The 259,729-nt window shown below is 39.9% G+C and overlaps 17 protein-coding genes across 23 annotated transcripts; 6 read left to right on the forward strand and 11 right to left on the reverse strand.

The window, feature by feature from the left end:
* Positions 1-3,264: 3,264 nt before the first annotated feature.
* LOC309688440 (histone H4 transcription factor) lies at positions 3,265-9,660 on the forward strand. The gene is made up of 10 exons (XM_082504161.1): positions 3,265-3,557; positions 4,067-4,251; positions 5,303-5,529; positions 5,625-5,736; positions 5,816-5,968; positions 6,068-6,142; positions 6,497-6,617; positions 8,526-8,664; positions 8,757-8,881; positions 9,008-9,660. Exons 2-10 carry the CDS (start codon positions 4,101-4,103, stop codon positions 9,432-9,434), a joined length of 1,530 nt encoding a protein of 509 aa, XP_082360287.1. The 5' UTR covers positions 3,265-3,557; positions 4,067-4,100; the 3' UTR covers positions 9,435-9,660.
* Positions 9,661-9,866: 206 nt separating this feature from the next.
* Positions 9,867-14,260, reverse strand: LOC309688273 (uncharacterized protein). Its single transcript, XM_082503871.1, has 6 exons — positions 14,053-14,260; positions 12,348-12,488; positions 12,134-12,226; positions 11,955-12,023; positions 11,372-11,489; positions 9,867-11,285 (listed from the first exon to the last, which is right to left on the reverse strand). Exons 2-6 carry the CDS (start codon positions 12,444-12,446, stop codon positions 10,564-10,566), a joined length of 1,101 nt encoding a protein of 366 aa, XP_082359997.1. The 5' UTR covers positions 12,447-12,488; positions 14,053-14,260; the 3' UTR covers positions 9,867-10,563.
* Positions 14,261-20,296: 6,036 nt separating this feature from the next.
* Positions 20,297-45,480, reverse strand: LOC309688340 (mediator of RNA polymerase II transcription subunit 13-like). 2 transcript variants are annotated; one of them, XM_082504005.1, is made up of 30 exons: positions 44,590-45,479; positions 43,502-43,736; positions 42,288-42,456; positions 39,295-39,440; positions 39,000-39,197; positions 32,441-32,635; positions 32,175-32,331; positions 31,976-32,083; positions 31,175-31,891; positions 30,830-31,046; positions 30,091-30,121; positions 29,873-29,994; positions 29,672-29,762; positions 29,381-29,577; positions 29,097-29,296; positions 27,786-28,675; positions 27,517-27,684; positions 27,181-27,404; positions 26,857-27,052; positions 26,376-26,757; positions 24,948-25,164; positions 23,663-23,854; positions 23,314-23,537; positions 22,894-23,036; positions 22,648-22,806; positions 22,368-22,553; positions 22,147-22,280; positions 21,697-21,861; positions 21,333-21,433; positions 20,297-21,233 (listed from the first exon to the last, which is right to left on the reverse strand). In XM_082504005.1, exons 1-30 carry the CDS (start codon positions 44,653-44,655, stop codon positions 21,101-21,103), a joined length of 6,363 nt encoding a protein of 2,120 aa, XP_082360131.1. In that variant the 5' UTR covers positions 44,656-45,479; the 3' UTR covers positions 20,297-21,100. The 2 variants fall into 2 exon arrangements, with proteins under 2 accessions (XP_082360131.1, XP_082360130.1); XM_082504004.1 differs by having other exon boundaries at positions 29,873-30,121; positions 44,590-45,480.
* Positions 45,481-46,601: 1,121 nt separating this feature from the next.
* c18h3orf33 (c18h3orf33 homolog (H. sapiens)) lies at positions 46,602-48,844 on the forward strand. 2 transcript variants are annotated; one of them, XM_082503649.1, is made up of 5 exons: positions 46,602-46,796; positions 47,073-47,132; positions 47,304-47,463; positions 48,016-48,176; positions 48,263-48,844. In XM_082503649.1, the coding sequence occupies exons 1-5, from the start codon at positions 46,635-46,637 to the stop codon at positions 48,515-48,517; spliced, it is 798 nt and encodes a 265-aa protein (XP_082359775.1). In that variant the 5' UTR covers positions 46,602-46,634; the 3' UTR covers positions 48,518-48,844. The 2 variants fall into 2 exon arrangements, with proteins under 2 accessions (XP_082359775.1, XP_082359774.1); XM_082503648.1 differs by having other exon boundaries at positions 46,605-46,796; positions 48,260-48,844.
* Positions 48,845-50,081: 1,237 nt separating this feature from the next.
* Positions 50,082-120,068, forward strand: plch1 (phospholipase C, eta 1). Of its 5 annotated transcripts, none has more exons than XM_082503588.1 (24): positions 50,082-50,548; positions 60,190-60,300; positions 80,873-81,019; positions 85,087-85,330; positions 85,699-85,828; positions 88,176-88,346; positions 88,905-88,998; positions 90,442-90,645; positions 91,278-91,398; positions 95,746-95,917; positions 100,163-100,270; positions 102,039-102,197; positions 102,920-102,982; positions 106,982-107,076; positions 108,584-108,681; positions 108,777-108,956; positions 111,671-111,778; positions 112,423-112,547; positions 112,759-112,843; positions 113,602-113,748; positions 114,160-114,239; positions 114,381-114,440; positions 114,937-115,327; positions 116,224-120,068. In XM_082503588.1, exons 2-24 carry the CDS (start codon positions 60,222-60,224, stop codon positions 118,908-118,910), a joined length of 5,748 nt encoding a protein of 1,915 aa, XP_082359714.1. In that variant the 5' UTR covers positions 50,082-50,548; positions 60,190-60,221; the 3' UTR covers positions 118,911-120,068. The 5 variants fall into 5 exon arrangements, with proteins under 5 accessions (XP_082359714.1, XP_082359715.1, XP_082359716.1 ...); XM_082503590.1 differs by lacking the exons at positions 50,082-50,548; positions 60,190-60,300 and adding exons at positions 72,343-72,904; positions 115,834-115,861 and having other exon boundaries at positions 116,224-116,289; XM_082503589.1 differs by lacking the exons at positions 50,082-50,548; positions 60,190-60,300 and adding an exon at positions 63,888-64,324.
* A 3,884-nt stretch (positions 120,069-123,952) lies between these two features.
* LOC309687031 (extracellular calcium-sensing receptor-like) lies at positions 123,953-132,540 on the forward strand. Its single transcript, XM_082501696.1, has 11 exons — positions 123,953-124,181; positions 124,304-124,395; positions 124,505-124,684; positions 124,787-124,975; positions 125,098-125,580; positions 125,690-125,899; positions 126,010-126,133; positions 126,252-126,445; positions 126,524-126,805; positions 127,116-127,548; positions 132,483-132,540. The coding sequence occupies exons 1-10, from the start codon at positions 123,968-123,970 to the stop codon at positions 127,536-127,538; spliced, it is 2,391 nt and encodes a 796-aa protein (XP_082357822.1). The 5' UTR covers positions 123,953-123,967; the 3' UTR covers positions 127,539-127,548; positions 132,483-132,540.
* Positions 132,502-136,184, forward strand: LOC309686978 (extracellular calcium-sensing receptor-like). Its single transcript, XM_082501647.1, has 10 exons — positions 132,502-132,703; positions 132,833-132,924; positions 133,203-133,382; positions 133,475-133,663; positions 133,763-134,221; positions 134,387-134,596; positions 134,689-134,812; positions 134,955-135,148; positions 135,283-135,564; positions 135,655-136,184. Exons 1-10 carry the CDS (start codon positions 132,517-132,519, stop codon positions 136,075-136,077), a joined length of 2,340 nt encoding a protein of 779 aa, XP_082357773.1. The 5' UTR covers positions 132,502-132,516; the 3' UTR covers positions 136,078-136,184.
* A 3,049-nt stretch (positions 136,185-139,233) lies between these two features.
* Positions 139,234-143,074, forward strand: LOC309686979 (extracellular calcium-sensing receptor-like; the record flags this gene model as incomplete). Its single annotated transcript, XM_082501648.1, has 10 exons — positions 139,234-139,441; positions 139,559-139,650; positions 139,868-140,047; positions 140,179-140,367; positions 140,474-141,013; positions 141,213-141,422; positions 141,534-141,657; positions 141,782-141,975; positions 142,201-142,482; positions 142,562-143,074. The coding sequence occupies 10 exons, from the start codon at positions 139,234-139,236 to the stop codon at positions 142,982-142,984; spliced, it is 2,442 nt and encodes an 813-aa protein (XP_082357774.1). The 3' UTR covers positions 142,985-143,074.
* Positions 143,075-145,648: 2,574 nt separating this feature from the next.
* Positions 145,649-149,304, reverse strand: LOC309686980 (extracellular calcium-sensing receptor-like; the record flags this gene model as incomplete). The annotated part of the gene is made up of 8 exons (XM_082501649.1): positions 149,009-149,304; positions 148,754-148,840; positions 148,204-148,473; positions 147,781-147,987; positions 147,430-147,705; positions 146,865-147,092; positions 146,646-146,769; positions 145,649-146,559 (listed from the first exon to the last, which is right to left on the reverse strand). The coding sequence occupies exons 1-8, from the start codon at positions 149,267-149,269 to the stop codon at positions 145,649-145,651; spliced, it is 2,364 nt and encodes a 787-aa protein (XP_082357775.1). The 5' UTR covers positions 149,270-149,304.
* A 9,790-nt stretch (positions 149,305-159,094) lies between these two features.
* Positions 159,095-164,770, reverse strand: LOC309686981 (extracellular calcium-sensing receptor-like; the record flags this gene model as incomplete). Its single annotated transcript, XM_082501650.1, has 10 exons — positions 159,095-160,005; positions 160,092-160,215; positions 160,311-160,538; positions 160,918-161,193; positions 161,277-161,483; positions 161,673-161,942; positions 162,176-162,262; positions 162,434-162,728; positions 163,002-163,156; positions 164,750-164,770. 10 exons carry the CDS (start codon positions 164,768-164,770, stop codon positions 159,095-159,097), a joined length of 2,574 nt encoding a protein of 857 aa, XP_082357776.1.
* A 5,280-nt stretch (positions 164,771-170,050) lies between these two features.
* On the reverse strand, positions 170,051-178,301 carry LOC309686982 (extracellular calcium-sensing receptor-like; the record flags this gene model as incomplete). Its single annotated transcript, XM_082501651.1, has 8 exons — positions 170,051-170,961; positions 171,048-171,171; positions 171,268-171,495; positions 174,699-174,974; positions 175,060-175,266; positions 177,250-177,519; positions 177,795-177,881; positions 178,041-178,301. The coding sequence occupies 8 exons, from the start codon at positions 178,299-178,301 to the stop codon at positions 170,051-170,053; spliced, it is 2,364 nt and encodes a 787-aa protein (XP_082357777.1).
* A 6,796-nt stretch (positions 178,302-185,097) lies between these two features.
* LOC309688512 (extracellular calcium-sensing receptor-like) lies at positions 185,098-189,655 on the reverse strand (the record flags this gene model as incomplete). The annotated part of the gene is made up of 9 exons (XM_082504305.1): positions 189,534-189,655; positions 188,961-189,255; positions 188,712-188,798; positions 188,152-188,421; positions 187,729-187,935; positions 186,643-186,918; positions 186,314-186,541; positions 186,095-186,218; positions 185,098-186,008 (listed from the first exon to the last, which is right to left on the reverse strand). The coding sequence occupies exons 1-9, from the start codon at positions 189,638-189,640 to the stop codon at positions 185,098-185,100; spliced, it is 2,505 nt and encodes an 834-aa protein (XP_082360431.1). The 5' UTR covers positions 189,641-189,655.
* A 16,568-nt stretch (positions 189,656-206,223) lies between these two features.
* LOC309687748 (extracellular calcium-sensing receptor-like) lies at positions 206,224-218,891 on the reverse strand (the record flags this gene model as incomplete). Its single annotated transcript, XM_082502919.1, has 11 exons — positions 218,812-218,891; positions 218,453-218,728; positions 211,107-211,243; positions 210,532-210,826; positions 210,304-210,390; positions 209,830-210,099; positions 209,406-209,612; positions 209,054-209,329; positions 207,431-207,658; positions 207,222-207,345; positions 206,224-207,134 (listed from the first exon to the last, which is right to left on the reverse strand). The coding sequence occupies exons 1-11, from the start codon at positions 218,812-218,814 to the stop codon at positions 206,224-206,226; spliced, it is 2,814 nt and encodes a 937-aa protein (XP_082359045.1). The 5' UTR covers positions 218,815-218,891.
* LOC309687749 (vomeronasal type-2 receptor 26-like) lies at positions 216,551-217,880 on the reverse strand. The gene is made up of 2 exons (XM_082502920.1): positions 217,681-217,880; positions 216,551-217,593 (listed from the first exon to the last, which is right to left on the reverse strand). Exons 1-2 carry the CDS (start codon positions 217,757-217,759, stop codon positions 216,683-216,685), a joined length of 990 nt encoding a protein of 329 aa, XP_082359046.1. The 5' UTR covers positions 217,760-217,880; the 3' UTR covers positions 216,551-216,682.
* Positions 218,892-224,409: 5,518 nt separating the features above from the next.
* Positions 224,410-226,159, reverse strand: LOC309687059 (extracellular calcium-sensing receptor-like). Its single transcript, XM_082501736.1, has 3 exons — positions 225,878-226,159; positions 225,666-225,789; positions 224,410-225,530 (listed from the first exon to the last, which is right to left on the reverse strand). Exons 1-3 carry the CDS (start codon positions 226,007-226,009, stop codon positions 224,620-224,622), a joined length of 1,167 nt encoding a protein of 388 aa, XP_082357862.1. The 5' UTR covers positions 226,010-226,159; the 3' UTR covers positions 224,410-224,619.
* Positions 226,160-228,644: 2,485 nt separating this feature from the next.
* LOC309686983 (vomeronasal type-2 receptor 1-like) lies at positions 228,645-229,796 on the reverse strand (the record flags this gene model as incomplete). The annotated part of the gene is made up of 3 exons (XM_082501652.1): positions 228,645-229,034; positions 229,239-229,325; positions 229,467-229,796. Coding segments are annotated over 3 exons (699 nt in total), but the record flags the coding sequence as incomplete, so codon positions are not given.
* Positions 229,797-232,864: 3,068 nt separating this feature from the next.
* LOC309687058 (extracellular calcium-sensing receptor-like) lies at positions 232,865-245,819 on the reverse strand. The gene is made up of 10 exons (XM_082501735.1): positions 245,612-245,819; positions 244,809-244,945; positions 244,215-244,509; positions 236,043-236,129; positions 235,567-235,836; positions 235,126-235,338; positions 234,767-235,042; positions 234,221-234,445; positions 233,995-234,118; positions 232,865-233,907 (listed from the first exon to the last, which is right to left on the reverse strand). Exons 2-10 carry the CDS (start codon positions 244,916-244,918, stop codon positions 232,997-232,999), a joined length of 2,511 nt encoding a protein of 836 aa, XP_082357861.1. The 5' UTR covers positions 244,919-244,945; positions 245,612-245,819; the 3' UTR covers positions 232,865-232,996.
* Positions 245,820-259,729: the final 13,910 nt, after the last annotated feature.

Below are 259,729 nucleotides of genomic sequence, written 5' to 3' on the forward strand. Positions count from 1 at the left end.
AGGCTGCTGGTGGTGTAATGGTAAGGGGGATATTTTCTTGGCACATTTTGTTTCCCATTGGTAACCAAATGAGCATTATTTAAGCACCAAAGCCAACCCAATTAATGTTGCTGACCAAGTCCATCCCTTTATGACCACAGTGTACCCATCTTCTGATGGTTGCTTCCTGCAGGATAATGCGGCATGTCACATACCTTAAATCATCTTAAACTGGTTTCTTGAACATGGGGTTCACTGTATTCAACTGGCTTCCACACTCACCAGATCTCAATCCAATAAAGCACCTTTGGGATCTGGTGGAACAGGAGATCAACATCACACATGTGCAGTCGACTAATCTGCAGCAACTCTGTGATGCTTTCGTATCAAATATCCTTTTTTCCAGCTCCTTATTGAATCTATGCCGAGAATAAGGACAACTCTGAAGGCAAAAGGGGTTAGCACTAGCTTTCTGTACCTTATAAAGTGGCCAGTGTAGACTGACATAAAAATGCAAGGAGGGGAAGTCCAGAAGAAATGAAATGATGATAAATCTGTGTGGTTACTCATGTTTTCTTTGAAATATCTTTCTACAACTTACATCTAACCTCCTAAAATATTATTTTGTACATCAAGAGATACTTGTATCTTGAAGAATTTCCAAAGAAAGCCAAGTCAACTGAAAACTTAGGGTATCTGTGCCAAGGCTCGAACTAAATAATTAAGCAAGAGTACTGAATTGCTATTTAACTTCAGTGTTGCTGGTTTGCATTTCTCCAGAAGAGAAATCTGAGACATTCTCCTTCAAGTCTGGATTTTGTGGTTTTCTGTTGACCTTACAGTTTGTGCTCTGCAGATGTTCCCTCCTCCAAACTCTGGTAAAATTGAGAGCCATTTAAAGGTTGCATAAATATATTTTATGCGAGCATCGTTCAGTTCAGTTTAAACAAGCTAGCCAAAGTGCTCTCATCTGAAAACAAAACACTCACTGTTAATAAAATCATGAAAGGGCAGATGTAAGACTGGAAAGAAACATTCATTTATCCCTTTATCATCCTTTTTGGTGTCTGGTGGTCATTTTCCTGTGAATCAGTCATCCTGACATAAATCTGCATCAATAATTCAGTCGTTATGGGCCCTCGTGTTTGCAGAGCAGCATGAAATATTGAATAAGAGATCAGCAATGGCGCTGGAGCTGCCTAGGCTCTGCCCACCCCCCCTGCCCTAAAACACATTTGTGGCTGGTCATGGTCCCTCCCTATATTGTACTGTTGGTGCAAGTAAGAGTTCTTATTATATTATATATTCTTATTATATTGTATTGTATATTTTTGAAGTTCATTATGGTGGAAACAATAAACTTCAGTGACCGTCACAAACAAAACAGGAGCTGTGACAGTAAAAAGGGTTTAGGCTTGAATGCATGTGTGGGGGAAATGGCATGTACAATATTTGTATTAAATATTCACAGCACAGAAGAGACTGCCGATGATTTCCCACTTTATTCGTTTTATAGCAGCTCATTTTTGAGAACACAGAGGAATGAATCACCTTGAATGCGCACCACAGTATAAGGCTGCTGTTATGAATACCTGCATTTTGTGCAACACTGAGCAACTTTATTAGTGTAGCACTGACTTCACTTTAGGAGACACGCACTCTTGTGAAAATATTGTATTTCTTTGACAGACAAAGGACTGATGGTCAGCAAATCATGACCTCTAGTGGAGGGGATCTATGGCACAATCTGACAGTGAACCTTGTGAGCCTTGATTGAAAGGTGGCTGCAGGCTGATCTCAGGTTTCCTTCTGCTTACAGTGGCTTCCTGTTTCTGTTGGCATTAAGGGCTTTCTCAGGCTGGTAGGGATAACCAGTTCCTTCAGGTGTAAATCATCTCTTTTCTGTCTATTAACAACATGTGAAACCTTCCCAGTGTAAGAATGCAGTATAGTACAGCACAACAGAAGGGGAATAATTAAGCCTGGGTCATAATTATCAACCACACTAGAAAAAATGCAGAGATTTTGGTCAAAGATCAAAATCATTCCAGATAAATAAAGTGAATAAAATAAAGAATAAAGTTGCATGCATGGATGATTTTCAGACTGACAGGAAACATTTCTGAATTTATACAAGAGAGGACTATTTAACAGTGAAAATTACTGCTATCATTTAATCCGTCCACTGCACGTGAAATAGCTTGATCACGGCAGTCCTTATTGTACAGGTCTGTTTCTTTGTTCACACTCTGTGTCTGGAGGAAATGCTGACAGGGTGGAGGAGAAGTTGTTGTCACTTCCTGGGAGGAGTTTGGTCTGGCGTTTACAGATAAAAACAGACATAAGAGCTGTGGTTTAACTGCACTGCCAAAGAAGGAACAAAGAAGACAGAAGGCTTTCCGAGGTTATCAGTGGTGCTACTTAAACACAGGGTTGAGATTCTTTTACTATAAAATCATAACTGAGCTGATCAATTAATATAGAAATGTATATATAGTTTTTCTAAAAAGTTGATTACAACATCTAAACTAAACTAAACTGGCTGAATTTAAACCGCATATGAATAATCTTATGATATAAAATATTTTATGTTTGTGACTATTTTATGCTCTTTTTTTATACTTTCCTAAATAGTACTTTAAGTGAACTCAGGGCAGGTACTGAAGTATTTTATTAGTATTTTTACTTAAATGAAACTCCGTAACTAAACCATACTACTCCATATTCATTCCGAGGATCTTGTTATTTTATGTTTTATGGATATTAAAATGTAAATACAAGATAAGAACAAATTAAAATAATGTATATTTGTGTGTGTGTGGAGTGTGTATTATCCCTGCAGTAAATAACCACATTAAATTATATTTATATATTTAGTCTGATACAATAAAGAAATATTAATTGTAGCCCAAAATCATGATATCATCATAGCATTTAAGGAGGTCTAGAATTGGACCTTTTTAAAGTTAATTTTAGGATACAAAGGGAAGGGTTGACTTGTTCCTTCACTACAAAATACATTTTTCTCATAAATGTGAGGATTTATTTTAAGAAATTAAGAAACAATTTTTCTTTTCTTTCACCTTTCTTTGAGTTTATGTATTTATTTCAAATTGAAATTTTATGGCGTGGCACAAAAATAATGCCATAAAATTCGAGCTGGATGAGTTTAAATACCTGGAATCAGTCATCCAGAGAAGAAGAGAGTGCAGACAGGGTGGAGTGGGTGTAGATGAGCTTCAGGGGTGATTTGTGATAGAAGGATAGAGAGATAGATGTAGATAATCCATTGTGGGACCGTCTAAAGAGAGAAGCTGAAAGAAGAAGAAGAAAAAGAAGAAGCAGAAGAGGGGATAGTAATAATAATAAGAAGTGTATAAAAACAAAACGCTATTTACTTCAGGCTTTAGTTTGCTGCGGTTTCCAGTGCAGTAGGTGGCGATATGCTCAGCTTTCCCGGCACAGTTTTAATAATAAACGAAGAAGAAGCGACAGGAAATAAACAAAGCCAAACAAGCTGAGAGGAGGGAAGCGCAAGGAGGAGCTCAGATCTGCTGCACAAAGTGATATTAACTGCTGTAAGAAACATTTATGAAAAACTTGTGTATCACTAGAGTTAGAAACAACAGTATGAATTTATACAATCCCGGGTTAAAATGTACAAGCTGTATTAATTTAGGAAAAGTCGGATAAAGAGCACAGACCTGTGACAGGTTTCGCGGGAGCTAATCTGTTAGCCAGATAAACATCATCTGCACAAACACAACTTCTTAAGGATGAAGTAAACTGTTGTTAGGTGTGAACGGCCTCATTAACTGTTATGACCAAAAATATATATTTTAAAAATATATGTTTTGATGTGGTTTTAGTTACTCATTCAGTCAGATAGTGAGAGCTTTGGCGCTAACTTCAGCTAATGACTCTTCAAACATTTACAGACATGTTTCAGTTTCCATGACACCATCAGTCCTCGTTAGCACATGCTAACTAGCAAAACGGCGTCTTTAGTAGTTTAGATGTCGTAGTTTAACGTTTCCTTTTCTCTCTGGGTTAAACATATGTGCCTACTTTCTGTGTGGCTGGTTAGGGTGTGAGGGGCTGAGCTCACAGGACTCAACGACATGATGACAACAAAGAGACTCGGGAACTTTGAGGTGGTCTGTGAGTGGGGTTCGTGCAGTTTCACGGGCCGCTCCATGGAGGAGCTCAGCGACCACATGTGTCTGCATTTGAAGGACTACCTGGGGGACAACGATGCCCTGGAGGAGCTGGGTAAGCGATTTTGCGTGCAGGGGTGGGCGAGGGGTCAGCTTTTGTTGGGCAGCACATTTAGTTTATTAGCATGGGGTTTAATGGTCAGTGTTTGGTCCAAGTGTTGTCCAGTTTAAATATGCCTGTTGAATATTACAAAGAGGTGCTTCTGTTACTGAACTCTCATTGTGGTTGTGTGTAGATCAGTGCAAGGGATTGGATTTTATTGTCATTTAAAATAAAATTTGGCTTACAGTGATTTATATGGACAAGATTACAGAGATAAAAAATATCATTGTGCTGTTTTCTGTTTTGCAGCATTTCTCTTGTTTTTCCTTTCAGCTCATCCTCTCTTATACTTTTGTCCCTCCATCGGCCAGGCTGTGGCACATTTTCTTGTTTTGGGTTCTTTTGTGACCTCTTGGATGAGTCGCTGAGGCGCTCTTAGAGTAATTTTGGTGATTCAGTAATACTGCCTTTGTAGATATTAGATTGTCTTTAGCTAATATTAAAATTAGTTTGATGATCTGAAACAAATATGCAAAAAAAAAGAAAAATCATGAAAGGGGCAAGTTTATGGATTAAACTAATTGTGATTATTAGAATTTTTTGTGATGTCTGTACTATTTTACTGGTAAATGCTTATTTTAATCACTCACCCCTACCAGTCATCTCTGCATCATCTAACCATAACCTGCTTATATTACAAATGCTACGAATGGCAGTGCTGCAGAGTGCACTAAAAAGCCCCCTGCTTCATTTGAGTCACAAGTAAAACTGCTTTTGTAGCTACAGTCAGATTTTGCCGGTACATGGTTTTATTTTTATTTTGTGACAGCAACTGTCTCTACTCAACACCAGACTATACGATGGGATACTTCTCAACCTCATGCTGATCACGGTTAATCTGGTTTTCATGTTATTGGACATGTGGGTGCTTTAAAGTTTTTAAAGTTGCTTTAAACATTCTGTAATGACATTGCAATAATTACTGATTCTCTTTCTTTCTTTCTTTCTTTCTTTCTTTCTTTCTTTCTTTCTTTCTTTCTTTCTTTCTTTTTTTTTTCGTTAGATGAATATGCTTGTCTCTGGAATGGATGTGAATTTCTCTCCATGGGTAGCCCTGCAGAGCTGGAGGTCCATGCTTATTTCCACAACTACCATGGGAAGCTCAAGTTCATTGGGTCACAGCTGCTCAAGTCCCGTCCAGATCTTCCCAGCTGCAATCAAGGCATGCACAGCAACAATCTGGTCCCTGAAGGATCAGACGGATATGTTTGCCAGTGGGAGCAATGTGATGTACGTATTTTTCATTTAAGTTATCCAGTCTTCACTAAACGATTGATATATTATCATGGGATTTATTTATTTTTTCCTTGTTTTCTTTTTTAAAGTGTACATTTAATAATCCTGAGTGGTTCTATCGACATGTGGACAACCACATAGAAAGTGCTGAACCACAGTCTCTGCCTCAACAACAGCAGGCGCTCTTCTGCCAGTGGGCAGGTACGACCGGGAGTTTTTTAAACGTTCGTGAGACGCTATCTCCTTGGACACCGTGTGACATTTCCCGTTTTGTTCACAGGCTGCGACGCCTTTTTCAAGATCAGATACCGTTTGAGGGAACATATGCGGAGCCATACTCAGGAGCGCCTTGTCGCCTGTCCTACGTGTGGCAGCATGTTCTCCAGCAACACAAAGCTGTTTGACCACCTGCACAGGCAAGCTGAGCCAGTAGGTGAGACGGACGCTTAAGCTCGCATTAAATTTCTGTGATGTTGATGTTTTAATTGCGCCGCCTTATTGCTGATGTTTGTATGTGTACTTATCCTAACAGAGACGCTGGTTTGTGAACACTGTGGGAAAGCTTTTTCCAGCGAGAGGCTTTTGCGGGATCATGTTCGTCAGCATGGTGAGTTTTATTCCTAAATTTTCTTTTGGGATTAAATTGTTTTTATGGCTGTTTGTCTTGAAATATTAGAAATGGAGAGAGCGGTTTATGAGCAGTTTATCGCACATTGCTACAGATTTTCTTTTGTTTCTGTTGTCAAGCTCCCTACTGTGTGGTCTTTAGATTTGTATTCATTGAGCTCTTATTTTGTACTGAGTTATGTCATTTGGTTGGTCAGGTGTACAAAATCTGATCTATTTCAGTTTCTTTGTGATCTGTTAGTTATTAAACGTTAATAGATCCATGGTGGATCTCTGACTCAGTTTGATCATCTGTTACATGCATTGCCCGCCTTTTTTTTCTTTTTACTCTCAGTGAATCAGGTGAAGTGTCCCTTTTGTGACATGACCTGCACCACTTTGGCTGCTCTGAAGATCCACATCAGGTTCCGCCATTGTGATGAGCGTCCGTTCCCGTGCGACTTCTGTGACAAAAGGTAGATCCTCCAACACAGCTCATCAAGTGTTCAGTTAACAGCAAACACACTCTTAACTCCATCGTTTTCTTTAATCTGGCAGCGAAAGCTGGGTTATCAAGTTTCAGCTATTTCAGTAAAATTCTCTTCCATAAATTTTTTTTATCATTAACGTCTTAAATCGTGTATTTGTGAGGAACCATGTAGCATTTTTCACATCCAAAGTCACAAGGAAGTTTTCATTCCAGCTCACTCATTATTTCCTTCAGTTTGTGTATGTGTAAGTAATCCCTGTGAGGCAAAAACTCATGTGACTTTAAATGCTTGATTTCTCACAGTTTTCTGCTCTTAGCTTGTCAGTATCCTTAACATGGTGCTCTCAGGTACACAGCTCTGTTTGTGAATACAGGATTCGCTAAAAAAGGTCTTTCAGACTGAGGAAGAACAAAGTGGGTGCACCATGGGCCTGGTATATAACAAACAGGGATTATTCTTAACTGTGATTTATGCAAAGCTACTCTAGTATAGAGTCAAAGAACAAAAATGGGAGCTGGAAATGAGCTCAGGATAATATCTGCTCTTTAGATCTTTTTATTATATGTTTTTAGTCAAAATACTCCCTTTAATATCTGCTTCAAATGTAACCAGTCTTTAGTCGTGCCTTAAAAATATTGTATACCCTTTAAGGAATTCTCCTAATAAGACCTTAACCAAACTATTAGGAAAGGTTCGTTAAAATATTGTGTTTAAAGGGGTTTTTAAAGAAAGAGCCACAAAATGTGAAAAAAGAAACCAGTTCCTTGTTTTATTGTCTTTCAATCATTTATGTCTCTGTATGAGATATATTGGTTTGCAGCCTCCTGTGATGTCAGAACAGCCTAATCATCGTCTCCAACTGACCCTCCCCCAAAGGAGAACCAGCAGGATTGACATACAGATGTTTGTAACTGTTTCTGTTTCATTTGGGGTGTTGTTTACTCAAGCACAATAGACATTTTTATGTATGAAGTAACCACAAAGAACAGGAAAATGCAGGCACTTCTGTTCAGTAACACAGACTTTACTGCCTATGCTGACCAGTCCTGCTTATGTGCATATTCATCCCTCAGAACAGCCCATTTCGAGCCAGGAAAAACTCTGCAGTGTGTAATTTTATTTCTTTTATATACTCAGTAGAGCTGTGTGCTGTGACTGTTCCTGGCTGGAGCTCAGTCGCACAGCAGCTCGTTTGCTTTTAAAGCCCCCAGATACGCCCTGTTAGGAGATGAGTTAAAAGCAGGGGTATAAAGGTGGGGAAGAATTAGTGACCTGTGAGGTATTTTTTAGCTGAAACTTGAAAAAGATATTAATAGAACACATGAGGGTAGAAACGGGCCATAATATGGGACTTTTTAAGTAGCAGTGCAATTTTTGACTCATCTGTATTGAAAATGTAAACAACTATAAGTAAGTAAGAAGTAAGAGGCACAAACATGTGACATGTGAGTGAGAATGCTGCTAGAGCCACATCTTTATTACCAAAATCAGTTTTTACCCCTCAGCCTTGAAAGGCTGATGGGGTGCTGTCGTAACCCTGCTGTGCAGGCGGCTTGGACATTCAAATTTGTGAATACAAAAAAGGAGGCGACAGGATTTTTAAATTCATACCATAAGTGATTCTACAAAAAGTCTCAGATGACTTTGAAACTCAGTGACTTGGTCCTCAAGGTTTCTAAAGATCTTGCAAATGCGATAACTCGAAAAAGATGTCACCAAGTATTTGAAATTGACACCAAATCTCCCTCAGGTTGGAATCTCAGTGAGGTCAACTATTCTGAAAATCACTTTGGATTTTTACATTTATACCAGAGGTGCATCTACAGGGAGGCTGAGGGGTAAAAGCTACAGTCGCCAGTAATTTTAACTGTTTCCATCTTTATTTCCCCACAGATTTAAGAACCAGCGCGATCTGCAGAAGCACACAGAGGTTCACAATGAGGGCACCATGTACAGCTGTACAGTGGAGGGCTGTGATTATACTTGTCATACGTTCCAAACAATGAGCCAGCACTTCAAGAGAGTCCATGAGGTTTGTAACACAGTGTCGTCCAACATATTACCTGGTCAGATCATCTCAGCCTGCTGTGACTGTAGATATGGTTTTTTGTTGATGACCAATAGGTTGGGGGAATGGCTAAATATAAATGCCATATCTGTGATAAGGTGTTCTCTTGGTGTTACACTCTTACACTTCACCTTCGTAAGAAGCATGAGCTGAAGTGGCCCTCTGGACATTCCCGCTTTAGGTGAGTCACCTGTGGTAATAGTCATCCTCTCTGCTTTACAGTCCTCTGGGTGCGACGAATATAATTTAAGTAGAGCTGAAAAAAAGTAAAAACTCAAATGGATTCCTCTCCTCTCCTGTCATACAGGTACAGGAAGGATGTCGATGGTTTCCTGAAGTTAAATATGGTGCGCTTTGAGACTGTTGAAGTGACAAAGGAGATCATGAAGAACATGGCCAAGAAGCCTCAGAGCCTTCAGAAAAGTCTGAGTGGCAGCAGTCAGGACGAGAGCGCTGTTGTCACGCTGGAGAGCGGCCGAAGCTCTCCCACAGGATCCTCCTCGCCCTCCTCCAGCTCCTCCTACTCCTCAGAGTTCTCAGGAGGTGAGGACATGTCATCTCAAGCCAGCCCCAGAGGCAGCGACTCTCCTGTCTACTGTGTGATGAGCACCATTCCTCACATTGAGGACGAGTCTGCAGGACTGATGCAGGAGGACTGTGATGGTTTTGGGGCTTCCGGAGCAGTCCAGGCTCTGACGGAGGTTGCGAGGGGCCTCGGCATGGATGTGGTTTAAGTGTTCACTGTGCACTGGGTCAGATGACCCACACCCAGTGTAGGCTTTATGCAATTAATAAAAATTTCTGTTAAAGTTTTTATGAATGGGGGAAGAGTTAAAAGCACTAGAAAGCTTGTTCCATGAAATGTTCTCCAGGCACTGAATTCCGAAGACTTTATTTTTTGTTGTGACCTTTGTTGAATTTTATTGTTACACAGTTAAATACATTTTTGAAACAAGAAAAGATCGTGCCATGTTTTTGTGTCTCTTTGTGGTTTTAGGGATGCTAATGAGGGTTAATCCACATCTATTCATACATCCTCACTTTTAGCATTTAGCTCAAAGCTTATGTGCAAAATACAGTCTTACAGACAGAATAAATGGTAAATGGCCTGTATTTATATAGCGCTTTACTAGTCCCTAAGGACCCCAAAGCGCTATATAAATCTCCATAAACTCCATAAATCGGCAGTTTTTCATTTTCCAGGTTTTTTTTTAGAGGCCAACCTGAGCCCAACTTAAAAAAAGTAAGCACATGAACATGAATCTGCTTACACTTTAAGGTGTAAATAATCAGTGCTGCTCACTGTGGAGTACCACAGAAACCTAAATGACCAGTGAACACAAGACAGGCGCTGTAAATATATATTTTTAAATACCTCATAGTACCCATCATGTCCTAATGATCTCTGTTACCAGCTCCCAGCTTGAGTTAGGGAACCCAGTCTGCTTTTAAGATTGGATTAAACTTAGCTTTTAGGTTAAGCTTACATTCAGAGCTGGATCAACCCTTCAGCTATGAAGCAAATGGCTCAGACTGCTGGGAGACCTTCCTTGAAAACATTCAACATGCATTTATAAGCCATTGTTTTATGTCTTTAAGAGTTTGAAATGTTGCTGTTTTTTCCATTATCCTTAATTTTTCCTTCACTTCACCCAGTTCCAGGACATGCTTGCCCTCGATGAACCTGGTTCTGTCAGAGGTGCTTTCTCCCACTCTGGCTGATTACTCAGAGATTCCTAGTGCCTTGAGGTGACTGTTTTTATTTGGCTCGGTATAAATAAAACTGAAGTGAGAGATGAAATTTGAGAATGTGAGCTCTCCCTTTCTGAGCCTACTCTGGAGACTCAGGGTCCCAATACTGCATCAGAGCCAGTATGAGGCCGCTGGCGTCTGCAGCGGTGTTGACACTTCTCTCGACAGAAGTGTCTCCCTCACTCGAAGGAAATAAAGAGGTGTCGTGATACCTCTTGCTACAAGAGGTTTCCTGATTGCCTTGCAGGTATTCAGTGAGTAGTCTTTAAGGGTGTGTTTCCTAAAATGGAAACTGTGTGTGTCCCTCATTGTCTCCCATGAAGAAGTCTGGCAGGGATGCGTCTTGGTGTCTGGATAAGACGCGTTAAATCTAATGCTGTTAGGATACAGGAAAGAGCAATCACTCATGTTAGTGTGTTGCACTTGCATGTTGTGTGCTGGTGGATGTGTATAAGTTGTGATGAATGGAGATGGATAATACTGCAAAGTCTGAGAAGAACCAAACGGACTGTTGGACATTTCGTGCCTCATTCTCTTTGCTTTGTTGATGCCTTCACACTCAAACTGCCTCTTCCTGTCGAGCGATCCGCTGTGTCTGCCATCAAGGTCAGAAGTGACTATTAATTCCCTGAACTTCTCTTTATGAGGTAAATTCTTTGTTGGGCTAGATTGGTGGATCTGGTGTTTCTCTTTCTTATCAGGTGTTGAGTGCTGGTCCTGCTTCTCACAGTCAAGTTTCTCCCTGTACCCACGGCTGTGGGTAGACACTGGTGGAGGCGTTTGAAGGTCAGAGACAGAACAGTCACAGCTTGTAGTTTCACTCTTACTTCCACCTGAAGAGAATTCAGACGAAGAGTCTAAGTCCAAGAAAAGGATCAGTGCTACATTTCTACTTAATAATTGCTGGCGTGAAACTCACCTGAACATGGGTGTGCACACGGCTGGTGTAGTTCCTTTTGTTGCACAGAGGCAGAGGGACTGCTAGCAGGACACTCAGGTGTCAGCTCCTGTTGACTGCTGTGCATTTGTTGCAATTTCTGGTAAATTAAATATTACATGTTGGTTATCAGACAAATCAGCTGTGCAATTCAAGATCAGTATGATCCATTAATATTATCCCTCTGCGAACTTTTCACAATACTGTGAGCAATACAATTCACAATAACAGCATTATTGTGACATACCGCTGAGCTGAAAAACAATAAAGCTCAGGTAGTTTATCTCTTAGGAAATGAATTACACTCAAAATAAGAGTATGAGGAGGTGCTGAAGAGCATCTCTGAATACACAACAAATCCAATCGTAAAGTAGATGGGCGACAGCAGAGCGACTGGCAGAAGACCGCAGGGTGCCACTTCTGTCAGCTGAGAGCAGGAACCAGAGCCTACAGTCTGCATGGGATCACCAATGCTTCCACACGTAACTCCCAAAACACGTAGAGACGTTCAAAACTACCACAAATCCCAATAAAAAAATAACAATTAAATTTATTTAGCGCTCACCTTGAGTTGTTTGTGGTGGTAAATTTTCCACGCAATACACACGTGCAGTGCGCCCCATCTCCCTCGTATCTGGAAAAGAAATCATTCATTTTAATGAAAACAATTTCATCAATTTAAAAGGAAAGCGAAGTAACATTTTATATATTTTAGTTACTGAGATTCTTGAGTTTTTTACTCACTGTTGAGTTAGAGGATCTACTTGTTGCTCTGTGCGAGGCTGTGATGGGTGCAAAGAAAGTCCTCATTGTTTGTCCGGGCAGGTTTGTGTTAAACTGTAGCAAGATGTAAAAGATGGATATCAGTGAGGAGTAGGTAAAAGCAGGCGAGGGGCCTGGAATAACTTCCAAGTCTGAGCAGCTTCACATGAGGATAGTTAAAGTAATCACATCTCACATTTCTGTCCTGAGGTCCCATCAATGCTGGATTTGGCAGGATGCTCGAGGACTGCTGCAGGACGGGAGTGAAGGCATGCCGGGGGATGTTCTGATGCATGTGGAGAAGTTGACGGAGCAGGCTGTGGTCGCAGGAAGCAGACTGATGAGACAGAAACAATTGACAGTTTTAGTTTCTGAGCTAAGATGGCAGATCGCATGCAGTAGAGCAGGAGATTTTAAAGTCTCACACTATAGGGTAAGTTAGTTAACCACAACATAAGCCTTGTTTTCTTGCCCTAAATCTGTTTACATGTTGGTAAATTGGCTTCATTTAGAGTATCAGAAAATCCCATTTAAATCGTTTCACCGTCTCTTATATTGAAACTGCAGAGAACTTTCAAACAGGATGATTTTCCTGGGAAGTTTTGGATACTGCGGAGCTCCCTGATCTCCAGTTCATTGTGGTTTTTGATTTAAGGTCACCAACCATTAAGAATGTTTTCTAAAACATATTGTACAGTATTGAGTAAACCTTTTAGGCAATTTGCTTTTCAAATCACATGCAAATGACTGTATCTTGTTAGCTTGCATCACAGATGGTAATCCAGTTGAGGCAGTTTGTGTGCCAATCCATTTAATTCATTTAAAATCCATCCGTTTCAAGGACACATGATTAGTAATGCTGTTAGCGAATGGGAGGCAAAGTGATGAATATAATATTAGAGAAAATTAATCTCTAGTGATTTATTGTAAATGTGGGACACATAGGAAAGAAGCAGAAAATAACCTGATCATAAGACAGTCCTCACCTATTTCATTCATATCAACAGGTAATTAACCTGTACACAGTATTAACGCAGTGGCAGACAACTGTATTGGTCTCTGTGCTTGCAGTGCACAGTGGGCTCTGTAGTTTTGCTCACTGGGACTACAAACATTTAAAAACTATAAAAAAAAGTCGGGTGTACTCCTTTCCGACAACCTGTCTTCGCTGCAGCAATCCAATAGCCTGATCCCTCCTTTCTCATAAAGACAAGATTAGCGAGAGGCTACACCTCCTATGTTCTCTAAATTTCGTGCATGTCAGCGTGCCACAGAAATCCTTTAATCTCATAAAGGAGCTGTTTGTTAGGCGAACAGCAAACAGAGTGAATAAGGCTTTGGAAACATCTTGCTGTGTCATCGGAGGGCACAGATAGCACCGGGGCTCGCCTCTGACATGACATGTGCTCTTTTTTTTCATGCTCAGAAAAAAAAAGGTTATTAATTTGCATCCTTTATTTTTTAACATGTCATTAGTAAAACAAACTGGCACAAACGACAGCTGAACAGTTAAGGTCGTTTCTGAGAAATGTTTTATTCACCTCATCTAATGTTAATATTTCATCGTTTTATATGATCATCAACTAAACTTCTAAGAAACATTTGACTGTTTTCAGGCAGTTTATTGGTCAAAAAGCAGAACAAAAATGGAAAAACAGCTATCACTTGCAGTCCCAGAGCAACTGTAACACAAGTTAATTTGATTTAATCACCTGAATTATCACATAATTAACATAACATGGGGAAAATAGATGTAATTTTATGTTTGAGAAGTATATTTACATATACTTCTCAAAATATTTAAATTGTCCCCGTCTTACAGCAGGGGTCCCTCTCACAATTTAATATTTGACATTTTCCCTTCCAAAGTCATGTATGTTTTATACATTTATGAGTCTTACCTGTGAGCACCAAGTCCTTTTAAATTTCAGCTAAATGGTGGGGGAAAAAATCCAGATCAATTCAGCCGAGCATTCAGGAGCGTGAACCCTGTTTGTTGTCCCTCTGCAGGTCCTAACTTCATGTCAGCAGGAACCACTTGTTGCTGTGAATCGGTGTCAGCTGTCTGCTGGCCCTGGTCAATTAGTCAGTGTTACTTACCAACACCGGGAAAGACCATTAACTACTCCTAATGGCTTAAACTAATCCCATCAGCCATATAAATCTTTGTGATTGAGTTTAGGGAAAGACAGCTTGTGTGGCAGCAGAAGGGATTTCACAAAGAGAGACAATGGAAATAATTGCAGCACCTCCAGCCATTTCTATTGTTAAAAGAATCCCGTCCAGCACCGTGCAGGACAGCGCAACGTGTAAATATTCAGCAGGTCGATGTGGTTTCAACACTAATAAAACATGTTTTGTTAGTGAGCAAAACTAAACTTTATTATGAAATTTAAATACTGCAAGCTATTATCGATCGTTTTTAACTTGTCTGATGAACCCATAACACTGCGAGGTGTCCATTCATCTGTTTGTCTGTCCTGTCACAAGTCACAAAGAATCACTGCTCCTCCTTGAGCAAGGTGTCAAACATCAGGTCTGGGGGCCAGAATTGTCCCGGCATAGGCTTTGGCTTCGGAACATATGAAAGGGTGAAAGAGGCCATAAATCTTTGCACTTTTAAGTGTAATTTTTTTAGTCTTACAGCTTTTTCTGCTGTTAAAGACCTCCCCCGCAGCCATCCATGCTACACCACAGGAGTTTCATAATGGATACATTTTTCGTCTACTACAGAAAGTTTAGTTACTAATAAAAGTGAGCTATCAGAACTGTTTTCTTAATGTTACACATTTACATGCACAAAATTAAACAGGTGGACCTTCACTTGTCCGACCCATTTTACATCAAAGCGGGCTGCATGTGCCCCCCGATTATGTTTCCGTACCCAAGTTGTGCTCAAGGTCAAGGCCACTTTTCTATTTTCACAGCATGAGCTTCATGCATGCTGCTCACATACCATCTTTAACATGAGATTCTCCAGACTGATAAATTTTACATGCACAGCATAGCAGAGAAAGAAGTTGCTTTGCCACATGTGCTGTATGCCACACGCTTCCTTTTAGATGGCAATGATCATGACGTACAGGAGTGGCCCTGTTGGTTGATTCCCACATTAGGAGGAAGTGGTTGGTGACTTCCTATCACCAATGAGCTGATATCAGCAAGCAGGTCAGCCCTATGCATGATGATGCTGTGTTCATGTATTTTCATGCTCTTTGATTTTGTTTGTTTTTTTTTTACAGGTATTATGTTGTCAAAATACTCCTGAACTCAAAGATTTTCATTAATAACTTAAAAAGAGACATCTGAATCCAAACAGTAAATAATAAAGTAAGTAATACAGTTACACAATTATTAATTACTTTAGTCACTTTTTACTTAAAATGTAACATAAAAACAAAAAACAAAACGTAACATACCCAACACCTGGGACAGTAGTGCGTCCTAGTACGCACTATGTGGTCACATCTTTTTGAAACTAAGCACTTATCAACACAAGCTGGAATCATCCAGAAAATGGTGTTACTCTGTAAAAACCTATCAGTTGCCCCACTTTGACACAGAGTTTCAGCCAGAAAGAAGCATGCGGTCACATGATGTTACTGTGAGGCTCAACATGGAAGCAGCGTCAGCGCTAATATGACACCATCATCCGCATAAGAAAATCTACTGGCTGGCTCCGAACATATCTACTCCCAGTATAGCGCCAGTGTTCGTCTTTCCACATGAAATGGGGTTAAATACTCGGATTCTTTGAATTCTGTCATCTGGCTCAAGCTCCATGTCCCAAATGGCCCCAGACAAATTGTGCTACCCTTCAATTGGATCCCATTAAGCAGAACATAAGACGATGATTGGATGAGGCTTTGGGATGACATGTTCTCCTCGATTAGCTAATTCCATTCTCACTAACCATCCAAATCCGGTTAGTGTGGGCAGGGTTAAAGCTGCTCCTGCACTGAACATTATTCACTCAGCGAGCGATCTATTGCCCTTTTTAACCTCAAGCGCCAAGACTAATTAGACAACTTAAAGCCGCTTCTTCAGAATGGAGCCACAAAGACTACTTTAGCTATTAAAAACCTTTCACTGATTAAAACAGATTTGAAGATTTCTTTAGAATAAGAATCCTTTTCTGTATATTTTTATTTGTATTTACACAAAATTCCCTTCACAGCTCTGCCCAGTGTGAGTCTGGGCACCAATCAGGTGGTTGATTAAACAAACCTGTGTTAGTTTGCAGAGCCTGTGAAATGGTGGTTTGAAATCTAAATCGCCAAATGAGCTTCCCCCATAGTTATTTATTTAACACAAACTAAGCCAAAATGAGAAAAGAAAGTCCTGCTTCCACAGGAATCGTGAGGGTAAGTAGCAGCTGGGTGCTGCCTATTGAATGCACTTGGTTAACCGATCCTCAGCAGGTCTGGGCACCTCTATCAAAGCAGATGTTTCATCTGTTTCTGGTCTGGAGCTTTCAGGTGTGTGTTAACACAATGCTGGAGTTTTCCCAGGAGTGGATGCCCCAGCAAATCCATGTGTCCGACTGATAAAGGCTTGCTCCAACAAGAAAATGTCTGGAAAAAGAAAAGAATCAAGGTGCTGCAACGGCTGAGTCAAAGTCCAGACCTCAGCCTGGTTGAAATGCTGTGGTGGGACCTTAAAGAGACCTGTGCATAAACCAGTACACATAAATATCAGTGAACTGAAGCATTGCTGTAAAGAAGAGTGGGCCAAAGTTCCTGGGCCAACCATGTGAGAGACTGTTAAAGTAATACAGAAAATGATTACTTCAAGCTATTGCTGCTGAATCCTGAGTGTACTTTTGACACTGCTTCTGCATTTAGGTTTCATTTTTAGTTTCATCTGTTTGTTCAATCTGTCTGGTACATAAAACCGTATTCACTTTTTTCATTACTGTATAGCCATTTCTGTCATCTAGTGCATTATTATTATAATTAGCTTGATTAAAATCTACAATATGAGAAGCTAACTTTACATGAAACATGCAAACTCACGAGCTCCTAAAAATAACAACTTGCAAAAAAGGCCACAAGGCTGAAAAGTGTGACACTGGAGTTGCATGATTTTGGTTCAACAGCCCAGATGAGTATACCAGGAAAGTGAAATGCAGGCTGAAGGTACTCAGTATGTTATTTATTGTTTTTAGGAAGTAAAATGTGGCATTCTTTGTCCTCCACAGCTGTACAGGAACACTGGAAGTTGTTAAAGGGATCTCAGTCACGGCGACGTTTTGCAAGCAGTTCCCTGTCAAACAAACAAACGTCACAGTATTATTATCATATATATATATATATATATATATATATATATATATATATATATATATATATATATATATATATATATATATATATATATATCTCAATTCTGTAACTGTAACTTCGGTCGTTGCTGTGCTTTTTTTTTTTTTTTTTTTTTTTTTTTTTTTGGGAAGTCGAATTTCCCAGAGGAACCCACCCGAGGGATTAATAAAGTTCTATCTTATCTTATCGTCTATAAAATCCTTTGAGACTGGTTTCAAAATGGAACAGATTTCCTCATTTAAAATCACCGTTTGGATCCTAAAGGTCATCTTTATAATGAAATTTAACATTTTAAAGAGAAACTCAACTGATCAAGCAAAATCCTACATTTAAAAATGATGTTCTTCCTTTTCAGACCTTTTTGTTGCGTCTTTAGCTTCACTCAAAAAAGACATGAGTACTTAGGTCAGGTATTGAGGTTTGGAGGATTAGTTCAGTTATTAGACAAAGGATGTTGAAGATGGATCTGCCAGGCAGGGGGGGGGAAGAGGAGGACCACAGAGGAAATTCATGGATGCAGTGAAGGAGGAGGGTTGGCATTACAGAGCAGGCTATTAGGAATAAGGTGAGAGAAGTTCCACTGAGGCGACTCCTAAAATGGTCACATGAAAGAAGAGGAAAAGAAATGCTCACATATATGCTTGTTTGATGATCAGAGATTTGACTGAAGGTTTGTGTGGGCAGCACAAGAATTAGTGTTTAGATACCATTACATTTTGTCTCCACCAGAGGGCGCCAATAACCATATTATTCAACATGCTTTTTCTAATGGTCAGATTTTAGGAGCTCTCATAAAAAGCCATTTGAAATACTATTACAAATGGCTTTGTAATACTATTGAGTACTATTATTGCTAAAATACATATTTAAATTATCATGTGCTTTATCGTCTATCTGAACAGTTATTGGCCCGCAGTGTCCTCATGATGTTCCTGTTTCTGCAGAACTATCAGACAAACACGAAGCAAGTGCAGAGAGAAGAAAAACTCAGAGGTGGAGGCCAAAACAGGAACTTCCAAGTTCTCGCTGAACCATTTGTGGTTAACCACTTTAACCGTTTTGGTGCCACTGTTTATATACCTGAGCGTCCTTTCTGTTTAAATTTTCAGTTTCTCTTTCTCAGAAACCTGTTATTGTTCATTACTTACATGCCTTACTCCAGAGATTAATTATATTTTAAGGATTTCAGTGTGACTGATCACCATTGTGTTAAAATTAAAAATGTATTTTTCTCCCCTGGATAGTTCAGATTAAAACATTCTGTAAATGTTATTTATTAAGGCCTTTCTGCGCCTTATATTTCACCTCGCCTCCCATGCAAACAGGAGCTCAGGTCTCAGGAGGTTAACACATCATTTTCTCAGAGAGCCTTTCTGGGTTTTAGTGATCAGCTTCATGCCTAAATTGCCTTTATGGTAATGCTCATTCGTCACTTTGATTTTCTGATTTGCACCTGTTTTTTCTTGTGTAAAGTGCTTTAGACGTAAAATAAAGTGTCAGCATGTATATGTATATATGTTGCTTAATATTTTAGTTATTATTAGTTTTAAATTCCTAGACTAATTCTATTTTATTCTTACCTACCCCATGATTCAGAAGCTTATAGAACCACTGTTAACAATAACCTTAAGATGACCCAATTTGGGCCAAGCTTTAGCTATTGGACTACAAAGGCGCCTTAGGGACACATTATGAAAAAAAAAATGCCATTGCTCTTTTTGCAAATAAAGTCGAAATAATATTTAGAGAATTGTGAAGCCCTCTACGAAATGCCGTGCATAGATACGTTTGTGAAAGTGTGCTTCAGAATCAGTTTCAATAACAAAGAAATTATTTTATCTTTTAACACATAAACACAGTGTAGTAATAAATATAATGGCTCGGAAGAGATGGCACAAAGAGCTGCATCTGGTCAGAAGGAAAAACCCAAACAAACCTGGAAAAGTTGGCAGATTTGCGCAACATGAGACGGCTGGCAGCGGATAGACGCAAAGACAACTGATGGTCAGCCTCGTGCAGTAGAGAAGATTTATATCACAAGACAGCTTCTTAACAAGTATTTAAACTTTAATCTGAAATTTTATTTTTTTCCCTTCTGTGCCCCTAGTTCTGTCACAGCCCTGCTACCCAGGCTCTGTGACCGGCCAACAACCCCATATCAGCACCACTGTGCTTAAGTTAGTGTGAGGCTGATATTCTGCCCTGTCTGTTACAGCTGAGCACCTCCACTTTATTCTAATTTATTCAGATGCGACTTTGCAAACCTGGGCTGTGTTGCCATGTTGTTATTAGAGAAAAGGGACTTTCTGCTGGCAACGCTCCTAACAGTGCTGTCATGAGCTGAGACCTTTACACTCTGAGAGGTAGTGCCTGTGTTGTGCAGTGCAGTTTCTCAGAGCGTTGCTCGGCTGAATTTGTGAATACTGTCTTGAACATTTTCCCCTTTTTTCACTGTTCGGGAAAGATTTTAAGGCCATTTCCAGATTGATGGTTAGTTCATTAAGAGCACAGTTGATGTCCTTCTTCCTCAGTATCATTTTAACACACATCACTACTTCAAACCAGCAAACTGTCCAACACTCTTCTGTTTTGCTGACAATCACTAAATAAGTACATTTGACTGACTGCTTCTTGTCCTCTTAATTCCTTTGGATACAGTCAGTATGTAATAAATTTTTTTTTTTTTTTTTTTTTTACACACTAGTTTTGTCAAATTATGAGGCAGCATGCCACATGTATCGTTGTTGTTCATCTGAGGCTGTATTTATATACAAAAGACTATGGCAGCTGCAAGCAGCTACAAAGATAAAGACGAAGACAGTAAGGTAGACACTTTATTCCTAAAACAGAAGCTGCACCATCAGTAGCGGCACACAATTACTATGTACACATATACACACACAGTTACCTAAATCTGTTATATAAAATATATAATCTGACAATGTACCTTTTAATTCCTCTTCAGAGCTCACTGAGTTACTGTGCAAGAGACTCTGGAGCCAAAGTAGACAGAGAGGTAAGTCTCATCCACTCATTGGGTGGGACACAAATGCCCAGGCCAGCTTTTACTTCATTATTACAGCATGGCAATAGAAAGGTCTGTACCCCTTTGAAAAAATAATATTCTAAAAGCAATCTACAGCAAATTCACTTGAACAGGATTTTCGTTTTGTATTTGAGAAAAATTACACTTTTGATACCAATTCCTGTACAGTGAGATGTACACACCCTCTAGGATTTGTAATATATAAAAGATATTAAGCATTAAAAATTCCACATTAAAAAACTTACAATAAATAATATATGCAGGCATTTCATTATGATAAAATCTCATAGATTGCAATCTACAGTCATTAAAAAGACATTTTTCTCCTTTATGAAATGTCCCTTGATCATCCAAAGTGATAAAATGGATTCTTGGCATCTGATTGATTCATTGGAAACTTCCAGTTAGAGTTCTGAGAGATACACCAGGACGAGGAGGAAGAGGAGGGTGCTTCGTCCACATTTACCCTGATGGAGTGCGAGGTCCTTTCGAGTGTCGGGGTGTCTTTGTAGCAGGAAATCCACAACATGTCTGAGCGATCCCTCCAATCAAATCTCAGCAGTTTGATCCCATTAGAGTTCAGAGCATGTTCATGATAAAGTTGTACATCTGGGTGAGCACCACAAAGTGAACAGGCAGACAGGAGCGCCGGTCCTGGGTGGCAGGGTCGCACGTCAGCCAGGAGAGGGCGTTATATTGCTCTAGAACAAATCTGGCATGAAGGAGGAGGACATGGAAATGTTAATAAAGCTGGGAGTGAAACAAATGTCTTTCTAATTATTAAAAAATTGAGTTTGGTTACAGTTCAGACCTGAGCACATCAGAGGTGTGGTTAGAGTCCAGGGGGTGGGAGTGTTTACTGTGCAGAAGCTCATCTGATTGGACAGAAGACACGTGCAGGTGAAGAGAGGCCTGGAAAAGAAAGAGACAAATGAAATCAGTCTTCAGATTCAATCACTGAATTTCAGGTTCAACACATCTGCATGTAGAGCTGTAAAATCTCATTATTTCATCAACTGATGTAAAAGAGTCAGTATTCTTAAACCAGCAAACAAGCAGCACTGTCGATAGGTCAGAGCAACGACGACAAAGAGGCATTTTGTTGAAGAACGGCATTATTGCGATTACTCAAGACTTCATGAACATATAATTTTAGTAGTACAGGTATGAGTCACCTTGAGAAAGAGTGGGCACTGGTTCTTGGCTTGGGGGCAGGCTGACCAGAACCAGTCGGGCAGCGGTCCGGCCTTCGCTGTGGAGACAAAGTAACCCAAAGCCATCGGCTGCTGCAAGATGTTGAGCGCTTCTTCGTGAGACTCCATCCGATCTGTACTCTGACCCTGCGAAACGAAGGTGATAAAGTCATCGATTAGAGCATCGCTGCAGCCAAAACAGGCATCATATTTTCATAACCAAGGGGCACCTAATTTTTTTTTGCTCATTAGCATGCTTTTCTTCTTTTTTTTTTTTACTTTTTTTAATGTAACTATTAAGTTGAGGACGAAAAACAGAAGAAGTTGTTTAATTACTGCCGAGTGGTTCATACATCACAGCCTGTTAATAATCTTAAAGTCTGTATCTGACATTTTATATTGATGAGTGACTTCATGAAAAAGATGGCAGACCTTGCTTCCATCTCCCCCTTGGGGGCCCGGGGAGTGAACAGGGGAGGTTGTGGGGGAGTTGGGCAGGATGTTGATGAAGTCTGGATCCATGTCTTGTTCAAACAACTCAAAGATGTTCATTCCCTCTGATCCATCTGCAGAGAGGGAAAAATGTGTCATTCTGGCTTTCCAGCTTTGAGCAGAAATATATTGTAGCAGCTCTGTGAGCTGTGAAAACATACCGGGATTTATTTGGTTAAAGGTGTCGATGTCGAGGGGCTCTGAAGTGTTAGTGTTGACCTGCACCATGGCTGACGTGGGGAATACCAGTATGTGTGTGCAGGATGTATCCTGAGGGGTGCTCAGCTGCGATGTTTGCATGTTAAGGGTGGTGCTTCGACCAAACACGGAGCCTGTCGACACCGAGTCTGCAGAGACGAGACGAAGGAGAGCGCTGTCAGATTTACAGGCTTTTTGTAAATGAAGTGAAACTAGCCAAACTTTAAATATTATTTCTTTTACCTGGCATAATCACAAAGGAACCTTGAGGCTCCATGGCAACTAAGCAGGCGCTAAGGATGCTGGGAGTGTCAGCAGCGGATATGCCGCACATCCTGCACGTCTCCTTCAGTCGCCTGCTGAGGGACTGCAAGTTCCTCCTGCTCAGCAGAATACTCCAGTCTGAAACAGACAAGACACAAGCACATAAGTGTGTGTGCGTGCGTATATGTAAACTGCCCGCTCTGCAGACACTGTTGAAGTGTGTACCTCTCAGCTCGCCGTGCCCCATCCTTCCAAGCCGCCCGATAACGACCCTCCATGGCAGTGACGTGAGCTGCACCAGGCTGAGGCACCACTCCCACAGCTTCTGCAGACCCAGCCGTCGGGCTGAGCCCTTTTTCCTGCGAGCCCTGCAGCAACAATAATACAGTAATGCATTTATGAGGTAGTTTTGCTTTTTAATTAGTTTTGATTCTCTAGCTTTCAGTTTAATTTAGCGTAATTTACTTTCCACAGTGGGTTTAGCCTTTATTGTTTAAAAATGTTTCATTTCAGTCTTAAAACAAAGACATTTATCATATTTAGTCTTTGCTAACTAAGATTGTTTTACACTTAACTACAAAGACTTAGGTATCAATAACCAAACTGATTCTGTGGTACTGAGGTAAATCTTTCGTGAACAGGCACCTGTTCGGCACATCGATGCTGATGATGCAGGTCTCCAGCAGTTCTCCGTGTTGATCGGTGCAGGAGGCCAGCAACCATCGCTGGTCATGTGACAGACAGTAGCCGACAAACAGGACGTTGTACTTCTGCGATGCCTCACCAAACGTCTCCCCGAGCTCAGTCTGCTTGTCCTTCACTGGAGCCAAAATGAAGGGTGGCGTGTAGAGACGCAGACACTCAGGCCTCTGCACAGCCCACAAACACAAAAATATATATATTCAAGTTGAGAGTGACAGAAGGTACAACAGCATAATTGTCTGTAGACATACAGCTTCAACAAAACTCAGGAGTTCAGCATCAGGGTAGTTACCTCTGGGTTCTTGAGTGCCATGTCAATGGCAAGACCAGGACCAAAGCCCGTCAGAGCCTTGAAATTGGTGGAGTTGGGAAGAGGCCGACGACACTGAGTGAACACAGAGAAAGCCAGCGACTTGAGGTGCTGACTGTAGACGTGGCGCCCTGCGCTGTGCACTGGCTGGAGCAGATACTGGCAGGGAACAATCTGACACAAAAGGAGGAAAAAAGGCATTTTAGGACAGCCTGTAGTGCTGGATGTTTATGGATTTGTTAGACTTAAGCTTCACTACACATTTGTTTTTACTGAAAGTTTCTCTGTGTTACTGACTGGGTTGTGTTGTAGATGATAATTCATGGACATGGAAATCTCAAAATAGGTCTTTCTGACAATTAGTAATAGTTTGTGGTGAAAGAAACATTAGTGAACCCTGAACTTCAAAAACTACACTGCTGTAAGTAAGTTCAATCCCAACATAAAATTTCTGCTTCATCCAAAGATCAGAATAGGTTTTAAAAGTATTAATCCACAGGAACGCCGTAACATTCTCTAGCTCCCAGTGAAAGGCATCCACACCTTCAAATCTGTGCAGGATATATTTGAGTAATCAAATGTTTCTCCCCCCAAATATTAAAACTTTGTGAAAAGATTTTGTGCACATCAGTACTTGTAAACATCTGCACCACATTACCAGTACTGTTACTATACTGGCAAGTGTGAGTGATTATGGTAATTATAATTATGATAAGAAGTACGGGTGTCTTTAATCTTATATTGTTCATAGAAGACGGAGGTCAAACCAAACCGTTTGTTTACTAAACTAAGAATATTGCCACATCTTAGCTCGAAGGAAGAGTTAATGACAGCACATCTGAGAGATTAGCATGTCTGCAGCGATAGGACTGAATGGATATTAGCCCACACAGTTATGCTGCTGCTGTACTGAACCCATTATAGCACATTCACGCCTCTTGTGTTTCAGAACTCCCTCTGGCATACTGATGCAATCTTGTGCCACTATATCACAGGTGTGGCAGTTACCACCTCCATTAGTGCCTGCTAATGATTCCCCTGCTCCTTCTCACCTCCCTTTGTGGCAGCTGGTAACCCTCTCTATTATAACCAAAGTAGAAAACTGAGCAGATGTTATTAAACTGTAGATTATATTTAGAAAATGAACTTATTTTGTGAAATATCTTTGACTTTTGGAGTCTGTTCTTTTATACACTACGCAGAATATTTAGCCACATCTTTAATCTGCAGTTATGAAATTTTAAAACTATTAAGAGTGTTGTTCTACCTGCACAGAGACAGAGTTTCTGATGCAAGCAGGCAAGATGTGGAGCATTTCCATGTAGCAGCGCAGTAGGCCCATCGTGTAGGTACTCGAATGGACTTCTCTGTCTGCGTCTTCGTAGCTGAAGGGGTCGACGATGTACACCACTATAGCAGGCGGGTAAGACACAGCATGGGACTCTCCGTCTGTTGGCTTACCCACTTTGTCTCTCTCCATTGTGCTGTTAAAAATTAGGCAGATAATTACTGAAACAGGCCAAGAAATTATCTTCATCAGATCTGTCAATAATGTTCATATTACTGTCCACAGTGTGCAACTGAAGCTTTTTGCATGAGTCCTGTGCAGCCTTAACCTTTTTCTAGACATTACTAGAAAGACATGCACATGAAAAAACAAAAACACTCAGAGCAGTCAGATTAGATATTAGCCACTATTTAACCTGCCAGCCCAACTACAAAGTCCACACTTTTCTGGGCTCTGTTGATCCACACTTTGTAGTTGTTCAGTGTATTTATCTCCAGCAAATGGATGTTTGTATACTGCTGCGTGCACACTTTATTTAGGTAGCTCCCTGACATAAACTCCAGTATTTCCAGTATAATTGTGCCTGCTGTGTGCTACATGTGAAAGAAACTGTCCAAATATCATGTATGAAAATGGCTCAAGCCAAATCTTGGCAGGCGCAGCTCCCATCAGAAGAAACGTAAAAATAAAATTACTGAGATGAAAGTAGAGACACGCAGCACTCATGAGATGTGTTTTGCCATAACAAAACTTCAGATCTCACTAATATTATACTGCCTTCAAAACACGTGACACACAATACTTTTTTAGCCAGAGGATGAACTTTCCCTGCTGATTATGCAGTGTTACCAATGTGGTCATTCATCAACCTTAAATATAATCTACTACCAATAAGACTATTTGGTCAATGAATGCCTAAAAACTGCATATATCAAACAGACCATGTGTAAGTGTTGGTGACCTTTGAAAGAAGGTGTCTCACAGAACTGTCGAGGAACTGAGCACGTCAGTGTGTTTTTATCAGATTGTCTTTGTAAAGCAGTTGTAGAAACAATCTCCATCTCAGCTTAAAATAACTCAGCACTGGTTATCTATCCCATGAATGCATACCAGTTATGAAAAGGCTTGTGAGCTAAGTACCAAACTACAACGCTCTACTACTTGAGATATTCTGTCAAATAGAAAGAATTGAAATGAGCAAACTGGCATTTGCTAGGAAAGATTCAAAATATAATCTGGCTCATGAACCATCACAGATCCCAAGTGACCGTGCATAAAAAAAAAACCCAAAAAACAAATATGACTAACAATTTTTGGGAAATATGGAGAGATAAGACAACAGGCGCCTAGTTACGGCATAAGGTCACTGGTCCTTTGGCCAGGTGATGTAACAGCAGATCTAACTACCTCTCTGGGCTCTCAGTGGGTCCTTGAGACTGGTAAGCAGACGATCCATTTTCAGCCATTCCCCCTGTGCCCTGCGAGTTTGGCTGGGGTCCATTCTGAGACGCTCCACCCTGCAAGCCTGCTGTTCCAAATGACGAGAAGGAACTTGGCTTGGCTGAGGTCATTCCCCCAATAGTCTGTGAGCCTGAGGATGAAGAGGGAGGGGTGCTGTTGACCTGGGCAGGCTGGGCAGAGCTGGTGTTGGAGCCGGTAGTGTTGGTGCTCTGGAGTCCTGATGAAGTGCTGGAAGAGCTAGAGGTCTGGAAGGAGGGGGTGGCGGCTGTGGTAGGGTTCCGCTGGGTCAACAGAGAGCTATCCAAAGACTGCTCTGACAGGTATGGAGCTGAAAGGGATCCCAAAAGAAAAATGATAAATCATCATTTTTACAAACCATGCGATTTTACTTACTTTAGGTTTTCAGCACTACAAGCAATCACATTACCTAGATCATAGCAGCACACTTGAGCAAAGAGTTTGAGCTTATTAAAGGCTTCATTGTTTCCTTCTCTGGCAGCCATCTTAACGAACCAGTCACTAAGAGGCTGCTCTGTCATGCTCCTGCCTTCTTTGGTGCCAACCTTCAATATGCCCTCTGGGTGACTCTTGCAGATGGGCCTGTGTTGCCCCAGCTGGCATGCCTGTCAAGGAAAAAAAGAAAAGAAAACAAGAGTGCAACAGTGTGAATCACTTTTGCAGAGCTACAAAACTGTTTCTGTAGACATGTCAGCACAGGAAGGGTGAGTTTAATAAACTGCCAGGTGCATACCTCATACATTGCACTTAGATCTTTGAAAAAGGTCTTGGCCCCGTGGAGCAGAGACTCATTATCAGGGCAAATGACAACATATCCCACATCCCTCTGAGAACCAAAAGGATCCAGGAGAAGCTTCTCCCAGTAGGGCAACCCAAAAGGAGACAGTACCACAAAATCATATTCGTAACCAACCAGAAAGGTTGGGATGGGCAGAGGCTCAGGAGACTCATCAGTACCTGTGAAGATAAGGAGACAAGTTAGTGTCTTTGAAGACAACAAAGCCATAAACTTCCACAATATTCTATTTATCTCTATAAAACAAACAAACAAAAAACGCTTTCGACACACCATATGATCCCCTCCCAGCCATTTTATGGAACTGCTGCCAGGTAAGTGGCCCCTGAACGCCCCAAGAGCGCACACTCCTTTTCTTCTGAATGGTGTCCTGCAGCACAGGCTGGAGGGACAACAACACCCGGAGGACATCCACAGAGTATAGCTTGCTCATGTCTGCTGCTACAAGTGAAGAACCAATAGGAAACAAGTATTACATTTCTGCTAGAAACACATAAGGAAGAACTCTACATTTAAAGCAGCAGTAATGTGAGAATACATACATTTGCGTTTGGGCCACTGATGAAGACAGGTGCTTTTCACTAGTGTTTCATCGACTTTGCCTCCTGACATATTGTCCATGAACTGCCTGCCATGCTCCAGTGCCATGTAGCAGTCGTTATAACAGTCTCTCTCTTCCACCCTTAGGAACGAACTGGGGGCTGAAGTTGGTTTGGGGTACTCCACACCAGCCATCGAGGCAAATGGATTGGTGCACTGGTCCTGCAGCAACAGGATTAACTCATCTGGAGGCTTCTCCTTCAGGCTGCTGGCTTTGTGTGATGTAGAAGCTCGCAGCTCTTCGAAACACCGCTCTGTATCTCGAGCAGCATCAGAGCCCCGTCCAACTACGTCCAGTTCATCCTCTAGAAAGAGCCCAGCTGACTGGCCAAAGCGCCGATTGGTGACAGCGCTAAAACCACAAGTGCATATATACTGGGCCTCGCCGTTGTCCTTGAGGTATACGCCTACATCTGCCCCACGGATGTTCATGTTACAGACACACACACAGCAACTGTCAAAGTTGCAGTCCTTGAAGAGGTTCATGACTGACTCTGAAAGTATGAGCGTGACGTATAGGCTGTGAGCCTCGGGAATTGAGGGCACGGTGGCTGGCTCAACAGAACTAAGGGGTCGGCAGGTGGAGGGCGTGGAGGCAGGAGAGTAAAGGTCAGAACTGTCATACTTGAGGGAGCCCTGGACGCTGGATGGGCCACGTGGAGTCCGTGGAGTGCGGGGTGTGCGAGGTGTGGGCACAGAGAAGCGTGGTGTGGCTGGGGATGGTAGAATACCTGCACCACTGTTGCTGGGAGGAGCGCTGCTGGACATGAAGGGCGGGTGGGTCTGCGGGGTGTAGGTCTGGCTATAGTCAGGCTCCACACTGGGGACATTACTGTTATATAAAGATGAACAGTGATTAGGGTTTCATGTTGTGATGTTTGGTTATATAGCAGCTGAAGAGTACCGTTTACATGCATTTACGTTCTTTCTTGTTCTACATACATTGCAATGTTCATTATGTGCAGCCACCGACATGATAGCTGCACATAATAAACTTGTTTCAGACATAGGATGACCTGATGGCTGGTTTAGGCTCTTTGGAAGATAAATAATGATCACTTTGAACTGTGAAACCTGCAGAACTGTGAATGAATAAAAATATAGAGCTGGAAATAAGTGTAATACGTCACTTTTCAGTACAAATTTGAAGTTGTACTGTAAAAGACTAAAACTCAAATTGTGAGAAAAACCCTTCTTGATCAACAGATCACACATCAAAGATGGGAAAAAGTTAATTCAGAATATGCATTTACCTATCTTTAGTGAGGAGACTAGTGTTGGACACTGGGGGTATCAGGTCCATTTTGCCCATGGTCCAGCTCGCCGTGTACACACAGTCTTCTGGTAGTTTGACAGGCAACAGACACTGGCTTGGTAGTGTCTTCAGGGGGGCATACATTGAGCAGCCAATGAATGACTGACACATCTCTGGCTTGTACACAAAGGAGAAGTCCTGAAAACAAAAACGCAGGTCATTTAACAATAAAGAAAAATGATCAGTTTCCTCTCTACTTGGTAATTGCGTGATGTGTTGTACCTTTATTTCAGATGGCTTAGGGCTGCAGAAACCCTCCTCCACCTCCATCTTGAAGTGGTTATTAAGCTGGCTGCCGTCCAACAAGGTGAGCCCCGCCCCTGCTTCTAAGCTGTCCTTGCTGCCGGAGTTCATGGGAGAATAACCCTGCTGCTCCAGGGAGGGTGGGGTGGGAAACATTGTGTGCAAGTCTACTGAGCCTAAGGAAAAGACATTATTACTTCTCTTGAAACAACAACTTACATAGTTATGATCCATGATGAACAATGAGTAATTGATGATTAATTTTCCTACTTATGCAAGACAGGGGATCCAGTGCAGTTGGCTTAGTATCTTTAGAGCCAAACTTGTCATCTGTACCAACACCAGCTCTTTTGGATCCAGGCTGTGCAATGGGGAAAACAAGTCAACATATTCAGTACATCTTGGAGTTTTAACAGGCTTCATGAGGAGACATCACCATCAGCTCCTGAATATGCCACAACATGCACTCACTGTTAGCTCATCTTCATCTGAATTGAAGATTTTATCCAGGTCGCTGTAGGACACAGCCAAGTCGTTCTCGTGGATGAGGCTGGTCGAGGCTGAGGGTTTACTGCCTGTAGGACACTGTCCATCTACACCGCAAAACAAATTGAGGGACATTTTTTGAATTAAAGCAAATAAATAAACATACATAGAAATCTCCAAGCAAGAATGAATAAACTTCTCACCATCTGCAGAAGTTCCAGTTCCTTCATCCACCTTGGTTAAACAAAAAGATGACAGTAATTATCGTCATGACCATTTGTTTGTCATTAAAATTTCCACTATTTGTACTTGTATACAAAGCTCTGATTATCAAACATGTTCCTAAAATGAAGGTCACTATTTTGCACACCGAGTGCTGATTTTCAGAGTTAGCCATAACACAACAGGGTGAGGTTTGAAACATCTAAAATCAGCTGCTGATCCTTGTTACACAACTTTTCTTCTACAAATTCACAAGAGAATTTGATAAGAAAAATGTGACTCAATTATCAAGATGACTGCACAGTCTTTTCGTGATTCACTAGGGTATACGTGCTGGCACTAGAAACCAAAACGTACTTTACATCAGTAAATATCTGAGCAAGCAAACATGACTGTGAAGCTGACAAGTATGTAAAAGCAAATTTAATTAACAGGACCTGTGATAGAGACACATTTTGGTTACTAATTAAGTACTAATGGTCAATACCCAGCAATATCAGTGTGTGCTCTCAAAAGACAACTACTACTATGCAGCACAGAGAAATGAAGGAAATAAGCACTGGAACAGACGTGAAAATGTTTAAATGATTCACCTCCTTTAATATAAAAACACAGAAATGTTCAAAATAACTAGTTCCAACAAGTACTTTACCAGGGACTGAAAGTAGATTTCATCAAATGTCATAATAAACAAGGATTTCAGCCTTTGTCAGGACCCACCTTGTGTTTCTTGTTTCCGTCCTTTTCAGCTCCAGACTTGTCCTTCTTCTCAGTAAAGCTAAACTCCTCATCTCCTTCGACGAAGGCATAAGGGTCTGGCTCCTCACTAGGCTCTTCATCTCCTGAGGTGGAAGCAAGATGGCTGTTTCTCCGCTGTGTATAAGTCTTGATGAGCTCTTGGGACACTTTCAGGGGATGCGAGGATCCTGACATCAACCTGGGAGGGGTGTAGGAGAGAGACATTTTTAAGGCATGCAAATACATTATTTTTAAATTCACAAAAAGAAAAAAAAAAAATATATATTTTTTTTTAAAGCATCCGCCGATCAGACAACAGATACTCACTCTGTGACAGAGACTACACTTTCACTTCCTCCACCACCTGCAGAATCCTCTCTCATTTTATCTAAAGGTAGCTGGGGTGTCAGGAAGTTTGAGGGCTTTTTCTGAGGGAGGAGGAAATACTTCCATGGATTATGGGTGGAGTCATCACTGGGGCTGATGGCAGAACCTACAAAGATGGTGGGTTCAAGGGTTTCATTGTAGGTTGAGGGAAAGGGCAAAGGCATAGGCATGTTCTCCGTCTGAGGCTCCTCAGATGAGCCCTTTGGTGGCATCTGACAAGGTTCCACTGATGGCGGGTAGAATGGTTGGTGAATGGGAGTTGACGAGCTCTTCATGCCACCAGGAGTCATGTCAACTTCTACGTGATCACAGGGATGTGGGCTGAGAGGAGGGGGAGGTGGAGATCCAACAAGGTCTGCAGGAGGGCCGTGGGCGTGCAGTGTAGGGGCTTTAGACTGCACCGTGTCCACATGGTGCAAGCTGGGATACGAGCCTTCTTCCTGCGATCTGAGGCAAAGCCTCTGGGTCTGAGGCTCCAGGGATTGCTCCTCGCTCACAGAGTTGCGGTGGTGAAAAGGTGTCTGTGGCCTCTTCTGCTGCTTCTCCCCCTTCTCCAGCTTCTCGCCCAGCTTGTGCTTGGGGGCTGGCAGGGCAGGCTGTCCTGATGAAGGTGGGTGTCCTGAGGTGCTGCTAGACCGCTGTTTCGAATTCTTATGTCTGTTTGGAATAAAACAAATAATGGCTATAAAATATTTTAAATAAATAACTAAATCGCTGGTGAATTAACTTCACTAAACATACCTTGCACAATTACAATGCAGCCTATGAGCTGGCTCCACAAAATCCCAGAGTCCTGTTTTTTCTGTCTCCTCCTCACAGGTTCCATTTGTCAATGAAGTAAACTTATTCCTAGAAAGAGTGGGAATACAAACACGTTATCCATCTGGATGGAGGCAAAACCAGAACAAATGCAAATTTAAAGAGATGGCCAAAAACATACTTGTTCCCTGTATGGTTTAGGTTGTACTCCTGCCATACAGACTCCACCATCTGGCTGGCCATCCTGCGAGGGATTTTACCACCGTGTAGAGTGTTGTTAGAGCTGTAGCCATCAGATGCAGAAGACAACTTGAGCCACTTCTGGGCAGGCTGATAATCTGTGAGAAGGTAAGATAAAGATGATAAAAATAAATACAACCGCAGTGGTATGCAGAGTCTCACAAAAATAAAGGCTGATGAACATGTATTTTTAATTGTAATTCTTACCAGTCTGAGCCTCCTCTGGTGACGTTGGAGGAGTCAGAGTGACAGAGGACATGGCAGGATCTCTGTTAGCAGCCTGGCCCTGCTGAGCACCACACAAGCTTCCTGAGGCGTTGGCTGAGCCCTGAGGGACCACAGTAGGGAGGTCCGACAGAGGGAGAAGCACCAGGCAGGAAGGATAAACCATCCTTACTCCCGCTGAAAGTAAAGACATTTGTTCATTTTAAAAACTCAGCATGAAAATTCAAAACAGAACTGAACAAACCAAATACACATTTTTAAATGCAACAATGTTTTGGTATAACTGACTCATTTATTCACCTTCACTCTACAAAAAAAAAAAAGGAAAAAAAAAAAAGGATAGTGTCTCTCAAAAGTACCAGTGACAGAGAGAACTATTTGGACTGTTTTCTTTAACACAAACAAACAAAACCACAAAAAACAGACACATTTTAGGGCTCTGTTATAGCTGTAGACTGATCCATTTATCTCATAAATGCCAACACTCTTTTTCCTCGGGCTTTGCCGTATTTAATATCTCGGGTGCCTCCTGTGTTGCCGTTTTTTCCCAGGATACACTCGTAATTTACACGAGATTCAAACTTTATTATGAATAATTGTAAGGCTGCACAAATATTCTGATTTTGATCTCAACCATGACTTTGGCTTCCCACAGTTCAATGAACGGGGGATACTGGAAGCATGTGCTTCACCAACAGAGTGCAAACCAAAAGCAAATTAGTTGCTCCATAAACAATGACGTATCACAGCCATTCACAGCTGTTCCCTGCACTGTAAAGCTTGAGGTTTTCCTGGATAAGTCTGTATCAGTAACAAGGTTATTATCATTAACGAAAACTAACGAAATAACGAAAACTAGAAGTGAAAAAACATTTTCGTTAACGGAAATAAAAATAAAAACAAAAAAAAGGAAAACTAACTAAAACTGTAATGAGTGTTCACAAAACTAACTAAAATTAACTGAATTTATAGCAAAAATGTGTTTAGTTTTCATTGATGTGTGCGTGTCATACAATAGTCAAGGGTGAAAATGAAGTTTAGTTTCCAGATTTATTTCTTGCTGTGTCTCATTATGCCAGCAGGTGGCAGTACGTTAGTCGAGTCGTCTGTGTTGCTGCTCCGTCCACGCGCAGAATCATGTCAGGAAAAGTCGGGAGAAAGCGCCAGAGTCCAATTTGGGATTACTTTGAATATGACTGTGTTTTGGATAAAGCAAGTGTCTTGTAGTGGAAAGAGACAAATTATGAGGGACATTTCTAAAGGGAAAAAAAAGTGCACTTGAAAAGCTGACACAAGAAGGCTAACCTAGCTTACCTTGAGAAGGTAAGGGAGCACACTCAACCCTCATCCCCAGAAACAGACGCTAACCTCAGGCAAGGCAGCGTGATGCATCCCGAGACAACAGGACGGGGATATCTACATAACTGTGTGAGTCAATTGCCTTCAAAATGTTTATCAATTCACTTGAACCAAAATTACGAACACCCGGTGCTGCAAGAGTTCATAGTCTCATTGGGGCCAAGATATACATTTTATAGTTGCCTGGTATCAATGGTTGTTCATCTGCCTTTATTTATTTATTTATTTATTTAAACAACCCATAGGTGGGAATGTGAGTTGTCTGTCTCTGCGTGTTAGCCCTGCGACAGACAGGCGACCTGTCCGGGGTGCAGGGTATGGTAGCTGGAATAGCAACATACCCAAGGATAAGCAGAAGAGCATGAATGATATGATGAAACTGGGATTTTGTTACACTTAATTATTGCAAACACAACTAAAACTATAACTGAAACTAATCAAAACTAAACTGAAACTAAGGATTTTCAAAAAAATAAAAACTAAACTAAACTAGCAAACAATTGGTAAAAACTAATTAAAACTGATATAAAATTGAAAATCTGAAGTCAAAACTAAATAAAAATTAAAAATAATGAAAATTGCAAAACTATTAAAACCCTGATCAGTAACACCACGTTTAAAGAAAGAAATTCAAAAAATTAAAATGTCTAGTAAAGCACAAGGTGAAGAGCTTGTTTTTTTTTGAAAAACAAACAAACAAAAAACAAAACAAAAAACAAAGTGAAGAGTTTGTCCCTTGAAGCAGAAGATAATCTGTTTGGAAATATTCAGATTTATGGTAAGTGATGTTAGAGACGAAATCACGTGTAGGGCTGCAGCTTTCGATTATTTTAGTAATCAAGTAATCTATAGATTATTCCATCGATTAATAGAATAAGAAATAATTTTATCTTATTAATGAGCAATAATAAATAGAGCTCAAGAGCTCTTTTGGTTTTTAGAAATTGCAGTGTTTTTTGTTGCATCCATCATCTGTTTCATTTGTCAAAAAAAACAACAACAAAAAAACAAAAAAAACAACCCTTGGTATTTACGTGCCACATTAAGTTTTCTTTTTTAAAGAAAACATTTTCTCAATTGCAGAAATATATAAATACTCTCAAGTAGAGTCAAAGTCAAATAAAATAAGATAAATATGCCATCTAAACTAAGGCACAAAAAAAATCTTTACTCTGTCTTCTTGGAAGGCTTATGTTTTGGTACATGTGTTTAAGTGTGAACGTGAATGAGTAAGTTTTTGTTTGTAAGGAGAATGTGGTGGCTGCAACGAAGAGAAGCAACCATATCAGCATTCTGAAGTTTGCCCTGTGCTTTGATGCAAAGCTTATGTGCTGCTAAAAACAAGATGTTATGATAGTGTAGACATTATTTAATATTAACAATAATTCAATGTCCAACCTAAAATCCCTCAGGTCAGTGGCTCAGTTTTACATTTCATTTCATTTTTACTGGATTGTGAAAAACGCTTTAATTTTTATATTTTTAAATATTAACATAAATTAGTTGAGACAGTAGTTTATATTATTTCACTTTCAATCTGAAAAATGTTCTGAAAACCTTGAAATAAATCTGGTCTAGAAGACACCATGCCCTGCTTTAGACTCACACCCTTGTTCGCTTCTATGTAAAATAGGATGGCTGCCATCAGCCTTCAGCAAGTTGTATAATTTAAACATGGTATCAGACTAAGTTAAAAGTTCATCTGCATATTTTAATACATATTCTGGACGCTTACTGGAGATTTTTCACTATGTAAAACAAATGGTGGTGGATGAAGCAGTTACAAAGTTTGCCTTTCTTGAGGTCAGTGTTTGTTGATCAGGTGCTTCGATTAAAGACTCGCTTTTCCCCAGTAAAGGTTTTAATGGTGATTACGGGAGCAGTGTTGCCGTTTTGGACACTAGAAACACTGTTTCTTTCACTCTCCCTGAGCTCACCATCTTGGTACCGGCTCCGCCTCTTTGCGGTGTGTAAACAGACTCTGGCTCCACGTTAAATTGTGCCATCGTCTTCATCACCACTGCTGTGTTATCAGTATTTCTGTTTAAAACTGGGGGCTGTGTGGGCTTAATGTTGTCAAACTTTTGATTCCCACGCTGCTTTTAAATACATTTGTAATGCAAGTCTGTTTTTAGTCGGAAATGTTGGTTTCCATGGTAACAGTGCCGCACTACAGAGCCGTGCCTTTAACAAAGCACTGAAGCAAGAATTTGTGTCGCGAATTTTTAATAATTCTTTGAAATACTCGACAAATCGTTGCAGCCATAATCGCATGCAAGGAGTGCTGTAGAACTGTGTCTTATTGAACCTCCTAAAAAAAACCCAAAAAAACAAAACACACCACAAATTGCAGTATACTGATTACATGAAAGCCAAGACAATGCAATGGTTGCTAACATGAATTGTCAAACATCAATTCAGACGTCCATAAAAGCAAACCAGCGTATCGATCCAGCTCACAAATATGCACTGAAATCACAAATGAAATCAGATTCCATTTGGCCAAAGATGTGTCTCCAATAAACACGCAATCACAAGCACTTCAGGAAAATCGTCTACATACTGGACAATAGGGGTGGGGGAAAAAATCGATACTGTGTAGTATCGTGATATTTTGTTTGCTAATAATGTATCGATACAGGGACAGCAGAAATCGATATTTTGTTACAAAAAAGTTTTTGTGGAATGGAACCTGCTCTGACTTCAGAGCATGTTGATCCTTTTTCTGAGCAAGAATTCTGACATTCCTTCACTGTCCAAATGTGTTTAACTTTTTTTTTGGCGGCAATAAACATGATAGTTTACTTATTTTAATTTAAGACATGTTTTATTTTAATTAAGTTTAAAACTTTTTTATTTAATGTAAAATTATATTTTGTTTTAATTTACTTTCAAATTCTTCAGTTGCTGAAGTTTTCATAAATTTCATAGTTCAGAATAGCTATAATTGTACCAGATGGTTGCATTCAGTTAAGTTGGACTAGACTGTAATACAAACCGTTCAGTTTGTCAACAATAAAACTGACTGAAATGAGAGAAAGACTGAGTGCGAGACTTTGATATTAGATAAAATGAATATTGATAAAGTTTACCTTTATGTACAGAATCTGAATATCGCAAAATATTTTTAAAAATTGCAATAATATCGTATCATGCGTTAAGTATTGTGACGAGTCTGCCTACAGGAGAGAGGTTGAACGTCTGGTGTCCTGGTGCAGCCACAACAACCTGGTGCTGAATGCCCAGAAGACAGTGGAGATTATTGTGGACTTCAGGAAGCACACAGCCCCACTCCCCCCCATCATCCTGACTGACACCCCCATCACCTCTGTGGACTCATTCCGCTTCCTGGGTACCACCATCACCCAGGACCTGAAGTGGGAGCCCACCATCACCTCCGTCATCAAGAAAGCCCAGCAGAGGATGTACTTCCTGAGGCAGCTGAAGAAATTCAACCTGCCAACACGGACGATGATGCAATTCTACACCGCAATCATCGAGTCCATCCTCACCTCCTCCATCACCGTGTGGTACGCTGGAGCCACTGTCAGGGACAAACAGAGACTGCAGCGTGTTGTGCGCTCTGCTGAGAAGGTGATTGGCTGCAGACTCCCATCTCTGCAGGACCTGTACACCTCCAGGACACTGCGGCGTGCAGCCCGGATCTCAGCTGACCCTTCCCACCCTGGACACAGTCTGTTTGACCTGCTCCCCTCAGGCAGGAGGCTCCGGTCCATTCGCACCAGAACCTCTCGCCACAAGAACAGTTTCTTCCCCTCTGCTGTTGGACACATGAACAATAACCACATGACTGTCCCCGCCACTCACACATGACCCTACGCTGTGTCACTGCATCATTTCATGTCTGGCACTGATCACCACCTGCACTCATGTATATATCCTTCTACGTAGCACTCTTAATTCTTATTCTCATGTATATATCTAATGTATATCTCATGCACATATCTTTCTTTCTACATAGCACTTTAATTCTTATTGTTTGCACTGAAGCACCGCAGCAAATTCCTAATGTTGTAAACCTCAACATCTGGCAATAAACCCATTCTGATTCTGATTCTGATTCTGAATATCGTATCGTGGGATGTATGGTGATTCCCACCTCTACTGGACAACAGATACGTTTTCCCCTTGCACGGTTATTCTTCCAGCGTGCCAAAAGCTGAACTGTATGCAAAACATCGCAAGGGACATGGACAGGGATACACAGCTGTCGAGTACTTTACTTCGACGTTTTATTGATACCCATCCTGGATGCACAATAGATGAAATAAAAAGACTATATTTGCTTCCAAGAGATGCACTTGTCAAGTGAATAAAGGACTGTAGTACCGTGTAAATGTGAAAGCAGTGCCCTGTTCATTTATTAATCTTGTCTCTCCAGTTTTGGTACAATTCTTAAAATTTTGATTTTTTTTCTTAAGAATGTACTGAATTTAGATGAAAGGGGGGGGGGGAATCTATTTTACTTTGATCCAAATATTTGTACATTAGCAGGAATGTAGCACAACATGGATCTTAAAGCACTAATGTTTACCAAGATATGTGCCACCGAGATCACAGCACAAAAAAAATAAAATAAATAAATATGTGACTACAAATCAATGAATAATTATAACAAATAACAGGTAATAAAATCCTGATAACCATTTTGGCCATAATTTTGGCCTACGCTAACAAGCTAACTGGTGGATGAGGGTTGAAACTTCAAGCTTTGCCTAGTTTTACCAAAACTGCAAGATTGGGTATGAATTGCAGTCTGCGCACACACAATCGACCCACATGCAATTTTAATCAATTTGTCAATCCAACCTGGTGACCCACAACCTGCTTCAAAGGATGTACAGTTATTCTTGGCACAGGTATATGGATGGCTCAATATTTTAGCTGTAGCTTTACCACTTAAGCAATTCTTATTGAGCACATGAGAAGCTTTATTTAAATAAGCAAATAAATACATAATCCTCCTGGACTCTGTGGGGGGTTTTTTTAGACCAAAATGTTGGCAGGTATGTCATCCTTATATCAAGAAGAGCTGAAAATGTAGTACTGTATTTTTCAACTGGCACGACTAAATAAATGAATATCAATAAACTTACCTTTCTGTTCCTTCCTTGCATTCAGTGATCCACCACCACATTATGAACATATTAAGAAGCCTTACCAACAAGGACCTCCACAGCTGCCAGGGAGTCATCCTCCCAGTCTGCATCTTCCAACTTTTCTTCCTGGACTTCCTTGGGATTGGGGCTGATGGGATAGAACTGCCTCCACTCTTCGATAAGCTTCTGAGTAGGGTGGTCTGACATCTTAAAAGCCTGGCCAGTGAGGGTCCCATTCAAGCCATATGGGCTCAGGATGACTGTAGGGCAGAGTTACAGTACTTTAATTCTAAAAACAAAACGTTGGTCTAGTTCCATTTAATGCATGACTACTGTGCACAACTATTGTGATCTTACCTTGCAAGGGGCTGGAGCTTTGCTGTGCAAGGCTTAGGTGTTCCTCGCTCAATCGCTGAAGAGGCTGATGCTGAGCTATCTCAACACTCGTGCACACGTTGCTGTCCCCATGTACAAAGAAGTTGAATGCACAAGACAGGTGCTCACTGCAAGGTGAATCAAAGACAGAAAGAGGTACTGTTATGCTTAGAAAGAGTGGTATACAACAGAAGCTCATCAGTAAATGAATAAACAAACACTTGTCTCAAACACCTAGAAGATAAACTCCCTAAGGGCAACTGAGATTATTGGTGTACTCTCTTTCATTCACTGTTAAGGAATGATTCAAAGAAAAAAGGCAGGGCTGATAATGGAAACCACACAGTTCCTTTCATATTCCACTGGCCTCATTGATTCATATCACGTGATAATGGTAGGTTCCACATACACAAGGCTAATACCGCCAATCAGATGGTGCACGCAGTATACACACGGATTTAAAAATTGCTGTAAAGCAAACTGACAATATGAAGCACAAATATGCATAAGAAATTCTTATAGCACTGAAATGTGAAAACAATGCCATCTTTATTTTCTAACCACGTCTGGAAGGCCAGGCAGCAAAACTCACTAAAATAGTACTCGTTGACATGATTTCTGTAAAACCACAGCGCAAACTCAGCAGTTTCCAGAGACTGCTGTGTTTACCAGTCAGAGAGGGCAGGCGACAGCAAGGCTGCCAGACTCCTCTGTTAGAGGTGCAGCTTCTCTGCCACAAAACAAGCCTGTGGACCTCTTTATGTAAAAACAGAAGCTAAAAACCAGTGAGCAATAAATCACCTCCTCTTCAACACAACAGCCTTTTTATACAACTGCTAAAACTCTTTAAAACCATTGAAAAAGTAGCCAGAGGGAACTAAGCCAAAGGCTTGTGCATCAAACACAAAGTCACCCTGGATGAACACACACAAGAAATTGAAACTCAAATGAGCTTGTCGGGAAACTCTGGGGTCCTCCAGGCTCCTTATTCAACAGCAGATGCTAAATCTATGTCACCACCCTTATGGTACAGCATTACACAACTCCATTCTGAACCAGGCAGATATTTATGTGTTACTGTTGCTAGTTCACCTCAAGCTTGTATTTGTACAACAACAACAGCCCAGTTTTGGGCTTTGGAGAGATGCGAACAATAAATGTCTCTCTTTAACTTTTTTTTTCTTAAAAGCCTACAATTTCACAGAAAACTATGGATGCAATACCGTTCCTGCTGTTTGAGCCAGTGAGATCAGTAACTGCGATAATGGAATTATTTATTCTATTTTGTTTTATGTCATTCCACATTAACTACATCACATGTCAGCAGTGCTGTAGTTAAAGCAGCACATTTTGCTAGAAGCAGAGCAACGCTGCATGAAGGGCACCAGCAGTTCAATGGCATTTCACACTGGCTACAACAACAAATCACCTTATTTGTTACTTAATTTTGATTTTACAGCAAGCAGTGAACAGTGCCTTCTCACATGGCTTTTCCATAAATCTTTTCTTCATTATGTTAGGTCTAAAACTCCAACAGAACCATTTATTTCACTTAAAGTACCGTAACAATTTGTTATCACCTTCCTTAATCAACTGTCTCATCTGCTCTGCTTTATGAGTGGCGAGAAGTGCACACAGTGAAACAGCGAACAGAATAATAGAGCAGAGACACCGGGGTGGCTGTAAATTACAACAAAACACAAAAATTCACACTGAGCTGAAAGGGCCAAATAAATTAGATAAATGTAATTATATATTAAATCTAATTAGATCTTTTTATTTACTCCAAAGTAATATAACATTAAGAATCAATTAATAACATTTTTAAATGAAGTTATTTATTTATTACACAACTTGGATGTTTCCAGTGAACTTATTAATTCAACAGTGGTATTGGACTCAAAAAGATGGATTGGTTCACAGCAAATGAAACAGCGTAGCATGACAATGTGCCATGCCAGTGATGTGATTCAAAAGCTGCCATAATCCATCACATCATTAGATCTTGTGCAATTCCACGAATCAGAATTTTCTGAGACCTGAAGGATGTCATAGAGGCGAACCAACACTGAGTCAGTTGTACATGAATACAAAAGGTACAGACCACAGTCGTGTATCTATTAAGGATTATATCAGAGATGCAGATGTTGTGTTAAAGGCAATACTTTAATGTCGTGATTACACTGCTCAAAGAAAGACTTAAAAAGTGTGCAAAACACTATTTTCCTTATAAGAAAAGGGTGGCTCAACCCTAAAAACAGATATAAGCTGACCACAGCATAGTCAAAACAACACATGCAACATTTCCCAAGCTGCGTCACAAATGGTAATGTGAATGATTAAAGAATGTGAAAGGCCAGATATTGTTATACTAACTTCACACCATAAAGAGCACATCAGCTCAGCTGAATTTCCCCCGTAACTTAAGCAGTACACATGCACTTAAATTACCCTGTTTTTAGCATGTCTAACACATGCGTGCTTCAGTTCCTGATTCCTACATATGTCACATTCCATGGTTTGTTCTGCTCTGATTAAAGAAAGCTGGAAAAAAACAAAAACCCATACATGAATCGAATTTTCAAAAAAAAAAACAAAACACTCCAACAGCCAACATGACTAATGTTTTACCCTTCAGCACAATAACAATTCATGGCACTTTACTCCACTGACATGTTTACCCTTAAGCAATTGTATTAGTCCTTTTGTGTTATAAAAAAAAAAAACACCCTGACGTATGTGTAAGCTCAGGCTTAATGTGGAAAGGAACTTCTGTTGCGTCTTTGGTTCATAGTGAACTTTGTCTTAATCTGCCCTACAGATAGCAAACTATGAGATGAATATGCTCTTGTATCAGTACAAAAGACTGAATTGAACCCCAGTTAAGAGTACAGAGTATTACAAGAGAAGTGTCATCTTTAATTTAACAATTCACAGAATATCCTACAATTTTTCTAGAAAGAAGCAGGACATACCTTTTATTAATGGTCTTCTCCTCCTTTTGGTATGGCTTGACAAACCACTTGCCAATACGAACAAAGCCCCGGTTCATGAGGCAGCGCTCCAGCAGGTTGTGAATGGCTTTGAACAGGAGCGTTCGACACTCATAGGATAGGCCACTTTCCCACTCACCATCCTCCTCACCTGAAACAAGGCAGATGCAAACATGATGACTTTAACAATCAAAGCTTTTTTTCCCCTGATAAAGCTAACCAGTGTTAAATGTACTTGGTTTTGTCATACACCCGTAGCCTTAATTTGGCTATGCAAAAAACAAACAAACAACCCAAAAACACCACAGTTACAGCTGCTCTACCGCATATAAATACAGGAAAACATTTAATATTAATAAAAGTCTTAGTTGCTGTTATGTAATGACGTGATCCAAAATAAAAGGCTTCAACCCAGTTACTGACTTATGTAACAGAAAATAAACTATTTTGTTAAATTACAGAGAAATGATTATCTAGGTGAAGCTTACTCATGCCATTCCTTTCTGATCATCAAGAGCTATACTCCCTGCATAGTGGAAAATTCTTCCAACTATCTTTGGAGCTCAAGAGAGATTTGAAAAATTGTTGCCAACTCTGTTTCTTTAATGAGCAATTTCTACAAGTAACACTTCATCACACCTGAGACAAAATACCTGTGTGTTAGCCCCTAAGGGTACTTCTTCTCTAAGAATATGAATATCAACAAAGCAGGATTGAATCTCCAGAAATCTAGAAGTGTGTCAGGTGACTGTGATGCACAACAACTTGTTCTAATCCTACCATGCAAGTCTGCGTCTCTATGGCTGAGGGCCAATCAATTTCACAAGGCTTTAAAGACATTCAAAGACCAGTTAGCCACAAATTCAAGGGTCTTAGAAATTATTTTTAATCAGACTTTGCATCATCAAAAACGTATAAGAAATTTTTTTAATGCAGTAAGCATTTCAGGACAGCATCTCTAGAGAGGTTTGTTATTAATATCAACAATTACACACTTCAATTTCAAATTGTTCAGATGGCACAAACTGAACTAACTGCTGCAAAAGCACAAGAGTCCACATATAATTTGGAGTAAATCACCAAATAACATTGGAATTTAATTCAGTGAAATGAAATAAACATTTTCATCTAATAAACTCTGATGTTGTCAGAATCACAAATCTTGCAGAATTCGTGGAGAGGTTAAATGAACTTACTTAAGAGCTCATTGTGGATAAGCTCTGCAAAACTGGGGTCATCACCCCACCAGAAGAGCCAGAGCTCTCTGCGACCCGGGGTTTGGTGCCTCCTCCAAACACTCAACACATCTGCCGCCAAGCATCGGCTGAAACTGCACAAGATCGGGTCCTCCTCAGTCACAGGGAAAAGGATTGGCGAGGAGGTGGGTCCTTGCCACACAAAACGCCGCCATTTTATTCCAGTCAAATCAGCCTTAAAGAGAAGAATAGTGATGTGAGAATAAACACAGAAAAACTGAAGAGCATAAAGCTAATTTCCAGCTGTTTACTGCACAACTCTTCATGCATCTTGACCGAACACACTGCAGTAACAAGCCAGCCACTGCTTTCGCTGCTAAAATTACTTTCAATTCAATTAATTTTATTTTATTTATATAGTGCAAAATTACAACAGCAGTTGCCTTAGGTGCTTTATATTGTAAGGTATAGATCCTACAATTATATTGAGAAAACAGAAAGAGGAAACTTTGAATAAGCAAAGCTGAAAATTGAGGTTTGTTTACACTGTTGAAAGTTTTCCTTTACTCTTTACACTTGCCAAGATGATCACGCCTGAAGGCATAACACACAACTATAAGGAAATAATTTACAACCAACAAGTTAACAACCAATGACAGACCTGTCAGTTTAAAACCAGACTGATCTGTCTCAAAATGGTTGGTGACAGCCACAATTAATTTGCATGCAGTGCAGTTTAAATCAAGGGAAAACAATATGTTCAGCTGGTTTTAGAGAAACTGCTCGTTTAGTTGTTCTTTTTACCACCATGTAAATAACGTTATTGCTAGCGGAATATTTTAGCACTCAGTGCAGTGTAAACACAAGATCATGCCATATTTATCAACCAGCCTTCAACATAGTTGTCATGCAGAATGTGCTGGCTCTGTTATGAAAGTTGGCTCAGATCACGATTTGTTAGTTGCAGGCCCGATGCCTTCACTCCAATCTGCAACTGACGTTACAAGGCTTGTTGCCTTATTAGCCAAAATGGCTTTCTGGCCTCTCAGGATCGCTAACGCTCGCTAGCTCACAGAGCAGAGTCTTACCAGGCAGAAGAGGTTGGAGTGGCAGTCCTCCAAACTGGCCCCGTTTGGTACAAAGCACGAACTCATCCTTTCACTGCGTAGTTGTAACGTTAAAATCCATGTTCTCAATCATCTTCGGGGGGCAATAGCCGATCTGGGTAACTCGCTTGCGAAGCTATGTTCAGCTCTAATTATCCCGTTAAAGCGCTGCCAACTTGCTAGCGTCAGCTAGCGCTAGCTGACGCTAGCTAAACAGTCAACTTCTAACCGGCGCTAGCCACCACCACTAGCCTGGCAGCTAAGCTAACGTTAGACAGACAGCCAGAACGCGTCAACTGTAAGCTTCTCGCTATACGATTCATCAATCCTATTTGAAATGTATTGTCTGATCTGGTTAGCCGCAAGCCTGCGGCTACATCACCTCAACATTAAATAATCATCGATAACAAATCGAAGAAAGACTAGCGTTAAATACAACACTGGAAAAAGTTAAATGCGCAATAAAAATACGAGCTCAAAAACTTAAAAGAAAAACTTAGATGCTGGTATGCTAATGCTAATGGCAGCTAGCTGCTCTGAAACAATTTCAAAGCGGAGGAACTCGCCCCTCCTCCCCCTGAGCTAGCCTAGCCTGCTAGCACATTCGCTAACATACCAGAGCTCCAGCGTTAGCTCGCCAGCTAAATAAAACAACCCGCTACGCCGCCCTCCTTTTCACCAAAACCACCATGGTGCTCCGTCATATTAAAACTACCCTTAAAACGAATGAAACACCCCAAACTAGCGTGACTACTCATCAGCTACTCTTCTCTGCCTGCTCCATAGGTCCAGCAGATTTCCATTATTTCAGTTCATGTATTGAATTCTTTAATGGCGGCCAGGAGGACAACTCTGCCTCTCAGCTCCTATTGGCCAATTTGTGGTAATGGGGGCGTGATCCGGCTTCAAGTAGCTCCATGACTTCACAGTTTACAAGATGAAAGCTCCAGTGCATCTGTCATGCAGTGGTCACTCCTCAGTGATGCCTGTTAACGTGCATGTTTTACTGTGCATCATCTGCTGCATGGACAGTTATGGTTAAATATTTGGTGAATTATTGTTGGTTGTGGGAACATGTGTGTGTTTGTTTGCATTGTTATGTAAAGGCCCTGATTGTAAAAAAAACAACCAAAAAACAAAACAAAAACAAAACTGAGTTATTCTATTGTCTTCTGGGGCGTTTGCGTTGTGCATTGAATAATAATAATTAGATGACACGAAGTCATCTAGTTATTATTATTTTTATAATTATTACTGAAATTATTTCAAATGCAAATAAAGAACCAACATTTGCATGAAACACAAACACTGATCCGACTACATACATATAGTTGACAAATTAATATGCAAATATGGGGAAAATGAAGAATAAAGAAAAAACACATTCAGTAGTAATAATTTATTTAAGTGCATTTTTGAAATTTACTTTGAAATTAATATAAACAAACTTTTTCATGCATTGCAACACCCTTAAGAAGCAAACTCAGTTTAATCAAATAAAACTCCTTTGTTCTAGATGAATCTGCAAATATGTTACCGCAGTTTACATTTATGTGTGCATTTCAGAACAGCTGTATTGCAGTCTCAAAATAGAAAAGGCATCAATCACGAGTTAAATCTTCATACTTTTTTTTTTTAATCTAACAACAACAAAAACAGACATAAACAGATAAATTCAAGGGAATATTTTAAATAATGAAGAAATCTAGGTCAAACTGTGTAGACAAAGATGGATACGTCACTGATCCCAGCGGTGTTCAATAATGTGAACCTCAGCTGCATTTTTGCATGGACAACTTTTTCTCTACCCCCTCCTCAACGTTATTGCAGCGCTAAGTAAACAGCTTCGCCATCCACCGGGCTGGTTATTTTGGTGCTTTTTATGTCACACGGGCTGTGAACTTGATGCTTTCAGACGCATTGGACGTGCACACCTTCCTGTCATTTCCACAGCAGACCACAAGGCGGAGCCTCCGCACGAGCCTTCACTGATGAAGCGTCCCTCCCCAGAGTGGGCGGGGCTTAGGATGCGTCGAGAAAATGTCAACAACATGCCGCAGACTTCCAGAGAAACAGAAAGTGAGGAGGGAATGAGGGACAGACAACAAAGAAAGGAAGAAACCCCGGTGTCTCATAACATCGTGACTTTAATATCTCAGTTCGCAGATGATAATTTAACGCTCGTGCGGGTAGGAGTCTCCTTTGTTTGAAAACTGCGATGTACAGACAGCATGGTTACTTCACTGTCAGCCTACATCTGCATTTAATCTTTCACTTGTTGGTAGCCTATATGTTGAAAGGAAGGACTGTGGTCTCATGCAAAAGCCTTCATGGCGCTGACCAGATGTCCTTTCTCTAGTTGTCTCCAGCAAAGTATAGTGCTCATGTGCATTATCAGCGACCAGCACTTTAGCCTGGTTGGTAACATCACTCTCATCCCATTACTATTCTCTTGTCTCCCCCAGAATATAAGCACTGGACTGGCCATTGCTGGTGTAATTGTCATAGCAAGGAGTATCAAACTGGTAAGGGAGAAAGACCCTCAAATGTTCAGTTGCACATTCACCCTGCTGATAGGTGTCCACTGTGTGCTATCTCAATTTGCTCTCTCAATTCGACATCCTACTACATAAGATGTCATTTTTTCAGTGTTTTTCTAGAATGAGTCATTCAGTTGTCTTGTTCCACCTCTGTAGATCACAAAATTTCAAGCTGCGTGTGACATCCCCGCACGCTTTATTGAGAGGAACGTCAGCCTTCGTGGGAAAGTCCATTCCATCACAGAGAAAGGATTTAAAGTGGAGCATGTTCCAATTTATCTGCCTGTTATCTCTCCATTACTTTCAAAGTATAAGGGTAATACGGGAGAGAGGAGATCATGAAAGCATGTGCACTATCACACCAGAAATACATGGTCTATACGATTCAGAGCCACTAATCTATGGCTTAGCAGCGTAATTATTGAATCTTTTTGCGCCATAATATAATTGTGGTGTTTTTACTTTGCAAAGTCGGATATATTTTATTAAATTGCCATGACTGAAAGTGGCAGGTAAGCCTGTTAGCTACTATATCAGGTCACAGTAGTCACTGAGCAATGAAATCATAAGGTGCAGCATCAGCTACTTCACAAAGGACACAGATAACACGTTTGCCCCACCTGACTCAAGATTTCAAACCTGATCAGTCATTTAGTATAGAGAGGGTTCAATTTGTCTTTGCATCTAACAACAATTTTTTTTCTTTATTGTTAAATGTAAAATGCAGCATTTCAGTAGTGACACCACTAAACTGTTACATTATGCTCACACTACTAAAAAAAATACAGTTTCAGGCCTTGCTCAAAATTCATATTCTAAACAGAATACATAAAATGTCAGGTAAAGGCTTTGTCTTTCTTCTTTTCAGATGTATCTACATCCCTGCTGCTGGTCCATCTTGCAGGAGTGGAGCTGACACCAGAGGGGAAACTATGGCTGGAGAAGAATGTGGCCCCTTCCCAAATGGTGTGGTTGAAGCTTATCAGCCGAGAGGACGACATATTGTATTGTTTGGTGTCTCAAAGCAGGGTAAGGCAAACTTTATGTGGAAAAGTGAATAATTAATTTCAAGTTATAAAGTGATATTTCCCTGTCTTCTCCCATCTCTCCAGAAGGGGTCATTGAGGAGCTACTGTATGAACGAAGAGGTACTCAGGCTCGGACTGGCTCGCACTGCCCCCGTAGCTGGTGTCCTCCCTGACTCGCGCCTCTACTGGCGTCTCCACAGACGACTGCACAGGGCAGAGGTGAAAGCTGAGAGGAAGGGTCGGGGTATGTGGAAGGAGGACACCCTGTGGGAGAGAACTTCCAAAGCTATCAGGGACAACGCTGTATTCAGACTCATGAAGAGGATCTTTAAAAGAACCTGATGCACCAAGTGAGCGATGATTTCCAAGTCAGAATCCCAAAACCTTTGTTGGAAGTGTGGAAGTGGAAGCCAAAAATGTGATATTTTACATTCCCTTTATTGTGCACTTAGGATTTCTTTAAGTCTTTGATCTGCTTTATTTTCTCTGATACTTAAAAACTATTCCCAAGAAGTACATTTATGCATCAAATCCTTAGTGCACCTGTTGCAAATGATTGAAACATGTTTTACTGTTTCTCAGTCATAAAAAACTTAAAATGATTAAAAAGGTTGTTGAAAGCTCTTCTTCCCTGAGCTTTCATTACCAATTAAACTAGAGCTATACACAGCCTCGTCTGTTGGCGTGTGTGTGTGTGTGTGCGGGGGGAAACCCCACTAAACTCAAGACGGGGGTGGGGTATTTAATGGTGTTCAAAATAAAGGGGGGTCCACTTGTCCACAGTTGCTATAGAAACACACTTTGAAATACAAAGCGACTCCAAGGCTAAACTCTATATTGGTGGCCCCCAAACCCCATGGGAGCCTTATATATTGAGTGTGTGTGTGTGAGGGGGCTTTTAAGTACCTATAAAGAGGGCCCTTTTAGTTGTAATGTGACCAGTACATTTAAGCACTAAGCACAGTGGAAAATGGGAGATCAAATCTATTCTCTTTCAGAACGCTACATGCTGTTATTGTAGGCATGATTGAAAAATCTCATGAGTGATATTTATCTGCAAACGTTATTCTAATCAGCATACATCGACACCTGCACCAAAGCTAATTTCCTGTTGAGGATCCTGCTCCTGTTATTGCCTTTTCAATGCCAACATTACACCTTGTGCCTGTGGCTGTTACACATGCTTCATCCGAGCATGGCAGATGAGGAGGAGGAGGAGGTCCTGCAAAAATGAGGCCAGTCAGCGATGCGTCGTGAGGGGTGCGGGGCGGGGGAGTCACAGTGTAGCGAGAGGTGAAGCAGTCAATCCAGTGGGGCACAAGGAGATTAGTGCAGAGGAGGAGGAGGAGGGTCACAGGGGTAGAAGGGGATTTTGAGTTTGAACACAAAGGCAGAAGAGGAGGAGTCACAGTAGTAGGGAAAGGGAGTGAAGGCGGGGGGAGTGATGAATCAGATTTCTCTTTTGTTGTGCAAATGTTACTAGCCACTGTTACTGCCTAAGAGGCTGGTGATTGGTGGGCTGGTTTAAATTGTAAGGTGCATTTCAGGCTGATGGCTGTTGCTGCTACACAAACTGTCACTGAGGGAGGAGTGGGAGGGAAACCACGGCTGTGACAGACAGCAGGAGGAGGGCAACGTTTCTAAAGCAAGTGATCACAGAGAGAGTGTGCTGTTTAATCAGGAAGTTTAAATGTTTTAGGTAGCTGTTGGTGTAACTTCTTCTTGTATCTCAATTAAATAATGGCAATTTTATATTTTTGGAGATAGCTGAGCAGTACTGACATATAGTAAATAGTTCAAAATTAGTTTCCAGGTAACCAGGGAGCCTTGATTTAGAGGAGCCTGTTTCTTATACATTACCAGAAACGTTGATGACTGTTACAGTGTCCAGTATACTACAGTTAACATTTTGTGCAGATAAAGAAAAATAGAAACAGATATGTCTTACTGGAGAAAGCATTAGTAAAGACGCCAGCTTACGGAGGCTTATGCCTTTAAAGGTTGAAGTATATAAAAAGCCCATTGTGTCTTTTTAGTTTTAACTTATGTAAATCAAAATCTGAGTAAATTATGAAACACGGTCCACTCCGAAATCCATTCCAGGCTTTCCACAGTTTACTAGTCCCACACCAGTAGTAGTCATTTGAAAAGGCACCATGCTTGATCTAGTGGTGGGTTCTTACCCACACAGTGAAGTTGTTGGAGTCTTCCCTGCCTTAAACCAGACCACTGGGACTATAACAGATTTACACTAGTGCCTAATGCTATGGAAGTCCAGAGCCTGAAGGACTGCTGTATTACTACCAGTGAAAGTGGCCCGATTTTGTGAAGAAGGACAACTTAACTTCAAAATCAGAAACTGGAGTAAAAGACGTAAGTGGGCTGATAGATTCTTTCTTTCTTAAAAAAATACGGCAAGACAGCAACTCATTAACTGTTACTAACTTAAAAGGCTTACTTCCCAACGGTGCACTTTAAGACTAAAACAATCTGCACTCACTCTGCTGTCACTTTAAATGTACTGTTGTTAGGACATTGTATGCAGTATCCAAGCAGCTGTGCACCTGTTAAACCTGTGTGTCTACCTGCACACAAGCTCTATAAAACCAAAACTCAAGACATTTCCATCCTTATCTTTATTGTCCTGCTCCAGGTAAGACAGAGTCAGGCTTAAAACATATCTCGGATCACTTTGACGAAAACAAAGCGAATAGCCTCATGTGATCATTTTTACATTTCAGTCTTGTTCTTTGGCTTGAATGCTGCCGTAGTCAGTAATTAATCAGTGTGACCGATTAAACATTTCTGTGACATTCAATTTTGGCCACTTGCTCTTTGCCATGCGAGCTTTAACAACACAGATTTGCAGCAGGGCAGCATAACAAAGGCCTTTATTACACTCAGCCGGTAGCCATCCCCGAAAAAAAGAGATGGGGCACTCCCCCATCCCAGAGCATACTCCTTGGGGATTTTTGATTTGATTTGAGTGGGTTATTGTGAGTGGCTGGCCTATGTGAAAGGCAAAGGGATTTAAAGACACAGGGAGCACAAAGTAACTCTCCTCACTGGTGCTACTGCCTCATAAACTTTACAGAATGCTGTCAGCTTTTAATACAGGGACTGTCTTTGTGTGCTTACTGGATGAAGTATACGCGGACGGGTGACAAATTAAAGGAAAAATGTTAACCTGTGTAATGAGAGTGTCCGAATGTGGGGAACATTTTAATGGTAAAGTCTGGGTTTCTGTAACCTGCGATAAAACATTTCTATCATCATTGGAGTGGTGTCTTTTATGATGACAATACTGCATCCACAAGAAACAAAGTGTCATTAAAGCTTGACAAAGTTGACACAGTTTGACAAAGTGCTGATGAGAGGTAAAAGGGTGTCACATAGCTTAAATAAGTTCAGCTGCTTTTTTCCCAAGCCATTTAGAAAACAACACAAAGCTAATCAATAAAACACTAAAATAAATAAATAGAAGGTAAGAACACTTTGATCTAATTTTAAGACATATTTCAAAACAGGCAGTGAGGAAGCCGTCCTACCATGGGCAGAGAGGTCATTCAACAATTTTGGTCCATAAGGTTAGACTGAGCTCGCTATGCCCAAGTTGGAAATATCTGTTGAAAAAAAAAGGTAATCCATGTTCCCCAAAGACTTAATATAGCATAGAATGTAGAATGGCAAAGCACAGTGAAACTACACTAGCAACCCGGTATGTTGTTTTTTTTATCTTTAATTTGTCAGCATACTATAAACTGTCATTAGTATATCATTTTTTCATGTGCAGTTCTGTCTTGTTGGGCTTAGTTTTCTATTGAATGAGTCAGCTGTGTTTTTCATCTTCTGTCACAATAAACACGCACTGGCAACCGCTATAACACTTTGCATCTATTCTATCACACACCCACATGCACTGTAAAAGCTGTGTGTGTGTGTGTGTGTGTGTGTGTGAAGGAATGCATCAGCCGTAAAGTGACTCCTTGTGTTGTGTGAGTTAAAGTATTGTGAACAGTGTATCAGCTTGCTGGTGTTGGGTTGTAGGACTGGAAACATGATTCCTTGTGAGTGCCGGGATCACTCATGATCATGAATAATTTACATTTGTTGGTGGAAAAGAAAGGATGAGGTGATAAAGTGAACAGCTGAGGACTGAACTTTGTTAATTTTGTGAGAATAACTTTCTAACAATTTTCAGTCAACTATGCTGTAAAATGCATAACCGCAACTTGCGCAAAAACACTTGTTCCTCATATCAGTTTCCTCACATTGAAATGAGAAATCATCTGCGACATCTATCTGCTAAAGTAGGACAGTCTGGAAAATGGACTGGCGTTATTATAGCACCTTTCTTCTTAAGTCAAGCACTCAAAGTACTTCCTACTGCAAATCTTATTACACACACACACACACACACACACACACACACACACACACAGGAGCAACTTGGGGTTCAGTATCTTCCCCAAGGATACTTTGACATAGGATGGGAGAAGCCAGAAACCAGAGACTGGCTTTCCAATTGGTAAATGAGTTGCTCTTCCACCTGAGCAACAGTGGCCCTAGTCTGAGTCTAACCTGAGAGTGGGAAGAATCAGGAGGGGGAGTTGAGGGATGGCTTTGCTTGACATAAGCATGACTTCTAACCCTTACCCAACACTCAATTCAATGGTAAAGCATGGAAACCTTACCACACACACAAGTTGTCCACACAGATTTTCACTATTCAATTGAGACTGAGATCATAAAATTTTCGAAGATAACAGTAAATTCTGATATTGGTATTAATATATTCAATATATATATTAAGTGTATAGTAAAAGTATACCATATTTCTTTTTATGATTCTCAAAATACACATTTTTCCAACTATTATTGCGACCATGTGTTTATGCTAATCTAGCCATTCAGTTTCCCCTTGTGGTCTGTGGATGGACACGTTGTCATACTCCCAGAAACATTTTCCATCTGGGTAGACATATTTTAAAAGTGATTATTCAGAACAATTTTGAATTGATTTGCAATAACCTGAACTCTTAGAACAAAATCATTCCCCCTACACCAACACAAGTCCTCTGACTGTAGGAGTGAAGTGCCCAGGCTTTTCTTATAATTTATCACCTGTCTGTGGTTGGACTTATCCTGCTGACCCCTCTGTAACCTCAAGTTCCGCCCCGTATCTTTATCAGGTCAAAGCTCCGTGAAGCAGCTCTGACTGGGCAATTTAGATGTTATAACTTCCTTGTCCTTCCTCGTGGTCTGGTTAAAATATCTTACAGTTGTTTAAAGAATGAGTTCACTTGTCAGCCAACTGAACCACACAACTCTATGCACAGACATAAACACCCAAATTAGAAACGTATACTTAAACCTGTTTGAAAAAAACAAACACATTTCTAGTTTGTAATAATGTATTAAACAATACATTACAGTGTACAGTATTCATAAGTGTTCAAATGCCAATTCTTTGACTTTTGTTCCCCATACTTCCAGTGCAGTCTGTAATAACGCATTACTGGATTAGTAGATCACTCAGCCCTTTACTATAAAGCTATCTGTCTAGCCATCAGCATACCAAGTCTGTTTACTCTGTTCTGATAGCTGCTCAACAAGAAATTGCAAGGTACTCATTGACCACGGAGGGTTTACAAGTAGTGTGCTATTAGGATCCCTTTTATTCCCATTGGAGTTGTAGTTAAGGTCAGTGTTTAGAGAGTAACACATCTGTCTTCGGTATGAGCAGAACACCTCTGCTTGTGTTCATGGAATCAGTTTTATGGCGTCTATTTACAGATTTCAGGATAATATACGGTAGAGTAAAGCAATCTGACAAACTATGTACTCTGTGTAAGTGTAGCTGTACTAACTCTAAACATGACTGACAGATGGCCTCATGAGATAAAACAGAACAATCATTGTATGTCTCATTATTCGTGTCTGAGCAGCAAACTCTTTGTAATGTGTCAGTATGGCGTAACAGATGCTGCTCTTTGTGTCACAGTCATGAGAAGGGGACATTGTTCAGTGTACTGATATAAGGGCACATATTTTAGTCATGTCTCAAGAACGTTGCAAGTGGCCTTCAAGAAAAAAAAACCTCCCATTTTCTTGGAACATGATGCTGTTTTTTGCCCTTTAATATCACTGCCCCCAAAACTATTTTGTTCTAGTCCTGTGGAGCTTTTCATTAGCACTATTCATGTAAAGCATGGTTTCACTGCCGTTCAAATAAACTGGTGGTGCATACTGTGTTCAGGGTGTCCCCAAAATCAAATATTTTAATTCCTCAAAAAATAATCTCAGTCTCACTATAGACATTATGCTTAGCGTAAGGACTTTTTCATAACCACTAATCCAGATCATACAGAAACATATCAATGACTAACCTCATTCTCTTGGCTTACATTTTATCCATTTTCTGTGTCCTCAACCTATTTTTTCTGCCTCTGCGATATGGGGACACCCACACTGTTACTGAAAACTATAAAACCCTCTTCCTTCATCTTTCCTGTGCTAATGTTCATTATTAACCCAACTATAGATCTGCGACTGACCAAGAGGTAGCAGGTATGTTAACCCTCCAAATCATCAGTGCTATTTACATGTCCGACTTCCTTTACTTCCACAGTTAGGCAGTACTGTACATGTTTGATTATTTGTTCATTTATTTATTTATTTTAAGGAATATTTCTGTTAGATTAGGTAGATTGTCTAAATTACAGCTTTATTCTAATTTCTTTCAACCTCAAAAATCCTGCTTTTTATGGATGTCTTGACATTATACTTAGTTGTATAGCCTGGGAGAAGAGTAATACTATATGTACTGGAGTTAAAGGAGCATTTAGACATGGGGATGGCTGACAACATCTAATGTATTAAAACACGTGCAAACATCTGTGGACATACAGTATGTATGGCACAAATAGAATTTCTAACCAGCATAAAAATTAGTAACTGACCACCTTTATTCTCCAACACAGGGTGAACTCTCTCAGGGAAGCTTTCATTGTAATTTCTTAAATAGTCTTCAGGAATAGTTTTCCAGGCTTATTGAGGCACATTCAAAGCCTTTTTGTTCTGTTCTCTGTCAAGATGATCCCACACTGCTTCAGTAATGTTGAGATCTAGGCTTTGGCGAGGACAGCCCATGACTGATAGCGTTCCATTGTGTGTTTTTCATTTTCGGTATTCTTTTACTGCACTGACAGTATGTTTGGGATCATTATTATACAGAGAAATCAAGCTGTTGCCTGTCAGTTGCTTTCCAAATGGTGGTATTGCATGATTATTGCATGATGGATCAAAGTCTGATGGCTCTTCACTGCGTCCATAGTTCCATCAATTTTGACAAAATCTCGAACACCACTGGAGATCCAAACCATGACAGAGCCTCCACCGTGTTTTACAGATGGCTGCAGACTCTCACTGCTGAACCTTTCTCCTGACCATACTGATGAGGTTTAACCAAAAACTTTTACATTTTGATTCATTAGTCCATAACACCTCTTGCCACTGATTTTCAGTCCGGTTCTCGTGTCAAACTTTGGCCTTTTCTTCCTGTGTTTTTTCCTGTAACAAATGGCTTCATGACAGCCACCATTGCAATGAGACCATTTCTAATGAAACTTCAAAAAACGTAAGATATTGTTTATCTATATATAGTTTTATAGCCATGACACTTGTTATTTTGTTCACCACATCCAGTTTTGTCAAAATGTTTGACAACTCAATGTTTGACTGGCTAACAGCTCCTTGGAAATCATCTTTTTGGTGCCAAAATGTAAATTTTTGACTGTCAAACTTTATTATGTTTGTTGTTTTTCATAATTTCAACTAAAGGGGACTAAATTATATCTTTGTACCAAAAGACACAATTTAAAACTTGTTCTTTGCCAAGTTGTCTCTTTTGTGTAGACACAACATTGGTTCACCCGCTTGAGTAGCAGCCTTTTGAGGTTCATTCCTCTTGAAATGGTCAGATACAAGAATTGGATTGAAAATGAGTAAATACAGGCCACAGTCCAAAGAAAAACTTCAGATCTTCAGAAACACTGGAGAAATGCTGTTGCAGATCACTTGATTTGAATGGAAAAAGTAAACTGGATGAATTTCTTGATTCTGCATGTAACAGCTAGCTTGTTGATGTTAGCTTGCTTCCTGGCTAATACTGTAGCTGGCCCAATACAAATTTTTGTTTTCATCCACATGCTGAGTTTGTGTTGGAGTCTGTGTTGAACTGAGATGCAGTTATTTGTTGTGTTAGTGAACTCCGTTTCCAAGCAGACATTAGCAAGTGTTGTATTCTGTTGACACTGTAGCGCACCGAAAGAGAGGCAATGAGGCAAGGCACTGTGAAACATGCATATGCACAACAATTTCACAGAAAATCCAACATGTGTACTATACGCAGAAATCAGTCTGATGCAAAAAGCAATGAAAATCAATGAAAAGGTAATTTTGTAAACTATGTTACAACCCAGTCTCACACTGGCAATAAAATATGCAATGAATGCTTTAAAACTGCTTCATATTCTCACAAACAAAAATCTTTATGTTGGAGTAAACTCTCAGAGCAGGTGCAGAAAATGGCATGGGCCTGTGGTTTTGTTATAATTTCAACATACACACTGCTCCGCATCCTGAATATGTGACCATTTGTGTTGTTCCTGATCTGTTATACTGTTACCTCACAAAACAAAAAAATCGATTATATATCTAAAACCTTTAGATGCACCTAAACCCTTAAACAACTGCAGGATACTTTAAGTATTATCAGACAAGATTATCTAAACCACTTCATTTGATGCTAAATTTGAAAAGGAATGGTTATGCAATGACTGTAATTTACCATTATAGCAAGGAACTGTTAGAAAACACTAGAAAAAAAAAATACTCTAATGAACTAAAATAAAATAAGAATTTAGAGGAAGGTTTAATATTTGGGGCATTCATGAATGTGTATTGAGACTCTTGGTGTGTCTAGGACTGTGAGCCAACAGCTTTCAACAGTTCTTTTTTTTTTTTTATTGTAATACTGTACTGATTTTCCTAAACATTGCCTCTGACATATACCCTCCAAACAATAATAATTAAAAATACTAAAACTAACACTCAAAATGAATCAAAAAGTAAACTAAGGCTAAACATTTTCAAACAAAAATTAAGCTGAAATGAGTTAACATGCTCTGGAAATTAACTGAAACTAAACTGACTTAAAGACAGAAAGTTACAATGAAATTAAAATGAAAAAACTGATTAGAAAATACAAAACTATAATAACTCTGATTAGATCTCACCCTGGAGATTTAACCCACATCCACAAGCAGAGGCTTCAACATGCTACAGGTAACCTCTGCATTAGCACTGCATGCATAAAACATCAATGTATTTGGAGCTGGCTCTAAATAAAAAAAAGACTGGACAAGTGGAAGTATTGAAATGCTGCACACATATATTTGAGGTAATCTTACTCTGGTATGATTTAAATAGCTACTACAATGAAGCTTTTCACTTGCGGATATCTTTGACCTACTTCCTGTCAGGACCTGAAATAGGCAGTTTGGCAGTGAAATATCTATTTTTAAGCTGCTCTCTCTCCCAGTCAGTAGCCCAATGGAAAAGAAAGAATGGACTGTACTCCCCTGAGGTTTTTGCACTCTATGGTTAAGTAGGGTACTACAGTTATGCAGTAATAAGACTCATTTTACTAACTCACAAGACATGAGCATGACAGTACCCCCACACACATGCACAAACAGCTGAATGATGATGCAACGATGCTTATTATTTTGCATATAAACATGCTTAGCTCGGCTTAGAGCAAAGACCGCAAATGCAGTAATTTACAGGGAAGGTCTTGTTTGTTTAGTACAAAAAACCCTACTGTTTGCTTCTTGGATACCTCCCAATGATGGTAAGTCTTGATATACCCAGCCACTGTACAACTCATTTTTACATTTAATTTGGTTTGTTTTTAACAATTAACGGATGATTTCTGTACTAATTAGTAAACTTTTGAGGTGGTGGGGTATAGAAGTTTTATGTTAATATAGAGCTAGTGCGCTATCCTGCTTCCTGCTGTTTTCAGTGTGCTGAGCTATTGTTTCTCAGTACCTATCTGTGTAGCTTTACATTTAATATTCGTGTTTTCATTTATAATATCTTCTGGTGAGAAAGTGTCTAAATTGTGCTATGTTTTCTTCAAACTGACAAGACCCTGTTTGTGGTTCTGTCTCAGAAACACCACTTACTAAAAGAATTGTCAGTTCAGATGGTCATTGCATTGTTGATATCATTTTGCTATGCGCCTTTGCACAGCATTTATAACGTCTGCTGACTTGTAAGTGCAAACGTGGTGAGTTCTTGCCATGTGATTTGTCTTTTTTTCGTAATCTATCTGCATTGCAACCTGACATCCCGTTAAAGCTGTGCAAACAATATCCCCCATCATCTACCTCAGCTGCTCAACTCCTGTCTCTAATTTGGACTCTGTTATGAAAACAAACAGAATTTAGGAACATTATTCTATAATTAAGCAGTAAGTCTCTTAGGGGCTGCGCTCTACAGTGAATTCAGAGCCCCTAAGAGACTTTGCTGACATAAGGTGGAGCAGAGCTGGAGAGAAGCCTCAGATTTTTGTGCTTTTGGCATGAAGGCAATGCAAAAGTTGTCTCATCTCCTTTAATTAAAAAGCTTTTTTGTTGAGCAGGAATAATGACACAAATTCAAAGCCGTGTTCCACCAACTACCAGTGCACTAGGCTGCACTGATTAGCTGAAATATGTGCTATCAAAGCTTTCCTTAACTCCTTTCTGTGCCTTTGTTGTTCTTCTTGAAACACTTTCTTTGTTGTTTTCCTCCACACCCTGAAGTAAAAGGTGAATATCTGTGCTTTCATATGGTTTGTGCTTAAGTCAGTTGTTTCTATTACATATAATTTTCTTTCTTTAAATATCTTGTAAAGTTAACTTCCCGCAGCAGCAGTTACCAGTGCATACCAAAACAATAAATGTACGATCTGACTGATTGTTGAAAGTGTAGTATTCCAGTTGTCTGCTACAAGAAGAGTTAAAAAATTGAAACTGTTCCACTGACACTACAAGGCACTGACATTTTTGGATTATGCACATTCTGACTTGAATGACACGGATCTCGTATTAATAGGACACATAAGTCTTGGTCCATGTGGTCTATGATAAACACCATTCACATTACAGGTCCGTTTTAAAACAAGGTGGTTGCAGGATCACAGGAAAGTACTTTCACCTTCAAGACACTTGACCCTTGAGCTCTGTGTGTTTCAACAGTCAACTCTCCTCAGGTCAGCTGAAACCAGACGGCAATAACTGTCTCAGGGGCTCCAAGCCTTTTCAGAACTACACACCTTTGGTGTGTGTTTGTATGTGTGTGTAGTATGATGCAATAAATCAAAGAAAGACAGATGAGCAACAGGTGGGAAATCACTAAGAGCTGCCATGGAAATGGTAGGAATGAAAGGTAATCTGGAGGAAGTAAAGGGAAAAGAAGAGAAACGGAAAGAAGATAAATGGGAACACATGTTGAGAAGTAGATGGGAAAAATCAAAGGAGACAAAAAACTGAACGAAGAGAGCTGGCTAGAGAAACGGGACCTAGTTGGTGAATGCAGAGCAGGCGAGACAGCAGGGAGCCTGGGTCGTGTCTAAATAGCAACAATCGGATAATTTAATTCAATTCAAGCTTTGATTGCAGAAGCAGGAAAGGACTACTGAAAGATTACTTTCATGTTGACTTTTGCCATTATTGTAATTACATCTCCATGTCCAGAAAGCATTTAGTCTTTAAACCTTCAATAAGCCTTATTTTAAAATGGAATCACTTGCTGTTTGAAGATTTGTGACTTGGCTCACAGCTATGGACCTGCAGTAGATTTATTTTATTATATAACATATATCATCATATTACTTTTTACATTTATCCAGATTTCTGCAAACATGTTGAGACAACATAATCCAATTGTCCTCTCCTTCATAGGTCATCCAGTTGTTTCTCCTCCTCTTCTCAAAATGAGCTCCTGGGTGGTGAACAGGAAAGGAGAGCCGCAGTACCGACGGCACTTCTTGGCAGACAATAGCATTTTTCACGGTAAATATCAAATAGAAACATACACAATATTCTGACACCTGCATGTCTTGAGAATGGACACTAGAGGGAGATGCATTGCCAAAAAAAGTGCTTCAAGTAATATCAGACTAGAATCAGACTGCAAAGCCAATACAACAAAACCTCCCTATTATTGTGTAAAAAAAGACAGCTGCAAGCAACTGACTCAGTGCATAACATACATGGAAAAACTGTTCATAGATGTTTGTGTTGGCAGGTTATTGGACTTTCTTTTATTGCTTTCTTTCTTTTACTGATGAAAAGCATCTCTTTGCCTTCCATGAATTTCTCACCATGGAAAAGAGTACCTGTGAAGTTAAAACAAGATATCTCTTATCTGTTTCTCACATTTCCATCAGTACAAGGTAATGTGTTTATGAAGCTGTTACCAAAGCAATGATTTTCAAACCATTTAATAATATACATAATTGGAATGATCACAGAGACAACATATCAAATGTTGAAACTGACTGATATGTTGTAACTGCTTGTGTTTTTAAAACATATATTTTTGATGACAGTAACATTTTTCGAAGATGTTGGGACAATGGCAACAAGGGATCATAAAATAATAATTTGAATAATTTGACTACTGATTAGGTTAATTTGTAAGAGTACAGAGGGGAGAGGTCTAGAATTCATAGAGAATCTAGACTTTTTTCAAATAAAAGTAGGCAGGGAGTCACCATTCTGAAACTTTGCATGGGATAAAATGCAAGAAAATTCAAGAATTACAGATTTTTTTAAATGTTTTTATTTTTTATTTTTATTTTTTTATGGTCAACGTAAGCAAAATGGAAGATATTTGGGGATAAAAATATCTGGACACAGTGTCACCAAAGCAAATGTCTGTATAAGAAGCAATATGGAAAAAAATAGATGGAATATTTGTGACATTTGGGCACTCGGCATGTGCATGGACTTGGGAAGTGATTGCCAGAGAACACAGTTCATTCCTCCCTCCACAATTAAAACTGCCACTCAGACCTTATATGTGCAACATCCAGAGTTGAAAACGTATTCTGTTCTTTGATGCATTGAAATTATTTTTGGAAATCATAGAGGCTACAGCGAAGAAGACCGATCCAGATTATTAGCAGCTAATACCTGCTTGACTGAACGAGAGTGCACTGGTATCTTTAGCATGGGTACCCCTTATCTGTCGTGAAGGTACCATCATGCCGGACAATATATACAGGTTTTGGAGCATTTCTTTCTTTCTTTCTTTCTTTCTTTCTTTCTTTCTTTCTTTCTTTCTTTCTTTCTTTCTTTCTTTCTTTCTTTCTTTCTTTCTTTCTTCTGTTACCTTTGTTATATCAAACTATATCATTCAAACAACAGCATGGCATTGTAGTGAAAGAATCTAGGTTCTAAACTGATCTGCCTCCAGTCCAGACCTGACACCCACCCAAATTTTGTCATATTGCTGTAAAATGACAAAAAAATTGACTACTGAAAAAATTACTGCTGAAATGCATTGCTTTTAAAACTCCAACAGTTCATCTCCTCACCACCCAAGCATTTACAGCTTTTTGTTAAAAGAAGAGGTGCTGAAACACAGTGATGTTAAAAATACCCCTGTCATCACATTCAAAATGACAAAACAGTCAGTTTTCAACATTTATATATTACATTAATAGTATTTTCAAGTAAAGGGGGTTGAAATTATTTGGACATCACTGCATTTTATTTTTTATTAACACTACAGCTTCTTTGGAAATGCCATACTTTTCCTTTTTGTAATACACATCATCTGAAATGTTGAGAGACTTTACTGTTTACGTTAGATATAATCTAAGTCGGTTTTTCCTTACAGTTTTTCTTAATCTGAACTAAATCCAGACATGCAGTTGCATCAGTTTGATCTTGATCTCTGCACTGACAGCTCTGTCAGAAAAATCCATGAAAAATCTCTGATGGGTTGGTTTGCTTCTGAGTTTGACACACCTACAGCCGACAAACCATTTACAGCCTCACCTTGACAAACTGCCTCCCGACTCTCCATCCTACTTCGGTAGACTGTGTGCTATGCTTTGGCTGTACCGTTTCTTGTCAGTGAACTGTAGTAGAAAACAAGCATGACTGCTTCAGTGCTCTTCTGTGGATGATGGACTGAGCTGACTGACACAGAGAGAAAACACAATTACTTGTTTTCCCATCTGTTATGCTTAGAAATCACCATGTGTATGAAATTTCAGACAATTTCTGGCCATGTATTTATAATTTGTATATATAATTTCTCTGAGGATGAAGTTGCCTTTTCTTTTAGAATCTGGGAGCTATTAATGTTGGGAAAATGAAAAAAGTGTAGCCTGCTGAGCACAAAATGAGGATGCATTTTCAGTGAGTGCTAACCAATTTAAAAAAAAAGAAAGAAAAGATACTAATCTTTTAACTGTTGTCTAAGCTGTTGTGTCATTTTAAGAGGTGAAAAAGGAAGAAAAATCAAACAAGCTGTATGAAATATCTGCTGCATCATTTCTGGAGTTTCTATGTTTCCATTAATGTCCTTGACATGTTTGTCCTTTACTGTCAGAGCATATTTATTTCCCTTTTCACTTCTTCACTCTGCCTCTTTTGCTTCTTCCAAGTTGCTTGCAGCCTTGTGAATTATCAAGTTGGCTGATTTTGTTTTTTGTCTGATCATGATATATAAACTAGACACTGCCAGGTGTTTTGGGCTGGGCCCATTAACTGTCTCTGATCAGGCAAGTGTGGATGAAGAGATGTTTGTGTTTAAATCAGAGTCACCAATTACCTTCTAATACCCAGGATGATAATGGACAACATACAGTCATGCAACACTAAACTGAGGGCGACACGTGTTCAGACATGCATTTTTGTTTCTTCAGACAGCACTAATCGATTTGGTAACCTCTGCCTCTGGCTCCCAGTGTTTGAACACTGCGCGTCTGTGTGTCTGCTCGGTCATTCCGAAATTGTCTCTCGCAGTCCTAAATGAAATGGCTTTAACGAGGACCAGTGGACGAAACTAATCTATGAGATTCAGACTGAGTAAACTTTCATTAGGGAAATGACTCTACTGGGATGATACGCTCCCGGCTGGACACACACATAAAAACGCTCACACGCAATTTAAACGCTAAAAAAAACCTACCTATTCATTAATGTTTACACGGGACTTGCTCTGCCTCTGTCGCTCTCTCTGGGGAACCAATATGTCCCAATGTGTTTATTGCATTCCTATTATTTCACGAAGCCTGCTTCCTGTTGTGTCTTGGAGTAAGCATGGAAAGAGACAGGCAATGTAAAGTGGGTCATAGCGCTGGCATCGCTGCGCAATTGTGCCGTATTTGTTGTTGTTGTTTTTATCGTTTAAGACTACAATCAATCACTGACCAAAAAAATATGCTTGTAACAAAACAAACGGATGTTGCACGAGCTGATTTTGGTGAGGAATTTAAACTGTCGTCAAGCAGCTGATCCACGCAAAAAAACAACAACCAAAAACTGGCGAAAATGTCCAAATGACCAACTCGAGTGGCTAAAGCCAACGCGCTGTGCGCTATCATTCAAGTTCATTCATTCCACGCCCGTCTTGAGCTCTCGCTCATTAACATCCACTCTCCGCCAAACCCATCGAGCGTGTGAGAAATCGGCTTATCGTTTTGCTCCTGTGTTGCGCCTGGTGAGAGGAGAGGATGTGCGCGCACAGGCTGTGGATGTGAGCTTTGGTGATTTGTGAATCCACTCTGCAGACAGTACAGGGAGGCAGGTACTGAGGAGCAGTTTGCTTCTGGGGCTTGTTTTTTGGATTCTTAAAACAAGTGTCACTTTATGATTATGACGCGCTTATTGTGAACAGTCTAGTCATCATGGAGAAATGGACTAATCGGATACTTTTTGATGGCATCTTGGCATTTCAAACCGCCACAACTAGGGAATAAAATGATGCCCGAAGCGCATGGAGGGATTTTGTGAGACCAACAACTTCAGTCCTAAATGGCAGAGCTTGAAGTTTGCAGAAATCTTAGTTTGGAGAGGGGTAAGTGATCATTTTCAGCACTTGGACATTGTGGTTATTTGGTATATCTGTCTCACAGAAGACAGTGCGGTGCACACATTCCTTCGCGTGCGCACCAGCCTACATCGCAAGAAGGCTGGAGCGTAATATCTCCACTGCGCTTGTTGTGGGGAATTATCATCACCCACTCTGCTACAAACGCTGGAATAAGGAACCTAATCGCGTTGTCATTTGCATGAGGGATTCATTAGGCAGTATTTAGGCTGATGTTTATTGGCGTTTCAAATACAGAAAGAATTCATTACATTCGGGGCAATATTTTAATTTTAATTTGTAAACTGCTGAGCGTTTATGTCAGCTTATATGAGAAATGTTGATGAGGAGCAGCAGCGGGAAACTGTCCCTGGTGCTGAAAATGCCCCTTTGTACGTGTCACTAGGGGGCAGAAAACCCCCTTAATTTCTCGATTGGATAACTCTGCCCTCAGTCCATATAGATCTGCATCCTGTAAGATCTGGATCTTCTGCACTGTTACAGAAATCTAACCATATCTGCGATGTTCACAAGTTCTGTCAGTACAATCCTTGGTGAGAACATGTCTCAGAAACTGACACACCACATAGCATTACCACATGCCATAGCTCAGTAAAAGAGGTGGGCTTGATTGTCGGTGGCATCAAGAGAAATAGGATCATTTTGAAAATCAGGCAGGGGATGTTAAGCGCCATACAATGTGGCAGAGCTGTGAATTGAGTCTTGATGGTCAAATTGAAGCCCTAACAGTCCCCGGGCTATTACAGCAGCCCTTTTATGATGTTGAAAATATGGAGAATCCTTGGCACTTAAAAGCAGAATACGTCAAGCTTTCAGCCCCCGCCACCACCCCTTGCAGTGCCAGGGTTTGTGTGTTTTTCTTTCTCATTTTGGGGTTTTAGAGGGAGGGCCCTGCCAACCTTGGACATGACACTAGCGCTTTATTCGTTTTGAACAACTCTTGTGCTTCATGGACAATCTGCTCTTGCTGTGAGAGAAACTGAACAAAAAATGAAAGGAAGAGGAAGGTATGGAGGAGCATGTATAGATACTAATCTCCTCCACATGGAGGAAATGGCTTTTCCATGTAAAATGTGTTTTTCCTCATGTGTCTCTCCTGCACTGATGATGATGATGAATCACAGCACGTTCCCCCTGTCTTCTCTCTACCGTCATCTTTGTTTCTGCCTCTTCCTTTTTTGTAGCTTCGGGGCAGAAACAGCAAGCAGACACCAGGAAGAAACTCTCCCAGTCCTTTAGATCTTCTCTGTTCTCCAAAAGTATTTCTCTTCTCTTCTCTTCTCTTCTCTTCTCTTCTCTTCTCTTCTCTTCTCTTCTCTTCTCTTCTCTTCTCTTCTCTTCTCTTCTCTTCTCTTCTCTTCTCTTCTGACAGAAATGAAATAAATATGATACCACCAATCTCGTCCAATTTTAAATAGGCAATTTTTCAATAAGGTATAAAGTATATATAATATGATACTGAAACACGGTACTGCTGGAAAAAGGACCCATGTCTCTTTAGCTGTTCCACTGCATAGGTGCTTCCAGTGTATTCAGTTTAGCAATAATCAGTTTCCTGTTTATTAGTAATGTTCTTTCCTTTTCTTCTTTCTCCAAAAGGATCTTCTTTTTTTATTTATATGAAGTAAAATTTAATTGCTGCTGGGTTAATTTATCAGCCTGTGTGCTGACATAGCAACTGGCACATCACATCTGTTCTTGCCTTGGATTTTAAAAAAATCCAACTCCTTAAACCTACTGGGGTTCTTTTGGTAATTGTCAGCATGAATCTGCAGCCAGGCAACGCATTTACCACACCGTATTAGCGTTTTAAGTGGGAAATAGAAAGGAAATTATCCATAAATACAGGCTTTTATTTAATTTCCTTTCATCCATTCATCCTTTAATGAGCTACCCAGAGGTCCAGTTTGCTTTTATTCAACACTTTTCGGCCTCCCTGATAAGAAGCAGAAGGCAGGCAATCATATCTTCTCTCAAATATTTTTTGGGAAACTGTTGAGATCACACAGGTTTTTATGGCAGTCTGGCTCTGCTAGAGATACCACATCTTAATCATCCTTCCTGGCATTGGGAAGAAGAAAGAAGAAGCTCAATCACTGCACGAACAGCCAACAATCGTACACCAAATGTATACATAAAAAGCGCATTGACACACATGCAGGGTTCAGTTCCCGCCTTTGAAGTCACTCCTCCTCCGCTCGGGGACCCCCTGTATCAGCTTTGGCAAATGCATTATCATGCCGCAGTTGTCGTGTGTTTATTTTTATTCCGGAGTTGCTCCACACTGCACCCGAGGGAACCTGGAAACCCATTTGTAGCACTGGCAGTGTGAGCATTGCCCTAAGAGCTCTTAATTAGGTGGAGTAAGTGACTGCGACATAAGAGTGAGTGTGTATTCTTTTATGTTGCTAACAAGAAGCCTTACCAAGTGTTCTTAACTCTACCCTAGAACTTTTGTGTAATGACTTTGTTTTAAAAGGAATTTTATTTGAAAGTACACTCCAGATCCTAGTTAAAACCTATTGGCACCATGTTGCTGTCAAATATAAAGCACTGGAGTTATACAAATGATTAATACAGCAGATTATTATCTTGGCAGCCATTTATTTGTGACAAGTCGATTCGTTTTAGTGCCATTAACAACCTATATATAGGCAGGAAATGTAGACATAAATACATGCCCAGAATTTTAACATTAGTGTGGGCTGTTTTATTAGAAAATGCAGCCAGCCATACTATACATTGCAATCGTGGCTCAAGAGTTGGCAGTTCGTCTTGTAATCGGAAGGTTGCCGGTTCGAGCCCCAGTTTGGACAGTCTCGGTCGTTGTGTCCTTGGGCAAGACACTTCACCCACCACCTACTGGTGATGGCCAGAGGGGCCGATGGTGCGATATCGCAGCCTCGCTTCTGTCAGTCTGCCCCAGGGCAGCTGTGGCTACAACTGTAGCTGCCTCCACCAGTGTGTGAATATGAGAGTGAATGAATAATGGAATTGTAAAGCGCTTTGAGGTTCTCGAAAAGCGCTCTATAAAGGCAATCCATTATTATTATTATTATTATTACTATAGCCACAATCTCAGGCACTGACAGTCAGAGTAAAGTTGCATAATAATATCAGATTTGGAGTCGTACAATCTGAAATCACCATATTGGTGTTGCTTCTGCATCATTATAATGATGATTCAGGAGCATCGTTATTGCTCATTTGGCTCACTGAGCATTTAGTTATCATTAGCCAGGAAGTTAACTAATGCTTTTAAAAACTCTCATTAGCAAGCCAACGCAGGTAACCTAAATTTGGCTTACAGCAAACACAAAATTAATAATATGTTTATTATAGTGAATAAATTAATAAAGAAAAGAGAGTTTAATATACACAAAGAAATATTTCCCCCTTTACCTCCAACAGAGCAATCCTGTCTAATTTCAGACCAACGTTGTTATGAGGCAGGACCGACACCGACACACGGATCTCAGATACATGAATATTATTTGATTGTTTAGCACTGACACAGAAATAAAGTGTGGAAATGGAAAACTAGTAATGTTTTAGCAATATTCATATCATAACATTGTTGTGTAGCCTTGTTGAGCCTGGGCATAATACGATATAGACTAACAAATTAAGCTATTCATTCATTCATTCATTCATTCATTCATTCATTCATTCATTCATTCATTCATTTATGGGTGTGACTTTTTTGATTGTTTTTTCAATTGTGATTTTTCTACCTTTGGATCTTTGGGTTGAAACTAATGAATCAAAACCCTCCATGAATTTAATGCCCTTCCAATGGTGATCTGTTTTTTTGTATACCAGGTGTTTGTGATTGACTCTGGGGCTGAGAGACATTTGTCTGCGTGCAGACTCTTTTTTTAAACTAATTTGAGCTTCTGCTGCAAACTTGTGAGACTGGAGTGGGAGAATTGAAAAATAAATTAAGAAATTTGTATGCAGGCTCTTACATTTTATTTGGTTAAATTCTGCACAATCTGTTCTTTTACTAGCGATAAGAAATTCTTCACAATGTCACATATCTTGCATCCTTGCATTAGTCTTCTTCTGCTTATCCAATTCATAGTTGCAATGGGACTGGAGTCTATCTCAGCTGTCATGGGTAAAAGGTCAGGTACACCCTGGACATGGTGTCTATTGCAGGGCTAAGACAAAGAGACAACTATTCATGTACACATTCAAGCCTACAGCCAGAAAAAAGACACAAATGCAACAATTCAGTGAAACAGAGCCTGAATTAATAGCAAAATATGATTTTTATTGACTTCACTGCAGTTTTGCTGCATGTTCTGACTCATGGGCAGTATGTTTGACACTTCTAATACAGTTCATTCACTGTTTATTCTTAAGTAAAACACTCTTAAGTAAAACACAAAACAAAGTGTTCAAATCAACGCAGATATTAACGTGGCTAATTGTTCATTCTGCTCAAAAGTTTGGGACTGATGCAGTCTAGTTCAAGCTGCCGCATTGTGATGATTACAGAACTAGCCAGTACAGGCACCACACAAGAGGTTATTATCTCTTGTTAATTATGTTATGTTAATTATGACTTAGTTTTTAGATTAGGATTATAATTCTGTGGCTTTTTATGCTTTTACTCCTTTCACAAGAAAATTACGTGCCGTAATTATGTATCATAAATCCATGCTACCACTCCCGTGGTGATGCAGGATAGTCGGTTTAGACTGGTTTGCACCTATATTCAAAACTTACACCTCAGTTATTTTTCCACTGTAGGATAAAATATTTTCTTTTCATATCTTAACAAGGAGTAAGTAGTTTTAGTTTCTGAAGCGCAACCTAACCTTAACCTTAGCGATATTAATATTAGTGTTAGTATGAAATTGCACAATGCAACACTGCTAAACAACAGCGGGGGGCAGTAGATCATAAAACAGCCATATGTCTGCTTTTAGAAGGCAAAATTTTTTTTGTTGAGGTTTGTTTGAACTCTGTTTAGACTTGTGAAAGCATGGATCCATCCTGCCTTGTATTAATGGGTCCGTCTGCTGGTCATGAGGTCATAATAAGGAGGCTATTCTTTAGACTCCTTAGTACCAACTGAGTATTCTTGTTGACCATGTCCCTCCCTTTATGAACACAGTGTACCCATCTTCTGCTAGATGCTTCCACCTCACAGTGTCACAAAGCTCAAACAATCTCAAAAGGGTTTCTTGAAGATGACAATGAGTTCGCTGTAGATTTCAGTACTTTTAAAAATACAATGGAGTTTTTTTATGCTGACATTGTGGATCAAACTGTTATTACATAGTTATTTTTTCCCTGAGAATATAGTTATGATGATTTCACATTTATTAATCAGTTTTTCATATTGTGCATTTTAAAATTCCGTGTATGCAGGAATAGAAATGGCAAAGCTCGAATATTTACTTGCATATATTAGCAAATGACTGTTTTGATTTAAAACAGGAACATCAGAAAATGTGTCATGGCTGTGCAGCTTTGCAGTTCTTTAATTAGCGTTTCCTGCATGTGGTCCGCATGTTGTCTCTGCATTCATACAGGTTTCCCCTGTGTGTCTTTTCAATCACACATCAGGTGGATTATACTCCAGCTGTCCCACAGCTAGGAATGTGAGGGTCTGCCTCTCTGTTTTAGCATTGACTGACAAACAGATTCAGGCTATTTACCTGCTTTCCACCTCATACATACTCGGAATGGCTCCAGGCCACCATCACTATGAACAGAAACATGCAACAAGACAAAGTGAATCAATTAAACGCCACATCAGGATTTGTTATCCTAGAAATTATGTTCACCCAGTAATCACATTGTTGGGAAGCTTACTGATGGAGCAGGTGATGGAATTTGGAATTTGCCAAGGCATTAGAAACAGCAGTGTCACAAATGAGCTGGGGGCATTCATCCCACCATGCTATGGCCTGATTTCCAGAAGTCGTCATCTGTCACAGAGCTGTGCGCCTCACTAATTTAATTTCATAAGCTGTTGAATGTCCTGAGAGGAACAGCGAAACAGGATGGAGACTGGATGATATAACGCATGAATATATGTAAGAAGAAGATGTGATGGGATTATATGAAGTTTAATTTGGGGTTTATCATCTTTGATCTATTCTGTTGCAGTGATATGAAGAAAAAACCCCAATCTGCCTGATTATCTAATCTTAGAAACACAGACTGGTTCTTGTGGATGTTATATTCCAAATAAAAATCCTATATAATATTATATTACATACAGCATAAAGAAAATTGCATACAAGGAATAAGAAAAAATACCTCCAGAAATAATATTCTGTGAAACACTGAAAACTGGCATGAGGACTTTCACCTTTCTTGAGATTTGGATCCATCAAAGGGAAACTCCTCGCCTCACATATATATTTATTTATATGTTACATTTCAATCTGATTTCAACTTCTGTACAATGCAGTTTTACAATTTTGGAAAGGGACTTCAAAACTCTTTCTTTTCACTGACTTGTGTCAAAGAAAGATTAAATATTTGGTTGTAGTGGAAAAAAGTAAATATATTCAGTTAACACAATGCGCCTTTAAAAAAACAACTTTACTTTAAAATTATATTAACATGTAACAAAAAGTGAATTTGAATTATTAATTAACTGTTGCAACCAACTGGCTCTGAAAACTTGGCGAGCAGACATGGTCACCATGGAGATCCACCATGGTCTCTTGGACTTTAGGATTCAGCCGGAAGCCCTTCTCCTTGTCAAAGTAGTCCAAGCATTGGTACATTGGTTCTTCCCAACAGAGGTTTTGCAGCCTCAGCAGAAACACGAGCAGAAAGAACCACAGGATCCCCTTCTGCAATGACCACAGTGTAACGTTCACAACTGCATTAGTGCCAGTGGTGCTGTACACAGACACAGGACAGTCAGCAAGCAGTAAAGGACAGCATGACTTTCTTGTACTTAAAGAGCTCCTCGCTGTACCTCCTCTCCTCCTCAGCCCTTCATGATTGCAGGCACAGATGATCCCATTCAGCTTTGATCTGTTAAACTTGTGGCTAGAATGAATCTTCTGACTGTTTTTTGAACAGTGTCTGAAGCAGCTCTCCTCACTACATTTCCAAAGTTGTGTTTCTAATGATAAATTAACAACTAGCATTTCATCTCCAAACAGCTATAGTTCATGCATGCGGAGGTGTGACATTAAGCATGGTATGAATTCCTTTCTCAAGCTTTTTTGTCCAATCTTCAAGGAGACAGTGACCAATAACGAATCCTATTATCTCTGTATTTGAGCATTTTTTGCATCTGGCCTCTCTTCATCACAGCATGCTCTTCTTGTCTTAAGTGCAGCTGTTCTGAACAAACTGTAAGTGCTAGAAAAGAGACGCATCAGTCCAAGACTCCTCTGCTCAAGGGTAAAAAGAGAGAGAGAGAAAAAAGCTGTACTTTAGTATAGCCTGAAAGACCCAAGCTATCCCTGACTGCAGCCATTCATATCCTCGAGCTATTCTATAGCTTATTGAGTTTGATTTTAACACCAATTTAGGGTATGAAAAACAACACATGAGCACATTAATTAAATGACATTATAGAGTCCTTTTTTACAGCATTATGTTACTCTTAACAAATGGCATCTTTCATCGCCTGATCAAATAAATTTTAATGAGAGAAGAGGACTTTACCCCCAGAAGGGGGCTTGTGTATAATAGCAGAGCATTTAGTGCAAGATAGACAGATGTGCCATCTCTGAGTTTTCCTGTTGTACTCACATCCCCACACACACTCCTCCCACATGCCAGCCCATTAAATCTTACTTTTGGTAATGCATTATCATGAATGTTATGTCATCATTCTTATCCCTGCATCCCGCTAGTTGACCTTAATGAACCCTGCCGATACAGAGACAGAAATCTGCACTATCCTCCTCCCATGCTCTTCATAATCACTCCATAAACTGCACAACAATACAAATCTGTGCGTCAGAGTAGCATGTTGGCAGCCACAGTCACACAGCTGCACATGTTCTGAAAGACCTGCGAACATCAGAGAGAGGTGGATGGGAAGAGCGGGAGTGGTGAACAGATGACCAACCGAAAGGTGGAAATGTGTATTTTTAGAGAGAGAGAAGGCTGTCAGATGAAGGTGACGCTACAGATCAGAGCACACCACAGAGGAAGATGAACAGCAGGAGTGTTGGTGTGCTTGCTTCTTGTTTTGAGTGTGGAGGCTTACTGTCTGGAGAGAGTGCGCGCTGTCCGTCAAGCCTAATTTGAGGAAAAGCGCAAGTGGTTTTCAGAGGGTTTAGCTACAGGTAAAAGCTGAGTGTGTTTCATACTGGGACTGAGCCGAGGCACACTCCTACAGGCGAATTTGGATTTTTTTTGCCGAGGAAATGGAGGAAATTTGTTCACTTTTTGGTCCAACTTCTTTGTCTGCTCATAAAGTACAATCCACCTTTATTCACGGTCCTGCTGAAAAGTCTGCTGCGTTAACAGTAGCGACCCTTTTGGCGCGTAACATATACCACATTGGTGGCACCGTGGCTGTACCACAGAAATGCAGTCTTACACAGACTGGTAAGTTGATGTCTGTGATGTCTGTGTGATTTAGGTATGTGTATGGATCGAGTCAATAATGCAGACTGAAGCAAACAAATAGAGCTGACTGGATTTTCATCATCCTTTGCTGACTTTTTTATATTTAAATTGATATATGTTGTGAAAAACTGGTATCTTCGTGTTTCTGTACAGGTTTTCTAAAACTGCGCATGAAGACAAACATATTGCATATTGAACACATCACATCCTGGTGCTATTCATAGCACAGGAGCAGAGCAGGAGCTCATGTTTATGCAATGGAATATCCCCAGAATAATCAAATTGCTCACTTTCAGCTACCATAACTTTGAACCAGCAGAAGAGCCCTCATGAGGAAAGATTTGTCTAGTTTGTGTGTTGATTTCTGCATATTTTATCTCACATTGTAATGCTGCGTAAATATAATTCATTTTGTCCTTTGGACAGCCAATCAACCGAGACCGATTCACATCTTGAATCAACTTGCGTACACAAAACAAAACCTGCAGGTCATGAAAGCTATCGGGCAGAAGTCTCCATTCGGACAGCTTTATTCTTGTCTAAATGCTGCATTTGTTTTTCAGTAGTCAAACTGGCTCAGATAGTTTGAGTGTTGGTGCCTTATGCCACATGAATAGTGCATGAAGTATCAGGCAGATGCTGGTGAATATGAATTTATGTAGTTATGAATAAATTATGATAAATCTGTGGACTGTTGTCCATTCTAGTCGTCACCCTTAGACCAAATCTTAACAGAGATCTCATGTAGGGCCATACTAGAATTGAAATATTAGCCTGAGTAGATTAGACAGTCAAATGAGGCCACGGCTGATAAGAATCTCACATCAGTGTTGAGATTAAAAAAATGACAGTTACGATTGAAAAAGATTAATGAAAGCTGTTGTAGCTGATAATCAAATACCAGGTATTATGTGTTTGCAATTCCAGGCCTTATAATATGGATCTAAGTAAGAACAGGCTTTGTTCATCAGGTTATCACAGAGGCGTCTTCATCACCTACCCCATTAAAATATGTTTGAATTTCCTTGGCCTCTGTGGAGAGACAAAGCTTTGATCTGCTCTCTGCTGTGCGCCGACAGAGATGATGAGATTTTACACATGCATGCGTGCACGCTCATAAACACTCACACAGCAGCACATGCATGTGTAGCAACTGTATTTCATTCAATGGAAATGGAAGCTAAAAAAGTAGAAAAAAGGCTGCTCTTTATATTTTCCCTACTCTCATATAGCTAAAAAAATATCACATTTTTACACTTGGATGGAGCTGCTATGTGTCTAAAATCCTTTTTTTTTGGAAGGGTGCCGGCAAAGCACAAAGACCACCATCAGAGGATAATTCACATAAAAATGTCAAGTGGGGTTAAAAAGGCAGTGAATTCAGTTTTGCAAAGGTGTCTCTAAGAAACAGACAAGAATTACAAATTTGAACTGAAATGGTAAAATTCATATCTGCTCCTCAGATGGTTTAAGCAGAGAAATTGGACAAGAGATGAGTGTCAAGGTGTTCAGGCCGCCGATTATTTCATTCAACATCACTGATCTTCAAAGAGCTACTTAAATTAGTTCTCATCTATTATTATGAGCTGACTCCCCTCTCCTGTGTGCACATTAACCCACCTGCTCTCTTCCATTCTGCTTTTCAGCTTTTGGCCTAAGTTTGAGATTTGGCTCTTTGTGGTGCTTATCATGCAGATGGAAAACAGAGTGACAGGAGAATGCCTGCAGAAAGGTCAAGGAATAGCAGGGATGGATTGAAGAAAATAGAGCAAAAATGGAGATGCAATAAGGGAGGAAGTGAACTTACTTTAGGTTGCGCTTCAACACAAACTGATGATGAAATGATACCTGGATTTCAGTCTTCTGTTTCTGGAAAGCTGCCTGTTTTTGATGTTGAGCTGGATGGATAAATAAAAAAATGACTTCTGTATTCCCTTTGAGAATTTTCTTGTGAAATATATCTGACTGCCTTTCTGAAAAACATTTTTACATATTTATGCTCCGAGGGAATAGTGGGAGCATGGGCATGTACTTTCTAGGGCTGTTGAATAGCATTTATTCACTTTGGGGCTGATTTGTGATGTTTCACATCCAACTGCTGGCAGAGTGATGCTGTGAGCTTGTCTAGTCTGAGTCATGGATTTTACAGTCTGACATAGCGAGAGAAGACCCGGAAAAAGATTGTGGATGTGATTAGCATTACAGGAAACCCACATGTGACAGTGCCATCCATTGAAATCCATTGTTAATGAAGCTGTGGATTTCATAAGTGGCCATGAGAGATAAATAATGCAACATGTCCTATTTTCTTGTTTTTGATTAATTCTTTTCTCTAAATCTCTCTGCATCTTCAGTGTCCCATTATTTTCTACAGCCCTGAAGGCTTTTTGCAACACCATAAAGTACTCATCCATTATGAGCTGATATAAAAGTTTGTGGTATTCCCTGTTTTGTGATAAATGATTAAAATGGCTTAAAGCTGGGTATAGAAAAATAGCGTATAGTGTTTATATAACTGTTAGTGGGTCTAATGAAACCTTGTGCCTGAGATTCTATTTCTTCTGAACTACAGTGCACAGGTTCTGGTTGTATTATAGCTAATAGTTGTATGTACTGTAGAATATTTCAATGTCATTGTGAATTAATTTATTCATTAGGGCACTGTCAATGAGGAGCTTAATGAGCAAATCTCCCAAACAAGTTTAGACAGTTTGGTCAGTTTGATTTAGGCCTCGGTCCCACAGGCCTAAAGACCAGTTGGCAACCCCCTGGCAACCTGTGGTCCCAAGAGAAAACGCTTATTCCTTGACTGGTTGGCGAGTGGCTGCTGCCAGTAATTTGGTGAAATTGATTGCAAAGAGCGTGCTGTAAAAGCGTCCCTGATTTTAGTTTGATGATTGCCACAATCACTTGTAGTTTGCATGGAAGACACCTGCTTTTCTATAAACACTCCCCAACTGCTTGCTGACTGGTAGTGAAATTTATAAAAGTGAGACGCAAATCAAAAAATAAAGTTCTTTCAAAGTAAAAGTTTAAAATTTTACTATGAAGGCAAGCATTTCTATTACTGGTTTGTTTGGTGCTCTTCGCGGTTTCGTTGTCACTTAGCACATAGCTGACTAATGTTTACAAACAAGTTGGTGCCTTCCACACAGTTTTTTCAGTGACTGCAGCAATCTGCTCAGAATCAAAGAAATCACAAGGAAATTTAGCTGTTTGCGACTGATTTCACCAAGTGACTGCTGGTAACGTCCATCAACCACTCGCTAATAACTTCAAAGTCAAGTGAGGGGCTTTTGAAGCTATCCAATGTGTTAAAAGAAACATTTTTTTCTTACTATCATTTATGGTTGGTTTTTATGGTTAAAAAAAAAAAAAACAGTTGAAAAGAAACCAAAACAGCAGTTCATGCAAAAATATTAGTAAGTTCAGAAGTATGGCATTAGGTAACATTTATGTAACAAGAGCTGAAAATGGTGTAACAAATGCATCTGGTGTATAATAAGCAAAAGTGGAGGTGGGTCATTTACAGAGAACAAAAACTGTATTTGTTTTATATTTACATAAAAACAAAAATCTTGTTACCATAATCTAATAAGAGTAAATATATTTTTGTTAACTCGGTGACGCTGCCCTTTCCTTTTTATATCTTAGTCATGCCCATTTGTCATATCAGATGTTCACATTACTAATTCTTTTACTGAAATTCAAGCTTATCATTTATAAAAGGTGACCCTTGCAGTCCATTACTGTTGTCTAAAACATAGTCCTACCCCAACACTATTGATATTTCTTCTGATTTGCTGGAAACTGCCGGTTAGAGTAAATAGCTTGTTGTGTACTTCGCACATATTTGTATGTATCTTTTGATCTTTGTTCTCTTTTGTGTTAATAACATGGCAGGCTGTGTGACCATCTTTGCATTCATAATGTGCTGTGAACCTTCCGAAGCGATACGCAGCTATTGGACTCATATGTTTACGGTTGTGTCCCTGGAGTGAGCATCTGTGACTAAAAGAACTCATCTTGTATTGAAAGCCAAATTTGTGCCATTGCTAAGCCTTTCCTCAGGATAGAGAGAGTGCAGATTGTACTCAGCACTCTGCTGAGTGTGTGCTCTGTCAAGTACGGTTAAATATGTGTTTTAGAGCCACAAGAGGTTTGACTTTTGGTGTCTTTAAAGATAATCACTCATGTCATCAAAAAATGCATTTTTAAATTTATTTCTGTGTGTTTGTGTATTTGCTATTACAAATATAATACAACTTCACTATATTTGACCTTTTTCAAATTTTGATATGGAGTCTTTAGGCAGTTTTTCTTTATTTGTAAACCCTGATGATTTTGAGTCTTCAGGTTCCTTCACCATTGATCTGATGCAGAAAAAATATACTAGTTATTATCATGTATGCTTTTAACTGTATTCTTCTTAACATCTTAACCATTAACATGCACTTTTTACTAAATAATATCATTGCTGTGTTTGTAATATGAAAAAATGTTTTGATATGTTGAGAGTTTTGTCACGGTCTGCGGAGGGCAGACCGTGTGTGGGAGTGTGAGGATCCAGGTGCAGACACAGACGAGGAGACAGTACTGAACTTGAAACGAAAAGCGAGCCTTTCTTTTGGCTGATTAAAGTGGCAAAAAACTGAAAGCACCGAGGCAAGACTAAACTAGAAGCTGAACTGGGAAAACTAAGAACTGACACTTAACTCAGACGACAGGGAAGACTGAGACAAGGAGACAATGATGCATATGACTGAGACAACTATAAACAGGACTCTGTGCTGGAACAACAAAGAACTATGAAATGTATACACGTATGCAACATGGACATGACCAGCACAGAGTCCTGAAACCTGGCATAACATGGGTGAAGTTGAACAGATGATGCGATGACGATCAAAGGAAGACTGAGGACTTAAATACACACATGAGGTGATCAGGCAAAGTGGAGACGCATGCGAGCACAGCTGACTAGAATGAAACATAATGACAATACAGGGGAGAGTAACACTAACTACAATGAACAAAGAACACCAGACTCTTCCAAAATAAAACAGGAAACACAGAGACATAGACATGGCACGAACTTGACAACAAGAGCCACACAGACATGAAACATGACAGGTAGACGCACGGACCAGGGAGAGATGAAAAAAGGGACTAAGAAACCAAGGACTAAAATGCAAACTAGAAATCAACTAGATGCGTTAAACTACAACATGTGACTACAAAAATATGCATTAGAACTCAAACACTGGGCCTCACGACCCAGTACCGTGACAAGTTTTTGTTTAGCATGAATTCTCTCTGAGTACATTTTCTTTTTTGATCCAAGACATTGAAATGGGACATGAGAACTTGAGCTTGCTTTCATTTATATACTGTGTTTAGGAGAAGAATTGGCATTTACCTTACGGCACCACTAAATTTTTAATGTTTTATGAGTAACTCTTTACAAGTAAACTCTGAAGTGTATGTTTTATTTCTTGTTTTAAACTGTCAGTGATCCACTTTGGTTTATAAAATTAATGTTCACATAGTATTTACAAGCTTTTTTTTTCTTTATCAGTAACCTCTTAATTACAGCCCCATGAAAGTACATGAATTACATCTTGTTAGGTCTATTACAGTTGTCCATATACCCTTAAATTCGATCCCAATCCCAAAGTAATCTCTTCATGACTAATTCATCAGTTTTTAGACACAGAGGGTTCTTGTGGGGAAATTTCTTAATGGCCAAGCAATTATAGAATACAGTAATGCTGAATAAGACATCAATAAGTGCTGAATAAGGACTTCTAAATGGCCCTAATGCTACAACTATGTATCCTAATAACTAGTTGACCGTGAATACTTATACCTTAATACAAAGTGTTACACTTGGCACTAATCGCCTCCCATCTTGAAGGGTTGGGAAGCGAATTCCTCAGCTCAAGCCTGTGGTGTGGCTCCACATTATACATCTAAAGTCAGACATTAACTCATCACCATAATCTACTGAAATGGCTTATAGTTTACAGTTAAACGGCTACTTCATTGCTTTTAAAAGTGGGGGAGCACAAACTTGGAAAATTTAAGATTAAGCTGTTTTATATACGTTACAAATTTTGCTGCTTTTATTCCATTCTTCATATTTTAATCTGCCTCCTATTATCTTTTTTTCACTAAGTAGCCCTTATAAGAAATCGAATCATTGTGTACGATTTTAAAGCTCGTCACTGATTAAGTAAATTACCATCACACTCCTTGTTTGTTCCCTGTTCCCCTTTTCATCCTATGTAAACACAATTTACATTTCAACCAGAAGTCACATTTTTTTCAGATAAAGGTGAGAGAAAACACACCAGACAATCAGTGACAAGCTTTAGAATAGAGAATAGCCTTTATTGTCATTGTTCGTTGTACTCTGTACAATGAAATGCAGTCTTGTCAAGAGAGGGGGAGGCTTTTAAAAGTGTGTCAGCCTTGTTTTAAGGCCAAATATTTGAATACCTGTCACTAAAATATTAACCTTTCAGGTATTTCATAACATTTTTTCTGTTTAACCTCTTTATTCCCCTCTCTATTTTATTTAAGTGTTGCATCCATGTATGTGTGGACTGATGCATGTTAACACAGAAATGATGCATACTTATGTGAAAACATGAAATATGCACAGCCATGCACGCACACATACACGCAGAGGCGTACACACACTCCACTAATGAGGGTGGAAATCTCTCCCTCTCTCTGCTGTCATCCCTGTCTATATCTCTGCCACCAGCTGTCACGCAAAGTAAAAAGTTTGAAGCTTTGTCTTTTATCCTTTCTCAAAGCTGGACAGTGCTAGACAGTCAAGCAATCAAACACAAAGTCAATTCTTACCATCATTTCAGTCCCTCTGTGCTCCTCTTCAGAACACCCTGCCCTCTTCTTGCCATACTCCTGTTCATTTCAAGTCACTTTAATTGAACCTTTTCCAGTAGATAACTACCAGAAATTGAGTTTTCAGTTCGTAGTATAGTGTAGACACACATATATACGATGCAGTGCATTGACAGAGAGTGGACCTTCACCTGCCTGTGTTTAATGTGAAAATGTTAAGCATCGGTTTGCGATAAGTGTGTGTGTGTGTTTCATGTTAAAGCTGATGGGCAGAGACTTCAAAATGCCACAGTACTTAAAAAAAAAAAAAAAAGGAATGATGGCACAGGTGCACACACCAAAACTTGAAGCCGGGGAGTGAATTCATCTAAATCCAGTCACCATAAACTCTTCTCCACAAAGACAACATCAACAAATCATAGATTTAAATCATACTGTTCACGGTGAAGTCTGTAGATAATCCAGAATAGCAGCAACACAGATTCTGCTTTTGAATTATTTCAGTTTATTGGAGAAATCTATTCAATACTGTGAGACCCTCAAAGAGAATTGCATTCAATCCAGCTGGATTGGGGAAGAGGGAGAAATGTCAGAGACAGACACCAGAAACCACTGAAACACTAAAAGTGAAGAAATCTGCAGAGGTATGTAACAAATTCAGCAGCCTTTAATGCAGCCCAATCTTAGCTTCCACCTGCTTCATCATAATGTGAAGATTTTTTTCCTCAAACAGTTCTTTAGGCTCTCTGTGAAACTTAGAACAGAGACATACACATTAGACAAGTCTCTCTCTCTGAGATCGCTCTACTTCTTCCTTCTCTGAGCTGCTCTCATGGGGAGGTCAGCGGGGTAACAGAAAAGCAGCCCTGTGTGTTTACACAGAAGAATCTCTGTTCATTTTGGTGTCTGACCCACATCAGCTGCTGGCTCAACTACTAACTGTGTGACTCTGTGACACTTTGCCACACTTCTTCCTGAGAAAATACAGTTAAAGCCAAACACCTGTTCCTTTTTTTGTCTTGATACGGTTCTCTGCTAACCTTGTTTGTGTTTGTGTGTCTTCGTTATTTGCAGTGGAGCGATGCATGAGTGTTATGCAGTCAGGGACACAGATGGTAAAGCTGAAGGCTGGATCCAAAGGGTTGGTAAGGCTCTTCTACCTGGATGAACATCGTTCCTGCATCCGCTGGAAGCCCTCACGCAAGAGTGAGAAGGCCAAGAGTGAGTATGCGTGCATGCACACACACTCCTCTGCATCGATACACAGATTCAAAATAATATACACAAACTATTTTTGCATCTGTCCTTCTGTCCGGCTTTCTATCAAATTATGGTATAATTTCTAAACATCGTGGATACATTTAATGGAGAAAATCTTCTTTATTACAACTTTTTTTCATAGTTTGTCTAAGTTGAAGTAGCACTGTACAAGCCTTCAACCTAAGTGACCATATGGGTGATCTGCCTTGAGTCTGTGCATGCGATTTCAGAGTAAACATCTGTGAGGCTCAGGCACAAAAACAAATAAAACAGAGGACCTTAAAAGACTCCTTCAGACAGATTTTTTTTTTGGGCCTCATTTCCACTATGGTCCAAAGATTTGTACTGGATCTTAAATGTCAAGCACACTAATCCCCTGACATATCAAAAAATTGGGTGTTTTTTTAAATGTAGTTTTTACAGGCAACCATGCTATGCTTTAACCTAGTCTATTGGTCAAATGGTTGCTTTTGTAACTCAAGAGTGCAAAATAGTGACTGAAAACAAATGCTGAGAGGAGTTGACCAACCAGAGAAGTTCTGGGAAAGGTTTCTTTGTTGAAAAAAGCTCTTTTGTTACAGTGAGAAATACTCACGATTGAAAGTAGTGTATATTTTTGATTAAAAATCAGAAATGAGCAGAAGTATTTTGTGTTAAATCAAGTGATTTGTGGACCCATCCATCAACCCCAACTCTGTTTGTAGTTTGCCATATGACCAAAGTAGAGTGCAGACATTTTACAGTTGCAGCATGAGATATATCTATTAATAAAAATCAGATAATTTCTCTGTTTCATGTTCTGATTTTTCCCATTAGTTGCTCAAGTCCACCTCAAATTGCTGGCCTGCCCCTTTAGTTGCTGAGGTGATTGTCCTTCTTAATTTTCTATATATGAGGAAAATGTGGACTTTAAAACATTCTTCATTTTACATTATATGACTTTTCAGCTGGTGGAATAAATATGTGGTACTGCTGCATTTTGCGGCAATAGTTTTACAGCTTGTTTTGCAAATTACCACATTTTGTGCAACATCCTCCTTGTTATATCCAAACGACAGCGAGTCGCATTCCCTTGCTCGTCTGAAATTGACGCTGTTGCCATATTTTTCCTTATCTGGTAGTATATAAATACGCATGGTGAACGCAGTGGTTGGGAGGGGTGGATTAATGATGCATTCGCAGTGTGTGGGAGAAAAAAATAAACTCAGTCAATCACATGCAGACAGCTTTATATTGCCTGTGCAATTTATGTTCGGTGGTTACAATAAAGCCATTTTAACCATTGTACGTGGAAAAACTTGTGATACATAGAGTATATTGCTCACCGCTAGCTCCAACAAGACTGTGCTATAAAGTGCTACTATTAAAGTACTGTGTCATACATTACTGTAATATTCTAAGATCGCTGCATCTTACTATAACACACAAATGTTTTTATCTCAGTGAAGTTCTCTTAAAAAATCAGTAGCTGACCAAAATTTGCACAAAGGTACATATTAGGCCCCTCAATGTTCCTATGTATATTATGGATGCAGATATTATGATATCAAAATATTGCCTAGCTACTGCATACCAACAGGCTAAATTGACCTGTTTGTTTTTATACATCTTTAGCACCCTAGGAAAGCATTGTGTCATTTTTATTTCACAACAGTAACATCATGTTTACATACCCAAAACTTGAATTGGCTGTGATATATCATGACATCATTATGCTGCATAGCTGCCTCCTAAAATGGCCTAAAGAAGACCAAAAAATATTGCAGCATTCATTAGATTATTAATATGAATTGCTGAATTTGGAAAAAACAAAAAACAAATCCTAAAATAATGGCATTGGTATTATATATTGTTATTTACACCTGTGTAACTTGTTGGAAAGATTGTGATTTGGTTTAATACAGAAAAAAATAATCTGCTATGGGTTGAAACAAGGCGCTTTTGTTGTTTAGATCTAAACAAATGAGAGTGAGATTACAAACCCCACTCTGCTCTTTACATGCCTAATTGTCTGATCACGCAGATGTTGCACTATTAGACATTGTACTGTTTCTAGTACAATACTCAACAGTTAAAGCTATAAAAAGCTATCAACATAAGATTATTTCTACTTACATAATAATAGCACTAATAATACTTTTATTTATTTATTTATTCTTAGCACATATCATGTTTCAAAGTGCTTGACAGATTGTGGCCATTTCCTTTTTTTTTTGCAGCAGTAAACCTTTTTCCTGGAATGTCTGTTGAAGTTTAATAATCTGAGTTTGCCACATTGCTCTGGCTCTGAGAGGATTATCGTTATATGTTTCACGGCCCCCTCAAAGCATCGTTAGCACTTTTTTATTTTATATCAACCCACTGAGGCATACATCTGTCTATGGACCTGTCCTTAAATGTGTACATGGCAGTGTGTGTGTTTGTGTGTGTCTGTGAGTAGACTGTCAACATTAGATAAGCCTCTTAGATACTCTCCATTGACATGATTAAGAGAAACACACAACAGCTGCATGAATATTTCTTTGAAAGTGTGTGTGTGTGTTTCTAAGCAGTATCAAAACAAGGCGGCCATATTGTTACTTTCTGTCATACTGTAGCAGGATTTCAGAGATGAGATAATGTAACAGGAAGTGACATGGTAAGAGTGTGATGGTGGATAATTTTGGAATGGATCATAACAAAATTGATTTTAGGATGAGTAGAGAGGCAATTAATTTAATGAAAAACTCATCAATTCTTTAATTAGTCATTTAAATATTATGCTAAAACAAAAATGTTTACTCTTCTGAGTAAGGGGCTTTGTGCGTTGATGAGAGTCATTAACAAAACATTTTATAGACATAAGGAAAAAAGCAGCAACTTGAAGTGATGCATTGAGTGGATTTTAGATTCAGCAAAGGTCATAGTTTACTGCAGGCACTCTCTCTTTCCTCACAAAGGCACAGACTCATAGTTAGCTGGGTTTATACTGAAATCTCATTAGGCTGTGATATTCTGCAGCATATAGGAGCAGCTTATGTTCTTTCTCTGCCTTTATGTATTTCACATAAAAGCAGTGTGTGAAGGAACTGGCATCTTTTTAATCATGGTGATTTTTCAAAAAGCTTTTCATGTTCTTTTCATGTTATCCCTTGTTTTATGTTCTGCTGGCTTTGTGTTTTTGTCATTATGCTTCTGTAGGTTCTTCTGTTTCTTGAAGTTAAAGACAATTAATTTTGTTAATCCATTTTTTTTCAATTTGTCAGCAAATAATGAACTTTAAATTTTCCATCCTGTCTCTTCCAGCCCTCAAGCCCATTCAACCTTATTTAAGAATTCGTCTTTAAAAACTATTCTCTCCTTATTTCTCTTCTCAGCCCCCACCTGATTTTATCATGTTAAAGGGGAGTTCTTCTGTCCTATAGTCACCAAGTGTTTGCTAACTTGAAATAGTGTGATTGTTGGGGTTTTCTCTTTAATAATTTAGGGTCTTTACCTTGGAATAGAAATTGCCTTGAGACAACTGGCTCCATATAAATAAATTTAAACTGAACCAAATGCATATAATTTTTTATTGATTTTTTTTAAAAAAGTGGTTGGGTGCTGCTTTTTTCATTTTTTCTTTAGATTAAACATCAATATTTTATAGTACACTTTAATTTAGAGCAAATGTGCATTCACGGGATAAATGTCTGTGTCTTAAATGTAAACAGATGGCATAACTCTATCACTTTTCAATATATCTATATCTATATCTATATATATAGATATAGATATAGATATATATCTATATCTATCTATATATATATATATATATATATATTTTTTTTTTTACCAACAATGTTATACCAAAGCTTTAGTTTTTATTACTATAATACCTATTATACCAACTAACTAGCTACTTTTTTTCAAAAGTTTCATATCAGCAGCCTTTCATTTGAGTTGTTATTCAGTATTAACTAGAGAGACAATTATTAATGATACCTAAAAGCTGCCTTTTTAATTTATTATTTTTTTCCTTTCTTTCCATCTTTTCTTTTCACTATCAGTCACCATCGATTCACTGTATAAGGTGACAGAGGGCGGCCAGTCGGACATCTTCCATCGGCATGCGGATGGCACCTTCGACCCTGCCTGCTGTTTCACTGTTTATCATGGAAACCACATGGAGTCCCTTGACCTGGTGACATCAAATGCAGAGGACGCCAGAACCTGGATAACTGGTCTTCGCTACCTGATGGCCGGAATCAGTGATGAGGACTCTTTGGCTAAACGCCAGCGTACACACGATCAATATCCTTTAAACAAATAGCTACAGAGAAATCATGAACATCGGTTTTCTAGGAAGGAAAAGAGTTTTGTATTCATATTTTTTTAAGTTCAGAAGGAAACATTTAATCCTTTAAAATAAAATTCTTCACCACAATGCAAAGTATAATTGTTTTCCTTAAGAAAATAACTTTGCATTCATGCACGTCGTCAAAAAAATTATTTCTACTATTAAAGCTGGCAATCAGCATATTTTTGCCTAAACTTTTTTCATCCATGTTTGTCAGTGTTTCCTATTAAACAAGTGGAAATGCAAAAAATGATCCTGACAATTTTTATAAACATAGAAACATAAAACCTACGTCTTTTTCCTTAATGTGTGTGTGTCTCACATGGATGAAGCAGACATTTGAAGAGGCCGATAAGAACGGAGATGGCCTGCTAAACATTGACGAAATCTACCAACTTCTTCATAAGCTGAATGTCAATCTGCCACGCAGGAAGGTCAAGCAAATGTTTCAGGTTAGAATATGAAACCATTCCAAATGAATTTATATATTTTTTCTGTATATAAATATTTAGGTCAACATAAAGGTTTTCCATTTTAGCACATTAGAGGAGCTCAGCTGTTGTAATTATTATGCCTGTGTGTAATTCAAATATATATGTTAGAGATATTTAGTAGTATTTTAGCCCTTATGCATGAGATAATTTTATAGGAAAAGAACATTTTAATGTAAGAACAGTAGTGATAGTGAGGAATGTACCGGCTGCAGACACCAGGAGTGTCAGTCTCATTTTTCTTCATGGGGCAAATACAGCCCAGTTTCATTCTGTCTAAATAAGTTTAAGTACACATTCAACCCAAGAGATGCCCTGAGAAAAATTATTGCAATTTCAACACACCATTTTCAACTTGGTTTTAGTTTCTCTACACTATAAAGCAATGCAGCTGGAGAAAATCGAGGAAACTAATTACTGTTGTTCACTGGGATTGCAGAGGCAGAAATAAAGCAATAAATTATATGTGAATTCACAGATAATTTCTATTATTTTTTATTATTATTTACCTTTAATGGATCAGTAATTTTTATATCTTTATAAAAAAGAGACTGTAAATACAGTTAAACATTCACATTGTATGCCCTCCTCATCTGAAATTTCCACATTTTTCAAAGCCATTCTGTGGGCAGGATTGGACCCTCTTGTAGCCCCCCTGCCACAGACTGTATATACCGCAGGCTTTTCTAATGTTAATTATTGTGTACTTTAGGAACGTACAGCATTAAAAATAAAGCTCTTACTTTTAAGTACCACAAAAACAAACATAAATGACACATGGTACTCCCTCCCCAACAAATGTATCCAGCCACAAAGACATCAGAAGTAATTACAACAATCTGACAATTTGTTAATTAACTGGGCCGATTAATTAATTCTTGCATCCCATCATCAAAAAAATAAAACTCAACTGCTTGATTGCCTGTGTAGGTGTCCTGGCACAATAGGCAACTAGGGCCACAACTGTCAAGTTGCTCAGGTATGACTACATCAGAGAAGTGTTGTTGTTCTCTCAATTTAACAAAAACAAAAACTCAGCTAAACCATACTTAATGAAATCATTGGTGGTCCTATTGCTCAGATGTAGAGGCTGAGAAATGGTTTCAGTGCCTTTAAGCTTTTAAATCGCTCTTCATGAGAACATGTTGTGTGGTAAATCCCTATTTAAGCCAAGAATTACATCATTTTTTAAAATAAATCTAATTTGCTGATATGAAAAATCTGAACAGTATTAACCCCTTTAAGCCTCCTCTTCTCCAGTCTTTCATTAGTTCACAGATGATACAGTGAATCTCAGAATGTTTCATCCTCTCACAATGGAATAAATTGAAAGTGTTCAGTCTCTGCATTTAGATTAGAAAGAAAATTTCCTCAATATATCTTTTTCCAGTGACGCACCAGGAGACATCATCACCTGAACAGCTTTTGGTGCTTAAAATATCCAGAGTCTGTCTGTTTTCTGTCCATGTATTCCAAGTCAATCACAGTGATTTCTCCTTTTCGTTGTGTGTAGATTCTGTCTATGATCGAGTTCCCAATGCTCACAGTGAACTCATTATGGGATTGCGATGGAGGCATTAGCTAGTATTATTAGATTTAGTGTCGAATGGGCCTCCGTGAGATCCAGGTAATATGAGATGTTGGATCCCACCGAGCCGGTGGAGCGTGGTGGCAGGATAGAATGAGGAGCGAGCCCAGCTGTGTATGTCCCCTGGAAACATCTAGTGAGATATGAGTTTCGGAAGAAAAAAAAGAGAAAGTGGTAATGTGTTTATATATAGAAAAAATGCTGGTCCATGGTGTCTGCTTGGTGCTAGTGTGAACCTGTGCTGTATGAGTGTAAAAGGATGAGACAGTATGCAGCTACCGTGTGCACACCTGCACAGTTTAAGACTATTTGCACGTTGGTAGGATAATAGCTTTTCAGTTATAGGACATGGAATATGCAACTTCTTGCATTATGATCATTTGGATCAAATATCAAGGAACATATAAATTAACAGGTGGGAAGAACTCATGGCACTTTTCATACTGCAGACAAAATGTCACATTGAACTGCAGCTTCACTGGGAAGAACAAGCGCCAACGGTAGATTTATTCAGAACTGAAGAAGATTAACTTAACATGACACAGAGTACAACAACGTTCAATTGTAATAGTTTTAATTGTGAAACAATGAGCAGAATTTCTGTCTCAGCGAAGCCTTGTGCTGATAATCACACTGCAGAGCTTGAGTGTGCATGAAAATAATAGGCTTTCCAAGCTATCGTCATATCGCCAATGACATATCACTCTGTCATCATCACAGGAAGCAGACACAGATGATCAACAGGGCACTCTCACATACGAGGAGTTCTCTGTCTTCTACAAGATGATGTCTCTGAGACGGGACCTGTATCTGCTGATGATGGCATACAGCGATAGGAAGGACCACCTGACAGCTGAAGAACTGGTCAACTTCCTGCACAACGAGCAAAAGGTGCGCCAATCGAATTCTCAGCAAAGGATGTTAAAATCCATCACAGTTTTATAATGAGAAGTCCAGAGTCTCAAAAATCAGCTCTCTTAATTTTAATTTGGCCTCAGAAAAGAGATTCATTATATTCCTATTCACGCTCTCCTTGTTGCTCCAGTGTCTAACTCCCTTTGCCTAAGCTGTCTGCCCAGAGGAATCTGCTCCACTAAGCCAATGTATTGCATCTAAAATTGGTTTGTGTCATGGGAGCACTTGGCTTGTTTTATATGACTTTTCTATGCTCTTTTTCTTTCTTCTCAAGGTTTTCTTTTTTCTTACAGAGTTTTTACTTCTCTTACATTTCAATGGTGTAATTTTTCATCACGCCCCATTTTTTGTTCCCACCCTAATATACTCAGGTTAATATGTTTCTAAAATTGAGCTGCTGAATTTAGTACAAAAATGGGAAGTAACACTGACTACTTTGACCTTCTAGACTTAAATGAAACTGGGTATTTACTGCCTTTCAAATGCTGCAAATATAGGTCTTTTCACATTTTCTGTTACTTTTTTTCTGTATAGATGACCAATGTGACTCCAGAGTATGTTGCAGAAATCATTGACAAGTTTGAAGTGTCAGAAGAAAATAAACAACAATGCGTTATGGGGATTGAAGGTAACTTTAACTTCTTTATCCTCCCTTTCAGAGTTTTCTATTTGCATTTCTAAATCTTGGACGTTGTCAGCCTCTCTCTTTCCTTCCCTGTGTTTGTCATGGCACATCATCACTTTGCAACACCAATGCTTATACTTTTATTTGCAATTAGTTTTCATACTCTTAAGATCAAGACCAGCTATTGATAGAGTTGATGCCATTTTGGTTATTTGGAGGTAACAAAGGGGCCAGTTAAAAAAAAAAAATTAATTATGAAACATTATATTACCCTTTGTATGTCTCCAGGTTAAAATTCATAAAAATATTTGACATTCATAAACAACTTTTCTTAATATTGGCTGTAAATTCCAATCCTCATAATAGAAATTCTATAAACTGCTAGCAAGAAATGATGGGAACTATAAAAGGAGGACCGTGAATGGTTCTGATTTTATCTCTGAGTGTCATTTTAAGTATCATCCCATGTACTCAAAGGGTGACCTTAAAGGAGGAGAAGGCGTGAGGATGGATGAGGACAGCCAAAGTGTGAAAATTGGCAAATCAGAATGTGGGTGGTGGAAAAGAGAAAAGTCAGTGAGGCCAGAGTAGATGAGGGGTGGGAGGACAAGGGGGTAAGGCTAATCTTGTCGTCTGAGGCATGAAGTCCGCCATTGTCTGTATGTCTGGCCAACCAGATCGGTATTACCGTGTTGCAGCTCTGAATCATAGGTGTCCAAACAGAAGTCACAGGATGTACATGTTTTTCTATGGCATGAAGAAAAAGATGTGCTGTACAGTTTTTGGTCTCTTAACAACTGTGTTTCCAACAGATGTTAATATTCATGCCTCCAAGTGTGTTGTTACAATCTAAACTTAATCTCAATATCCCATGGTCAGGCACATGTGATCAATCACCAAATTTATGCTACATTTTTAAAATCTCTTTCTTATTTTAATTCCCCTCCTCAGTCTGCTTCCCCACATTAACTCTCTGCTTCTCCTTTCTTCCTTCCTTTCTTTTCCTTATTTTCGCTTGCTCTTGGTATTCCTGTCTCATTTCTTTGCATTCTCGCTGGATGAAAGGAAACTTTCTTCCTTCTTACTCCCCTTCATGCTGGACCACCCCCCCAAAAGTTAACAATGTGAAGTATATCTAACAGTGTGGCTTGAAACCACATCGCTGTGGTTTTTAGAGTTATTTGTGATCCATTTGTAGTTTTGTAGAGACTGACTTGGTGATCAAGAGATGTGGGTAGAAGTTCTGAAATAATCCCATGGATTGTTATTCAAAAAAAGAAAAAAACATTTTACTAGTTTAGGAAAAAGAAAGATATATATAAAAAGGGGGGTTAGTCTATTTCACACAAAAGCTGTAAAACATAACTGAAACTAAGGTTTCAGTATGGATGTTTATTTTTCCCCTGTAATTTCTTTTGTTAATTAAAATTCATATTTTTCTTTCAGGTTTCACAAATTTCATGCGCTGTCCAACGTGTGACATTTTCAACCCATTGCACCATGAGGTAAATCAAGACATGGACCAGCCTCTGTGTAACTACTTCATCGCCTCCTCTCATAACACCTACTTGACTGGAGATCAGCTCCTCTCCCACTCCAAGACTGACATGTATGCCTGGGTGCTGCAGTCTGGTTGCCGCTGTGTAGAAGGTAAAGATATAGCTCTATTTAAATGTGTGATCTGATCCATTGCACGGAAGACATTAAGCATGTAGGAAAAAGTGAGAAAAAGGAAGGTAAAAATGTTCAAATGGATGATAGATGACTTCCATTACACTACATCACTGGGTCTACTGCTTAATGGTTCATGCTGTAGAACAGTACCCTCATTAATGTAACTAGTAACACCTGAGCCTTTCATATTGTAACTAATCAGTATGTCTGCAGTGAAAATGTAGTACCGTAATTAGACAAAAATGTTTGGTGGCTCATAATAGTAAAAAATGATCTTGATTTCAGCATGTACTAAATTATGTTGTTTGTGTGTGTTTTTTCTCACTGCATGGATCCTTTTGGGGACAAAAGAGCTTCACCTCAACATAAAACACAATCTTACAACCTGTAATATCCCAACTGGTCATAACATTTAAAAACATGCAAAAGAGCTGTGAAATCAAAGGTTATTCAAATACATTTTGTGTTTCCCATATGGAAAGTTGAACAGCGATAACAGACTAAAAACTCACAGCAGTAGCATTGTGTTGCTGTATTTTCTTCCGAGGAGAGAACTGTATATAAATAGTTTCAGTATTTATGAATCATTGCTCCTTCTTCTCCTACAGTGGACTGTTGGGATGGTCCTGAAGGAGAGCCGATGGTCCAGCATGGCTACACTCTGACCTCAAAGATCCCATTCAAGTCTGTCATAGAGACCATCAATAAATATGCCTTCATAAATAACCAGTGAGTCAAAACTTCTCTGTGTTTATGTGTGTGTGTTTTTTAATGTGTGTGTCTGGAGGAGAGAGACAGAGTGTTTGTGAATGTTTAATGGACACTAGACACTTCCATTATCCTATTATTAGTGATGGGATTTCCGGCTCTTTTTAGAGAACCGGCTCTTTTGATTCGGCTCACTAAAAAGAGCCGACTCTTTCGGCTCCGAACCGGCTCTTCAGGTTGTTTTGTTGCTTCACTAATTTATTATTAACAATAATATAAAATTATGCACAAAAGGAATTAGTAATGTAAAAAAAGTGGTTTTATTTATATATGTTTATATATAAATATATATGGTGGCCCCTAGAGACAAAGCACGTACAAACTCCAAAACACATTTCTAGCATGAACTGAACTTCCAAAACAGAGCTACCTAGATCACTTAAATTACACAGTTGAAAGCATATGTGTATGTTTGTGTATTTATACACAAGCACTCCTATATATTCAAATAATTTTTTGTTACCACTAGGTAACAAAAGTTCAACACTGCTTTAGCATCCTGGAGCACTTCTGTTGTCTTTTGTACGTGTTTTGAGTTTTTATGTGCTTCAGAGTTTGTACGTGTTTTGTCTCTAAGGGCCACCGTAAATATACTTTTATTTATTCACGCCACATAAAATGTAATAAATAAATCATATAATACAAAAACCAACTATTCACATTTCAACTTTTAACTATTTAAAATTTTCAGCTTTTTCCTTTTACAAACTTAAAGTGAAACAACACAAAACACTGCAAACCACAACACAGTTAAATGTAAATTATAATATGAAAACAAAAAGAACATGCATATTCTCTGTCATATAGGCCTGCACGAATAAACTTTCTGAATCCTTTATCATCCGCAACTGAAAATAGTTGTGGATGATCACTATACCTTTCTAATGTGACGTTGTTGTCCCTGGCTCTTTCTCTCTCTTTCCCTCCTGCTCTGTTCCTGTGCTACTGAGTGTAACTACCGCCCCTCCCCCCTCACCCCAGCGTAAAGCACAAGGCTCGCATGCTGACTGAAGCAGAAACAAAGTGCAAGAGAGGGTGAGAGAAAGAAAAAAAAACCCCCACGGCTCGCGATAAGGAGCCGGCTCGCGTCGTTCACGTCAAAGATCCGGCTCTAAGAGCCGTTTTGTTCGTGACCGACACATCACTACCTATTATCCCATTATTTTAGTGGGGGAGAAAACAGCTTTGAATACTAAATGGAAATTATGTTTGGCTTATTTATCCTTCAGTTTACTCACTAACATGATATAAACATAATTTCTGTTTTTCACACTGTTATAACGAAATATTGGTGATTACAATGAAGGTTTCCCCAGAAATGTTTAAATACGAAGTTGCAGAAAGTAGATAATTAGAGAACACTGTGATTCCTGGCACTGAATAGCACCTATTACCCAGCCATCTGTTTAGCAGCACTTCCTCTAGCTCCCCGAGGAGCCACGGTTTGTCTCTGTCAGGTCCAACATTACCCAAACAAAGTGTTGAATGATGCAGCTTCCTGCTGCCACATTGGCTCAATTTGACATCCAGTATTGCAGCTTCTTGTGATGGCAGCGATTGTGTTATAAAACCATTTATCTGTTTCTAATAAAGACGATATTGGAGTACCCTCAGTTTCTGTAAGTAAACAAAAAGTGTGACTACATTTGGCAGCATGTTGAAATGTTTGGTAAAGTTAATTAAAAGTTGTATGCCTGTTCTTTAACTTATTTTCAACTTAACTTTGTTCATTTTTGAGACATTGTTGGCAGAAATATACAGCTATTTTAAGTTTAAAGGGAACAGATTGACGGCATGTCCTATTCAGAGTTTGCCTGTAACTGTCTACTTTAAACCTTTAAAATTCATGATACATGTTCTATAGACCTGTTTAACTACTATGCTACCTAGCTGGATCAAATATTTGTAATAATGGGTCATTATCCGTTTGCATTGTTAAACACCGTCTGATCAGTTTTGCAGCATTTTGCGTACTCTGAGCAAAGAGTATAGCCCCTACACATCAGAACATGTCTGCCCGCCTGAGGTAGATGTATCATTTATTCAATTAGATGTTGGGATGTTGTTTTTCTTAACGATGGAAATAATACCATGATTATCCACTTACGTTTTTTCTGTGGTTTTTCTTATGGTTCTGAGCTGGTCAGTCCATTCGTTTTTCATGAATGTACTAGATTGTTTATTTGGCCACTCCTGAAGTTTTTGCTGCCCTTTGCACTTTGCATTGCATTTTTTTAACCTCTTGCACTACCATCTCTTTAGGCCCCATATTTGAAAATCCCCCCCCCCCCCCCCAAAAAAAATAATGTACATAAATGAATTATCTCCAGGATTTTCCTCTAACTGTTAAAACCACCCTGAAATTGTTTAATTTTGTTTTAGTTACTTTTTGAGCTTCTGTAAGTAATTCTTAAACAGGTAATGTCATGGCACTGGGTGATCCAGTGTTTATGTAATTGGACCTGTTTAATTCCGATTCATTTAATATTCTAAGGTTTAGTTTCTGTTTGTTGTTGTATTTTTGCTATGTTTAGTATTTTTTTTTCTCAATTCAGGGGCTGCATCCTTCTGAGGCCGCATTTGAAGGCCAATTACGTCATAGCGACGCAACGAAGGCTGTCCCAATTTGAAGGCTGCTCCAAATGTGGCCGACAGTTATTGTTTGGCTTTTTTTCAGTGTTTTATTTGTTCCTGAGTAAATCCGTTTGGCTGAGATTAAAATCATAGTTTTCACACAGCTAAATAAACATCAAACAGAAGACTGATTAAACAGAAGTGTGAGATGGTCGAGAATTTACTCCAATATCCTGTTATAGTTTACATAGCAAGGAGCAGACGGTTGAGTTTATTAAACTCCACCGAGACAGCGGTGACGCAAATCTGAAGGCTAGACCGTCCCATTTCACAGCCTCGCACTTCCGGCCTTCTTGGTCTTCAGAAGACCAGGCCCACATAGACCGCGAAGGTCAGGTCCTCGGAAGGATGCAGCCCCTGAATTGAGACACAGCTATTGTTTACATGTCCCTCTCTTCTCTCCCCATGCGGGTAGTGGTTCTTTCCATCTGTTTGTCATCCTGTCAGTGGATCAGATTATTTTATGTTTGTGACCATTTACTTGGGTACTTTGCCTTTTGTTCCTGTTAATTGTTTTCTTCTGAGTTTGGTTCTGTGTTGGTGAGTCCTTTTGGGTCCACAACTCTGCCTCTGACACACCTACAACTGCAGTTATGAAAGATAATGGATTTTTATTCATTGTTTGATTCCACTGTGGTGTACAGCAGCAAAACTGAAATAAATAAATAAATAAATAAAAGTGCCTTTATCCAGCAAGCTATGGACCTGTACTGAGTACAAATCAATAGTTTAAGCCATTAATGACCCAAGAAATAAAACAAAGATTTCATGATGATGCGCTCTAGTATAAAATAAATGTTTAGTATTGTCATGTGAAACGTGCCAATTATGAAAAAATTACTGATCCTAATTAACTTAAGTGTTTATAATAATAATGACAGCAAGAACAGACTAATAAAATCAATGTCATGTGCTTTATTGCTCTCTTTTCTCTCCTGTTGCCATTTTCACTTTCTATATTCAGTAAATTTTTTATCATCAGTGCCACCTGTTAATGAGATTAATGGGCCCGAGGCTATAATGAAAGAGAGTGAGTCTCTGCTCTCCCGCATCACATGCGCGCACACACAAACAGGCACAAGCACACATTACGCAGTTCATTGGGCTGCCTCGGTGTTTCACCTGGGAGGAGCTGCTAGATGTTTGAAATGAAATGACTCTCTCTCTGTTGTCTCTTTTTGTCTTTAGCTCTTTGGCAGAGAACTAGTGCCTGCGTCTGTGTCTGTGTGTGCGTGTGCGCGCGTGCTCATGTCCCTGTGTGTGTTGTTCATGCAAGTGTGTGTTTCAAGGATCAGAGGTGGGAGTGAAAGCGAGGCTGTGTCCCCTGAGGGAGAGCTGTCAGTCTGACAAACCTGACATTTGAGCTGTACTGCTGTGTGGCCACAAGTCATTTCACCTTTTCTAAATGAAAACACACACACACACAGCCCACTGACTCGCATACACCATGCCATGCCACAGAGGTGCAGCTGTATTTTTATGATTTACCTCCTCTTTGCTCTGTTGAATTGAGGTGAGAAATGGGAGCACAGTTTGAAATGTGATTTATGATCATGTCAGCAGATCCATCTCACTTCAGTCCATTGATTTCGTTTAAGGCACATTTTGAGAGTGTGGACAGCGTTTATGTAACTTAAAGAAAGCTGAGTATGTGTCTTGTTCTTTTTTTTAAAGGTATCCAGTGATTCTCTCCATAGAGAACCACTGTAGCATCCAGCAGCAAAAGAAGATTGCACAGTACCTGCGAGAAATCTTTGCAGACAAACTGGACATAGGAGATGTACTGAGTGGAGACTGCAAAACATTACCCAGTCCTCACAGCCTGCAAGGCAAGATACTCATCAAAGTAAGAATAAGTCTAAAGTGGTTAGACGAATGGAAGATGGACTGACAGTGCATGCTTTACAGTTTTTCTCAAATGCTAAAACACATTTCACAAACGTTACCACTAGGTCCCCCAATGTCCAAACACAACACCCTTCTCTAAAGCTACATAAACACAACCACACCTTCCCACTGCAAAACTCAAACTCCCACACCAAGAGAGCAGCTCGAAGCTGTCAAAACTGTAAACACTATACACAGCATTACACACTACAGCAAAACAATTGAAAACACAATGCTCAATTTGTGAGAAGGTTCTTTGTTTCATAACTGCCAATGCATATTTTAGAAGCTATACAGTAACGGATCGTCGTAGATCTCTGCAGAGGATTAGGCATTTAGATTTGTGAGTTTCATATGAGTAGTATAAATCTATAGAAAATCCTGCATGTACGTACACTACTGTAACACAACTCAATGCAAAAACAGAATCTATTGCACACAACAGTAATCTTGAAAACATGAACAGGGTGTGAAGTTTTTTTATTTACGTTATTCACACCACACACACACCACAATCACTGTGCGGCATCATGTCGCTGAGCTGTTGCTCGCATCTCGTCCGTAATGATGGTGCGAGGTTGTCTTGCTCTCCCTCCTGGACCTTCTCCTCTCCCATGTTGGCCTTCTCCTCTTCCTCGTTGGTCGCTCCTCTTCCTCCTCTCATTTGAACTCCTCTTCCTCATTGGCCTGCTCCTCTTCTTCCAGGGCCAGCTCTTCTCCCTCCTCTGCATCAAATTCCTCTTCCCCTGACTCTGCCTTCATCCATTGTGTTTGTTTGGAACCTTCAGCATACTGTGCACTCTGAACTTGCTTTTACATGTGGGTACAGCATTAGCAACAAGTGTCTTCAATTTTGAGTCATTGTGTGTAGTGAATGACGCCAGGTGTGTTCCCTGTGTTCAAAGATTGGTGACTGTGGCAAGCATTTTGCATCACATGGGCTTTCATTTGAGGATATGAGCAGAGTTGTTTTGCAACATGTGTTTTAGCAAGGAAAAATGTGTTTAGATTTATGAGTACAGAGGGTTGTGTTTTGTGAATTGTGTCTTCATGTGACATGTGTTTATGGTACTGGAATATGGTGGCTACATTTAGTAAATGTGTTTAGACTACTGGTCATTTGGGTTACAGGATTGGCTTTTCTGTTTTAACATTTGAGAAAAACTGTAAATGAATGAATGTCTTACTGAATTCAAATATGACGTGTCAGTTAGTACACTTGTGAATAAATGCAACTGCATCAGCTCTCCTCTCACTTCAGTGAACAAAGTAGTGTGCTGAGCATATGCCAATTTTACTTCATGTGCACGAGTTCAGAAGGTACTGCAAGGCCACTAACTATTTCCAATAAACAGATGAAGTGAAGGAAGAGGAGCAGGGAGTGGGAGAGGGTGTGGAAGTGGTGCAAAACTAGGTCAATGTATTAATCATAGGCAAGAAAGAGAGAAGAACGAGACGCTAGTATATGATGAGTGAGGCTTTAAGTTTTGTTATCTGCAAACACAAAAGTCTGCAGAACTGCTGAGCTCCAGTTTAATGATTAAATTATTTTAGTTTTCGAGGCAAAATTGATTCAGAGGATCAAATCTTCTTCAGGGTGCTGGATCAAAATATAGCCTTAAAACTTTTGAAGAGAATAAATTATTTAATTGCAGCCCAACCTTGTGCCGTCTTTATGCTTTTTCTGAGATGTTGGTACAATTTTGCCTTGCACTTTATTTTTTTTGTGCTTGGATGTGTGAATATTTTTTAAAATAACCATGACAACTAATTGTAACTAGCAATGTTGAATTGAAAAATATTTTATAATACAACCTACCACATACAACATCACAACAAATCTTTGAAATATCAAAGTTTATCATCCTTATTTATTTATTTGTATTTAGCAAATTGAAAACAAAGAAAGCCCAGTTTCTTGTACTTATTCAAGAAACTCAATATATTGCAATTTTCCTCAAATGACAGATCATAATATAAAATTTTTAATTTTTAATAAATTTTTTCATGAACTTAAAATTAAGTTATCTGAGGCTTGTGACATTGCACTTTGTCCTGCTGTAAGCAGCCTGTCAGCAGATAGTAAACTGGGGTCATAAAGGGATGGACATGGCCACCAACAATAGTCGGGTAGGCTGGGTGTTGGTACTTAGGGGCCCAAAGTGTGCCAAGAAAATGTTCCTCACACCATTCTATCACCAGCAGCCTGAACCATTGATACAATGCAGCATTAATCCATGCTTTTATGATATTTACACCGATTTACATTTCTGATCCTGCCATGTGAATACTCCAAGAGAAATCTAGACCTGTCGGACTATATTATTATTATTATTTTTTTTAGTCCAGTTAGGTGAGCCTGTGTAATGTTTCCTGTTCTCAGCTGACAGGAGTGTCATCTGGTGTGATTTTCTGCTGCTGTAGCCCATCTGTTTCAAGTTTGACATATCATGCATTCATCCAAAAAAGTTGTTATATGAGTTACTGGTGACTTCTTTTCCACTCATATCAGTCTGGTCAGTCCCTCTGACTTAAGACATCCACAAGGCTTTTTTTTTAAACCAGAAAACTGCATATTTTCTGTGTTTCAGACCATACTCTGTAAACTCTAGAAATAATTTTATTGGAAATTCCAGACCAGCCCATTTTGCACCAACCAGCAGGTCAAAGTGCACCTTTCTTCCACATTGCAATGCTTGGTTTTAGCTTTAGCAGATGTGCAAATGCCATGTGCATATACTTAAATCTATCCATGCATTACTATTGGCTGGTGAGATATTTGAAGTTGACAGATGTACATAAAAGAGTGCCTGGTTAGTGTACACAAATGTTTCCTTTAGGGTAATTTTAATAGTTTTTAATTTGGCATGTGACTGTTGTAGTTTGCATCTTAACAGCAGCCAAAGTAGGCTTCTTACCATAGTATGCTTCATGATAATTTTGTATTATGTCATTTAAACATGATTGTTTTGAAGTTTCTTTTAAGCTTGTTCACAGTACACCTCAATGTGAACAAGCAATAACAAAATATACTTACCAAATTTTTTTGAACACACAAAATCTTTTGTGTATTACTAAACTGGTGTACTTCCACAGCAATCAGATATATTCTTCAGTCGATGTAATCATATAGATAAAAGCAACAATTTAGAGTGACCTTACAATGGATGTTGCACTTGCAAGTTTATCTAAGAACATTACCATGTCTATCCTCACAAGCTTATCTGTTTAGAGCAATAGCCTCTCCCAAGATGCAGGAAAAGTGTCCAGCAAAAATGATCTAAAAATTGTGGTTGATCTAAAAAGACCTGAGACCCAAGATCCTTATCCACCAGTGCAGTAGGAGTTGCCCAGAGACCCCAAGAGAGAGTACAACAAAAGCTTTCACCATTTGTTGGATTTTTTTTAATATATATAAGAATGAGATATAGTGCAGCTTATCTGTAATGTTGAAGAAGGTCTGCATTGTTCTCTGTGAAAAGAAAACCTGGATCTGTCTTATATGGTCAGATGTCTGCAAAGTTAAAGAGCATTATTGATTTTCTATAAAGGCCCTTTGCTCCCCCATCTTTTTTGTCCCTCTGTTTGAGAGGCTTTCACCTTTCTCAATAAACCAGAGGAGCAAGAGCAGAAGAGGCCAGACAGTCACAAGACAATGAAGAAAACTGGCGTAAAGATTTTTGACAGTCACAGATAGATAGAAGGAAAGGGGATGTATTACTTGCTGAAGTGAGGGCGGTGATGTACTGCAGTAAGCATAGAGTATGCCATTGATAGTAGAAGAAGACGCTTAGAAAATTTTAACTCCCACTCACACCTCCAGAGTGGCTTACTAATGGGCTTCCACTGTGTGCTGAAAGGAGTGCTCGGAAAGCTTCTCAGAGACTCTGCAGATGACTGTTTAGAATGTATGTGATTGCACATATGTGTGTCTTTTGTTGTTTTCTGTGCTTATATCCTTTAATTTTTTCCTGCTGAATCTAGTAAAGCATCTTCAAAAATTAGGAGGATGCTCATTATCTGCCTGTATATATTCTGGAGTCAGAGATATTGAATTGTGCTGTGTTATTCTTGGACTATCTTAGAAGTCCAAGCAGAGTGGGTGTTCATGTGTATAAAAGGGATGAGCGATGCATTTAAGACATATGCATGGGTCAAATGTCTATCCTCTCATGTCTTGGTCTGTGTTTTTTTTCCCATGCAGGGAAAACGCCTGCCTGCCTATCTGTCTGCGGATGCTGAAGAAGGGGAGGTGTCCGATGATGACAGCGCTGATGAAATTGAGGACGACTTCAAGCTCAAGAGCAGTAATGTAAGAGAGAGGAATAAATCTATGAATGATGATGTGCACACACCGAAGCATGAACCCTCAAATTATCATGTCCAAATAGACAAGTTTTTTTGCATTACTTGAAACCTTCTTGCTTGTTTTCAGTTAGATCCTGTCATAATTTCTTGACTTTTTTTGTATCTATGCACTTAATATATACATCATTATGTTGGTAACAGTATTATAATATGATGATAATATGATTATGAGACTGTTATAATATGATGCAAACTGCATATTTCAGTTCCACATTAATAAGAAAAATTAAATAATGTAATATTACTCAGGTAAAACCACTGTCGATACAAGATATTACTTGGATTTCAGTTGAATTTTACTTTGGTAATTAACTTGTCATTTCCATGTTATTGCAGCCTCATTTCTACGTTGTTATCACACTGTTACCATATTATTACTGAGCTGCGTGTAGGAAATGTCTCCAGATAAGTTTCTAAGCCACACTTGTTTGTACCATGAAAATCAAATAACCAGGTCAAGTAACATTGATTAATTAGCGATGAACTTAAATTATGTCAAAACATGATGTTGATAAATTATTTATCTTAATTCAAAATGAATAACAAAAAATAATAACAAAAACAACAGCCTGTCAAAAAGCAAACAGGCAAGCAAACAAAAAACAAACAAACAGTTTGCAGTGAATTAATCCCAACCGCCACGTACAGGCACCATAAACAGAGGTTAGATAATGAGATCTAAATGGTATTGTTGTTCTAGAGGTAATGACTTCAATAATTTTTGCTTGCAAAGTTTTAATGATCGTCATTGTTGTAATGTTTTGGAATAACCGGTGCTTAATCAAGCAGGCGTAGATTCAAGTCAAAAGTAAACAGAAAAAAAAAATACTTTAAATGCACTTAGTACTCAGCCTGCTAGAAAATATGTCCAAGAATGCCATTAATGCCAGCTTATGATAACTGCTCTTTAGTTTTCCCTGAGCTATTTTCATAGCTATTCTTAATCATCATCATATTGTGATACAATAGTGCCATGGTCCTCCTTACAATGCTTAAAAGAGGACAAGACTCTTCCAGATGGTATAGTTGTGTAACCAAATATGGCATCATTATTCCACATTTAGCTGAGAGGCACGAGGCTGCAGATGCCACTTCAGATGATCATTGCCAATTTAAAACGGGAGATGGCAGGTTTCCACTGATGGGAGGTTTTGTATTGAGCTCATAAAACCAGTTTGCTTTCACAGCAGTCACAGCTGAACATTACAATAATAGTGTGGTGTAAGTTTTGTACAGTAATGATGCATCGGATTTGTAAAAAGGTGACTTGCATGGTCTTGATTACTCAGACTGTTTGTAAATATTTATTTTTATTGTCATTTTGAATGGAATGATGCACATACTGAGCTCCAGATATAATTCACTGAGAAAATTACTCATTCACATTCAGCCATTCATTCAGCAGGTGTACAGTTTTATACAAGATGGAGATGTTTATTCATTATCATTATCGCTTATACACTTCTGACCTGTGGAAAGGAAATCGATACTCCTCAGATATACACAAGATTATATGTGATTATATGCAGTTATCATCTTCTACTTCTATTTCTTGCAAATATATGGCACTCTGTATACAGGTTTGATTTATAGCAGTTTGGTGTTGCAATTTCAGGTGCTTTGCATTAGCGATAAGGTGTGCTCCTGCTTCAAAAAGGCATTACTCTACACCACACTGAAAGCGTTTTCCTTTTGTCTCTTCTTTCACCTAGGGCAATAGTCACCACCAGGTGGTGGAGTCTCACATCAGAAAGAAACTGGACTCTCTTTTAAAGGAGTCTCGGATCGGAGACAAGGAAGACACTGACAGCTTCAGCATCAGAGCTTTGCTCCGAGCCACACACCAGGGTCTTCAGAAGAATCTGCGGCAGGTAAAGTTCAAGGCGATGTGTGGGGATGAGTATGGAGGAGAGTTATACTTGTTAACAGATGAAGAGAAGAAATCAAGGGGATACAACTAGGCCATGGGATTAGTCATGGAGGGGGATGGAGAAAATAAAGAGGCAGACTAGTTACTGCACCAAACACACTAACCAAATACATGAAAACACAGAGACACACACATCTGTCTGAAGGATCTTGTGTTTCCACCCACGTAATCCAAATTCATCCAAAGGCTGTCAAAACAGACTGAAAGTGATGAGAAACTAAATGTCTGCAGTGTTACTTAATATTTAATTTCCCTGCTTGCCTCTCGTGCTATTTTTAGAAGCTTCAGTTTCCTGACAGTCATTTTAATGTAGTGGGTGTTGTGCATCGGGGTTTCCTATTCATTTTATTCTACTCATGGTTGGCTGGTGATACCCTTCACCTCATTTTGTCACCACACATTTTTACTTATTTATTTCTAGGTGTTACTTACTGTACTTTTTTTTTCTTTTTTCCCACCCACTTATCAGTTGTATTGTGCTGTACTGGCTAATGCCTTTTATATGCATCTCTTGAGATTTAGGGTTTAAGTGACTCACTTGGGTGCTAATGTGACTGTTATAAGATTCACACCAAATGATTCTCATGCACAAATCTAAAAAAGTGCACGTGAACAGAAATATGAAAGCCTCTGAATGCATTTTTTTAAAAATATATATTTTAGAGCTCCAGAGGGGTTCTGAAGAAATCCCAAAGCAGATCGTTCATCACGACACTCAAACAGAAGGTAAGAAGCATAGAAAAGGAGGTGGCTTTATGTGCTTGTTTCTTATTCTGTTTATCTGGGGTCCCAAAATGTAATTCATCTTTGTTCAGCTTCAGGTTAGGTTGTAATCAGTTATTTTACTTCTTAGAATATTAAACCACTTTCGAATGATCTTTTTTGGGAGGGGAAACTAATATTCAGCAGGATGAGATTTTGTTTTATTTGAATGGCAGACCAAACTTGCCCCAAGAAATCAATGCTGTCTTTGTGCATGAAGGAAAAATGTGCAAGCCTGCACTAAACGGCTGAAATCAATGAGTCTCTTGTCAGAACAGCCAGCCTGACTGAATTCACCCAGGGTGGTGATTTAACATGCTCCATCAGCTCAACAGCAGAGCTGCAGTTTGTTGTATTTATACTGTGTTTTTGAACCCTCAAATTATCATGTCCAAATAGACATGTTCTTTTGCATTACTTGAAACCTTCTTGCTTGTTTTCAGTTAGATCCTGTCATAATTTCTTGACTTTTTTTTGTATCTATGCACTTAATATATACATTAAACAATCTGTATCACAAATAGAAATATTGGAGTTGTCTTTCAATGAGTAAAATGAAAGGTGTTCTTGGGTGACTGATTACACTTCCAGTGTGCTTGATCATCTTATTTTCATGTTATTGTCTTTCCCTGTCACTGATGGTTTGCACTTTTTTAACAGCATGCATAATAACACAACATGCTCTTATACGATCCATAATAATGACTATTATTAACACGTTCAGACAATGTTTTGACTGACACAAATATAAAGAAAACAAAATTGTAAAGCTAAAATTGGCTGCTTTTAAGAATAGCTTTTTTTTGCAATTGTTTTTCCATCAAAACACTAGTGACAATATTTAGAAATGTAAATAAATGGCATCTACTCTAACTTCCTTGAAAAATATAAAATTCAAAAAATGCATTTACTTATATTCTCAATGGAAATAATTGGAAGTCGTAGCATTTTTTTTTTAAAATAACAGCTGTGCAATAATAATGGTGGTTAATAGGGTGGAAACAAGAAGGTAATAAGATGAAAATAGCAAGTTATTATCACTTGATTACCAAAATAATTTCATATTATTAAATAGGTATTATCTTGTACCAACAATATTTGCACCACCGTAATATTACCCATAATATGGAAACCAATATATGCTTATTAGGCAAAACCAGTTAGCAACAGAATATCATTATGTTGGTAACAGTATTATAGCTTCAGTTTCCTGACAGTCATTTTAATGTAGTGGGTGTTGTGCATCGGGGTTTCCTATTCATTTTATTCTTCTCATGGTTGGCTGGTGATACCCTTCACCTCATTTTGTCACCACACTTTTTTACTTATTTATTTCTAGGTGTTACTTACTGTACTTTTTTTTTCTTTTTTCCCACCCACTTATCAGTTGTATTGTGCTGTACTGGCTAATGTCTTTTATATGCATCTCTTGAGATTTAGGGTTTAAGTGACTCACTTGGGTGCTAATGTGACTGTTATAAGATTCACACCAAATGATTCTCATGCACAAATCTAAAAAAGTGCACGTGAGCAGAAATATGAAAGCCTCTGAATGCATTTTTTGCACGAAACAAACTAGATATAGAATGTTAACTAGTCAGATTTTACTGTAGATATTGTAACTGTCATGTATGGCTGGAGCAGTCAGGAAATGGACCCAAATGCAGACACTTTTGCACGGAAAATAAACTTAGAACGACAGCTTTTCTTCTTGCTAGAGGAACATCCTTCATAACATAAATTTACAGAAAAACAAACCAAAACCCTGAGAATAAAACTAAGAACAAAACACAGGGCAACTAAAAACATGGAGAGACTCACAGTACGTGAGGAAGTATGACATGCCAAACGGCAAAGGAAAACACAGGGCTTAAATACATGCGGGAGTAACGAGGGAATAGGAAACGGGAGGGAAACACAGCTGGGACTAAATAGATATAAAAAGACAAGGACACAGGACAAGGACTATCAAAATAAAACAGGAAACACAGGACAGTTGAGGACAGTGCAGACTTCACAAGGGGACATGGTTGACAGGGAAGACAGATCTAAACATAGATACAGAACTAAACCTAAGAACCAGGAATCCAAAAGACACAGACTTGATACTGAGGAGACACAGGGAACATGGAACACGGAGCACAGAACAGTAACCAAGAGACTAGAACCTAAGTAGCAATGAAATCAAAGACTATATAATAATACAAAATATAAAACACTGGGTCACCGACTGTGTGGATCTTCTTATATTCTCTGTGCTACGCCAAGCCTGACTGTGTTAGTGCTGCGTTGTATTCACTGTATATAAGAAAAAGACCAGCTCTTCTTCTAAGCAAGAGCTAGTGTTACACAACCTTAACACTAAATTTATACCAGCTCATCAAATAATTACAATATTGCAATGCATTTTAGGAACAACCCTGAAAATGAACATAATTGTTTATGAACACTTCTTTAAAATAGTTTGGAAAAAAAGCCACACAACTTTAAAGCCTTCTTGAAGGTAGTGCTTACCTCAAAGCTGTTATGTTAGACTACATATGTTTTTATTAAGCAGAGCTTTAATTTGGTGCAACCTTGCCACACTGTTTGCTCTATTTCATCATCAGAGACAGCTCTCTAACTGATAAGCATCACTTACAAGAAGTGAAACAGAAGCAACTGCTGCTTTCTTTTAGTTGAAAGCTCCTTTTGAAGTCATTTATAGCAAATGCTAATGTAAATGACACTTTATGACACATTAAAAAAAACAAACCCCAGAATTTTTAACTCTGGCACTAGAGGAATGGTTAAGCTTAGTTTCTGACATGTTAAATTCTACATAAAGAGAACGGTCCCTGCACACACCATAAACTAGTGATGCAAAGTTTTATGAGTAATCACCTTTATCCTTCGATTAAAGATTTCCATCTTGATGAGAGTAGTCTCATCCATTGAGCACAAGAGGTCATTGAATATTTTAATGAGTATGGAAATTATGTGAATCTAAGTTACGGCCTTTAAACTCGTCATCTCCTTGAACAGTGCTTTTTACCACCATCATCGAAACATTAAATCAACAAGTATGCTTTGGAAAAAAACGGTACTTCCAGCTAACGGTAGCTTAGGAAACTCATAGAATCCATGTTTTTGTGATGGTCTATGCCACTATGTTAGTTTTTTCTTTGTCACATACCTTTGAATTATAATTGTAGATATAAAGCATACTAATATGCATATACAAATTTTAATTTTCTTTATGGTAAATTTCTCCTATAGAGTGTGGCCGACTGTAAAAAAAATCTAGTGAAACTGATTACAATGCTTCTCAGTTCTTCAGCATGATTTCAATTTACCATGCATTTAACGCAAGTTTGTGTCAGTTTTAAGAGGGTGGTGGTTTTTGAAAAGATTCCCTAAACATTTCCACATTCCTCAGTTTGGTTATTTCTCTCTTTGAATTTCTCTCTCTCTAGCCATTCGCTTCCTTTTACCTTCCTCATTTTCCTCTACTGCCCACACACATCTACTCTTCATTCTTTTATGCCTCCCTCTTTGCATTTTGTGCACCCTCCCACGTGTGTGTATATATCTGTTCACACATGGGTGCAAGTAATCTGCTGGTAGGCAGCCTTAACCCTGTAATTACTCTTAGAACAGACTAGCTAAACGCACATCAAAACTAAGAAAACAGAAAACAATTTATTCAAAAAAAGTCTCGCAGTGATTGAGTATGCTATGTATGACACATCCACTGGCATGCACAATCACACACTCAAACATACTGCAACAGCCACAGTGAAACGGACTTGCTGAAAAAACACTAGTGACAACTCGTAGGCATAAAGAACGTGTGCTGTGAGAATGTAGGTGGCTTTATGGATATTAGATATGTTTTTGTTTATACTTTTTATTTAGAGGGCAAACCTTTACAGTAGTGTAATTGTGTGTTTGTTTACATATCTCTGTCTCTTCACTATCCAGAGGCACTCCAAATCCAGGCTGACATGCCAAAGCATGGACAAGGAAGAAGATGGTCAGGAGAGGCCTGGGAGGGAGGCTGGAGGACAGTTCAACAGGTGACCTTTGAACCACTTCATCACAATACTGACAATCTCTGACAGCTGAGAGGTTGGATACTTGCTGACTGCTGGGAGCATGAAACAATCCAGGTCACTGGTAGTGCCATGCAAACACTGAAGCTTCTCCAAACAAATATTGTATGTTTGCTGGAGAAGACTTTGTTTTTGTGGAGAAAAGATTATGTAGAAAGTTTAAGGAGTCAAATCTGGAGCTACCACCAGCATCAAAGATTTTTTGGGTGACTGTATTTAACAGTCACCCTTTTCCACTTTTCTCAAATTTATCTGTAATGTTGAGCCTGCATTTTACTGACTTCCTACAAAAGCCCAATAATACCAAAGGTCTAGGATGCATGAAACTGGCGCCATAACAGAATGCATCACATAATAATAATAATAATAATAATAATAATAATAAACCATCCCACAGCTCATATGCTTATTAACTTGTAGTCAAAGATGTATATTTTATTCAAAACCATAATTATAAACTTTGATCATTTATTTAGCAAAATTGTTGATGCCACATTATTTGTCAGAAGTAAAACTCAAAATATTCAAAATACTTTTCCTGACCTTTCTCTAATTCCAGTATTGCTAGGTTTTTTGCCTTCACTTATATCATATCAATATTTTGCATATTTTTCACACCATGTTACCTGTCACTAATGAGTGGTCTTACAATTCTTGTTTTCATCTGCAGTAATAAGTGGTAATTATTACTGCTATATCATTATTGAGAAATAAATGATGCAGGATTCTAATGTTTTACTTTCATTTCTGCAGTCCCCCATCTATCCTCTCAACTCATTATGTACTAAAAATAACAGAGGAAGGGGTGTTAAAATGACATAATTCAGTGTTATTGTTGCCACTAATTTGGTCTGTATTTTATTTAGAATCTGAAAGGAATCATACCAAAGTAAATTGTAGTATTTCCATTTTCATCCTCAGTTTGAATATAGTCCACTTCTTTTTCAGTTTTATGTCCATGTTGGTCTTGTTTCCCCCCCATTTCTATTTGAGTCAACACTGGCAAAAAAAATGTGGAAATCCAGCTTTGTTTTCCTTGTTCAGCGGCTGTCTGCAACTAAGACCTTTGTCTCTCTTTGTTCTTCCAGTCTCTGTTGCATATTCATATAGGCATGTCCCAGGGAACTGTCACAATACAGATTCCCGCAAGCATGTGTCTGAGTGGCTGACTTTTTTTTAAGACTGCGGGTGAATGACAGTGTAGTTGTTTGTATGTGGGAATCTGAGTGAGTCTTCTGCACTGCATATCCTCTGGTCCCTATTAAGTTTTTTGCATTTGATGCTCTTTTCCTGTGGTTTCCAAGTTGCCTCCAGTGGACAATCTTCTATCCTGCAATGCTTTTCTCATATAAATACTTTAATGGATGGATGAATGTTCAAGTCTTAACTATCCTTTTTATTCCATCTGCCTCGATGATCTCACTTTGTCATCTCTGTCCTCTTTTTAAAATCGTTCATCTGACTGTTTCAGGTGTTTAAGAAAGAGGAAGACGATGAAACTGAGCAGAGATCTGTCAAATCTTGTGGTGTTCACCAACTCTGTTGCCTCACAGGAGTGTCTTAATGAAGGTGAAACACCAGAGCTATGACATATGCACACACAAGCAAAATGCAAGCTTCATATTAAGGGCAACTTCTTATAACAACTCCTCGTTTTTCTTCAGGTACTGCAGGTGACGTTCTGTCTTTCAGTGAGACCAGAGCACAGTCTCTGGTGAATCACAGAACAGAAGAGTTTCTGGCTTTTAACCAGAGGCAGCTGTCTCGAATTTATCCCTCGGCATATCGCATCGACTCTTCCAATTTCAACCCTCAGTTCTACTGGAATGTGGGTTGTCAGTTGGGTAAGATGACAAATTAGAGATCTTATTAGGTTCTAGAAAACTCTGAGAGCTTTAGAAAACACAGCTGTTTAAAAAATGCCATACTCCTAGTTCAACATACTGACTGGAAGGGTGTTTTGTTGATTCTTGGCTGTTTTAATCTAGAACCTAAGTATCCTTGGGCAAGACATTGGGCAAGACCAAGTTGCTCTCTGATGCATGCATTGGAGTGTGAATGTTAGATAAAAGCACTTAGGAAGAAAAAGTATAGACAAAAAGGACACATGGGTGAATCATACATGTTGTATAGAGTGCTTCGAGTACTCAAGTAAAGAAGGAAAGCAAGAAATAGTCTATTTATCTGTCATACATTAACACTGCTTAAAAAATGCATGAACACATACAAATCAGCTTATCGGTGGCCTTCGCTTGATATAATTTGAAATGTAGTTATTTGTGAAGAGATAGGAATCTTTCTTGATCTAAAACAGTTAATTTCTTTTAAGCAAAACAAAAACAGTTCCATCTAAAGAACTGTTCCTGTAATTATTTTAAATTTCTATAGTATCATATACTACCATAGAAGACAGAATTCCAATATACTCTGCAATTTCGCTTTTTTAAAGGTGTTTTTCTTAAACTGTTAAACTATTTGTCTATGCAGGCTTTCAGAACCCCATCTTTGCTTTTGAAACACTCACCATCTCTGGAACACTCTCTTTATGTGTTGTTATGTTGCTATTTCAACTGTTTTGAGTTGAAATAGCAACTCAAAACAGTTTATTATTTATTTATTTATTTTATTTTATTTTATTTTATTTTAGATTAAACAGCGTAGTCAGTCATTTGTGACCCTGGCCATACATCTTTGAAACATCTTCATCAACCTTTGAAGTCATATATATATATATATATATATATAGATAGATAGATAGATAGATAGATAGATAGATAGATAGATAGATAGATAGATATCTTTCTATCTATATGTAGATCGATATATATATTTGATGTGTTATTTTTGTACTAAATATAACTAAATATAAGGCTAGACTTACTGTACTGGGAAATTATTGCAGTTTATCTGGATTCATGTTTTGACATTATTAGTGCATAATGTGGACTTAAAAATGCAGACTTGCAGATCGGGTTAGTGAGCAAAAGGCAACATTCATTAGGGGAAGCCAACAGAGCAAATGGCATATGAAAACAGAATCCCAAAATCCAACCAGGGAAACTACTCAGGCGGATAAACAGGACAAACAGACATGTCAAAGACCTAAGGCAAACTGAGGCTTCAATACACACATTAGGTAATCAAGCGAGGTTGGACACAGGAGGGTGACTGAAACATATCCATGATAGCAAGAGAGGGAATGTAAAACTAAATACTAGGCACACAAGACCAGAGATGGGCAGTAACACGTTACAAATAACGCGTTACTGTAATCTGATTACTTTTTTCAAGTAACGAGTAAAGTAAGGGATTACTATTGCAAAAACGGTAATTCGATTACCGTTACTTTCCCATAGGAACGCTGCGTTACTGCGTTACTAAAACTGTGATTTTTTAGCCAGAATGTCTCATGACAGTGACGTAAGCGAGTGCGCCGTTTGTGACAACAGCTGTGTGCAGATCAACAATGGATAATATATCGAGTGCAGGAGAGAGTATGAGCGTGCAGCGTTTAAAGCGTGGAAGTACTGACCTTATTTTGAGTTTGATTCCATAAAAAGTGACAAAAACATTAGTGTCCGTTGTGCGTGGGAAGAAAACTTCTTTTTACAGTAAAAAAAACCCCTAAACAAGCACCGAGTGTGCAACGATGCAATGGGAAATTCACTCGCGGATTCTTCCACTGACTGCTGCGCACACCTGCACCAGGGTAAACCTCCGCCTACCCCACTCCTGCTTTACAGGTGAAAATAGAGCAAAAGGACCGCTAGTCTTTGACTTTATTTATTTTCTGCTGTGTTTTACTTGCATCTAGTTGAAAGACTGGGTGTAAACACAAAAAATATTTTATTTTATGTGCTGGAATGTGCAGAAAATAGGTTTAAATGTTAAACTAATTTATTCAAGTCAGAGAATGGTGCATATAATTTTATTTTTGCTTGATGCATAAAGTTAAAAGATTAAAACTGATAAAACAAGTTAAAAAAAAGAGACTTTTCCATTCGATTACATTTTGTATGATGGATTATGCAGAAAAAGTAGAATTGGGCTGAAAGATCTATCGCTTTATCACCTATTCAGGTTGTAAATTGTGCTTGTAAAAAGTAACTAAGTAACTAAGTAATTAATTACTTTTGAAAATAAGTAATCAGTAAAGTAACAGGATTACTTTTTCGGGGAAGTAATCAGTAATTAGTTGCTGATTACTTTTTCAAGTAACTTGACCAACACTGCACAAGACCAAGGCTACCAAAATAAAGCAAGAAATAACCCCCCCCCCCCCCCCCCCAAAAAAAAACAAAAAAAAAACAGTGACAGTGACACAGAAGGGAAGGCCAAACATAAAAAAGCCTACACAAAATTAATCCCCACTGAAACCAAGAATTCATATTACAGATAATGATCAAGAATAAACTAACTAACTAACTAACTAAGAACCCACTGGAGCATTAAATAATAATAAAAAAATGTTAAAGATGAAAATCAATTAACATGATATGTTTATTAGATTAATAATAATAATAATAATAACTATTATTATTATTATTATTTCTTTTAGTTGCACTCAACTATCAGACAGAGGGGAGGATGATGCAGCTGAACAGAGCCAAGTTTATGGTGAATGGAGGTATTGGATATGTCCTCAAGCCTCCTCCAATGTGTAAAGGTACAGCAACAAACTCACTGCAAACTCACAAATAGGTCAGCGTTTATAAAAGATTATTTGTGAATAGCATTAACTGATAATTAAATCAGTACCTATTTGTTTTTCCCAGGATTATAGTACATTATACATTACATTGTACATTATAGTTGGAATGGAAACATGCTGGAACATGTTAAGTCAGTGTTCATTGAAGAAAGCATAATAAGAATTTAACTGTAAGAGATATTAACTAAAATTATAGTTTCAGTGCATGTTTTGCTAGAGCAATCAGAGGAAGAACTTTCTGATCATGTTACATAATTCAGCATAATGTTTGGGAACTCTGCTGTGTTTTTAACATGCTGTAAGTTTGAGATATCCTTCTCTTCACCCACCTCAGTTCATTAGAGAGATTTCATTTTACAGTACAGCGTTGTTTGCTTTATAATTATCTATCCAACTGGGAGTTAGCTGCATGACACGAGAGAGGCACTGATGAATTTTTTAGCAGGCTTGCTTCAGATGTAGTTTGCAGTTCTAGTCTGTACAATTTCTTTACGGTTTACTAAATGTGTGCAGCATGAAAGCAAGTCATGGATGTTTTTTTTGTATTTACTGCTGGAATTAATCAAAGTTGGTGCGCTGCTGTCTGTTATTCCCTCTAGGCACCTTCAACCCATTCTGTGATGATCCCCTTCCAGCTTATCCCAAGAAGCAGCTCATTCTCAAGATCATTAGCGGACAGCAGTTGCCCAAACCGCCAGATTCCATGCTGGGGGACCGTGGAGAGGTAAAAACATACCAAAACACATCCCCTGTTTCCACATTCTCCATCTGTCATCTCTTCTCTCCCTCTCTGTCTCTCTCTTGTTCTTACACGCTATTGCACACATTTGGACAATTATTTGACTGTTTAGATCTTCCAGTTGCTCTCTTTCTTAATATAGCCAGGGTCATAAAATGAAATACAATTCATTTCATTGCTTTTTCTCCTCCATCAGATTATTGATCCTTTTGTTGAAGTGGAAATAATCGGTTTGCCAGTTGACTGCTGCAAGGAACAGACCCGAGTTGTTGATGATAATGGTTAGACACACACACAGACCAAAAATTGCACATTTCTACACTGACCTAACCTGAACTATATACAACGAGTATAAATTATGTAATATAATATTTTCTCATAACTGTTTTACATGCTTTTGTGTAAAAAGGATGAATGTGGAATATTTGTGTATGTGTGAGTTTTGTTTGCTTATATTTTGTGTTTTACAGTGTTCATACTATAGAATAAAATGCAAGTATGGCATGCAAAAAAAGCAGATAAAGTCACAGGTCTTTTCACCTCTATCATATTCTGGTAATGGCATTGTTGTAAAAAACAGAGCAAACCAATGAAACAATGCCACAGATATTGCATTTTACTCTGGGCTGTGAAGCACAGCCTGGATAAAAAATCAGATTAATTAATTAATGAAACAATGGAAGCAAAAAGGCGTGATCTTCGAGTGTCACCCCAAACGTGACTCCACAGATGAGAGCACTCTGCATGGGCAGGGAGAATGCCTCCTCTGGGAAAGGTTATGAAGCCCGGGAGCTCAACAGTATTATATGATCAGTGTGAGATCCTACCTTTTATCGACGGAAGTCTTGCAGTGTGTGGGTGTGTGCTTTAACGGCATACTAATGAAATGGATAATAATAATTAAATTAAGCTTACTGTATATATATATATATATACACACACACACACACACACACACACACACACACACACACATATATATATATACACGTATATATGTATATATGTATATATGTATATATATATGTTCTTTCTTCAGGTTTTAACCCAGTATGGGAGGAGACTCTGACCTTTACACTTCACATGGCTGAGGTGGCATTGGTGCGTTTCCTTGTCTGGGACCATGACCCGATTGGAAGGGACTTTATTGGTCAACGGACTGTTGCTTTCACCAGCCTGATGCCTGGTTTGTGAAGACTCTGTTTTACATATTGTACTTACTGTGCATGAATGACATAAACATAAGTGAGGACAAGGTTGTTACTTATGGCTAGAATCAATATAGTACTAGGATAATTTTCCCTTTGTGGATTAGATGGTGCTATTGCTAAGGGATATATCATCTCCTGGTTGTATTAGGTAAACCATGATTTCATGTAACTATATAGTGAAAAAAAAGTTATTTGTCAGGTTATCTTTTTACTCTTTTCTTTTCTTTTTTATCTTTCCTTTCCTTTCCTTTTCTTTTCTAAATTTGGATCCATTTGAATTTCTTTTGAAATCCTGAAGATCACCCTGCATCATTTGATAACATCTGTTATCTGTGTTAAACACACTGTTTAGCTCACATGCTTTCTCTCTTCATCTCTAACCACAGGTTACAGACACGTTTACTTGGAAGGGCTAACTGAAGCTTCCATTTTTGTGCACGTGTCAGTGCATGATGTCTATGGGAAGGTAAGTGCCCTATACGCCTGGGGAATCCCCTTGTTAGCCTTTTTCATCAAGTGACACATTTTTTTAACAGGTAAACAGAAAATTGCTTTTTTCTCAACACACCAGTCCATTTAAGCTATGCTCAATACTTTGTCTTTCTAGTGGAGCCCTCTAGTGCTGAACCCCAGCTTTACCATAATGCACTTTCTAGGATCTAATAAGGTATACCCGTTTACTAGGGTCTGTGTGCTGCTGCATGAAAAAGCAATGCATGATGCAAATGTGCAGTCTGGCTTATCTTCAGTGACTTTTTGTGTGTGACATTTCAATTGACTGAGTCATGCAGTTTACTTACAAATTAAGCTTTCATTCAGATTTTTTTTTTTTTTTTACCTGTTGTTGTCTTATTATGAGAGTACATGTAATTATTTTTAATGTCAGCATGTGTGCACAACCAAACAACAGCTTTTTGCATTTTGTTTGCTGTGGTGACTAAGGAGTAAGGGTGCCATCTATAGACAATGTTCATGAAAGCAGGTAGTTGTTAACTGGTCATATCCAGTACATGCCAAACCTCTCATCGTTTATATAAAATTCCACATCAACATTTTAACTTCAAACTGAAATGTTGTAATGAATTTAGATTATTTTAGATCGACACACTGGTTGGTCAGGCATTACTTATACATTTTTCTTCTTGTTTGGCTCTTGTCCTCAGAGTAATCAGCTACGAGGTATCCGAGGTTTCTTTAACCGTTCTTCCAAGTCCTCCGTTGACACAAATTCCAGTGGTCCTCGAAAACGCTCCATCAGTGATCACCTCCTGCGACGCACGGCAAGTGCCCCGGCAAAGGGACGGAAGAAGACAAAGATGATGCTGTCAGAGTCAGTGGCTTCAATATCAGACCATAAGAATGGCACAGGTGCAGCTGCTGCAGGAGGAGAGGGTGTGTCTGGGAAGGAAGGAGGGATGGAGAGACGTCTCCAGCCTCGAGCCCCACTTATTCACAGGCCGATCTCCATGCCCTTAGACAGACTTCTGCAAGGGCAGCTTTCCATCTGCTCCCCAGACAAAGAACAGCATGACATAGGTGCAGACACTATTATTGGTGGGTATTTTCCATTCATCCTGCAGTCAAAGATGGAAATAAATACAGAAATTATATAAATTACTGAGAAAATTGAACCATTCTAGTTTAAATACCATCATATGACTGTTTTTGTGACTTGGCACTATTTAATTAAAATTTAACTGAATTAAATATATTTGTAAGATTCATGATCTAATATCGGACACTAACACATATCAGGCCACAGCAATCTGTGGCAAAAACAACAGAGTCAAAATGTGAAACATTTAATTTTTTAATGCCTTGTTTTTAAACTACAGCATATTTTTAAACTGTTATATATTTTTTGAATGTTACATGGAGTTGCCTTGATTTGCTTTGCAGATTAATAAATGTAAAATATTTTCTGATTTCTCTCCCTTGCTTTACTTCATGCTATAAAACTCATGTACAGTAACCATGTGAACTGACAGACTACAGCCTATTCTTCATAATACCTTAACGTGCCTTTTCTGTCCCATCTTCATTTGTGTGTTTCCTTATAGTAGAGAACTGACTAGGATATGCCTACAGGTAATCTAAAATACCTATTGTCTGAAGGTTGCATCGTTCAAAAACATACCAGTATTGCGTCCACCCAGTGTATTTTGTTGGAAAGTGGCCTGAGAAATATATTACTGTGCCATGTTATCCCATTTGACCATCTCCGTCCTGATCTGATCTTTGCAAACATGGATTCTTTCTTTATTTAAAACCTCCACCATCTTCTCCTTTCACAGTTGTACTTGGTGATCCATTTGTCTGTGTTTTGCTGTTGCCTTGTTTTGGCTGGATTGTTATTTGTTGTCAGTGTTGGTCTGCTTGGTATTCAAAATCAGTTATTGTATATAAGCATCTCTTTATTAATCCCGTATTTCATTTATCTGTGTCCACAGGATCCTGCCTTTTTGACAGGCCCAGGTCTTCATCTGTTGACCTACTCATCGAATCATCACTTGCCACAGAATCAAACACCCCTTCTCCCTCTAAGACATACAGAAACAAAGAATTTCACCAGTCAGAGACTTCTTATCTGGTTGTTGGTGTTGGAGAAGTGAGGAAGGAAGAAGACTATGCGAATTACCAACCAGAAGTCAACAAATCCAAGATCATCTCCACAAGAACAGAGAAAAACTCTCTTGTACTGCCTGCAATGAATAGCCAAATGCAACTGGATAAACCAGAAACATCATTAAGCAGCACAACATTCACAGTTGCACCTTCAGTGTTTTCATCCTCCTCCCCTGTCCCCTCATCTGTGGCCCCTCTTTCCCCTGTCAACAGGTACTGTGATTTAAAGAGCCCCAGCTCTATGCATGACAGCACAATTTCCAGAATTATTGATGCTGTATCCTTAAGCAATGAGGAAGACACATGTGGCTCTGTTTCAGCTCTTATTGGTCAATTTGAAAGCACTGTTGACCAAAACAGTTTCACATCTCATGATATGATCCCATCCCATCATTCAAACTTGAGGCCTACTACCCCTAAAACACTAGAAGAGTTCAGATCTCCTCTGAAAACCAGCGCAGATTCCCCCTACAAGAAAAATCCCACAAGTCCCCAGAAGGCAGTTCAAAAAGCAAATAATGTAAATCAGGAAATCTGTTCACCTCACAAAAGTATCCAACGTGCACCAGCCCCCATCTCCAGCCCAGAAACCACTGAGCTTGAGGAGGTCTATACCATTCTAGATGAGGAGGTTTTGTCGCCAGTATCAGTGTACAACCTGAAGAAACAGACAGTCCATGTTCAGGCAGACACTTTAAAGAGCACACCCTCAAGCAGTTTGGGGTCATCTCCAGCAAAGGTGGTTCAGGGACTGAGGAACAGTCATAATATAGGCTGGGATTGTGTGGAAAGAAAAAGAGATGATGAGATAGAGGAGAGGGTGTATGAAGAGGTGACTGATCCCCCAGGACCAATGAATGAAACAGAACAAAATACTTCTAAAAGGTACATAGGCTCTTCTGTAAACGGTCACAGTTTCCAGATTCCCTGCGATTCATCTGGAAAAGTTTTTACAGAAGTGGAGTTAAATGTTGATGAGGATCCACTGGAGATGATGCTGACTTCCCCAAGACATTGTGAGTTTGGGCTTATGAGTCCTATCAAACGCCAGGCTATATATGAAAACCATGAGTCCACTCCCAGCTGCTTCCTACAAAAACAGCCTTCTTCATATTATGATTCCCAACAGCAGTACTCATCACGTTCCTCTCACGTTGCATTTTCACAACATCATTCCCTCATGAATCAACCTTCTTATCAGCAGTTCAGTCACGATGAACATCATGACAGCTCCCAGACTTCCCTCCACTATAGACTTTTTAACTCTAGACCCTCTAAACCCAGTCCACTGCGTCAAAACAGCTACCCCATACCTCAGAGAAATTCCGAGGCCCTTAACTACACCAGAGACTTCAGCACTTCCTACCAGCAGAGGAGCTACAGTGGGAATCGTATCCTAAACATGTCTCATCAAGACAAGCTGGGGTATGAACAGCTGGAGAGGGAGCAAGCAGGATGTTACCAAAATGGTATTTCCTCTTCAGAAAGCCTCCATGATCAATCTGCTACATCTGTAAACAGCTGTAGAGACAGAGGCCTTTATTCCCCCTCTTCAGACTGTGAAGCAGTATACAGCCATCTGGACTATGACTGCATTATGTCCTCTAAGGCGCCACAGAACAGTCAGCTACACAACCAAAGTCAAACACAATCATTTGACCAACAGCAGTCATGGAACCACGAGGTTTCTCAGATTAATTATAGGCACCAGCCACAGGCTGAAACCAGAACTACACGACAGTCTAGTTTAAAGCCTTTATCACCTCTTTCTCAGTCTGATACTATAGACTCCACAGCCCCCAACCCATGCAAATCCAAATCCCTGGGAGACTTAACCTCTGAAGACATATCATGCAACTTTCAGAGCAAATACCACATTATTAGTCGCAGTTTCATCACGCCCCATATGAGGAAGCAAAAGAAGTCGGGCACCATAGAGGGAGTAACTTTCCAGTCACAGTCGTGTGATCCTCTTACCGAACAGCTACGTAAGCTGGTCAGTTTGGAGGGGGATGACAGTGACATCGATAGGCCCCAGTCTCCTCAGTTGCAAGAAAAATCCCCACTGTCACAGCCACAGGCACCAAGTTTAGCTCCTGTTGTGTCCAGGGATATAGATGATTCCCCTCCACCCCTAACACGTCGCCTATCCTCCCGTAGTCAAAGCCGTGTACGTCACATCAATAGCCGGGCTCGCGAAAGACAGCAAGAAGCTCTAAAACCTCGCTCAGGGGTGGTCATCAATAGCACTGGTGGCATTGGTGGGGTGGTATTAAGGAATAAACCAGCCTCACAGAATCCTCCAACGAACAGACACTCTACTGGTTCTTACATAGCAGGTTATCTTGGTCAGCTGGAAGACAGGGGACTTCCCGAAGGAGCTTGCACATCGTTACGTTACGGAAATGGTGACCATTATGGAGATCGATACTATACTGATGACTCTCTTCCACCTGCAAACACAAGCCACTCAGTGTCTGAGCCCGAGGTCTACTTTCTGCTCAGACTCTAATTCTGATAACTTTACATGAAATTAAGAATCTGCCAGTGATTCTTGATTAACTTCTGTTATACCAAAAGTCTGGGGATCAATGAAATAAGCACTTGCTTGTTCTCATGTTTGTTAACCCCAAGTTGAATAAATGTTTATTCTGGGCTGTTTTTAGAAAAGATAAAAGTAAAGCATCTCATATAATCCATGGTTGGATCTGACAGCATGAATTGCCTGTATGAAATGTCCACTATTTCAATAGTGAATGGTCTTTCTAGTCGGCTATATATTGTCTGTATTCTGCTTAATGTGTAAATGTACTTAGGAACTTTGAGTCCCTCCAAACGGCTTCCTAGACTGATTGTACAGATACTCGTTATCTTTGTCCCAGTGATGTACTGTCCAAAATATGTACACTGACTATGAAGCAAAAAAAAAAAAGAAGTATTGGCTGTTAAGCAGAGAGGGAATGTCTTTCTGTGTATCATTTGAATGTGTAGTAGTATCAAACAGCTAGTTTGAATTGATGGATTTCATCTTCATATCAAATGTAAGTCTTCCTTCTCTTTCCGGTGGTATTTCTTTATTTGTGTTGTGTGTAAATATTCCTGACATGATTTTTCATCTCAGATGAGTTTTAGTTGAGAATCAGTTCTAACTGTACATTTATGTTTGTGCATGTTACTTGTGAACATGTCAAGCATGACTATGCACCAGTTTATACAATAGGTGTTGCATTGACCAACCTTATTTGCACAGAACAAACAGTTGTATTGGATACAACAGAGGGCATAGGCTGGTTTGTATTGGGTGCAATACAGTACATAGACTTCTTTGCTTGGACTTGTTGCTCTTTTTGATTTGTAGAATTTGAAAATGTGATTGCAAATTAAGAAAAAAAATGAGTTTAAAGGTTTTTATTTTTATAATTGCTTTGATACAGACTGCAAAAATGATCTTTTAGTTCTGTTCATTTTTATTTTGTATACGTAATGGACTGAAAAGGCAGAGTGACAACTACACTGGGCCAAGCAGAGGAGAGGAGCGTAGTAAGACTGCAGTTTTGGTGGGTTTTTTCTTTTTTGTTTCAGTGTTGCACCATCTTTTTTTCTTTGTATGGCTGCTCACTGAAGAACTATGAGCATTTTCTTATCAATGCAATAAAATTATGAGATATTTGGTATCAGCAAATGACATGTTTTTTTTCTGTGTAGTAACAGATAATCAATCAAGAATGCGGCTGAAGCTCAAAATCGATTCATTGTAAGACATAAACAGCCTCTTCTTTCCCCATATGCCACCTAAAACGTAACGGGATGTAATTTCTCATGAAATGTAATAGTGTAATAGAAAGTGTAATACAGCTGACAAATGATACACCTGTTGCTCTGGATACACAACTCCCACAGTACAAACGTTCAGGGAAATATGAGAGAAAAGAGGCATACAGCTACATAGTTTGAATGGTTTTTTTGTTTGATTTATTCAACTTTAGGCTCATTAAGACAAGATCTGAGCCAAGACTTTGCTTTTCTACCCTAATGCTCAGTATCTCAGTCGCCTTAGTTCATCCACACAATACCAAACATCACAACATCTATAACAGTGGCTGTAAGCTTTGCTTTCCAAATTAAATATTAAACTTACAAGCCACCTAAAAGCAAGAGACAGTGAAAATTGCCTTAATTATAAAGCTAATTTAATGGATTTTAGAAAGGCTATGAGATGTTGTTATTTTCCTTATGTCAGCATAATACACACAATCTACTTTTTAGGTACACCTTGCTAGCACCAAGTTGGACAGCCTCAGAGGATGGATACACTGTCATAAAAGGATGGACATGGTTAGCAATAAAAGGTAAACTGTGGCGTTTAAATGATGCTTAGTTGGTGCTAAGGGACCAAAGGTGTGCTAGGACAATATTCTCCACACCATTAAACCACCAGCAGCAGCCTGAACACCTGACAGAAGGCACAATGAAGCCATGCTTTCATGTCATTTATGCCAAGTTGTTATTCCTGCAGCTGAAATCGAGTCATCAGAACAACATTATTTACATATTGTAATTACATTTTTCCCAAAGGAACTGCTGCTTGCTGGATCGTTTCTCTTTTTCAGATCATTCTTTGTAAACCCTAGAGATGACTGTGTGCAGATTCTAGTAGATCAGCAGTTTCTGAAATACTCACACCATCCTGTCCAATGCTAACAACCATGGCAAGTTTCTTAAATCACTTTTTGAACTTCAGATGTGATTGGCTAGTTGGATATTTTTATTAGCAAGTAGTTGAACAGCCATACCTAAGAAAGTGGCTGGTGAGTGTATATGTACATAGTCTACAGACTTCTGATCAGTAACTGGTTTTGCCAGCTACAAACATCAAACAGTAAAGAAAAAGTAAAAAGAATCAAGACTCAATTAGAAAAATCACCGGAAGAAAGATTTGAAGGGCAGCTGGGAACTCGATCCAAAGAAGGATAAATAGTTTTCTAGATATTTTTTGGGCTAACTCCTGCGCTACAATGACCACAGATTATATAAAAAAATATTCACCCATCTTATTTTACACTTTACTGTAATTTCACTTGAGTTCGAATCATCTATATAAATGTAATGTTGAGAATTTTAGAACACATTAAAAAAAACAATTAAACAAGTTAAGGTGTAGCACTGGAATTCCAGAAATAACTGGAAATCTTTCAGAGAAAAAAGGTTTTCACAAGAATTTGCAGATGTTCATTCCTTGTATTTAAGAGCTCTTTTTATTATTATTATTATTATTATTATTATTATTGTATTATTATAGTATTTTGTATTCTGCAAACACTACTATTTTTGAGCCATCTGATACTGCAGATAAAAAAGATAAAATTAATTAGATCAGATGTGATGTAGAACAAGTCTTGTACACTAAATACATTTCTATTCCTGTAAGCAAAAATGATAGAGCATTCATCCATCCATCCATCCATCCTCATCCGCTTTATCCGAGGCTGGTTCGCGGGGGCAGCAGCCTAAGCAAAGAGGCCCAGACCTCCCTCTCCCCAGCCACCTCCTCCAGCTTATCCGGGGGAACACCAAGGCGTTCCCAGGCCAGCCGAGAGCCCAGGGTCTGCCCTGGGGCCTCCTCCCGGTGGGACATGCCTGGAACACCTCACCCAGGAGGCACCCAGGGGGCATCCTTGTCAGATGCCCGAACCACCTCAGCTGGCTCCTTTCGATGTGGAGCAGCAGCGGCTCTACTCTGAGCCCCTCCCAGATGGCCGAACTTCTCACCCTATCTCTAAGGGAGAGGCCAGCCACCCTTCGGAGGAAGCTCATTTCTGCCGCTTGTATCCGCGATCTCATTCTTTCGGTCACTACCCACAGCTCGTGGCCATAGGTGAGGGTAGGGACGTAGATCGACCGGTAAATTGAGAGCTTCGCTTTTACACTCAGCTCCCTCTTCACCACAACGGACCGGTGCAGCGTCTGCATTACTGCAGCTGCAGCCCCAATCCGTCTGTCGATCTCCGGCTCCCTTCTCCCATCACTCGCGAACAAGACCCCGAGATACTTGAACTCCTCCACTTGGGGCAGGAACTCATCCCCGACCCGGAGTGGGCACTCCACCCTTTTCCGGCTGAGAACCATGGCCTCAGATTTGGAGGTGCTGATCCTCATTCCCGCTGCTTCACACTCGGCTGCGAACCGTTCCAGTGCGAGCTGGAGGCCCCCACCCGATGAAGCCAACAGAACCACATCATCCGCAAAAATCAGAGATGAGATTCTGAGGCCACCAAAGCGAAAGCCCTCCGCCACTTGGCTGCGCCTAGAAATCCTGTCCATAAAAATTATGAACAGAACCGGAGACAAAGGGCAGCCCTGGCGAAGCCCATCACCCACCAGGAACGAGTCCAACTTATTGATAGATAGAGCAAATGATAGAGCATTTCTAAAATATTGTTTTGAACCTACAAATAGCAGGGGAATAGTATTTTAATAGTAATTGTAGTAATAGTAGCAATCTTGAAATCACTTCCACAAGTGCCTCTGTGTGCAGTCAGAGCGCCTTATTTCTTTTTTTTTTTAATCTATTGAATTAATGTAAGCATTTGTTGTGCTCATTCACTACACCAACACTTCACAATTACCTCATTTTATATAAAATACTCCCCCCGGGGGTACAGGATACAGGGTACAGGAACCATACTGTACTCTCATACACACACCCACCACTGCCAACTGCATGCATGCTAATTATTTGTTAGCATTCAAGTGTTTTTCCACTATTACTCTGGAGAGGAGTCATTTTATTTTATCTGCTGCTTGAGTCATCAGTTTTACTTCCTTTCAAAATGCTTCCCACCTGTTATAAATAGCCACATCAACACCTCACATGTGCAGAGAGGGAGGCAGATATGTGTTGGTCGAGATAGTTTGGACTTTGTAACCAGGTGAAATCATGTTTTTGTTTAAAATGCCCTTTCTTCTTGAAGAACTCATAAGAAGCTCTATAGGATTTAATTAAATGTTTTATTTAGTAAAAGTGTATTTGACTTATTTTACAGGTTTGATGAAGCTGTTTTGGGGTGAATTGTGTTATACATTTACTAGATTTACTGTAATTACGATTCATGAATTTTCTGACATTCATGTGTGCCATATACAGAATGGCTGCTTCCACATTTTGGCTCCCCTTGCAACCCACTAAGTGGCTCTCCTCAGCCCTCTCCCTGCTGCTTGTCAGCATAATGGGTAAACCAGTGGGACTGCAGGGGGTGCAGGTGACGGTGTGCTCCCAGTTGGGTGCGCCAAGCAGCAGGGGTGTCTTTCAGGATGGAGATGTGATTATCGGTGGACTCTTTAGTTTGCATTACATACCTTCAGCTGTAGAACAGGACTACACCAGACTGCCACATTATGAACCTTGTAGCGGGTAAAACTTACTCAAAACATGTTTGTTTGTTTGCTGCAATATGTATTATTTCATATTATAAAATCATATCCTGTAACCTTGCCTTTCACAGGTTGTTTAATTCACTATGATTTTTTTCCTCCTGTGGTCACAGTTTAGATTTACAAGCACTAAAATATATGTATGCTATGGCATTTGCCGTGGAGGAAATAAATCAAAACAGCGCTCTGCTACCAGGAATAAAACTAGGTTATCATATACTTGATAGCTGCGGCCGATACCCCTGGGCTCTGCAAAGTGCTCTCTTACTGGTTGGAGGAGACAGACACAGCTGCAATTTAACAGCCTCTACACTTTATTCTGAAGCTTATGAACAACCCGGAGAGACAGCAGGTTTGATTTCAAATGTCATGAAGTTAAAATTTGAAAAGTTCATGTCAAACAACAAATAATATGATCCTATGACTGTGTAAAGATGCTGCTTTTATTTATTTATTTATTTATCCAATCATCAGGTGTTCAGCCTGTTCCTTTACTCATTGGAGGTCAAGCATCTACAACAGGAGTGATACTCTCTAGGATCCTAGGGCCTCTCTCTGTACCAGTTGTAAGTTTTTATAATGGGAACAATGACTGATGATAATATTGTATAGTCATCTTTGAAGAGCTAATATATTTTGTAAGTTGTAAAAAACTGATATTTGTGTGGCTCACAGATCAGCTACTTGGCTAGCTGCCCCTGTCTTAGTGACAGGTCCAACTTTCCTAACTTCTTCAGAACAATCCCCAGTGATATCTACCAAGCTCGGACCATGGCACAAATGGCCATACGCCTCAACTGGACTTGGATTGGAGCTGTGCTTGCGAACAATGATTATGGTCAAAAGGCAATACAGGTGCATGTTTTCCTATTATGCTGTAAATTGCTGAATAAATCTTTGTGTCCGTCTTATATAATAAAAGGTAACATAGTGGTTGTTTATACCTCCATATTTCAGGTATTTCAGGAAGAGATTAAGGGGAAAAGGGTGTGTTTAGAATTCATTGAGACTGTTCACAGAGAAACTATTGTGAGTGATGCCAGACAGGTGGCGCTTACGATCCAGTCTTCAACTGCAACTGTGATTCTGATCTTTTGCTGGTATACAGATGTACAGAAAATATTTGTGGAACTTGCCAAGAGAAATGTGAGTAAAATATATTGACACTAGTAGCATAGGAGTTCATCAGTAAACACAAACTTGTGTTCTGAAAAATAAAAGCACTGCTGGTTTTATTGCAAACTTTCTTTATTTTGATATTTCCTTAGGTGACTGGCAGACAGTTTCTGGCCAGTGAGGCCTGGAGTACCAGTGACGATCTTCTTCAAGATATTACAATCTCTAAGGTTGCAAGTGGAGTTGTTGGTGTTGCCATTCGGAGTTCAACAATACCTGGATTTGAAAATTATCTAAAAAAGTTGAGCCCATCTCATCGTCCTGATGATGAATTTCTGAGAGAATTTTGGGAAAAGGAGTTTGGATGCAGTATTGTGAATGCCTCACACAATACTTCTACCTCATCCCATGTGAAAAAAGCTTCTATACCACCCTGCAGTGGGACAGAGTCCATAAATGAAGTGCAGCATTTCTTTAGCGACATCACCCAGCTAAGAGTGGTGTATAATGTCTACCTTGCTGTTTATGCTGCAGCCCACGCCCTTCACAGCCTACTCTCCTGCCCCAGTGGAAAAATCCCTCCTCAAAACAACATCTCTTCTTGTTCCTCTCCAAAACACATCAGAACTGTAGAGGTGATCATAATTATCACTGTGTGAGCTATTAAACACAAGTGCTGGACTTTAAGATTTCAATAAGTTGAATACTATAAAGCACTTTATATTCTCAATACTGTACTTTCAGCTATTGCAACACTTAAACACAGTGAATCTCACAACACCACAAGGAGAAGTGTTTTATTTCCAAGGAGGTGACCCCCCAGCAAAGTATGACCTTGTGAACTGGCAGAACACACCCAAGGGGACGCTAAAACTTGTTGTGGTCGGTCATGTAGATGGTTTTGACCTCCACCTTAATGAGTCAGCTATTCAGTGGAGCACAGGATCAAATCAGGTAGTCAGATTAACAAACTGCCTAAAGGTTACTGATTAATTTGCTGCAGAAAGTAGTGTTCTTGTCAATTTTTATAAGATTATGCCATGTGTCTTGTGGTTTTTATTTAGGTGCCTGATTCAGTGTGCAGTAAAAGCTGTCGCCCAGGTACACGGATGACAGATAGGAAAGGGGAACCTGTCTGCTGTTTTGACTGTATCCCATGTGCTGAAGGGGAGATTAGCAATAAAACTGGTAAGGAAATGTAAGCAGAGTTCTGGGGTAGTGTTTTCCTTGACCCTTGTCTACTTTAAGTTCATCTGCACTTTTTATTTTCCTATTTTCAATCTGCTTTTCCTCACTTCTTTACCAGATTCACTTCAGTGTGAGCAGTGTCCGTCTGAGTTCTGGTCTAATGTTGAAAGAATTGCCTGCATCCCTCGCCAGCTGGACTTTCTTTCTTTTAATGAAACTTTGGGCATTACTCTCACAACAGCAGCTGTGTCTGGTGTCAGTGTGACAACCACTGTCTTTGTCGTGTTTCTATTCTACCGTCAAACACCTATGGTGAGGTCTTTGACAAAATGTGAAATAGAGTTTAAAGTATTGATTCATTGTTTCATATTTATTTTTTCTCATATCCAGGTACGAGCCAACAATTCAGAGCTGAGCTTCCTCCTTCTTCTGTCACTCAAGCTCTGCTTCCTGTGCTCGCTTGTGTTCATTGGCCGCCCGTCAGTCTGGTCCTGCCGGTTCCAGCAGGCTGCATTCGGGATCAGCTTTGTGCTTTGTGTTTCTTGCCTCCTGGTAAAAACCATTGTGGTTCTGGCTGTTTTCCGCTCAGCTCGGCCTGGTGCTGAAACTTTAATGAAGTGGTTTGGCCCAGGCCAACAGAAAGGAAGTGTCTGCTTCTTTACCTGTATACAGGTGCACATATTCCTGTATTGATGACATAATGAGAATGTTTGCCAATAGTGTCCTTTCTCTATAGTAGATCACAATCTTTTTTATTAGCTGTCTCATCTACAAATAAAGTAAATTAATGTACAAATAAAGTACATTAATATACAAATGAGGTAAATTAAAAAATGTGGGCAACAACAGTGGAGTAAGAACATTTAAATATTACTTTTGGGCATGATTTTTACAGTAAAATTTCACTGGAAATCCCATGCTTCATTATAATAATAATTTTTTAAATAATAATAACTTTGAGGTTTGTTTGTTCTCCATACAGGTTATCATCTGCGTTATATGGCTCTCTCTCAGTCCCCCCAGGCCTCAAAGTGATTTTGGTTTTCAAGGGTCAAAGGTCACCTTGGAGTGCACCATGGAGTCTGTCGTAGGCTTCTCCCTCGTCCTAGGCTACATTGGCCTGCTGGCCTGTACCTGCCTCCTCTTGGCGTTTCTTGCTCGTAAACTTCCAGACAACTTCAATGAGGCCAAACTCATCACCTTCAGCATGCTGATTTTCTGCACTGTTTGGGTGTCCTTTGTGCCTGCTTACATTAGCTCTCCGGGGAAGTATGTTGTTGCTGTGGAAGTTTTTGCAATACTTGCCTCTAGCTATGGTTTACTGCTTTGCATTTTTGCCCCCAAATGTTTCATTATTCTTTTGAGGCCTGAGAAGAACACAAAGAAACATCTTATGGCTCGATAGTTATTCAAATGTGAGTGTAGAATTCTTTTTACATTTGTCTTTTATTAATAACTGAATTGAATTAGAAAAAGTAGTTGTGTTCTACTGTTAGTAAATAATAGAGGATAGAATCAAATATAATGCAATTATGTGTTCTATATCAATGTTTTTAGTGGGTTTTTTCCCCCTGAGTTTTGATTACAACCTGCACCAAAACCCAGTAAAATGCTTCACTTTGTTTGTTCTAGGCCAGTTTTTTTTTTTCATTATGCCATCCACATAAACTGATTTAAATTTAGTGATTGCTTTTCTAACTTACTGATATGTTTTGTTGATAATAAATTGAGAGTTCAGGACAACTTATCACAACCATTACACACCAGTTTAAAGACAACAGGCCAACCCAAAACACTTATAGATATCAAATACTCAAAGATGTGCTGAGGCGACTTATGATATCATTTGGTAGTAAATAAATAAAACGGCATTGGACTTTGATAATGGAAGATACACACTCCATACAGAGAGGACTAATCTGTCAGGCAGATCACATTAATATCTTATATATTCTAAATATATACAACAATCAAAGTTCATGATAAATAGGTAGATGTCACATACACAAATAACTTTAAAGATGATATGTAGATTTTGCTGAAACTGCATGTACCAAGTCATGGCCAGCAGATGGTAGTGTCATACCATTTATTGATACTCTGTTCCTTCCCCTGGCTGCTTTGAAAGTAATGTACATACAGCACTCTTATGCCATTGCAAACAGTCTTTTCTTTGACCCAAAGAAATTTGTCTCAGTCCAAATACAATTTGCAATAACAATACAATAAAGTTCATGGATTGCACTGTTAGTCCATGTTTTATTTTCAAAGGTAATTTTGGGGTTAACTGTGTTTCTACTCACATCTCTCTCTCACCACCGTATGTCACTTTAGACTGTGTATTTCAGTCACTGATATCTGCCACTTCCTGTAAACCATTTTGAATAGACAGTATGTTTTATGTGTGGCACAGAAAAAGGATTTGAGGTTGGTACATCAACCACCCTACAACTATTCACAGCGGTGTTTTAGACGAGAGCCTACGCCGTTCATGTATATTGGCGTAAGGGCACTCTCTGCAGGCTATTTTCAGATAATTTCCTCTCTGAGTGGATTCTTTATAGTGCCATTTCTGAGACAGGGGCAATCTGAAGGGGCTTTTTCATGAACAGGTTCCTTCCCAATCAACAATTTTTCATTTGCATGTAAAGCTGAAAAGCTGGATGTAATTTCCATTTGAATTTGTTGCCATGACCCTGTACGTGTTATATGAAACTACTCTATGCTTTTATACTTACAGAAAAGAAAACAAGTCTGTTTAATAATAATAAGGAATTCTGAATACCACTTTGTCCATTTACAATAATAATAAATAAGCAAATAAATAAGCAAATATTTTAATCTATTGTTACTGCATCCATTTACATTAATCATTCAGAGGCCAAATAGAAGTAGAGGTCATGTCATTTCTTGCCATGTTTAAGCCATGTTCCATTTTCTTTTTTTTAATTGTGAAATTCCTATACACACTGCAGGCTGTTTACACCTTAGTGTAGATGATTACCAACAGTGGTAAACCCTGGCAACTTAATGAAAGGGTCATAGTGACCTGAAGTACAAATTGTTTGGAGCTTCTCTTCCTTTTTCCACTAATGTATAAATATCTCAAATCACTCCTATATCAGTGACCAAAATGCTCTTTGAAAGGCTAAATTTTCAGCCAAACTATTCTATTTTTTTACCTCCTGGGACCTGGTGTCCACATATGTTGACATCACATTTTGGGTTATTTAGACCAAAATACTCAATTTTGCTCTACAAGTGCCCGATATCCACTTACGAGGACATTATACTGTTACTGTTATATCAAAATTTTAAACAAATATCCTCATATGTGGCTCTCATTTTCGTTAGAAACAAAAATTAGGCAAAAAAAAATCTGATAATTCTTTGTTTTTACATTCATCAGGACCCAATCAGCCCAAATATCACAGAGAAATTAAAAATGCATGCCGTGGAAGAGTTCGGGTCTTAGGAGGTTAAAGTGTCCTAAATGATTTTTTTCAATTAATTTCTACTTCTACTCAACTTCTGTTTCAAGACACTTTATATTATGAGGTGAAAAAGCTACAATAAGAAAAAAAGAAGAAGAAAATCTCAATGATCAGATGACCCTTTTGAACAACCATTTGTCAACAGTGGGAAGAAAAAAAAAAACTCCTTTGAACAGGAAGAAACCTCTGGCAGAACCAGGCTCAGGGAGGGGCAGCCATCTGCCACTACTAGCTGGGGGTGAGGAGAGGGGGACAGGACAAAAGACAAGAGGAAGAGAGCCAGATAATAATTATGATTAAGCGCAAAGTAGGCATAAACAGAGAGAATGAAAAGACTTGACTGAAGAAGAAATGTTTATTACAGGAAATCCCTATCATAGACCTGTTGCAGCACAAGAGAATTAAGGGTCACCTGATCTACACCTATTATAAAGCAAAGTTTTAAGCCTAATCTTAAAAGTGCAGGGGGTATCTGTTTACCTGAAGCAAAACCTAGAGGTGGCTTCAAAGAGGGGCCTGAAACCTAAAGGCTCTGCTTACCATTTTACTTTTAAATACCCTAGGAATGACAAATAAATCAGCAGTCTGAGGGCAAAGAAGTATAAGATTGGCCCTGATTATTCATGACCCTGTATATGAATAATGTGCCATGTTTTCTGAAAAACCATAAAACACAGCACAATGCAATAAAAATTACCTCACAGTTTCCTTGGCACTCTGTACCATGACCCTTTTAATAGGACTTAACTCCATGGGAAATAACACTCAAAACATGGTTTGCTGGTGCAATCTGTCAGTAAAAAAAAGAAAAGGATGAAAGCTTCAAATATAGATCAGATTCAAACAATTTCATCAAATGTTTTTCCTTTGTGAATCCTTTTTGTTTTGCATTGTATAATTCTTTTCAAATAAGAAGTGCAAGCTCATTTGGATTATGATAATCATATGTGTGGTACATGTGAACAAGCACCTATATAACTGAATAAAATGGACTGACAACTATATAACACTTTTCTAGTCATACTGACAACTCACACTGCTATGATACAACCTGCACTGTTTGCACACTTGCCTGCATGTAGATATAAAAGTGTCAAAAAAAAAAAAGACAAATCATTGGTGGTTCACACTTGTTTATGTTGATTGAAATTTAATTTAAAACAGCCGAAACCCAATTTAACGCAATAGATCTCCCAGGGTAAATACGGGGATGTTTTTTTACACATACTTGTCACTGAGCATGACCAATGTTTTATTGCTCCTGGTGGTACAGCTTATTGCCTTTTTGTATTACTACTGTTTCCTATTTTGGAGTCAAATCACATGTTAACTTATCTAATCATAACTGACTAGATTTATGTGAACAGTTCACATCTTTACACAGTCAGGAATAGTCACTGAATAGACATCCCTGTCTTTGTCACTGTTGTGTGAACTCATGGATGCAAAACTCACCAGAGCTGCAGCAGTCTTGCGACAGATGTAGCTGCAAATCTCACCGTCAGCTGGTAGCAATTAAGTGTCAACACTATGGCCTCCTTTCATAATACTAGATACCAGATCTGGCTCTCTCAGCTTCAGGTGTAGGGGAAGACCTGAACTTATTGCTTGGTTATTTATTAACGTCTGTCAGGTTTGCGGCCTAGTGCAAATTTGATATTTTAGCAGGTCAAACATGCTGTTTGTTATTCCCCGGAGACGTGGGGGTGCCTCTGCAAACCATTGGGCATCCCGGGTTAATGCCAAATGTTGAGTTAGAGTCAACATTCAACCTAAATAATACAGTGAAATAGCTCCATTTCTATTTCAAAACATTTCTATTATAAAAACAGCCATTTGAATGGGTGTATTCTGTGTGGTTTTTTTCCATTGTTATTGAGTTCAAATTAAATCTTCTAAACCTGGTCAACAAAATGTTTCCAAGGAAAATCTATTGGTCCATGTAGTCACCGCCCTCCAGGTAAATACTCCAATTTCTGCAGCACACACCAGTCACCCTCAGTGATGTTTTGCTCATCTTGTTTACTGCTTCAAATATCAGCCTTACAGCTCTTATAAATACCTAGAACAACATCTTTGTTTTGCAGAGCAAGAGACGGGTATGTCAGTTCAGATATCTTGCCAGCTTTTAGTGGAAACTATCTTTGTTGTCATATTGTCTTGAAATGTTCTCCTTCAGTGGTAAACATCCAGGAACAAGTATTTTTCTTACTTTATAAAGAAAAATATAATACAATTAGGCATTTCGGGAACTGTTAAACCTTAGCAATACAGATTTTTTTTTTTTGCAAATTTTATAAATGTATGATACACCATTGAGAAGTTGTTTTAATATGATATGCATATTTGAAATATCCAGAACAGCTCTGTCCATGTCCTGGGCCAAATGGATCTTCATTCTTTGGTCCTGCACTGCTCCATCCCTGCTCCTTGTAGGGCTTGTGGGCAGACAGCTGGGGCTCCAGGTGGGGGTGCAGGTAGTTCAGACGGTGACCTGTTCTCGGTGGGGTACACCTGGAGACCAGGGTTTATTTGAAGATGGAGATGTAATCATTGGTGGGCTCTTTAATCTTCATTACAATCCTCCAGCTATAAACTATGACTTCACTCAGCAGCCCTACAACAATACTTGTACTGGGTAAATCTATATGCATTTTTTTACTCTTATAACTGTACAATTTCACTGCATTTTGGAAAAACAGGAAAAAACAGAAGATAACTCTATTATTTTTATTTCTGTCTTTTCTATTCCAAATGCAGTCAATTATTTTCTTTCCATTCTTGTTAATAATGTCATGATATATGAATATGAGCTAGTAATTGTTGTGCTTTTTTCTTTTATCCTGGGTGCCCAGGGTGCAAAATCTTCCATTGCAGTACATCTATGCTATGGTGTTTGCAGTGGAGGAAATAAATCATAGTACAAACTTGTTACCAGGTATAAAACTGGGCTACCACATCCGTGATAACTGTGGCCTCCCACAGTGGGCTTTGCAGGCAGCACTGTTGCTGGTTGGTGGAGACAGCACTAACTGTAACACAAGAGCCCTGCAGTCTGGTTATGGACAAGAAAGAGGTAATAAATCTAGTTTTGGAATTTTGGCCCTCATTTAAAAATGAGCAATTAAAATAAACCAGTAAATTAAGTATTATTAGTTTTCTTTAAACTATAACTTTATCTCACTGTATTTTCCATTGTCATCAGGTGATAAGCCCATTCCTTTGATCATTGGTTGCTCCTCATCTGCAACAACTCAGACAGTCGCCAAAATCCTGGAGCCTCTCTCTGTACCTTTAGTGAGTTGTACTATCTATCTATCTATCTATACATATATATGTGTCTGTATGTATATGTCCCCCCCACAAATCTATACATGAATTTGATACAACTTACTTACTCTTACTCTGACTGATCATAGTGCACACAAGTAATGCATTATTTTAATCTTGCTGAAAAAACAAAACTACAAAGACTCTAGCAACACAGCTATATAGTAGAACCCTGTGTTAAATGTACTATATATTTCAGTATATTTATATGTATATGTATTTATGAGTATGACTTTTTTTTTCAGATTAGTTATACAGCTAGCTGTCCCTGTCTGAGTGATAGACATCAATATCCTAATTTCTTCAGGACCATGGCCAGTGATATTTACCAAGCCAGGGCTTTTGCCCAACTTGCCATACATTTCAATTGGACCTGGATTGGAGCAGTGATAACAGATAATGATTATGGGCATGTTGCATTAAAGGTGGTTTATTTGTTGCAATTTTATCTTTGCAAGAAATCTTCACAACTGTTTGACACGAATCTAAAGGTTCTCTGCTTTAATGTAAATTTCAGATATTTGAGGAAGCGATTCAGGGAGCTGAGGTGTGTCTGGCATTTGTAGAGACTCTTCAAAGGGAAAATATTGTGCGTGATGCCAGACGAGCAGCACTCACAATTCAGGCCTCAGCTGCAAGGGTGATTTTGATCTTCACATGGTATACAGATGTGTTGGAATTATTCCTTCAGCTTGACAAGTTAAATGTGAGAAACTATAATAAAATTCATAATGCAAGACAGAACTGAGGTTTGTAACAGAATATTTTTTTCATTTTTTTCTTACTTTGTCCTTTTGCTTACTAGGTTACTAACAGGCAGTTTCTGGCCAGTGAGGCTTGGAGCACCAGTGGAGATCTGCTCCAAAATCCAGTTACAAGCAAAGTGGCAGCTGGTGTTTTTGGTGTGGCCATTCGAAGTTTAACTATACCTGGATTTGGAAATTATATCAGAAGTTTGAATCCATCTCATCGTCCTCATGATGAGTTCTTAAGAGAATTTTGGGAAAAGGAGTTTAAATGTAGTCCTGGTCTTACATCTGTCTCTTCATATGCTTCTAAACCCTGCAGTGGTACAGAAACCCTGGAAGAAGTGCAGAATCACTTTACTGACACCTCCAAGCTAAGAGTGACATATAATGTCTACCTTGCAGTTTATGTTGCAGCACATGCCCTTCACAGCTTACTCTCCTGCCCATACACAGACAGCATTTCTGAAAATGAAAACTCCACTTGCTCCTTTCCAACAGATATTAAACCCATAGAGGTTAGCAACATTGCTTTCACTCCCAAATTTCCATGTATACCGTTTTTCAAAAGCTACATTTGCAGTAGGGACATTAAGAATTTACAATTCCCCTTAAAATTAGACTAGTACTTTGTACTAAAACACTGAATAGTTACTGAATATTAACTGTTTCAACATTTCCAGGTCTTGCAGCATGTGGCCAAAATAAACTTCACCACACCACAGGGTGAACAGCTTTATTTCCAAGGTGCTGACATCCATGCAAAGTATGACCTTCTCAACTGGCAGAACACGGGTGAGGGCCCAGCAAAATTTGTTTTGATTGGTCGTGTGGATGGGTTTGACCTCCACCTTAATGAGTCAGCGATTCAGTGGACCACAGGATCCAATCAGGTAGCTAAAATAGGAGAATTAAAAAAATTTTTGTGGGTCATAATACGTTGTATACATGAGAATAGGATTTTTCTTTTTTTTCTGTTGTTTAGGTCCCTGTTTCAGTGTGCAGTGAAAGATGCCACCCAGGTACACGGATGGCACCCAGAAAAGGTCAACCTGTTTGCTGTTTTGACTGTATTTCATGTGCTGATGGGGAGATTAGCAATAAAACTGGTGAGGAAGATATAATAGCCTCACAAGCATTTAATCTATTCAGTACTCCAATATTCATTCATCAATCTTTTATTATACCATAATCCTGGCTTTAATAGTTTCAGCACATCTACGTTTTGCTGTATGTATTTTCTTCTCCCAGGTTCCCCTCACTGTGACCGATGTCCATCTGAGTTCTGGTCTAATGCTAAAAGAACAACCTGCATTCCTCGCCAGCTGGATTTTCTTTCCTTCAATGAAACCTTAGGAATTACCCTGACTGCAGTAGCTGTTTCTGGTGTCACTGTGACAACAGCTGTGTTTGTGGTATTCCTTCACTATCGTCAAACACCTATGGTGAGAATGCATATCTGTGTAACAGAGACACTGTACATTTTGGGAAAAAAGTTTCCAAAACATTAAGCATATAGGAATCGTTTGAAAGAATTCACAGAAACTGATTATAATGATATTCCTATTCTCATGTTAAGGTCCGGGCCAACAATTCAGAGTTGAGCTTTCTGCTCCTTGTGTCAATCAAGCTCTGCTTCCTGTGCTCGCTCGTGTTCATTGGCCGTCCATCAGACTGGTCTTGTCGTTTCCAGCAGGCCGCTTTCGGGATCAGCTTTGTGCTTTGCATCTCCTGCCTCAAAGTCAAGACCATTGTGGTTCTGGCAGCATTTCGCTCAGCTCGGCCTGGTGCTGAAGCCTTGATGAAGTGGTTTGGTCCAGGCCAACAGAGAGGAAGCGTCTTCTTCTTCACCTGTGTGCAGGTGCGACATGCACTTTTTGAAACCATAAACTATTACTGTTAATGTGATTACAGAAATTAACTTGACTTTGTACAATGCTTCTCCATAAAGGTTATCATCTGCATTATTTGGCTATCAATCAGCCCCCCTGTTCCCAAATCTGACCTGGATGTCCCAGGGCTAAAAGTTACTCTGAAGTGTGCCACTGGCTCTGTGGTGGGTTTCTCTCTGGTATTGGGCTACATTGGACTACTGGGCTGCACCAGTTTCCTCTTGGCTTTTCTTGCCAGAAAACTTCCAGACAACTTTAACGAGGCCAAACTGATCACCTTCAGCATGCTGATTTTCTGTGCTGTTTGGGTGGCTTTTGTTCCTGCCTATGTCAGTTCTCCTGGAAAATATGCTGTTGCTGTTGAGATTTTTGCCATCCTTGCCTCTAGCTATGGTTTGCTGTTCTGCATATTTGCTCCAAAGTGCTTCATCATTCTTTTGAGGCCTGAGAAAAACACTAAAAAACATTTGATGGGTAGATAGGAAAGCAAATGTAACCATTGCCACTGTAATTCACCTTTTTAAAAATGTTAACAACTGGAATACAGTCATTGTATTTATCTGGTCATATATCATTTAAAAATATGATGGTTTATTGTCTTATTAAATTGTGACATATCCTAAAACTTTATGACGGAGCTGCATTTGCATCACTATCTGCTAGCTATTGTCAGTGTTTACTAAGCTATATGAAATCAGAAATATTCACTCAGACATGAATTGACAAAATATGTCAGGCTGTCAAAGAAAAAAAATTGACAAATTTCTTATCTTTTTTTAAATTTTACTCTTTTGAAAAAAATCTGCACTGCACCTATTTTACAAAAATTGCTTAGGTAACAAACACATTCATAAAATAAAAACACCATTATAAAAGAAGTCCAATGTTGTGTTGTTTTTACTTTGTAGTGGTACAAATGTTTCATTAATGTTGAAAAATAAGAATTTTAAATGCCTTTAGTCTATTGAGATGTGCAGTTTGCAGTATGCACTGCAGTATGCAGTTAAAAAGTAAATTGTTATACAGAAAAGATTAATACGATCAGAGTACAGATGGGATTTCAGTGTTCCATACTGTTTTATGAAATTTCTGTCTAGTAAATAAATAATTGACTAAAGTGGACGCAAACCAGTAAACAAATTAAAACAAATAAGTACTGCTGAGAAACTAGAATACAAAAATTACAATAAAATTATCAACAACAGAAATAGCTGGTGAATATATAATATGTAATATAATAAAATATAATATGTAAACAACTTAACAACCCCCTAAAGTGTCAAGTCACATCACGTGACAGCGCAACATAAATCAAATCAAACAAATCAAACATCCTGTGTCAGCTCTGCGCTGACACAGGAGCATCGAGTCCAGTGACCTGGCTGTTTCATCTTTGTCGAAAGCCTAGCATTGCAAACAACAGCGGAACTTAAAGAATCGATCTCACCGGGCTAGTATTGATCCAATACCGATGCCGACTTGGTATCGATAGAATCGATATTTGGATCGATCTGCTCACCACTACCTCCCAGGCTTCTAGACTTCTGATTGGCCAACATTATGTTTTTAGCGTTTACATGTGGACGAAGATATTTTTTCAAAACTGCAAGTGTGGACGGGATTTTTTTAAAAGCTCAAACGGTAAATCTCGGTTATCAAAAATACCCGTGGACGTGTGAATGTAGCCTGAGTGCAGAGTTGAAAGCTGGGGTGGGGCTTTGTGTTGGGGTCTGACAGACACAGGCCGTCCAGTTGGTTCTATGCAGCAGACAGTCCCACAGTGGTGCTTGAGGGATCGAGAAAGAAACACTTCTCTAACAGACTGAAACTTTGCAATCAGGGAATGAGAAACAGGAGGAGACACAGCTGGGGAAAATTGGAGCTGAGGAGACTAAGAGAAGTAAAACAGAATACAATAACCCGAGACACTGACCTTCAAATTAAAACAGGAACTCACACATACAAAGAAACACAGACTTTATACAGAGGGAACACACAGGCAGGGATGACTAACACTAAACTGAGGAAGAACCGAACCGAACGAGCTAGAAACCACAATAAACAATAATAGAAAACACAAAACGCTGGGTCAGATAACCCAGGACCATGACAATGTTAGTGTGTGTACAAAAAAGTGTATCAAAAGTCCTCTAGCTATCAATGTTATGGATATCTCCATTTTGTAAAGAACAAATACATAAATAACAAAAATAAAAAAACAAAATACAGAATGAACAGCCTTTTTGTATCCATTATCTGCATTATTTGTAATTCAAAGTTAAATTGATCTTCACCTTGGCTAATATTTTGTCAATTCACTAGTCTTGTCCCTGATTTGTCATCATTTAACCAATATGTGGCAATCAGTAAGGTTGGTAAATATCCACATAACTTTGCGTTGATCACAGATTACAATAAATGATAAAGGAGCATACTAAGTTAAATGAGGTTTTTAAAGGTGGTTGGACCTCTACATTCACAATGTAAGGGTTTTAGCTGGAACAGTTTTTCAAAGCCATAAAGTTAAATTAACATTCTTATATATTTATGGAATAAAGTTGTGACTCTTAATGACTTTAACATCCTTAAGCGTTTGATTATTTTGCATGAAATGTGCATTTGTACTCATATATTTTATCTCTTGATACCTCCATTAAAGTAATTGGGAACTATAGTATTTCAGGGGAAGCTTTTCAGTCCAAATATGAAAATAATACATGACCACTACAGAAGTAATAAAGAGATCATTTTAAAAGATGACCAAATACTATATGAGGCACACCTACATACACATCCTAACTCCACATCTTCTATCTGCAAGGCATAATGATCACTCGTACTGTCATGTCACGTCTTGAGAGGACTGATTTGGGAGTATATATGTCGTCATGTTCACCTGCTCACCAAAAGGCCCTGCCTCTATATAAAGTGCCCTCATCTGCAGTTCATCTACTCCAAGGAGGAGGATGGATGTCAGCAGCCAACTGATGTTATAGCTGGTGTATGAAAATACACATTTTTAAATTGTACAGTTTGTTATATTTGGGGTTTTAGTGTAATCTGTATTTTCATTCTAGGAACTGTTTATGGACACTGATTGAACTCATGCGAATAAACCAAATTGAATGTACTGTACATTTCTAAATGTCTAGAACAGCTGCATCTATGTCTTGGTTTTCCTGGCTCTTCATTGTGTGGTCCAGGTCATCCCAATCTTTGCTGCTTGTGTGGCTTGTGGGAAGAGAACTGGGAATCCGGGATGGACTTCTGTGTGATCAGATGTTGACATGTTCTCGTTGGGGTACACCAAGTAGCCAGGGTCTGTTTCAAGATGGAGATGTAATTATTGGTGGTCTTTTTCCTCTTCATTATCAGCCTCCAGCTATAGACCATGACTTCACTCAGCTGCCACACTACAATCCATGTACTGGGTAAAACTCAGTTACAGAGAATATTTTGATTACTGTAGAATGAGAGCATATATAGATATAACATAGGAGTAATTACTGTGTCTTGCTGGTTGATTTGTACTTGCAGTTTTACAAAAATTATTCAAACAAAATTCACTAATTTATATTTTATCATTTTATCTCCCCTCTCTCAGTTTAGAATATGTTCCACTGCAGTACATATATGCTATGGTGTTTGCACTGGAGGAAATTAATCATAGTACAATGCTCCTACCAGGAATCAAGCTGGGCTATCATATTTTTGACAGCTGTGGGCGCCCACCATGGGCTCTCCAGTCAGGACTGTCACTTGTTGGTGGAGACAACACCAGCTGCAACTCTACAAACCCTCCAGATTATTCTAGTGGGCATGGAGAAGAAATTAAAGACAGGAGGGGTAACTCATTCATTGATCAGAAAACATACAAAAAAATCTGTCAGCAATTTTGCTTTCTACTTTTTCTACTCCTGCTACAAGATGTTGTTTAATTAAATCAATCATTTCTGTTTTCAGGTGGTCAATCTGTCCCCATGATTATTGGTGGTGCTTCATCCATAACAAGCCAGATACTCTCCACAGTGCTGGGGCCACTCTCCATACCTTTTGTGAGTTTTGTTTTGAATGCACCATAAAAACTGTATATGAGCTTTTTTGTTTGTTTTTAGATAAGTGGAGCCATCTTTTGGTTGAATTTATATCTTTTACTCAAAGAAATATTCATGCTTTTTTATGACAGTGGAGAAACTGATTTTTTTAAACAGAAACAAAACCTTTATAAGATGCAGGTTTTTGTGTTTGTGTGTGTGTGTATGTGTCTTTCAGATCAGCTATCTATCCACCTGTCCTTGTCTCAGTGACAGGCTCCAGTATCCAAATTTCTTCAGAACAATCCCCAGTGATATTTACCAAGCACGTGCTGTTGCCCAGGTTGTTATACACTTCAACTGGACTTGGGTTGGAGCAGTTGTAGCAAACAATAACTATGGCTACATGGCAGTAAAGGTATTTGTATCTTTTATTTCAGTCATTTAGACTACTCAGCTATATCTCTAAAATATACAGTAATAAGTACATTATATAACTACATTTACAGTGTGATAATGTAATAGGCTTCTTTCACCTGTATATGTCAGGTATTTCAGGAGGAGATTCAGGGAGCAGGTGTCTGCCTGGCATTTGTAGAGACTCTCCAAAGGGAAAATATCATTAGTGATGCCAGACGAGCAGCCCTCACAATTCAATCCTCAACTGCAAGGGTGATTTTGATCTTCACCTGGTATACAGATGTGAGGGAACTGTTCCTGCAACTTGTGAAACTGAATGTGAGAAGCTGTAATGCCTATCGCATATAATGCATGCTGAAAAAAAGTTCGAGATTATATTTAAAAACAAAATAAACTTTAAAATAATTTTTCTTTTGCTTATTAGGTGACTGATAGACAGTTTTTGGCCAGTGAGGCTTGGAGCACTAGTGGGGATCTGGTCCAAAATTCAGTTACAAGCAAAGTGGCAAACGGTGTTCTTGGTGTTGCTACTAGAAGTTCAGCTATACCTGGATTTGAAAGTTATCTCCGACGTTTACACCCAATTCACCATCCAGATGATGAGTTCTTAAGAGAATTCTGGGAAGTGGAGTTTGGGTGTAGTCTTCATTTATCTTCCTCCTCAATGCTCAGTTCTCCTATCTCCACACTGAAGTCTAACCATAAATCAAATATTTTAACTTCAAATCCTCCTGTTATGTCTGATCAGAAAGCTTCACTATCACATTGCAATGGGTCGGAGTCTCTGAAAAAAGTACAGAATCTCTTTACAGATGCATCCCAGCTAAGGGTGACATATAATGTCTACCTTGCTGTTTATGCTGCAGCTCATGCCCTCCACAGCCTTCTCTGCCCCATTAAAGACAGCTCTTCTGAAAACAACATCTCCACCTGCTCCTCTCCAAAACAAATCAAGGCCACAGAGGTAAAGTAATCATGAATATCATCCTTTCCCTAAAAAATGTAATAAAAATCCATGTTGCATTCTTTAGACACTGAACAGGGTTTTGGTCCGACCCATGAGTACCCACAATGCTGTAATTACAACATTTCCATATGTTTCAGTATTGCACTTATCATTGAACTCTAATAACTCTAGTTTCACGATTGTTATAATTTTACAGCTTTTGCAGCACTTGCAAGAAGTGAACTTCACCACACCACAAGATGAAACATTTTACTTTCAAGGAGCCGATATTCCAGCAAAGTATGACCTTGTTAACTGGCAGAAAATGCCTGATGGGACACTAAAAACTGCTTTGATTGGTCAAGTGGATGGGTTTGATCTCCATCTTAATGAATCAGCTATTCAGTGGATCACAGGATCCAATCGGGTATTTTATATGAAAATAATGTAAACTGTACATTTGTAAATTTGTGCATTTCTTGCTCTTAACTGGAATACACATATTGTGCTTAAAAATAAGTGTTGGCTTATTATTTAGGTGCCTATTTCGGTGTGCAGTGAGATCTGCCCCCCAGGGACCAGAAAGGTCAGCAGGAAAGGAAAACCTCTCTGCTGCTTTGACTGTATTCCATGTGCTGCAGGAGAGATAAGCAATAAAACTGGTGATGGAATTGCAATCTAAACCCCTCCTTGTAAATCCATTTGATTTAAAGTCATGTACTTCTGCTGTTCTTGTTTGATTTTCCTTTCTCCTCTTCTTTCCTTCTCCACTCTTTTTACTGTTAGGTTCCCTTGACTGTGAGCGTTGTCCCCTAGAGCTCTGGTCTAATGCTAAACGTACTGCCTGCATCCCTCGCCAGCTTGACTTTCTTGCCTTTAATGAGACTTTGGGAATTACTCTTACTACAGCAGCTGTGACCGGTGTCACTGTGACAACAGTTGTCTTTGTGGTTTTCCTTCACTACCGTCACACACCTGTGGTGAGAAAGAAATGTTCACAACATTATAATGTACATTTTAAAGAAAACATCGTGTGCAGTTGGCAAGTGCAGTTTTTTTGTTGTTAGGTTTTATTTGACATCTCATGTCAGTTTTTTCTTCAAGATTAAATAATTGACAAAATATTAAAACAACATAATTATTCCACATGTGGCTGATATTATCTGTGTCACTACTTTTATAAAGCTGCACTTTCTTAATTTTAGGTGAGGGCTAACAATTCAGAGCTGAGTTTCCTGCTTCTTGTGTCAATCAAGCTCTGCTTCCTGTGCTCACTCGTGTTCATTGGTCGTCCATCAGTCTGGTCTTGTCGGTTCCAGCAGGCAGCTTTTGGGATCAGCTTTGTGCTTTGTGTGTCCTGCCTGAAAGTCAAGACCATTGTGGTTCTGGCAGCATTTCGCTCAGCTCGGCCTGGTGCTGAAGCCTTGATGAAATGGTTTGGTCCAGGCCAACAGAGAGGAAGTATCTGTCTTCTTACATGCATACAGGTCATACAGATGTTCTGTTTTGAATTTTTAAGTCTTTGTATTTTTACATCTGTCTAAAAACATTTTATTTTTCATATAGATTATCATCTGTACCATATGGCTATCCCTCATCCCCCCCGTGCCTCGACAAGATCTGGGTTTTCAAGGTTCAAAGGTCACTCTGGAGTGTGCCATGGTTTCTGTGGTGGGATTTTGTCTGATTTTGGGCTACATTGGCCTGCTGGCCTGCACCAGTCTCATATTAGCCTTTTTTGCTAGGAAACTTCCTGATAATTTCAATGAGGCCAAACTTATCACTTTCAGTATGCTGATTTTCTGTGCTGTTTGGGTGGCTTTTGTGCCTGCTTACCTTAGCTCTCCTGGTAAATACACTGTTGCTGTGGAAGTTTTTGCCATCCTGGCTTCTAGCTATGGTTTACTTTTCTGTATTTTTGCTCCGAAGTGTTTCATCATTCTTTTGAGGCCTGAGAGAAACACCAAGAAATATATGATGGCCAGGTAGCAAAAGTAAATTAACAAAATATGACAAATAATTATTATTTATCTATTTATCTATATCAGCACTTCATCTTTATGTATTTATCTTTGTTTGTTGTTAAATTAATAGAAAAACCTTGATTCACTTTATCCAGAATTAAGAATGATCATGCAAAGTTTTAATATATTATTGCAAATGTATATACAATACGACTGTAGTTTTATAGACAAACCTTCGATGAAAACAAAACACCATATTAACTTATCGTGTCAATGTGGGTTTTTTTTTTTCTTTCTCTCACCCTCTCTCTCTCTCTCTCTCTCGCACTTTTTTTTCGCTTCACTCAGCATGCGAGCCTTGTGCTTTACGCTGGGAAGAGGGGGGAGGGGCGGTAGTAGTAGTAGGCGGCACTCAGTAGCACAGGAACAGAGCTCAATTTTTTTTTAGGTTTGCTCAGAATCCGGTTGTTCAGTGATGACGCGACGAATCCTACTTCCGGGTCTAAAGTAGTCTGCGTTTAATATGGCTTTTGTGTTGTTAACATGTTTAATGTTATGTATTTTCTTCTATTTGATCTCAAAAAGCTCCTAAAACAGTCAGTGATCACTGTTGACCTCCCTCGTCTTTTATTACCGCTAATCATTTATTTAAGCTCAGTTTTTAAAACCTTAGGATGTAGCTACAGCCCAGCCCATGCAGCAGTATATGAATGACTAACCTCGTATTGTGGATGGATTATCTCAGTTGTTCTCCTGGCTGAAGTTTGGTCCTTTTACAGCATCCTGCCATGCGATTACATTTGTTCCTGACCACCGAGAACACTCACGGTAACTTTTATCGAGTGGAAAAAAGGTTAGCTTGTTTATATTAAGCTAACATAGCTGTGTCGCTAGCGGTCACGTAGCACATCATTATATACCAGCTAGCCCAACTTCAGTAACCCTACAAACGTCACTGCTGTTTAGTTTTCTGTCTTCATTTATGCTGGAAGTGATAACAGAGCTGTACGTTTTAATTTGTTTCCAAAACCCCGCAGTCAGGACATGCTATATTGTATTTAGATAGAAGCTAGCGAGCTAACTCCCTGCTAACTTCTAACTCCGTTAAATGTCATAAATTCCGTTTTCATGGATGCCTGGATGTTAAACTCAATTGTTACACCTGGTAGAGCAGAACGCTGATCATTTTATTAAAGATGAAAGACTTTAGACAGTTTTTCAACTCTCAGTAATGCCATAGTGATCGTTTGATATATGGACCTGCAGCGGAGTTTAGACCCAGACACGGCTAGTGACGTCAGACTGAACAACCGGATAGTGGCACAAAAATAACGCCATACAGAGCGGGAGGGAGAGAGAGAAAGAGAGCCAGGGACAACAACGTCACATTAGAAAGGTACAATCATCCACAACTATTTCCAGTTGCAGATGATAAAGGATTCAGAAAGTTTATTCATACAGGTCCATATGACAGAATATGCATCTTCTTTTTGTTTTCATATTATAATTTATATTTAATTGTATTGTGGTTTGCAGTGTTTTGTGTTGTGTCACTTAAAATTTGTAAAAGGAAAAAGCTGAAAATTCAAATAGTTAAAAGTTGAAATGTGAATAGTTGGTTTTTGTATTATATGATTTATTTATTACATTTTATGTGGAGTGAATAAATAAAAGTATACTTACGGTGGCCCCTACAGACAAAGCACATACAAACTTCTAATCACGTACAAACCCTGAAGCATGTACAAACTCCAAAACACGCAAAAACTCCAAAACACGTAAAAACACGTACAAACCCCGAAGCACGTACAAACTCCAAAACACGTAAAATCTCAGAAGCACGTAAAAACTCAAAACACGTACAAAAGACAACAGAAGTGCTCCAGGATGCTAGGGGCAGTGTTGAACTTTTGTTACCTAGTGGCTACACAAGCCAGCAAGTACCAACGACCATATTTGGTGTGTGGTAATAACACGTAAATGAACATTTTTTATTTTATTTTTTTTATTTGACTATATATGAATTCTTGTGTATAAATACACAAACAATACACATATGCTTTCATGCTTTCAATTGTGTAATTTAAGTGATCTAGGTAGCTCTGTTTTGGAAGAGTTTGTACGTGTTTTGTCTCTAGGGGCCACCGCATATATTTATATATAAACATTTATAGATAAAACCATTTTTTTTTACATTAGTAATTCCTTTTGTGCGTAATTTTATATTATTGTTAATAACAAATTAATTAAAGCAACAAAACAACCTGAAGAGCCGGTTCGGAGCCGAAAGAGTCGGCTCATTTTAGTGAGCTGAACCGAAAGAGCCGGTTCTCTAAAAAGAGCCGGAAATCCCATCAGTATTGCACAATGCTTCATGTGTTACTGTGTTTTACATCATATACCACAAAAATGGCTGAAGCACAAAATAAAAAGCTTAGTTTAGTAAAAGAATTATAATTACATTTAACTTACATAATAGATACATTTTGACAATGAAGTGTAACACAGTCAGTCAGTTATATTTGAAAAGATTTATTTAAAAGAAAGAAAAGAGGAAAAAGAGTAAATAACTATTATTTAGATTTCTCAAGAGGTTTTAATATTTACATTTATTATTTTTATTAATATATTTTATTTTCTGATTTACTGCACAGAAAATAAAGATGTTTTTAACATAAATGAAAACATTTTATGACACAATCCCACGGCCCATAACAGCTTTCTTTGTGTTCATCTCTGGTCTCAACAGGATTATGTAACATTTGGGTCCAAACAGTGTGATCAAGAGTCCAAAACTTGAAGCAAGAATGGCAAACACCTCCACTGCATCTGCAAGTTTTCCTGGTGAGCTGATATAAGCAGGAACAAAGGCCACCCACACAGCACAGAAGATCAGCATGCTGAATGTGATGAGCTTGGCCTCATTAAAACTATCAGGGAGATTCCTCACCAGGAATGCAATTAGAAAACTGAGGAAAGCCAGCATGCCAATATAACCCAATAACACTGCAAAACCAACAGTGGACCCAACTGAACACTCATACACTATCTTGTCATTGTGGTATTGGGTGTTTTTATGTGGAGTTGGAGAGGAAGAGACAAGCCAGGTAGTGCAGATGGCTGCCTGAATAGATGTAAGAAACAGAACTGTTCCTCTCTGCTGCATAGCACCAAACCACTTCAGACTGGCTCCCCCTCCTGGCTTGGAGGCTTTGAACACAGCCAGAACAACCATGGTTTTTACCAGGATGCATGAGACACACAGCACAAAGCTGATCCCAAATGCTGCATGCCTCATTTGGCATGTCCACATCCTGGGTCGTCCGATGAACAAAAGTGAACACAGGAAACACAACTTAAGTGACATTAATAGCTGGAAACTAAGTTCTGAATTGTTGGCACGTACTATAGGTGTTCTGCGATGGCAGATAAAGATCCCCAGAACAACAGCACATATAAATGTTCCCAGTAAGGAGATTGCTGTCAAACAAATACCCAAAGGGTCATGATAAGAGAGAAACTCTGTTTTCCTAAGAACACAGTGGTCACGCTGTGGGTTTGACCAAAAATCCTCTGGACAACTGGTGCACCCCAAGGAGTCTGACAAAGAAGTGTTGATGTTGAAATGCATACTATATTTCACAGAAATTAAATCAAATATGTCATACAGAAAGACAAAGACCTACTGCTCTTGTTAGTGATCTTTCCCTCAGAACAAGGGATGCAGTCAAAACAGCATTCAGGCTCTCTCTTCCTTCTCACCATGTGGGTACCAGGAGGACAACTCTCACTGCATACTGATCGAGGTGGCTATTGGACATAAAAAATAAATATTTATTGCCTGCTACAATTCTATATACTGTAAATGTCATAAAAGGTACTTGTGAAATAAAAACATATCTAACCTGTTTGGATTCAAAGTTCCAGAAGATTTTGCCTTCATCAAGTGTGAGTTCTTCACCTTTTAAAGCTGTCCTTTTAACCTCACCCACTTTCTGAATTTTAGTGCTTCCATCAGGGAGCCACAACACATTAGTAACATCATAAATTGGTACCACATCACCATTCTCGTCAAATGACACTTGATCGCCAAATGGAGTGGTGAAGTTCACTCTTTCCATGTAATAAACAAGCTGTTTAAAAGGAATGTATAATAAGTAAATTATTTTTTGCTCCAAAACTAATTATAGAACGAATGATTTATTCATAGATGGAGTGTAAAATGATATCACATCTGCCATGGCTCCAGTAACTTTACAGTGCAAACAGTGGCAATTTTTCAGTTCAGTAATCAAATATAATATTATATCTATGGTACCTACATATATAAAGTCATTTATATCTAAGTCTCAATCAACCAAGGCACATTACTAATAATCCTGTATAAAAGTTAATGACCTGAAGTTAATGAAATTCTGAAAGCATGCAAAAACAATTTATCCAAAGGTGGAGTGTAAAATGATAACACACCTGCCAAGGCTCCAGTGACTGCAAAGAGGCACAGCTTTTCCCACTGAAAGGCCCTCTTCCTGGCTTGCACCGCAGCATATCATCAAGGGAATATGCCAGTGCATAAACAGCTTTGTACACATTATACTCAGGCCGCAGGTTGGAAATGTCCAAGTACTCATTGTCCACATTTCCTAGATCTTCCTGTCCAGTGCATAGTGCACCTCCACCTTCCAGCCAGCCTGCTGGAGCTGGAGCAAATCTGCACTGAAATGTAAATTCCCAAAACTGATTCACCTGAAATATTTTGAAAAATGTTTATTACACATTATGAAAATATACACACACAGAGTAAAAGTGTCCAAGTCTCACCAAGCTAATTCCGTAGCTAGTGTTGTGATGTAGATCAGGATGTATTTGCAACAGGAATTCCCTGAGCCCTGGTATTTCTCCTCGGCGAATGGTGATACCCAGTGTGCCACCCAGGTATGGCATAAAGTGAGGTGTTTGGAGCACAGCAGATTCTGTCCAGGCTTCGCTGGCTATCCACTGTAGACCTGTCACATTTTGCCTTACTACCTGTGTATTAAATTAGACCAAATCTATGAAGTAATACTGAGCCTCCAACTTCTTTACTGAAACAGTTTTTGATCTTTAAAATAAATTCTGAATGATTATTTTTCTGTATTCATTTCTGTACTCACAATGATACGTAATATGTGTTTTACACAATTATGAACTATAATTATGAAGACCTCTGTAACTAGTAACTATTAAAGTGTTTTAAAGCGAAACCTCATCCATAAGGTGCATCATGCGACTAGGATCTTCAAAGACAATGACAACTCGAGCTGTAGAGGTTTTCATCACATCAACAATCCTCCGGAGTTCATCTGTGTCTTTGTCCCAGGGTAAAACCTCAGTGTAGGCCAGGCAACCTTCACCAGACACACTCAGCTCAGACTGAAAGGATCTGGCTGCATGAAGTCCATAATCATTATTACTGACAAGCAGACCTGCCCAAGTCCAGCCAAAATGCTTTAGAATCTGGATCATTGCACGTACCTAAGTGAATATAGATTAAAGTGTAAGTGTATTGAAAAGAAGAAACAAAACAAAATTTCTGTGCATAATCTGTCTGTCAGTGTCCACAGAACAGCATTTAAATACAATTGCAATTTAGCTTTATTCTCTGAGATAATAGAGAAAAGAAATAGAGCATAATTCTCAAAACTAATTATTATTATTATTTCTAATATTTTCATATCTGTCTGTGTTCTTCTTTTACACAGATATTGAAACAGACTTTTGTTTTTCCATTTTAATTTTGATGACAAATTTTCACCTGGAAAGTATCACTTGGGATCGTTCTAAAGAAGGATGGATACTTTTGACGGTCACTCAGGCAGGAACATGTGGCATAATAACTCACCTGTGAAAGATATAGACTGCATATGTATATTGTGGAGCTATCCATGTAGAGATATCTTAATTTTGTCATCATGACTGCATTATTTTTTATTTCATAAAATGGTTTTACATTTTCAATGAAATCAACGCAATCCAAGAAAACTGTTACATGGTCAAGCAGAAAACTTACCATAGGTACTCTGTACAAACCTAAGACGTTGGAGATGGCAATAGAAATTGTAGAGGACGGATCACCCACAATCCCTACAACTGGAGGATTTCCAACACATGTATCATCTACTACAATTTGATCCTCTTGACCACTGGCTAATGATAATGCTCCACGGAATCCAATTCCAAGTTCAAAGCAGTTATCATACAGAGTGTATCCCAGAGTCACATTTGGTAGCAGGTTTGAGTTTCTGTTGATCTCATCAATAGCAAATGCCATGGTTTGTGCGAGCTTAAATCCTAGAACATACACACTAAGACGAGAAAAGTTTAATTACTAAAAAGTATAATACAATACAGATTTTTAAAATATAGGAAAATGAGCACAGTGAAAATGTTGCAAAAGGAATAATATTATAAACAATCAAGGAAAGTGAATAACAATTAAAGACATATATTAATGAAAATAAATTTTAAAAGAGAAGATGTTTTGTCTAGTTATTTCAGATATAAAATACATATTCATATTAGGATTAGGTTTGGTGGTTTTCTTTTTCTGTTTTTTTCATTCTGTTTCCCTGTCATAGTTACCCATGGCAAGTAGGCTGTTGTGGCTGCGAGGTAAAAGACAGATCAGGAACACTTGAAAAGAAATGGACTTGAAACAGTCCACCCAGAACCACATCTCCAGTTTTGTGCATCTCATTTAGATGAAACTGTCCCTGCAGCTGACAGGACAAAGAAAACTGAGGAGTGGGTAGAGGAGAAGAAACACAGGAATACAGCAAAACAACCACGACTAAATTGTTTTGCAAAGATAAGCACATGACAGCTTTCTGAATATTTGAGACCAGTCATTAGGTTTTATTGTTTGCCATTCCCTTTTATTGACTTGCTGTGTTGTTTAATCTTGCACACCACCCATCAGGGAAGAAGGAGGTGTATACTTTTCATTTGAGATTGCTTTGTATCCAGGCAAACTCAGGGAACACTGTGAGTAAATTAGTCATCAGTAATAACTCACTGAAGAATTGTCAGAGTAGTTGTTCAGTATTCAGTAGTTGTTTCCGTGTGCATATCAAGTGACATAAAAGACAAATAGCAAAAATAACATCATAATTCATGTACATCAAAGTTCATGTGTAATGTCTCAACAACATCATATTAAAAACTTCAGTCCATATTTGAGTTGAAAGAGAAAACAAAATTTTTGAGGGGACGATAAAAAACATAACAAAAACAAATCCGCATGAGCATGGGCGGGACGGGACATAAAGCTGCATAGGGCAAAAGGAAACTAGAAAACTTAGTGGATGGGGAAGATTGTCCTGAGTATAATTGAAGAACAGCCCAAGGGGACGGCCCAAATGAGAAACTAGACAGTGAAATTTTTCAGGGCTAATGCATGAATGCAAAACACGGGACAAGCAGATCTTCTGTATTCGAAGTGAAAGCCCACCATCTGAGTCCCGATGACCAAGCTATTTACCCTATCTCTAAGGGAGACCCAGGCACCCTTTGAAGGAAACTCATTTCCACAGCTTATATCCACAACCCTTATTTGATCACTACCCAGAGTTCATGGCCATAGGTAAGGGATGTAATGTAAAATGACCTGTAAATTAAAAACTTGCTCAGCTCTTTCTTTACCGCAACAGACTGGTACAGTGTCTGTTCATTTTCCCCAAATCTGTGAATAAATCTCAGGCTCCACTTTCCCCAAACTTGTGAACAAAACTGTTGAGGGGACAACAAATTACTTATTTGATCACTACCAGAGTTCGTGGCCACAGTTGAATAGTTGTAATCTAAATTGACCTGTAAATTAAAAACTTAGCTCAGACTGTACAGTGCCTGTATCATTGCACATGTTTCCCAAATCCATCAGTGAATCTCATGCTCCACTTTCCCCAAACTCGTGAACAAGACCCTAAGATATTTAAAGTAAAGATGAAATCTTGAGGCCATCATAGTGGAGAACATCCACGAGCCTGGACAGACCAAGATATTATGTCCACACTTGCTCACTTTCTCAAACATCCTTGAGAGGATAAAGAGCTTGTCCAGTTTCACAGCCTGGATGAAAACCTCATTGTTCCTCCTGAATCAGAGGTTCAACTAAGAGATAAACCCTGCAGTGTCCTTCACAGTGTCATGATCCCTCAGCTCAGCTCCATTCAAATGTGAAGAAAAAGGCCTAAAATCCAGCCTTTGTGGTAATGTAAGATAGTCCTGTCACAGAGTTTAATGCATGTGCTTTTGGTGATAGTTATTCCTTCTTTAATCAAATAAGGGATCTAATCAAAATATAATCAAGAAGAAATCCACACTCTATCCAGCTGTTTTTGTCTGAGTGTCAGGCTTGAGCATCCAAATTTTTTCAGAATACTCCCTGATTATATTTACAAAGCATCTGCTGTTGCTCAGCTTACTATGTGCTTCAACTGGACTTGTGTTGGATTAGTTTTAGCAAGATTGTTGTCTGGGGGCTTTTTGCCCCCTGGTAGTGTCTGCCATGGCAAATTGGTACTGGGTGAGGGACCAGACAAAGAGCAATTCAGAAGACGACTATGAGAAGACCATCGAGGGGACTGTTCACCCTACTCGAGATAGGGTTACCGGGTGCAGCCCGGGGAGGGTGCCCTAGGGTGAGCGTCTGGTGGTCGGGCCTTAGTCCATGCGGTCTGGCTGGGTGTGGGAGTAGTTCGGAGAGGCTATGGAAAAAGACTTTTGGACTGCCTCAAAGAGATTCTGGCAAACCGTCAGGAGACTCAGGATACACATACAAGGTCCTAAATTATCAGGCCGCATTTTATCTTAATGACCTTATAGTACCGAATCACTCCATTAGGGCACTTTGCTCTCGCACTGGAGGCTTACTTGTTGTTCCTAGAGTATTTAAAAATAGAATGGGAGGCAGAGCCTTCAGTTTTCAGGCCCCTCTTCTGTGGAACCAGCTTCCAGTTTGGATTTGGGAGATAGACACTATCTCTACTTTTAAGATTAGGCTTAAAACTTACCTTTTTTAAAAAAAATCATATACAGTGGGGCAAAAATTTATTTAGTCAGCCACCGATTGTGCAAGTTGCCCCACCTAAAATGATGACAGAGGTCAGTAATTTGCACCAGAGGTACACTTCAACTGTGAGAGACAGAATGTGAAAAAAAAATCCATGAATCCGCATGGTAGGATTTGTAAAGAATTTATTCGTAAATCAGGGTGGAAAATAAGTATTTGGTCAATAACAAAAATACAACTCAATACTTTGTAACATAACCTTTGTTGGCAATAACAGAGGTCAAACGTTTACTATAGGTCTTTACCAGGTTTGCACACACAGTAGCTGGTATTTTTGGCCCATTCCTCCATGCAGATCTTCTAGGCCACTCCAGGACTTTCAAATGCTTCTCACGGAGCCACTCCTTTGTTGCCCGGGCGGTGTGTTTTGGATCATTGTCATGTTGGAAGACCCAGCCTCGTTTCATCTTCAAAGTTCTCACTGATGGAAGGAGGTTTTGGCTCAAAATCTCATGATACATGGCCCCATTCATTCTGTCCTTAACACGGATCAGTCGTCCTGTCCCCTTGGCAGAAAAACAGCCCCATAGCATGATGTTTCCACCCCCATGCTTCACAGTAGGTATGGTGTTCTTGGGATGCAACTCAGTATTCTTCCTCCTCCAAACACGACGAGTTGAGTTTATACCAAAAAGTTCTACTTTGGTTTCATCTGACCACATGACATTCTCCCAATCCTCTGCTGTATCATCCATGTGCTCTCTGGCAAACTTCAGACGGGCCTGGACATGCACTGGCTTCAGCAGCGGAACACGTCTGGCACTGCGGGATTTGATTCCCTGCCGTTGTAGTGTGTTACTGATGGTGACCTTTGTTACTTTGGTCCCAGCTCTCTGCAGGTCATTCACCAGGTCCCCCCGTGTGGTTCTGGGATCTTTGCTCACCGTTCTCATGATCATTTTGACCCCACGGGATGAGATCTTGCGTGGAGCCCCAGATCGAGGGAGATTATCAGTGGTCTTGTATGTCTTCCATTTTCTGATGATTGCTCCCACAGTTGATTTTTTCACACCAAGCTGCTTGCCTATTGTAGATTCACTCTTCCCAGTCTGGTGCAGGTCTACAATACTTTTCCTGGTGTCCTTCGAAAGCTCTTTGGTCTTGGCCATGGCGGAGTTTGGAGTCTGACTGTTTGAGGCTGTGGACAGGTGTCTTTTATACAGATGATGAGTTCAAACAGGTGCCATTCATACAGGTAACGAGTGGGGGACAGAAAAGCTTCTTACAGAAGACGTTACAGGTCTGTGAGAGCCAGAGATTTTCCTTGTTTGAGGTGACCAAATACTTATTTTCCTCCCTGATTTACGAATAAATTCTTTACAAATCCTACCATGTGAATTCATGGATTTTTTTTTCACATTCTGTCTCTCACAGTTGAAGTGTACCTCTGGTGCAAATTACTGACCTCTGTCATCATTTTAAGTGGGGGAACTTGCACAATCGGTGGCTGACTAAATACTTTTTTGCCCCACTGTAGTTAAGGCTGGATCAGGTGACCCTGAATCCTCCCTTAGTTATGCTGCAATAGGTGTAGACTGCTGGGGGGTTTCCATGATGCATTTAGTACTTACTTTTCAGTCACTTTTCTCAATCAGCATGTATTAATAGACCTCTCTACTGATTCAGTAAGAGTACTAGATGCTACAGTTCCTGATAATGCTTTGCTTTAAATGGGGAGAATCTTGAAGGATGGCTGTTATGAGGAAAAGCAACCCAGAAACTTTGTCAGCAGCACACATCGTTGTGTGCCTCAACTGTCGGTCTTTTACCCAAGCTAATCTGCCATTTTTTTCTTCTTAGGTTGGGTTTATGGATTAAAGATCTGATCTAAATTATCATATTAAAAATTGGGACACTTAGTCAGTGGTGGACCTTGGATTCATTGGGTGTTTTGGTCATTATCCCTACACCCTCATCCAAGGAGCCCTGCCAGGGTTGGTCAGGCCCGGAGTGTGTCACTGGTTTATGTTAAATTGTTATCGCTCTTTTTCTTTCTACTGTTTATTTTCTTCTTTTAATTCACTGCAACTGAGAAATAATACTTACCTCTTTAGCATTTACGGAGCCACCATACATACTATGACCATAGCTACTGAACGACACAGGAAGTCATTCCTGCCCATGGCCATCTCCCTGTACAACTCCTCCATCTAATACACTGTAAACACTGCAATAGTTACACCCTTTTTGTGGATGCTCTTTTCTACTCCGTAATATTCATTTCAGTATTCTTGATATTTATTTATAAGCACCTCTGTAAATTCTTGATATTCATATTTGATTGATTTGTATATATTAGTGCTATTTCTTAACCCTTTAAGACCTACCATAGAACCAAGTCTGCCAAAGCTTATCTTTATATTTTTACATGCTGTAGTGCCATTTTTGGGAACATTTGCTATACATCAATACAACCATTATAGCCCAAACTTTAATAATATGTATTCATTAAGTGCATAATAACTACACAAATTGCAAAAAAGTGCAATAAACTACAAAAAAAATTGAAAATCGTTTTTGTTTTGTTTTTTACATATATTTCTAGTTAGAAAAATTTAAGAGGTTTATCCCTCAAAACTGTAAGTACAAAAAAGTTGCACAAAATAGTTTGCAACAACAGGAAATTTATTTTGAGTTTCTTCACAGTTTTACTTTTGAGATACACCAATTTTTATATACTGCAGGAAAAACGAAAATAAATACTACAATGCAAATTTGCAAAACAAACAAAAAAACAGCATGTGCATTTCCAGCAGTGCAACTTGAGTTCTAAGCATCCCAGAAACTATACAGAAAAGCATAAAGTCAAACATGACTTTTAAAAACACCAGTATAGGATTATAAGACCCTGAAGGTAAAAAACTAAATTTTGCACAAAAATGACATCACTTCCAGTTTCGGGCAGGTAATGGCGGACATGCGATAGTTCGCGCTGACGTATATTCCAACGTTTGAAGTGTTATGAACAGCTGGTCAGATTAGCAAAGCATGTTTCTGAAATATTATGTTTTTGTTGCTGTGCTTTTTATGCAATTTTTGCAAAGCTATATGTGGAAGGAAACTGTGACCTAGGACAAGCTGATGACATAAGATGTAAGTACAACTCCTCTGGTTTCATATGCAAAAAAAATTATTGCGCTAGCTCACGTGGTTGCAGTTCTACAGGGATTTAAAAATAGTTGCGCAAAACGGAGTGTGCCCGCTCTGACTGGTTTTAAAGGGTTAAATTTGTAAAATCTGTAACATATTGTATTGTTTAAATAGTTTAGTCTGTTACTGTTATTGTCTTGGAGCAATTGCATCGGACATAATTACCTTAGGAATTAATAAAATATTCTGATTCTTAGACCTAGACTTAGAGCATTTATTGTCATTGTGCAGTTTCTTGCGCAGTGAAATTGGGTAGCTGGACCACAAAGGTGCAAAAGTAAAGAAAACAATATACAACAAGGGGGAAAAAAGCAATATATATGTATACATTTATGTGAGTAAACTATATACATGGTGTATGTGTAGAAACATTGAAACAGAAACATTGTGGGGCCATATACAAGGGCTGTTATATAATATAATATAATATAATATAATATAATAAATAAATAAATAAGGGTGGAGGGGCTAAGGTCATTTAGGGTGGGGATGGTAATTCCACCGAGACCAAAAATATTGCACATGGGCCAAAAATATTGCACAGAACAATGAAAGACTGAGATACTGAACATGGGATGGCAGCAACATAGTTGATCAATAGCAGAATGGTTGTATGGGAGAAGTCTGTTCACATTCTTAGTTTGCATTACGAGTTCTGACAGCCCACGGGAAGAAGCTGAAGATGATGTTGCAGGGGTGCATGGGGGTGCAGTCATTAGTGTAGATGGTGTGTAGGAGTGGACTCAGCACACATCCCTGTAGTGAGCCAGTGCTGAGTGACAGGGTGGATGATCTCTGGTTGCCAACCATGACTGATTGTGAACAGTCTGTGGGAAAGTTCCATACACATATGGGGGGGGGGAGAGTCCAAGTTTACCAGCTTGGCTATAAGAATGTCTGGGATGATGGTATTGAAGGCCGAGCTGAAGTCAATGAAGAGCATCCTTACTGATGTCCCAGGATTCTCCAGGTGATGGAAAGCGGAGTGGAGGGCAGGGACAGTGGCATGTGACAGGGAGAGGTTGAATAGTCTGGTGAACTGAGGAGGCAGCTGGACAGCGCAGGCTTTGAGCACTCTACCAGGTATTCCGTCAGGGCCAGCAGCTTTCCTTTGATTAACTGCGCTGAACACATTGCGAACCTGGTGTTCTTGGAGGCTAAATGTGTGAGGGCTGTGCTCAGAGGAGGCTGTGGGCAGGGTGGTGTGCATGGTGGGGGTGACTGCAGCTTTCTCGAAGCAGGCAAAGGAGTGGTTAAGTTCCTCTGCTAATGAGATGTCCATGTTATCTGTGTTTTTCCCATTGCACTTGTAATTGGTGATGTGTTTCAGGCCCTCTCATACCTTTCTGGAGTTGTTATCAGAGAGGTGATCTGATAGCTTGTTTGAGAAGTCCAGTTTTGCTGCTCTGATGCCTTTTTTAAGGTCTGCTCTTGCTCTGCTGTACATGTCCTGGCCCCCAGATTTGTATGGCGAGCTGCGTGCCTTTAACAATGCCTGAACCGTACTTGTCATCCAGAGTTTACGGTTGGGGTAGACCTTTTCCGTGGTGACAGTGTCCATGCAGTGCGTGATGTAACCCAGATGTGTGAGTCTCTAGGCCATCATGTTCAAAGACACTCCACTCTGTGAGGGCAAAAGAGTCCTGCAATTGAGCACGAGCTTCCTCAGAAAAGGTGCTAATGGTTCTGATGGTGGGCTTTGTTCTTTTCCTGAGTGGTGTGTATGCCAGGACGATGAGCAGAGAGAGGTGGTCGGACATACTCAGGTGGGGGAGGGGAAAAGATCTGAAGGCTTGCTTAATATTTGAGTAAACATGGTCCAAGGTGTTATTCCCTCTTGTAGGGCATTAGGGGTTAGGGTTGAAATCCCCTGCAATGATACTCCCTCTGGATATTCCCATTTCTTTTTGGAGATTGTGTCGTGCAGGTAGGCAAGGGCTGAGCTAGCTTTAGCGTCTGGTGGTAAGTGGACTGCTGTTATTAGGACTGCAGGCAGTTCTCTGGGCAAGTAGAAGGGTCTGCACATGACAGACATTGCCTCTATGCCTGGGGAGCAGACTGTGGTGATGATCTTAGTGTTTGTGCACCAGTTGTTATGTGTGTAAATGCACAATCCTCCTCCTTGGCTTTTCCCCGCTGTAGTCTTTCTGTCACTGCGGTGCATTGTGTGACCTGATAGCTGCATCGAGGCGTCGGGGATTCCCTATCGTAGCCATGTCTCTGTGACAACCAGGACACAACAGTTGCGTAGAAGTTGCTGTGCTGTGAGAAGTAGGTTCAGTTCGTCTATTTTTTTGATGACCAACCGTGCGTTGGTCAGGAAGATGCTCGGGAGCTGTAGTTTGAAAGGCTGCTTCTTTATCGTAGCTAGCAGTCCCGTCCGGCACTCCTGCTTTTGTTTGCGTTCCTTCCGCCACATGCATTTCTTGGCAGACCCAATAAGAATCCACAGAGCACCGAATTTTCTCACTATCTCCAGGAGTATGTTGTGCATCCTCTGATAATCACTGGTAATGGGGATCTGGCTGTTGCATCGAATGTTGCATAATTCCAGATGGCGGTAGGTAAATTTGGCTTTACAGTAAGAAAAACAAAAGAAAAAGAAATGTGGAAAAAAGAAAAAGAAAAGCACCTAAGTGGAGAGCATAGAGCTGCTGCATCTGTGCGCGCCGCCATCTTGCACTACTCCCAGTTCTTAATGGGAGATAAACTCTGGATGACACGCTTCTTACAGTCTGTTTGGAGAGACCTTCTAGGTAACTGTTGGAGAGCCTTGTGTCTCTGGGAGCCTGGAATTGTCACTATAGTTAAGTATTGATTGTAGCACATTTTGAAATGGAAACCTGTATTTGTCATGATCCTGGGTCCTTTTGACCCAGCGTTTTGGGTTTTCTCTTCGTGATTTTGGTTCTGTTCTTCCTCTGGTTAGTGTTTACTCTGTTCTGTGCCCGTATTTTGAAATGGAAACCTGTATTTGTCATGATCCTGGGTCCTTTTGACCCAGCGTTTTGGGTTTTCTCTTCGTGATTTTGGTTCTGTTCTTCCTCTGGTTAGTGTTTACTCTGTTCTGTGCCCGTATGTTCCTGTATCTAGTCCGCGTTTCTTAGTTTGTGTCCTTTCATGTGTAAGTTCCTGTTTTATTGTGAAGGTCTGTGTCTTATGTGAGTGTTTTCATTTTGCCTCCCTAGTCTCGTCATGTTAATCACTCCCAGCTGTGTTCCCACCTGTATGTAATCTCCCTGTGTTCTCTGAGTGTATTTAAGTTGTGTCTTCTGTCATAGTAATTGCTGGTTCGTCTGTGTTGTTTCCCCTCGGTCTCCCTGCGTCTCTCCGTATGTATTTCCCCGGACCTCCCTGCATCTTCGTTTCTGGTTTGTCTTATTAGTTTACCCAGTTTAGGTTTCTAGTTTCATGTTTTGCCACCCTTGCTGTTCGTATTGACCCACTATTATAAATAAACACTCACCTGCACCAGAACTGCCGCCCTTTTGCCCCGCAAACCGTGACAGTATTAGTTGTTTTCTTGAAATGATCAGCATGGTTTTGATCATGATCAGTTCAAGACAGACCAAATATGCAAAAATATATATTAGAACTGCTAAATGAATTCAAGTTGAAAGCGTAGTTTATTAAAAGAGTTTCAATTATATTTAATTTCCGTAATAGGTAAATTTTACAGTGCAGTGTAACAAAGTCAATGCTTCTCTTTGAAAAGTCTGGTTGTTTTGTATGTAAACTGCATTTTAAAAGAACAACAACAAAAAAAACGACTAAATAACTGTCTTTAATATTTAACATTTGTTCATTTTAATTGTTTATTTAATTTTCGGTCAATAGAGTGCAAATAATTTTTTTTTTTGACTTGAACTGAAAATTTTATGACACAATGCCACGGCCCATAACAGCTTTCTTTGTGTTCATCTCTGGTCTCAACAGGATTATGTAACATTTGGGTCCAAACAGTGTGATCAAGAGTCCAAAACTTGAAGCAAGAATGGCAAACACCTCCACTGCATCTGCAAGATTTCCTGGTGAGCTGATATAAGCAGGAACAAAGGCCACCCACACAGCACAGAAGATCAGCATGCTGAATGTGATGAGCTTGGCCTCATTAAAACTATCAGGGAGATTCCTCACCAGGAATGCAATTAGAAAACTGAGGAAAGCCAGTATGCCAATATAGCCCAATAACACTGCAAAACCAACAGTGGACCCAACTGAACACTCATACACTATCTTATCATTGTGGTATTGGGTGTTTTTATGTGGAGTTGGAGAGGAAGAGACAAGCCAGGTAGTGCAGATGGCTGCCTGAATAGATGTAAGAAACAGAACTGTTCCTCTCTGCTGCATTGCACCAAACCACTTCAGACTGGCTCCCCCTCCTGGCTTGGAGGCTTTGAACACAGCCAGAACAACCATGGTTTTTACCAGGATACATGAGACACACAGCACAAAGCTGATCCCAAATGCTGCATGCCTGAGTTGGCATGTCCACATCCTGGGTCGTCCAATGAACAAAAGTGAACACAGGAAACACAACTTAAGTGACATTAATAGCTGGAAACTAAGTTCTGAATTGTTGGCACGTACTATAGGTGTTCTGCGATGGCAGATAAAGATCCCCAGAACAACAGCACATATAAATGTTCCCAGTAAGGAGATTGCTGTCAAACAAATACCCAAAGGGTCATGATAAGAGAGAAACTCTGTTTTCCTAAGAACACAGTGGTCACGCTGTGGGTTTGACCAAAAATCCTCTGGACAACTGGTGCACTCCAAGGAGTCTGACAAAGAAGGGTTGATGTTGAAATGCATACTATATTTCACAGAAATTAAATCAAATATGTCATACAGAAAGACAAAGACCTACTGCTCTTGTTAGTGATCTTTCCCTCAGAACAGGGGATGCAGTCAAAACAGCATTCGGGCTCTCTCTTCCTTCTCACCATGTGGGTACCAGGAGGACAACTCTCACTGCATACTGATCGAGGTGGCTATTGGACATAAAAAATAAATATTTATTGCCTGCTACAATTCTATATACTGTAAATGTCATAAAAGGTAGTTGTGAAATAAAAACATATCTAACCTTTTTGGATTCAAAGTTCCAGAAGATTTTGCCTTCATCAAGTGTGAGTTCTTCACCTTTTAAAGCTGTCCTTTTAACCTCACCCACTTTCTGAATTTTAGTGCTTCCATCAGGGAGCCACAACGCATTAATAACATCATAAATTGGTACCACATCACCATTCTCGTCAAATGACACTTGATCGCCAAATGGAGTGGTGAAGTTCACTCTTTCCATGTAATAAACAAGCTGTTTAAAAGGAATGTATAATAAGTAAATTATTTTTTGCTCCAAAACTAATTATAGAACCAATGATTTATTCATAGATGGAGTGTAAAATGATATCACATCTGCCATGGCTCCAGTAACTTTACAGTGCAAACAGTGGCAATTTTTCAGTTCAGTAATCAAATATAATATTATATCTATGGTGCCTACATATATAAAGTCATTTATATCTAAGTCTCAATCAACCAAGGCACATTACTAATAATCCTGTATAAAAGTTAATGACCTCCATGACTTAAATGACTACTTTTGCTCACAAGTATGGCAAATCCCTTTTCAGAAATTCTGAAAGCATGCAAAAACAATGTGTTCAAAGGTGGAGTGTACAATGATAACACACCTGCCATGGCTCCAGTGACTGCAAAGAGGCACAGCTGTTCCCACTGAAAGGCCCTCTTCCTGGCTTGCACCGCAGCATGTCATCAAGGGAATATGCCAGTGCATAAACAGCTTTGTACACATTATACTCAGTTCGTAGGTTGGAAATGTCCAAGTACTCATTGTCCACATTTCCTAGATCTTCCTGTCCAGTGCATTGTGCACCTCCACCTTCCAGCCAGCCTGCTGGAGCTGGAGCAAATCTGCACTGAAATGTAAATTCCCAAAACTGATTCACCTGAAATATTTTGAAAAATGTTTATTACACATTATGAAAATATATAATTGTTGTGACACACAGTAAAAATGTTCAAGTCTCACCAAGCTATTTCCGTAGCTACTGTTGTGATGTAGATCAGGATGTATTTGCAACAGAAAATCCCTGAGCCCTGGTATCTCTCCTTGACGAATGGTGATACCAAGTATACCACCCAGGTATGGCATAAAGTGAGGTGTTTGGAGCACAACAGATTCTGTCAAGGCCACGCTGGCTATCCACTGTAGACCTGTCACATTTTGCCTTACTACCTGTGAATTAAATTAGACCAAATCTATGAAGTAATACTGAGCCTCCAACTTCTTTACTGAAACAGTTTCTGAATTATTACATTTTTGTACTCATTTCTGTACTGACAATGATACGTAATATGTGTTTTACACAATATAATTATGAAGACCTCTGTAACTACTAATCATTAAAGTGTTTTAAAGTGAAACCTCATCTATAAGGTGTATTATGCGACTAGGATGTTCAAAGACAATGACAACTCGAGCTGTAGAGGTCTTCATCACATCAACAATCCTCCTGAGTTCATCTGTGTCTTTGTCCCAGGGCAAAACCTCAGTGTAGGCCAGGCAACCTTCACCAGACACACTCAGCTCAGACTGAAAGAATCTGGCTGCATGAAGTCCATAATCATCATCAGTGACGAGCAGACCTGCCCAAGTCCAGCCAAAATGCTTTAGAATCTGGATCATTGCACGTACCTAAGTGAATACAGATTAAAGTGTAAGTGCATTGAAAAGAAAAGAAATACTTTAAATATAATTGCAATTTAGCTTTATTCTTTGACACAATACAGAAACAAAATAGAGCACAATTCTCAAAACTAAGTATATTATTATTTCTAATATTTTCATATCTGTCTGTGTTCTTCTTTTACACAGATATTGAAACATACTTTTGCGTTTCCATTTTAATTTTGATGACAAATTTTCACCTGGAAAGCATCACTTGGGATCGTTCTAAAGAAGGATGGATACTTTTGACGGTCACTCAGGCAGGAACATGTGGCATAATAACTCACCTGTGAAAGACACAGACTGTATATTCAGGAGCTATCCATGTAGAGATATCTTAACTTTGTCATCATGACTGCATTATTAGTATTAGTTTTGTTTTCATAAAATGGTTTTACATTTTTAATTAAATCAAATTAATCCAAGAAAACTGTTACATGGTCAAGCAGAAAACTTACCATAGGTACTCTGTACAAGCCTAAGACGTTGGAGATTGCAATAGAATTTGTAGAGGTCGAATCACCCACAACCCCTATGACTGGAGGATTTCCAACACATGTATCATCTACTACAATTTGATCCTCTTGACCACTGGCTAATGATAATGCTCCACGGAATCCAATTCCAAGTTCAAGGCAGTTATCATAAAGAGTGTATCCCAGAGTCACATTTGGTAGCAGGTTTGAGTTTCTATTGATCTCATCAATAGCAAATGCCATGGTCTGTGCGGACTTAAATCCTAGGACATACACACTAAGACAAGAAAATTTTAATTACTAATATATATAATACAACACAGGTTTTAAATTACAAGTAAACGAGTGCCTTTTGAAAAAGTTGCAAAAGTAGAAATATTATAAACAATTAAGGATACTGAATAACAATTAAAGACATATATTAAGAAAAAAATGAAAAAGAAGACGCATTGTTTAGTTATTTCAGATACAAAATACATATTTATACTGGCACTAAGTTTGACAGTTTTTTTATTCTATTTTTTTCCTGCTTTTTCACTGTCCTTGTTACCCATGGCAAGTAGGCTGTTGTGGCAGCGAGGTAAAAGACAGATCAGGAACACTTGAAAAGAAATGGACTTGAAACAGTCCACCCAGAACCACATCTCCAGTTTTGTGCATCTCATTTAGATGAAACTGTCCCTGCAGCTGACAGGACAAAGAAAACTGAGGAGTGGATAGAATAGAAAAAACATAGGAACACAGCAAAACAACCACGACTAAATTGTTTCGCAAAGATGAGCACATGACAGCTTTCTGAATTGTTGAGATCAGTCATTAGGTTTTATTGTTTGCCATTCCCTTTTATTGACTTGCTGTGTTGTTTAATCTTGCACACCACCCATCAGGGAAGAAGGCGGAGTATACTTTTCATTTGAGATTGCTTTGTATCCAGGCAAACTCAGGGAACACTCTGTGAGTAAATTAGTCATCAGTAATAACTCACTGAAGAATTGTCAGAGTAGCAGGTGTTTCTGTGTGCATATCAAGTGACACAAAAGAAGAATAGCAAAAATGACATAACATTATTCATGTACAGTAAAGTTAATGTGGAATGTACAACAACATCAAATTAAAGAGTTTCAGTCCATATTTGATTTGAAAGAGAGGGACAACAAATTACTTATTTGATCACTACCCAGAGTTCGTGGCCACAGTTGAATAGTTGTAATCTAAATTGACCTGTAAATTAAAAACTTAGCTCAGACTGTACAGTGCCTGTATCATTGCACATGTTTCCCAAATCCGTCAGTGAATCTCATGCTCCACTTTCCCCAAACTCGTGAACAAGACCCTAAGACATTTAAATCCCTTCGATTGGGGTAGTAATTTGTCCCAGATGGTGTTGGCATTCCACCTTTTCCGGCTGAGAACTATGGTCTCTGACTTGGGGGTGCTGATTTTCACACTTGGCTGCAAACCACTCCAATGCAAGTTGGAAGTCACCACCTGATTAAGCAAACAGTAACACATCATCTGCAAAAAGTAAAGATGAAATCCTGAGGCCATCATAGTGGAGAACATCCACCAGCCTGGACAGACCAAGATATTCTGTCAACGCTTGCCCACTTTCTCAAACATCCTTGAGATAAAGACTTATCCAGTTCGACAGCCTGGATGAAAACCTCATTGCTCCTCCTGAATCAGAGGTTCAGCTAACAGATAGACCCTCCAGTATGCTGGTACAGACTTTCCCAGTGTCATGATCCCTCAGCTTAGTTTCATCCACACATGAAGCAAAAGGCCTAAAATCCAGCCTTTGTGGGTGTAATTTAACACAGTCCCATGACAGAGTTTAATGCAGGGGTGTCCAAACTTTTTGCAAAGAGGGCCAGATTTGGGAAGGTGAGAATGTGTGGGGGCCAACCATTCAGCCTGAAATATTTTGAATCATTAACATTAAATGCAAATGAATGACCTTATATTTCTTTCCTTTTTTCACACACAAATTTTATTATAATTTTTTTATTATGAATTATTTATTATTAAATGTTTTTACCAAAATAATGTATTCGAAAAACACAAAATGAAGAAAAATTAAACATCTAAATTCAAAACATGTGAACAGGAAAAAAACATTAAGAGTTAACTTTTTCAAAAGTGCAAAACATTGTGGGCCATATAAATCTGTACATCACTCGTTCTTTAGTTGTCTTGTTTTGTTTTATTGACCATCATTTTGACCACTTTTTTTTACCATCACGGGTTTTTTTTTTTTTACTTTGTTACAGACTAGGGTTGTTAATCCATTTCTCTCACCAGCCATGGCAGGTGCGCCATCCGTAATAATACCAGTGACTTTATTCCATGGTAGTTTCATGTCATCTACAGCGGAACAAACAGCAGCAAATAAATCTGTTCCTCTTTTTTGGTCCTTAAGGCTCTGAAGGTCAAGTAGCCTCATTGTTCCGACACACAACACAAAACTATCCACAATACTACACACTAACTACACAAGACAACACATTAACTACACACTCCAAAGATGCTAAATGTCACAAATCTCTCACATCTCAAAACTCGCTCTCTTTTTTTCTGCTGTCTCTCTCTCTCTCTTGCCGTCACTCCTAAAACTTCCCCCTCTTCCTAAACGACCAAATGTCATGTTGCCATATCATTTTTTGATTGGTCGACATGGTGCGTTTTTCCACCAACACGAACAGGCTGTTTTTTGTTTTATTTTTTACATTTTTTGGTCATAAGCAGAGCGTGCTTGCCAGCACTGTCCTTAGAGATTAAACGTGGCGAAACTATTCAGGAAAAAACTCCGCATATGTATTGTTTATCATGACTGTGATTTTATGTGGCCTATCAGCACAATTTAAAAGCTGGTATATATTACCTTGTTGTTTTTTAATCTTAAAGTGGTCATGTGATTGGCTTACCATGACTACTTTATTCTTCCTCAGTCAAACAACAACACTCATGCGATTGTTTTGCCCCCTTAGCTCCAGATGTTGTGCCAAAAAGTGATCATCTGCTAGAAAATGATTGCTGTCCACAGCTACATCTGTGCAACTGATGGTGCAGTAAGCTGAAGACAGCTTCAACCGACTGTTTGTTGAAAAATAGTAACGTGACTGCACCGCGTTTTCTTGTTAGTAACGGCAACGGTGTTGTAATAATAGGAATAGTAATTAGTTAGATTACTCGTTACTGAAAAAAGTAACGCCGTTACTTGTTACGCCGTTATTCCCATCACCGGTTACGAGCCAGGCAAACATTGGCAAACTCTTGCTTCTTCTCAGGACAAATGTTCTCCACCATTTTCATCACACAGTCTTTAATGAATTCACTATCAGAAAAAGGTTTGCAGTGCTTGGCAATCAGCTTGCCTTTGCGCCATTTTCATGTAACTCATGGGCACTTGTAGAAAAAGTGCTGTGTTAAAACAGCTTCGAGTTGCTTCAATTTTTTACCATGTTCTTTCCCAGTTAGCTTGTCGTAGATAGCGTATTTCGTCTGGTAGTGCCTCTTAATATTGAATTCCCTGAAAACAGCCACAGTATCTTGGCAGATTTTTTAACTTTGCTCTGCTCATTGCTGACATGCAGGACTGGAACTTGGAGGAAGTCTTGGGACGTTTCTACCTCCTCAAAAGGATTTCATCCTGTATGGCTAGAAGAATTCATCTACAGCTGATGTGTTCCCTCTATCCTCGACTATAACCTCATCAAAACTGGAAGTAGCATTAGCAAAAGGTTTTTAGAATTTTTACTTTTTTCAAAATGTTTAATTTTAAAATAATTTGATTATACAGTTGCTATTACCTGATTGAGCTTTTTGCTTGTCCCTGATAAATTGAATATAATTGAGTATTAAAATACAGTTATTTGAGGTTCTTATCTGCTATTCTACCCTTTAACCCTTTAAGACCTACCATAGAACCAAGAACCAGAGCTTACTTTATACTTTTACATGCTGTAGTTCCATTTTTGGGAGCATTTCAAGTTGCTATACATCAATACAACTGTTATAGCCCATATTTTAATAATATGTATGCATTAAGTCCATAGTAACTACAAAAATTGCAAAAAACTGCAGTAAACTAAAAAAAAAATTTGAAAATCGTTTTTGTTTGTTTTTTTTATATATATATTTCTACCTGGAGAAATTTAAGAGGTTTATTCCTCAAAACTGTAAATACAAAAAAGTTGCACAAAATAGTTTACAACAACAGGAAATTTATTTTAAGTGTCTTCATAGTTTTATTTTTGAAATACACCAATTTTTATATATTGCAGGAAAAACGAAAATAAATATTATAATGCAAATTTGCAAAAAAAAAACAAGCATATGCATCAAAATAAACTATTTCCAGCAGTGCAATATGAGTCCTAAGCATCCCAGAAACAACACAGAAAGTCATAAAGTCAAACATAACTTTTAACTCATTCACTGCCATTGACGTCTATAGCTGTCAATTGCAGTGAATGAGTCAATGGGTTTAACTCATTCACTGCCAATGGCTGGCAGTGAATGAGTTAAAAACACCAGTATAGGCTCATAAGGCCTTGATGGTAAAAAACCAAATTTCCGCAAAATGACGTCACTTCCGGTTTTGGGCAAGACATGGCGGACATGCGATAGTTCGCGCTGATGGACGTAGGAAGTGTTACAAACGGCTGATCAGATCGGCAAAGCGTGTTTCTGGAATATTATGTTTTTATTGCTGCAAGTGCTTTTTATGCAGTTTTTACAAAGCTATATGTGGAAGGAAACCGTGACCTAGGACAAGCTGATGGCATAAGATGTAAGTACAACTCCTCTGGTTTCATATGCAAAACAAAATTATTGCGCTAGCTTACGTGGTTGCAGTGCTACCGGGATTTAAAAATAGTTACACAAAACAGAGCGTGCCCGCTCCGACCGGCTTTAAAGGGTTAATGTTGAATTCTCTCACAGCTGCTTTATTCCCATATTGTTGCAGTATATTAATGACTAAAGTGGATTATTTCAGTTGTTCTCCTGACTGAAGTTTGGTCCATTTACAGCATCCTGCCATGCGATTGCATTTGTTCTCCCAATAATTTTTATAGAGTGGAAAAAAGTTAGCGTTCATCCTCCAGCTTCACTGTTTATGTTATGCTAACATAGTTGTGTTGCTATCAATCACGTAGCACATCCTTATATACCAGCTAACCCAACTTCAGTAACCCTAAAAAAGTCACTGCTGTTTAGTTTTCTGTATTCATTTATGTTGGAAGTGATAGCAGAGTTGTACGTTTTAATTTTTTCAGAAATCTCTCAGTCAGAACATGGCATATCATGTTTAGGTGGAAACTAGCGAGGTAACTTCCTGCTAACTTCTAACTCTGTTAAATTAAAAAAATTCTGTTTTCATGAATGCCTGGATGTTAAACTTTATTGTTATACCTGGTAAAGCAGCAACGCTGACCATTTTATTAAAGATTAAAGAATTTAGACAGTTTTTAACTCTCAATGATGCTGCAGTGTTTGTTTGACTTTGGGACCTGAAGCGGACAGAGTTTTGGACCCAGATTAGGCTCCTGACTATGGTAGCCGTAATGCTCAGACAATCCATCAAGTGGTGCAACTTTGTAGTTTACCAAAGTCATACTAAAACATTTTTTGACAGTGTTTTGAATGGTGTGTACCACATAAAATTGGTTCGAGGTCAGTAAGCACAACCAGAATTCATACATAAGGCACGCCAGATTATACGACACACTGTCGACTTTTGAGAAAATTAAAGGATTTTGACTGCACCTTATTCTGCAGAAAATACGGTACACAGAAGAAAATAATATATCACAATATGGATTTTAGGCCATATTGCCCCCAGCCCTAGTAGTGTCTGAGAGGTGGCTGTTTTCCAAGGTAAAGAAAATGCTGGATGATACCCCCCACCCACTCCATGACATGCTGGCTAGTCACAGGAGCACAATGAGTGAGAAACTGAGATTGCCAAAGAGCACCACTGAACAATGCAGGAAATCATTCCTGCCCGTGGCCATCTCCCTGTACAACTCCTCCACCTAATATACTGTAAACACTGCAATAGTTACACCCTTTTTGTGCATGCTCTTTTCTACTCTGTAATATCCTTGTAAATATTCTCGATATTTATTTAAAATCACCTCTGTTAACTCTTGATATTTATAATTGAGTGATTTGTATATATTAGTCCTATTTCTTAAATTTGTAAAAATCTGTAATATATTATATTGTTTAAATTGTTTAAACTGTTGCTGTTACTGTCTTGGGGAAACTGTAACCCACATAATTTCCTTAGGGATTAATAAAGTATGCTAGTATTCTGAATCTGGTTTGGAGATAAACTCTCTGGATGAGAATCTTTTTAGAGTATCTTTGGAGAGACCTAAGAAAACTGTTGGAGAGCTTTGTGTGTCTGGGAGCCTGGCATTGTCACTACTCTTAAGTTCTGATTGTCGCACATTTTAAACTGAAAATAATCTGCACTGAAGTTTGAAAGTTGAGACCTGTATTTGAGTCCTGCCTGAGTTGTTTTCGTGAAATGATCAGCATGGTTTTGATCACCATCAGTTCAAGACAGACCAAATACAAGAATATAGAGTAAAACTGCTAAATGAATCCAACTTGAAAGCTTAGTTTATTAAAATAATTTCAATTACATTTAACTTCCTTAACCTCCTAGGACCTAGCGTCCACATATGTGGACATCACATTTTGGGTTGGCTAGACCAAAATAATAGGCAGCACGGTGGCACGGTGGTTAGCGCTGTTGCCGCACAGCAAGAAGGTCCTGAGTTCAATTCCAACACCAGGCCGGGGTCTTTCTGTGTGGAGTTTGCATGTTCTCCCCGTGTTTGCGTGGGTTCCCTCCGGGTACTCCGGCTTCCTCCCACCGTCCAAAGACATGCAGCTTGTGGGGATAGGTTAATTGGAAAATCCAAATTGTCACTAGGTGTGAATGTGCGAATGAATGTGAGTGCGAATGGTTGTCTGTCCCTGTGTGTTGGCCCTGCGACAGACTGGCGACCTGTCCAGGGTGTACCCTGCCTCTTGCCCTATGACAGCTGGGATAGGCTCCAGCGCCCCCCGCGACCCTGAAAAGGATAAGCGGAAGCGAATGGATGGATAGACCAAAATACTAAATTTTGCTCTACAAGGGCCTGATTTCCACATGTAAGGACGTTATACTTCCACTGTTCTATTGAAATTTAAAACAAATGTCCTCATATGTGGATCTCATTTTTCTCAGACACAAACATCAGGTCAAAAAAATATATCTGGCAATTCTTTGGTTCTTTGGTTTTTCATTCATCAGGTCCCAATCAGCCCAAATAGCAAAGATAAATTAAAAATGCATGCCGTGAAAGAGTTTGGGTCTTAGGAGGTAAATAGGTTAATTTTACAGTGGAGTGTCAAAAAGTCAATGCTTCTCTTTGAAAAGTGTGGTTGTTTTGTATTTAAACTGCATTTTAAAAGAACAGCAACCAAAAGACGACTAAATAACTGTCTTTAATATTTAATATTTGTTAATTGTATTTGTTTATTTAATTTTTGGCCTAAACTGTGCAAAATAAAAAATCCTTTTGACATAAACTGAAAATTTTACGACACAATCCCACGGCCCATAACAGCTTTCTTTGTGTTCATCTCTGGTCTCAACAGGATTATGTAACATTTGGGTCCAAACAGTGTGATCAAGAGTCCAAAACTTGAAGCAAGAATGGCAAACACCTCCACTGCATCTGCAAGATTTCCTGGTGAGCTGATATAAGCAGGAACAAAGGCCACCCACACAGCACAGAAGATCAGCATGCTGAATGTGATGAGCTTGGCCTCATTAAAACTATCAGGGAGATTCCTCACCAGGAATGCAATTAAAAAACTGAGGAAAGCCAGCACACCAATATAGCCCAATAACACTGCAAAACCAACAGTTGACCCAACTGCACATTCATACACTATCTTGTCATTGTGGTATTGGGTGTTTTTATGTGGAGTTGGAGAGGAAGAGACAAGCCACGTAGTGCAGATGGCTGCCTGAATAGATGTAAGAAACAGAACTGTTCCTCTCTGCTGCATTGCACCAAACCACTTCAGACTGGCTCCCCCTCCTGGCTTGGAGGCTTTGAACACAGCCAGAACAACCATGGTTTTTACCAGGATGCATGAGACACAAAGCACAAAGCTGATGCCAAATGCTGCATGCCTGAGTTGGCATGTCCACATCCTGGGCCGTCCAATGAACAAAAGTGAACACAGGAAACACAACTTAAGTGACAACAATAGCTGGAAACTAAGTTCTGAATTGTTGGCACGTACTATAGGTGTTGTGCGATGGTAGATAAAGATCCCCAGAACAACAACACATATAAATGTTCCCAGTAAGGAGGTTGCTGTTAAACAAATACCCAAAGGGTCATGATAGGAGAGAAACTCTGTCTTCTTAGGAATGCATAGATCACGCTGTGGGTTTGACCAAAAATCCTCTGGACAACTGGTGCACTCCAATGAGCCTAACAAAGAGGGGTTGATGGTGAAATGCATCCTATATTTCACAGAAATTAAATCAATTATGTCATACAGAAAGATAAACACCCACTGCTTGTGTTAGTGATCTTTCCCTCAGAACAAGGGATGCAGTCAAAACAGCATTCGGGCTCCGCCTTCCTTCTCACCATGTGGGTACCAGGAGGACAACTCTCACTGCATACTGATTGAGGTGGCTATTGGATATAAAAAATAAATATTTATTGCCTGCTACAATTCTATATAACTGTAAATGTCATAAAAGGTACTTGTCAAATAAAAACATATCTAACCATTTTGGATTCAAAGTTCCAGAAGATTTTGCCTTCATCAAGTGTGAGTTCTTCACCTTTGAAAGCTGTCCTTTTAACATCACCCACATTCTGAACTTTAGTGCTTCCATCAGGGAGCCACAACCAGTTAATAACATCATAAATTGGTACTACATCACCATTCTCGTCAAATGACACTTGATCGCCAAATGGAGTGGTGAAGTTCACTCTTTCCATGTAATAAACAAGCTGTTTGAAAGGAATGTATAATAAATTAATTCGTTTTTACTCTGAAACCAATTATAGAAAGAATGTTTTTTTCATAGATGGACTGTAAAATGATATCACATCTGCCATGGCTCCAGTAACTTTACAGTGAAATCAGTGGCAATTTTTCAGTTTAGTAATCAGATATAATATTATATCTATGGTGCCTACATATATAAAGTCATTTATATCTAAGTCACAATCAACCAAGGCACATTACTAAAGGTCCTGCATAGAAGTTAATGACCTTCATGACTTAAATACATTAACTACTTTTACTCACAAGTATGGCAAATCCCCTTTCAGAAATTCTGTGGGATCAAGGCCCCAGACATCCAGTGGCCCCCAGAACACGAGAGCCCAAGAAGCCCAATGTGCATTTAAAACAATGGAGGGCATGCCCCTCCCATGTTTCAAATGCACTTTAGAACAGCACACAGCAACACCACATATCAGTCGGCAGAGGCAGGCATGGGGTCTTCACACCCCTATTCTCTGGTTACCATCGGGGTGGGGGCTGGGAGGAGGTACCATCACCCCTCTGGGGGTGGTGGTACCTGGACCTGGGGTATAGAGTATTTTTGGGGAGTGTAAGTGTGTGTATAGTGTCCATTTATGTCTGTTTCCATGTTGGGCGAGTGATAGTACATGTGTGTATAAGGGTGGGAAAGTTTGTGTCTGTGTGTGCCTATTCATCTGTGTCAATATGTCACGTCGAGTCTTAGACTCGACCTCTCTGTGACCATCTCAGGCCCTCCCAGTTGTGGGAGCCAACCCCCCCCCCCCCCCCCCACACACACACACACCACACTCCCTGCCGGTGAGTGATGCCCACAGACGTCGGTAAGTTGGTGGTTCTGGGTTTCCGGGGCTGGGCGCTCAGATGTGTGCCGGCTCACTCCTGGTGGCTGCTTGGTGGGGCCTGACACGGTGGCCCTTCTGATAGTCCTCCTTGGGCTCTCATGCTCTGGGGGCCTCTGAATGTCTGGGGCCTGGATCTCCTCCATGCCTGCTTTATGCCCTGGGGGACGAGGCTATGGCTCCCCACACCCTCTATTTCAATTCAATTTTATTTATACAGCGCCAAATCACAACAACAGTCGCCTCAAGGTAGACCCTACAATAATAAATACAGAGAAAAACCCAGCAATCAAATGATTCCCTATGAGCAAGCACTTTAGCAACAGTGGGAAAGAAAATCTCCCTTTTAACAGGAAGAAACCTCTGGCAGAACCAGGCTCAGGGAGAGGCGGCCATCTGCTAACCAGATTATTACATGAAGAAACCTTTTGAATACAAGCGTGCTCACGCATACACGGGTGCTCACAGACATAAACTATATCTTTCTTGGCTGCTGCTACCTCAAAGCACATTGTGCTTCGTATTAGTATTTAGTGATAGTTACAGTTATCTAGGTTATTGCTGTGGTGTAATGTTTATTGTGTTGCTCTCCTTTTCATTGTTTTCTTTTTCATTTTGTTCTCACTCAACAGGTGATCCAGTGGTTTTTTTATTTTTATTTTTTAATTGTCTTCTCTCACTGTCCCTTGTCGGGATGAAATATTATTTTATAATCTATGTTACTATTCATAATCCTTATTTATTACTGTTGCATCATTTATGATTTATCATTATTGTTGTTTCATTGACACATTTGTTGAAGCTGGTCTCTATTTCAGGTGTTAGCATAAGCACATAATAATCTTTCATTGCAGGTGCAACTGTAATCATGCGCGCATATTGCATAATTGAAGGGTTGAGGCTCGGTCAAGTTAATTAATGGTTTGAAGCTACGGGCAGCGCGATGTCTGGCCGATCAATGGAGCAAAGTTCAGCTATTGAAAGGTTGCCTACATGTTTACAGTATAATTTGCTACATATTGTCTGTGTGCATTCAGCAGCCTCCTGCATTGGAGGTGGAGGTGGAGTACTGGTTTGGGCTGGTATCATCAAAGATGAGCTTGTGGGGCCTTTTCAGGTTGAGGATGGAGTCAAGCTCAACTCCCAGTCCTACTGCCAGTTTCTGGAAGACACCTTCTTCAAGCAGTGGTACAGGAAGAAGTCTGCATCCTTCAAGAAAAACATGATTTTCATGCAGGACAATGCTCCATCACACGCGTCCAAGTACTCCACAGCGTGGCTGGCAAGAAAGGATTTAAAAGAAGAAAAACTAATGACATGGCCACCTTGTTCACCTGATCTGAACCCCATTGAGAACCTGTGGTCCATCATCAAATGTGAGATTTACAAGGAGGGAAAACAGTACACCTCTCTGAACAGTGTCTGGGAGGCTGTGGTTGCTGCTGCACGCAATGTTGATGGTGAACAGATCAAAACACTGACAGAATCCATGGATGGCAGGCTTTTGAGTGTCCTTGCAAAGAAAGGTGGCTATATTGGTCGCTGATTTGTTTTTGTTTTGTTTTTGAATGTCAGAAATGTATATTTGTGAATGTGGAGATGTTATATTGGTTTCACTGGTAAAAATAAATAATTGAAATGGGTATATATTTGTTTTTTGTTAAGTTGCCTAATAATTATGCACAGTAATAGTCACCTGCACACACAGATATCCCCCTAAAATAGCTAAAACTAAAAACAAACTAAAAACTACTTCCAAAAACATTCAGCTTTGATATTAATGAGTTTTTCGGGTTCATTGAGAACATGGTTGTTGTTCAATAATAAAATTATTCCTCAAAAACACAACTTGCCTAATAATTCTGCACTCCCTGTATGTGTTTTAATAAAATCATTTGTGTTGACCCACTATGGACTTTCAGTCGTGTGTCTCTTCCTCAAAAATTCGAACCGCAACACTCTCTTCCCCTGTGTTTTTCTTTTCGTCCCTTTCTTTCTCACTTCCTTTCCTATCCCAAAGTCATGTCTGTCCCATCTGCAAAAACTTAAAATAAAATAAAATAAAATAAAATAAATAATAATAACAAAGGGCAATCAAATGGACCAAAACGGCAAGGTTGTGACGATCCACTTGATAAAGTAAATCTGTCCCTCAGACAATAATTCTGATGGCTAAAGAACCAAACGGAACAGGAGAAGAAATCACCCCCCCCCCCCCCCCGAAAAAAAAAACAACAACAAAAAAACAAAAAACAAAACAAAACAAAGCAAAACAAAAAGAAAACACGATGTGTTCAGAGATGGAGTGTAAAATTATACCACACCTGCCAAGGCTCCAGTGACTGTAAGGTGGCACATTTGTTCCCACTGAAGGGCCCTCTTCCTGGCTTGCACCGTAGCATATCATCAAGGGAATGTGCCAGTGCATATACAGCTTTGTACACATTATACTCAGGCCTCAGGTTGGAAATATCCAAGTACTCAGTGTCAACATTTCCTAGATCTTCCTGTCCAGTGCATAGTGCACCTCCACCTTCCAGCCAGCCTGCTGGAGCTGGAGCAAATCTGCACTGAAATGTGAATTCCCAAAACTGATTCACCTGAAATATTTTGGAAAATCTTTGTTACACATTATGAAAATATATAATTGTTGTGACTACCACAGTAAAAGTGTTTAAGTCTCACCAAGCTATTTCCGTAGCTAGTGTTGTGATGTAGATCAGGACGTATTTGCAACAGGAATTTCCTGAGCCCTGGTATTTCTCCTCGACGAATGGTGATACCCAGTGTACCACCCAGGTATGGCATAAAGTGAGGTGTTTGAAGCACAGCAGATTCTGTCCAGGCCTCGCTGGCTATCCACTGTAGGCCTGTCACATTTTGCCTTACTACCTGTGAATTAGATCAGACCAAATCTATGAAATAATATTGTAATTCCAACTTCTTTACTGAAACAAATTCAAATTTTATTTGTCACATACACAACCATACACAGTATGACACGAGGTGAAATGCCTGTAGCTGTGCAATGCCCGACCATTAAATGACAGTGGTTTTACAGTATTTACAATTTACAGGTTATTACAAAATTTACAGATTTAACTTAGAAATTTACAGTAAAACTGTGAAAATAGCAGAAAGAGATTATAAATTATAGGAAGTGTGCATGACGAAAAACCAGAGTGCGTGTGGTGATGTGATGTGTGTGAGAGTGTAGTCTTATAGTGATGTGATCTGTGTGGGAGAGTCCAGTCCTACACCTGGTTCAGGGCCCGAATAGCCTGGGGGAAGAAGCTCCTCCTCGTCATTCTCTCTGTTTTGGCCTTAAGGGAGCGGAAGCGCTTCCCAGACCTTAACAGTGAGAAGAGTCCATTGTTGGGATGGGAGAGGTCCATCATAATCTTCCTAGCTTTGGTCTTGCACCGCTTGGTGTAGATGGACAGCAGGTCATGGAGCTCTGATTGAATGATGCGTTCGGCCGAGCGCACCACTCTTTGCAGAGTCTGTCCTGCTTGGTGCTGTTCCCAATCCAGGTGCAGATGTTTCCCGTCAGGACACTCTCGATGGTGCAAGAGTAAAAGTTCTTGAGCACCTTCAGTGGCAGATGGAAGTCTCTAAATCTTCTGAGGAAGAAGAGACGCTGACGGGCTTTCTTAACCAGGGTGTTGATGTGACAGGACCATGACAGGTCCTGAGTGATGTGGACACCCAGGTATCGGAAACTGTCCACTCTCTCCACTGGCGTGCCACTGATGATGTGGGGCTTGTAATTCCTCGCCTGCTTTGTAGTGAAGTCCACGATCAGCTCCTTAGTCTTGCTGACGTTTAGGAGGAGGTTATTCTCCTGGCACCAGGTCTCCAGGTTCCTAATCTCCTTCAGGTAGGCCGTCTCGATGTTGTCGGAGATCAGGCCCACACAACCCGTTCTCACTCCCAAAGCGTAACATTTTACGCTAGGTGACAAATCGTCACCATATTACGTTTTCGGCTACCCACCACGTTCCGAAATGACGACCTCGGAAAAAGAGGAAATATGAGAACCGTCTGGACTGAACCTACACATGTTCGCTCTTTTTCTTCAAATCGCTTAGAAACACGCTATTTAACATCATTAAAGTCCTGGTTAAGGTCAGGAATAAGGTTATGGTCAGGGCTAGGGATAAGGTTAGGTTTAGGGCTGGAATACAGGGCTGGCACGTCTACTACCGCGGGAGCGTCATTGCACTGGATTCAAGCCATAACCCGCCGCGTACCATAAGAACGCCGAAGGTCTCCTTTCGCGTTCCTCAGGAACGCCGCGGGACGTGACAAAACGTCGACATGTTACGCCTCGGGAGTGAGAACGCTCTGGCCCACAACAACAGTGTCGTCAGCAAACTTGACAATGGAGGTGGTGTCTGATGTGGCTACACAGTCATAAGTGTACAGTGAGTACAGCAGGGGGCTTAAAACACAGCCCTGAGGCACTCCAGTGCTGAGTGAGATGGAGGGGGAGACTTGTTTTCCCACCCTCACTCATTGGGGTCTGTCTGTGAGGAAGTTGAGGATCCACTGACACAGTAATGAGCTGAGTCCTAGATCCGTCAACTTGGTGAAAAGCTTGGAGGGAATTATTGTGTTGAATGCTGAACTGTAGTCCACGAACAGCATCCTCTGCCAGTGTCCAGGTGACTCAGGGATGTGTGAAGCAGGTGAGATATGGCATCGGTTTATGAACATAAACATAAACAGTTTATGATCTTTAAAATGAATTCTGAATTATTAAATTTCTGTACTCATTTCTGCACTCACAATGATATGTAATACGTGTTTTAAACAATATAATTATGAAGACCTCTGTAACTAGTAATTATTTAAAGTATTTTAAAGTGAAACCTCATCCATAAGGTGCATCATGCGACTAGGATGTTCAAAGACAATGACAACTCGAGCTGTAGAGGTTTTCATCAAATCAACAATCCTCCGGAGTTCATCTGTGTCTTTGTCCCAGGGTAAAACCTCAGTGTAGGCCAGGCAACCTTCACCAGACACACTCAGCTCAGACTGAAAGGATCTGGCTGCATGAAGCCCATAATCATCATCACTGACGAGCAGACCTGCCCAAGTCCAGCCGAAATGTTTTAGAATCTGGATCATTGCACGTACCTAAGTGAATACAGATTAACGTGTAAGTGCACCGAAAAGAAAAGGAAAACTTTCGGCGTGTTATATTTTTTTTCATCATCCACAATACAGCATTTAAATATAATTGCAATTTAGCCTTAATCTCTGAGATAATACAGATATTAAATAGAGTGTAATTCTCAAAACTAATTATATTATTATTTCTAATATTTTCACATCCTTGTGTTTTCTTCTTTTACACAGATATTGAAACAGACTTTTGCGTTTCCATTTTAATTGTGATGACAAATTTTCACCTGGAAAGCATCACTTGGGATCGTTCTAAAGAAGGATGGATACTTTTGACGATCACTCAGGCAGGAACATGTGGCAAAATAACTCACCTGTGAAAGATACAGACTGTATATTGGGGAGCTATCCACGTAGAGATATCTTAACTTTGTCATCATGACTGCATTATTTTTTTCATAAAATGGTTTTACATTTTCAATTAAATCAAATTAATCCATGAAAACTGTTACATGGTCAAGCAGAAAACTTACCATAGGTACTCTGTACAAGCCTAAGACGTTGGAGATTGCAATAGAATTTGTAGAAGATGAATCACCCACAACCCCTATGACTGGAGGATTTCCAACACATGTATCATCTACTACAATTTGATCCTCTTGACCACTGGCTAATGACAATGCTCCACGGAATCCAATTCCAAGTTCAAGGCAGTTATCATAAAGAGTGTATCCCAGAGTCACATTAGGTAGCAGGTTTGAGTTTCTGTTGATCTCATCAATAGCAAAGGCCATGGTCTGTGCAAGCTTAAATCCTAGGACATACACACTAAGACAAGAAAATTTTAATTACTAATATATATATAATACAACACAGGTTTTAAATTACAAGTAAACGAGTGCCTTTTGAAAAAGTTAAAAAAGTAGAAATATTATAAACAATTAAGGATACTGAATAAATAAAGACACAATATATATGCAATAAAATATCTGACAATAAAATATATGTACAATGCAGATTTTTGAAAAATAAGAAAATGAGTGCAGTTTGAAAATGTTGCAAAAGTAATGACATTTTAATCAATTAAGGAAACTGAATAACAATTAAATATTATTGAAAAAAAATGAAGATCCATTGTGTAGTTATTTTAGATATAAAATACATATTTATACTGAAAATAAGTTTAACAGTTTTCTTATTCCATTTTTTTCATTCTGTTTCCCTGTCATAGTTACCCATGGCAAGTAGGCTGTTGTGGCTGCGAGGTAAAAGACAGATCAGGAACACTTGAAAAGAAATGGACTTGAAACAGTCCACCCAGAACCACATCTCCAGTTTTTTGCATCTCATTTAGATGAAACTGTCCCTGCAGCTGACAGGACAAAGAAAACTGAGGAGTGGATTGAGTCGAAGAAACACAGGAATACAGCAAAACAACCACAACTAAATTGTTATGCAAAGATGAGCACATGACAGCTTTCTGAATATTTGAGACCAGTCATTAGGTTTTATTGTTTGCCATTCCCTTTTATTGACTTGCTGTGTTGTTTAATCTTGCACACCACCCATCAGGGAAGAAGGAGGTGTATACTTTTCATTTGAGATTGCTTTGTATCCAGGCAAACTCAGGGAACACTGTGAGTAAATTAGTCATCAGTAATAACTCACTGAAGAATTGTCAGAGCAACAGGTGTTTCTGTGTGCATATCAAGTGACACAAAAGAAGAATAGCAGAAATAACAGCTCATAATTCATGTACAGCAAAGTTCATGTGGAATGTCTCAACAACATCATATTAAAGAGCTTCAGTCCATATTTGATTTGAAAAAGGATAGAAAACAAAATTGTTGAGGGGACGACAACAAAACAAAAACAAAGGGGCATGAGCATGGGCAGGACACCAAGCTACAAAGGGCAAGAGGCGACTCGAAAATGTAATGGATGTGGAAGATTGTCCTGAGAAGTAGCGTTTTTTTATATGGAGGAAATGGGCGGTTGCCCAGAGCGGCATTGTGGTGGGGGCGGCATCATGGCAATGGCATTTTGGGCATTGCATTGGCACCAATTGGTTTTCTCTTGCCCATTTTTGCCCATGTTTGCCCATGTTTGCGAGGTGCTCCTGCTGCTTGTCACACAGGGAGGAGAGGGGCAGGATGGCTGGGTGGAGCGACATCTAATAAGCAGCTCACAAAATAAAACAAAATAAGAACAAACCAACAAACTAGGGCTTTCAATGTAAATGCTGTCATCATGTTTAACGTGATTAAAAGTTTTAACTCAATTAATCTATTTGGAGTGCAGAATGACTCAAAATCCTTGAAATGTCTCTGTCAATGCATTTCGTGCAGTTTTTCCAAAGTTTGTCCATTCTGTGCTCTAGATGGGTTAATTGCATTAAAAATATTAATCACGTTAATCGTGATGAGGCAGTTAACTCATTAACGTTGACAGCCCTACAACAAACACAAAAACTGAAGACATTATGATATAGACTTATAATTTGCACCGACATGTTTTCTAAATTCTATCACACAAATATACGCGAAAAGTGAGCACGAGGGCCCTCAGTGCCTGCTTGCTGCTTGCTGATGCTGTGCTGAAGTCTCACACACAACTTGTCGAAAGGGGACGGGGCGGGCTGCTTCCAAATAGTGCACATTTCATTCATAATATTGTCAATCCAAGCCCATTATGTAGTAATTATTTTTCCTGGGTTGTGTGAAATCCCAGAAAAAAAGCCCTATACAAGGTGTTGGTCTATTAGTTTATGTTGTGGGGTTGGGTGATTATACTGCAGTGCAAAATTACTGATGGAAGATGGACAAGAGGAGGAGAATGTGCAAATGTGCCGATGTGCCAAGACACATCTGCTTACCTGCAAAAGATACAGGTAAGCAGATGTGTTTTTGCATAATGGCAGGTATTATGTATCCTGAAACAAGGTAACATTCATTAGTAAGGATTGGGAAAACTTCTGTTTACGTTTGTTAGCCACTTTGCTATGATAGTAAACAGTAGACCGACAGTAGACACTGAGGCGGCTTATTGAATCTTTTGGACTGTGTTCAGCATAATATTAATTAGCCATTAATTGGAAGAGGTGTATTGTTGATTTGTCTAGTATTCACAATGTATGATGAATTATAATGACTGTTTGTTAGCAATTTGCATACTCTCTCTCTCTCCCTATATAAAATATTTATTTGGTTAAATTCAGTATGGTTCCGAGAACAGTTTTCACAATAACAGATGTTAACGGACAATCCTTAATCCATGTTGTGTGTCTGTTTTGGTGTGTGTGTGTGTGGGGGGGCACCAAATTAGCCAGGACCCCCACTATATGTACCAGTCTGTGGTACAGCGTGGGCGACCGTGGCTCAGGGGATTGGGAATCGCATCTGTAACCGGAAGGTTGCCGGTTCGATCCCTGGGCTCTCTGTCCTGGTCGTTGTGTCCTTGGGCAAGACACTTTACCCTACTTGCCTACTGGTGTTGGCCAGAGGGGCCGATGGTGCGATATGGCAGCCTCGCTTCTGTCAGTCTGCCCCAGGGCAGCTGTGGCTACAACTGTAGCTTGCCTCCACCAGTGTATGAATGTGAGAGTGAATGAATAGTGGTATTGTAAAGCGCTTTGGGTGCCTAGAAAAGCACTATATAAATCCAATCCATTATTATTATTATTATATGTTGCCCAAATCCATCAGTCAATCTCATGTTCCATTTTCCCCAGACTCGTGAACAACACCCCGAGAATTAAATTAAATTCTTTCACTTGGGGTAGTAATTTGTCCCAGATGGAGTCAGCATTCCACCCTTTCCGGCTGAGAACTATGGTCTCTGACTTGGGGGTGCTGATTCTCACACCACTCCAGTGCAAGCTGGAAGTCACCCCCCGATTAAGCAAACAGTGCCACATCATCTGCAAAAAGTAAAGAAATTTTGAGCTGATTTTATATTCAGTTCAAAATTTCAATTTTTTAGTGCAATCTTCACATACTTTAACCAAAGCACACTCTTTGTAAAATCACCTGCTAATTATATTCACAGTATTCATTCACTGTGTCTTTAGGGATTCACTACATTAGCTTAGTTTACCTTGTGGCTGACTTGCTAGGAGCAGGACTGTGATGGTATCAGCCACACAGGGGTAAATTAGTCCATTTTTTACTTTATTAGTTTGCTTTGCAGTTTTCTTCATTAATCATTTGGTTAAACCTAACACTGGTATTATGAGGCGCACACATAGTAACATTGTGTGGTTTTTCTAAAATGTTTTGTTATATAAATTATGTTTCTCTTTCTTTGAGTTACCTGGGTTTGGGCGGTGGCTGTTTCCTGTCTGGGCAAAAGGCGTGGCTGAGGACTCTGGGAACAAAATGCCTGCTCAGCAGGACCAACCATGGGCTTACCAGGAGCCCCCTGCTCCTGGTAAGCCCATGGTAAGCCAGTGGTCAAGAGGATCAAATTGTAGTAGATGATACATGTGTTGGAAATCCTCCAGTCATAGGGGTTGTGGGTGATCCGTCCTCTACAAATTCTATTGCAATCTCCAACGTCTTAGGCTTGTACAGAGTACCTATGGTAAGTTTTCTGCTTGACCATGTAACAGTTTTCATGGATTAATTTGATTTAATTGAAAATGTAAAACCATTTTATGAAAAAAATAATGCAGTCATGATGACAAAGTTAAGATATCTCTACATGGATAGCTCCCCAATATACAGTCTGTATCTTTCACAGGTGAGTTATTTTGCCTGAGTGACCGTCAAAAGTATCCATCCATCCATCCTTCTTTAGAACGATCCCAAGTGATGCTTTCCAGGTGAAAATTTGTCATCACAATTAAAATGGAAACGCAAAAGTCTGTTTCAATATCTGTGTAAAAGAAGAAAACACAAGGATGTGAAAATATTAGAAATAATAATATAATTAGTTTTGAGAATTACACTCTATTTAATATCTGTATTATCTCAGAGATTAAGGCTAAATTGCAATTATATTTAAATGCTGTATTGTGGATGATGAAAAAAAATATAACACGCCGAAAGTTTTCCTTTTCTTTTCGGTGCACTTACACGTTAATCTGTATTCACTTAGGTACGTGCAATGATCCAGATTCTAAAACATTTCGGCTGGACTTGGGCAGGTCTGCTCATCAGTGATGATGATTATGGACTTCAGCCAGATCCTTTCAGTCTTTCAGTCTCGGTCGTTGTGTCCTTGGGCAAGACACTTCGCCTGTTGCCTACTGGTGGTGGTCAGAGGGCCCGGTGGCGCCAGTGTCCGGCAGCCTCGCCTCTGTCAGTGCGCCCCAGGGTGGCTGTGGCTACAATGTAGCTTGCCATCAGCAATGTGTGAATGTGTGTGTGAATGGGTGGATGGCTGGATGTGTAAAGCGCTTTGGGGTCCTTAGGGACTAGTAAAGCGCTATACAAATAGAGGCCATTTACCATTTTATTTTCTCTTATTGGGAAAAATGAATTGTGATACTGGAGATTGGAGTTGCTCACCATCAAGATGGTGCTGGAAGAATTACAATTGGCTGAGTGGAGACTGGCTTGAGGACACGGATTGGACGGACCAAACTCCCGAGAGGATGAATGCATGACAAGCCTTGTGGGCCCTTTTCTTTCTTTGCTTCATCTTCTCCATTATCTACAGACTTGGATCATTAAACCAGATGCTTTGTCCAGACCGTTCTCCTCCATGGATAACAAACCCGAAGATGAAACCATCCTACCTCCATCTTGTATCACTGGCTCTCTAACACTGGAAATCATGTCTTTAGAGGATGCTTAGAGGAAGGAACCGGATCCAAGCGGTGGACACCCCAACCAGCTCCACGTGCCCTGCATCCTCTTGAAAAATATTCATTGGGTACTTACAGCAAGATTTTTGTGTCTTTCATACCAAATCTTTTCTTCACAATCTGTTCTGGTGACCCGCTTTAATGACAGAAATCTGAGAATATGTCCTTGCCTGTTCACAGAATAAACCTTCCAAAACCCTGCAAGAAGGTTTGTTGAGGCCTCTTCCCACTTCAAGCTAACCTTGGTCTCATGTAGCCTGAAACATGAGTTATACTTACCACCATTAACCGGTTTTCCAAAGCAGCCCATTTTGTTGCTCTCCTGAAGCTTTTGTCCATCATCAAAACAGCCCAGCTCCTCATTAAACATGTCTTCTGACTTCATGGCATTCCCAGTGATGTCGTGTCTAATATCGACCCTAAAGGTACATCTCCAGTATGGAAGGAGTTCTGTTCAGGGCATGAGCTCAGGTTAGTTTATCCTCTGGTTTCCATCCACAGAGAAACACAGCGTATAAAACAGGAGCTAGAATTCGTACTCTGCTGCATTGCCTGTAGAATACAATCCACCTGGAGGGGAATAAGGTGGAATATGGCCATAACACGATGACATCCTCAGCCACGGGTCTGTCACTGTTTGAGGCATCCTTTGGCTACCAAACTACTCTCTTCCCCTCTGCTTGAGGGTGAACTAATGGTGCCCTCAGCACAGTATCATTTCCACAGGTGTTGCTATCTATGGAAAGCAACCTAATCTGAACTCCTGAGAACCGGAGATCAAAATAAACGTGTAGTCGATCATAATCGAACTCCTGCACCAGCCTATCAACCAGGTCAAAAGGTTTGTTTTTCCACAGAGAACATTCCCCTCCACATGCAATCAAAGAAACCCAATTTCACCAAACATCTTGAAGTTGTTTCTGGCTCTCTCCTTATCTCTTTGTCTGCGTGTGTGTGTGTGTGTGTGTGTGTGTGTGTGTGTGTGCGAGTGTGTATTCCGTGTACTTTGAGTACTTTGAGTTTTGTGCATTGTCTGGACTTTTCATAGGTTCCTGCCTTTTGGTTTCTACATAACACTGGATGTCCACTCATCTGTCACTGATGACTTTGTTAGTGCCTCTTCTTAATTGGCTGGTCACAGGAGCACGTTAAGTTTGGGAAGACACTCTAGAAAAGTGTTGGAGAGCTATGTGTGTCTGGGAGCCTGGCATTGTCACTACTCTTAAGTTCTGATTGTCGCACATTTTGAACTGAGAACAAACTGCACTGAAGTTTGAAAGTTGAGACCTGTATTTGAGTCCTGCCCGAGTTGTTTTCATGAAATGATCAGCATGGTTTTGATCACCATCAGTTCAAGACAGACCAAATATACAAGAATATAGAGTAAAACTGCTAAATGAATCCAACTTGAAAGCTTAGTTTATTAAAATAATTTCAATTACATTTATCTTCCTTAATAGGTTAGTTTTAGAGTGGAGGGTAACAAAGTTAATGCCTATCTTTGAAAAGTCTGGTTGCTTTGTATGTAAACTGCATTGTAAAAGAACAACAGCAAAAAAGACTGAATAACTTTCTTTAATATTTAACATTTTTCAATTACTTCTTTATTTAATATTTGGTCTATACTGTGCAATATATACAACACACACACACACACACACACGTACACACACACACACACACACACACACACACACACACACACACACACACACACACACACACACACACACACACACACACACACACACACACACACATATTGACATAAACTGAAAATTTTATGACACAATCCCACGGCCCATAACAGCTTTCTTTGTGTTCATCTCTGGTCTCAACAGGATTATGTAACATTTGGGTCCAAACAGTGTGATCAAGAGTCCAAAACTTGAAGCAAGAATGGCAAACACCTCCACTGCATCTGCAAGATTTCCTGGCGAGCTGATATAAGCAGGAACAAAGGCCACCCACACAGCACAGAAGATCAGCATGCTGAATGTGATGAGCTTGGCCTCATTAAAACTATCAGGGAGATTCCTCACCAGGAATGCAATTAGACAACTGAGGAAAGCCAGCACACCAATATAGCCCAATAACACTGCAAAACCAACAGTTGACCCAACTGCACACTCATACACTATCTTGTCATTGTGGTATTGGGTGTTTTTATGTGGAGTTGGAGAGGAAGAGACAAGCCAGGTAGTGCAGATGGCTGCCTGAATAGATGTCAGAAATAGAACTGTTCCTCTCTGCTGCATAGCACCAAACCACTTCAGACTGGTTCCCCCTCCTGGCTTGGAGGCTTTGAACACAGCCAGAACAACCATGGTTTTTACCAGGATGCATGAGACACAAAGCACAAAGCTGATCCCAAATGCTGCGTGTCTGAGTTGGCATGTCCAGATCCTGGGTCGTCCAATGAACAAAAGTGAACACAGAAAACACAACTTAAGTGACAACAATAGCTGGAAACTAAGTTCTGAATTGTTGGCACGAACTATAGGTGTTGTGCGATGGCAGATAAAGATCCCCAGAACAACAGCACATATAAATGTTCCCAGTAAGGAGGTTGCCATCAAACAAATGCCCAAAGGGTCATGATAGGATAGAAACTCTGTCTTCTTAGGAATACAGTGGTCACGCTGGGGGTTTGACCAAAAATCCTCTGGACAACTGGTGCACTCCAAGGAGCCTGACAAAGAGGGGTTGATGGTTAAATGCATACTATATTTCACAGAAATTAAATCAATTATGTCATACAGAATGATAAACACCCACTGCTCTTGTTAGTGATTTTTCCCTCAGAACAAGGGATGCAGTCAAAACAGCATTCGGGCTCTCTCTTCCTTCTCACCATGTGGGTACCAGGAGGACAACTCTCACTGCATACTGATCGAGGTGGCTATTGGACATAAAAAATAAATATTTATTGCCTGCTACAATTCTATATACTGTAAATGTCATAAAAGGTACTTGTCAAATAAAAACATATCTAACCTTTTTGGATTCAAAGTTCCAGAAGATTTTGCCTTCATCAAGTATGAGTTCTTCACCTTTGAAAGCTGACCTTTTGACCTCACCTACATTTTGAACTTTAGTGCTTCCATCAGGGAGCCACAACCAGTTAATAACATCATAAATTGGTACCACATCACCATTCTCATCAAATGACACTTGATCCCCAGATGGAGTGGTGAAGTTTACCTTTTCCATGTAATAAACAAGCTGTTTAAAAAGGACATAGAATAATTAAATTACTTTTTGCACCAAAAGTAATTATAAAGCAAATGATTTATTCAAAGGTGGTGTGTAAAATTATATCACACCTGCCAAGGCTCCAGTGACTGTAAAGTGGCACAGCTGTCCCCACTAAAAGGCCCTCTTCCTGGCTTGCACCGCAGCATATCATCAAGGGAATGTGCAAGAGCATAAACGGCTTTGTACACATTATACTCAGGCCTCAAGTTGGAAATGTCCAAGTACTCAGTGTCAACATTTCCTAGATCTTCCTGTCCAGTGCATATTGCACCCCCACCTTCCAGCCAGCCTGCTGGAGCTGGAGCAAATCTGCACTGAAATGTAAATTCCCAAAACTGATTCACCTGAAATATATTGAAAATTATTTGCTACACGTGATGAAAATATATATTTGTTGTGACTATCACTATCACTATGAGCTGTTCGCACTTAAGTAAAAAGCACCATCACTTCATGCGGATACCCTTTCGGAGCCAGCTGCGGTCGCAAGGCTGGAGCCGAACAAAAACACCCTGATAACGACTGCGTTTAGTCTGTTCCTTCCTATTCCATGTAAGGCCACCTGGGTTGGCTGGAAGACTGTTTACTTAGCCTAGCAGGGTGAAGGACACTTTCTCAGCTGAACTCTGGACACGCACACACATACATATACACTGATATGCACACACTCATCCCCCCCCCCCTTTCCAAACGCCTTCAATGCTTGTTGCCTCTTGGGAACACGGCGGTTCTGAGCCCGCGCTGGAATGGTAGCGCTGGGCAGGATGGCTGCTGTGGTTGCTTCGGATTACTCCTCACCCCCCACCCGACCCTGTGGCTTGTCACGTGTTCCATAATGTTGTGTCGTGGACATTTATGTGCTTTTTTGTGCAGAGGAGTTTTTTTGTTTCCTGTTCTCATACTGTCCTCCCAGGAGCCCAGTATGAGTAGAGGTCTCTCTTGTACTTTCCCATTGTAGTGTATATTTCAGTGTTTTTTTTTCTTTAAGGCTACTGATCTCTGAGCTTTATCCCCATGTGATGTCTGTGTTATGTGTGTAAGGTAAGGGGGGGGGGGGGGGGGGGGTCCTATTTCACTGCAGGGCAAACTGCACGTGACGAATAAAGCCTTGATTGATTGATTGATTTGATTGATTGAAAGGGTTCAACTCTCACCATGCTATTTCCGTAGCTACTGTTGTGATGTAGATCAGGACGTATTTGTAACAGGAATTCCCTGAGCCCTGGTATTTCTCCTCGACGAATGGTGATACCCAGTGTACCACCCAGGTATGGCATAAAGTGAGGTGTTTGGAGCACAGCAGATTCTGCCCAGGCTTCACTGGCTATCCATTGTAGGCCAGTCACATTTTGCCTTACTACCTGTGAATTAAATTAGACCAAATCTATGAAATGATACTATAAGTAGAACTTCTTTAGTGGCATTATTATGCCAATGAGGCAGCTATTCATCTTGTAAATAAAATTTATGTAATTATTTTCTGTACCAATTCAAATAATGATGTAATACGTGTTTTACATGATATGGTGATTCAGACTTTTGTAACTAGTAATAATTAAAGTGTTTTAAAGCCAAACCTCTTCCATCAGGCTTATCATACGACTAGGAATTTCAAAGACAATGACAACTCGAGCTGTGGATTTTTTCATCACATCAACAATCCTCCTGAGTTCATCTGTGTCTTTGTCCCAGGGTAAAACCTCAGTGTAGGCCAGGCAACCTTCACCAGACACACTCAGCTCAGACTGAAAGGATCTGGCTGCATGAAGCCCATAATCATCATCAATCACAAGCAGACCTGCCCAAGTCCAGCCGAAGTGCTTTAGAATCTGAATCATTGCACGTACCTAAGTGAATACAGATGAAAGGGTAAGGGCATTAAAAAGATTTAAAATAAAACTTTTCAGTGTATTATGTGTTTATCAGCCTTCACAGAACCGCATATATATATACGTATATAACTGCAATTTAGCTTTTTCTCTGAGATAATACAGAAATGGAGTGTAGTTGTTAAAACTAATCATATTATCATTTCAAACATTTTGATATCCTTTTGTGTTCTCCCCCTTTACACAAATATTGTCTTCTTCAAAAATACTTTTGTGTTTCCATTGTTATTTTGGTGACAAATGTTTACCTGGAAAGCATCACTTGGGATCGTTCTAAAGAAGGATGGATACTTTTGACGGTCACTCAGGCAGGAACATGTGGCAAAATAACTCACCTGTGAAAGATACAGACTGTATATTGGAGAGCTATCCACGTAGAAATATCGTAACTTTGTCATCATGACTGCATTATTTTTTTATTCATAAAATGGTTTTACATTTTCAATTATATCAAACTAATCCATGAAAACAGTCACATGGTCAAGTAGAAAACTTACCATAGGTACTCTGTACAAACCTAAGACGTTGGAGATTGCAATAGAATTTGTAGAAGATGAATCACCCACAATCCCTACAACTGGAGGATTTCCAACACATGTATCATCTACTACAATTTGATCCTCTTGACCACTGGCTAATGACAGTGCTCCCCGGAATCCAATTCCAAGTTCAAGGCAGTTATCATAAAGAGTGTATCCCAGAGTCACATTAGGTAGCAGGTTTGTGTTTCTGTTGATCTCATCAATAGCAAACGCCATGGTTTGTGCGAGCTTAAATCCTAGGACATACACACTAAGACAAGAAAAAGTTATTATTGAATAAACAACAAGATTTTTAAAATGTAACATATGTTGCAAAATTACTAATATTATAAACAATTAAGAAAATTCAACAATAACAATTAAATGTATTGTTTAACATTAATAAAAGCAGCTGCATTTTTCAAGATACATGCATTTATTTCCGAATGGCATAGTTATTTTAGATACAAAATATTTTCTTTGAATTAAGTTTGATAGTTTTTCTTTTTCTTTTTCTTTTTTTTTGTAGGTTTTTTCCGTCATTGTTACCCATGGCAAGTAGGCTGTTGTGGCTGTGAGGTAAAAGACAGATCAGAAACACTTGAAAAGTGGACTTGAAACAGTCCCCCCAGAACCACATCTCCAGTCTTGTGCATCTCATTTAGATGAAACTGTCCCTGTAGCTGACAGGAAAAAGAAAACTGAGGAGATGATACACTAGTAGTAACACAGGAATACAGTAAAACAAGCATGACTAAATTGTTATGCAAAGATGAGCACATGGCAGCTTTCTGCATTTTTTACACCAGTCATTAAGTTTTATTGTTTGCCATTCTCTTTTATTGACATGCTGTGTTGTTTAGTTTTGCACACCACCCATCAGAGAAGAAGGCGGAGCATACTTTTCATTTGAGATTGCTTCAAGCAACCTTACCAATCAAGGGACTTAAAAGAAGAATACCAAGAATTCATGCTTAATGTCTCAACAAGGCCATATTAAAAACTTCTATCCATATTTGAATTGAAACAGAAAACACAATAGTTGAGTGGGCAACAAAAATATATGAAAGCGAAGGAGGGTAAAGGGACCACTCTTGGTTTTGATAAGTTTATGTTCCTTCTAATCATAACCCATATCCACTGTCATTCTTTATGGGAGTGCCGAAGTCTAGAGTTCTAAGATGGGGACACAGTCCAGCTCCTCCCTAGGGCACCTCCTGCAACAGACGAGCCCACAAGAGGGCAGACCCATTTTTATCTCTTCAAGCTGCACCTGACCAGTCTCTGTTGATTAAGGTCCAGCCATTAGGCACACTCCCGTAAACCCCTTAGCATTATTTGGTATTGAGATAAAACATGTATTGCATTTTTAGGTCTATGTATGTGACTCACAAAAGGAGTTGACTTGGAAGTGAACAACTGGGACTTTTATTGCCTCAGTACAACTCATAAACACATACAATCACAATCAACCAAGTTTGTACACTAATAGTGCTTTTTTGGGTGAATAGATGTAAAAAAAAGAAAGAAAAGTTTGTCTTGGACTTTGCTGAAGCTCTCTTAAATGAATAAAACAAATTAAAGTCTTCCCATCCTAAAGTTAGAAGTTTCCAATCTGAATTGTCTTTAAAGTTTGTTGAAACCCATACTGTTAGGGACGTGTCAATGTCCAGACCCTATTGTCTACTACCTGGGTAGGACTAATAGTGCATAAGGCATATCTGAAATCCAAGTTATTGCTTGAATCAGTTCTTCTGAGAATTCCCATATTCTGATTGCATGGCTGGCTACACCATTTCACAATCATCCATTTTTTAAAATCTATTTTTATTATAGTTTACAACATTGCAACTTGTACTTGTCAATGTTCACAAGTAGGACAGTTACAGGAACCGCAATGCAGAAATGTAGATTAAAATAAGAACTGCAATTACGAAGCACAAAACAAAACTAGGAAGCAAAACAAAACCCAAGCAAGCAAACAAACAGACAACAACAAACAAAAACAAAACAAAACAAAAACAAAAGCTTTATGTAATAGTAAATAACATGTGACAAACTTAGTGTTAGGAGGTGGTGGGTAGGTGTATTGTTGTTGTTTTGGGTTTTGTTTTCCTTTTTGGTTATAGGTAGGCGAGGCGGGGCTTGATGGCATTCCAACACACCTGCGACGCATCGGACGTCATCTGTGAGCGCTTTTAGGGAGCAGAGTCACGGACGTCTGGTGCCGGAGTATTGTCGCTGTCACAAGTGGTAACGAGTTAGCACAGGCTGCATCTGTTGATTTTACGCTATGGAGCTGTATGTTTTAAAGGATCCACGTTTCGCCTACTTTTCTTTGTCTTAGCCTGTTCCATCGCCTGCCCGCCTACCTAGGATTTTGTGTTGACTATTGTGGATCCGCGACGGAGTGCTACGTACCATCAGGCGGCGATCACCGCAGCGACTGTGGTTTGGGTGGTCAAGTAAGCTCTCCAACTCTCTCCGTCCACTTGTGTTTAACGTTCGGCTATCAACGGTATGTCATAAGCCCTGTTTTGTTCCCTGTTGTCAGGTAGCTCCGGTGCGTCTGCTGCCTACCTGCATGCTTCGGCTCCGTCTCATCACCTCGGTGTTTATCTCCTGGCACATTTTTAGTTATCACTGTATATAGCCCCTTCCCTTGTAAATATTCCCCTTACTCGTGTATATAAAAACTTGCATCACAAACTATTCTGCGTCCGTGTGTGTTTCTGCCACGTAATCCATCTGTGTAATCCAGCACACCTAACACTTAGCCATAAATGAACAAAACGAGACAGACCTATGCTAAATTATTGAAACAGTAAAGCATGTATGGGTCGCCAACGCTCAATAAACAATTCTCTCTGAATCCGCAGAGCATATGTTATTTCCTCCATCTGGTAAATTTCTCTTACTTTATCAATCCACATATTATATGAAGGTGGGTCAGGATTCAGCCATTTAATAGTGATACACTTTAGTGCTGCTGTAAGCAAGATTCTTAAGAGATACTTTTTATTGTTTCCCGCAAAACAATTTGGCAATACTCCTAAAATGGCTAGCTGTTGGTCTTTTGTTAATGGTTGTTGGAAAACTGTATTGAGAACTTTAAATATGTCATTCCAAAGTGAACAGATTTTTGGGCATGACCAGAATATACCGTATTTTCACGACCATAAGGCGCACTTAAAAGTCTTAGATTTTCTTCAAAAAGTACGGCGCACCCTATAGCGCAGTGCGCCCTGTGTGTTTTAATGAGGACGTAGTAGAGAACACCATGAGAACGCTAAAGGGTGAAGTGTGGCCGAGTTGGAGGAAAGACTCGAGCGGTGGATCATCGAGCAAAGAACGAGCGGGAGAAGCGTTTCGACGGTCACCATTCGGCTAAAAGCAGTTTCACTTTCACTTTTTATGAAACGGTGCCATTTTTCCATCAGGACCGGAACTACGGTAGCGCAGCAACTTCCAGCGGATTATAAGGAAAAGCTGGCCATCTTCCACTCCTACTGCAGCAAACACATTGGCGACAAAAACATCCAGCCCAGCCACATCACTAACATGGACGAGGTCCCGCTCACTTTTGACATCCCGGTGAGTCATACTGTGGAGAAGAAGGGGACCAGCACGGTAGCGATACGCACAACGGGGTATGAAAAGTCTTCTTTTACTGTTGTGCTTGGCTGCCATGGTAATGGACAGAAACTGCCACCTATGGTGATATTTAATCGAAAGACTTTGCCTAAAGAGAAGTTTCCAGCAGGAATCATCATTAAGGCAAATGAAAAGGGCTGGATGGATGAGGAAATGATGAAAGAGTGGCTGAGGGAGGTGTATGTAAGGAGACCAGGTGGTTTTTTCCACGCATCACCATCGCTCTTAATCTGTGACTCTATGCGTGCCCATCTCACAGCCGATGTGAAAAAACTAGTGAAACAAATGAACTGTGAGCTTGCTGTCATTCCGGGAGGCCTGACAAAGGAACTCCAACCCTGGACATCGGTGTGAACCGCCTGTTCAAAGTAAGGCTGCGAGCGGCCTGGGAGCGATGGATGACCGATGGAGACCACAGTTTCACCAAGAGTGGAAGGCAGCGCCGGGCGAGTTACGCCACAATTTGCCAATGGATTGTACATGCTTAGGCTAACATGTCTGCTGGCACTGTTGTTCGAGCTTTCGCAAAAGCCGGCATCATTTCCGAGGAGCCGCACGGCACGGAAAGTGACTCTGACGGTGAAGGTGTCATGATCCTGGGTCTTTTGACCCAGCGTTTTAAGTTTGAGTTTATTTTGTTCATTAGGTTATCTAAGTTCATTTGGTTATTAGACTCCTTGTGTTTTCTTCCCCTGTATTTAAGTTTCCCCTCAACCTTCGTGTTTCATGCTGCGTGTCTTATGTTATCAAGTTTGTATTATCATGTCTGTCTCATGTTTCCTGTTTTATTTTGAAGGAGTCGTGTGTTCTTTGTTCATTGTATTTAGTTTCACTTCCCTTGTCCTGTCATTAGGCTCATGTCAGTCAGCTGTTCCTCCATGTGTTCCCACTTCCCCTAATCACCTGCTGTGTATTTAAGTCCTCTATTTTCAGTGTGTGATTGTCAGGTCGTCTGTTGTCCATGCCATGTTTCTGATGCCATGCCATGCTTCCAATTTCCTTGTCTAGGTTTTTCTTATTGTTTGTTTAGATTCCCCAGTTTAGGTTTGTGTTAATTTTGCTTCAGTTTGCCTTGCCCTTTGTTTGTACCTTTTCTACCAGCCATATTAAACGGCTCGCCTTTGTTAACATTTCAAGTTCTGTTCCCTGTTCCTTGGAGTCTGCGTTTTGGGTCCTTTTTTCAATTCATACAGTCTGCCCTCACCAGACTGTGACAGAACGACCTGACCAGAATGGACCCAGCAGACATCTTTGAGGATTTTTGGGAGTTCAGCACTCGTGTGACCATTCTCCATGGACAGTGGAAAATCTATTCTGCGTGCAGACAGGAGAGTGAGAAGGAGTCAGTTAGAGTTCAGCTGCACCGGATTCTGTCTGCATACCCGGCTTACATGGAGGGATTGTCGGAGGATTTGCACGGCTTCATCCGCACCGTGTTGCCAAAGCAGCCCCCCAGCATGCAGACTGAATTACTCCAGCCCCTCTGTGACGCAGCCCTCCCTATGCCAGCTATAGGAGCTAAAGTTGGCGTGTTGAGTCTCCCGCCTGTCTCCATGTCCATGTCGCCACTGCAGCAGAGAAGTGCTGCGTTTCCCTCACCTCAACCGGTGGCTGCTTCCAGTGCTACATTCATCTCAGCTGTAGCGGCGCCGGCCTCCACAACCACCGCTTCCAGGAGGAGGCGGCGTCCAGGTCGTCACCACGGCTCACAGCAACATGAGGTGGGTGATTGTATTCTGAATCCACGCGTTTTTTCTAAGGACAATATTGGAACAAACACTGCCTTAAAGGTTCATGGGCATGTTTATGAAATGACTAAGACTGAAAAATCACCAGCCAAGTCTTCCACGGAATATCTTATCCCTCTGCACAATTACCTAGCATCCCAGTGTATTGATCATGCTATGAACTTTGCTTCCAAGAAGCCAAATTATAAGACTGTTTGCACTGGAAGTGCTAGCCATGAGGCTCAGCTAAGCTACTGTGGGACCGAGATCCAGGCCAGGTTGGGGCCAGGGGCTGAGTTGGAGTTTGTGCAGCCTTTTCCTGTGTCTGCTGGGGGGCCCGAGGAGCCCGTCCAGCCACCACCTGCGGCTGCCTCGCTGTCGCCTGGTCCAGCTTCTGCTTCAGCTTCTGCTTTGCCCGTCCAGCCTCATGCCACATCAGCTGGAGGGCCCGAGGAGCCCGTCCAGTCTCATGCCACGTCAGCTGGGGGTTCAGGAGAACCGCACCAGCCTCATGCCACGTCAGCTGGAGGGCCCGAGGAGCCCGTCCAGCCTCATGCCACGTCAGCTGGGGGTTCAGGAGAACCGCACCAGCTTCACGCCACGTCAGCTGGAGGGTCCGAGGAGCCCGTTCAGCTTCCTGTCTCCGTTGGAGGGTCCGAGGGGCCCGTTCAGTCACCAGCTGCTCCACCAGCAGCCTCATCCACGTTTGCAGCTGATGTGTCTTCATCCACACTAGCTGCGGCCTCCGTGTCTCCGTCCACGTCGTCGCCTGGTCCAGCTTCGTCAGAGTCTTCAGCCTCGTCTGGTCCAGCTTCGTCAGAGTCTTCAGCCTCGTCTGGTCCAGCTTCGTCAGAGTCTTCAGCCTCGCCTGGTCCGGCCTCAGAGTCTTCAGCCTTGCCTGGTCCAGCCTCTGCCTCTGCTACGCCTGGTCCTGCCTCTGCTGCGTCTGGCCCTGCCTCGCCTCAGCCAGAGGTCTCCGCACCTGCTGGCCCTGCCTCGCCTGGTCCTGTTGTGCCAGCTGGAGGTTCAGCCAAGCGCGCCCAGCATCCTTCCACGCCATCGCCTGCAGTGCCGCCACCTGCGGCTTCCACGCCGTCGCCTGCAGCGCCATTATCTGTGCCTGCCACGCCTCAGCCTTGTCTCCTTCCACCTGCCAAGCCACGTCCAGGTCCAGCACGGCTGTTTCCGGAGACTGTCAGGACAGCCTGTCGACGGAAACCAACCAAACCATCCAAGGATTATCGTCCACGCCGTCGACCACCCGCCAAGCCGCCCGACAGGTCTCGTCCATGTTGCCGCCGGCCACGAGCCAAGCCACCCGAGTGTGGCCAGCCATGCTTGCTTCGCCACTGCCACCTTCCACATGGCCGGCCCCCTGAACCCTTGAACTATGGACTACTGTGCCATCGGCCTCCAGGTCGGCCACCTGAACTACTGTGCCATGAACTCCTTTTCTGCCGAGATCATGGTCGCCCTCCTGAAACAGGGTCTCGGACTCTTAAGCCCTTGTGTTTGGACTGAGTGCTTCGGTTTCTTTGTTTTGTTTCTGGCCCTCCATCCTGGACCCCCGCCGCCCGCCCTGGGTGGGTTGTGTTGGTTTTGTTTCATGTTTGTTTTCTTGCTGCTTCTTTTCTTTGTTCATGGTTTTGGGCGTCTGGAATCCGCCCTTGAAGGGGGGGCTCTGTCATGATCCTGGGTCTTTTGACCCAGCGTTTTAAGTTTGAGTTTATTTTGTTCATTAGGTTATCTAAGTTCATTTGGTTATTAGACTCCTTGTGTTTTCTTCCCCTGTATTTAAGTTTCCCCTCAACCTTCGTGTTTCATGCTGCGTGTCTTATGTTATCAAGTTTGTATTATCATGTCTGTCTCATGTTTCCTGTTTTATTTTGAAGGAGTCGTGTGTTCTTTGTTCATTGTATTTAGTTTCACTTCCCTTGTCCTGTCATTAGGCTCATGTCAGTCAGCTGTTCCTCCATGTGTTCCCACTTCCCCTAATCACCTGCTGTGTATTTAAGTCCTCTATTTTCAGTGTGTGATTGTCAGGTCGTCTGTTGTCCATGCCATGTTTCCGATGCCATGCCATGCTTCCAATTTCCTTGTCTAGGTTTTTCTTATTGTTTGTTTAGATTCCCCAGTTTAGGTTTGTGTTAATTTTGCTTCAGTTTGCCTTGCCCTTTGTTTGTACCTTTTCTACCAGCCATATTAAACGGCTCGCCTTTGTTAACATTTCAAGTTCTGTTCCCTGTTCCTTGGAGTCTGCGTTTTGGGTCCTTTTTTCAATTCATACAGTCTGCCCTCGCCAGACTGTGACAGAAGGAAGTGAACCTGGCATGTTTGATGGAGATTTAGCGCAGCTGTTCAATTCAGACACAGAGGATGAGGACTTCGATGGGTTTGATGATAAAAATGTGAGTACCAAACTTTGTTTTGCTCCTGCTTTATTTTTAAATATGCACACTTGTATGCTTGTGTGTTGTTGATGATGACGATTACCGGTAATAGAAATGTGAGTAAGGTACCGAACTAAGGTTTGCTCCCGCTTTATTTTTAAATACGCATACGGTACTTGTATGCGCCCTATAATCCAGTGCGCCTTATGTGTGTGTTAAATACAGTAATGGCACACATAACTGAGACTGCGGCTTTTTTTTTTTTTTTTTTTTTCTTCGCCTGTCCCGTTTGGCTCTTTTTCCATCAGAATTATTGTCTAAAGGCAAAGAAAGATGCCCAACGGATTTACTTTACCAAATTGACCATCCCAGCCTTGCCGTAATGGTCCATTTGATTCACCATTTATTGTTTACTTTATTTTCACTTACTGAATACGGGACAGACTTGACTGGGGGAAAGAAAGAGGGTAAGAGAAACAGCTGAGAAGAGGGACGGGGGAGAAGGGCAAAAAACAAAAACCAACAGAATGAGCAGAAAAAAAAAAAGAAATAAAAAATGCATATATCAATCACCTGGATCACCAGCTGAGAAAGAAAAAAGAAAACAAGCAGAAGAGAACAAGAGTAATAGAATAAACAGCATCACAATGATATATGGGAATATGACAGTAAATACTAAATATTAAACATTATTGTGCAGCACATAAGATCAACAGAACACAGTGTGCTTTGAGGTAGGAGCCAAAAAGGGTGTAGTTTGTGGGTGTGATCACCCATGTGTACACCTGTGAGCATGGACGCGCTTGTTTTTTTTAAAAGGTTCCTTCATGTAATGATCTGCTAGAGGGTGTGGGGGGGGCCACAGCCCCGTCCTCCAGGGCATGAAGCAGGTATGGAGGAGATCTGGGGGGCTCTTCAACTGGTGGGGGAGATGGTCACATCTTGCAGGAGCTTTCCTCTCTTCAGGAACTCTCTCTGCAGGAGGGGGAGATACAGGAGAGGTGGAGGAAGATCTCAGCCTGGGCGTTTACTGTCTTATGTAGACTGGAAGATGAGTGGATGGTGGGGTAGGTGCAGTTTTCTCTGTGGTGGGGTTGGGTGGACTGTCCCGGGCTCTGTGGGGCCGGGAGGCGCTGCTGCACTGGGCCCCGGTCTGGATGGGCCTGGGCCCCCTTTCCCTGGCGGGTCGCGGAGTGTGGGAGTGCCTACTGGGGTCAGCGGGGGAGCTGGCCCCAGGGAGGGGTTACCTGCCCCTCCCCTCCTTCCCTCCCCATCTCCAGCTGCCTCCCTCTTCCCGCTCCACCACAACCACCCACACATGCAGGGCCTTGGAGTAGGGGTATGTCACCAGGGTGCAGAGGAGGCTACCCCCCCCCCCCCCTCTGTCCCCTTCTGGCTGCCTCTGCCTCAATTCTATCCCACAACTTAGACATTCACATTATTCACACTCTCCTCTCATTACACATACATATAGGATCTTGGGGGTGGGCACAATCACGGAGTCCAAATTACCATCAGGCTGTACACCTCACCCCTGGTGTCGTTGCCCACCTCTCAATTTTAAATACACTTAGACATTGAGGGCTATCAGGAGGGACTATGTGCTTACCTGCTGCTCCTTGGCAGGTAGCTCCATGCCCTCCTGGGTTTTAATTGCACCTTAGAACATACATGCAGCAACACTACAATGAGCGGGTGGAGGGAGGTTTGGAGTCTTCTCCCACCCCCATTCTCTGCGGCCTGCTGGAGCGGGAGGGCTAGATGGAGTTGGCCGTCCGACTGCGGTCTGGAGTGTGGGGCCTCCCTGCTGCTACGGAGTCGGGGTGGTCTGCCTCTCCCCACCGCAGGGAAAAGGGTAACACCACCTGGGTCTGGGTGCAGTTCCCCCCTCCAGGGGCAAGGGTACCTAGACCCGGTTTGTAGAGTACGCTTGGGGAGTGTGATCGTGTGTACAGCGTCTCTTTATGTCTGTCTCCACGTTGGTTGAGTGTGGAGTGAGTGCATATGAGAGCATGAGGGGGGGAATGGATGTTTGTGTCTGTGTGTGCCTGTATGTCTGTGTTTATATGTCAGGCTGGGTATCAGACGCCACCTCTCTGGGGACACCTCAGGCCCTCCAAGGTTTGGAGGCCTATCTCCACCTACCACCACTTCCCCTGCCGGTGGCGGACTCCCTCAGGTGTCGGTGCGTTGGTGGTTCTTTGTGTCTGGGGGTGGGCGTCCAGGTACACACCGGCTCACTCCTTGGCGGCCGCTTATCGGGGCCTGGAGCCTGGGGCTCGCTCGGGCCCCTTCGGGGGTGGGGTGCCCCCGGCCTCTCGGCCTGGGGCTCGGTCACTCAGGCACAGCTGGCGGCCGGCGGAGCTCATGGGCGCGTCACTGCAACTCCCCCTGGCTTCTGCTCCGCGGCTGCTGAGTGAGCCCTCATCTGGGACTCTCCTCAGCTCTTACTGGAACAGTGGCGCGGCTGCCCCTCTGTTGGGCTTCCATGGTCTCTTGTGTTCTGGGGGCCTCCGGATGTCTGGAGTTTTGATCTCCTCCATACCTGCTTCACACCCTGGAGGACGGGGCTGTGGCCCCCCCACACTCCCTAGCAGATCGTTACATGGAGAAACCTTTGGAATACAAGCGCGCTGATCCACACAGGTATGCACACGGGTGTTCACTGCTCGTAGACCCAAATTACACCTTTCTTGGCTGCTACTTCGAAGCACATCTGTCCTGCGTGCTGCACAACAACATTGAATATTTAGTATTTACTGCTGTTTACACTTAATGCGATGGTGTTGTGTTTAGTATGTTGCTTTGTTTTTTTTTTGTCTTTTTTTTTTGCTTGTTTTCTATTCTTCTCTCAACAGGTGATCCAGGAGATTTTTTTTTCTCCCCCCTTTCTCACTGTCCCTCTCCCCTTCTGTTTTTCCTTTCTTTCCTCTTTCTTTCTCCCTTTCCTATCCCTCACTCATGTCTGTCCCGTCTGTAACATCTGAAAATAAAATATAATAAATAATAAAAGCAAAGATTGACCAAATGGACCAATACGGCAATGCCACGATGATCCATTTGGCAAAGTAAATCCATTGGGTTTCCTTGTTGGTCTTCAGACAACAATTCTGATGGCTAAAGAACCAAATGGGACAGGCGGAAAAAAAAAATAGGTATTGAGGAGATCAAAACTCCAGACATCCAGAGGCCCCCAGAACACAAGAGACCAAGGAAGACCAACAGAGGGGCAGCCGTGCCACTGTCCCAGAAAGAGCTGAGGAGAGTCCCAGATGAGGGCTCACTCAGCAGCCGCGGAGCAGAAGCCAGGGGGAGTTGCAGTGACGCGCCCATGAGCTCCGCCGGCAGCCAGCCGTGCCTGAGTGACCGAGCCCCAGGCCGAGAGGCCGGGGGCACCCCACCTCCGAAGTGGCCCGAGCGAGCCCCAGGCTCCAGGCCCCGATAAGCGGCCGCCAAGGAGTGAGCCGGTGTGTACCTGGACGCCCATCCCCGGACACAAAGAACCACCAACGCACCGATGTCTGAGGGAGTCCGCCACTGGCAGGGGAAGTGGTGGTAGGGGGAGATAGGCCTCCAAACCTTGGAGGGCCTAAGATGTCCCCAGAGAGGTGGCGCCTGACACCCAACCTTACATATAGACACAGAAATACAGGCACACACATATACAAACATCCATTCCCACCCTCATGCTCTCATATGCACTTACTCCACACTCAACCAACGTGGAGACAGACATAAAGAGACGCTGTACACACGATCACACTCCCCAAGCGTACTCTACAAACCGGGTCTAGGTACCCTTGCCCCTGGAGGGGGAACTGCACCCAGACCCAGGTGGTGTTACCCTTTTCCCTGCGGTGGGGGGAGGCAGACCGCCCCGACTCCGCAGCAGCAGGGAGGCCCCACACTCCAGACCGCAGTCGGACGGCCAACTCCTCCTCCTAGCCCCCCCGCTCCAGCAGGCCGCAGAGAATGGGGGTGAGAGAAGACTCCAAACCTCCCTCCACCCGCTCATTGTAGTGTTGATGCATGCGTGTTCTAAGGTGCAATTAAAACCCAGGAGGGCATGGAGCTACCTGCCAGAGAGCAGCAGGTAAGCGCATGGTCCCTCCTGCTAGCCCTCAATGTCTACGTGTATTTAACCTTGAGAGACTGCGCCTTTTAGTACAGTGCGTCTTATGGTCGTGAAAATACGGTATGTGAGTGGGTTCCTAAATAAGTACCACAATTTTGCCAGCAGGTGTCAGGATTTGTAGGCTTCATTTTGGCAATTATCTCTGGGGTTCTAAAATATCTCATGACCACCTTCCATTTAAATTCTCTCCACAGCCCAGAATTAGTCACAAGATGGGCTTCACCGAATACCTCTTCCCAGGTGTCGTCTGAGATTTGAGTGCCAGTCTCAGCTTCCCACCTTGCCTTAATATTCAAAGTTGCATTTGTATTGAAACTCATAAATGCGTTATAAAAATTACTGATTAATTTTGGGGAGGAATTACTTTGAAATATTTTTAGAAATAGTTCCTCAATGGATGAGGGTTCCAAAACTTGCCTCCATTGTTTATGTTTTGTTAAAAAGCTTCTTAGCTGCAGAAATCTAAACAGTTGAGAGGTCAGTTTCGGCTTCCTTCTTCTGACTTTTTTAAAGGAGCTCAGGTGCCCATTCCTCACAACAACATTTTCTGTTCTTAACAAGAGATCATTAGCTTCTTTTCCTAGTCAATGACTCATACCACATCACGAGAGAGCTACAGAATCTGTGAGATGTCGTCTTTCAGCCCAGAGGGCGTGTCTGCTTACGTGCTGTCAGGTGAGACGAGCTAAAGAGCTTTATCTGCTCTCATTTGCTGTTTTAGCTGTTTGGTGGTTGTTGAAATAGTTGTGAGCTTTAACCTGAGATTCTGGGGTTTCTGGGAAAATACATTTATATTTAAAATTCAGTTCAGGATATAATTAATCAATATTGCAAAAATATCAAGCTAAAATCACTTTGAATCAGGAAATCCATCCTAAATAATCACTGTTTACAATGAAAAGTGCCATTTTCATCCTTACATCTTAACAACTAAATGTACCTTAATATACAGTGCAAATACTTAAAAAAAAAAACAACCCTAGCCTGGCTTTTTAAGAATGAACCTTTTTAATATAAACGGTGAAAGTACCTATATTTAATTACCTCCCCCTACTGTGATATGGCTAGGGGGCATTCTCATAGCTGAGGTTTCTGAGCTTAATCGGCTAGTAAAATACATTATCTAAGCTTAGATCTCACGGGAAGGGACAGACAATGCTTCCTGTGCACAAGATGCAAGGTCATAAACGCAAGACAGCCTGACAGCACTCCCGTGTGATAATAATAAGCAATAGCTTTAAATGACGAAAAGGGGTTTGTAGCCTTGTATTTCACATGGGTTACACTCATCAATGGTGATGACATAGTACCTGATGCTCTTTATTTGATGCTGCTAATGTGTCAATAAACAGAGTATTACACTGCTCAAAAAATTAAATAAACAATAATTTGAAAACAGATCAGATCTCACTGGGGGAAATTTAGGGGGAAACTTAGAAGTTGAGGCTGTCTCCCCACTGACCTTAACATTAGTCTATTGAAAGATCGAATGAGCAACACCAGAGACTTCAGTTGATAGAACAGGTGGAAACACAAAACAGTCACTAAGAGGAGCATCATGGTTAGCAGTCTCTGAACTAGGAACAACTAGGAGCACGGGGTCTAGTGGCACAGCAACAAAACAATCAGTCTCTGACCCTGTTAGCTTAGCAGTGGTTGGTCCAAAATCAAAATGCTCAGGCTGAGCATGAGAAAAACAGTCACTTTCACTCACCAACAGGGTTTTCTCAGCATGATGGTGGTGTGAACGCCACTTCCTCCAGGAAGAAGGAGGAGGCGTATTGGGCCACAAATCCTCCGGAGGGTTGTGCTCCGAATCCTCCGGTGGGCCAGGCTGAAAATCCTCTGGCACGCCGTGCTGCGGCTGCTGCTCTGGGCGAATGTGCATGACCTACAGACCCTTGCGGCAGGTTAAACCTACACGCGTTTATTTCAAATCCTTGCGGCGGATTAGACCAAAACAGTGTTTTCTCACCAGCAGAGAAGGCAGATCTTTTTAGTGGGGTGACCCCAGTGAGGAAGACCTGGTGACCTGGTGAATGGGAATCACCCTGATGGCAAGGATCGAAAGTGAACTCAGTAGTTCTATAGCCCAGCTTCAAACCCGGAAGTGTCACAGAACTGGGTCTGGGACCCAGTGTGTTTTGATTAGTTATATATTTGGATTTGTTGGTTTTCATGGTTTTGATTCTCATTATTGTTTTCTGCTTATGTTATATTCTTAGTTTCTAGTCCTTAGGTTTCTGTTACCTCGCTTTCACTGTGTTCCACGTTTCATGTTCCATGTTCCCATTCCCTCGCCACTCCCTGGTGTATTTAAGCCCTGTGTTTTCAACTGTCCATTGTCGCGTCATTACCCTTTCTGTGCTGTGTGTTTCCTCTGAGCTCCTAGTTTCCGTTGTTACTCGACAACTCCTCTACTCTCTACTACTTCTCGTTCCTAGTTTTCTAATTTCCAGTCATGTTTTCTTTCGTGTATTTTGTATTCAAGTTTTTTATAGGGTAATAAAAGCTGCCTCCTTTAGTTCATCCCTACGTGTCGTAAGTCCTGCCCTGCATTTGGGTCCTACATCCTGCCTGCCATAAAGCCAAAAAGCTGGAGGGTCAGGTGAAACTAGATCTTCAACTTTAAGCCACAAGCCACCCAGCACAAGAGGAACAGAAGATAAGGGAGTCATTCTGTGGGTATGAGGTAGCATATTTGATTTCAGGTAAGGGGAGATAATTAAACTGAAGGTATGTAGTTGTCCCTTTACATAGAGCACCATCCAACCAACCATCCAATGTTTGTCAGAAGCCAGCATGGTGCGCAACAGTCAGCATAGAAAACAAGACCTTCCTCTCCCCAGTCACTTGCTTAAGTTCATCCATGGGGATTCTGAACCATTCACTGGCAAACACTGGTGAGTTTGCCAATGGAGACCTAAATTATTCAGAAAAGGCTTGGGGAAAAGAGTTGTCTTAATATGAAACCCAAATTGAGTTCTTTGGTATCAACTTGAACCGCTTTGAGAAGAGAAATGCTGAGTATGACCCAAAGGACACCACCCCCACATTCAAGCATGGCTCTGAAAACATATTTTGGGCTGTTTTTCTGCTCAGAAAGATATGATGCATGGGTGCATCTGGTTACTCTAGAGGGTTAAGATCATGAAATGTCTTAGCCACTCTTCAGACCTAAGTAACATAGAAAATCTGTGGAGGGCTCTGAAAACTTTGAACCTAAAGGATTTAGAGAATTCCTGTAAAGAGAAGTAGGGCAAAATCCCTCATGTCATGTGTGCAAACCTGGTGACTGACTACAATAAACATTGTACTACAGTGATTGCCAACAAATGTTTTTCCATCAAGCCCTCGTTCATGGGGATCAAATAGTCCTTTTTGTCCTTTTACTTAGTGTCATAGGGCAGCACGGTGGCACGGTAGTTAGCACTGTTGCCGCACAGCAAGAAAGTCCTGAGTTCAATTCCACCATCAGGCCAGGGTCTTTCTGTGTGGAGTTTGCATGTTCTCCCCGTGTTTGCGTGGGTTCTCTCTGGGTACTCCGGCTTCCTCCCACCGTCCAAAGACATGCAGCTTGTGGGGATAGGTTAATTGGATAATCCAAATTGCCACTAGGTGTGAATGTGAGTGTGAATGGTTGTCTGTCCTTGTGTGTTAGCCCTGCGACAGACTGGCGACCTGTCCAGGGTGTACCCCGCCTCTCGCCCTATGACAGCTGGGATAGGCTCCAGCGCCCCCCGCAACCTTGAAAAGGAGAAGCGAATGGATGGATGGATGGACTTAATGTCATGCAAATCAATAAATAAAATCTAAAAAAAAAAATACAAATTAAAACATCCTAAAATGAAGCTCTCTGTCCCTTGAATCCTAAACAGCACTATCATAAAGCAGCTGTCTCTGCTCGCCTTTCTGTAAAAGTCCCTGCACACCACTTCTACACAACAATGTAACGTTGACAATATAAGAGAACAGTAAAGTATATGAAGTGATTTATGATTTAAATAATTTAACAAATGCTTCTTGACCATTTTGATTGTACATATTTTATTTGACGTTTCCAGTTGATTTTATAGTCTACAAAAAAATCTGGTATACTCTCTATCTCTGTTTATCATCACATTTACATCCATGCCTGTCCTAGAATTTCCAATTATCATAAATTTTGTTTTGCTTAAAATCAGTGATAATTTCTTTTATCTAACAATCATTCTAGTTGAGTCAAATTTTGTGAGGATCTCCAAAAAGTGCTGTTTATGCTCTCCATGACATAAAACGTGTCATCCAAAAATAAATTGAACTGTAATATATCTAATGCTCTACATCATTTTATACAACATCATGAGTTTTGGGCCCAATATTTACCCATGTGCACCTTCCCAACCAATGCCTTGAGGGAACCTTTTTGTGATTTGGTGCTATATAAATAAAATTGAATTGAATCAAATTGAATTGAAGTTGATAAAAGCTCTGGCTGTGTACTTTCTTTGATCAATACAATGTTTTGTGTTTATGTGTGTAGCCAGTCTCTATTATGTGAACGACGATGTCATTTTATACAAGATCGTAAGTTTTGGGCCCAATATTTACCCAAGTGGCCTTCACAACCAATGCTCAAACATTTTGATGAATGTTTACCCATCTTCATAATTTGTTGCTTGTTGTTTAAATAACTATTCACCTCTCTAATGGCATTTCCAATTTATTAAATAATATCTGGTCAATTGCATCAAAAGCTTTTTTCAAGTTTCAAGTTTCAATGTATTATTGTAGGGTCTGCCTTACAATATAAAGGCCTTGAGGCAACCTTTTTGTGATTTGGCGCTATATAAATAAAATTGAATTGAATCAAATTGAATTGAAGTTGATAAAAGCTCTGGCTGTGTACTTTCTTTGATCGATACAATGTTTTGTGTTTATGTGTGTAGCCAGTCTCTATTATGTGAACGACGATGTCCACTGTATGCAGGATGGTGAAGGTGGAACATCCCCCTCTGATGTATTTTTAATAAATTAAGTCAAAGCTTATGAGAATATAGAAATTTCTTGGACGATGCAATAAACACAAGTCAGTATATGTTTATAGGAACAATATTTAATTTCAATTTGTTCTATTTTTCAACTGTATCATGAAAAACAATTAAGGTAGAATGAATCAAGATATCTGCACATTTGCAGTCATTTAACACCAGCACAGACATTTAAAAGGAATATTAACTTTGATAACTATGATAACTAACTTGATAACTATTAACTATGATTTTTATTATTTTTTTCTGTCTGTACTACAAAGAGATAATGTGCTTTTCTTTCTTTTGAAATTAGTTGACTTTTTATGAACCAATGCCACGGGCCATAACAGCTTTCTTTGTGTTCATCTCTGGTCTCAACAGGATTATGTAACATTTGGGTCCAAACAGTGTGATCAAGAGTCCAAAACTGGAAGCAAGAATGGCAAACACCTCCACTGCATCTGCAAGTTTTCCTGGTGAGCTGATATAAGCAGGAACAAAGGCCACCCACACAGCACAGAAGATCAGCATGCTGAATGTGATGAGCTTGGCCTCATTAAAACTGTCGGGGAGATTCCTTACCAGGAATGCAATTAGAAAACTGAGGAAGGCCAGCATGCCAATATAACCCAATAACACTGCAAAACCAACAGTGGACCCAACTGCACACTCATACACTATCTTGTCATTGTGGTATTGGGTGTTTTTATGTGGAGTTGGAGAGGAAGAGACAAGCCACGTAGTGCAGATGGCTGCCTGAATAGATGTCAGAAATAGAACTGTTCCTCTCTGCTGCATAGCACCAAACCACTTCAGACTGGCTCCCCCTCCTGGCTTGGAGGCTTTGAACACAGCCAGAACAACCATGGTTTTTACCAGGATACATGAGACACACAGCACAAAGCTGATCCCAAATGCTGCGTGTCTGAGTTGGCATGTCCACAGCCTGGGTCGTCCGATAAACAGCAATGAACAAAGGAAACACAACTTAAGTGACACTAATAGCTGGAAACTAAGTTCTGAATTGTTGGCACGTACTATAGGTGTTGTGCGATGGCAGATAAAGATCCCCAGAACAACAGCACATATAAATGTTCCCAGTAAGGAGGTTGTTGTCAAACAAATACCCAGAGGGTCAAAATAGGAGAGGAACTCTGTCTTCTTAGGAATACAGTGGTCACGCTGGGGGTTTGACCAAAAATCCTCTGGACAACTGGTGCACTCCAAGGAGTCTGATACAAAAGGGAACATTGGTGAAATGCACATTATTCTTCATAATATTGAAATTAAATATGTCATGCAAAAACAAAAATACGTACTGGTCTTATTAGTAATTTTCCCTTCAGAACAAGGGATGCAGTCAAAACAGCACTGGGGTTTCCCCTTCTCTCTCACCATGTGGGTACCAGGAGGACAGCTCTCACTGCATACTGATTGAGGTGGCTATAGGATGAAATCAAATATTAGCCTTTACACTGATATATACTAGACATGTGGCAAAAGTTAAATCTAAAAAAACATATCTAACCTTTTTGGATTCAAGGTTCCAGAAGATTTTGTCTTCATCAAGTATGAGTTCTTCACCTTTGAAAGCGGACCTTTTAACCTCACCCACATTCTGAACTTTAGTGCTTCCATCAGGGAGCCACAACCAGTTCATCACATCATAAATTGGCAATGCATCACCATTCTCATCAAATGACACTTGATCTCCAAACGGAGTGGTGAAGTTTACCCATCTTAAGTAATAAACCAGCTGTTAAAAAGGGATGCATAACAAGTAAATTACTTACTCAGCTGTAACTTTCCAGCTGCCAGCCACACATACACAACAACGACAACAACTTCAGTCAGGACCCAGTACAGACTTAAATGCAATGGAGGCGTGATGAGCTGCTGCAACTCTGGTGTGTCAGCCTCCCTGCAGTGGCGCCACAAATCATGCCCCGCCACATACCCCCATGGCTTGACTGAGGCTGGGGAGCCATCCAGCTGACCCCTCCTACCACACACACATACTCGCACGAGTAGGTGAGGAAATCAATCACAACCGGTGGCGTCCCCAGCCCATGCCCCAGCCCATGCCCCAGCGACATGGATGTTTGAATCTGTGGGCTCACTGTGGGGCATGCGGTGTGGCGCAGCAGGTGTGGACCAGACTCACCCTGGGGACCAGCATGCTGCCAGAACAGATCAGACACCAGCCACTCACATGCGGTCGAGGGACGTCAGTAAGGGCAGTGGTGGTAGTGGTAAGGACCCGATCTAAGCTGCCAGACTCTCTATCAACTGCATCCGGCAGTGGGATCTGTCCTACAGCTGTTTCAACTGCCGGTGAAACATCGCTACCTGCTCCCTCTGTGTAGCCGGGAGCTTGGCCACCACAACCTGGCTGGCCCGGTCGCGGTTCCACCATGCCCCAATACTGGGTTTTGATACCACTGTAAACGATGCATAGCTGACCCGACCACATTGTCACACTTTTATTTCTAGTTTCTGTTTTTATAATACTCAGCTGCAGCTTTTCCAGCTGCCGGCTGCCACAATGACAATAACTTCAGTCAGGACCCAGTACAGACTTAAATGCAGAGGAGGCGTGATGAGCTGATGTCAGCCTTCTGGCAGCAGCGCCACATACCATGCCCCGCCCCCATCCCCCGCCCCCACCCCCACCCATTATTAAATAAAGAAATCTATATTACATCGCTAGTAATGCTTTATAAATACAAGCTTCTGATCTAAATATATTAACTGCTAATTTTTTGTGGGTGTCAGCATACCAAACTAACTCAATTGACTCAGACCCGAAGTTCTTCAAATGAAAAGTCAAAAATTTATTTACAATCACCATGTAAAATATATCCAAAGTGTGGGGGTTGGGATATCCAGGGATCCATGGATAGGAGGGGGAAAAGGTCCATACAGAGCGTCTTAATCACACACGCCATGCACCTTTCCAGTGTCACTAGATTAAATGTCACTCCACAACTCCACAACTCCGAAACTGGGAGTGTGTAAAATCCATTTAAGTCACACCAGCTTTTGGATAGTCAACATTATCACATATTATTTAGTTCTATGTGGTAAATTCTATCCTGAAAGTAATTATAAAGCAAAGAATTTATAAAGAGAATGTAAAATGATATCACACCTGCCAAGGCTCCAATGACTGCAAAGTGGCACAGCTGTTCCCACTGAAAGGCCCTCTTCCTGGCTTGCACCGCAGCATGTCATCAAGGGAATATGCCAGTGCATAAACAGCTTTGTACACATTATACTCAGGCCGCAGGTCGGAAACGTCCAAGAATTCATTGTCCACATTTTCTAGATCTTCCTGTCCAGTACATATTGCACCTTCACCTTCCAGCAAGCTTGCTGGAGCTGGTGCAAATCTACACTGAAATGTGAATTCCCAAAACTGGTTCACCTGAAATAATTTTTTATTGTTTTTTACAAGCGATGGAAATTGTTCCAACTAGTACATTAAAAGCTTAAACTCTCACCATACTATTTCCATAGCTGTTATTGTGATGTAAATCAGGACGTATTTGTAACAGGAATTCCCTGAGTCCTGGTATCTCGCCTCGACGAATAGCGATACCCAGTGTACCACGCAGGTATGGCATAAGCTGAGGTGTTTGGAGCACAACAGCTGCTGTCCAGGCTTCACTGGCCATCCATTGTAGGCCAGTTACATTTTGCCTCACTACCTGTGAATTAGATTACACCATATTCTATGAAAAGATATTGTAACTATAACTTGATTAGTGACATTATCATGCTATTTAAGCTATTATTCACCTTTAAATGAATTCTGAATGTACAGTTTTCTGTAATCATTCAAATAATGATGTAATAAATGTTTTACACAATACAATGATGCAGACCTTTGCAATTAATAATAATTGGATTGTTTTAAAGCCAAACCTCTTCCATAAGGTTTATCATGCGACTGTAATGTTCAAAGACAATAACAACTCGAGCTGTGGATTTTTTCATCACATCAACAATCCTCCTGAGTTCATCTGTGTCTTTGTCCCAGGGCAAAACCTCAGTGTAGGCCAGGCAACTTTCACTTAACAGACTCAGCTCAGATTGAAATGATCTTGCTGCGTGAAGTCCATAATCATCGTCACTGACAAGCAGACCAACCCAAGTCCAACTGAAATGCTTCAGAATCTGAATCATAGCACGTACCTAAGTGTAAGTGCATAGACAAGAACAATTTTCCACATGATTATTACACCTTTATGGTGGCAAATTAGCTTTGTTCATAACAAAGTAAAACTGGAACTGAAAAAACATTTTAGTATCATTGTATGCATATTGTTGCAAAGTAGGCAATTTCTTTAACCAAAACATCTTTGTCGACAACAAAAACAATTGTTGACAGATTTTCACCTGGAAAGCATCACTTGGGATCGTCCTAAAGAATGATGGGTATTTTTGATGGTTACTCAGGCAGGAACATGTGGCAAAATAACTCACCTGAAAGATACAGACTACAGATTGTACCGATATTGATGTAGAGATGTCTTAACTTTGTCATGTTACTTCAAGTGTCTTTAAATTTGCAATTAAATTAAAATAATCCAAGAAAACTATTACATGGTTGAGCAGAAAACTTACCATAGGTACTCTGTACAAACCTAAGACGTTGGAAATGGCAATAGAATTTGTAGAAGACGAATCACCCACAATCCCTATGACAGGAGGATTTCCAACACATGTACTATTTAATATAATTTTCTCTTCTTGACCACTGGCCATTGACAATGCTGCACGAAATCCAATTCCAAGCTCAAGGCAGTCATCATACAGAGTGTACCCCAGAGTCACATTAGGTAGCAGGTTTGAGTTTCTATTGATCTCATCAATAGCAAAGGCCATGGTTTGTGCGAGCTTAAATCCTAGGGCATAAACACTAAGACAAGAAAAATTTAACTGAAAAATATATTTTCATCAAGATACTTTACTGCAACATGTGGCAAAATTACTTATTATTAAAAAACATTATAAAACAATTAAGGAAACTGAATAACAACGATTAACAAGCTATTTTCATGACAAACAATATAGATGCACCAAGATACATGCATTTATCCTGAATGATAATAAATCAGAAAGTACAGTTACTACTATTACAATCTCATATTTCCTTTGCACTAATTTCCATTTCCCTTTTTCCCCCCAGCCTTACTTACCCACTGCAAGTAGGTTGTTGTGGTTTTGAAGTAAAAGACTGAATAGCAACACTTGAAAAGAAGTGGATTTGAAACAGTCCTCCTAGAACCACATCACCAGCCTTGTACATCCCATTTAGATCAAACTGTCCCTGTAACTGACATGAGAGAGAAAACTGAGAAGAGGATATAACCAAAGAAAAGTAAGAAGATAGCAAAACAAGCAAGAGCAAACTGGTTTGTAAAGAAGAGGCCATAACAGCTTTCTGATTTTCTGAGCTCAGTCATTAGGTTTTATTTCAATGCCTTTGTCTTTCATTGACTTTTTGTGTTGTTTAGTCTTGCACACCACCCGAGAAGGAGAAGTGTGGGCGGGGCCTAAAAGAGTTGAAATTGTTTTTGTATTTTGTATCCATATGAAGTTAAGTACTACTGTGAGTCAATTAGATATCACCCCCCCCGGCCTACACACACACACACACACACACACACACACACACACACTTAAGGATTGACATCATAAAATTTTTATTTGTGTTTTATTATTTACTTATTTTTATTCATTATTTCATTTATCGAGTGACATAAAGCAAGAATGAAGACCACAACATTTACAGTCTTATTTCATACATAGCAAGGTTCATGCTCAAAAACTCCATATTAAAAACTTCAAGTCCAAATATGAGTTGAAACAGAAAATAAAACCATTTAGAGTGTCGAAAAAATTTAGTTGCTTTTTAAGAAGCTGAGTGTAAATGGCAAGAGGAGACTGGAAAAGTTAGTGGATGGGGAAGACTATCCTGATGGATGTCAAAGGGATGGTTGATTTCAGAAGGACAACCTTCTAGGTAGAACAGGGGAGAGGAATCTCTTTGAAAGTTGAGCAGATGTTCAGTAGTAGTGATGAAAAGCCATTTGAAGCTAAACCAGATGCACTCAGGCAGCCAAGGTGCTGAGTGCGACAGAGACCGTCAATGGCAAGGCAGGGCACATGGCTACAGATAAAGTGGTCTAGCAGAGGACCAGCAATGAGGATGAACCCTTCTGGTGGCTGATTTTTAAGCTCTGGAGGCAACACTTGTGGCCAGTGGAGAGAGCGGTGTTTCAGGTGGTCAAGTAGTAGAAAGGCTCACAGCAAAATAGAGTAGGTAAGTGGCCTGATGTGAAGGCAGAGTTACATATAGGTGATGGATGGGTCCATTCACGTGGTTAAACTTGTGGCAAGCAGAGAAGGCATATGTTCTAATGGGGGTAACCCCAGTGAGATCAACCTGGTGGCCAACAGTAAATTGGAATCACTCTAGTGGCCAGGATGGAAAGTGAAGCCAATTGTTCTGTAGCCCAGCTTCAAACCTGGAAGATTAAACAAGGCTGAGAAGTGGCCAGACCGCTGAGGTCAAATACAAAGTACAAAGATTTTTCCAGGCAGCTCAGGTTCTAATGTTGGAAAGGATGTCAGGATATAAGACTGCGGGAACACAACCTGAGCCTGAAATATTATTCGAGATTATCTTGGGGCCAGCTCAGGCATAGAAACTTAGGCTATAAGGACAACCTCAAACAAAGAAGGCCCAAATTTAGCCAGTACACAAAAGACACAAGACATAGTTTCAATGAATTGGTAGCAGGGAAACTGCCACAGGGAAGACAGCAGAAAGGGGGGATTCGCACAGGAGTAAGCTAATCATCACACAGTAAAACAGTTGTCTGTGGAAGACTGGGGACTCCCATCGTTTTAAAGCATATTTCTATTATGAGTTAAAAGTGCAATAGAAATACATTTGACTTATGAAACATGAAACTCTGACAGAGTTCCTGGAGTAGCCAGCACAGGATCGGGACACCCAGTCACAGGAGAGGGTAGCTTGTGTACCAGAAAAAAAAACTCAGGATACACAATCTCAGGACTAGCTAGCTTAAACGTATATTAAACGTACATTCTCAGTTTTGGGTACCTGCCACAGAGAAAACATGGAGCAGCTCAGCAATGTGTCAAAAAAGGACAGCAATGCTTCCACTAAATGCCACCACGAAATTCTACCACCCCCCACATTCAACCATAGCTGTGGAAACATTATAAATTGGGGGTGTTTTTCTGATAAGAAGATATGGTGTGTAGACACATTGGTTGAGTCTAGAGGGTTAAGGTCATGAAGTGTCTTAGCCACTCTCCAGAATAAGTTCTAGAGAAAATGTGGAGAAAGCTGAAACCTCTGAACCTAGATGAGTGAGGCAAAATCCCTCATGACATGTGTGCAAACCTGGTGACTGACTACATTGTACTACTGTGATTGCCAACAAGGGTTTTTTCCACCAAGACCTAAGCCATGGGGATCAAATACTTTTTTCACTCAGTGACATCAGAATCAGAAATCAGAATCAGAAAGGGGTTTTATTGCCAAATGTTGAGCAGGTTTACAACATTAGGAAATTGCTGCGGTGCTTCAGTGCAAACATAGTGTCATAAATAGCACTTAAATAGTGTCATAAATAGCACTTAAATAGACATGAAAAAATAAAAGTAGGGATAAGAATTAAAAGTGCTACGTAGAAAGATATGTGCATGAGCTATACATGAGATATATACATGAGAATAAGAATTAAGAGTGCTACGTAGAAAGATATATACATGAGTGCAGGTGGTGATCAGTGCCAAACATGGAATGATGCAGTGACACAGCGTAGGGTCATGATTTCAACAGTTAGTGGTGGGAACAGTCATATGGTTATTGTTCATGTGTCCAACAGCAGAGTGGAAGAAACTGTTCTTATGGCGAGAGGTTCTGGTGCGAATGGACCGGAGCCTCCTGCCTGAGGGGAGCAGGTCAAACAGACTGTGTCCAGGGTGAGAAGGGTCAGCTGAGATCCGAGCTGCACGCCGCAATGTCCTGGAGGTGTACAGGTCCTGCAAAGATGGGAGTCTGCAGCCAATCACCTTCTCAGCAGAGCGCACAACACGCTGCAGTCTCTGTTTGTCCCTGATAGTGGCTCCAGCGTACCACACGGTGATGGAGGAGGTGAGGATGGACTCGATGATTGCAGTGTAGAACTGCATCATCGTCCGTGTTGGCAGGTTGAATTTCTTCAGCTGCCTCAGGAAGTACATCCTCTGACATGCAAATCAATGTATGACTTTTAAGTAATGTGTTTTCTGGATTGTAAGTTTGCTCACTTTATTTGGAAGAGAGCAAACTTACAAATTCAGTAGTGATTCAAATAAGTATTTCCCCCAAAGTATATAAACTCTGTAGTATATCCTGAGTCTTCCCTGGGGCCTCTTTCTGAACATGCCTTTAACACCTCACCAAGGAGGCATCCTATTCAGATTCCTAAACCAATCAAACTGGCTCATTTCGATGTGGGTGAGAAGTAGCTCTAGGCTGAGTCCCTCTTGAATGACTATAATCCTCACCCAATCTCTAAAGGACAGCACAGCCCCCCTTTGGAGGAGACTCTTTTTCACCATTTGTATCTGCAGTCTCATTCTTTTGGTCAGGTAAGGGTCACAGCATAGATTGACTTGCAAAATCAACAGGTTTGCTGTCTTTCTCCACTCTCTTCATCACCAATGGAGTGTCACCATAGCTGCAGACATGACCCCAATCTGTCTATCACTAGTGATAGACAGGGTGAGTCCACACTCTTGAACAAGACCCCAAGATATTAACCCTTTAAGACCTACCATAGAACTAAGTCCGCCAGAGCTTATATTATATTTTTACATGCTGTAGTGCCATTGTTGGGAGCATTTCAAGTTGATATACATCAATACAACCATTATAGCCCAAATTTTAATAATATGTCTGCATTAAGTGCATAATAATTACATAAATTGCAAAAAAAATGCAATAAACTACAAAAAAATTGAAAATTGTTTTGGTTTTTTTTAACATATATTTCTAGTTAGAGAAATTTAAGAGGCTTATCCCTCAAAACTTTAAATACAAAAATGTTGCACAAAATAGTTTCCCACCACAGGAAATTTATTTTGAGTGTCTTCATAGTTTTATTTTTGAAATACACCAATTTTCATATACTGCAGGAAAAACGAAAAAAAATATTAGAGTGCAAATTTGCAAAATAACAGCATATGCATCAAAATAAACTTTTTCCAGCAGTGCAATATGAGTCCTAAGCATCCCAGAAATGACACAGAAAGTCATAAAGTCAAAGATAACTTTTAAAAACACCAGTATAGGCTCATGAGGCCCTGATGGTAAAAAACTACATTTCTGCAAAATGACGTCACTTCCGGTTTCGGGCAGGTCATGGCGGACATGCGATAGTTCACGCTGATGGACATAGGAAGTGTTATGAACAGCTGATCGGATCGGCAAAGCGTGTTTCTGGAATATTATGTTTTTGTTGCTGCAAGTGCTTTTTATTCAGTTTTTGCAAAGCTATATGTGGAAGGAAACTGTGACCTAGGACAAGCTGATGGCATAAGATGTAAGTACAACTCTTCTGGTTTCATATGCAAAAAAAATTATTGCGCTAGCTTACGTGGTTGCAGTGCTACCAGAATTTAAAAATAGTTACGCAAAATGGAGCGTGTCCGCTCCAACCGGCTTTAAAGAGTTAAACTCCTCCACTTTTGGCAGCAACTCGTCCCTTACTTAGATTGGGCACTTCAGGGTTTGTCAGCTGAAAACCATTGCCTGTAACTTGGAGTAGTTGATTCTCATTCCTTCCACTTCAAATTTTGTTGCAATGCTGACAACCACCCCAGTATGAGCTGAGACCACAACCTAATGAGGCCAACAGAACTACATCAACTGCAGAAAGTAGAAACAAAAGCCTGAAATGACCAAAGCAAGAACCTTCTTCGGGTGACAAAGGACCCGGCACACACAGCATTACAAGTTAAATGATGCAAATGTTTACAATATTCACGCAGATGGGACTCTGTGGGAAAACCATTGCTCAAAAATTTTGATAATTGAACATTGGTTTGATTCATAAGTTGTCACTTGTTTATTAAAAAACTCTTTACCCAGTCCAATGCCACGTCTCTAAGCGCATACCTTTCCAGTTTATCAAAAACTATCTGTTCAAATGTGTCAAAAATTTTCTTCCTGTTAATTTTTTTGTGTTTATGTGTGTGCCCGCTCTCTCTTTATTTACATAAAATGCAATTAGGTGAAAAACGATATCCACTTTATTCAAGCTGGTGAAGGGGGAAGATCCATGTCCTATGTATTTTTAATGGATTCATTCAAAGTTCATGAGGATGCAAAAATTGTTTGGATGATGTAATTGAACACTAATCAATTAAGATTCATAGGAACAAATTTTTTTTTTAATTAAATAAACAAAAAAATCTGTATGTTTAAATTCGGGTTAAATTTCACGAATAAACATCAACGAGTAGGTAATTACATATTAAGAGTAAGATTAGTGTGTACGTTAGCTGCATCTTAAAAAATAAATGAAAGTAGAATGAATCACAATATTTGTACATTTGCAATCATGTGACACCAGCGCCAAGATTTGAAAGAAATATAAAATTAATTTAAATACACATTTTTTTTTCTGTCTGGAGAAAAACTGAAAAGAGAAAAGTTTCTCTCTCCATTCTTTTGAAAATAGTGAACTGTTTATGACTCAACGCCACGACCCATAACAGCTTTCTTTGTGTTCAACTCTGGTCTCAACAGGATTATGTAACATTTGGGTCCAAACAGTGTGATCAAAAGTCCAAAACCTGAAGCCAGGATGGCAAACACCTCCACTGCATCTGCAAGATTTCCTGGTGAGCTGACATAAGCAGGAACAAAGGCCACCCACACAGCACAGAAGATCAGCATGCTGAATGTGATGAGCTTGGCCTCATTAAAACTATCAGGGAGATTCCTCACCAGGAATGCAATTAGAAAACTGAGGAAAGCCAGCATGCCAATATAGCCCAATAACACTGCAAAACCAACAGTGGACCCAACTGCACACTCATACACTATCTTATCATTGTGGTATTGGGTGTTTTTATGTGGAGTTGGAGAGGAAGAGACAAGCCACGTAGTGCAGATGGCTGCCTGAATAGATGTAAGAAACAGAACTGTTCCTCTCTGCTGCATTGCACCAAACCACTTCAAACTGGTTCCCCCTCCTGGCTTGGAGGCTTTGAACACAGCCAGAACAACCATGGTTTTTACTAAGATGCATGAGACACAAAGCACAAAGCTGATCCCAAATGCTGCGTGTCTGAGTTGGCATGTCCATAGCCTGGGTCGTCCGATAAACAGCAATGAACAAAGAAAACATAACTTAAGTGACACTAATAGCTGGAAACTAAGTTCTGAATTGTTGGCACGAACTATAGGTGTTGTGCGATGGCAGATAAAGATCCCCAGAACAACAGCACATATAAATGTTCCCAGTAAGGAGGTTGCCATCAAACAAATGCCCAAAGGGTCATGATAGGATAGAAACTCTGTCTTCTTAGGAATACAGTGGTCACGCTGGGGGTTTGACCAAAAATCCTCTGGACAACTGGTACACTCCAAGGAGTCTGATACAAAAGGGAACATTGGTGAAATGCATATTATTCTTCATAATAATGAAATTAAATATGTCATGCAAAAAGAAAAATACGTACTGCTCTTATTAGTGATTTTTCCTTCAGAACAAGGGATGCAGTCAAAACAGCATTGGGGTTTCCCCTTCTCTCTCACCATGTGGGTACCAGGAGGACAGTTCTCACTACACACTGATTGAGGTGGCTATAGGATGAAATTAAATAGCTTTGCTATGAGTTAATTAGCTTTTACACTGATATATACTGGACATATGCCAAAAGTTAACTTTTAAAACTCATATCTAACCTTTTTCGATTCAAAGTTCCAGAAGATTCTGTTTTCATCAAGTATGAGTTCTTCACCTTCACCTGACCCCTTAACTTCACCCACACTTTGAACTTTAGTGCTTCCATCAGGGAGCCACAACCAGTTCATCACATCATAAATTGGCTCCACATCACCATTCTCATCAAATGACACTTGATCACCAAATGGAGTGGTGAAGTTCACTCTTTCCAAGTAATAAATAAGCTGTTAAAAAGGAAAGTATAATAAATAAATTACTTTTCACACTGAGGTGAAAAGTTACCTAGTATGGCATCCAGTATTAAATAGTCAAATAGAATATTACATCACTAGTAATGATTCATGCATACATGCCTCTGATCTAAATATATCAACTGCTAATTTTTGGGGGGAGTGCGGAAAATCTGTTGAGCTCACTCCAGCTTTTTCATAGTTAATATTATCACATTGTATTTAATCCTACATGTTAAATTCTGTGGTAAATTCTATCCTGAAAGTAATTTTAAAGCAAAGAATTTATAAACAGAGTGTAAAATGATATCACACCTGCCAAGGCTCCAGTGATTGCAAAGTGGCACAGCTGTTCCCACTGAAAGGCCCTCTTCCTGGCTTGCACCGCAGCATTTCATCAAGCGAATATGCCAGTGCATAAACAGCTTTGTACACATTATACTCAGGCCGCAGGTCGGAAACGTCCAAGAACTCATTGTCCACATTTTTCAGATCTTCCTGTCCGGTGCATATTGCACCTCCACCTTCCAGCCAGCCTGCTGGAGCTGGTGCAAATCTGCACTGAAAGGCAAATTCCCAAAACTGGTTCACCTGAAATATTTTAATATTGTTTTTTACACATCATGAAAATATATGATTCTTCCAACTAGTATATTAAAAAGTTAAACTCCCACCATGCTATTTCCATAGCTATTGTTGTGATGTCGATCAGGACGTATTTGTAACAGGAATTCCCTGAGCCCTGGTATTTCTCCTCGACGAATAGCGATGCCCAGTGTACCACCCAGGTATGGCATAAGTTGAGGTGTTTGGAGCACATCAGGTACTGCTACTGTCCAACTTTCACTGGCCATCCACTGTATGCCAGTTAGATTTTGCCTCACTACCTGTGAATTAGATTAAACCTAATAGCATACATACACCTACACCATCTATGAAGTGATATTGTAACTACAACTTCTTTAGTGACATTATCATGCAATTGAAGTCATTATTCATCTTCAACTGAATGATTGGTTTTCTGTACTCATTCAAATAGGATGTAATACATGTTTCACACAATATACTTTTGTGATTCAGACCTATGAAACTAGTAATAATTAAAGATTTGTAAAGCCAAACCTCTTCCATAAGATTTATCACGCGACTGTAATGTTCAAAGACAATGACAACCCGAGCTGTGGATTTTTTCATCACATCAACAATCCTCCTGAGTTCATCTGTGTCTTTGCTCCAGGGCAAAACCTCGGTGTAGGCCAGGCAAGATTCACCCGAAAGACTCAGCTCAGACTGAAAGGATCTGGCTGCATGAAGTCCATAATCGTCATCAGTGACAAGCAGACCTACCCAAGTCCAGCCAAAGTGTTTTAGAATCTGAATCATAGCACGTACCTAAGAGTAAATGAAGAAACAAGAACAATTTTCCACATGATTATTTTTGCATCAGTTTCCAATGCACACCACAGCTTTATGGTCACAATTTAACTTTTTCTCATACAAAAAAACTGTAACTGAAAAGTATATTGTTGCAAAGCAGGTAATTTCTTTAACCAGAATTCATTAGCTTTTCCATTTTAACTTTGTTGACAGATTTTCACCTGGAAAGCATCACTTGGGATCGTTCTAAAGAAGGATGGATACTTTTGATGGTCACTCAGGCAGGAACATGTGGCAAAATAACTCACCTGTTAAAAATAGAGACTATATGCAGTGATATCCAACATTTTTTTTAACTTTGTCATGCATTGCTTTGTACAAGTGGTTCTACATTTGCTATTAAATGAAAACAATCAAAGAAAACTGTTACATGGTCAAGCAGAAAACTTACCATAGGTACTCTGTACAAACCTAAGACGCTGGAGATGGCAATAGAAGGTGTAGAGGACGGATCACCCACAATCCCTATGACTGGAGGATTTCCAGAACATGTATCATTTAATATAATTTTCTCTTCTTGACTATTGGCTAATGATAATGCTGCACGGAATCCAATTCCAAGTTCTTGGCAGCTATCATAGAGAGTATATCCCACAGTCACATTAGGTAGCAGGTTTGAGTTTCTGTTGATTTCATCAATAGCAAAGGCCATGGTTTGTGCGAGCTTAAATCCTAGGGCATAAACACTAAGACAAGAAAAGGTTAATTATTGAAAAAATACATTTTCCTCAACATAGATATTTATCTAAGATACTTAACATGTGGCAAAATTACTTATTTTCATAGGCAAATAAAGAAACTGAATAACAATTAACAGGATATTTTGATGAACAAATATAAATTTATAATTCAAGATACATGCATTTATCCTGAACGATTTTAAACTGAAAAGTACAGTTACCTTAGGCATGAATTAAAAACCCATATTTCCATAACAATAGTTTTCATTTCTTTTTTTTCTTTTTCTATGCTGTTTTCCTGTCATACTTACCCACTGCAAGTAGGCTGTTGTGGTTGTGAAGTAAAAGACTGAATAGCAACACTTGAAAAGAAGTGGATTTGAAACAGTCCCCCTAGAACCACATCTCCAGTCTTGTACATCCCATTTAGATCAAACTGTCCCTGTAACTGACATGAGAGAGAAAACTGAGAAAAAGATATGACCGAGGTAAAGTAGCAAGACAGCAAAACAAGCAAGAGCAAATTGGTTCTCATGACAGCTTTCTGAATCACTGATCCCAGTCATTAGGTTTTATTTCTATGTCATTCTCTTTTATTGACATTTTGTGTTGTTTAATCTTGCACACCAACCATTAAGGAAGAAGGGTGAGTATGGGTGGGGCCTAAATGACTTGCCATTTGAGACATTTTGTTTTTCTATCCAGTAACTTAATTATTTACTACTGTGAGTTAATTAGTTATCAGCAAAAAAATCGCTGAAGAGTAACATTTTTGTGTTCTGTTTATTTATTTTTGTGTTTATAAGTGTCATAAAGGAAGAATGAAGCCCAAGTCACATAAAATCGTATTCAATTTATACCAAGGTTTATAACAACACTTATTGTGTTATAGCACCACTAAGGGGGGGGGGGGGGGGGGGGGGGGGGTTGTCCTGCTATTGTAGTAGCTGGGGGAGTCTCTTACTGGGTGTGTGAGTATTCTGTGGCAGCCATTACATGCTGCCATTTTAACAGGCCGGCACAGGCGCCTACCCATCCTACCAAATGTATGTACAGCTGGAGTAGAGCCATGGAGCCCTGGCTTGTATGTCCTTATGTTGCTGACATCAAACAAAGATCTGTTGTTCGATTTAACTGACTGGCCTCGAGTTATCCGGCTAACCTCTGCACCACATGCCCGCTGGACCTGCTAGCCGCTTCTTCCTCAGAAGACTGCTGTTACAAACTGGTGGCTGAAAAGGGACTGTTACAGGTTCATGTTCAAAAAGGCCATATTAAAATTATTCTTATTATTAAAATTGAGTTGAAACAGAAAATAAAACAATTGAGGTGTCAAAAAATCCAGTGTATGGGTAGGTAGCTGATTGCAAAGGGCAAGGGGAGACGCTAGTGGGGAAGAGTGTCCTGAGGGCAAAGCAGAATTGAGGGACAGTCCAAGGGATGGCCTAGTTCAGAGGTAGAACAGGGCAAACTTCCAAACTTTTATGGAAGTCGAGCAGTTGTTCACAATGTTCCCTCTAGTTTTTCATTTATCTGAGCGAACACACAAACTCCCTGAGCGGTCCCTTGAACCACTGTGAGCAACATTAGGCGTATGCACTGTGGTCACGCCAGCATCGAATCCATCCAAGTTACATGGTTTATTAAAATAATCAAATTACTGCATTTACATTTATGTTAGACTACTTTTAATGAACTTCTTTAGCCCACTTACAATGAAAATTTAAAAAAATCTTGTTCATAACCTGTGTAGTATGTTAACACTATTGGAAGTTAAAAATAACTTGAACTTAGCAATTAATTATATGGTTACTTCTTTAAAAAAGTAACTGAGTAATGCAAACAACAAAGTTTTTTGCAGCTGTTTACCTAAAAATGCAGCCAAGGCGTTTTTAGGTATTTCAAACTATTGACAGAACAATCAGCTGTTCTGCATCAAATTTGATGCCACACAAATTATTTATGCCACTCCAAAAATTATTTCTGTCCACTATGAGATAAAGGAGAACATCACAAGCCTGATACCTGCAGGCCTGACAACAGGAGATCTATCACTCCTGTAACACCTGTAACATTCAGCAGTGGCCTCATTGTTCTGACGCACACAAGAAAACTATTGACTACACTACACACTAACTACGGTACACAAGATTTGCACTAAACATTGCAAATCTCTCACATCTCAGAACACCGCCGTCACTCCTAAAACTTCCCCCTTTCCTAAACAACTAAATGCCATTTTGCCATATCATTTTTGGATTTTTTGTTTTTGTTTTTGCTCACAGGCATAACGCCGTTTTTACCGTTTCTTCCCACAGTAAATATAAACAACGATAGTTCTCAGAAAGAAAACCAAACATTGCATATATTTTTATCATAACTCTGGTTTTACGTGGCCTATCAACACAATTTAAAAACTGGTATAAAGTCCACACTTTTTCCATCAATTGTTCCGTCTGTCATGCTCATATCTCCAGTAGTTGTACACGTTGTCATTAACTTCACTCCATATCAGTCACACCGCTTTGCTAGCTAAAACACCGGTGTTGGCACATAAGGACGCTGTCATAGCCTGTCAACGACATTGATTAGCTGTGTATATACGAATATGAATCACATTATTGGCTGGACTATGGGATAAGGTGGCATTGTTCTAATCCCATACGGGAGCAGCCAGTCACTTACTGACTAACACAGCAAAACAAAATTGTTAAAGTATTAATTTTAATTTCAATTCAAGTTAGATTTTTTTTTTCTGTGCACAACGCAGATTTTATGTGCGCAGAGACCAAATGCTTGCAATGCACAATTGCGCACGTAAAGGGATTGAGCCGGGGGGGCAGACCAGAGCCCAGCATTGACACGCTCCATTATCTCCTCATTGAATTTCAGGTGTGGGGAGGAGGGAGAAAGGGAGGGGGAGGAGGGTGATGACCTGTCACGGGTTTGGGCGACTGGGGAAGGTCGTGGTTCCTGGTCTAAATCAGCGGTCGCCAACCGTGACAATATTTTCACGGACTGGCCTTTAAGGTGTCGCGGATGAATACAACAAAATAAAATGACAAGGCAAAAACTGTGGTATGTTGTAAATATAATAATAAATCCGAATATGCTGTGTAATTGTGTAACTTTATTGGCAGCGAAATGCGGCAACAACATTGAGAGTAACATCCTCCTCTCTGCCCCTTAATGCTCTCTGGTCACTATGGTCAATATTTCTTGTGGCAGGCTGCCAGTATTTAACCTTCTCCCTCCACAAATACTCATTGTCTTATAAAATCTAAAAGAAAATACAAATTAAAACATCCTAAAATGAAGCTCTCTGTCCCTTGAATCCTAAACAGCACTATCATAAAGCAGCTGTCTCTGCTCGCCTTTCTGTAAAAGTCCCTGCACACCACTTCTACACAACAATGTAACGTTGACAATATAAGAGAACAGTAAAGTATATGAAGTGATTTATGATTTAAATAATTTAACAAATGCTTCTTGACCATTTTGATTGTACATATTTTATTTGACGTTTCCAGTTGATTTTATAGTCTAAAAAAAAATCTGGTATACTCTCTATCTCTGTTTATCATCACATTTACATCCATGCCTGTCCTAGAATTTCCAATTATCATAAATTTTGTTTTGCTTAAAATCAGTGATAATTTCTTTTATCTAACAATCATTCTAGTTGAGTCAAATTTTGTGAGGATCTCCAAAAAGTGCTGTTTATGCTCTCCATGACATAAAACGTGTCATCCAAAAATAAATTGAACTGTAATATATCTAATGCTCTACATCATTTTATACAACATCGTGAGTTTTGGGCCCAATATTTACCCATGTGCACCTTCCCAACCAATGCCTTGAGGCAACCTTTTTGTGATTTGGCGCTATATAAATAAAATTGAATTGAATCAAATTGAATTGAAGTTGATAAAAGCTCTGGCTGTGTACTTTCTTTGATCGATACCAATGTTTTGTGTTTATGTGTGTAGCCAGTCTCTATTATGTGAACGACGATGTCCACTGTATGCAGGATGGTGAAGGTGGAACATCTCCCTCTGATGTATTTTTAATAAATTAAGTCAAAGCTTATGAGAATATAGAAATTTCTTGGAAGATGCAATAAACACAAGTCAGTATATGTTTATAGGAGCAATATTTAATTTCATTTTCTTCTATTTTTCAACTGTATCATGAAAAACAAAGTAGAATAAATCAAGATATCTGCACATTTGCAGTCATTTAACACCAGCACAGACATTTAAAAGGAATATTAACTTCATTTAAATATAGGATTTTTATTATTTTTTTCTGTCTGTACTACAAAGAGATAATGTGCTTTTCTTTCTTTTGAAATTAGCTGACTTTTTATGATCCAATGCCACGGGCCATAACAGCTTTCTTTGTGTTCATCTCTGGTCTCAACAGGATTATGTAACATTTGGGTCCAAACAGTGTGATCAAAAGACCAAAACTTGAGGCAAGAATGGCAAATACCTCCACTGCATCTGCAAGTTTTCCTGGTGAGCTGATATAAGCAGGAACAAAGGCCACCCACACAGCACAGAAGATCAGCATGCTGAATGTGATGAGCTTGGCCTCATTAAAACTATCAGGGAGATTCCTCACCAGGAATGCAATTAGAAAACTGAGGAAAGCCAGCATGCCAATATAGCCCAATAACACTGCAAAACCAACAGTGGACCCAACTGCACACTCATACACTATCTTATCATTGTGGTATTGGGTGTTTTTATGTGGAGTTGGAGAGGAAGAGACAAGCCACGTAGTGCAGATGGCTGCCTGAATAGATGTCAGAAATAGAACTGTTCCTCTCTGCTGCATAGCACCAAACCACTTCAAACTGGTTCCCCCTCCTGGCTTGGAGGCTTTGAACACAGCCAGAACAACCATGGTTTTTACTAAGATGCATGAGACACACAGCACAAAGCTGATCCCAAATGCTGCGTGTCTGAGTTGGCATGTCCACAGCCTAGGTCGCCCGATAAACAGCAATGAACACAGGAAACACAACTTAAGTGACACTAATAGCTGGAAACTAAGTTCTGAATTGTTGGCACGTACTATAGGTGTTCTGCGATAATAAATGAAGATCCCCAGAACAACAGCACATATAAATACTCCCAGCAGTGATGTTGTTGTCAAACAAATACCCAGAGGGTCAAGATAGGAGAGGAACTCTGTCTTCTTAGGAATACAGTGGTCACGCTGGGGGTTTGACCAAAAATCCTCTGGACAACTGGTGCACTCCAAGGAGTCTGATACAAAAGGGAACATTGGTGAAATGCATATTATTATTATTATTATTATTATTATTATTATTATTATTATTATTATTATTATTTTTCATAATAATGAAATTAAATATGTCATGCAGAAAGAAAAATACGTACTGCTCTTATTAGTAATTTTTCCTTCAGAACAAGGAACACAGTCAAAACAGCACTGGGGTTTCCCCTTCTCTCTCACCATGTGGGTACCAGGAGGACAGCTCTCACTACATACTGATTGAGGTGGCTATAGGATGAAATTAAATATTAGGCTTTACACTGATATATACTAGACATGTGGCAAAGTTAAATCTAAAAAAAACAAAACATCTAACCTTTTTGGATTCAAAGTTCCAGAAGATTTTGTCTTCAACAAGTATGAGTTCTTCACCTTTGAAAGTTGACCTTTTAACCTCACCCACATTCTGAACTTTAGTGCTTCCATCAGGGAGCCACAACCAGTTCATCACATCATAAATTGGCAATGCATCACCATTCTCATCAAATGACACTTGATCGCCAAATGGAGTGGTGAAGTTCACTCTTTCCAAGTAATAAACAAGCTTTTAAAAAAGGATGCATAACAAGTAAATTACTTTTCACAGTGCAAACAGTGGCACCCTGTAAATTATGCATGGCAGACATATTGTCACTTATTTAAACACTTTTATTTCCAGTAGCTGTTTTTCAAACCTCAGCTCTAGCTTTCCATCTGCCAGCCACACATACACAACAACGATAACAACTTCAGTCAAGACCCAGTACAGACTTAAATGCAATGGAGGCGTGATGAGCTGCTGCAGCTCTGTTGTGTCAGCCTCCCTGCAGCGGCGCCACAAATCATGCCCCGCCACATACCCCCATGTCCACCGGGTCGGGTTGAGCAGGTAAGTGAGCAGGTGGTAAAAGTGGAATGGGTAAAGACATCTGCTGGGCACTAGCCGCTCCCACCAAAGGAGTGGGTACAGGTGCGGAGTTAGGGTGTGTCTTGCCGGGTCTCACCCTGAGGACCAGTATGGTGCCAGAACAGATTGGACACCAGCCACTCACATGCGGCGAGGGACGTCAGTAAGGGCAGCGGCAGCAGTGGTAAGGACCCGATCTGAGCTGCCAGACTCTCTATCAACTGCATCCGGCAGTGGGATCTGTCCTACAGCTGTTTCAACTGCCGGTGAAACATCGCTACCTGCTCCCTCTGCGTAGACGGGAGCTTGGCCACCACAACCTGGCTGGCCCGGTCGCGGTTCCACCATGCCCCAATACTGGGTTTTGATACCACTGTAAACGATGCATAGCTGACCCGACCACATTGTCACACTTTTATTTCTAGTTTCTGTTTTTATAATACTCAGCTGCAGCTTTTCCAGCTGCCGGCTGCCACAACGACAATAACTTCAGTCAGGACCCAGTACAGACTTAAATGCAGAGGAGGCGTGATGAGCTGATGCAGCTTCGGTATGTCAGCCTTCTGGCAGCAGCACCACATACCATGCCCCGTCCCCATCCCCACCTAACCCTATATTACATCGCTAGTAATGCTTTATAAATACAAGCTTCTGATCTAAATATATTAACTGCTAATTTTTTGTGGGTGTCAGCATACCAAACTAACTCAATTGACTCAGACCCGAAGTTCTTCAAATGAAAAGTCCATCCATCCATCCATCCATCTTCATCCGCTTTATCCGAGGCCGGGTCGCGGGGGCAGCAGCCTAAGCAAAGAGGCCCAGACCTCCCTCTCCCCAGCCACCTCCTCCAGCTTATCCGGGGGAACACCAAGGTGTTCCCAGGCCAGCCGAGAGATATAATCTCTCCAGCGTGTCCTGGGTCTGCCCCGGGGCCTCCTCCCGGTGGGACATGCCTGGAACACCTCACCCAGGAGGCGCCCAGGGGGCATCCTTGTCAGATGCCCGAACCACCTCAGCTGGCTCCTTTCGATGTGGAGCAGCAGCGGCTCTACTCCGAGCCCCTCCCGGATGGCCGAACTTCTCACCCTATCTCTAAGGGAGAGGCCAGCCACCCTTCGGAGGAAGCTCATTTCTGCCGCTTGTATCCGCGATCTCATTCTTTCGGTCACTACCCACAGCTCGTGGCCATAGGTAGTGACTGAAAGAACAAATGAAAAATTTATTTACAATCACCATGTAAGATATATATCCAAAGTGTGGGGGTTGGGATATCCAGGGATCCATGGATAGGAGGGGGAAAAGGTCCATACAGAGCGTCTTAATCACACACGCCATGCACTTTTCCAGTGTCACTAGATTAAATGTCACTCCACAACTCCACAACTCCAAAACTGGGAGTATGTAAAATCCATTTAGCTCACACCAGCTTTTTAATAGTCAATATTATCACATTGTATTTAGTTCTATGTGGTAAATTCTATCCTGAAAGTAATTATAAAGGAAAGAATTTATAAACAGAGTGTAAAATGATATCACACCTGCCAAGGCTCCAGTGACTGCAAAGTGGCACAGCTGTTCCCACTGAAAGGCCCTCTTCCTGGCTTGCACCGCAGCATGTCATCAAGGGAATATGCCAGTGCATAAACAGCTTTGTACACATTATACTCAGGCCGCAGGTCGGAAACGTCCAAGAATTCATTGTCCACATTTTCTAGATCTTCCTGTCCAGTACATATTGCACCTTCACCTTCCAGCAAGCTTGCTGGAGCTGGTGCAAATCTACACTGAAATGTGAATTCCCAAAACTGGTTCACCTGAAATAATTTTTTATTGTTTTTTACAAGCGATGGAAATTGTTGCAAATAGTACATTAAAAGCTTAAACTCTCACCATACTATTTCCATAGCTGTTATTGTGATGTAAGTCAGGACGTATTTGTAACAGGAATTCCCTGAGTCCTGGTATCTCGCCTCGACGAATAGCGATACCCAGTGTACCACGCAGGTATGGCATAAGCTGAGGTGTTTGGAGCACAACAGCTGCTGTCCAGGCTTCACTGGCCATCCATTGTAGGCCAGTTACATTTTGCCTCACTACCTGTGAATTAGATTACACCATATTCTATGAAAAGATATTGTAACTATAACTTGATTAGTGACATTATCATGCTATTTAAGCTATTATTCACCTTTAAATGAATTCTGCATGAACAATTTTCTGTAATCATTCAAATAATGATGTATCAAATGTTTTACACAAAACAATGATGCAGACCTTTGCAATTAATAATAATTGGATTGTTTTAAAGCCAAACCTCTTCCATAAGGTTTATCATGCGACTGTAATGTTCAAAGACAATAACAACTCGAGCTGTGGATTTTTTCATCACATCAACAATCCTCCTGAGTTCATCTGTGTCTTTGTCCCAGGGCAAAACCTCAGTGTAGGCCAGGCAACTTTCACTTAACAGACTCAGCTCAGATTGAAATGATCTTGCTGCGTGAAGTCCATAATCATCGTCACTGACAAGCAGACCAACCCAAGTCCAACTGAAATGCTTCAGAATCTGAATCATAGCACGTACCTAAGTGTAAGTGCATAGACAAGAACAATTTTCCACATGATTATTACACCTTTATGGTGGCAAATTAGCTTTGTTCATAACAAAGTAAAACTGGAACTGAAAAAACATTTTAGTATCATTGTATGCATATTGTTGCAAAGTAGGCAATTTCTTTAACCAAAACATCTTTGTCGACAACAAAAACAATTGTTGACAGATTTTCACCTGGAAAGCATCACTTGGGATCGTCCTAAAGAATGATGGGTATTTTTGACGGTTACTCAGGCAGGAACATGTGGAAAAATAACTCACCTAAAAGATACAGACTACAGATTGTACCGATATTGATGTAGAGATGTCTTAACTTTGTCATGTTACTTCAAGTGTCTTTAAATTTGCAATTAAATTAAAATAATCCAAGAAAACTGTTACATGGTTGAGCAGAAAACTTACCATAGGTACTCTGTACAAACCTAATACGTTGGAAATGGCGATAGAATTTGTAGAAGATGAATCACCCACAATCCCTATGACAGGAGGATTTCCAACACATGTACTATTTAATATAATTTTCTCTTCTTGACCACTGGCCAGTGACAATGCTGCACGAAATCCAATTCCAAGTTCAAGACAGCTATCATACAGAGTGTACCCCAGAGTCACATTTGGTAGCAGGTTTGAGTTTCTATTGATCTCATCAATAGCAAAGGCCATGGTTTGTGCGAGCTTAAATCCTAGGGCATAAACACTAAGAGAAGAAAAATTTAACTGAAAAATATATTTTCATCAAGATACTTTACTGCAACATGTGGCAAAATTACTTATTATTAAAAAACATTATAAAACAATTAAGGAAACTGAATAACAACGATTAACAAGCTATTTTCATGACAAACAATATAGATGCACCAAGATACATGCATTTATCCTGAATGATAATAAATCAGAAAGTACAGTTACTACTATTACAATCTCATATTTCCTTTGCACTAATTTCCATTTCCCTTTTTCCCACCAGCCTTACTTACCCACTGCAAGTAGGCTGTTGTGGTTTTGAAGTAAAAGACTGAATAGCAACACTTGAAAAGAAGTGGATTTGAAACAGTCCTCCTAGAACCACATCACCAGCCTTGTACATCCCATTTAGATCAAACTGTCCCTGTAACTGACATGAGAGAGAAAACTGAGAAGAGGATATAACCAAAGAAAAGTAAGAAGATAGCAAAACAAGCAAGAGCAAACTGGTTTGTAAAGAAGAGGCCATAACAGCTTTCTGATTTTCTGAGCTCAGTCATTAGGTTTTATTTCAATGCCTTTCCTTTGTCTTTTATTGATATTTTGTGTTGTTTAATCTTGCACACCACCCATTAAGGAAGAAGGATAAGTGTGGGCGGGGCCTAAAAGACTTGAAATTGTTTTTGTATTTTTGTATCCATATGCAGTTAAGTACTACTAGGAGTCAATTAGCTATCACCCCCCCCCCCCCCCCCCAAAAAAAAAAACAAAACCACACACACACACACACACACACACACACACTTAAGGATTGACATCATAAAATTTTTCTTTGTGTTTTATTATTTACTTATTTTTATTCATTATTTCATTTATCGAGTGACATAAAGTAAGAATGAAGACCAAAACATTTACAGTCTTACAGCCTCTTTCTGAACATGCCTTTAACACCTCACCAAGGAGGCATCCTATTCAGATTCCTAAACCAATCAAACTGGCTCATTTCGATGTGGGTGAGAAGTAGCTCTAGGCTGAGTCCCTCTTGAATGACTATAATCCTCACCCAATCTCTAAAGGACAGCACAGCCCCCCTTTGGAGGAGACTCTTTTTCACCATTTGTATCTGCAGTCTCATTCTTTTGGTCAGGTAAGGGTCACAGCATAGATTGACTTGCAAAATCAACAGGTTTGCTGTCTTTCTCCACTCTCTTCATCACCAATGGAGTGTCACCATAGCTGCAGACATGACCCCAATCTGTCTATCACTAGTGATAGACAGGGTGAGTCCACACTCTTGAACAAGACCCCAAGATATTAACCCTTTAAGACCTACCATAGAACCAAGTCCGCCAGAGCTTATATTATATTTTTACATGCTGTAGTGCCATTGTTGGGAGCATTTCAAGTTGATATACATCAATACAACCATTATAGCCCAAATTTTAATAATATGTCTGCATTAAGTGCATAATAATTACATAAATTGCAAAAAAAATGCAATAAACTACAAAAAAATTGAAAATTGTTTTGGTTTTTTTTAACATATATTTCTAGTTAGAGAAATTTAAGAGGCTTATCCCTCAAAACTTTAAATACAAAAATGTTGCACAAAATAGTTTCCCACCACAGGAAATTTATTTTGAGTGTCTTCATAGTTTTATTTTTGAAATACACCAATTTTCATATACTGCAGGAAAAACGAAAAAAAATATTAGAGTGCAAATTTGCAAAATAACAGCATATGCATCAAAATAAACTTTTTCCAGCAGTGCAATATGAGTCCTAAGCATCCCAGAAATGACACAGAAAGTCATAAAGTCAAAGATAACTTTTAAAAACACCAGTATAGGCTCATGAGGCCCTGATGGTAAAAAACTACATTTCTGCAAAATGACGTCACTTCCGGTTTCGGGCAGGTCATGGCGGACATGCGATAGTTCACGCTGATGGACATAGGAAGTGTTATGAACAGCTGATCGGATCGGCAAAGCGTGTTTCTGGAATATTATGTTTTTGTTGCTGCAAGTGCTTTTTATTCAGTTTTTGCAAAGCTATATGTGGAAGGAAACTGTGACCTAGGACAAGCTGATGGCATAAGATGTAAGTACAACTCTTCTGGTTTCATATGCAAAAAAAATTATTGCGCTAGCTTACGTGGTTGCAGTGCTACCAGAATTTAAAAATAGTTACGCAAAATGGAGCGTGTCCGCTCCAACCGGCTTTAAAGAGTTAAACTCCTCCACTTTTGGCAGCAACTCGTCCCTTACTTAGATTGGGCACTTCAGGGTTTGTCAGCTGAAAACCATTGCCTGTAACTTGGAGTAGTTGATTCTCATTCCTTCCACTTCAAATTTTGTTGCAATGCTGACAACCACCCCAGTATGAGCTGAGACCACAACCTAATGAGGCCAACAGAACTACATCAACTGCAGAAAGTAGAAACAAAAGCCTGAAATGACCAAAGCAAGAACCTTCTTCGGGTGACAAAGGACCCGGCACACACAGCATTACAAGTTAAATGATGCAAATGTTTACAATATTCACGCAGATGGGACTCTGTGGGAAAACCATTGCTCAAAAATTTTGATAATTGAACATTGGTTTGATTCATAAGTTGTCACTTGTTTATTAAAAAACTCTTTACCCAGTCCAATGCCACGTCTCTAAGCGCATACCTTTCCAGTTTATCAAAAACTATCTGTTCAAATGTGTCAAAAATTTTCTTCCTGTTAATTTTTTTGTGTTTATGTGTGTGCCCGCTCTCTCTTTATTTACATAAAATGCAATTAGGTGAAAAACGATATCCACTTTATTCAAGCTGGTGAAGGGGGAAGATCCATGTCCTATGTATTTTTAATGGATTCATTCAAAGTTCATGAGGATGCAAAAATTGTTTGGATGATGTAATTGAACACTAATCAATTAAGATTCATAGGAACAAATTTTTTTTTTAATTAAATAAACAAAAAAATCTGTATGTTTAAATTCGGGTTAAATTTCACGAATAAACATCAACGAGTAGGTAATTACATATTAAGAGTAAGATTAGTGTGTACGTTAGCTGCATCTTAAAAAATAAATGAAAGTAGAATGAATCACAATATTTGTACATTTGCAATCATGTGACACCAGCGCCAAGATTTGAAAGAAATATAAAATTAATTTAAATACACATTTTTTTTTCTGTCTGGAGAAAAACTGAAAAGAGAAAAGTTTCTCTCTCCATTCTTTTGAAAATAGTGAACTGTTTATGACTCAACGCCACGACCCATAACAGCTTTCTTTGTGTTCAACTCTGGTCTCAACAGGATTATGTAACATTTGGGTCCAAACAGTGTGATCAAAAGTCCAAAACCTGAAGCCAGGATGGCAAACACCTCCACTGCATCTGCAAGATTTCCTGGTGAGCTGACATAAGCAGGAACAAAGGCCACCCACACAGCACAGAAGATCAGCATGCTGAATGTGATGAGCTTGGCCTCATTAAAACTATCAGGGAGATTCCTCACCAGGAATGCAATTAGAAAACTGAGGAAAGCCAGCATGCCAATATAGCCCAATAACACTGCAAAACCAACAGTGGACCCAACTGCACACTCATACACTATCTTATCATTGTGGTATTGGGTGTTTTTATGTGGAGTTGGAGAGGAAGAGACAAGCCACGTAGTGCAGATGGCTGCCTGAATAGATGTAAGAAACAGAACTGTTCCTCTCTGCTGCATTGCACCAAACCACTTCAAACTGGTTCCCCCTCCTGGCTTGGAGGCTTTGAACACAGCCAGAACAACCATGGTTTTTACTAAGATGCATGAGACACAAAGCACAAAGCTGATCCCAAATGCTGCGTGTCTGAGTTGGCATGTCCATAGCCTGGGTCGTCCGATAAACAGCAATGAACAAAGAAAACATAACTTAAGTGACACTAATAGCTGGAAACTAAGTTCTGAATTGTTGGCACGAACTATAGGTGTTGTGCGATGGCAGATAAAGATCCCCAGAACAACAGCACATATAAATGTTCCCAGTAAGGAGGTTGCCATCAAACAAATGCCCAAAGGGTCATGATAGGATAGAAACTCTGTCTTCTTAGGAATACAGTGGTCACGCTGGGGGTTTGACCAAAAATCCTCTGGACAACTGGTACACTCCAAGGAGTCTGATACAAAAGGGAACATTGGTGAAATGCATATTATTCTTCATAATAATGAAATTAAATATGTCATGCAAAAAGAAAAATACGTACTGCTCTTATTAGTGATTTTTCCTTCAGAACAAGGGATGCAGTCAAAACAGCATTGGGGTTTCCCCTTCTCTCTCACCATGTGGGTACCAGGAGGACAGTTCTCACTACACACTGATTGAGGTGGCTATAGGATGAAATTAAATAGCTTTGCTATGAGTTAATTAGCTTTTACACTGATATATACTGGACATATGCCAAAAGTTAACTTTTAAAACTCATATCTAACCTTTTTCGATTCAAAGTTCCAGAAGATTCTGTTTTCATCAAGTATGAGTTCTTCACCTTCACCTGACCCCTTAACTTCACCCACACTTTGAACTTTAGTGCTTCCATCAGGGAGCCACAACCAGTTCATCACATCATAAATTGGCTCCACATCACCATTCTCATCAAATGACACTTGATCACCAAATGGAGTGGTGAAGTTCACTCTTTCCAAGTAATAAATAAGCTGTTAAAAAGGAAAGTATAATAAATAAATTACTTTTCACACTGAGGTGAAAAGTTACCTAGTATGGCATCCAGTATTAAATAGTCAAATAGAATATTACATCACTAGTAATGATTCATGCATACATGCCTCTGATCTAAATATATCAACTGCTAATTTTTGGGGGGAGTGCGGAAAATCTGTTGAGCTCACTCCAGCTTTTTCATAGTTAATATTATCACATTGTATTTAATCCTACATGTTAAATTCTGTGGTAAATTCTATCCTGAAAGTAATTTTAAAGCAAAGAATTTATAAACAGAGTGTAAAATGATATCACACCTGCCAAGGCTCCAGTGATTGCAAAGTGGCACAGCTGTTCCCACTGAAAGGCCCTCTTCCTGGCTTGCACCGCAGCATTTCATCAAGCGAATATGCCAGTGCATAAACAGCTTTGTACACATTATACTCAGGCCGCAGGTCGGAAACGTCCAAGAACTCATTGTCCACATTTTTCAGATCTTCCTGTCCGGTGCATATTGCACCTCCACCTTCCAGCCAGCCTGCTGGAGCTGGTGCAAATCTGCACTGAAAGGCAAATTCCCAAAACTGGTTCACCTGAAATATTTTAATATTGTTTTTTACACATCATGAAAATATATGATTCTTCCAACTAGTATATTAAAAAGTTAAACTCCCACCATGCTATTTCCATAGCTATTGTTGTGATGTCGATCAGGACGTATTTGTAACAGGAATTCCCTGAGCCCTGGTATTTCTCCTCGACGAATAGCGATGCCCAGTGTACCACCCAGGTATGGCATAAGTTGAGGTGTTTGGAGCACATCAGGTACTGCTACTGTCCAACTTTCACTGGCCATCCACTGTATGCCAGTTAGATTTTGCCTCACTACCTGTGAATTAGATTAAACCTAATAGCATACATACACCTACACCATCTATGAAGTGATATTGTAACTACAACTTCTTTAGTGACATTATCATGCAATTGAAGTCATTATTCATCTTCAACTGAATGATTGGTTTTCTGTACTCATTCAAATAGGATGTAATACATGTTTCACACAATATACTTTTGTGATTCAGAAACTAGTAATAATTAAAGATTTGTAAAGCCAAACCTCTTCCATAAGATTTATCACGCGACTGTAATGTTCAAAGACAATGACAACCCGAGCTGTGGATTTTTTCATCACATCAACAATCCTCCTGAGTTCATCTGTGTCTTTGCTCCAGGGCAAAACCTCGGTGTAGGCCAGGCAAGATTCACCCGAAAGACTCAGCTCAGACTGAAAGGATCTGGCTGCATGAAGTCCATAATCGTCATCAGTGACAAGCAGACCTACCCAAGTCCAGCCAAAGTGTTTTAGAATCTGAATCATAGCACGTACCTAAGAGTAAATGAAGAAACAAGAACAATTTTCCACATGATTATTTTTGCATCAGTTTCCAATGCACACCACAGCTTTATGGTCACAATTTAACTTTTTCTCATACAAAAAAACTGTAACTGAAAAGTATATTGTTGCAAAGCAGGTAATTTCTTTAACCAGAATTCATTAGCTTTTCCATTTTAACTTTGTTGACAGATTTTCACCTGGAAAGCATCACTTGGGATCGTTCTAAAGAAGGATGGATACTTTTGATGGTCACTCAGGCAGGAACATGTGGCAAAATAACTCACCTGTTAAAAATAGAGACTATATGCAGTGATATCCAACATTTTTTTTAACTTTGTCATGCATTGCTTTGTACAAGTGGTTCTACATTTGCTATTAAATGAAAACAATCAAAGAAAACTGTTACATGGTCAAGCAGAAAACTTACCATAGGTACTCTGTACAAACCTAAGACGCTGGAGATGGCAATAGAAGGTGTAGAGGACGGATCACCCACAATCCCTATGACTGGAGGATTTCCAGAACATGTATCATTTAATATAATTTTCTCTTCTTGACTATTGGCTAATGATAATGCTGCACGGAATCCAATTCCAAGTTCTTGGCAGCTATCATAGAGAGTATATCCCACAGTCACATTAGGTAGCAGGTTTGAGTTTCTGTTGATTTCATCAATAGCAAAGGCCATGGTTTGTGCGAGCTTAAATCCTAGGGCATAAACACTAAGACAAGAAAAGGTTAATTATTGAAAAAATACATTTTCCTCAACATAGATATTTATCTAAGATACTTAACATGTGGCAAAATTACTTATTTTCATAGGCAAATAAAGAAACTGAATAACAATTAACAGGATATTTTGATGAACAAATATAAATTTATAATTCAAGATACATGCATTTATCCTGAACGATTTTAAACTGAAAAGTACAGTTACCTTAGGCATGAATTAAAAACCCATATTTCCATAACAATAGTTTTCATTTCTTTTTTTTCTTTTTCTATGCTGTTTTCCTGTCATACTTACCCACTGCAAGTAGGCTGTTGTGGTTGTGAAGTAAAAGACTGAATAGCAACACTTGAAAAGAAGTGGATTTGAAACAGTCCCCCTAGAACCACATCTCCAGTCTTGTACATCCCATTTAGATCAAACTGTCCCTGTAACTGACATGAGAGAGAAAACTGAGAAAAAGATATGACCGAGGTAAAGTAGCAAGACAGCAAAACAAGCAAGAGCAAATTGGTTCTCATGACAGCTTTCTGAATCACTGATCCCAGTCATTAGGTTTTATTTCTATGTCATTCTCTTTTATTGACATTTTGTGTTGTTTAATCTTGCACACCAACCATTAAGGAAGAAGGGTGAGTATGGGTGGGGCCTAAATGACTTGCCATTTGAGACATTTTGTTTTTCTATCCAGTAACTTAATTATTTACTACTGTGAGTTAATTAGTTATCAGCAAAAAAATCGCTGAAGAGTAACATTTTTGTGTTCTGTTTATTTATTTTTGTGTTTATAAGTGTCATAAAGGAAGAATGAAGCCCAAGTCACATAAAATCGTATTCAATTTATACCAAGGTTTATAACAACACTTATTGTGTTATAGCACCACTAGGGGGGGGGGGGTTGTCCTGCTATTGTAGTAGCTGGGGGAGTCTCTTACTGGGTGTGTGAGTATTCTGTGGCAGCCATTACATGCTGCCATTTTAACAGGCCGGCACAGGCGCCTACCCATCCTACCAAATGTATGTACAGCTGGAGTAGAGCCATGGAGCCCTGGCTTGTATGTCCTTATGTTGCTGACATCAAACAAAGATCTGTTGTTCGATTTAACTGACTGGCCTCGAGTTATCCGGCTAACCTCTGCACCACATGCCCGCTGGACCTGCTAGCCGCTTCTTCCTCAGAAGACTGCTGTTACAAACTGGTGGCTAAAAAGGGACTGTTACAGGTTCATGTTCAAAAAGGCCATATTAAAATTATTCTTATTATTAAAATTGAGTTGAAACAGAAAATAAAACAATTGAGGTGTCAAAAAATCCAGTGTATGGGTAGGTAGCTGATTGCAAAGGGCAAGGGGAGACGCTAGTGGGGAAGAGTGTCCTGAGGGCAAAGCAGAATTGAGGGACAGTCCAAGGGATGGCCTAGTTCAGAGGTAGAACAGGGCAAACTTCCAAACTTTTATGGAAGTCGAGCAGTTGTTCACAATGTTCCCTCTAGTTTTTCATTTATCTGAGCGAACACACAAACTCCCTGAGCGGTCCCTTGAACCACTGTGAGCAACATTAGGCGTATGCACTGTGGTCACGACAGCATCGAATCCATCCAAGTTACATGGTTTATTAAAATAATCAAATTACTGCATTTACATTTATGTTAGACTACTTTTAATGAACTTCTTTAGCCCACTTACAATGAAAATTTAAAAAAATCTTGTTCATAACCTGTGTAGTATGCTAACACTATTGGAAGTTAAAAATAACTTGAACTTAGCAATTAATTATATGGTTACTTCTTTAAAAAAGTAACTGAGTAATGCAAACAACAAAGTTTTTTGCAGCTGTTTACCTAAAAATGCAGCCAAGGCGTTTTTAGGTATTTCAAACTATTGACAGAACAATCAGCTGTTCTGCATCAAATTTGATGCCACACAAATTATTTATGCCACTCCAAAAATTATTTCTGTCCACTATGAGATAAAGGAGAACATCACAAGCCTGATACCTGCAGGCCTGACAACAGGAGATCTATCACTCCTGTAACACCTGTAACATTCAGCAGTGGCCTCATTGTTCTGACGCACACAAGAAAACTATTGACTACACTACACACTAACTACGGTACACAAGATTTGCACTAAACATTGCAAATCTCTCACATCTCAGAACACCGCCGTCACTCCTAAAACTTCCCCCTTTCCTAAACAACTAAATGCCATTTTGCCATATCATTTTTGGATTTTTTGGTTTTGTTTTTGCTCACAGGCATAACGCCATTTTTACCGTTTCTTCCCACAGTAAATATAAACAACGATAGTTCTCAGAAAGAAAACCAAACATTGCATATATTTTTATCATAACTCTGGTTTTACGTGGCCTATCAACACAATTTAAAAACTGGTATAAAGTCCACACTTTTTCCATCAATTGTTCCGTCTGTCATGCTCATATCTCCAGTAGTTGTACACGTTGTCATTAACTTCACTCCATATCAGTCACACCGCTTTGCTAGCTAAAACACCGGTGTTGGCACATAAGGACGCTGTCATAGCCTGTCAACGACATTGATTAGCTGTGTATATACGAATATGAATCACATTATTGGCTGGACTATGGGATAAGGTGGCATTGTTCTAATCCCATACGGGAGCAGCCAGTCACTTACTGACTAACACAGCAAAACAAAATTGTTAAAGTATTAATTTTAATTTCAATTCAAGTTAGATTTTTTTTTTCTGTGCACAACGCAGATTTTATGTGCGCAGAGACCAAATGCTTGCAATGCACAATTGCGCACGTAAAGGGATTGAGCCGGGGGGGCAGACCAGAGCCCAGCATTGACACGCTCCATTATCTCCTCATTGAATTTCAGGTGTGGGGAGGAGGGAGAAAGGGAGGGGGAGGAGGGTGATGACCTGTCACGGGTTTGGGCGACTGGGGAAGGTCGTGGTTCCTGGTCTAAATCAGCGGTCGCCAACCGTGACAATATTTTCACGGACTGGCCTTTAAGGTGTCGCGGATGAATACAACAAAATAAAATGACAAGGCAAAAACTGTGGTATGTTGTAAATATAATAATAAATCCGAATATGCTGTGTAATTGTGTAACTTTATTGGCAGCGAAATGCGGCAACAACATTGAGAGTAACATCCTCCTCTCTGCCCCTTAATGCTCTCTGGTCACTATGGTCAATATTTCTTGTGGCAGGCTGCCAGTATTTAACCTTCTCCCTCCACAAATACTCATTGTCTTATAAAATCTAAAAGAAAATACAAATTAAAACATCCTAAAATGAAGCTCTCTGTCCCTTAAATCCTAAACAGCACTATCATAAAGCAGCTGTCTCTGCTCGCCTTTCTGTAAAAGTCCCTGCACACCACTTCTACACAACAATGTAACGTTGACAATATAAGAGAACAGTAAAGTATATGAAGTGATTTATGATTTAAATAATTTAACAAATGCTTCTTGACCATTTTGATTGTACATATTTTATTTGACGTTTCCAGTTGATTTTATAGTCTACAAAAAAATCTGGTATACTCTCTATCTCTGTTTATCATCACATTTACATCCATGCCTGTCCTAGAATTTCCAATTATCATAAATTTTGTTTTGCTTAAAATCAGTGATAATTTCTTTTATCTAACAATCATTCTAGTTGAGTCAAATTTTGTGAGGATCTCCAAAAAGTGCTGTTTATGCTCTCCATGACATAAAACGTGTCATCCAAAAATAAATTGAACTGTAATATATCTAATGCTCTACATCATTTTATACAACATCGTGAGTTTTGGGCCCAATATTTACCCATGTGCACCTTCCCAACCAATGCCTTGAGGCAACCTTTTTGTGATTTGGCGCTATATAAATAAAATTGAATTGAATCAAATTGAATTGAAGTTGATAAAAGCTCTGGCTGTGTACTTTCTTTGATCGATACAATGTTTTGTGTTTACGTGTGTAGCCAGTCTCTATTATGTGAACGACGATGTCCACTGTATGCAGGATGGTGAAGGTGGAACATCCCCCTCTGATGTATTTTTAATAAATTAAGTCAAAGCTTATGAGAATATAGAAATTTCTTGGAAGATGCAATAAACACAAGTCAGTATATGTTTATAGGAGCAATATTTAATTTCATTTTCTTCTATTTTTCAACTGTATCATGAAAAACAAAGTAGAATAAATCAAGATATCTGCACATTTGCAGTCATTTAACACCAGCACAGACATTTAAAAGGAATATTAACTTCATTTAAATATAGGATTTTTATTATTTTTTTCTGTCTGTACTACAAAGAGATAATGTGCTTTTCTTTCTTTTGAAATTAGCTGACTTTTTATGATCCAATGCCACGGGCCATAACAGCTTTCTTTGTGTTCATCTCTGGTCTCAACAGGATTATGTAACATTTGGGTCCAAACAGTGTGATCAAGAGTCCAAAACTTGAAGCCAAGATGGCAAATACCTCCACTGCATCTGCAAGTTTTCCTGGTGAGCTGATATAAGCAGGAACAAAGGCCACCCACACAGCACAGAAGATCAGCATGCTGAATGTGATGAGCTTGGCCTCATTAAAACTGTCGGGGAGATTCCTTACCAGGAATGCAATTAGAAAACTGAGGAAGGCCAGCATGCCAATATAACCCAATAACACTGCAAAACCAACAGTGGACCCAACTGCACACTCATACACTATCTTATCATTGTGGTATTGGGTATTTTTATGTGGAGCTGGAGAGGAAGAGACAAGCCAGGTAGTGCAAATGGCTGCCTGAATAGATGTAAGAAACAGAACTGTTCCTCTCTGCTGCATAGCACCAAACCACTTCAGACTGGTTCCCCCTCCTGGCTTGGAGGCTTTGAACACAGCCAGAACAACCATGGTTTTCACCAGGATGCATGAGACACACAGCACAAAGCTGATCCCAAATGCTGCATGTCTAAGTTGGCATGTCCAAAGCCTGGGTCGTCCGATAAACAGCAGTGAACACAGGAAACACATTTTAAGTGACAGCAATAGCTGGAAACTAAGTTCTGAATTGTTGGCACGCACTATGGGTGTTCTGCGATGGTAGATGAAGATCCCTAGAACAACAGCACATACAAATGTGCCCAGTAATGAGGTTGCTGTCAAGCAAATACCCAGAGGCTCATGGTAGGAGAGAAATTCTGTCTGCTTTGGAATACAGTGGTCACGGTTGGGGTTTGACCAAAAATCCTCTGGACAACTGGTACACTCCAAGGAGTCTGATACAAAAGGGAACATTGATGAAATGCATATTATTTTTCATAATAATGAAATTAAATATATCATGCAGAAAGAATAAAACGTACCGCTCGTGTTAGTGATTTTTCCCTCAGAACAAGGGATGCAGTCAAAGCAGCATTCGGGTTCCCCCTTCCTTCTCACCATGTGGGCACCAGGAGGACAGTTCTCACTACATACTGATCGAGGTGGCTACATGAAAAAAATTACATCTTACATCTTACAATGTTATTTTACTTTTGTCACATGTACAGTATAAGTCTACAAAAACTATATATAACCTTTTTGGATTCAAAATTCCAGAATATTTTGTCTTCATCAAGTATGAGTTCTTCACCTTTGAAAGTTGACCTCTTAACCTCACCCACATTCTGAACTTCAGTGCTTCCATCAGGGAGCCACAACCAGTTCATCACATCGTAAATTGGTAATGCATCGCCATTCTCATCAAATGACACTTGATCACCAAATGAAGTGGTGAAGTTCACCCTTTCCAAGTGATAAACAAGCTGTTACAAAGGAATGTATATTAAATTCATTAATTTTGTGTGGAACTGCTACTTAATAATCAAATAAGATCTATTATACTTGTATATATGAACTCATTACATTCTGACTCGAAATCAAACAAGTCACTTCACTAAAAATTTTGTATATTTATATATGTTAATTATTATTATTAATTAATTAAAGACATTAAACATTACTTTCAGTCCTGAGTACAGAAAATTCATTTAGCTATTTTCAGCAGAGTTTTTCTCATGGCATTGTACTGAATCCTGCAGTGTAAAATTCTGTTCTGAAAGTAATTATAGAGTAAAAGAATTAGGTCATCGGTGGAGTGTAAACTGATATCACACCTGCCAAGGCTCCAGTGACTGCAGAGTGGCACAGCTGTCCCCACTGAAAGACCCTCTTCCTGGCTTGCACTGTAGCATATCATCAAGGGAATACGCCAGAGCATAAACAGCTTTGTACACATTGTACTCAGGCCGGAGGTTCGAAATTTCCAAGAATTCAGTGTCTGCATTTTCTAGATCTTCTTTTCCAGTGCATATTGCTCCACCACCTTCCAGCCAACCTGTTGGAGGTGGTGCAAATCTGCACTGAAATGTAAATTCCCAAAACTGAGTAACCTGAAATATATTTAAAACAGTTTGTCACAAATAATTAAAATATATTATGAAAATATATAATTCTTGCAAGTACACACAGTAAAGGGTTCCCTCACCATACTTCTTCCGTAGCTAGTGCTGTGGGGTAGATTGGGACGTACTTGTAACAGGAATTCCCTGAGCCCTTGTATTTCTCCTCGACGAATTGCAATACCCAGTGTACCACCCAGGTATGGCATAAGTTGAGGTATTTGTAGAACAGCAGCTGCTGTCCAGGCTTCACTGGCAATCCACTGCAACCCTATTAAATTGTGTGCCACTACCTGTGATTTGTATTACAACAAATTTATAAAGTGAAATTGTAAGTTGCAGATTTATTAATGTCATTACAATGACAGTAAAGTAATTGCTTATCTCCTAGACTAGCTTTAGAGGATTATTTATCTGTACTTGTTCAAAGATATTATACATGATTTTTGTAACTTGTAAAAACAAAATTGTTTTAAAATCAGAACCTCTTCCATAAGATTGATCATATGACTCTCATGCGCAAAGACAATGACCACACGAGCTGTGGATTTTTTAATCACATCCACTATCCTCCTTATTTCATCTGTGTCTTTGTCCCAGGGCAAAACTTCAACATAGGCCAGGCAACCTTCACCTGACAGACTCAGCTCAGATTGAAAGGCTCTGGCTGCGTGAAGTCCATAATCATCATCACTGATCAGCAGACCTGCCCAAGTCCAGCCAAAGTGTTTTAGGATCTGAATAATAGCACGTACCTAAGTGAAAATATATTAAATTCATTTACTTATATCAGTATTTGGTCATCACCACTGACAGCAATTTAGCTATGTTCTCTATACAAGAACAAAACAGAATATAGCTGTATATACACAAAATATGATTTTAATATGTTTATGTTGTTATGTATTATGTTGTTAAATGGGAATTTTCTTCTTGAAAATCACTTTAGTCTTTCTATTTTAATTTTTCTGATATATTTTCACCTGGAAAGCATCACTTGGGATCGTCCTAAAGAAGGATGGATACTTTTGACGGTCACTCAGGCAGGAACATGTGGCAAAATAACTCACCTGTGAAAGATACAGACTGAATATTTTAGAACTACTAAAAGCCTTTGTTTTCTTTAGCTTTGTCAGTTGTTATTGCAGTGTGTTTTTAAAAGTGACATTAAATTTGCAATAAAATCTAAATAATAGAAGAACTATTACATAGATGAGTAGAAAACTTACCATTGGCACTCTGTACAAACCTAAGACAGTGGAGATAGCAATAGAACGTGTAGAGGAAGAATCACCAACAATCCCTATGACTGGAGGATTTCCAGCACATTTATTATTTAATATAATTTTCTCCTCTTGACCACTGACTAATGACAGTGCTGCACGGAATCCTATTCCAAGTTCAAGGCAGTTGTCATAAAGAGTGTATCCCAGAGTCACATTAGGTAGCAGGTTGGAGTTTCTGTTGATCTCATCAATAGCAAAGGCCATGGTTTGTGCCTGCCTAAATCCTAAGACATCAAAACTAAGAAACAAGAATATAAATATAAATATAAATAAAAATATAGCAAACTTGGAAAACATATTACAAAAATATAGATTCTGTAAATACTGACTAAATAACTTAATAGAAGTAATTATAGTAATATTTAATGAAAAAAATAAATAAAGAATATGATATGTGCATCTTTTAACATTAGTATTTTTTTAGTGTAATTTAGAGATATAAATTACATTATTCATATTTCCCTTCCATTGATTTCACTGTTTGTTTGTTTTTTGTTCTTCTTTTTTTTGTTCCCCAGATATACATCCCAGACTTACCCATGGCAAACAGACTGCTGTGACTGTGAGGTAAAAGACAGGTCCTGAATGCTTGAAAAAAAGTGGACTTGAAATAGTCCTCCTAAAATCACATCTCCAGTCTTGTGCATCCCATTCAAATGAAACTTTCCAAGTAACTGACAGGAGGAGGGAAACAGAGAAGAACATGAAGCAGAAGAAAAGGAATACACCAAAATAAGTAAGAAAAAAATAGTTAGCAAATATGACCACATGACAGCTTCCTGATTCCTGAGCCTAGTGATTAGGTTTTATTGCTTTGCTATTCCTTTTTATTTGCATGCAGTGTCGGTAATTCTTTCACACCACCCATTAGGGAAATTGAAAGAGTAGGGGCAGGGCCTAAAATACTTTTCAGTTGAGGTTGCTTTTGTATGGCAGACTTAGGCAATACTGTGAAAAAAATTAGGTCTCAAAAGAACTGAGTTTACTTTTGTATGTTGTTACTATCAAGTTTTACATTTATCATCTGCTATAAAGGCACAATGAATATTCTTGTAGTTCCACCACCATGCAATATGTACATTGAGAAAGCATATATAATTCATGTACAACAATTTTCATTGTGAAAGTCTCATTGAGGTCTTATTAATTCAATTATATTCAATTCAGTTCAATTTAATTCAGTTTTATTTATGTACCACCAAATCATAACAGTGATCTCAAGGTGCTTTATATTGTAAGGTAAAGACCTTATAATAATACAAAGGAAACAGTAAAAACTCCAACAATCATATGACCCCATATAACCAAGTGCTTTGGTGACATTGGGAAGGAAAAACTACCTTTTAACATGAAAAAGCCTCCAGCAGAACCAGGCTCGGGAAAGGGCAGCCATCTGTTATGACTGATTGTGGCTGGGAGATGAAGATTGGACAAAGACACACTGTGGAAGAGAGCTAGGGAGTTAATAGCAACTAATAATTAAAAGCGGAGAGCTGTATAAACACATAGCAAATAAAAAAGATGACTGAAGAAGAAGTACTCAGTGCATCCTGGGAATCCCCCAGCAGCCTACACTTATTGCAGCATAACCAACGGAGCATTCATGGTCTTCTGGTCCAGCTCTAACTATATGCTTTATCAAAAGCATAGGCTCATTTCATAGGCTCGGGGTACAGCTGAACCTGTCTAGCCTTCAGATTTGAGACGTAACAAAGTACAAATACTTTGTTACTGTACTTAGTTTTCAGGTATCTGTATGTGGCGGAGGTGTGGTCTCTGGCTCAGCTGAAAGGACGGGTCAGTGCAGTGAGCTCAAGGGGCGGTGCCAGGGAGGCTGGAGGGACAGGTGGAGATGATTGAATGAGGTTTTTCCTTCTTATAGTGAGGTGTGTGCAGCCAGCTGAAAAGTTGGTTGTTGTGGATGCTGAACCTTGAAAGTTATGTGTGCAAAATCAATAAAAACTTGAAGAATGGTGTGTTGGGTCCTGGTACTTTACACTGTACTTTACTTGAGTAGTTTTTCTGACTACTTTTACTCCTTACATTTTTAAACAAATGTCTGTACTTTCTAATCCTTACATTTTTAAAAAAGGCTCATTACTTTTAATTTGACGCATTTCAGTCGAGTTATTTTGTCAATGTGAGTCTTGATACATCAAACTGTTCTGAGCCTAAACAGTAAAACATGAATGGCACTCCCATTTGTTTATCACCATAGGATGTTGCATAAAAAGAGATAATGTGCACCAAAGTCAGTTGTGAAAAGTGGGACTGTGTTCTTCTGTTTGTTTGTTTGTTTTTGCCACAATACTGGAATGACTGCAGGTGTCCATAAGTTGCAAGTTCAGCATCTAGCTAGCCCTACTGAAGAGGAGTGAGCATAAAGAGGGTTATTTTTTTAAGTGGGAGGTTATTTCAAATGCAGCATTTCTATCAGCACAACAAACATCAGCAAACACACAAACTGTGTGCAGTCTGTCTCACAGTGTGTTGCTAAAATTCCAGCTGCTGTATTTCACAGGGAAAGAAAGAGAGCTAACTTCACTCAGAGAGAGAGAAAGGATAAGAAAGAAAAAGAGAAGTTAGATTTAAAAATAAGAACTGCTCAGTGGTATTTGATAAACTGGAAATTTGAAGCATCCATGCAAGTTCTCATGTTTTTAAATCAGTTATTTGGTCTGTGTCACGGCCAGGTGGCCAGATTGCAGTGTGGACCCAAGTGCAAGACACAATAATGGAGGCAAAATAGGATTTTACACATTTTTTTCTTTACAATGACATGAATCAGTGAGCATAGGAACTGCCATGGGGAGTGTCTGTGCGTAATGGCAAGCCTCAGAGGACAAAGGCACTGAAACAGAGGAGAGGGATATTACTGACCTGAGCAATTTAGAACAAGGGAGAGCACTACTGGTGTGGACTGTGGCTTACTTGGGTTTGCACACGATTGAGTTAAGAGAAAGGGATTCTTTCCAAATGAATGTCCGGGCAAAGGCAATATCCAACCTAAGTTCCATTTTGTTAGCGGAGCCATTGGATAGGAGGACAGGCAGGCAAAGTTGGTGAGTAGTTGCAAATCCTGAGAAGTGTGGTGCAAGACTGGAAGAAAACCTTAGTTAGAGATCACCGTCCAGAGGTGAACAAGGAAGGTAAGTGTGGTATGGAAATATGGCATGACTGCATGAAACGAGAGGAGAACAAGGTAAATATAACCCAAAAACAAGGAATTACTGTGAGGCCTGCTACCACCATAAGGTACCTGACAAAATGGCAAAGAACTGGTGGGGATGCTGATCTTAAATACACCTGCTGATTATCGGTGACGAGGAACAGATGGTCGAGGCAAGTGTGGTCTCCAAAGCTCCACCCCAGAGGGGCGAACACCGTAGGTCCAGGCCAGAGTGGAAATTCTTAAACACGCACTCAGATCTGTATATGTGACATTATGTTTTTTCATATTGTGCAAACTTCTTGTAACTCAAACTGAGGTAGACTGACTGCTATTTAAAGGCTGGATGAAAATACTAAATAAAAGGATAAACTGGTTAGTTTGTTGTACCTTGATGGGTTTAAAGTAAAGAACAGTGTGTGACTGGCACACAGTGGCTGTGGTTTCATGGTGGGAGTTAGGTTACATCAAGTGTAGCAAAGATTCTAATGATTTTTAGCTGAAGATGCTTAGATTCCACCTTCATACCAGCTTTGTACCATCTAGACAAAAGACAGCATAAACCAGAGGTGTCCAACACCGGCCTCAAGGGCTGGTGTCCTGCAGGTTTTAGATGTGTCCGTGATCCAACACAGCTGATTTAAATGGCTAAATGACCTCCTCAACATGTCTTGAAAAGTCTAAAGTTTGTATCCCTATCACTGATATAATTTATCATTATGTTAATATAGCACAAGGTTCACTTATCTTTGCACAGAAATAGAAACCTACTCCAAAAAGCTAATTTTTACTTTCTTACTTTCAGTACATTTAACTGCCTGTGGTTTTTTACTTTTACTTAAGAAGTTGAATCAGTACTTCAGCTTTTACTGGAGTATTTTTAATAGAACTATTTGTACTCAGAATGGGAGCACACACCGCCTCCACCTTCATTCTGAATGTAGGTATCCCACAGGGGTGTGTCCTCAGTCCCCTCTTATACTCACTTTTCACCCATGACTGTTCTCCAATCCACACCAGTATCATCATTATAAAATTTGCTGTTGACACCACCATCATATGACTGATCGACAACAACAATGAATCAGCCTAAAGAGAAGAGGTTCAGCATCTGAAGCAATGGTCTAAAAACAACAACCTGTATCTGGACACAGCCAAGACCAAGGAGATGGTAATCAACTTCAGAAGAACAAAGCAATCTGAGCACTCTACCCTCTACATTGGTGGGGAGGAGGTAGAAAGCTTTAAGTTCCTCGGAGTCCACATCTCGGCCGACCTTACCTGGTCCACAAACATTTCCCACCAGGTAGGGAAAGCACAACAAAGGCTGTACTTTCTCAGGAAACTGCCTCAGGCCCAGTTACCCCAGAGACTGCTAGTAAACTTCTACTGCTCCACCATCGAGAGCCTTCTGACCTACTGCTGCACACTCTGGTTCAACCGCTGCACCGCGGAGGACAAGAGCAAACTGCAGCGGGTGGTGAGGGCAGCAGAGCGGGCAATTGGCACCTCACTAATCAGGGTTCATATGCCTTTTCAAGCTTTTCCAGCACCCCCCCCCCCCCCCCCCCGCCTAAAAAAAAAAGAATGCATGTTTCAATTCGCATCACCTCAGTAAGAATGTGAAAATTAAATCATCCTAGGTAAACTTAAACACATTTGTTCCCCTTTTGTTAAGACATAGAAAAACGCACCACATAAAAATACTGCAAAAGGAAACGATCGCCTTATATACATAGTGTATTAACTCAAAATACACACAATAAATCAACTTGTCAGAGATATTCTTCTCCTGTTGAAAAAAAACCAAAAAAGAAATAAATAAGTCTTCTCATCAGATATTGATGCTTCTTTCCTGTGTGACAAGAAATTGGAGACAGATGTTTGTTTGTTTGTTTTTTAAGTTAATTCCCAATAAAACTGTTTTATTGCTAACTACATTGCTGTCTGTATTATTGCCGAAGTCCTAAATGATCACCTTTAAAGTGTTTGTGCTAATAACATCATGTACAATCAGCCAGGCATGGAGAACAGCACTGACTGGGAGAGGCTTTGAACCGATTGATTGATTGATTGATTGAATCTTTATTTTGAACATGTTGAAAAAGTACAACAAAATAGAATTAAAAGAGACAAATGAACAAAGCAAAACAAAAGGAAAACTAGCAACCACAACTCCAAATAACGTTCATGTTCAAAAAGGAGCAGGAAGAAGCATAAGCTTATTTAATCCCACCCCTTTTCCACTATCTAGTATCAATAGACTACAGAAATACCTCCTTGCAATTACATTATATGTTATGTGTAATTTTTTTTAATTTTTATATTTAATATACATATATGTTTCTATCTATCCATACATACGTATATACACACATACGCAAATATACACATTTTCAATAACCCCATTAACACCTCAAGGATACACAACCTACAAATATATATATATATACCCATACCAATATACCCGTGCACGCACACACACATGAAAATATTAGACAAGAACACCCTCACATAGTTCAATTCAACAGACTTTAAGAATGCAAAAGCATCTACTTAAAATCTATTGAATTTATCACCTGTGATACATTATGTACAATTCTAATGTATTTTATTCATCTCCCTTAAATAAACAGGCAGCCTTAAAGTATGAAATATTCATATACAAATACACATATAAATGTGTCTACTGTCTCAGTGGCTGATAGTGCCCCACAGGCCTCAGTGTGAGCTTGAAGCCATTTATAATTGTGGCGGGGCGTGGCTTGTGGTGCCGTGCAGGGAGGGCAGACGCACCTGCATGGCATCCGCAATCATGCCCCGCCTACTTAAATACTGTAGTGGGTCCTGCGTGTGGTACGTTGAGCTGGCAGTGGGAGAGCTGCAGCGCTGTGTGTATTGTGGACAGCAACCGTCAAGTATTAATAAAGAATGATTAAAATGCCACTGGGTCTGCGTGGTCATTTACAGTGGTGCCGAAACCCGGGAAGGGAGGCACGGCAGACCCAGGACTGGGCCAGCAGAGGGAGGAGCTGGTGCAAATGGTGGCCAAGCTGGCGGCCCCCAGGTTGCGACCAGCCAGGGACCAGCCTGCCGCTGCACCCATCCCCACTCCACGGGTGGGAGTGGCTTCTGCCCGGGAGGGGCCTGCACCCATTCCTGCTCCCCGGAGGAGGGATGTGGAGCAACTGCTGGGCCCACCACCAGCTCACCCACCTGCCCAGCCCGAGCCGGAGGTCAGCGCGGGGAGAGTGCGCGTGCCGGTGTTCGAGGAGGCGCGCGAAGGTCTGCGCGTGCCGGTGGTCGAGGAGGTGCGCGAGGGTCCGCACCTGCCCCGTGAGGAGGAGGATGAGAAGGTGGAAGAGCTGCTCGAGCCGGGAGTGGCGGCGGAGGAGGTGCTGCGTGAGGGGCTGCTTCAGCCGGGAGCGGCGGCGGCGGAGCAGTCCGAGGTCCCCGTGCCAAGGGAGCCTGCTCGGCTGGAGGGCTAGCTGTGTGACGGCCCCGCCAAGTCTGAGGGCAGCGTGCTCGCCAGACCGGCCTCATCTCCACCAGAGGCCAGCGCACCAATTGATCTTAGGTCGGCCCAGTCACCTGTGAGCCGTGACCACCTGCCACGCGACTGACCTCCGGACCAGCTTTGCCAGCGCCGCTGGAGCGGGCGACCACCTGAACTCACACCCCCCTGTCGCTGGACCTGGAGCTGGGGATGCCAACGGTCTCTCTCCCGCTCGCGGGGGGAGGGGAGTAGGTTTGGCCGGATGGCTCCCCGGCCTCAGTCGGGCGATGGGGGTATGTGGCGGGGCGTGGCTTGCGGTGCCGTGCAGTGACGGCAGACGCACCTGCATGGCATCCGCAATCATGCCCCGCCTACTTAAATACTGTAGTGGGTCCTGTGTGTGGTTGTTGTGGTTGGTACATTGAGCTGGCAGCGGGAGAGCTGCAGCTCTGTGTGTATTGTGGACAGCAACCGTCAAGTATTAATAAAGAATGATTAAAATGCCACTGGGTCTGCCGTGGTCGTTTACAATAATGTTTAAGTAGTTTAATGTGTAGGTGCTGAGGATAAACACATTTTGAATGAAAGCCGGGGAACTTTGGTAGCACAGAAACAAGTGGCTATTCTTTGTGACCATATGGATCGGTCCCTCATATTACCACTATTTCACCCAAAGGCACCAAGTTAACACTTTAAAAAAGTGCAGCAATACACACAAATATAAACAGTATTTGGTGACAACTTTGCTTTCAGCCTCTAACCCTCTGGGGTCCAGGGTATAATTGGCCGTTTTTGACTACTTTTGATTTGGCCTCTATATTTCACCTTTAAAAACTGTTTATCTTGCCAATCTCTTATTTTCTCATTTGGACATACTTTACATACATACACAATTTATCTAAATTCAGACAAAATTCCGAGTAGAAAAGTGATATTTTTGACTGTAAAAACCACAAACATGTTTACCGAATCATTTTCATAACTTGAAATGCAAATAGAAATTGTACATTTTAAAAAAATATGCACAAGTTTTGCAACAACAAAGTTATATGGTACTATTTACCTAAAAATGCAGCCAAGGCTCAGACGTTTTTTATATAACCATTTCAAACTATTTACAGAACAATCAGGTGTGCTGCATCAAATAAGAAGGCACACAAATTATTTATGCAACTCCAAAAAATAGTTTGTGTCCACTATAACACAGATGAGAACAGCGCAGGGATAAATCCTGCAGGTCTGACAGCAGGTGTGTCACTCCTGTTTTCCATGTGAGGACAGCGTTTACACTGCAATTTGCCTTTGGTGGCTTTTTTGCAGCAACTGTGACATTCACTAGTAGAACTGACACACAAAACAAAACAACGACTACACTACACACTAACTACACTAGAAAACACACTAACTTGAGACTCCAAACACGGTAAACTTCACAAATCTCTCACGTACCAAAACTCTCTCTCTTTCGCTCACTCACTTTCTATCGCTGGTCACTCCTAAAACTTCCCCCTCTTCCCAAACAACCAAATGCCACATGTTGCCATATCATTTTTTGATTGGTCGACATGGTACATTTTTCAACCAATAGGGAAGGAGTGTTTTTTCTTTTTCGTTTTTCACTCACAAGCAAAGCGTGTTTGCTAGCGCTCTCCCTAGAAAACGCAGTTTTTACCGTTTCTTCCCAGAGTAAATGCTACTGTTTTATTAAAAAAAAAACATCAGTTTTACGTGGCCTATCAACACAATTTAAAACCTGGTATATAGTTTGAAGTCCGCACGTTCCACCCAAGTTGAAATGGAGACTCTGGGTCCATCGACCCCAGAGGGTTAATCAGAAAGCCTTAAGTTGGCTAGTTATGTATCGGGCTAATGTTTAAAGCTTTCACTTGAGTAAATTAACTCATATTACTGCTAAGGAATGTTAGCTAAGTTCACAGCATATTCCATAATAGCGCTGCCATACTGCATCACACTCAGTGGATTTCAATCATTTCTCCAGCGAGTTTAATAGCTAGCAAAATAATAATCATAATTTTGAAAAAATAGCATGTGTAACGTACACGTACTGGAAAATTATTTATTAGGACTCACCTAGCATATGACTAGAGAGCGCAAACTCCGCCATTGTCGTTTTCCATCAAACACTCATTAAAACGGCAACCTACAGGTATGTTAGTGCACTCATCACCGACTGTCCAAGGGAGGGGCGGGGTCACATGTTGAAACAGACAGAGGTGCAAGGCACCCCAGGCGGGGAAATTTTGCTTGTACATTTTGGGACTCATTTTATTTCTCTATCTGATAAGAAAACTATTCAATCAGATAGTTATTTGTGTTGAATGAAATAGTTACACTTTCAAGCAGTTTTAAGCACCACATCTGAAATTCAAGCACTTCAAACCTTGAAAAGACAACATTAAAATTCAAGCATTTTTAAGGATTTCAAGCACCCGTACGAACCCTGACTAATCCCCCTCTGAGACATTTATACTGGCAGACCCGTACCCCCCCCCCCCGGTAAACGCTACAGGTCTATCGAGATGAAGACAAACAGACTCAATAGAAGTCTGTCAAACATGCCCTACCTCCACCCTGATTGGAGGTGTGCCATGGGCATTACACCTTATTTATAAACTGTATATCTGTGTATACTTTAATGAAACCAACATTCCTACCTCTTTAAACTGTATTTACTGTAACACTATTTAACCCCCCTCCCCCCCTCACACACACACACACTCACACACACTCAATGTGTATGTGTGTGTATGTGTGTATGTGCGTGTGTGTATGCATGGGTGTATCCGTATGTATGCAGGTGTATGACATACATTCATTGCTGCGCGCAAAAAACGTATTTCAGTGTTTGCGCTTATCCATATACACACACAATAGCACCCCCTCTCGCTCAGTTTTTTCATTTGCGCTTGCTCGCAATGTGTTGCTTGCGCTCACAACATTCTCTGCTTTGTATGCTCAACTCTCTGTACACTGTTATAAGTGTGCCACAAAACCAACCAATCACAGACTTGGTTTCAAAAATTCTGATTGGCTCTTACGGTCTCCAATCAGCTCGCTAGCTACTGCATTCCGGAAACACTGTCCGAAATGTAGCTAAATCCAGCTAAACTCTATTAAACCCCAATTTGCGGATAATATTTTTAATTATTTTATTTTAAAATATATTATTTTTTAAGACTATTGTTGGTGTAATATAATGTAGTTGCATCATACAACCATGCCATCTGACTCATTTTTCCAAATTATATTTGAGTAGCTCTCTTTTATGTCGTCGAATACTGAACAGCAGCACGAAAACAGCATGTCCCGGCCACATGTAAGTAATATAAAATCATTTTGTACATTATTATTCGCTTGATAACTGACGTTAGCTAATTTGAAAACTATGCAAACTTGAAAAATGATGTACCTCATGTAGTTTGTTTTATGGGTTGTTTATTTTTGTCTGAGATACATCATTTCATTGTATTTTTCTAATTACTTGTCCATGTTCTTTGCTGCTTTTAACTAATTCACTGCCAGGGTTTTTGAGCATTTTTACTCATTTTTGAAGAGCCACAGAAAACTGTGTGTTATGATCATATAAACGCTGAACCTACCAAAATGAAGAACAGACTCTCTTCTTCCATCCAAAAAAAAAAGCTTGTTTCTACCATTTTCCATTCTTTAGTAATCAGCTGTAGAAGAGAGGTGGGTTCCACCAAAAATGCCTGTTTTGACCACAAAAAGGGAGAAAACGAGCTTTTTGTGAAAAATACATTTCAAGCAGTCTGATGTTCACTGACAAGCTGCCCGAGGTTGTATTCTAGCCCCTCCCATTGGAAACGTAATTGACGTCTATAGACGTCAATGGCAGTCAACGTAAGTTTTTCAATTGACGTCTATAGACGTCAATGGCAGTGAATGAGTTAACAGGACATACTGAGACAGCAAATGATGCATAGACTCCTCTCTAAACTGGAAGCTGCTTTAAACCAACAACCACTAAATCTGGATTATTTGGAGTTCTTGACTCGTCATGAGCTTCTGTTTGAATCTTTCTCTCAGCAAATAGGCGGTCTGTCAGAGATTACCAGTGTTGGGGAGTAACGGAATACATGTACCGCCGTTACGTATTTAAAATACAAAATATGAGTAACTGTATTCTGTTACAGTTACCGTTTAAAAAGGTGGTATTCAGAATACAGTTACTTTGTTGAAATAAATGGATTACACTGCGGTACTTTCCTGTTTCATTTTGTCGCGGGTCAGGCCTGTTTGGGTTTTGTTTGACAGCTACGTTCTGTTGTTCCAGGCGGCAGCGTTACGGTTGCCATGGTTACAGGGCGACACTCTCTCTCTCTCTCTGCGACTGTGTGTTTCCTGGGTGAGAGAGCGCCTTTTCGTTGTTGTTGTTGTTGTGCTAAGCTAACAGGCAGAATGCTACAAGCATAGCTCTAAAGAATGTAGCATCATGGGCAGTGTAGTCCGTGTTGCAGGGAGAATGGACTGCCATACACGTTATGTGTCTGTGAGCGCGAGGAGGGAGAAAAAGGGGAGTGGAAAGGTACGAGTTGTCATCGAGGAAAAACGGGAGCTGGAAGCATGTAAATATTATAATAACCACTGCAGCCAAACAGAGAGCCTGACGAGTCCAGTTGTAAGTAAGCTATTAAGACTCGACTGTGCACCGTGTTCGTGTTTTCCTCCGAAAACAATAAGTTCCGTTGGAGCAGTCTTTCAACGCCTCTCTCTGTCTCTCGCAAGAAAAATTGACCCACACAACAAAGTAAAGCTATTTTTCGGCTACGAGCCGACAGGGACCCCGCCGTATTAGTCAGAGGTCCCTTTACTACAGTTCGGAGTCGCGGACGTTCAGTAATAGTAATAAATCACACAGCAATAGTACATTCACGTTGTTGTAAAAAGTATGATAATATATTAAGTAATCCAAAGTATTCAGAATACGTTACTGTCATTGAGTAACGTAACGGAATACGTTACAGAATACATTTTGGGGCATGTATTCTGTATTCTGTAATGGAATACATTTTAAAAGTAACTAGGGTTGCCAACCGTCCCTTAAAAAAACGGAATCGTCCCGTATTTAGAAACAAAAGTACACGTCCCGTATTGAGCTAATAAGGGACGCACTTTGTCCCGTAATACAGTGAGAATCAAAAGTAGTCTATAAATGTTTATGGAATTAACGCTTTGTTTGAAAACATAATTCCCAGCCCCTCTCCTGCTTTGTGACCAATGAGCTGACAGCACACTTGTGACAATTCGAGTATGACAATTCAGATTACCGCTCATCTCATTGGTCGAGGAAAGGTCGCTTACGGAGAAAATACTGGAAGACAACAGATGACCACAACAAGAAGCATGGCCAACAGGGAAACAAACGCCGACACTGCGGTGCAAGTCTCGGACGACAGTACACCTAAAGCTGGGCAGACACTGTGCGATTTTTTCAGTCACGTTATTCAGCTCCTGCTCAAACTGCACGATTGACTCACAGGGGTTAGAAGTTGGTAGGTCACGATGCAGGTCTCACACTATACCGCCCGATGCTCTGATGCGACCTGAGTGCTCACACTGTGCCTCCATAAAATGAAGGTTATAACAGAAATCGCTCTCCCTCTCTGTCTTTCACTCACACAGACACACCACCACCATCAACTTTCCTAAATTGCTAATGAAAAACATTAATCAGGCAGCTGTGATTGAGCATTTTCACGGTTGTTGTGGTCGTGATAATTTTGTGATGCCACATCGAAAAGACTCGGATGAGCTTTCCAAAGTTCTACAAGTTGTGCCTCCATCGCTTGTGTCCAGATCAGACGCCGCACAGCCGTGCTGCTCCGTCTTTTTCACCGACGTTTACGTGTTTGCACGTGAGCAGCGTGAGCGGCTGTGGTGACACCCTCACGAGCGATTGATGATCGGGAGCTGGTCGTGAGGTATTAATCGCTTCTCGTTACCCCACGTATACTACACGATGCACGATGAAGGCCAAAATCGGGCCGATCACCAAATCGGTCGCACGACTCAAAAATCGTCTTAAAATGGGCCAAAAGTCGCACAGTGTAAGCCCAGCATTAGAGCAGCAATGTTTGTTCCCCTCAGAGAAAGAAAAAAAGGGCTGCAAAAGTACAGGGAGGAATGGGAAAAGGAAAACACCTGGCTGGGAAAATGCACGATAACACCTATAAAGCGCACTGCACTGTGTGCCGGCGCACTTTTTCCATAGGCATGCTCCTAAGGATGGGCACATGAAGAACATGAGGGGCGTGAAAGCTCGGGGAACCCTTAACCAATTTCTTGTCCACCAGGCCACGGCAGAAGCAGATATGGTATGTAAACACTGGTTTGTGTTTTTTTTAAACCCTCTGGTTAAGGTTAATATGGGCATGTGCAGTGAATATCAGCGCTATGTGGCCAGAAGTGTGATAATATCATTTATTTTGTGTAATAAACAACTGCAAGGATAGATGATTACAACAAATAGATGACTAATACATAAAAGTAATACATAGATGAATGATGATGGTGAGTTATGTGTAATCATGGGAACAAGTGGGTTTACAAACAGGAGCAGCTGATTAGCATTAGAAAAGCTGAAATAATACCTCAACTGAAGCCAATTGTACTAAATGCACTATATGTGCACAGTTACAAGAATATTTTTCGTTCTATTGCTTTCTATTAATTTATATAATTTTAAGTTAAGCAGGACAGAGTTCTTTTAAAGAAAGATTTACTTATATTCTCAAAAGTTAAGCATGACAGGCTTCTGTTTAAGAAAGAGACCTGTTTTACTGTGTTAATGTTGTCATTTTGAGCTAAAAAATAAATGGCTAAATGATCATTTGTTTCCCATATGGTCATATCACAAAGAATATGCATCTGCTCAAATCAAATTCAAGTCAAATGGTTAAAAAATAATTTCACACACAAAAAAAAAAGAGCTACCACACTGGGAAGGGTGAACTGGGTTGCCACGAGGTGTCCCTTATTTATTTTTCAGGGAGTTGGCAACCCTAAAAGTAACCTTCCCAACACTGGAGATTACAGAGGCTCTACAAAACGTTCATCATCTGGTTCAGTGTTAAATTAATCAGCTCTGTGGCCATTATTGAACTGGAAACAGAAGTTGATCTGGGACCTGGCCACCCCAAAATTGTACTAGAGAGAGAAAAACTCAAGAATTTGTTGGACATTCAGCTGCCAGTCAGCTGCATTGCTAAATGTCTTGGTGTTTCAAGAAGAACAATCTACAGGAGGATGCAAGAATTTGACTTGTCTGTGAGAGGAACATACAGCACAATGAATGACCAAGACCTGGACAACATCATATCAGCTATCAAAAATCAGATGCCAAATGGTTCAAGGACATTTGGTTTCTATGGGTCTCCGTGTTCAGTGGTGGAGAATGATGGCCTCCATGCATCGAGTTGATGCTGTAGGGATCTTCAAACGGATCACAGAACTAGGCTGTGTTGTGCGAAGAAGCTACTCGGTGCGAGGCCCTCTCTCCCTGGTCCACATAGACACAAATCACAAGCTAATAAGGTAAAATACCCACTTATATAGCTCTAACACAAGTTGGGCAGAAAGATGCATGTTATACTTTAAATCTGCTTTAATCAACCTTATCTGATAGGTCTTTCAGTGTATTTATAATATTTTAAAAAGCACTTGATAGAGTAATATTAAGTAAAAGGATTACAGGATGTGTAACAAAACCAGTAATATTGTTAATTGTAAATTTTCTTGAGCAATTATTTACACTTTGCATATCGATATTTTCCATGATAACAAGCCTATCAACACATAATATGTTAAGTGCTCCAGAAAACTTAAAAAAAAAAATCATGACAAGAGAACTAAAGTATTTAGTCTCATTGAACTTATAAACATATAAAAATGTTGGTATTATTTTCAGCACACCTGACAAGTGTCCAGTTTAAGTCAGTGGCAAGTGTGCATACTGAAAAATGTATTTTCAATGTCTTACATGTTCTGCAAATCAAGCCTTAGTGAGATTGTTTTCCCTCTGAAACAGGTACAATGTTGTGATCTTTGGTGGAGTGGATGGCTACTCAAGGAAGGTAAAATTTTAACTGTTATGTAGAATATCCTGTCTTCCTTCTCTCACCCCAACCGGTCGCAGCAGATGGCCGCCCCTCCCTGAGCCTGGTTCTGCCGGAGGTTTCTTCCTGTTAAAAGGGAGTTTTTCCTTCCCACTGTCGCCAAAGTGCTTGCTCATAGGGGTCATATGATTGTTGGGTTTTTCTCTGTATCTATGAAGCGCCTTGAGGCGACTTTTGTTGTGATTTGGCGCTATATAAATAAAATTGAATTGAATTGAATATTTGGTAGTTTTGAAATGAGAGCTTTATTAGGTTATTTTTTATGAACATCAATTATTCAGCAAGCCAACATAGTGGACGATTAGCAATTTATTTTTTAAATTTATAATCAGTTCTTTACAAAAAAAGGTGATAAGTACTACCAATATTGATGTATAGACTACTCAAGCTTTGAATTATGGTTATGAACATAGAACCGTACCATATTCCTTGAACACTTATTATGAAACTGCATTATTAACTGAAAAACTATACATCATCTGAAACCAGATCTTTAATTTTCCATTTGTTTTTACTGCAGGTCCTGTACTTGGATGCAGCAACTAACAACAGGGCAAAAACTGCATTGATTTGAAGCATGAAATACCTGAAATCCAAATTCAAATGTATTTACAGAGTAGAACGACTTTGGCGTGAT

The sequence above is a fragment of the Aulonocara stuartgranti genome (genome assembly GCF_965226115.1).
Source record: "Aulonocara stuartgranti genome assembly, chromosome: 14".
In the NCBI taxonomy this organism is placed as follows: Eukaryota; Metazoa; Chordata; class Actinopteri; order Cichliformes; family Cichlidae; genus Aulonocara; species Aulonocara stuartgranti.

What these genes read in the sequence shown, in the direction of transcription:
- LOC309686978 (XM_082501647.1), top strand. Translation starts at nt 132,517, where the DNA reads ATGGTGTTTGCAGTGGAGGAAATAAATCATAGTACAAACTTGTTACCA. An exon ending in AGCCTCTCTCTGTACCTTTA is followed by an intron (nt 132,925 to 133,202) that starts GTGAGTTGTACT and finishes TTTTTTTTTCAG; the next exon opens with ATTAGTTATACAGCTAGCTG. An exon ending in ATGGGCATGTTGCATTAAAG is followed by an intron (nt 133,383 to 133,474) that starts GTGGTTTATTTG and finishes TGTAAATTTCAG; the next exon opens with ATATTTGAGGAAGCGATTCA.
- LOC309688340 (XM_082504004.1), bottom strand. Translation starts at nt 44,655, where the DNA reads ATGAGTTCGTGCTTTGTACCAAACGGGGCCAGTTTGGAGGACTGCCAC. An exon ending in GGATCCCCTGTCTTGCATAA is followed by an intron (nt 29,578 to 29,671) that starts GTAGGAAAATTA and finishes TCTTTTCCTTAG; the next exon opens with GCTCAGTAGACTTGCACACA. An exon ending in ATCTAAGTGCAATGTATGAG is followed by an intron (nt 27,053 to 27,180) that starts GTATGCACCTGG and finishes TTTCCTTGACAG; the next exon opens with GCATGCCAGCTGGGGCAACA.
- c18h3orf33 (XM_082503648.1), top strand. Translation starts at nt 46,635, where the DNA reads ATGCGTCGAGAAAATGTCAACAACATGCCGCAGACTTCCAGAGAAACA. An exon ending in ATAATTTAACGCTCGTGCGG is followed by an intron (nt 46,797 to 47,072) that starts GTAGGAGTCTCC and finishes TGTCTCCCCCAG; the next exon opens with AATATAAGCACTGGACTGGC. An exon ending in TAGCAAGGAGTATCAAACTG is followed by an intron (nt 47,133 to 47,303) that starts GTAAGGGAGAAA and finishes CCACCTCTGTAG; the next exon opens with ATCACAAAATTTCAAGCTGC.
- LOC309687031 (XM_082501696.1), top strand. Translation starts at nt 123,968, where the DNA reads ATGTATGCTATGGCATTTGCCGTGGAGGAAATAAATCAAAACAGCGCT. An exon ending in ACAACCCGGAGAGACAGCAG is followed by an intron (nt 124,182 to 124,303) that starts GTTTGATTTCAA and finishes TCCAATCATCAG; the next exon opens with GTGTTCAGCCTGTTCCTTTA. An exon ending in GCTTCTTTACCTGTATACAG is followed by an intron (nt 126,806 to 127,115) that starts GTGCACATATTC and finishes TTCTCCATACAG; the next exon opens with GTTATCATCTGCGTTATATG.
- LOC309688440 (XM_082504161.1), top strand. Translation starts at nt 4,101, where the DNA reads ATGATGACAACAAAGAGACTCGGGAACTTTGAGGTGGTCTGTGAGTGG. An exon ending in GCCAGTGGGAGCAATGTGAT is followed by an intron (nt 5,530 to 5,624) that starts GTACGTATTTTT and finishes TCTTTTTTAAAG; the next exon opens with TGTACATTTAATAATCCTGA. An exon ending in GGATCATGTTCGTCAGCATG is followed by an intron (nt 6,143 to 6,496) that starts GTGAGTTTTATT and finishes TTTTACTCTCAG; the next exon opens with TGAATCAGGTGAAGTGTCCC.
- LOC309688273 (XM_082503871.1), bottom strand. Translation starts at nt 12,446, where the DNA reads ATGCATCAGAACATCCCCCGGCATGCCTTCACTCCCGTCCTGCAGCAG. An exon ending in TGGGACCTCAGGACAGAAAT is followed by an intron (nt 12,227 to 12,347) that starts GTGAGATGTGAT and finishes ATCTTGCTACAG; the next exon opens with TTTAACACAAACCTGCCCGG. An exon ending in GTGTGCACACCCATGTTCAG is followed by an intron (nt 11,286 to 11,371) that starts GTGAGTTTCACG and finishes AATTCTCTTCAG; the next exon opens with GTGGAAGTAAGAGTGAAACT.
- LOC309687058 (XM_082501735.1), bottom strand. Translation starts at nt 244,918, where the DNA reads ATGCACAAGACTGGAGATGTGATTTTAGGAGGACTATTTCAAGTCCAC. An exon ending in TGATAAATCTTATGGAAGAG is followed by an intron (nt 235,339 to 235,566) that starts GTTTGGCTTTAC and finishes TCTAATTCACAG; the next exon opens with GTAGTGAGGCAAAATCTAAC. An exon ending in AATCACTGGAGCCTTGGCAG is followed by an intron (nt 234,446 to 234,766) that starts GTGTGATATCAT and finishes CCTTTTTAACAG; the next exon opens with CTTATTTATTACTTGGAAAG.
- LOC309687059 (XM_082501736.1), bottom strand. Translation starts at nt 226,009, where the DNA reads ATGAACTGGTTGTGGCTCCCTGATGGAAGCACTAAAGTTCAGAATGTG. An exon ending in GGAACTTTGAATCCAAAAAG is followed by an intron (nt 225,790 to 225,877) that starts GTTAGATGTTTT and finishes TTCATCCTATAG; the next exon opens with CCACCTCAATCAGTATGTAG. An exon ending in AAAAATTACTAATAAGAGCA is followed by an intron (nt 225,531 to 225,665) that starts GTACGTATTTTT and finishes CTTTTGTATCAG; the next exon opens with ACTCCTTGGAGTGCACCAGT.
- plch1 (XM_082503586.1), top strand. Translation starts at nt 72,721, where the DNA reads ATGGAGGAAATTTGTTCACTTTTTGGTCCAACTTCTTTGTCTGCTCAT. An exon ending in TCCTGCACAACGAGCAAAAG is followed by an intron (nt 88,347 to 88,904) that starts GTGCGCCAATCG and finishes TTTTCTGTATAG; the next exon opens with ATGACCAATGTGACTCCAGA. An exon ending in GAATGTGGGTTGTCAGTTGG is followed by an intron (nt 108,957 to 111,670) that starts GTAAGATGACAA and finishes TATTTCTTTTAG; the next exon opens with TTGCACTCAACTATCAGACA.
- LOC309687749 (XM_082502920.1), bottom strand. Translation starts at nt 217,759, where the DNA reads ATGGTGAGAGAGAAGGGGAAACCCCAATGCTGTTTTGACTGCATCCCT. An exon ending in AAAAATCACTAATAAGAGCA is followed by an intron (nt 217,594 to 217,680) that starts GTACGTATTTTT and finishes CTTTTGTATCAG; the next exon opens with ACTCCTTGGAGTGTACCAGT.